This window comes from Typopeltis vanoorti, chromosome 6, assembly GCF_054136105.1.
Source record: "Typopeltis vanoorti isolate ZY-2024b chromosome 6, IOZ_Tvanoo_1.0, whole genome shotgun sequence".
Classification (NCBI taxonomy): domain Eukaryota; kingdom Metazoa; phylum Arthropoda; class Arachnida; order Uropygi; family Thelyphonidae; genus Typopeltis; species Typopeltis vanoorti.
The window spans coordinates 13,841,722-14,130,079 of record NC_143554.1 but is presented as its reverse complement, the minus strand read 5'-3'; the positions used below and the strand labels follow the sequence as shown (position 1 = coordinate 14,130,079).

General features: G+C 38.0%; 1 protein-coding gene and 1 long non-coding RNA gene across 3 annotated transcripts; one reads left to right on the top strand and one right to left on the bottom strand.

The window, feature by feature from the left end:
• The first annotated feature begins 95,812 nt into the window (after positions 1-95,812).
• LOC150105305 (protein deadpan-like) lies at positions 95,813-137,461 on the top strand. Of its 2 annotated transcripts, none has more exons than XM_090394681.1 (4): positions 95,813-95,931; positions 134,582-134,677; positions 135,562-135,652; positions 136,469-137,461. In XM_090394681.1, the coding sequence occupies exons 2-4, from the start codon at positions 134,597-134,599 to the stop codon at positions 137,212-137,214; spliced, it is 918 nt and encodes a 305-aa protein (XP_090250807.1). In that variant the 5' UTR covers positions 95,813-95,931; positions 134,582-134,596; the 3' UTR covers positions 137,215-137,461. The 2 variants fall into 2 exon arrangements, with proteins under 2 accessions (XP_090250807.1, XP_090250806.1); XM_090394680.1 differs by lacking the exon at positions 95,813-95,931 and adding an exon at positions 131,097-131,251.
• LOC150105304 (uncharacterized) lies at positions 114,762-284,574 on the bottom strand. Its single transcript, XR_016548474.1, has 4 exons — positions 284,475-284,574; positions 192,423-192,479; positions 133,860-133,976; positions 114,762-115,732 (listed from the first exon to the last, which is right to left on the bottom strand). It is a non-coding gene; the product is annotated as an uncharacterized LOC150105304 (long non-coding RNA).
• Positions 284,575-288,358: the final 3,784 nt, after the last annotated feature.

Sequence of the window (288,358 nt, the reverse complement as noted above, 5' to 3'; positions counted from 1 at the left end):
ATTGAGGCATTGGATACAAGAAGGAAGTGAGCAAAAAAAGTGGATAGTTTTAATAGGTGTGAATGAGTTGACTGAGAACAAAGAGCATGTCAGATTGGATATCAAGAGGTTGCTTAGACGGATAAAAGAGAATAGAGTAATAGGAAAGGTAGTAAGCATGTTGCCTAGGTATGACAGTGGTGAGATGAAGCAGAGAGCAAGGATTATGAATGACATGTTAGCTGAAATGTGTGAGGAGAAAAGAGTGCAGTTTGTTAATTGTGTGGAATGAATTAGAAGGACGAAGTGAACTATATAAGAGTGATGGACTACATTTGAGTGGTTTTGGTGTGAATCGCTTGGAGAGACTGCTGCTGGAAGGTAGAGAAGTGAGTACAGAGAATGAAGCTGATCAAGTGGGAGAGTAAGACAGGAGAGATTGAAAAGGTGGTTATGAATGAGAAAGTGAGTGGCACAAGTATAGAGAAGGAGAGAATGGGTGTGCAAGACAGATTTGGAAACAGGGAGGCTCAGGGTGGACAGGGGAATACAGCATGAGAAAGGTGGATACTCCAAGAGAATGTGAATGCATGTGTAGACATGAAAGGAATGAGATGACCTGGGATCAAGAGGAAACAGTTGGACTTGAAGAGGATTCTAAAATGAAGAAAGGGATATGACTCCAATTGATCATGGAGAAATCACATTGAATGAGTGGTATCATTGAAATCCAGGAATGAGCTGTTGTGTTTGTATACAAATGCTAGAAGTGTAAGAAACAAGACAGATGAAATGGTTGCATTAATTGAGTCTGTTCACCCAAAAATTGTTGAAATAAGTGAGATATGGTTAGATGAGGATGACATCCTGACAAGAATAGAGATGGAACGGTATGATGTGTTTCATGAGGGTAGAAAGGGAGGGGGAGTGCTATTGATGATAGAGAAAGAGTTATGTTCATACAAAGTAGAGATGCAAGAGGGAAATAGTGCCAATGGTTTTGAGCCAGTATGGAGTGAGATAGAGGTGAATACAATGAAATACTTGGTCGAATGTTGTTATAGTCCTGGTAATGTGGATGATAGTGACTGTGAAATGTATAATCAAATTAGCCAAGCAAATAAGAAAAGGATGATAATTGTGGGTGATTTTAATTATGGCAGTATAGACTGGAAATAAGAAATAGCAACTGGAAGTAAAGAAAATTAGTTTCTTGAGTCTTTGAGGGACATCTACCTCAGATAGTATGTAACTGAATGCACACGAGGATTGAGAGTCTTGGATTTGATCATCTCATCAGCGGATGTAATTATAAATGGTGTCCAATCACCCACCAAATTAAGTGCTCAGGAGATAACTTGTGGGTGTAGCATGGAATGAGGAGTTAGCTGGAAAAGAGATCAGTGCAGCTTGGAGGATTTTCAAGAACTATCTAGTAGAAGCAATGTCTAAATGTATTCCAAGCGTCAGAAGGTTAAATAGGGTAGGTGTGAAATGGATGAATAAAGAGATTAAGCACATGAAATAAAGAAAAGGGTATTATGGAGGCAGCATAAGAGAAGTGGTAATAACCAATTCATTTCTGTTTGGTGATACATTTCTTCATCACTAGCATCCGATTACCCAGGTATGTAACAACACCCCACTATGTAATTGATCTTGTTAGATTCTGCCTCACACTAGATGGCTTCAAATTCAATGCCGCTGAATCTGAAGTAATCTACTTTCTACATTAAGTGACAGGTGCATTGGACAAAGAAAATGTGTACATAATAGTTTATGCAGTTTTTGAATATATTTTTGATAGATTGTCACATGATAAGCTGATAGTTAAATTGGAATAAATGGGATTGTATAATAGATCAGTGTATTGGATTGGAAATTATCTGATAGGTACTGGATATTATCTGATAGGTATCAGCAAGTTGTGTATAGGAAGGCAAATAACCTGGTAGAAGAAAGTTATTAGTTGTGATCTGTTTTAGGGCCAATTGCTGTTTAACATGTATGTTGTTAATTGGGAAAAGTATGAACGGGGATACTCAGTTGTTTGCAGATGATGTAAAGTTGGGAAGAACTAAGAGGAGTAGGGCAGATGTGAGTGGATGGGCATGGGAATGTGATTGGCAGTTTAGTGTTGTAAAATGTAAGGTTTTAAAAGTCATAAAACAAAAATAGGATTCTGAGAGAGGTGTTTTTTTTTTTGAGGAGGTGGAGCAAGTAAGAGATCTGGGAATGATGGTGAATAGGGACATAAAATTTGGGCATATTACTAAAATTGTGAGGACTGCACAATGAATTGTAGTAGTAATGATGTGACTTGTAAAAATGAATTATGGTCTTGCTGTATTATGATTATGCTACATATGGACTACTTATTATACACAGATTTAGCTTGGTTTTCAAAAGGATGAAGACATTATGGAAAATTATGGAGAAAACTACCATGTTAGAGCAAAAAAACTTTAGTTTAATATAAACCAAAATGAACACTTGACGTTTCGACCTTCATATCAAGGTCATCATCTGGAGCATACACATATATACAGGGAAACAAGCTGCACTACAATCTACATGGTTTGCTAAAGTTACTGACCAACCATTACAACAATTATTGGCCTGACCTCTGGTGAAAAAAAAAAAAAAAAAAGAAAATCTTTACCACATCAAAGCTAGGGTCCTATTATTATCAGTTGGGTTACAGAATTAAATTGGGCTGGAGAGCAACATGTTTATATATATATATATATATATAAATTTTAAAAAAAATGTGATTATACATATAAATTTCAACCAGTTGGTATGGAATAGTTTCTAATTCAGCCTACTTAGTATCTAGCATACTTTAGGATTTTAAGCAATTTTCAGCTTTTATTGGAAACTATTCCATACCAATTGGTTGAAATGTATATGTATAATCACAGTTTTTAATTTTAATTTTTTTATTTATATAGATATAAAGATATATTGCTCCCCAGCTCAATTTAATTTTGTAACCCAACAGGTAATAATAATAATAGGACTCTACCTTTGATGTAGTAAAGGTTTTTTTTTTTTCACCAGAGGTCAGGCCAATAATTGTTGTAATGGTTGGTCAGTAACTTTAGCAAACCATGTAGATTGTAGTGAAGCTTGCTTTCCTGTATACATGTGTGTATGCTCTAGATGATGACCTCGATATAAAGGTCAAAACGTCGAGTGTTCGTTTTGGTTTATATGAAACTGAAGTTTTGCTCAAACATGGTAATTGTCACCATAATTTTCCATAATGTATTCTGATCACCATGTACGCATGAAAGAAAGGATGAAGAGATATTGGAAAGAGTCGGGAGACAATTGACTAAGAGTTTCTAGTCTTTGTAGGGAAATATGAAGGAAGATTGAGAAAATACAATTTGCCGAGTCTAGTGGATAGTAGATGCCAAACTTAGCCAGCTTGACTGGCCGAGTGATTAGCGTGTCTGCTCTCTGGCCAAAAGGCTGCGGGCTCGAATCCCGCCATGGGCATGGATGTTTGTGATTGTAGAAATACTAGTGGTGATGGTCGGCGGTAGATGGCATTGCTGGAGTTGCGGTCACTTGGTGGATTGTGCAGTGAGCTGTAGAGCAGAGGTGCCCTTCCTCGATGAGTGCTTGGACTCCCTGAAGGTATAAAATAATAATAATATAATATACATTGAAGCAGACGTCATTCTTTTGAGGGTGGGGACCAGGAGATGTTGAGACAGTTGAGCGTAGCAAGTGCAAGAAGAACGATTGTTATGGGAGATTTTAATTACAGCAGTATAGATTGGGGAAAGGAAGATGCATGTAGCAATAAGGGAATGGAATTTCTAGAATTCTTGAGGAACAAATGTCTTAGGCAACATGTAACAGAGGGAACAAGAGTTTTGGATTTGGTTATAGCATCAGAAGAGCTGATAATAACTGAGATGACATCTCTCCCACCAGTTGGAGAGAGTGACCATATGGTTTTGACTTGGAAAATAAATAGACATGCAGGAGTATCAAAGAGATGGGAATGTATGTGGAATTATAAAGCAGGTGATTATAATAGTCTTAGACGTCAACTTGGGGAAGTTTCATGGAGGCAGGAATCGGAAGGCCAGGATATCATTAGCGCTTGTGAAATTGTGAAGGAATATTTGTTAGCAGTAATGGTAAGCTGTATACCATGAGTGAAGAAGAGGACACAATTTGGAGTAAAGTGGATGACAAACAATATTAAACAGGAATTGCATGCGAAAAAGAGGCTATGGAAGAGATATAAGTAGACAGGTGAAGAGAAGATGCATGAAGAATATAAGATATATAGGCCAGAAGAGTGACTAGTATGGTAAGGAAGGCGAAACTGGAATATGAGAAAATATTGGCCCTTAGATCCTAGGAAAATCCTAGGGAATTTTTTAGCTATGTGGTCAGTACGAGGAGAAATGACTGGAAGAATGACATTGTGGGATAAAAATGGGAATAGAGTGACTGATGCAGAGGACATAGTGTAATTGTTCAATGAACACTTTATTCGAGTATTTCATCCTGGAGGAGTCAATTTGAATACCAGAGGGATAGAGCAGGTTCGAGGTTTAGAGGTACAGGAGGAGTGTGTGTTTCAAATACTGAGTACTCTGGATGTCAGTAAAGCTGTGGGACTGGATGGTATTTCACCATGAGTTTTGAGAGAATGTGCTAGGGAACTGACAGTGCATTTGACCTGGCTTTTCAATGAAAGTCTGGCTGCAGGAAAGGTGCCCATGGAATGGAAGGAAGGTAAGATAGTGCCATTGCATAAGGGCGGTAGCAGACTGGAAGTGTCTAATTATAGGCCAGTTTGTGTGTCATCAATAGTTAGTAGGATCTTGGAGAAAGTAGTGAGGGATACAGCACATACAGCATTAAGCAGATGAGGGTAATGTTATCAGTGGGTCAACATGGATTTGTGAAGGGGCGCTCTTGTTTTAGCAATATGCTAGCCTTTTATGATAAAGTTACAAGAGCATTAGATGAGGGAAAGGCATATACTGCCATTTTTCTAGACTTAGCAAAGGCATTTGACAAGGTCCCACATGATAAACTGATATTCAAGTTGCAGCACATGGGTCTGGATGTCAGATTGGTCAACTGGATTCAGGATTGGCTGTCCGATAGGTATCAGAGAGTTGTGTATGGTAGAGCAATATCAAAGAGGTTACAAGTGGGGTTCCACAGGACTCAGTACTGGGACCTATATTGTTTAACCTTTATATCAATGACATTGTCCGTGGATTGCAAGGGGATATTTGGTTGTTTGCAGATGATGCGAAGCAGGGAAGGGTTATTAGTAATAGTGCAGATATGTAGCCCTGCAAGAAGATTTGAATAAGCTAGATAGATGGGCAAATGAATGTGGTGTCGGTTTAATGCAGCAAAATGTAAGGTCTTGAGGTTTGGGACACGTCGATGGGATGCTGCATACTTTATGGGAGGAGTTAAACTGGAGGAAGTAGGAGAGATAATAGATCTGGGTTTGATGATTGATAGAAACCTGAAATTTAGGGGATATTGCAAAGGTAGTGAAGGTAACACAGAGGATTGCTGCAATAATGAGAAGGACACTGACCTGCAGAGATAAAATTGTTATCATTCCGTTGTATAAGACTCTGATCAGACCACACTTAGACTATTGTTCTCAGATCTGTTCCCCAGGATTTGAAGGGGATAAATTAACAGTGGAAAAGGTACAAAGTTGGATAACAAAGATGGTGTCAGGACTGTACAATGTTTTAATTATGATTGGCTGAGGGAGTGTGGACTGCAGAGTTTGGTGGATAGAAGAAGGAGGATGATATGATTCAGACTTTTAAACTGTTGAGAGGTGGTTACAGGGTTGACACTGAGGAGTTCTTTCGCTTGGTTGAACAGTGGGAAGGTTCATGACAAGGGGCCATCCCTGGAAGATACGAAAGGAAACTGTGAGAAAGAGGGTGAGGAGTGTTTCTTTGCATTGCCTGATGTACTGGTGAGAGTAAGAACGGTCAATGCATTTAATGAGTGGTATGATAGACTTTGTGTTTCCTAGGAGGGACCGCCCACGATGAGTCTTGATAAACTTGTGTTTCTTAGAAAAGATCTCCCACGATGAGTCTTTTGACTCCATGGAGGCCTGAATAATAATAATAATAATAATAATAATAATAATAAAAACAAAACTTTGGCATCCCAAAACTCCAGTGCCATGATCTTTCCTGCTGATGGAACTGACTCTGTCTTCTTTGGCTCTAAACAACTGGCTCATGTCCACTGTTTTGACTGCTGTTTGGGTTCTGGTGGCTAATGGTGAATACAAGTCATATCCATAGTAATAAATCGATGCACAAAATCAGTTTTATTCTTGTTAAAACGTGCCAAGCACTGTTCAGATATTTTCATGCGAGTGTGTGTTTGATCCTGTGAGCAAGCACAACACCCATCTTGCGCAAAACCTTTTCATTTGTAATTCTTCATGCAAAATATATCCTACACATTCTTTTGAAATGTTTATAGTCTCAGCAATTTCACGTACTTTGACTCACCAGTCATCCAATACCATATTGTACATTTGATCAATCATTTCTGGTGTTATTACATTTTTTTGGCTGTGCTTCACGTGGATCATCTAGAAGGCTGGTACAGCCGTGTTTAAACTCGGCAGCCCATTTCTTAATTATCAAAAATGAAGGAGAAGAGTGCCCATAAACTTTATGGGCACTCTTCTTTATGAACTTCTAACGAATTTCTTTTTGTGTTAAACCTTGTTTTATAAAGAAATTTATAACCACACAATACTCAATTTTATCCATTTCAAGGTATACAGACAACACTTTTGCTTCAGACAGCTGTGTAAAACAAACTACTTGATAGAATGACTTGCAATTTCACTTGGATGCTTATGACAGATGTACCAACTTAGAAAAAAAATCATGCCTATATTGTTGCCATCTATGGTCAAGGCTGAGAACTTTTCATACTACCCTCGTACATAAAAAATGCCCTTAAAATATTTGGCAAAATTTCATCCAACCATACATCTGTGGACAGGGTGCTCCATGATGGATGGTCCAAGAAGAGGTCAGAGTATATGTAGACAGGAAAGGAATAGGATGACCAGGGATCAAGAGGAAACAGTTGTAATTGAAAAGGGTTTTAAAATGAAGAAGCAGAAAGGGAAATGGCCCCAGTCGAGCATGGAGAGATCACATCGAGTGAGTGGTATCATCAGTGGAACTAGCTGTAGATCCAGAAATGAGCTGTTGTGTTTGTATACAAATGCTAGAAGTATAAGAAACAAGCAGATGAAATGGTTACAATAATTACGTCTGTTCACCCAAAGATTGTCGGAATAAGTGAGACATGGTTGGAAGAGGATGACATCCTGACAGGAATAGAGATGGAAGGGTATGATGTGTTTCGTGAGGACAGAAGGGGTAAAAAGGGAAGGGGAGTGCTATTGATGATAGAGAAACAGTTATGTCCATATAAAGTAGAGATGCAAGAGGGAAATAGTGCCAGTGGTTTGAGGCAGTATGGTATGAGATAGGGGTGAATGGAATCAAATACTTGGTGGGATGTTGTTATAGACCAGGTAATGTGAATGGTGGTGATAATGAAATGTACAATCAAATTAGCAAAGTAAATAGGAAAAGGGTGATCATTATGGGTGATTTTAATTATGACAATATAGACTGGAATGATGAGATAGCAACTGGAAGTAAAGAAAATGAGTTTCTTGAGTTTTTGAGGGATAAATACCTCAGACAGTATGTCACAGAGGGCACACGAGAATCTTGGATTTGGTCATCTCATCAGAGGATGTCATTATAAATGAGGTGTCAAGTCATCCACCAATTGGTGAGAGTGACCATCAAGTGATTACCTGGGTGGTTGCCAGCAGTGCAAGGACCTATGTGAGAAAAGGGTATATGTGGAACTACAAGGGGGGGGGGGGTTTGATTATGAAGAGCTCAGGAGACAGCTTGCGAGTGTAGCGTGGAATGAGGAGTTAGCTGGAAAAGAGATTAATGCAGCTTGGGGGATTTTCAAAAACTGTTTAGTAGATGCATTGTCTAAGTGTATTCCAAGGGTGAGAAGGTTAAATAAGGTGGGTGTGAGATGGATAAATAAAGAGATTAAGCATGCAATATAGAGAAAAAAGGCATTGTGGAGGCAGCATAAGGGAAGTGGAAATAACCAATTCCATGAGGTCTACAAAGACCAAGCAAGGAGGGTGACTTGGTTGGTGAGGGTAGCTAAAGAGAGAGGTATGAACAGCAGTTGGCTAATCAAGCCAAAAAGAAACCTAAGGAGTTCTTTCGATATGTAGCCAGCAGAAGAAAGAATAATTGTGGAAGGATGACATTGATTGGAGAAAATGGTATAAAGACATCTGTTGCAGAATGTGTGGTGGAGATACTTAATGAACAGTTCATAAAGATCTTTCAATCTTGTGAATGTGACTTCATGGAGGGATTGAGAGCAGTTGATGATGGGGAGGAGAGACTGACTGTAGGTGAGCAAGAGGTGTATGGGGAGTTGAGTCAACTAGATGTAATAAGGCTGTGTGGGACTTGATAATATATCACCACGTATTCTGAGAAAATGTGCCAGGGAGTTGACACCTGCCTTGACATATTTTTTTTAATATTAGTCTTACACTCAGTCAAGTTCCTAAGGAGTGGAAGGAGGGCAAGATTGTACCACTTCATAAAGGAGGTGATCTAACTCAAGCATCAAACTATACGCCTATCTGTGTGTGTGAGGTATTGTGGTTAAGTTGTTGGAGAAGCTTGTGAGAACTAGGATCCAGAGTTGGGTTGATAACAATGGTATTATCTTTGATGGACAACATGAATTTGCTAAAAGGAGGTCATGTTTTAGTAATCTACTTACTTATTACAATAAAGTGACGGCTTCCTTGGACAGAAGATTCTTCCAGTCTTGGAAGAATAATGTATTCTTCCAAGGAAGAATACATTATTATGTATTCTTCCTTGGAAGAATACATAATAATATACTTGGATTTTGCAGAGGCTTTCAATAGAGTACCTCATGATAGGTTGACAATCAAACTAGAGCAGATGGGGTTGGATATTAGATTGGTGCATTGGATTGGAGACTGGCTATCTAATAGGTATCAACAAGTTGTGTATGAGGGAGTAATATCCAGGAAAAGGAAAGTCACTAGTGGAGTGCCTGAGGGGTCTGTTTTAGGTCCATTACTGTTTAACTTGTATATTAGTGATATAGGTCAAGATTTGGATGGAGATATTCAGTTGTTTGCAGATGATGCAAAGTTGGGACAAACCATTAAGTGTAGCGAAGATGTTGTGGCCTTACAGGAAGACTTGAATAGCTTGAGTGATTGGGCATGGAAATTGGGATGTGAGTTCAATGTTGCAAAATGTAAGGTTTTAAAATTTGGAAGAGAAAGATGGGATTCAGAATTTATGCTTGGTGAGAATATATTGTTGGAGGTAGAGGAAATAAGAGATCTGGGTGTGATAGTGGATAAGGATCTAAAATTTAGGGGACACATTGCCAAAATCGTGAAGACAACACAAAGGCTTCTGGGAATGATGCAGAGGACACTGACGTGTAGAAGTAGGGAGATTCTTGTTCTGTTGTGTAAGGCTTTGATTAGGCCACACATGGACTATTGTGCCCAGATTTGGTCACCAGGTTTTCCGAAGGATGAAGAGATGTTGGAAAGGGTTCAAAGGAAACTGGCTAAGGTAGTTTCTGACCTCTGGAATGACCCAGTATGAGGAAAGATTGAGAAGATGTAATTTGCAGTCTGGTGGACAGAAGGAAGAGGGGGGATATGATAGAGACCTACAAGTTAGTAAGGGGTTGTTATGGGATCAGTGTTGGAGAGGTTCTATAGAAAACAGTGGGAGATCAGGGGATAACCAGAGGTCATCCCTGGAAACTGTATAAAGAGGGCGTGAGTAGGGGAGTGAGAGGCAGGTTTATTTCGTGCAGAGTTGTGAATGATTGGAATGCCTTGCCTGAGAATGTGGTGTCTGCAAAGAGTTTGAATGTTTAAAACACGGTATGATGAGCTGTGTGTGTGTGATAAAAGGACCTTCCAGATGAGTCTTTGACTCCATGAGGTCTTGGGGTGGTAATAATAATAGTAGTAATAATTTCTCTACCCTTTCTTTAAAACATGTTATAGGATGAAATAACTTTATAAAGTGGTCATTAATCGGTTCTTAAGTGTCATCTGCATCGGTTACCTGACAATTAATACCATTCAAGAATCATTATTTGTCCATAATCATTTCTCCTTCTGCTTGCAGTATAATGAATGAAATTGTGCTATTTGCTTCACATATTTTAATTTTTCTCTCTCTTTTTTGCAATTTGATCTTGCCATCATATTTCTCAAGCAACTGCTCCTCACTCCTACCCTTTTACCTTTTCTGTAACTTCTTTTTATATTCAGTGTCTATTTCCTTTGTTATCTATTTCACTCCAAATCTCATTCAAGCTACACATTTGCCTAGTCTACATAGCTAATACCAGCAACTTAATAAATTATCATATTTATTGTATTCTTGTGTGAGGTGAGAGTCAGTATTCTAATAGACAACACCAAGCTGCTTTTCTATGCATTAGAATGACTTGCTAGTAACTTATAGTTTGCTTTTATTGTATATATTTTGAAGTGACTGATGAAAGACAATTGCTGAGGCATTGATAATCGTGATGAATCAAGATTATTAGTGCTTGTTACTTTCTTACTTTTTAACAGTTTCTCACAAAATGTATATTACAGAAAAGAATAATTGTAAAGAATGAATTTAGACTATCAAAGACTAGGCTTGCTATTTATTTCTATAATAATCCCATAGGTAACAGACTCATCCCATGAGTCTGTGACCCATGGGATTATTATAGAAATAAATTAAACATTTTATTTATTATAGAAATAAATAAAAATAAAAAAAATATTATAGAACCTCCTTTCACAGACTCATGGGATGAGTCTGTGAAAGGAGGATCAAGACTACTGTTGCAAATTACCGACCGATCAGCATATCAGGAGTCGTTGTCAAGGTCTTGGAGAAAGTAGTCAAGGGAAAAATACAGGAATGGAGGAATGGATTGATGAAAATGAGATACTGTATGGGGGACAGCATGGTTTTATGAAAGGTAGATCATGCCTCAGTGACGGCTGAACTGGATAAAGGTAAAGGGTTTACAGTGATACTGCTGGACCTGGCGAAGGCCTTTGACGGGATACCACCTGGAATTCTAATCCGTAAACTGCAACATATGGGAATGGATATAGGGTTAGTGAGATGGATAGGAGGGTGGTTGATGGAGAGATACCAGAGAGTAGTTTACTCAGGAGTAGTGTCCAAAAGACAGCCTGTGACTAGTGGTGTACCACAGGGTTCTGTTCTTGGACCACTGCTGTTTAATTTGTTCATTAACAATATAGGGAAGGAACTGAGAGGAATGGTTCATTTGTTTGCTGATGCTGCAAAGTAGGGTAGAGCAATAGTGAATATTCAGGATGTCAAAATTTTGCAGGATGATTTGGATAATTTGGAGAACTTGGCTAAGGAGAATGAATGTCAATTTAATGTGGGAAAATGTAAGGTTTTGCATTTGGGGTGAAAAGATTAGCAGTGGTATATCACATTGGTGGAACTGTACTCCAGGAGATTGACGAGGCAAGGGATTTATGAGTGTTGGTGGATAGGGAGTTGAAGTTTAGGGGACACATTGCAAAAGTGGCTAAATCAGCTCATCAAATCACTTGGATGCTGAAGAATACTTTGACGAGCAGAGATAAGCAAGTTATTGTTCCTCTCTATCGAGCCTTGATAAGACGCCATCTCGACTACTGTGCCCAGATCTGGTCACTTAGGTTTCTTCTTGATGGGGAGGAGATTGAGAGATCCAGAGGCGAGTGACCAAGATGATAGCAGGTCTATGGAATGAACCTTATGAAAACAGGTTGAAGATTTGTGGGTTGCAGAAATTGGTTGATAGGAGGAAAAGGGGAGATATGATTGAGACATACAAATTGCTGAAGGGTTTCTATAGGATTAATTCAGAGGATATTTTTGAGAACAGGACTGGTGATGGGAGGACTAGGGGACATCCATGGAAGCTGGGCAAGAGTGTGGTTAGTAAGGGTGTTAGAGCTGGGTTTTTTACTTTTAGAGTGGTGAATGAGTGGAATAAGCTACCAGAGTCTGTTGTGGGTTAAAAACCTAGCTCTTACCCCTTTCTTGACTGTAAACAAACTTAACCTCCATGGATGCCCGCCTCCTCTCCCTACCTTTCATATAACAAAAAATTTCATCAGACGCTCTCCTATAACACCCATTCATAAATTTATAGACCTCTGTCATATCAACTCTCTTTCTCCTGTTAACCAGAGTCTGCAATCCACTCACTCGCAATCTGTCTTCATAATCTGGATATAATCTTTAACTGTTCTTTGCATCCTTTTTGCAGCTTCTTTAGCCTCTTGGAATCTATGAGACCAAATCTGCACTCAATAATCTAGGTGTGGTCTTATCAAAGCCTTATAATGAGGAAAAATGACTTCCTCATCCCTACATGTCGAAGTTCGCTTCAACATTACAATTATCCTCTGAGTTGTATTTGCAGCTTTTGCTGTGTGATCTTTGAACTTCAAATTCCTATCCACTATTATGCTAAGATCCCTAGCATCATCAGTTTCATGTAGCATAACTCCACTAATATAATATGTCGCTGGAAATTTTATCACACCAAAATGCATAACTTGACACTTACTACCATTCAACTAAGGGGCATGTTCGTTTTCCCAAATTTCCAGCCTATTCAAATAATTCTGTAAGTGCTGGATGTCAGTAGTATCTGTGATTGCCCAGCCCATCATCATTGGCAAACAATTGCACATCAGATGTTAGACCCTACCTGATGTCATTAATGTATAAACTGAACAAGAATGGTCCAAGGACTGAACCCTGAAGTACACCACTGGTTACTTAAATCTGGCAGATTCACACCCACTGTATTACACTTTTTGATATCTGTCTGTCAGCCATCCTCTGATCCAATCAAGAGTTTATATTCCAATCCTATATTCTCCAGTTTATGCAACAGCCTTTCATGTGGTATCCTATCAAGTGCCTTAGAAAAATCCAACATTATAATACTGTATCCATTCCCTTTATCCAAATCAGCCATAACACTGTTATAAAATATGAACAAATTAATAAAACATGACTTTCCTTTAGTAAACCCATGCTGCTCCTTGTTTGTCTACCCATTTCTGTATGGGAATTCTTATCAACTTCTCTAAAATCTTCACTACCACACCAGAGATGTCAATAGTTAGACACATTAGTTTTTGCACCACCCTTGTACAATGGAACTATCATACATTCCTTCTATTCCTGTGGTATCATTCTTGAGCTGAGATTCCAGTTATACAAACATGTGAAAGGTGTAGGCAATTCAGCTGAACATTCTTTTAGCAAATGGTCTGATATTCCATCCTTCCCTATAGACAAATTCTTATCCAGGTTATTCTTCAACCTCATTTTCATGAACCTGTAACTCTTCATCCAATGTAGCAGTAGCACTGTGCACGATGTTACATACACCTGGTTCATATATCGTACCAAAGTGAGCACTCATTAACTGAACAATCTCATTAGCTTCCGATACTAGAGTACCATCTGCATTCAATCACATTATTCTTCCACATTCATTCTTTCTTTTGCTTGCAGCATAACGATAAAATTCTTTTGGATTGCCTTTAGTTTGCATGACCAATTTCTTTTCATACCCTGATTTAGCTTTTGTCACTTGCATTTGTGTATAGACATAATAAATTACCACCTAGCTAATCTTTTAGTTAGATATGCAATATGTTTGGTCTTGTTCTAGAACTTTCTCTTTTCCCTCCCTAGACATACTCAAAAGGTCCGAACTCAAAGCATATTTTTCTACCCCTTCGCCATGTACATAACCATGTTCGAAGGCATATCTTTATCATATTTGCATACCATAACTGAACTTTCACACATATTTTTCTCATTCCTCCCTTTATGATCTAGTTTCTCACACTCTCTGCATTAGGTTTCATACCAAGAAGTAATTTCTCCAGACTCCTGATGCTGAATTCAAGTGCAGGCCATCCAAGACTTTTCTGCCATGAAATACACTCCATACATCAAAAAACTCATCAATTTCTTCTACACAGTCTGTATGAATTCTTTTGCTATCATAACGCTTCTCTTTCTGGGTTATGAGTAGCAACCCTACAATTTTTACTCTCTCACACACTTCTTCGAACAGACCTTTCATATCTTCTCTCATACTATATTTGTGACTACTTAAATTATTAGTACCTACCAGAACTACCATATTGTTTTTTTTTTCCAATTATGATTGTTATATCTTTAATCCCCCCCCCTCTCGGGAAACTATAAGTGGTGACTCTCTCGGCAAATGCAAATTTTAAGATTGAATCACCATACCATATCACCTCTTTTTTCTTAGATTTTAATTAACTTACCTTGTTGTTATTAATATTATGATTACCAACTCCAGTGCTATCCTTCCTGTTCTTGTTTTGATCCTTTTTCTTATGGTGTCTAAGTTTAGTTAAACAGTTCTCCACTTTTTCTAACTCTCTGGTTGATTTTTCTAATAATTTTTTAATTGAGATATTTCTAATGTTAGCTTATTCAAGGATAAATTATCATCATCACTGCATCAGCACGTTTGTTCATCAGGACAAACACCTCTCCTCAGTACTAACCACTTGAGCTTTAGACACTGTGCTGTTGTGATGGATTTTTAGCACCATCTGAAGAGTAATAAAAACTAATATTTCTGCAATTATGTTATAAAATGTTGTATATAATAATTACACTAAAAGACTACAATACTATACTAAAAATACACTATTAAATCTAAGTAAACACTTACTAAATCAACAAAAATCACAGATCTCTCAGGAGCTTTCTAACAGCACATCTTTTCACCAGATAGCCTCAAAGCCACCTTCCAACATTATTAAATGAAAATAGCTCCAGATAATATTTTGTTTGTCTTTGAAATAAGATAGTCTTATATAAAATATTTTCACTTCTTTATAACTTGCATTAGTACATAAACGTTGAATTAAGTGAGAAATTTAATTTACTCCTGTTTTAAATTTCATTCCTATGATTTTTCCATGAGTCATAAAGAAAATGCTAATATTTTAGTGTATGGAACCCATTGGTTTTTGCACCAAATTTATGAATTAATTTTATTGTGCAAACTTGTTTTTCAGTTGACATTTAATTTAACAGGTAATATACTATTATTATTATTATTATTATTATTAAGGCCTCCAGGGAGTCAAAAGACTCATCGTGGGAGGTCCTTCCTAAGAACATAGTCTGTCAAGACTCATCGAGGGGAAGTCCCCCCCTAAGAAACACAAAGTCTATCATACCACTCCTTAAACTCATTGACCGTTCTTGCTCTCACCACTCCATGGTTCATCCACTCTCCACGCAAAGAAACTACTCCTCACCCTCTTGCTTACAGTTTTCTTTTGTAACTTCCAGGGATGGCCTCTTGTCATCACTCCTTCCCGCTGTTCAACCAAGCGAAAGAACTCCCCAGTGTAAACCCTGTAACCACTTCTCAACAGTTTAAAAGTCTCAATCATATCGCTTTTGAATAAAAATTTTAGTTTAATATTACTAAAATTTTACAATTCGACGTTTAGACCTTTATGTCAAGGTCATCTTCTGGAGCATACAAATATACACAGGAAACAAGCTATACTACAATCATACTGGTTTGTTAAAGACACTGACTAACTGCTACCACAATTGTTGGCCTGACCTCTGGTGAAAAAAAAAAAAAAAAAAAAAAAAAGCACACACACACACACACACTTATAAACAAAATCAAAAACATAACACTCGACAAAGACGACCTATTAGTCAGTTTTGACGTTTCTGCCCTTTTCACTAATGTCCCCATCAATGACACAATTCTCCTACTACAGAACAAATTTCCGAGAGACATTACGGCCCTCTTTGCCCACGTACTAAAGTCCGGTTACTTCGTGTGGCAAAACAAATTCTACCTACAAAAGGAAGGTACAGCCATGGGCTCACCATTATCCCCCCCAATTGCGAACTTCTACATGGAAACCTTTGAGCAAAGGGCTCTTGATTCCGCCACGCTTCGACTGACAATCTGGCTTGGGTACGTTGACGACGTGTTCGCGATCTGGCCGCACGGGCGACAAACGCTAAACACATTCCTCAGCCACCTAAACAAACAACACGAATGCATACAATTTACCATCGAAATCGAAAACCAAAATTCGCACCCGTTCCTAGACACACTAGTTACACGTCTTCCTTCAGGCAGTCTATCCTTCACGGTCTACCGAAAACCGACACACACAGGCCAATACATACATGCGAATTCATACCACCACCCAGCAAAAAAATATGGAGTCATAAACTCCCTTAAAAACAGAGCCACAACTATTTGCCCTAACCAGCAAGCCCTGAAACAAGAACTAAAAATCATTAGTGACACATTCATAAACAATGGCTATAACAAAAATACTGTCAATAAAATACTCTATAAAACCACAACAAAAACGAATCTAGATTACAGTAAAACCATAGCCATCCCATACATTAAAGGGTTATCAGAAAAAATCAACAGAATCCTACAACATTATAACCTCAATGCCACATTTAAACCACCCACTAAACTTAAAACCATATTCAGCTCCTCTAAGGATCCTCTCCTCCCATTAGCACATCCTGGAGTCTATTGCATCCGCTGCACCTGTAACTTACCGTACATTGGTGAAACAGGACGGACAATCCCTATACGCAAGAAAGAACACATTAGACACATTAAATATAACCATTATGGTGAAGCAGGCCTCTCAGACCATGCACTTAACACCTTACACCAAATCAACTGGAAAAGCACCTGCTCCTTACACCACACAAAAACATGGTACGAAAGAAAATTTAAAGAATCCTGCGAAATCCTGATAAACCACCCAAATATCAACAATAAAGATGGTATGAAAATTCCAAGGATCTGGATGGCACACATTCAGCCAACCTAATATGAAAGATTCAATATAAGTCAGGACCCTAGCCAATCCGCTAGTATTAGAAACCATTCCACTCCAAATGGATGGAATGATGTTAATGTATATAGTAGACAACACAAATAATAGGACTCTAGCATTGATGTATAATTTTTTTTTTTTTTTCCACCAGAGGTCAGGCCAACAATTGTGGTAGCGGTTAGTCAGTGTCTTTAACGAACCAGTATGATTGTAGTATAGCTTGTTTCCTGTGTATATTTGTATGCTCCAGAAGATGACCTTGACATAAAGGTCGAAATGTCGAATTGTAAAATTTTAGTAATATTAAACTAAAGTTTTTATTCAAACACGGTAGTTGTCTCCATAATTTCCAAAAATGCATTCGGATCACCGTGTAAGCCTAAAAGAAAGGTCTCAATCATATCACCTCTCTTTCTTCTATCCACTAAACTCTGCATCCACATTCCCTCAGCCAATCCTCATAACTATCATTGTACAGTCCTGAAACTATCTTTGTTATCTGCCTTTGTACCCTTTCCACAGTTAATTTATCCCCTTCAAATCCTGGGGACCAAATCTGAGAACAATAGTCCATGTGTGGTCTGATCAGGGTCTTATACAATGGAATGATAACTGTTTTATCTCTGCAGGTCAGTGTCCTTCTCATTATTGCAGCAATCCTATGTGTTACCTTCACCACATTTGCAATATGTCCCCCTAAATTTCAGGTTTCTATCAATCATCAACCCCATATCTCTTGTCTTCCCTACTTCCTCCAGTTTAACTCCTCCCATAAAGTATGCAGCATCCCATCGATGTTTCCCAAACCTCAAGACCTTACATTTTGCTGCATTAAACCGACACCCCATTCATTTGCCCATCTGTCTAGCTTATTCAAATCCTCTTGCAGGGCTACCACATCTGCACTATTACTAATAATCCTTCCCAGCTTCACATCATCTGCAAACAACTGAATATCCCCTTGCAATCCACTGGCAATGTCATTGATATAAAGGTTAAACGATATAGATCCTAGTATTGAGCCCTGTGGGACCCCACTTGTAACCCTCTGCCTCCTTGAAACTGCTCCACCATACACAACTCTCTGATACCTATCAGACAGCTAATCCTGAATCCATTTGACCAATCTGACATCCAGACCCATGTGCTGCAACTTAAATATCAGCTCGTCATGTGGCACTCTGTCAATTGAAACTAATTTCAGTTATGTATAAATTCTTTTTTTTAATGTAAAAAATTCATATTTTTTTTATTTATATATATGGTTTGGCTAAAAAAGTACCACAGGAAATTTAAGAAGTTCAACCTGGTCATTCGTTGATCTTAATTAATACTAATAATCTGGTAGATGTTGAAATCAGCATTCCCATAAATGCATATATATATATACTCTACACCCACAGATGTGAGACCCTTCGACACTTCTGCACATGTGAAAGAAGGAGAATCCACTCTGATAATAGACTAATCAATCCGTCTTATGAGATGAGTTGTATTTATTTTTACACATCAGGAAATTAACTTTTCTTTTATGAACATTGTAGTTTTTAAAGTGGCAACTGTTTTGCTTGTATAACAGTTGGAAAATTTTACGTATAATGCACGTGATTTTGCGTGTTGGTGACCAATTCATACATCCTTTATTCCTTTCTCCCCTTCAGCATGAATTGACTATTCTTGGCAACCTGCCAGCCCCGGTTCTATGAATTGTGGGCATGCAATATATATTTACACATACATACATCAGTGGCGTTGCATGTTCAATTCAGTTGCATAAGCCAAAACATGATGGCACATGAACTTTGCTTTCAAAATTAAAATCATTTCATATAATCAAATTAAATTTTTTTTCCCTTAATTAAAAAAAAATACTACATAGCAAAATTTTTCTTTTCACCTCTCTTTTCTTAAATACTTATTATTCAGCCATCAACAAATAAATGAAAAGAAAATAACTAAAGTTAACTTTAAGAACTTTATCAAAAAAAAAAATGGTTAAGCACCAGGTTAATTTTTTTGTGGCATCAAGTGTTATGCTTCATGATTATTATTATTCAAGACCTCCACTCAGTCATGAGATGTATCTTCATAGAAGATCTGATTTAAATGACATAAAATCTATCATACCACTCCTTAAACTGATTTATATTTAGCATCTTCACTATCCTCTCAATCAGTGCATTTCATGCAAAGCAGTTATTTCTCACTCTTTTACACCAACCACACTTTCACCTTCTATCCATAAACCCTGCAGATTACATGCCTTCAATCTATTCTCATAATGAACATTCAGAGTCCTGATATTTTAGTTATCCACTTTTGCACATCTCTCAAGTTGCTTCATCCCTGTAAAATTCTGATGACCAAATATGAGAACAGTATTCCATTTTTGGACTAATCAGAACCTTACACCTTCTTTATCAGCTGGTCAGTGTCCTTCTCAGTATTTTAGCAGTCCTCTGGGTTGTCTTTAGAAAGTGCTTCCTGATCATCATAATTTCCATCCGTGTTTGAAAGTACTTGAGTATTCCTGTATAGTTCTACCATTACGCATGTGGCCTCCACATATTGATTTCAAAATTCAAACTATTATACTTAGCTACATTAAACTGACATCTCATTTCATTTGTACACCTTTTCAACTTATTCCAGTTCACCTGAAGAGGTGCAACATTGGTACTTTTACTAATAACTAATAACATTATCCTCAAACAACTGGATATCTCTCACTCTACATCACAGTCAAACATTACTGACATAACTGTTGAATAGTAATGGCTCAAGAACTGTTCCACTTCCAGTATTCACAAATGCATTACTCTTTGAAAATTGCTATTACTACCCTTTTCTTGCTAATTTCATTTAACTATCATACTGACCTTGATGTGTATATATCTCCATAATTGGAAGTGTCCATTGAAGTCCGTATAACCTTTGGATATTATAGAAATAATATGGATACAGAGCATATATATTTTTGTTATATTTGATCCATTTGGAAGGTTAATAATTTTTCAAACTCTTCAAGAATTATCTTTATTTCAGTTATTATTATTGTTATTATTAAGAGAGACCTACAAGGAGTGGGGAACTCATTGATGGAGGCCATATACTATACACACCAGCTATCATACTTATTGAATTCATTCACACCACCTGCACAACAGTGATCCATTCCAATCATGCACTACCCTATGAGAGAAAAATCTAGCCCTCATCCCCTTCTCAGCAACATTCTTCCAAAGATTCCCCTCTTGTCATTTCATCACCTCCATAAAATGAAAAATTCTATCAACTCAAATTCTGTATGACAGAATTTCAGTTGTTTCAGAAGTTTGTCACAATCATTTCACTCCTCTTTCTTTTGTTTGCAAGGGTATGCAGTCTACAAATTCTCAATCTGTCTTCATAATCAGTATTCCATAATCCTGATATCATTTTTAACACTCTCCTTTGCACTCTGGCCAATATATCAGAATCACAATGGAAACCAAGAAACAAAACATATGCACAATAGTCCAAGTGAGGTCTTAACCAAGGTCTTCTAAAGAGGCAAAATGACATCCTTATCTTTACATGTGAAAGTTCATTTCAACATTGTAATTATCTTTTCAGTTGTATTTGCAATCTTTGCTTTATGGTCCGTGAAATTCAACTTATGAACTACTCCACGATTCCCAACCTGATCAGTTTCTTTTAGCATAATCCCACAAATATAATATGACATTGGGTATCTAATGATGCCAATGTGCATGACTTTGCATTTACTGACATCCAATTTCCCATGCAAACAATTCGAACCTATTCTAATCATTCTGCAAGCACTACATATCAGCAGCATTCCTGATTACCCTACTTATCTTTGCATCATCAGCAATTAGCTGTATGTCACCTGTCAAATACTTTCCAATATCATTAACGCGTAAATTGAACAAAACAGTGGACAAAGGACTGATCCTTGTGGTACACCGCTAGTTTACGTAAATCTTGCAGACTTGTACCACCTGTATACCAATTTTTGATATCTGTCAGTCGGCCTTCCTCTTAACCACTCTAATATTTTATAATACAAACTTATATTCTCAATTTATGTAATAGCTTCCATACTGTATTCTGTCAAAAGCCTTAGCAAAATCCAAAAGTATCATGGTATATCCATTTCCCTTGTCTAGCTCAATGATAATATTATTATAAAATGTGGGCAAGTTGTTAAAACATGACCTTCCCTTAGTAAACCTATGCTGTTCATTGCAAAGTAGAGAAACTTTGTCATCCCATTAGTGATTAGAGAAACTTTGTCATCCAAAGAGCTAACCAGTTTTTCCAAAATCTTCACCACTACTTCTCAGATACTGATTGGTCGATAATTGGATGCATCCCTTTTTCCACCACCCTTGTGCAATGGGATTATCATCCATTCTTTCCATGCCTGCAGTATCTTTCCAGTTCTGAGACTCAAATTATATAGCCTGGTCAAAAGAATAGCCAGTTCAGTTGAACACTGTTTTAGCACCTGTGTTGATATTCTACCAGTCCTTCTTGCTGAATTCTTATTCAGTTTGTGTAACAGCTCTAATCCCTCCTCTTCATACACCTCAGTTTCTTCGTTCAGTGAAGATGTAGCAATGAATTGAATGTTGCATACACAAAGTTAATAGCTTTTAGCAAAATAATGCACTCATTATTTTGGTTTCTGTTACCCTTACACCATCTGCATTCAGAAGAGTTATTCTTTCATATTTATTATTTTTTTTACTTGCAGCATGTTTACAGAATTCTTGTATGATTTTGCAGAACAAGTTTCTTTTTACAATCATACTTAGGTTTCCATATAACAGTTGTGAATATTCTAGATTGCTGCTTATAATCTTCATAATGGACGTCATCCTTATTCACACGGTATTATTCTTTCCATATCATCCATGAATCTCTTTCTTAATAAGATTACACATCGATTTGACTCCTACTCTATTCTTCAAACTCTCAGAACACATTCTGATATTTCATCATTTAAGTATTTTTTACATGCTTCCCATGCACTGTTGATATTTTTCCCATCCAGCAACTGATACCAGTCTGCTGAATTTAGTATACTCCTCAGTTGGTCATAAGGAAATTGATGTGAAGTCAATAGCCTCTATATATAAGTTGCCCAGTCCTAAAGTTATTTCAGGAGCAGACTTTGTTTCCTTATCCTTGGATAAAGGATTAAACCAAGAATATAATTTCTTGGCATCTTTAATTTATAGCTCAATAAATTCAGTTTTTTTTTTTTCTCATGAGATTTTACTGCTACCCAATCAATATTTGGATAATTAAAGTCTCCCATTATGATTACTCTTTTCATGGCCATCGTCTCTATTTGATGAGCCATTTCTTCATTACTAGCATCTGATCCACCAGATCTGTAACAACATTCCCACTATGTAATTGCTCTTGATAGATTTCTTTTCATACTAGATGTCTTCAAATTCATTGCCACATGAAATACTGTTACTAGTACTATAATTAGAGATCACAACACATGCTTCCTAAAAATATTCTATTCTTTACACTCAATACCATTTAATATGTCTGATTCTGCTTTCCAGGTCTCACTAATGTCTACAATCTGAGTTTCCAACATATTGACCAAGGCATCAAATTCTACCCCTTTTTTCCTGATACTCTTAGTATTCATGGATAGACATAATAATCTACTGACTTTTGACTCATAAACTCTTAATTTATGGAACTCTTTGTTCCATAAATTAAGGAACAAAGAGAAAAATCATGATAATTCAAAAATTATCATTAATTTTTATGCACTACAGTAAAAAAGTATTATATGAGATCTCATACAATCATTTTTCCTGAAAAGCTCTCCTAGGTTCCCAAAATCTTTTTTTTTTTGGGGGGGGGGAGTTAAAAGCAGCATCTCAGTCAAGCTAAATAAGATTAAGGTCAGGACACATGGCTGGCCAGTGTATATGCATATGATAGTCTCTTCTTGAAGATATTGGTCCTCAAGTATTATCATTTTGTGGGATAAAATCTTCCCTATTGCACCTGCATACAGATGAACTTAGGGGGTCCAGTAATGCCTCCCCATACTATGACCCTAACACTGCCATATCTATTCCTTTCAAGAATATTCTTGCAATGATCTGGCATGCAAGTGTACTGCTTACCAAGTATCATCTAGAATCAGAGGAAAGACTAAAGCAACTCTCATCTGTAATTGTGTCTTGTCCATTTTTATGAATACAACAACACTATTGAATGGATAACAGCAGGCTACCGAAAATATTCTATAGATAAAAAATTAGTGGAAAAAGAACAATCGGAAGACCAAGAAAGAGATGTCATGAGACTGGAACAGGCCTCATGTTAGGAAGAAGAAGACAACACCACTGAAAATGTGCTCTATGATTAGCTGTGGCTAAACAGATGTAGACTACGAGCCATCATTCTTATAGGACTACTTGTTGCAGATGTCTTATCACAGTTTCCTGAGATATCTGCATACTTGTGCTTGAATCGAGCTGACTTGCAAGCTGAACTGCTGTGGTGCATCAGTTACATTTTGCTGTTGTAACAAAAAAATCTGTTTTCATTGTCTGTGGTAGAGCAAAGGCGACCTCTTAGCAAAAGTCTGGAACATATTCCATTGGTTTGAAACATAGCTTAGAGCCTAGATACAATGCTATGTGAGATTCCAAACCTGGCAAGATAAGTAATTCTGCAGCCTTCAAACTTTTGAATAATTCTTACCCACATGAAATCATATCTTTGGGACATTACAAGACATCCAAGTTTGCAACTATTCCTTCATGAAAACAGCTTCCTTCAAACACAGGTCACTTTGTGCAGCCTTTTGCCTTTTATCCTGTTGAGTGTTACCATGTGATCGCTTTGCATGAGATTTGAAACTCTGAATGTGCACCTGCTTTCTACTCAAAATTGTCAGTTATACAAATTGCCACAAGCTGATTCATCTGAATTTGTAGCTGTAATCTTCAGAAATACTGTTTGTTCTTGGGTTTTGGATACCTGTGTGTGTGTGTGTGTGTGTGAACTATACATCCAGATAGCATTATGAAGAAAAGTATATTTAAACCTACAGTAATATCAAAACTGAAATATTAATCTCAGCTATATACAGGGTGGCCATAAAATAACTTTTCCTCTTTGGAGGCATCTGTAACTAAAATCAATAAACGGAATGAGAACAAATTTTATATTGAGACTTTTGAAGGCATGGGGAGATGATTTCCGCGAAAAAAAGATTTAGTACCAAAAGTCGCCAATAGGGGAAATTTTGAGTGCTGGCAGATCCAAAAACAAGCAGATAATTACATTAAAGGCAGATAAAATTGAACGATAACATTTCGACGGTGTAAGCGACAGCCACGTCACTCATTCCAGCTGGATATGTGACATATTACAATGATGATAATAATAATAATTAAACTAAAACAACAACTTGCGAGAGACACAGAAATTAATGTAGGGATTGAACTCACAGGAAATAATGTTTTATTCATCAGAATCAGGGTCTGATGAATTGTGTTAAAAATCAGTAATAATGGTAAAAATCAGTAATAAATCATGGTAAAAACGTCAGCACATTAAAAATCGTGGACCACATACACGATTTTTAACATGCCGCCTTTCTTGTGTACAACAAATTCATTCCGGTGTGCGACATGCTCTACAGCTGAGCATAAGGAGTCGGATTGGATGTTCATAACAGCCCGTTTTATGTTCTCTTTAAAGATATGTAAGTTGGGAAAGCCACCAACATACACAACGGATTTCAAATACCCCCACAGCCAAAAGTCACATGAAATGATGTCCAGGTATCAAGGTGGCCATGCCGTCAGAAAGAAATGACTGAAAACCCTCTCATTACTGAAAAGCTGGCATAAAAGGCACTGTACTGAACATTCAATGTGTGGCCGTGCTCCATCCTGCATAAAAATTATGGAGTCCAAACATTGTCTTTGTTGCAATGCAGGAATGACAAATTTTTCCAGCATTTGTCGATAAATCTCTCCAGTAATGGAGTAGGTTACAGGATCTGTAGGGGTAATATGCTCAAAAAAAAGTATGGTTCCCAATCTCTTTTTAAGTGGAATTGGTGGTGCTGCTGTCATGTACACACAGTAAAATTTGCATAATCCTTTTTACCTGTGTTTACTGCAAATATGTGACTAATTTTCGGCTCCACCAGCACCAAAATTTCCCCTATCGGCGAATTTTGGTACTAAATCTTTTTTTTGCAGAAATCATCTTCCCATGCCTTCAGAAGTCTCAATATAAAATTTGGTCGCATTCTGTTTATTGGTTTTAGCTACAGATGCCTCCAAAAAGGAAAAGTTATTTTATGGCCATCCTGTATTTTTATGCAGATGATATTGTACTCTTAAATTAATCTGGTACTTGTCTCAGGATTCCTTAACTAACTTAAACTACTGTAAGAAATATTATTATTATCTTCTTGACCTCTATTGAGTCACATGACTCATCATGGGAGGCCAATACAAAGTCTTTCATATGGTACGCACACAGATTCGAGACCCTTCAACACTTCTGCGCATGTCAACAGAAGGAGAATCCATTCCGATAATAGGGTAATCAATCCATATTGTGGGATGAGTTGTTTATTATTACGCATCGGAAAATTAACTTCTCTTTTTTGATCATTGTAGTTAATTATGTTGCTTGTATAACAGTTGGAAAATTTTACTTATGAAGCACGTGATTTCGTGTTGGCGACCAATTCATACGTCCTTCATTTCTTTCTCCCCTTCAGCATGAATCGACTATTCTTGGCAAGTCTCCAAGCAAAGATCTCTAAAGCATGGGCATACTATACCACTCTTAAACTCATGTACTGCTTGCACTTTCACTACCCTCTTAGGCAATACATTCCATGCAAAAAAAATTACTTTTTACTCGCTAGTTCCTTTTGTAACTTCCAAAGGAAGTAGTGAGTAGAAAGGTAAGAAGTATGTTCTATGCTTGTCCTCATAATCAGTGTGTTGCACTCTCCTGATATCATTTTTTTTATCCATCTCTGCTCCATCTGCAAGGTTATTTCATCCCTTTCAAATCCTGGTGATCAGATCTGAACACTAGAATTGACATGTAGTTTGATGAAACCTTTCTATAATGAGAGCACCACACTTTTTATTTCTTGTGTTCTCCTCAACATTGCAGTAATTCTCTGAAATATCTTTTGCAATATGCAATCAGAACTTCAAATTTCTATCTACAGTAACAGTTCCCTTGCTTCCTCCACTTCTTCTCTCCCATTCACAACTCTTTGATATCTACCAAAAAGCCAGTTAGCAGTCCATTCCCCTAATTCAGTATCTAAATCCATATGTTGCAACTTAAAAACCAACTTGTCACGTGGCACCATGTCAAATGCTTTGGGGGGGAGAATATTTTCAACTGCTCTATTACTCTGTTGTAAAAGGTAACCAAACTAAAACAAGAGTGCCTTTTAACAAATCCATGCTGGTCCTACATAAATGATATTGTCCTCATTTCCCCAATTCTGTTTGTAAGTTCTTATCTTTTTCTCCAAATCTTAACAACCAAAGAAGAAATAAAAACAGGCCTATAGTTTTTGGAAGTTTTTCCCTTTGGTTATAAATTAAAGATAACAACAAATTATATACGTGGTTTAATCCTTTATCCAAGTGTAAGCAAAGAAATTTGCACCTTAAGTATTTTCAAGACTGGGATAACTCGTATATAGAAGCTAATAACTTCACATCACTTGCCTTAGTATCCCATATTGAAGATCACATATCCTTGCTGACATGTATAATGCTATGTATTATGGGAAGACCAGTTTAGGCCTTTATTGAGGTCTCATCAGTGGGAGCTCCAGTCTTGAAAGACCAGTTTAGGCCTTTATTGAGGTCTCATCAGTGGGAGCTCCAGTCTTGAAAATACTTCAGGTGCAAACTTGTGTGCTTATGCTTGGATAAAGAATTAAACCAAGCATATAATTATTATTATTATTACTATTATCAAGAGAGACCTCCAGGGAGTCAGGAACCCATCGAGGGAAACCACATACTTCATGCACCAGCTGTCATACTTATTCTTGAATTTATTTATACTACTTGCACTCACAACATCCAATGGCAATCCATTCTGCTCACACCACCCTATGAGAGAAAAATCTAGCCCTCGTCCCCTTCTTAGTGGCGCACATTCTTAGCTTCCAAGGATGTTCTCTTGTCCTTTCCCCACCTTCCATATATTGGAAAATTCCATCAATTGAAATCTTGTATGACCCTTTCAGGAAAGTGTAAGTTTCAATCATATCACCACCTCTGTCTCCTGTTTGCTAGTGCTGCAGTTGACAAATTCTCAATCAGTGTTCAATAACCCTCATATCATTTTTAACACTCTCCTTTGCATTCTCTACAGTATATCAGAATCACAACAGAAACCAAACTGCACACAATAGTCCAAGTGAGGTCTTATCAAGGATTTGTAAAGATGCAAAATGACATCCTTATCTTTACATGTGTATGTTCGTTTCAGCATTGCAATTATCTTTTGAGTTTATTTGCAATGTTTGCTTTATGGCCCCTGAATTTCAACTTATGAACTACTAACATTCCAAGATTCCTAACCTGATCAGTTTCTTTTAGCATAATCCCACAAATATAATATGACATTGGATATCTAATCATACCAAAGTGCATCACTTTGTATTTACTAACTCGGAGTATGGTTAGATGATAATAAAGGAGTGAATGTGTGTAGAAAATGTAGGGAGAATGAGAAATTGAAGAGTATTTCGGATCGTGAATGTGATATTTTTGTCAAACTTGAATGAAGAAAATAGGGATATGACAAGAAATGGCGAGGTTGTACCAGAGAATTGTGAGATTGTGAATGATAGTATTAATGGTTTTACTGAGAATAAAAAAGATGAGATAGATGCAATGAGTGAGATCACGTTGTTGAATGGTACGATACAAAGGGCAAAACAGCAGCTAGAGCGTATGAGCAAAAGTCGACTGAATGAACCAGCCAATAATAAAAAGTATGACAGGAAAAAGAGACGTATGAGTATGAACATGAACAAAATGAAGGGTAGAGTGCTGTATGGAGACTCGTTAGTATGAGGTGTGATAGTAGAGGATTTGACAAAATCGTACCAACCTGGTGCGACCATAAAGGATGTAACTGAGTCTATTAGAGAGCAAAAGGAAAGGGTGAAAGAAATGATTGTTGTGGCAGGTACGAATGATTTGAAAGGAGATAAAATGGAAATGATAGAAGACCTGAATGAATTGTTTGAGGTAGAAAAGAGTGAGAGAGATAAAATGATTAGTCTTTTGCCACGGTATGACAGTGAAATGTTTAAAAGGAGGGCCATAATTGCGAATGACTTTATGCGTGGGTTATGTATGACGAGTGGTGTGGAATTTGTGGACGTGTGGAGTGAGTTCGATGGGCGAAAGGATCTATATAAGATGGATGGCTTGCATTGAATGGTTACGGTGTAAGAAGACTTGAGAAAGTATTGCTGAATGTGCATGTGCAAATTCAGGAGAACTAGATTTATTAAGGGGGGGGGGGAGAAGATATACAGTCCTTAGGGAGGCAGTTGAATGTAAGAATGAATATAATATGCCCGAGCAAATAAGGACAACAAATCAGAGTGGGATAGTTAATATAAGGCATCAAGGTAGGGTTGGGGCTAATGGGGATCTTAAATTCATGTACACTAATGCTAGGAGTATTAGGAACAAGAAGGAAGAGTTTTTGGCCATGGTTGGCACTTCCAGACCATAGGTTATTGGTATTAGTGAAACATGGCTGACTGTAGATGATATAGCTAGTGGGATTGAATGTGATGGGTATAGTGTGTTCAGGAATGACAGGGAGAATAAAATGGGAGGAGGAGTATTGTTGATGATAGCTGATGAGCTGCAGCCAAGGAGAATAGAAGCTGAATTGCAGGATAGAGAAAAGAGCACATTTGAGGCCATTTGGTGTGAGATTGTGGCTAGCAGAACTAAATAAACAATTGGCTGCTGCTATAAACCAGGTGATGGAAAGGATGGTGGTGACAGTATGCACAAGCAAATAGAAGAAATGAGTGGAAGGAGGATAATTATTATGGGAGATTTCAACTATGGTCGCATTGATTGGAGTGAGGAGAGGACACACGGGAGGAAGGAATTGGATTTTATGCAGTTATTAAGGGATAACTATCTGCGACAGCATGTAATGGAAAATACTAGGGGTCAGAGAGTGCTTGACCTAGTAATTACATATGAGGATTTGGCTGTAACAAATATGACCACATTGCCACCAATCGGTGAGAGTGATCATAGGGTCTTGACTTGGGAGGTGGTTAAAGGTGTAGAATTTTCAATTAAGAGGGTACATGTGGAATTATCGGGCTGGAAAGTATGACAAGCTTAGTAGTTTGATTGGTTCAGTGCCATGGCATGTACAACTGCAAGGACTAGAAGTCAATAGTGCATGGGCAGTAGTTAAGAAGTGTTTGCATGAAGCAATGGCTGACTGTATACCTACAGTCCGAATAATAAATCAACTAGGGGTTAAATGGATGAATAACACCATTAAGCTTGAGCTGCAAAAAAAGAAACAACTATGGGGGGAATTTAAGGAGAAAGGTGACCGGCAGGCACACGAACGGTATAAAGCGCAGGCCAGAAGGGTAACGAGAGTAGATCGCATTGGTAAGAAAAGCAAAAAAGGATTACGAAAGAACATTGGCCATGCAGGCTAAACAGAATCCTAAACAGTTTTTTAGATATGTAGCAAGTAAAAGGAAAAATGTACATTGCAGAATGATTTTAAAGAATGCCGATGGTAGGGAGGTAACTGAATCAGTTGATTCAGTTACCTGAATCAACTAATATAGTTGAGTTCCTGAGTGAGCACTTTGCAAGAATATATCATCCAGGTGGTGTCATTGCAGAAACGAATGTACCAGTAGATTATACGGGAATTGTGGTGAATGAAGTGGAGGTGAGTAATCTATTGCATAACCTCAATGTCATTACATCTGTGGGATTGGATGGCATAATAGCTCGTGTCGTATGCAAAGCGGCTAAAGAATTGTCAGTACCCTTGACCATTTTGTTTAATTTGAGTCTTGGGTCTGGGTTAGTCCCGAGGGGTGGAAAGAGGGGAAAATAGTTCCACTGCATAAAGGTGGTTCCAAGACTGCTGTTGTAAATTACCAACCGATTATCATATCAGGAATCATTGTGAAGGTCTTAGAGAAATTAGTCAAGAAAAGAATACAGGATTGGATAGATGAAAATGGGATAGTGTATGGGGGACAACATGGTTTTGTGAAGGTTAGATCATGCCTCAGTAACTTGCTGACTTTTTTATAACACAGTGATGGCTGAACTGAATAGGGGTAATGGGTTTACAGTAATACTACTGGACCTTGCCAAGGCTTTTGATAGGATACCACACAGAACCCTAATCAGTAAACTGGAGCAGATGGGGATAGATATAGGGTTGGTGAGATGGATAGGAGGGTGGTTGAAGGAGAGATACCAGAGAGTGGTTTATTCAGGAGTGGAGTCTAAAAGACTGCTTGTGACTAGTGGAGTGCCACAGGGCTCTGTTCTTGGACCACTGCCTTTCAATTTGTTCATCAATGATATAGGAAAGGATTTGAGAGGAAGTGTTCACTTGTTTGCTGATGATGCAAAGTTGGGTAGAGCAATTATGAGTGCACAGGATGTCAAAATTTTACAGGATGATTTGGATAGTTTGGAGGACTGGGATAGGAAAAATGGATGTCAATTTAATGTGCCAAAGTGTAAGATTATGCACTTTGGGGTGAAAAGAATAGCAGCAGCATATCGCATTGGTGGAACCGTACCCCAGGAGATTGATGAGGCCAGGGATTTGGGAGTGTTGGTGGATAGGGAATTGAAGTTTAGGGGGCACATTGCAAAAGTGACTAAAACAGCTCACCAAATCACTTGGCCTCTGAAAAATATTTTAACATGCAGAGACAAACAAGTTGTTGTTCCTCTGTATCGAGCTTTGATAAGACCCCATCTGGACTACTGTGCCCAGTTATGGGCACCAGGGTTTCTTCGTGATGGGGAGGAAGTGGAGAGGATCCAGAGACGAGTGACCAAGATGATAGCAGGTCTGTGGAATGGACCTTATGAGAATAGGTTGAAGATTTGTGGGTTGCAGAAATTGGTCGATAGGCGAAGGAGGGGTGATATGATTGAGACATTCAAATTACTGAAGGGTTTCTATAAGATTGATCCAGAAGATATTTTTGAAAATATGACTGGTGGTGGGAGGACTAGGGGCCATGAATGGAAGCTGGGCAAGAGCGTGGTTGACAAGAGTGTTAGAGCTAGGTTTTTTACTTGGAGAGTAGTGAATGAGTGGAATAAGCTTCCAGAGTCTGTTGTGGGTGCTACGACCGTGAATGAGTTCAAGGCAAGGTATGATAGATACTGTGTGAATGTCGAATAGTTGTTCTTGACATGCTGTTAGGGCCTCCCTCGATGAGTCTGTCGAATCCTTGGAGTTGCCCAGAACAATAATAATAATAATAATAATAACATCCATTTTCCTATGCCCACAATTCCAATCATTTTGCAAGTACTACATATCATTACACTATTCCTGATTACCCTGCCTATCTTTGCATCATCAGCAAATAGCTGTATGTCATCTGTCAAATCTTTCTCAATATCATTAATGTATAGATTGAATAAAACATTGAACCAAGGACTGATCCTTGTGGTGCACCACTAGTTAACTTAAAACTTGCAGACACCAGTATACCAATTTTTGATATTTGTCAGTCGGCCTTCCTCTTAACACCCTAATATTTTATAATCCAAACTCATATTCTCCAATTTATGCAATAGCTTTCATACTGTATTCTGTCAAAAACCATAGCAAAATCCAAAAAATCATGGTGTATCCATTCCCCTTGTCTAGCTCAACGGTAACATTATTATAGAATGTGAGCAAGTTGCTAAAACATGGCCTTCCCTTAGTAAACCCATGCTGTTCATTGCAAAGCAGAGAATCTCTTTCATCCCATTAGTGAATGCAAGAGCTAACCAGTTTGTCCAAAATCTTCACCACTACTGCTGAGATACTGATTTGATGACAGTTGGGTAGATCTCTCTTTGCAGCACCCTTGTGCAATGGGATTACCATCCATTCTTTCCATTCCTGAAGAATCTTCAGTGTTCTGACACTCATATTAAACAGCCTGGTTAAGCCAGTTCAGCTGAACACTGTTTTAGCACCCATGCTGGTATCCCATCTGTTCCTGAATTCTTATTCAGTTTGTGCAACTGTTCTAATACTTTGTCCTCATACACCTCAGTTTCTTTATCTAGTGAAGTGGTAGCAGCGAGCTCAATGTTGCATACACCAGCTTGATAGCTTTTAGCATAATGGGCACTCATTAGTTGAACAATCTCTTCTGCATCTGTAACCCTCATGCCATCTGCATTGAGAAGAGTTATTCTTTAATATTCATTCTTTCTTTTACTTGCAGCATATTGATAGAATTCATGTGGGTTGTCTTTAGTGCACAGAGCCAGTTTCTTTTCATACTCAGAATTTGCTTTCAGTACAACAGTTATGACTATTCTAGCCTGCTGTTTACAATTTTCATAATACACATTATTATTTTTTTACAAATCTGTTGCTTAATGAGATTAGACATCCATTTGACCCCTATCCTATTTATTCTTTGAACTCTCAGGACACACTCTGATATCGCATCATTTAAGTATTGTTTGAATGCTTTCAATGCACTCTCGATATTCTTCCCATCCAGCAACCAATCCCATTCCAATGAACTCAGTATACTCTTCATTTGGTCATAATTTCCTGCTTTGTAGTTCTGAATGTAATCTTTTTTGAAAGGAACATTCATAAACTTGGTCACTTCCCAAGTGAGTACTGAATGATCATTGTCACCAACTGAAGGCAGAATAGTTGTCTTTAACTGAAACATCTCTGACGCTATAATTCAATCTCACACTATGGTCTCGTGTTCCTTCTGTCACATGCTGCTTGAGGAAGTTGTCCCACAACAGCTCAATAAATGCATTTTCATTCCTCTCATGAGATTCTACTGCTATCCAATCAATATTTGGATAATTAAAGTCTCCCATGATGAATACTCTTTTCACACTCATCTTGTCTATTTAGTGATGCATTTCTTCATTAGAAGCAACCGATCCACAAGGTCTCCAGCAACACCTCACTATGTAATTGATCATGTTAGATTCCACCTCACACCAGATGGTTTAAGACTGACTGCAACGTGAAATACCGTTAGTAGTAGTACGACAATCATAGGTGGCAACTTTAACTTGATTCAAGTCATCCGATATCATTAGCAGCATATCCCCTCCTCTCCTGTCCTCTCTCTTTCCTTCCTAAAAATAGCATACCATTTACACTCGATACCAGTTAGTATATCTGATTCTGATATCCAGGTCTCACTAATGCCTATAATCTGAGGTCCCAACATATTGACCAATGCAACAAACTCTACCCCTTTGTTTCTGATACTCCTAGCATTCGTGTATAGACATAATAATCTACCTGCATGTTTTTTGTATACTTTTATCTGCATTGTGCATGACACAGTTGGACAACTCGGAGATCTCTTTTCTTCTCTAATGCCTTATACATGTAAACATCTTTGCACACATTTGATGTGTCTGAACCAGGTGAATACAAAGTCTAAATTGTTCTCTCCTCATCAGCATTTCCATGATAAAGCCCATTCCCATCATTAACACAGTTATAAAACATTGTCGCTCTTCAACTCACATTCTCACCATTCCCCCTTTATAATTTAGTTTCCCTGACTTCCTGTGTTAGGTCTCATACCAGTTATTAGATTTTCTAAACTTATGATACCAAACACATTCAGGTGTATTCCATCGCTCTTATACAAATCCAATCTTCCCTCAAACTCACTCCACACACCCAAAAACTCACATCCATTCCTTCTACACAGCCTGTGCATTGAATCGTTTGCTATCATAGCCCTTCTTCTTAATTCATTTTTTCATATTTAAATAAAATACTGACGATTTTTACTATTCACTCTCACCTCTTCCAACAACCTTTGCATGTCCTCTCTGTCGTACTGAGTTTATCGCTAGTTTCTTGGTATCTTTCATTTATAATACTGTATAACCAAGTGGAAAATCTTCCAACAACTGTCTCTAATTCAGAGTATTTTAATAATAAGGTGCGACATCTTTTGGCTAATTGTATATGAAAATATGGCTTCTGCATTACTTCAATCTTAGTATCATTCCTGAGTCTGGCTCATACTGATGAGACCTCAGTAAAAGTCGAAACTGGTCTAGGTAGTGACCCTTTCCATAATGTATAGTATTATACATGTCTGCAAGGACATGTGCTTTTCATTATGAGATACTAAGGCAGGTGATGTGAAGTCATTAGTTTCTATATACGAGTTGCTCCAGTCCTGAAAATACTTCATGTGCAAGCTTGTTTACTTACACTTAGATAAAAGATTAAACCAAGTATATAATTTCTTGGTATCTTTAATTTAAGGCCTATAGCTTGATACCCCCTCTCCATTCTACCACTATGTTTAGCCAATGGCACTATCTTACTCTCCTTCCACCCTCAAGGAACATGTCCCATTGCAAGACTTTCATTAAATAGTCAAGTCACTAGCATGGTCAGTTCCACAACACCTTTCCTTAAAACACATGGTGAAATTCCATCTAGTCCCCTCCTCCTACCTTACTGATACTTAGTGTAATCAGTATTCAGAACACATCCTCTTCATTCACTTCACCACCCATTATTCTTCTAGGAATAAAATCTGCTCTACTGGGATAGAACTCACAAAAAAAGTGATCATTATATATCTCCACTGTGTCATCTGCATTTGCACCCAAGTCCCATCTCCATACAGGAAGGTTATTCACCCACTATTATTTTTCCTCCTACTTGGATTGTGGTGCTAGTCTTCTCTCATATTCTAATTTTTCTCTCCTTGCAGTAGTAGTCACTTTCGTAGCCTGAGTCTTATACTACTCCTCATGCAATTCTTCTAAACCTCTCTCTCTGTCTTTCATAATTTTATTTTCATTTGCAATTCCTCTTTATTTCTCTTGTCACCCAAAATTGGCATGAAAATCAGCAATATAAATATAAAGATTATTAAAACAGGTAGTGACAATGAAAAAACTAAAACACTAACTTGTTCTGTAGGTTTCTCAAGAACCTGTAGAGCAAATAAAGTATTGCAACTATTTAGATTAAGATTCATGCAATTAAAAATCGGTTTAGAAGACCAAAATATATGATTCAACATGTCTATCACATTCTTTCTTTTATGACAATTTCTACAATCCTGTCAGCTGCTACTTTCTCATTCTCCCCCCCTCCCCCTAATCTGAGCACACAAATACAAGTGTTGATGATTGCATAAGGTCAGTTTTAGAAGCAACTTCAAATAATACATACAATGAGGAACTGGAAGAGAAGGAGATCAGCACAGCTTGGGATTTAATTAAAGAACACATGAAAACAACACTCTCAGACAGTATTCCAAAAGTTTTTTAGGTAAGAATGAACTTGGGAAAAAATATTAAAAAGAATATACTAAACAGTACCTAGAATAGTGTTCTGCATCCTCCGCAATATATACTTGACAGGTGTATAAAGTTAAAAAGCAAGCAGTATGAAATCAAGCCACAAGACATTCACAGGAGAATTATATTGTTCCCTGGTTATGTGAGATCAGCAAAAGAACAAGATATGTCTCGTGACATTATAATGCACGAACTTCATGATTTCTCTGCTTCATTTCCTTGTGGGGTGCTTCTGATTTAAATTTTGGCACCAAATACTTTTTATCAACCAATTTTAAATCCATCCCTTAAATTATCCCAATATCTTTAGTGCCCATACTAAAGTTAGAAATAATTGGAAGAAAATTTTCAACACATCCAAAACTGATTTTGAAAGGGCTAAAAATGCCATTTTTAGAACAGTTTTCATTAATTTAAAGACTTTTACAATCTACAGGTCTTTAAATTCAACATTAACGACTTTCATCTTTCTGTGCATCCTCAAAATGTTTTCTGGTTTCTTGTCAAAGCATATGGCTGTAAGTTTTGTCCAACTGTGCTTCCACAACTGATGATGCAGGTTATTAGTCACAAAGCTGGTCTAATTACTTGTATTTCTAAAAATATTTCCTTTCTGTAGAAATGTTTTAAGACACTTGTGCATATTTTTTCATCCTCTTTGTTATTTTCTCAGTCTGTACTCTTTTGGAGAGTCTTCCTTTTCATATATTTCCTAAAGAGTGCCACACTGTGTCTTAGAATTTTTTCTTCCTTTTAGGATTACCAAAAAAAAAAAAAAGGTAATAATCTTCTGCAAATGTTTTAATAGCTTTTTCAAAAGCAACGAGATTGTGGATGCCACTTTGATTAGTTTACTGGTATTATTTCTAGCCATCCATGAAATTAGAAGATTCATCAAAAGACTTAAAATTCGCACAGCCACAATGCACATCATACCAATAACTTGAAAATATTCAGCATTGGAGCATTCACCTGTCACCCAAAAAAATCTGATTTATTATTATTATTATTATTATTATTTCGGGCAACTCCAAGGAGTCGACAGACTCATCGAGAGAGGCTCTAACATCATGTCAAGAACAACTATTCGACATCCACACAGTATCTATCATACCTCGCCTTGAACTCATTCACGGTCATAGCACCCACAACAGACTCTGGCAGCTTATTCCACTCATTCACCATTCTCGAAGTAAAAAACCTAACTCTGACACCCCTGCTAACCACATTCTTGCCCAGCTTCCATTTATGGCTCCTAGTCCTCCTATTCTCAAAAATATCTTCTGGATTAATCTTATAGAAACCCTTCAGTAATTTGAATGTCTCAATCATATCACCCCTTTTCCGCATATCAACTAATTTTTACAACCCGCTAATCTTCAACCTGTTCTCATAAGGTTCATTCCATAGACTTCCTATCATCTTGGTCACTCGTCTCTGGATCCTCTCCACCTCCTCCCCATCATGAATCAACCCCGGTGCCCATAACTGGGCACAGTAGTCTAGATGTTGTCTTATCAAGGCTCGATATAGTGGGACAATAACTTGTTTGTCTCTGCTTGTTAAAGTATTTTTCAGCAACCAAGTGATTTGATGAGCTGATTTAGTCACTTTTGCAATGTGCCATCTAAACTTCAACTCCCTATCCACCAACACTCCCAAATCCCTGGCCTCATCAATCTCCTGGAGTAGAGTATGGTTCCACCAATGTGATATACTGTTGCTAATCTTTTCACTCCAAAATGTATAACCTTACACTTTTCTACATTAAATTGACATCCATTTTCCCTAGCCCAGTCCTCCAAACTATAATCGTCCTGCAAAATTTTGACATCCTGTGCACTCACAATTGCTCTACCCAACTTTGCATCATTAGCAAACAAGTGAACACTTCCTCTCAGATCCTTTCGTATATCGTTAACGAACAAATTAAACAGCAGTGGTCCAAGAACAGAACCCTGCGGCACACCACTAGTCACAAGCCAGCTTTTGGACTCCACTCCTGAATAAACTACTCTCTGGTATCTCTCCATCAACCACCCTCCTATCCATCTCATCAACCCTATATCCATCCCCATCTGCTCCAGTTTACTGATTAGAGTTCCATGTGATATCCTGTCAGAGGCCTTGGCAAGGTCCAGTAGAATCACTGTAAACCCATTACCCTTATCTAGTTCAGCGGTCATGTGTTATAAAACGTGAGCAAGTTAAAGGCATCATCTACCCTTCACAAAACCATGTTGTTCCCTATACTGTATTGCATTTTCATCTATCCAATCCTGTATTCTTCTCTTGACTAATTTCTCCAAGATCTTGACAACGATTCCTGATATGCTAATCGGTCGGTAATTTACAACAGCAGTTTTGGAACCTCCTTTATGCAGCGGAACTATTTTCCCCTCTTTCCACCCCCTCAGGACTAACCCAGACCCGAGACTCAAATTAAACAAAATGGTCAAGGGTACTGACAATTCTTTAGCCGCTTTGCATACGACACGAGCTCAATGACATTGAGGTTTTGCAATAGACCACTCACCTCCAATTCATTCACCAGAATTCCCATATAATATATTGGTTCATTAATTTCTGCAATGTCACCACCTGGAAGATATATTCTTGCAAAGTGCTCACTCAGTAATTCAACTATATCAACTGATTCGGTTACCTCCCTACCATCAGCATTCTTTAAAATCATTCTGCCATATACATTTTTTCTTTTACTTGCAACATATCGAAAAAAACTGTTTAGGATTCTCTTTAGCCTGCATGGCCAATGTTCTTTCGTAATCCTTTTTTGCTTTTCTTACCACACTCGTTACCCTTCTGGCCTGGGTTTTATACTGTTCATGTGCCTGTCGGTCATCTTTCTCCTTAAATTCCCTCCACAGTTGTTTCTTTTTTTGCAGCTCAAGCTTAATGGTGTTATACATCCATTTAACCCATACTCGATTTATTATTCAGACTCTAGGTATACAGTCAGCCATTGTTTCATGCAAACATTTCTTAACTGCCTTCAATGCACTATCAACTTCTAGCCCTTGCAGTTGTACATGCCATGGCACTGAACCAATCAATCTCCTAAGCTTGTCATACTTACCAGCCCAATAATTCCGCATGTACCCGGTCTTAATTGTAAATTCCACACCTTTAGTCACCTCCCAAGTCAAGACCCTATGATCGCTCTCACCAACTGATGGCAATGTGGTCATATTCGTTACAGCCAAATTCTCAGATGCAATTACCAGGTCAAGCACTCTCTGACCCCTAGTATTTTCCATTACATGCTGTCGCAGATAGTTATCCCTTAATAACTGCATAAAATCCAATTCTTACCTTCCATGTGTCCTCTCCTCCTTCCAATCAGTGTTACCATAGTTGAAATCTCCCATAATAATTATCCTCCTTCCACTTATTTCTTCTATTTGGTTATGCATACTATCTCCACCATCTATTCCATCACCTGGTCTATAGCAGCACCCAACTGTATATAACTGTAAAGAGCACAACCCAAATGTGCTCTTTTCTCTATCCTGCAGTTCCACTGCTATTCTTCTTGGCTGTAGCTCATCAATAACACCCCTCCCCCATTTTATTCTCATTGTCACTCCTGAACATACCATACCCCTCACATTCGATCCCACTGGCTGTGTCATCTTCTGTCAGCCATGTTTCACTAATGCCAATAGCCTGTGGTCTGGAAGTGCCAACCAAGGCCAAAAATTCTTCCTTCTTGTTCCTAATATTTCTGGTATTTGTATACGTGAATTGCAGAAGCCGATTTGTCCCATCCCTGTTTTGATGCCTTATACTAACTATCTCATTCTGATTCGAGGTCTTTCCTACTCGCTTGGGCATATTACACACATTCACATACTCAACTGTCTCCCTAAAATCTGCATATCTACTCCCCCCCCCCCCCAATAACTCTAGTTTCCCTGATTCTGCACATTCACTTCCACTACATTCGTCAACACATTTTCAAGTCTCCGTACACCAAATCCATTCAAATGTAAACCGTCCATTTTATATAAATCCTTTCACCCATCGAACTCATTCCACACATCCACAAATTCCACACCACTCATACTGCATAATTCACGCATAAAGTCATTAGCAATTATGGCCCTCCTTCTATACTCTTCACTGTCATACCGCAGGAACAGACTCACCACCCTAACTCTCTCACTCTTCTCTTTTGCTACCTCAAGCAATTCCTTCACATCCTCACTCATAGCCTTTTTGTTTCCTTTCAAATCATTTGTACCTGCCACCACTATCAATTCTTTCACCCACTGCTTTTGCATTCTAATTGACTCGCTTACATTCTTAACATTTGCACCGGGTTGGTACGATTTTGTTAAACTCTCAACTAACACACCTCTTACTAAGGAATCTCCATGCAACACATGCTCTCTCATTTTGTTTACACTCGCTATCATATCCTTATTTTTTCTATCATACTTTTGCTGATTATTAGTCAGTACGCTTGGTAAACATTTTTGCCAACGCTCCAGCTGCCGATTTACCTTATGTATTGCTCTGAGTAATAAAGCAATCTCACTCATTGCATTAGTGTCATCATTTTTATTCTCTGATGATTCATTCAATTGTTCTGTATGTTTACCTTCATTCTCACTTTCAACGCCACTCTCACAGCTATCAGGTACTACCTCGCAAATATCACCATTCATACCTCGAATGTCATTATCTAGATTCTCACTTTCATCAACGATATCACTCACACGACCTGAAGCACTCTTTAAATCCTCACATTCTTTACACTTTTTGCACACGTGGATGGCATCTTGTTCTCCTGTCTGATAGACTTCTCTCACTAACTTGGCTCAAATGTATGACCTTCACCTTTTTATCTATCAAGCTTTTTCAGAGCCCATTTCCTTAATCTGTCCAGATACACAACATTCCAGAGTAATGAGATAATCATTCTCTCTGACACTTCTTTATCATGCAGATAAAGAAGACAGGCAACTATATGTAGCCTAATTAATGCCTACAATTAAACTATAAATTCCTTATCCCAATTTGTCAGGGTCCTCATTATGGCATTAATATTTAGCCTTGGAGCATTCTAGCTTGGTAAATTCTACAACTTTTATAATGTGTCCCGTAAAATTCAGCTTCCTATCCACCAACACTCTCATATCACTGTCTCCTCCTCCCAGAGTGAAGTTCCTCCATTACAGTCCATCTTTTTCCATCTTCTCTGGTCCAAAATGCATGCCTTTACACTTAGCAAAAGTGAACTGATATTCCCATTTATCTGCAGTACCATCCTATTCAAATCTTCTTATAACAACACTACAAGAAAGATTTCTGAAATCGCTCTTCTTAATTTCGCATCATCAGAAAACATCTGAATATTTCTCTCAGATTACACAAACTGCATGTTGTGCTCTTAGAGAAGAATACAGAGACAAATGTAAGAAAGCTAAACACTTTGTAAAATTAGTTAAATAAAAGTAATGGGAGGACCTTGGCAACAACATAGAAATAAATATTAAGAAGATGTCAAATTTTGGAGGTTGTTGAAGAAGCTCAGAAATGGAGGAAAGAGTGCTGTAAAAGAAATTATAGATGATAAAGGTGATATTGAAATAGGAGAAAAAGATATCCTTGTAGTATGGAATAATACTTTGAAAAATTGCTAAATGAAACAAGCAGTGATGATAGCACAGTGGTAAAAAGCACTGACCAGGCATGCAGTCAGGAATAAAGTAGAAAAAGTCATCAAAAGCCTGAAATGTGAAAAGACAGCAGGAGTAGATAATATTCGACCAGAATTGCTCAAGTATTACAGTGGCTGCACTGCATAGTTCAGAAGGACTGGACAGAGGGACGAATTAGAGATTATTGGAGTAGAGTTCTCATAGTAGCCATATATAAAAAGGGAAATAAAACTGAATGTGAGAATTACAGAGGAATTTCATTACTGAGTGTTCCTGGTAAGATATATGTAAGTATACTTGAGAACGATTGTGGATGGGAAGCTTAGTGAAGAACAAGCTGGGGATTCAGGCCAAATAGAGGCTGTCAGGATCAGATTTTCACTTTATGACAGATAGTTGAGAAATCATGAGAATATAACAAAGATCTGTATTTAAGTTTTGTAGATCTGTAAAAGGCATATGACAAGGTGCCAAGCTATTCAAAACGCTACAGTTATATGGTGTCAATGGGACATTATATCAAGCAATATTTAGTCTTTATTTGAGCTGTAAGTCAGCAGTTAGAATTGGAGGAAATACAAGAAGGTGGTTTAATGTTAAATCTGGTGTCAGACAAGGATGTACATTAACTCCTCTGTTATTTATTATCTATGTGGATCACATTATGAAGGAATGTGGTATTAAACCTGATATCAGAATTGTAAATGTTAATCTCAGCACTTTGATTTATGCGGATGATGTTAACTTCTAAATAAATCTGCTACAAATCTGCAAGATTCCCTGACTAAATTTTATAACTGTTGCAATAGATATGGTATGAAGCATTAAAAAGACAAAGACAATGAAAATAGGCAGAAACATTGAAAATATCAACTGCATTGTGAATGGAGAACCTATTGAACAAGTAAAATATTTCAGCTACTTAGGCACGATTTTTAGTGAAGATGGTAAATTAAATATGGACATAGACAGCAGAATCAACAAAGCAGGTATGGTAGGAAGTCAACTGAATAAATTTACATGGAATAAGAGAGAAATTAGCCAAAACACTAAATTAGCTGTATACAAGACAGTGTTGAAACCAGTTTTATCATATGGATCTGAGAGCTTGGTCAGAAGTAAAACACTTGACCGAAGACTAGAGACCACAGATATGAGAGCCCTGAGAAAGATTATGGGCATGAACAGATGGCATCAATGGCAATATCATATTAAATACGAGGATATTAGGAAAGAATTTGACATTGTCAGGATCCAGGAATGCATTAGCAGAGCTAATCTCAGGTGGTAAGGCACTTAAACAGAATGGATGAGGAAAGATTAGCAAAGCAAGTGTTTTCTGCCAGGTTTGCAGGAAAAAGACACAGAGGAAGATATAGATATAGTACTGATACAGTAAAAAGAGCCTTAGAAGACAGAAATATAAGATCTGATAATATTGGAGTCTTGACAGGTAACAGACTAATTTGAAGGAAAATTGTACATAGTTAGTGATGATGTAAATTTTTCATGTGGTGCTGTCATATCTTGTATACCCCTTGAAGGTATGTATACCAGGAATTTGATGATGATGATTATACAAACTATATCATTAACATATTAAACAATAGTTGTCAACAGAACCCTGTGGTTCTTCCCCTTTTAAGACACTACACCTCTATACAGAATTTACTGGCTCCTCTAGCCCAGTCATCCATATAACCAGGCTACCAAGTGGCTGTCCATCCTCATCCCACTCAGTTTCAATAGTAGTTCTATGGTATTCTATCAAATGCCTTTGCAAAATCAAGAAAAATTACCATATATCTCTCTCTCTTGTCAAATACACATGTTTCTTGTAATGTAGTGCAGTATAACTGGGTTGCTGAAACAACCCCATGCTATTCTCTAGAAAGATGTTTATTCTCATCAAAATATATAGAATATATAATATAATATATATAAAATATAGAATATAGAATACAAACTTGTATTCTATTTCTAACCAGTCCCTCTCTCACTTTTGCCACCACAATCTGATGCACAACTGGCCTATAATCTAACACTCTAATTTGGATTCTTCCACATATGGTAGTAGTAGTAGTACTACTATTGTACCCTCCTTCCACATTTCTGGGACAGATCTTGTTTGTCAGACTCACGTTAAACAACCAGTCAAGGACAATGTCATCTCAGCACATTGCCTTTATATTCATAGTAATATCCCACAGCCTTATTAATATCAAGTGTACTTAAATTTCAAAATCTTGCTTTTCCTGAACTGCTAAAGTCCCCTCGTTTCCTGCTGTTATTCAACACTACAGACACATTCACCCTTTCTTCTAACAGCCATATAACTGTAGTATTCTTTGCGAGATTTCATTTTGCATCCTCAGACAAAGTCTATTAATATGCCAATTTCTTTTTACTAGTGTGTGTTTTATTTTTCTGGTGATGTCTTTTACTGGAGCTATTGCATAATTTCATGAATTATGCAAAAGAGATGCAGTGAACTGAATTTGAACAGATTCCCAGGCATGGGTTGTTATTCTCCAACTCAGCTAATTATACTGTGGCAGGTCACCAGACTGTTTCCTTAGTTCATAATAGTCTGCTGCTCTGCAAATCCACACATCTCTTTTGTTCTGCAAAAATTGCACCTATCTAGCCTACTTTCCATTTATGTTCTCTGTCAACCACATGATCACTCTTATCAACTGGTGGCATCATAGTGACTTCATCTGTTCACTATACAAGACTATTATTATTCTTGTATAAGAATAATTCCACTTGTGTAAGATAGTTATTCAAAAGCAATTCATGGAATTCATTCTCTGTGTTCTTTCCTGTTTCATTTTTGTCCGGCTTGGTTGGACGAGTGGTTAGCATATCTGCTCTCCAGCCAACAGGCTGTGGGTTCGAATCCTGCCATGGGCATGGGTGTTTATGATTGTCTATGAAAATATACTGGTGGTGGACAGTAAATGGCATAGATGATGCGACTGGTGGATGACGGGTAGATGAGGTTGAGAGGTGGAGATAGAGAGTTGTAGAGTAGCGGTGCCCTCCCTCGATGAGTCTTGGACTCTCTGGAGGTGTCAAATAATAATGATAATAATTTTAGTTACTCATTATTATCATCTGCCTGTGATTCACCAATCTCATATCCATCATCTTCTGTCAACCATGTCTCATTTACACCAGTGATTTGAAGACCAACTAATTTTATCAATGCCACAAACTCTGTCCTTGCATTGGTATATGAGCATAATGGCTTGCCTTGGTCTCCCTTTCCTTCATCACTTTGTCACCCCAAAACATTTTATTTTGCTTTGTTTTATTTTTCAAAACAAGTGACATTAGAATGTACCAGATTTTCTGACAGCTGAGACAGGTAAAGATGGCTGGGGAATAATGTTATTCTAAGAAGAGATTTCTCGCCTTGTAGGTCTTACCATAAGTATCAAGTCATTTCATTCACAAGTTACTAAAGTCATGTTTTTCCCTTTTAAGCACTATGTGTAGATTCTTCATGTTTTCATTCTTGCCCTGTATGAGTGATTATTTGTCAACCAAGAAGAGTGGAGTATGTGTTATCAATAAAATAGGATGGGGAGGGGTGGGGGGGTTGGCAATCAGTAAGAGGAAATTATTGGTGAACAGGAGAAAAAGGGAAAAAGAACAAAATGTTCTTTCATCTCCCCTTTATTTGTCAACTCCCCTTTGATTATTTGTCAACCAAGAAGAGTGGAGTATGTGTTATCAACAAAATAGGATGGGGAGGGTGGGGGGGTTGGCAGTCAGTAAAAGGAAATTATTGGTGAACAGGAGAAAAAGGGGAGATGAAAGAACAAAATCTTTGTCAAGGAAAACGGGAGCATATTCCCAAAAAAAAAAAAAAAAAAAAAAAAAAAACCACCGGCAGTATAACGAGATGAGCAAAGATACTGTATCAGTGTTGATAAATGCAGAATTTTACAATTGAAGAATACAAAATTTTATAATTTACAACCTGAATAAAATTTCCTTGTAAAAACAAAGTTTTATTCAGTTTTTTTTTTTTTAGGGAAGGGGAATGAAGAAATTAAAAAAAAAAAAAAAACATGAGAGTGAACTATAAGAGATAGAAGTGAATTATCGTTCCATTGCAATAAGAAGACAATCTTGAATATTTTGCACATAAACAGGGATACTTCAATTTTGGTCATCCTGTATAAGGCCTTGTGGAGTGCCATCCAGTGATCCAAATGCTGTGAAATTTTGCAGGAATACATTGTGTGTCATATAGAAGCAATATCTGACAGGATAAAAACAGTAGTTCTAGTATTCACCACTACGTTGTAAACACCAAGTGCATGGAATTTGCATATCATGCAACTTTGCAGGTGTGCCAGCAGGGTTTAAAAAGATGGACACGGAATTTTCCCTTAATTCTGGTTGTTAATACCATTCACAGTGATGGCACTAACCTTGCTCCAATATGTTTTGCTCGTGAAGCTCTACTACCTAAATATAGTTCGCCCACCGTTTGTAGGTCCCTGCTTCGCGTCTTTCCAAGAATAGTCAATTCATGCTGAAGGGGAGAAAGAAATGAAGGAATTCCGAATTGGTCGCCAACACGCGAAATCACGTGCTTTATAGGTAAAATTTTCCAACTGTTATACAAGCAACATAGTTAACTACAATAATCATAAAAGAGAAGTTAATTTTCTGACCGGTAATAATAAACAACTCATCCCACTATACGGACTAATTACCCTATTATCGGAATCAATTCTCCTTTTTCTGAGATGCGCAGAAGTGTCGAAGGATCTCTAATCGGTCGGCGAACTATAACTGCAATGTCGTTGCTGCACTCTGCGAATTTTGTGACCTGAACAAATGTCAATGAAATCCAATATCTCTATATGCTCTGTGATGAATGATTAGACATTTTGAAGGAATGGGATCATTGGATGTTAGATCTGGCAGGGGTTGCAAACCAATCAGTTCGCAACAAGTGAATGAAGTTGCTACCGCCACTGTAGAGTAGGCCTAACACAGTGCCTGTGTTGGAGTTCTCTTGAATGGGTAGAAATGCAATATCAAGACATATGAATGTGCCCTAAAAAAAATGTCTGGCAAGATTCTGCATTTCTATTCATTGAAGATAACCCTTAGAAAGTTGGTTGACATTCACTTTAACATTCCTTGCCTGAATGGAGTTGGATGCTGCATAGCCATGAATGATTTTTGGTGAGATGAGGGTCCCTTTCACCTGAACTGTGAATACCCACAATTTCTAGGTATGGGATACTCAAAACCCACTTGCAATCCAGCAAATTCCTTTGTATTCCCCGAAAGTTACTGTCAGGTACTGGTTTACAATTTTGTTTATTATTGGACCATTCTTCTTTGAGGACATTCCCCACTCAGGTAGAATTGTAACCCTGTGACTTACTCAGTTACTTCCAAAAGGTATTGAAATATGGTAAGCAATTTTGTTCTACCACAGCTGCAGCAGTGCCTATGCATGGATTCAGATATGTTCATATAGGATGGGGCCTCTCCATACATTGGTCGATCTGTACAGGTGGTTCTTCGAGAACATTTCGTAGAAGCCAGATGATCAGTAGTGCATTTTCCGCTGCATGGTTGCCTTGCCTATCTGATCTGACCCACTGTGACTTCTGGTGCTTAGGATTTCTCAAATACATAGTTTATCGAGATCATCCTGATAGCCTGCCAGTGTTGAAAGAAAGCATAATGCAGCATCTACGCAATATCAGTCCTCACAAAATTCTGCCATTTGCAAAGGTTGCAGTTTGTGGCATACTGGGAAGGGCAGCACACTACATCCTGTGAATGCAAAATGGAAGTGAATAAAAATGTGTTATTTTTGCTGGTATCACACCAGCAAATTTTGGAACTTTTTTCCTCAGATATCACTTCCACATGATATGCAGTGTATTCCTGCAAAGTTATACAGCATTCGGATCACTAGGTGGTGCCCTACAAGGCCTTAAACAGAAATACTTTAATTCTGATCACCCTGTATTTTGTCACTTGAAGTGACGAGTGAAACCTTGAAGGTTCCAAACACAACTGTGTTAAAACATTCTAATCCAAAGACTTCAGCCATATAACTGCAAAAAAATTAGTAAATCGAAAACTTATATGATAAGGGACAAATGCATTAATCTTGCTTCCTTCTCAAATGGCAGTTGAGCCTTCTGATTCCTTGTGAAGGCTGTTGAGCAAAATTTCTACCCTACTATATTTCTTTAGGACCTACCTTTCAAAAAGCTATGCTTTGTGAAAAGTAGGTCCTACTTTTGTAATGTACTCATATTTAATAATAAAGTGACAGCTTTGTAGGCCAGTGATACACCATATCACTGGACTACAAAGACATTTGACAAAACATCACATGGAAAACCTGCATTGGCGCAGGTGGAAATGAATACAAAACTAGTGGCATGGATGGGAGAGATGGCTGAGAGACAGACTCCAGTGAGTTCTAAATGGTGTAGAATTCAGAATGAGGGTGACTAGTGTAGTGATTCAGGGCCCTGTACTAGGGCCAATGCTGTTTGATTTATATATTAATGTGTGTAGGGAATAATTTGTGAAGAAGTATCCAGTCATTTGTTAACGACTCTGCAAGGCAATAGTTAATAAAGGTGATGTAGAGATCCTGAAGGATGGTTTAAATAAATTGGGTTGTGCTTTTAACTATAGGGCTTTTAGTGTAAGGTAATGCACTTTGGGATGAAAAGATTACATGTGAACTACAGGAAATGAATGAGGTTAGAAATTCATTGATAACATTGGCACTTCAGAGGGAATATTGCAAAAGTGGTCACAAACAGCTAAAAGTAAAACCTGGATGTTGAAGAACACATTGTCATGTAGCAATAGAAATATTATTATCCATCTTTATAAGATAAGGCTGTGTTACAGCCACACCATAATTGATATATGCTGATTTGGACTCATGGGAGTTACTGAAGAATCAGGCTGTGAGGATAAACTTGAAGGTATATAGATTGCAAAGTTTAACTGATTGGAAGAAAAGAAGGGACATGATATCAACTTATAAATTAATAAAAGGGTTCTGTAAGACTGATATGAAAGAAATATTTTAGTACATGATGAGTAGACAGAGAACAAGGGAGGGGAGGGTCACAACTGAAAGTTGTGTTAGAGTGTGGTTCTTACTAGGTGTGAAGACTAGATTTTTTGTTTCAAAGTAGTGAATGACTAAAATGTAAATAGAACTTAAATCTGCCATCCACAAAACATTTTTACTCACCCAAGGTATCAATCTACTTATATAAATATTGTTATAGGTGATGTTTTAAAAAACTAAATGTTATGAAGACAAATAATAAAATTCAGGAAAACAACACTAAAGTAAGTTGCATGCATGTGCTGTAGATCAGACTCACTTTTTACAGTGGACTAAGTTACATGATTTGGTCTTTGACTTGTATTGGAATGATAATTTATTTTTTTAAATAACAGTGTTAAAAAGTGTTTTAATTATGTAAAATGTTCAAATATGTAATTGCACTAAGCTAATTCACATTATAAGCTGAGAAAATAAGATTGGGACAATACTGTATTGCATTTGCTAGCCTACTTCATGGTTAAAGGTGTTGAAAGACAAATATATATAGATTATTATTATTAAGTGGATATCTCCATGGAATCCAAGCCTCATCATGGGACATCCATATTAACCATTTCACAGTATACTATTATAGGCCAGTTTGTGTGTCATCAGTAGTTAGTAAGATCTTGGAGAAAGTATTGAGAGACCATATACAGCATTGGGCAGATGAGGGTAATGTTATCAGTGAGAGTCAACATGGATTTGTGAAGGGGCGCTCTTGTTTTAGCAATATGCTAGCCTTTTATGATCAAGAGCATTAGATGAGGGAAATGCATATACTGCCATTTTCCTAGACTTAGCAAAGGCATTTGACAGGGTGCCACATGACGAGCTGATATTTAAGTTGCAGCACATGGGACTGGATGTCAGATTGGTCAACTGGATTCAGGATTGGCTGTCCGATAGATATCAGAGAATTGTGAATGGTGGGGCAGTTTCAAGGAAGCAGAGGGTTACAAGTGGAATCCCACAGGGCTCAGTACTGGGACCTATATTGTTTAACCTTTATATCAATGACATGGTCTGTGGATTGCAAGGGAATATTCGGTTGTTTGCGGATGATGCAAAGCTGGGAAGGGTTATTAGTAATAGTGCAGATGTGGTAGCCCTGCAAGAAAATAATATATTTTGAATACAATTAGTTAGAACATGGGTGAAAATTATATTACATGTGGCAAGTGCATACCTGGACCAGTGGTTGTCAGTGTGATGGTGAATACGCTTATAGTGGGAGGAGGAATGATGATGATTACAGTGAGTTTGATGTTGAGATTTTAAGAGGTAAAAGATAAATTCTTTTTGAAAATAACTAGGGATAATTAATTCATTTTTTCTGGATTATTATTTATGAGAGTTTGTTTGCTTGTTAGGGTAAAGTGCTGTTTTTTTTTTTTTTTTTCCCCTGGTTTTAAAATATGTTATTTTTGTTATGGCACCAATGCATTCATGTTATTTTGTTCGCTGCAGGACACGCAACATGATTTGCTTTGTATGGTGAGAGATATGTAGAAACAGAGTGAAACTAATGAGAATGTGTGGTTAGAAGTGCAGCAAGAAGAACTGAAGCAAAAATAAAAATAAAAAAGACCTGACATACACTGGGACAACAGGGATACAGAGGGTAGTTCATTTGAAGCTATGTGTTGAAAGTTTTTACACTTAGCTATACTATAAATTAAAGATGCCAAGAAATTATATTCTTGGTTTCATCCTTTATCCAAGTGTAAGCAAACAAAGTTTATTCATGAAGTAATTTCACGATTGGGCTACTTGTATATAGAAGCTAATGACTCTGCATCAATTGCCTTAGTATCTCATAATGCAAGACACATATCCTTACAGAAATGTATAAAGCTATGCATTATGAGATGGACCACTACCCAGACCGGTTTAGACTTTTATTGAGGTCTCATCAGACCTCAATATCTTTACAGATGTGTATAGATATTAAGTTCTGATCAGACCTCAACACCTGGCTATGCATAGCATTATAGGAAGGTATGTATAGACATGTATAATGCTATGCATTACTACCCAGACGGTTTCGACCCTTATTGAGGTCTCATCAGTGGGAGCCAGACCCAGAGATACCAAGGTTTAAGTAATGCAGAAGTCATAATTTCCCATATACAGTCAGTCAAAAGGTGTCACACCTTATTACTAAAATACTCTTGAATAATCATAGATATTGAAAGTTTTTTCATTTGGTTATAGTGTATATTAAAGATGCCAAGAAATTACATTCTTGGTTTCATCCTTTATCCAACTGTAAATAAAGTTTGTGCATGAAGTAACTTCACGACTGAGCTACTTTTACGTGGAGACTAATGACTTCATATTAATTGCCTTAGTATCTCATAATGCTATGCATTATGAGAAGGGCCGCTACCCACAGCAGTTTCGACCTTTGTTGAGGTCTCATCAGTGGGAGCTAGACCCAGAAGATATGCCACGGTTGAAGTAATGCAGGAGTCATATATTTCCCATATACAAGTAGTCAAAAGATATGACACCTTATTACTAAATACTCTGTACTAGAGATAGATGTTTTAAGGTTTTTTTTCTCTTGGTCGTATGATAAATTAAAAAAGGACTGTAGCAAATGCAAACAAAATTTGACAAATGGAGTAACTGTTAGTGCATCTCTTTTTTTTCTCATCCACCAGTACTCAAGGATATGATGTTTAGAAACAACATTAAATGCTATGTTTGTTTAACGTATGCCTCAGACTTTCAGAAAAACATGTGGTATGAAGTTAAGGAGGATATATATATATATATATAGGGAGGGGAATGCAAACTAATTGAAGAAATGAATATGTGAAAACATAAGCCAGAATGTGAATGTGAATGATTCTGTGATGAATGAAGAATGGAAGTGCACTAATGAGATTTTAGGGAGATTTAGGGCACTCTGGAGCTCACCACAGATGGCTCAGAGTGAGGTCGGAGTGTTGTATAAGAGAATGGAAAGGATGAAATTAGTAGAGATGGATAGACAGAGAAAGGTTAAGTTGATGGGTAAGATTAAGAAAATAATAATAGGGGATTCAATGATTCGTAAAATAAAAACCAGAGATGCCTTTAAAGAACGTTTGCTAGCAGTGTGTAACTAGAGCTGTAAAGAGAGGTGATAATGTAGATGAAATGATTTTAATGGTTGGGACAAATGATTTGGGAAACAGTGTAAATCGTGTGGCAAGTGATTTAAGGGAGATGTTAGAGATTGCTAGGTTTAAGAATAAGAGTGTTTGGATTGTCAGTCTGCTGCCCAGATATGATAGTCGAGAAATGAGAAGGAGGGCATTGATGATAAATGAAATGTTAGCCAGGATGTGCAGGAAAAGAGGGGTGGAATATGTGGATATATGGGAGGAGTTTTATGGGAGAAAAGAATTATATGCTGACAATGGTCTGCATTTGAGTAAGTATGGGAATAAGCTTTTACAGAAGTTACTGTTTAATAAACATATGGAGTTTAGACCAGGGAGAGTTATTAGAAGAGGTGGGTGTGAGGATGGTTGTCAGAAATAATGACAGGAATGTAGAGTTAGCTGTAAATAGTACTAAGATCAATAATAACTTTGATATGAGGAATAATTGTACTCGGAATTTTAACGGTATCAGAGTGGGCTAATTTGAACACCATGTGATTATGGAAGGAAAGGAGTATTGCAGTTTATGTATACTAATGCCCGAAGTATTTGGAATAAGTCTGATGAATTTTTATCGTTACTTAGTTCAACTTGACCAAAAATTATAGGAATTAGTGAGACTTGGTTAACTAAGAATGATTTAGTCATAGGGATTAAATGTAAGGGATATAGTATCTCCAGAAAGGATAGAGAGGACAGAATGTGGGGAGGAGTTGTACTAATGATAGACAAAGTGTTAAAGCCAAAAATGGTAGAAGTGCCTCAAGGTGACAGGCATGTAGAGGGTAGTTCATTTGAGGCTGTTTGGTGTGAGATAGAAATCAACAGGATGAAATATGTAATTGGCTGCTGCTATAATCCAAGGGGGTATAAGGGAGAATATAGATTGTATGCATTGGCAAATTAGTAAGATGAGTGGAGGACGTGTAATTATTATGGGCGATTTTAACTATGGGGACATAGATTGGGTGAAGGAATGGTCTCATATACAATTGTTAAGAGATAATTACCTGAGACAGCATGTAATGGAAGGGACAAGAGATTTGAGAGTGTTAGATCTGGTCATAGCATTGGAGAGCATATCAGTAAGTAATTTAGATACACTGTCTCCACTTGGGGAAAGTGATCATGTGATCTTGACTTGGGAGACTGTATTATGTGCTGAATATTCTTAAAAAGGGAATTACAAGGCTGGTGATTATGACCAGCCTTGTAATTCCACATATAATAATAAGGGTGACTTTAAAAATTGTTGATGATAAGCAAATTACAGAAGCTAATCAAATAGTTGAGTTGCTTAGTGATCATTTTGCAAACGTGTACCATCTTGGTTGTGATATTGCAGTGTTGAATATGTCATTGACTGATGAGAGTCTAGTGATAGAAGAATTTGAGGTGCTTAGTATATTTCACTCAATTGGGACTTTACCTTAGTTCTGGTAAAATCCCAATTGAGTGGAAAATTATTCCATTATATAAGGGGGACTTCAGGACTGAGGTAGCAAATTATAGACCAATCAGTATATCGGGAGTAGAGGGTAAGGTTCTGGAGAAATTGATAAAAATTAGAATTCAGGAGTGGGTTGACAGCAGTGTGATACTTTATAAGAAGCAACATGGTTTGTGAAGGATAGATCTTGCCTTAGCAATTTGCTCGCTTTCTATAATGAAGTAACAATGGAATTGGATAAAGGAAATCCTTTTCAGTGATCGTCTTGGACTTTGGAAAGGATTTGACAAGATTCTGCATGGAACTCTGTTGCATAAATTGGATCAAATGAGTATGGATCCGAGACTACTGATTTGGATTAGAGGGTGGATAGATATTAAAGAGTGGTTTATGGTGACGTGGAGTCCAGTAGAAGGCATGTGACTAGTGGTGTGCCTCAGGGCTCAGTGCTTGGTCCTGTATTATTTAATTTGTACATCAATAATATTGGGAATACTTTGAAGGGGCATATCCACTTGTTTGCTGATGATACAAAACTGGAAAGAGCAATAGTTAATTCAGATGATGTGGATATCTTGCAGGATGACTTAAATAGGCTGACAGATTGGACTAAACTAAATGGCTGACAGTTTAATGTGACCAAGTGTAAGGTGGTGCACTTCGGAAGGATGAGATCACATGCTGTTTACTATATTAATGGAACAGAACTGCAAGAAGTTGATGAGGCTAGGAACTTGGGAGTTATTGTGGACAGAGAACTTACATTTCAAGGACATATTGCAAAGGTTGCCAAAACTTCACATCAGATTACATGGTTATTGAAGAACTCACTGACAAGCAGGGATAAGGAAGTAATTGTCTCACTTTATAAGGCATTAATAGACCTCATTTGGACTATTGTGCACAGATCTGGTCACCTGAATTTCTTCATGATGTGGAAATGGTGGAGAGGATTCAGAGGCATGTTACAAAAATTGTTGTAGGCCTGTGGGATGTCTCCTATGAGGATAGATTGAAGGTCTGTGGGCTTCAAAAACTAGTTGATAGACATAGGAGAGGAGATAAATATGAAGTTTTAATGAAAATGATTCAACTAGTTTCAGCCTTTTACAGCCTTTTTGAGGTATCCACTAAAGATAGAACACAGTAATAAAAATTGAAGTTACAAAAAAACTGAGAATTACAGGCAAAAAATGCAATACATAATTGACACAAAAACATTGTATTTTTCAAGTTGTTCCATCTAACACGCTATTATTTGTTGCATGCGAGCTTGCAAGTTCTTATGAACGCCAGTATTGAACAACTGATCACTTCAATGGGATATGTTTTCGGATTTATCCCAGCAAACTGAGTGACTCTGTAGATCATCATGAGGATTGTTTGAGAAAAGAACATGACTGGATAGGGCAGATGCATGTGAGATGTCTCTTTATAGGAGATGTCTCTCTTATGCTCCTCAATACGAAGTTCAACAGATTTGTTAGTCTGTCCAAAATAAGGAATATTACAATCGCACTATAACTTGTAAACACCAAATATTTCAGGTTGTAATGAATGGGCTTCAGGTGGCTTATAAGAGAACGGACTTTAGGGAGTGTAGTGAAAAACGTCCTGATGTTGTATTTTTTAAGGACTTTAGCCAATTTAGTGGAGACTGAACTAATGTAAGGTATTGAGATGCTACCTTTAAAATCAATAGTTTCCATAGTACACTGCCTAGGAGGATCCAGAAGAAATTTCTTAATTGTTTTTTCAGAATATCCATTTTGTTTAAAGATAAGATAAAAAGATATTTGCTTTATTAAAGCATTGTATTCAATCTGGCTACTTCAGATATAGGGACTCCATTTACAAACAAAACCAAGGCCAGCAATGGGCAACCTTTTATCCCTGGTTCTATAAAACATTTTCCTGGAAGATTTTGAAACGAAAGCAATATCGTCCTTCTCACTTAAGCAAAAACTTTGGAGACGTTATGTTGACGACATTTTCATCATCTGGAGTCACGGACACACATCTGTCATGGATTTTCTTCATCATCTTAACAACCAGCATTCTAATATAAAATTCACTGCCGAACTAGAACGAAATAACTGCCTTTCATTCCTGGATGTATTTCTTACACGATGCTCGCTCTGATAGATTTAAAATCTCTATATACAGAAAACCCACTCATACCAACAGATATCTGCACTGTCAATCTCATCACTTTCCACCACAAAAGCTCGGAACTATTTCTACCTTAGGACACAGAGCACGCTCCCTTTTAAATGAACCAGATGAGTTCAAAAAAGAAATTAATCACCTTTCTCTTAGCTTTCAACAAAATGGATATTCTGAAAAAACGATTAAGAAATTTCTTCTGGATCCTCCTAGACAGTGTACTATGGAAACTACAGATTTTAAAGGTAGCATCTCAATAACTTACATTAGTTCAGTCTCCAATAAATTGACTAAAGTCCTTAAAAAATACAACATCAGGACGTTTTTCACTACACTCCCTAAAGTCCGTTCTCTTATAAGCCACCCAAAGCTCATTCATCACAACCTGAAATATCCAGGTGTTTACAAGTTATGGTGTGATTGTAATATTCCTTATTTTGGACAGACTAACAAATCTGTTGAACTTCGTATTGAGGAGCATAAGAGAGGAATCTCCTATAAAAGATCACATGCATCTGCCCTATCCAGTCATGTTCTTTTCTCAAACAATCCTCATGATGATCTACACAGTCATTCAGTTTGCTGGGATAAATCCAAAAACATTTTCTGTTGCAGCGATGAGTTTGAAAGGAAAATCGTGGAGTCCAGGGAAATCCTCCAAAATCCTGAACATTTGAACAACAATTTGAGTTACAACATCCCTGATAGCCATGCTGCAGTTGTTCAGTACTGGCGTTCATAAGAACTTGCAAGCTCGTATGCAACAAACAATAGCACATTAGATAGAACAACTTGAAAAATACAACGTTTTTGTGTCAATTATGTATTGCATTTTTTGCCAGTTTTTTGTAACTTCAATTTTTATTACTGTGTTCTACCTTTAGTGGATACCTCAAGAAGGCTGTAAAAGGCTGATAATTTAGTTGTATCATTTTCATTAAAACTTCATATTTTATCTCGGTTTAAGTCATTAAATATTTATTCTTTAAAAAAAAAAATATATATATATATATATATAAATATGAGGAGAATTCATTTTTACTCGGTAGGAATATTATAAAATAAGTTTAATGACTATTACCGAGAGAAAAGATGGCAAGATATATTTAACTATATATATAAATATATATATAGTGAAGATTCCAAGAAATGATATTCTTGGTTTCATTTTTTATCCAAGTGTAAGCAAACAAAGTTTGCTGGTGAAGTAACTTCACGAATGGCTACTTGTATATAGACACTAATATTTGCATCAGTTGCCTTAGTAATGCAATGCACATATCCTTACAGACATGTGTAATGCCATGCATTAATGAAAGGACACTATCCAGATTGGTTTCGACCTTTATTGAGGTCTCATCAGTGGGTGCCAGACCAAGAAGTGATACCAAGGTTGAAGTAATGCAACATATTTCCATATACAAGTAGTCAAAAGAGGTCTACTTATTACTAAAATACTATGGATTAGAGATAGGTGTTGAAAGTTTTTCCACTTGGTTGTACTATAAATTACTGATGCCAAGAAGTAATATTCTTGGTTTCATCCTTTATCCAAGAGTAAGCAAACAAGGTATGTGCATGAAGTAACTTCATGACTGGCCTACTTATATATACAGGCTAATGACTTCATCAATTGACTTAGTATCCCATAATGCAAGGCACATATCCCTACAGACATGTATAATGCTATGCATTATGGTAAGGGTCACTACCGAGAAAGATTTAGGCCTTTATTTAGGTCTCATCAGTTCAAACCAAGTGAAAAAACTTTCAACATCTATCTGTAGTCCAGAATATTTTAGTAATAAGATGTGACACCTTTTGACTACTTGGACATGGGAAATATGACTTCTGCATTGCTTCAACCTTAGTATCTCTTCTGAGTGTGGATCTCAATGATTCAACCTCAATAAAAGCCGAAATCGGTCTGGATGGTGGCTTTTTATAATGCATAGCATTATACAGTATACTAAAGAAATTTATGTTGAGTCATTAGCCTCTATATCTCTATATACAAGTAGCCCAATTGTGAAGTTACTTCACATCATACTTCATTTACATATTGAATAAAGGATGAAACCAAAAATATAATTTCTTGGCATCATCCATTATGAGACTATCTGATGTCAGATATAAAATCAACAGTTTGGAATATATAGTTTTTTCTGCTATAGGACAGGGGATACAAGAGAAAATTTAGATAGCATATAAATTGGCACAGTGAGTGCAGGATGAGTAATTATTATGGGAGGGGGGGATGTCAGGTATGGAGACGTAGACCAGTAGGAGGAATGATCACCAGAAGAGAAGGAAATGCAATTTATACAGCTACTAAGAGATAATTACCTGGGGGAAAACATATAATCAAGTGGAGTTAAGAATTGAGAATGCTAGATCTGACCATAGCATCAGAGAATTTAGAGAAGGTAACCACTGCAGTCACACTGCCTGTGCTGGAGGAAAGCACTCATTTGGTCTTGACATAGGATATCACCAGATATGCAGGAGATTTTATAAGAAAGGATATATGCAGAATTGTAAATCAAGTAATTATAGTAATCTGAGTGGTAAGAGCAGTTCCATGGCATAAGAGTTTGGAAAGGAAAGCTGTCAGCAGTGCATAGGAGATTGTCAAGGGATTGTTGAAGAAAGCATCATCAGACTGTATACCCAGAGTCGAGAGGATAAATCAGTAGGAGTTAGATGGATGAGCAGAATCATTAAGCAGCAGGTTCAGAACAAAAAAAAAATGTTGTGGGATAATATATACAAAACATGTTCAAAAAAAAAGACCAAACTTTTTAAATAGCACGCCAATAGCACAAAGAGCATGCTGCAGCTACTGAGTGCACATAGCAGCAGATTTTGACAACAGACTGCCATTAGTCGTCAAGTTATATCCGCTGAAGTGAGTACGTGCACAAGCTGTTCATCGGATTAGTGACAATAAAAGAGCTTGAAGAACAACATGTTCCTCAAGCTTCAAAAAACACAGCCATCATCACCTTTATCTTTGACTGACTCATCTGTGCTTTTTTTGGTTGATCATAGTCATAAACCCATTTCTCAATTTTTAGCAAGTTTGCAATTTTGCAGCAAACATTAAAAATTGAGACATCGATTTATGGCGATGATGTTGAAACCAAGATGCAATCATTGCAGTGGGTGGGGGTAAAGGATCTCCTTGACCATAAAAAGCATGGATGAGTCAGTCAAAGATCAAGGTGATGTTGATTGTGTTTTTTGATTTGAAAGGCACTATCCATTATGATTTTGTACCATGTGGTCAGATGGTAAACAAAGAGTTGTACCAATAAGTTTTAGCGCATTTCAGGGATGCTGTGCACAGAAACAGACCTGAATTGTGGGAAAACCAGACTTGGATGTTGCACCACAATGCTCCGGCTCATGCTTCTCTCCTTATCCACAGTTATGTGGCAAAACATCGGACATCTGTTGTGTCCCGTCCACCCTATTCTCTGGACTTAGCCCCAGCAGACTTTTTCCTGTTTCTCAAACTTAAAACCACTTTGAAAGGATGTCGTTTCCAAACCATAGAAGAGATTCAGGAAAATGTGATAAGAGAACTGCATGCCATTGTAGAAAGTGCATTACAAGAAGCATTCCAACAATGGAAGAAATGTTGGGAACAGTGTATTGCCAGTAGAAGGAACAGTGCTTAAAATATTGAGCAATAAAGTCATTATAGCAAATGTTAGGTCTTTTTTTTTTTTAACACACCTTTTATATATAAGTAACCAACAAGTCCACAAGCAGTATCACAGGCAAAAAGGATGACCTGTATAGTAAGGAAGACCAAAGATAATTAAGAAAGGAAGCTAGCTGATAAAGCAAAAGGAAATCTTAAATTTCTTTCACTTTGTGAAAAATAAATGAAAAAATGAGTGCTGGCAGTAGGAAGTAACAGAAAAACATGAAATAATTGAGTTAGCGAGTACCATCCAATTGGAGATATTGTAGCTCCAATGTAATACTAACTGACTGGGAGGAAAAAGGTACATGAATTTGAGGTGCTTACAATATTGTTGCTTCTTAATGTGGACAATCCATAGGATTACATTTTCATGCTCCAAGTATTGCAAAAATGTGAAAGGGAATTAGCACTTCCTTTGATCAAATTGTTTAATTTAAGCCTGATTTCTGGCAAGTTGTCAATGGAGAGGACAGATAAGATAAAATAGTTCCACTGTATAAATTAGGTTCTAATACAGAAGTATCAAATTATATGCTAGTCAGTATCTTTGGTGGCTAAAGTATGAGAGAAGTTGGTAAAAGATAAAATTCAGGACTGAGTATATTCGGGAATATGATACTTTAAAGCTGCTGTATGGTTTTGTGCAGGCTAGGTTTTATCTTATTAGTATGTCTAGTTTTTATAATAAAGTGACTGACAGTTCAGTTGGATAAAGGAAATGACTACATAGTGATACTGTTGGACTTTTGCAAAGTCCCCGAGGTAATTACACACAAAACTCTCTTGCATAAATTCAAGCAAATAGCAATTGTGAAGCTGGTATTTAGTTAAAAGAGTGGTTAATGAACAGATATCAAAGAGTGATGTTTGGGAAAGTTGAGTGCAGGAGAAAACCAGTTAACTAGCAGTATACTAGGGCTCAGTACTTGGTCACTTGAGACAACTAATTCTTGCCTCATCAATTTTTCCAGGGAATTACATGTTGTTGTGGTCTGGGTAAAGAAATTAATAGAACACATTACCAAGGTGACCAAAACAGCAGATTATGTGGTTCTTGAAGAACACACATTGGCAAGCAGGGATAGGGATGTTTTTGTTTCTCTTCATAAGGCTTTAATAATGATTCCACAATATTGATTCCATACACAGGTCAAAGATCCTATAATAAGCATGCTGGTGCAGTGTGTGGTGTATAGATGAGCACTGTGACAGAAGTTTATTGGTGTTTTTTGAAGAGTTCTTGGAGGTTAGTTGTTTTTTTTTTTCCGGAATACTAATTGAGGAAGGCTGTGCCAGAGGAACCCAGCAGGAAGAAATAAAAGATGAAAAAGAGAAGGTGATTCGGTGTGTTTGCAGTTGTGCAGTAAAGGGATGCTGGGCAGCTGATGCTCTTATATTGACAGGTACAGCAGAAAGTGAAGAAATGATAGTTGCTAGTTCTATGGAGCAGTAACCATTGAATATGCACAGAATAGACACAATGCTGAAATACTGAAGCTGTGAGATAGAGGTTGAATTGAATTTGTAAGAGAGGACTCATCTATGAGTGTAATTACTTGCCTCTGGACAACATCATTTTAAGGGAAGTTTTAGGTTCGCCATGCTAAACATGTGATTGGAATTCTAAGCATGGGCAGATTTGGGATTTGTATATACTTAAGACTTGGTTGGGTGTAAAATAGCATCTTCGATGAAAGAATGCCTGGTTTTTTAGGTGCTGAGGAGGATTTGGATGCGATTACACCAGGGAAGACTGTTATTAAACATCAGTTCAAGCTGAGATCTCATCTTGTCTTGTGATCTGTTGATTATTATTATTATTATTATTAAAACAAGACCTCATGGAGTCAAAGACTCATCTAGGAGGTCCTTTTATCTCACACACATCTCATCATACCGGGTCTTAAACACATTCAAACTCCTTGCAGACACCACACTCTCAGGCAAGGCATTCCAATCATTCACAACTCTGCACGAAAAAAACCTGCCTCTCACTCCCCTACTCACACCCTCTTTATACAGTTTCCAGGTATGACCTCTGGTTCTCCCCTGATCTCCCACTATTCTATGTAGAACTTCTCCACCATTGATCCCATAACAACCCCTCACCAACTTGTAGGTCTCTATCATATCTCCCCTCTTCCTTCTCTCCACTAGACTCTGCAAATTACATCTTTTCAATCTTTCCTCATACTCGACATTCGAGAGGTCAGAAACTACCTTAGTCAGTCGCCTTTGCACCCTTTCCAACATCTCTTCATCCTTCTGAAAACCAGGTGACCAAATCTGGGCACAATAGTCCATGTGTGGCCTAATCAAAGCCTTATACAATGGAACAAGAATCTCCCTACTTCTACACAGTGTCTTTCTCATCATTCCCAGAAGTCTTTGTGTTGTCTTCACAATTTTGGCGATGTGTCCCCTAAATTTTAGATCCTTATCCACTATCACTCCCAGATCTCTTATTTCCTCTACTTCCAACAATATATTCTCACCAAGCATAAATTCTGCATCCCATCTTTGTTTTCCAAATTTTGAAACCTTACATTTTGCAACATTGAACTCGCATCCCCATTTGCTTGCCCAATCACTCAATTTATTCAAGTCTTCTTGCAAGGCCACAACATCTTCACTACTCTTTATGGTTCGTCCCAACTTTGCATCATCTGCAAACAACTGAATATCTCCATCCAAATCTTCGCCAATATCATTAATATACAAGTTAAATAGTAATGGCCCTAAAACAGATCCCTGAGGCACTCCACTAGTGACTTTCCTTTTCCTGGATATTGCACCCCCATACACAACTTGTTGATACCTATCAGATAGCCAGTCTCCAATCCAATGCACTAATCTAATATCCAACCCCATCTGCTCTAGTTTGACTGTCAACTTATCATGAGGTACTCTATCAAAAGCTTTTGCAAAATCCAAGTATATTACTGTGTATCCTTCTCCTCTGTCCAAGGAAGCAGTCACTTTATTGTAATAAGTAAGTAGATTACTAAAACACGACCTCCCTTTAGCAAATCCATGCTGTCCATCAAAGATTATACCATTGTTGTGAACCCAACTCTGGATCCTAGTTCTCACAAGCTTCTCCAACAACTTAACCACAACACCTGACACACAGATAGGCCTATAGTTTGATGCTTGAGTTCGATCACCTCCTTTATGAAGTGGCACAATCTTGCCCTCCTTCCACTCTTTAGGGACTTGACCAAGTGCAAGACTCGTATTAAAAAAATATGTCAAGGCAGGTGTCAACACTCTGGCACATTCCTTCAGAATACGCGGTGATATATTATCAAGTCCCACAGCCTTATTTACATCTAGTTTACTCAACTCCCCAAACACCTCTTGCTCACTTACAGTCAGTCTCTCCTCCCCATCATCAACTGCTCTTAATCTCTCCATGAAGTCACATTCACAAGATTGAAAGATCTTTATGAACTGCTCATTAAGTATCTCCACCACACATTCTGCAACAGCTGTCTTTATACCATTTCCTCCAATCAATGTCATCCTTCCATAATCATTCTTTCTTTTGCTGGCTACATATCGAAAGAACTCCCTAAGATTCTTTTTAGCTTCATTAGCTAACTGCTGTTCATACCTCTCTTTAGCTACTCTCACCAACCAAGTCACTCTCCTTGCCTGGTCTTTGTAGAACTCATGAAATTGGTTACTTCCACTTCTCTTATGCTGCCTCCACAATGCCCTTTTTCTCTGTATTGCATGCTTAATCTCTTTATTCATCCATCTCACACCTAACTTATTTAACCTTCTCACCCGTGGTATACATTTAGACATTGCATCCACTAAATATTTTTTGAAAATCCCCCAAGCTGCATTGATCTCTTTTCCAGCTAACTCCTCATTCCATGCTACACCTGCAAGCTGTCTCCTGAGCTCTTCATAATCACCCCCCTTGTAGTTCCACATATACCCTTTTTTCACAGGGGTCCTTGCACTGCTGGCAACCACCCAAGTAATCACCTCATGGTCACTTTCACCAATTGGTGGATGATTTGATACCTCATTGATAATTACATCCTCCGATGAGATGACCAAATCCAAGACCCTTAATCCTCTTGTGCCCTCTGTTACATACTGTCTGAGGTAGTTATCCCTCAAAAACTCAAGAAACTCGTTTTCTTTACTTCCAGTTGCTATCTCTTCATTCCAGTCTATATTGCCATAATTAAAATCACCCATAATGATCACCGTTTTCTTATTTGCTTGGCTTATTTGACTATACATTTCACTATCACCACCATCCACATTACCAGGTCTATAACAACATCCCACCAAGTATTTGATTCTATTCACCTCTATCTCACACCACACTGCCTCAAAACCACTGGCCCCATTTCCCTCTTGCATCTCTACCTTGTATGGACATAACTCTTTCTCTATCATCAATAGCACTCCCCCTCCCTTTTTACCCCTTCTATCCTCACGAAACACATCATACCTTTCCATCTCTATTCCTGTCAGGATGTCATCCTCATCTAACCATGTCTCACTTATTCCGACAATCTCTGGGTGCACAGACGCAATTAGTGCAACCATTTCATCCGCCTTGTTTCTTATACTTCTAGCATTGGTATACAAACACAACAACTCATTTCTGGATCTACAGCTAGTTCCACTGATACCACTCACTCGATGTGATCTCTCCATGCTGGACTGGGGCCATTTCCCTTTCTGCTTCTTCATTTTAGAACCCTTTGCAATTCCATCTGTTTCCTTTTGATCCCTGATCATCCCATTACTTTCCTGCCTACACATTCTCTCACCTTGGAGCATCTTGGAGCATCCACCTTTCTCACGCTGTGTATTCCTGTTCACCCTGAGCCTCGCCGTTATTGAGGATAAAGGTAGATGAGCTGAGTTCTATTTTGTTAGAGAAATGGCAAGACCATATTTTAGTAGCAATTGAACAGAACAAGATTGTCCTTGCGCCACTGAAAGATACTAAGTAGGTCAGTGTTTAAAGTACTAGTTGTAGAATATATCATAGACTGGATCCAGAGTACTGCATGGTCTGTCAAATGAGGATGATGAATGAAAAGTAATATCATCTGTAATAGGATTAGTGGTGACTTTGAGTAGCTCATTAGGAGCAAGAGGTAATACGACAGAGCCTTCAAACACTCTAGAATTGGTGGGAATGCTCAAAAAGAGAGCCATCTACCATGACTCACAGAGAAAACCAGATGTCCAACAATAGATAGTGGTAGGAAATCTGGACCACTGCATACTGATCAAGTTGGGTATATTTCATGGGAGTGAAGAATTGATGAAGACAATCCAGAGTTGAGTAACCAAGATTATGGTAAGTTTATGGAATGCTCTATATGAAAAAAGATGGAAGCTCTGTGGACATCTAGCTGATAGGCAAAAAAGGAGTAGACATGATAGAAGCATATAAGTTATTAAAAGAATTTTATAGGATTGACACTGAAGACTTTTAGTTCATGTCAGGCAGGGAGAGAACAAGAGGATCACTCTTCGAAGTTTTATTAGAGTGTGGTTATCAAGTGCGAGGACTAGAATTTTTGTTTTTGCTTGGTGAATGAGTTCAGTAAGAGATATTATTTTTATTGTACAGGCACCTGCATGGAGTACAAATACTCATCACAGGAGAGTCAAACCATCCACACAATATCAGTCATACTTTTCATTGAACACATTAACAGGCAATCCCTTCCATTCCATTCATTTATCACTCTCCAAGCAAAAAAAATGATACTCTACTTTCAGGGATGACCTCTAGTTCTGTCCACCCTCCCCACTAGCTAAGTGTTGAAGCATTTTGCCTGTATTAATTCCTATGTAATCCTGTAAGTAATTTAAAAGTTTTTCTCATATTCCTCCCCTTTTTTTATCAACTTATACAACCTACAAATCCTCATAAGGAGCATCCCACAAACCACTCACTATCTTAGTCACTTGCCTCTGGATCCTCTCCACACTTCCTCATTCTCAAGAATCCCAGACCTGTATGCAGTAATCCAGATGAAGATGTATCAAGACATTATAAAAAAGAATAGCAATTTACTTATCTCTACTTGTTATTGTATTCATGAAATAGACAAGTAATCCTGTAGGCTACTTTCGCAAGCTTAGCAGCATGCCATCTAAATTCCACTCGCTACCATCATCATCGAAATCACTAATTTCATCTATTTCTTGGAGTACAGTTCTCATTGAGGTACCACGGATTGGAATTTTTGTATCCTAAAATGTGTAACTTTACATATCTCCAGATTAAAATGATAATCGTTATCTTTTGCTTATACTGATATCATCCCATAAGCTCTCCACATCGCTTTGATTAACCATCACTATACCCATTTTGCATCATTGGCAAATAACTGAATATTTCTCTTCAGTATATCATTAATGTACTAAGTAAACAGAAGTGGTTATAGCACAGAACCTTTTGGCACATCATTAGTCATCCTCGTTTATCAGGATTCTGCCCCTCCATATACCAGTTTTTGGTAACTGTCCATCAGCAAACCCTCGTATCCATCCCAGTTTCTCTAATTTACAGAGTTCCATGTGGCATTCTGTCAAATTGCCTTTGCAGAATCATCATGTAGCCATTTCCTTTCCAACTCAGCTGTTACTCTATTATAAAAAGTCAGTAAATTACTAAGGCATGACTGATCCTTCACAAAGCCAAGTTGCCCCCTCACACAATGTCATATTCTTATCCATCCATTCTTGAATTCTTTTTTAGACTAATTTTTCAGTCACCATACCTGAGATATTGATTGGGCTATGATTTGCTACTGCAGTGTTAGAACCTCCCTTATGCAAAGGAATTATTTTGCCCTTCAGAGGTGAGACTTAAAGAGTCTAGTTCAGTGGCATTGCGAGTTCTCTTGCACAATCTTGTAAAATGTAAGCTAATATCCGATGTAATCCTACAGCACATTTTACATATACACAAGCATATTTACAATGAGATTATGCAATATTTTAAGAATCTCCAATTCATCCATCCATTTACATACTCACTTTGTTCCAATCACATGTTACAGCACCAACCTCAGATAATATACCATTACAAAGTAATCACTCAATAATTCAACAATTTTATCTGCTTCTGTCAACTTGCTACCATCAGCACACGCATTAAAGTTATCCTTCCATAGTTATTCTTCCTCTTTTTTGCCACATAACAAAAAAAACCTGCTTGAATAGTTATTATTATTACCCAGGACCCCATAAAAGACTCATCTGGGCAGTCCTTTTATGATACACACAGTTCATCATACTGTGCTTTAAACACACCCAAATTCTCTGCAGAAACCACACTCTCAGGCAAGGCATTCCAATCATTCAAAACTCTGCATGGAAAAAACCTGCTTTTTCTCACTCCCTTACTCACACCCTCTTTATACAGTTTCTAGGGATGACCTCAGGTTCTCCCCTGATCTCCCACTGTGTTCTGTTCTCTTTCCTCATACTTGAAATTCCAGAGGTTAGAAACTACCTTAGTCAGTCGCCTCTAGACCCCCATCCAGCATGTGTTCATTCTTCTGAAAACCAGGTGACCAAATCTGGGCACAACAGTCCATTCCCAGAAGCTTTTGTGTTGTCTTCACAATTTTGGCTATGTGTCCCCTAAATTTCAGATCTCTATCCACTATCACCCCCTTATCATAATCTGATTTTGTGTTCTTTACCATGCTGTTCGCCATTCTTTCTGAACTTCATACTGCTCTCGAGCGTGTTAGTCACCTTTCCTCCTTATATACCTCCACAACAATTTCCTTTTTTTTTTTTTTTTTTTGTCACTTCTACTTAGTGATACTATAGATCCATATAACTCCTACCTGATTAACCGCCATGAATTTGGGTATTGCTTGATATTGTTTCCTCCAAATCCCTATTAAATACCACTCATGCACTGCTAAAATCATTGACTTGCAAGTTTTTCTGCCACAGTACAGCTTCAAGCTTCCCCTTAATCTTCTCGTGATCACTTGTCTTGTAGTTCCACATACAGCCCTTCTTGAACAGACTTTTATCCTTACGTTGCAACCTCCCAAGTCAGGACCATGTTGGGTACTCTGCCCAGTCAAAGGCAATGTGGCCATCTTGGTTATGAATAGTTCTTCTGATCTATGACCAGGTCAATACAAACATCAAAACTATTTAAGTACAGTCCATCAGCATTATACAAATCTTTCCATTTGTTAAACTCACACCATAAATCCACAAACCCTACAGTATTTCTTCTGCACAATATTGATATTAATTCATTTGCTGTCAGCTCCTTTGCATTCCCACCCTCACATTGAATATTTCTCACCTGTTAGATCATTAGTGCCAACCAACACAGTTAATTCTTTCATCCTTACCTTTCTGCACATTGATAGCATTATGAATAGTATTCATTTTTGAGCTAGGGAAACAATATTTTGTTCTACTTCCATTACATACTTCTCTGAACATAGAATTTCCATATAATTTTTTTTTCTTTTTAGCCCTGCTAATCTCTCGATGTTTCTGCAGTGTTACCCCTACACACAAGCATCTTATTATTATTATTATTACCCAAGACCTCATGGAGTCAAAGACTCATCTGGGAGGTCCTTTTATCACACACACACATCTCATCATACCGTGTCTTAAACACACTCAAACTCCTTGCAGACACCACAATCTCAAGCAAGGCATTCCAATCATTCACAACTCTGCACGAAAAAACCTGCCTCTCACTCCCCTACTCACACCCTCTTTATACAGTTTCCAGGGATGACCTCTGGTTCTCCCCTGATCTCCCACTATTCTCTGTAGAACTTCTCCACCATTGATCTTATAACAACCCCTTACCAACTTGTAGGTCTCTATCATATCACCCCTCTTCCTTCTCTCCACCAGACTCTTCAAATTACATCTTCTCAATCTTTCCTCATACTCAACATTCCAGAGGTCAGAAACTACGTTAGTCAGTCAGTCGCCTTTGGACCTTTTCCAACATCTCTTCATCCTTCTGAAAATCCAGTGACCAAATCTGGGCACAATAGTCCATGTGTGGCCTAATAAAAGCCTTATACAATGGAACAAGAATCTCCCTACTTCTACACATCAGTGTCCTCCGCATCATTCCCAGAAGCTTTTGTGTTGTCTTCACAATTTTTTCGATGTGTCCCCTAAATTTTAGATCCTTATCCCCAGATCTCTTATTTCCTCTACCCCCAACAATATATTCTCACCAAGCATAAATTCTGCATCCCATCTTTGTTTTCCAAATTTTAAAACCTTACATTTTGCAACATTGAATTCATATCCCCATTTGCTTGCCCAATCACTCAATTTATTCAAGTCTTCTTGCAAGGCCACAACATCTTCGCTACTCTTTATGGTTCGTCCCAACTTTGCATCATCTGCAAACAACTGAATATCTCCATCCAAATCTTCGCCAATATTATTAATATACAAGTTAAATAGTAATGGCCCTAAAACACACCCCTAAGGCACTCCACTAGTGACTTTCCTTTTTCTGGATATCGCAACCCCATACACAACTTGTTGATACCTATCAACTTATCATTAGGTACTCTATCAAAAGCTTTAGCGAAATCCAAGTATATTACTGTGTATCCTTCTCCTCTGTCCAAGGAAGCAGTCACTTTATTGTAATAAGTAAGTAGATTACTAAAACATGACCTCCCTTTAGCAAATCCATGCTGTCCATCAAAGATTATACCATTGCTGTCAACCCAACTCTGGATCCTAGTTCTCACAAGCTTCTCCAACAACTTAACCACAACACCTGACACAGAGATAGGCCTATAGTTTGATACTTGAGTTTGATCACCTCCTTTATGAAGTGGCACAATCTTGCCCTCCTTCCTCTCTTTAGGAACTCGTTTCTTTACCTAGGTATGCTTTGTTCTACCAAACTTCCACTGCCATACATTCAAACATCAATTCTGAACATAAACATTTTGGAGTCTACTGTACTAACGCTTCGTTCTCTCCACGCAACTCAGTCATTCTCAAAACACTTACCACTTACTGTCACTCACCAGTTTTACTCTTCTTCCATAAATCCTACAATAATGAATATCTCTCTCTCTCTGTCTCTCACACACACACACACTGCACTGAACAAAATCATGTAAATTCATTTCATCCAACCACAACATCTTGGCTGATATTGTTCTACCATGCAATGATGCCATACTGACAATATCAAATTTAAATTAAAATACAACGTTTACTTAAAAAACTAAGTCACACAATCTATTACACACCCCTATAAAATAAAAAATATAATGAATTATTAACTCAATTTTAAAAGAGATATCCTTAACCAGTGCTTAATAATCGCAGACAACTTATACAATGTTCCCGACCCCATAGCCAACCTAAATGATGAGTATTGTGTGAGTAATAGAGCTGATCTCCCACAATAAGTCTCTGACTCTATGGTGATGCTCAAGAAATAATAATAATTATTATTATTATAGGTATTATTTTCTCGATCCCCATGAAGTCACAGGACTCATTGTAAAATGTCAATGCTAGTCAATACAAAGTCTCTCATGGCACTCCTTCATTTCATCAACCAATTACACTTTCACCATCCTCTCAGGATGGTGAAAGTGTACTTTTTTCCATGCTCCCACCTCTCTCCATGCAAAAATAAATAAATAAATAATTCTTATCCTTTTACAACTTATCCTTGTTCCTTCCCCTCATTCTACCATTTGAAAAATTTCAACGGTGTTAATTTCATAATAACCCTTCAACAGCTTAAATTTCTCAATCATACCCCTCTTTCCTTTGCCTTCTCACACAGTCTGCATTCTCTCAATCCATCCTCATAATCAATACCTGTACAGCAGGGGTCGGTAACACAGCACTCACGGGCACCAAAGTGCCCACCACTGTGATAAATACTGAAGCGTTAAACAATCTTCAAATATTTTTAATGTGCATGCAGACTACCCATCAACAGTATGGGTTATGCACTTCGGTCCCACCAGGCTAGTAGCCAGAATTCTTTTCTAGAGTGACAAAGTGACAATCAGTTTTATTTGATGTGTTTCTAGTATTTTTTTACAACTCATGATGAATAACATAAATAAAAAGAAACAGATTTATAACTTTAACATAGAGTGGGAAGAACAATTAGGTTTTATTTATTTTAAGAGAAAATCTATATGCTTGTTATGCAGTGCAAGAGTTGTGGTTCCTAAAAAGTCTAATGTAGAGAGATATTTCAACATTGTTAATAAAAACTTTACTGTAAATTCTATAATTAATAAAAAAAAAAAAAGGAGTTTTGAGCTGAACTTAATTAAACAGCAAATCGTTTTTACCAAGCCAACTTCACAGTCAAAGAAAGCAATGGCTTTCTTTGACTGTGAAGTTATTAGCAAATTAAAATAAACCATTTTTAGAGGGTGAGTTATATAAAGAAGCCAAATTTTGGTTTCTGAGTCTCTTTTTGATGAATATAAAAATAAAAATAAAATAACAACAGCAATAAATACAATCCAACTGTCAGGAAGGACATTAAGGTAAAGTCTCTCTACATCTCCAATGTTACTACATTTCCTTCAAATCCAGTACACCAGAGCACATAAATCGTGATGTGATTTTATCACAGTTTTATATGATGGAATCATCACCCTTTTTATCTCTTGTGGTAAATATCCTGCTCAACATTGCTGCAATTCTCCATGATGTCTTCATTACCTCTGAACTTCAAATTTCTATCTACAATCACCCCAAAATCCCTTTCTTCCAGTATAATTCCACCAAATGAGAATGAAGCAACCCATCTGTGGATCCTAAATATTAAAATCTTACATATAGCCTGTCTTCCTCATTCATTTGCTCACATTTTCAGCTTATTCAAATCTTGAAAGGGCCAAACATCAGCACTGTTTTTAATAACCCTACCAAGTTTCACATTATCTGCAAACAACTGAATATCTCCCTGTAGTCCTATGACATTATCATTGACATAAAGAATGAACAGTAATTAACCTGTGAACTTCATTTATAACCTTCCTACTACTACTTGATATTTATCCCTCATATACAACTCTGATATCTTTCAGAAAACCAGTTACCAATCAAATCCACTAACCCGAATATCCAAACCCATATGCTGTAACCCAAAAACCAATTTGTCATGTGGCACCATGTCAAATGCCTTTGCAAAATTGAAAAAAATGAGCCTTACCCTCAGCCACTGCTCTTGTTATTCTGTTGTGAAGAGTAAACAGATTACTGAAACATGAGCACCCCAGGTGGACTACATACTCTGCAAAAGAGAACACATGAAGAAGGAAAATGATTGTAAGGTAATACCAGGAGAGGCAGTGGCAGAGCAACACAATACTCTACTCTACTCTTCTCTGCCAAGTGGAAATAAAAGGGGTAAAACAGAAGTGAGTGAAAGGAATTATCAAAACCACATGAAATTGCTGATGTGGTGATTTGCACAAAGTCTGAGCAGGAAGCTGAACAAAGACTGAAAATACTAGCTTGAAGTTCAGTAGAACTAACATTACAGAGCACAGACAACCGCATGTGTCTTTGCTCACATACCTAGGATCATGTGTCAAAAATGATGGACACACGGAAATCAATAGCAAAATCCATTCAGGATAGACAATCCGACGAAGGTTACTGGTATCTTGTGTGATACAAAAGTGAATAACAAGGAAAGATCTACAAAAACTGTGATAGACCAGTACTGATGTACAGCAGTGAGATCTGGTAAATGACCAAGGGATGGGTGAGGAGAACGGATGTAGCTGAAATGAAAATGTTGAGACTTTAAAGTGGCATAATAAGATTGGGTAAGATCAAAAACTCACTGTTCCAGAGTCGTAACTCAAGTATCTGGGAAGATTAAGGAATCACATGCCCTTGATACGCTAAGGTGGTTTGGTTACATTATGTGACAAATGAATGCTATGGAGGAAGAAGAGTGCTGCCATTGAATCTGCCAGGCAAAAGAAGTAAGAAGTGATGTAAACAGTGATGACTGGACAGCTTCTTCCAATATCTTGGACTGGAGGAAAACATGGCCTTAGACAGGACTGACTGGAGGCAGTTGAACTACTGCAGTGATTCCACTTTAGTGGGAAAAAAGAAGTTTAAGAAGAAATCCTACACCAATCCTAAAAAGCATTGGTGTAGGATTACACCAATCCTTTTTAGGATAGTAAAAGGATTATTACTATGCTAACTCCGATCCTAAAAAGGATTGGTGTTAGCATAGTAATAATCCTACACCTATCCTTTTTAAGGACTGGTGTTAGCATTGTCATAATCTTGTATTTTATCAACAAATGTAGTCATTTCCTCAAAAGCATGTAAGAGATGACAGACCTACATGGTTATAAATGGGACTTGGGTTCGAGGTTATATGGTGAGTGGTCGGAGTAATTTAGCACTCGTGTAAAATTGGTGATTTTTGGTGTTTTTTGCGTGTGTTTTTCCTTAGAAAATTGGTTTTATAGTATATTAGAACGATTTTTGTGTTTTTAGAGTATTTTGTGTGTGTCTTTATAACATATTTTAATGGGGCTGTCGCCGCTAGACAGATTTGTAGTGTGTAGTGTTCATGAAAGCTCCGGATAAGATAAGTATTATTTTCAGTTATCTTTGATAAATTTATTTAATATTGTGTATTTTTGTTTGCCTTGCGTCTCTTAGTGCATCTTTTTGTGTGTTTTTGGTGTGTTATAATTTATAATTTGATAAAATACGTTGCAAGTAAGTATGGCTTCAGTACGAAGGAAAATGGCAGCCAGTAATGATGGTTCGCCATCTTTATCAAAGAACGGTAGTATAAAAGAGATGATTCAGTGTACTAGCTGTGACATGTACGCTTTGCTGAGTGCGGTTGGATTGTGGTTAGATGATAATAAAGGAGTGAATGTGTGTAGAAAATGTAGGGAGAATGAGAAATTGAAGAGTATTTCAGATCGTGAGTGTGATATTTTTGTCAAACTTCAGAATGAAGAAAATAGGGATATGACAAGAAACGCGAGGTTGTACCAGAGAATTGTGAGAGTGTGAATGATAGTATTAATGGTTTTACTGAGAATAAAAAAGATGAGATAGATGCAATGAGTGAGATCGCGTTGTTGAATGGTGCGATACAAAGGGCAAAACAGCAGCAAGAGCGTATGAGCAAAAGTCGACTGAAGAAACCAGCCAATAATAAAAAGTATGACAGGAAAAATAGACATATGAGTGTGAACATGAACAAAATGAAGGATAGAGTGCTGTATGGAGACTCGTTAGTACGAGGTGTGATAGTAGAGGATTTGACAAAATCGTACCAACCTGGTGCGACCATAAAGGATGTAACTGAGTCTATTAGAGAGCAAAAGGAAAGGGTGAAAGAAATGATTGTTGTGGCAGGTACGAATGATTTGAAAGGACACAAAATGGAAATGATAGAAGACCTGAATGAATTGTTTGAGTTAGCAAAAGAAAAGAGTGAGAGAGTTAGAATGATTAGTCTTTTGCCACGGTATGACAGTGAAATGTTTAAAAGGAGGGCCATGATTGCGAATGACTTTATGCGTGGGTTATGTATGACGAGTGGTGTGGAATTTGTGGACGTGTGAAGTGAGTTTGATGGGCGAAAGGATCTATATAAGATGGATGGCTTGCATTTGAATGGTTACGGTGTAAGAAGACTTGAGAAAGTGTTGCTGAATGTGGTGGATGTGCAAATTCAGGGAAACTAGATTTATTAAGGTGGGGGGAGATATACAGTCCTTAGGGAGGCAGTTGAATGTAAGAATGAATATAATATGCCCGAGCAAATAAGGACAACAAATCAGAGTGGGATAGTTAATATAAGGCATCAAGGTAGGGTTGGGGCTAATGGGGGTCATAATTCATGTACACTAATGCTAGGAGTATTAGGAACAAGAAGGAAGAGTTTTTGGCCATGGTTGGCACTTCCAGACCACAGGTAATTGGTATTAGTGAAACATGTCTGACTGTAGATGATATAGTTAGTGGGATTGAATCTGATGGGTATAGTGTGTTCAGGAATGACAGGGAGAATAAAATGGGGGAGGAGTATTGTTGATGATAGCTGATGAGCTGCAGCCAAGGAGAATAGAAGTTGAAATGCAGGATAGAGAAAAGAGCACATTTGAGGCCATTTGGTGTGAGATTGTGGCTAGCAGAACTAAATATACAATTGGCTGCTGCTATAGACCAGGTGATGGAAAGGATGGTGGTGACAGTATGCACAAGCAAATAGAAGAAATGAGTGGAAGGAGGGTGATTATTATGGGAGATTTCAACTATGGTCGCATTGATTGGAGTGAGGAGAGGACACACGGGAGGAAGGAATTGGATTTTATGCGGTTATTAAGGGATAACTATCTGCGACAGCATGTAATGGAAAATACTAGGGGGGTAAGAGAGTGCTTGACCTAGTAATTACATCTGAGGATTTGGCTGTAACAAATATGATCACATTGCCACCAATCGGTGAGAGTGATCATAGGGTCTGGACTTGGGAGGTGGCTAAAGGTGTAGAATTTTCAATTAAGACAGGGTACATGTGGAATTATTGGGCTGGAAAGTATGACAAGCTTAGGAGTTTGATTGGTTCAGTGCCATGGCATGTACAACTGCAAGGACTAGAAGTCGATAGTGCATGGGAGGTAGTTACGAAGTGTTTGCATGAAGCAATGGCTGACTGTATACCTAGAGTCCGAATAATAAATCAACTAGGGGTTAAATGGATGAATAACACCATTAAGCTTGAGCTGCTAAAAAAGAAACAACTATGGAGGGAATTTAAGGAGAAAGGTGACCAGCAAGCACACGAACGGTATAAAGCGCAGGCCAGAAGGGTAACGAGTGTGATAAGAAAAGCAAAAAAGGATTATGAAAGAACATTGGCCATGCAGGCTAAAGAGAATCCTAAACCGTTTTTTAGATATGTAGCAAGTAAAAGGAAAAATGTACATGGCAGAATGATTTTAAAGAATGCCGATGGTAGAGAGGTAACCGAATAACTGAATCAGTTGATATAGTTGAGTTACTGAGTGAGCACTTTGCAAGAATATATCATCCAGGTGGTGTCATTGCAGAAACGAATGTACCAGTAGATTATACGGGAATTGTGGTGAATGAAGTGGAGGTGAGTAATCTATTGCATAACCTCAATGTCAATACATCTGTGGGATTGGATGGTATACCAGCTCGTGTTGTACGAGAAGCAGCTAAAGAATTGTTAGTACCCTTGACCATTTTGTTTAATTTGAGTCTCAGGTCTGGGTTAGTCCCGAGGGGGTGGAAAGAGGGGAAAATAGTTCCACTGCATAAAGGTGGTTCCAAGACTGCTGTTGTAAATTACCGACCGATTAACATATCAGGAATCATTGTCAAGGTCTTAGAGAAATTAGTCAAGAAAAGAATACAGGATTGGATAGATGAAAATGGAATATTGTATGGGGGACAACATGGTATTGTGAAGGGTAGATCATGCTTCAGTAACTTGCTCACGTTTTATAACACAGTGATGGCTGAACTGGATAGGGGTAATGGGTTTACAGTAATACTACTGGACCTTGCCAAGGCTTTTGATAGAATACCACATAAAACCCTAATCAGTAAACTGGAGCAGATGGGGATAGATATAGGGTTGGTGAGATGGATAGGAGGGTGCTTGAAGGAGAGATACCAGAGAGTGGTTTATTCAGGAGTGGAGTCTAAAAGACGGCTTGTGACTAGTGGAGTGCCACAGGGCTCTGTTCTTGGACCACTGCTTTTCAATTTGTTCATCAATGATATAGGAAGGGATTTGAGAGGAAGTGTTCACTTGTTTGCTGATGATGCAAAGTTGGGTAGAGCAATTATGAGTGCACAGGATGTCAAAATTTTACAAGATGATTTGGATAGTTTGGAGGACTGGGCTAGGAAAAATGGATGTCAATTTAATGTGCCAAAGTGTAAGGTTATGCACTTTGGGGTGAAAAGAATAGCAGCAGTATATCGCATTGGTGGAAGAACTGTCCTCCAGGAGATTGATGAGGCCAGGGATTTGGGAGTGTTGGTGGATAGGGAATTGAAGTTTAGTGGGCACATTGCAAAAGTGACTAAAACAGCTCGCCAAATCACTTGGCTTCTGAAAAATACTTTAACATGCAGAGACAAACAAGTTGTTGTTCCTCTGTATCGAGCCTTGATAAGGGTTTTTTCATGATGGGGAGGAAGTGGAGAGGATCTAGAGACGAGTGACTAAGATGATAGCAGGTCTCTGGAATGAACCTTATGAGAATAGGTTGAAGATTTGTGGGTTGCAGAAATTGGTCGATAGGCGAAGGAGGGGTGATATGATTGAGACATTCAAATTACTGAAGGGTTTCTATAAGATTGATCCAGAAGATATTTTTGAAAATATGACTGGTGGTGGGAGGACTAGGGGCCATGAATGGAAGCTGGGCAAGAGCATGGTTGACAAGGGTGTTAGAGCTAGGTTTTTTACTTGGAGAATGGTGAATGAGTGGAATAAGCTTCCGGATTCTGTTGTGGGTGCTACGACCATGAACGAGTTCAAGGCAAGGTATGATAGATTCTGTGTGAATGTCGAATAGTTGTTCTTGACATGATGTTAGGGCCTCCCTCGATGAGTTTGTCGACTCCTTGGAGTTTCCCGGAACAACAACAATAATAATAATAATAATAAAACTGATTTTTTTTTGTGGTAAAGTCATGTCTAGTATGTATAAAGCAGTGGTCTTTTTTTTTTCCACTTTACTCTGAGATAGTTGTGATAAATTTCTTTTCTCTGGATTGAGTCATTCTGAAACTCATTTGATGGGATAGTCTTGTTATCAAGATAACTTTCATAGTTTCATAATGAAATAAGAAATAATTTCATTTTTGGAGCTATCTGCAGCCACTATATATGGTATGCATATATAATATTTATACATAATCAGATCTTTATTTCTATTAGGAAGTTTTCTGTGCATAATTATTCCCCATTAATAATTCACAACATATGTTTATCTCATTTTTATATTAAATATTAAAACTAATAAAAACAATATACCCACAATATAGAAGATAGCAATATTACCTAATTAAAGAAGGTTAAAAATTTGTTAAGAAATGATGATGATGATTACACTAAAACTTAAATCTTGAGAATCCAATTGTTTTATTGTGCTGATACTTCTTATTTTTTTTTATCAGAAACACAAATCATGAAATGTAATTTTTACATCAATTTAAAATTGTTATATATGAAAGAGCATCTTTCATTGTTGTTTCATTTGAACCTACCTCTCTCTCTCTAAAATTATGTCTCCCTTCATGGTAGAAAGTTTTCTCACTTGGTTATTAAATTAAATTTTCCAAGAAATTATATTCTTGTTTAATCCTTTATCCAAGCATAAGCAAAGAAAGTTTGCACATGAAGTATCTTAATAACTAAGCTACTTGTATATAAAGGCATGACTTCACATCAAATGTATTATGCATATATTTGGATAAAGGATTAAACAAAAATATAATTGCATAGCAAATTTAATTTAATGTCTGACTGCAGTCCATGAAGGTGTGGAATAACCCTTTTTTTTTAAACAGAGTTTAATAACAAAATATTGATTCTCAAATTATCACTTTTCTTGCATAGAAAGCATGAAAAGACATCCTCACAAGGAAAACTAAAAGCTAAATTATGTGTTGTTTTATGTGTTATTTCACACATCACACTATACTTATAGTGTGATGTGTGACAGAAGAAATTAAAAAAAAAAAAAAGAGAACTGTATTTTGCATATGATCTAAGTTAGAATGTATATGGACAAGCCCACATCCTTCTGCAATATAGGTAGTACACAAACATCACTGCCTAGTGAAATGCTGTTATTTTGCTTATGAAGAAACCTCATCATTAAGACAGCTTGGTTTTCCTTCTTGTACCTGGCAAAGAACGAGTCTTGAGTGACTTCCTTTCTCTGATGTCCACATGGCACATCAGTTTGTAGTTTTATTCAATAGTGTAATTTTGTATAAGAATCATAAAATATGCTGAATGATTTTCAAAATGATAACACAGCAGGCTCTAATAGAAATATTAAAGATCTGATTATATATTGAAGACTGTTTACTTATTTTCAGTTAAATCACTAAATACATCATCATCATCATCATCATCATCAAATTCCTGCCATGTACCCTCAAGGGCTGTACAGGATATGACAGTACTACATGAAAAAATTACATCATTACTAACTTCCTATCTACAATTTTCCTCCAAATCAGTCTGTTACTTGTCAAGACTCCAACATTCTCAGATCTTATATTTCTATCGTCTAAGGCACTTTGTACCGTATCAATCCACCTATATCTTGGTCTTCCTCTGGGTCGTTTTCCTGCCAACCTGGCAGAGAACACTTGTTTTGCTAATCTTTCCTCTCCCATTCTATTTAAGTGACCATACCATCTGAGATTAGCTCTGCTAACGCATTCCTGGATGCGGACAATGTCAAGTTCTTTCCTAATATCCTCATTTTTAATATGATATTGCCATTGATGCCATCTATTCACGCCTCTAATCTTTCTCAGGACTCTCATATCTGCGGTCTCTAGTCTTTGGTCAAGTGTTTTACTTCTGACCCAGCTCTCAGATCCATAAGTTAAAATTGGTTTGAACACAGTTTTGTATACAGCTAATTTAGTGTTCCGACTAATTTCTTTCTTATTCCATATGAATTTATTCAATTGACTTCCCACGATACCAGCTTTGCTGATTCTGTTGTCTATTTCTATATTTAGTTTACCATCTTCAGTAAAAATTGTGCCTAAGTAGCTGAAATGTTTTACTTGTTCCACAGGTTCTCCATTCACAACACAGTTGACATTTTCAATGATTCTGCCTATTTTCATTGTCTTTGTCTTTTTATTGCTGACCTTCATACCATATCTATTACAACAGCTATTCAATTTAGTCAGAGATTCTTGCAGACTTGTAGCGGATTTATTTAGAAGTATAACATCATCTGCATAAAGCAAAGAGCTGACATTAACATCTCCAATTTTGATATCAGGTTTAATACCACATTCCTTCATAATGTGATCCATATAGATAATGAATAACAGAGGGGATAATGTACATCCTTGTCTCACACCAGATTCAACATTAAACCATCTTCCTGTACTTCCTTCAATTCTAACTGCTGACTCACAACTCAAATAAAGACTAAGTATTGCTTGATATAATGCCCCATTGACACCATATAACTGCAGCGTATTGAATAGCTTCTCTCTTGGCACCTTGTCATATGCCTTTTCCAAATCAACAAAACTTAAATACAGATCTTTGTTATATTCCCATGCTTTCTCGACTATTTGTCGTAAAGTGAAGATCTGATCCTGACAGCCTCTATTTGGCCTGAATCCAGCTTGTTCTTCATCCAGCTTGTTCTTCACCAAGCTTTTCTTCCACAATTCTTCTCAACCGTTTCTCAAGTATACTTGCATAGATCTTGCCAGGAACACTTAGTAGGGAAATACCTCTGTAATTCTCACATTCAGTTTTATCTCCCTTTTTATATATGGGTACTATGAGAGCTCTACTCCAATCATCAGGAATTCGTCCCTCTGTCCAGGCTTTCTGAACTATGCAGTGCAGCCACTGTAAGACTCTTATACCACCATACTTCAGCATTTCTGGTCGAATATCATCTACTCCTGCTGCCTTTCCACATTTCAAGCCTTTGATGGCTTTTTCTACTTCAAGTATGGATATGTATTCCTGACTGCATGCCTGGTCAGTGTTTTTTATCACTGTGCTGTCATCACTGCTTGTTTCATTTAGCAGTTTTTCAAAGTAATTACTCCATACTTCAAGGATATCTTTTTCTCCTGTTTTCATTTCACCTTTATCATCTCTAATTCCTTTTACAGCACTCTTTCCTCCATTCCTAAGCTTCTTCAACAACCTCCAGAATATTTTGCCACCTTCTTGATATTTATTTTCTATATTCTTGCCAAAGTCCTCCCATGACTTTTGTTTAGCTAGTTTTACACACTGTTTAGCTTTCTTACATTTGTCTCTGTATTCTGTAAGAGTAAAAGCTGACTTATTTGCCAGGAACTTTTGATATGCTTTCTTCTTTTCCTTCACTGCCTCTTTAACTTCCTGTGTCCACCAGGGAGTTCTGATTTTTTTATCTTTGCACACAACCTCACCACATGCCTCTCTGGCAGAATCAATCAATGTTTCCTTCAGAGTTTGCCACTGAATCTCCAAGGTTTGATTCCTGTTCTCAAACTCTTTCATTTTCTTTTCAATAATATTTCTGTATTTTAGTCTACAGTTTACATCTGAGAGCTGCTCAACTTTTATTCGCTTTAAAACTTTCTTACATGTTATTCTTTTCAATATGAAATTCAATTTTATCCTGCTCAAGACTAAATAGTGATCACTTCCAATTTCAAATCCTCTGTATACCAGGGAGAAAACATCACTATCAACAATAACATAGTCAATGAGACTTTTCTTATTCCTAGCCTCTTCTCTCCATGTGAATTTGTGCACATTTTTATGTTGGAACATGGTGTTAGTAATAACCAGTCCATGTCCTGAGCAGAAATCCAACAGATATTTGCCATTATTATTAGCTTTGCTCTTTTCTCCAAATTTTCCCAAAATATTTTTGTATGTCTCACAATCATTTCCTACTCTACTATTTAGATCCCCAACAAGGACCAACTTTTCCTTTTTCATTGTGTCAGTTGCTTTTTCTAAAGCCTCAAAAAATTCCTCCACTTCTACCTTAGTAGAGCCTTCTGTGGGACCATAGGCACAAATAAGTCTCATTGTCCAGTTCCCCATTCTCATATTTGCCCACATTACTCTACTTGAGACTGACTGCCATTCAAGAAGATTAGCCTCGTATTTTGTGTTGAATACTATGGCTACTCCTTCTTTTCCTTGATTGTTATTGCCTGAATATAACATTTTGTATTTATTGCTCAGAAAGATCTCACCAGTTTTGGTCTTTTTTGTTTCAGTCACCCCTATTATGTCGATCTGGTACTTATCTAATTCCTCAGCTAGCTCCATTTCTTTGCCATTCAGGCTTCTTACGTTGATAGTACCGATCTTTAACTCTGGTGATGTTGAGTTGGGGTTTGTTTTCAGATTTGTTCCAGTAGCTGACTTTTCGCTGTTCGCCCTGGTTCCCTGGCAAAAACAACGGGGGCCTTGTTTAACCGGGCGACGCCCCAGCCGGCATGAAATTTTGTCATGTTGTACCATCATTTTTTATTTTGGTTTAACCAATAAGAATACAATTTGGTCGGCTAAATCCCAAATTGCCAGCCCATCCTCGTTCATTCAGTATCAAAGTAGATACCCAACAGGGTGCACCACGAGAAGGTGAGGATTGGACATTAGGTCAGAAGCCCTGGTCGGTTCTCCGCATTCATTTAAAGGCTATGTGGAGGTCTCCTCTCAGTTATACAGCTTTGACCCTTAAGCACCCCCATCACTAAATACAGATGATTCAAAAAAAAAAAAAAAAAAAAAAAAAAAAAAAAAAAAAAAACTAATCACTAAATACAGATGATTCAAAAAATAAATTAGTACTATATATATATATATATATATATATGGAACAATTAATTTAATTTAAAATATTTGCTTTTTTTACTTAAAAGAAAGTAATTCCCCCCCCCCCTCTTTGTACAATTTTTCTACACGCCCTGAGATGTGATAACTTGTTCATTTAGTGTAGCACTGAATTGTGAATGACAACTGTTGACCTAGTTAGCTAAGTGATAGTCCTTTGGTGGTGGTGGTGGTGACATCACTCAGGATCAAACCCACTCTGCTTATTATTGTTCTGGCTCAATGTAGTCCCAAGACTCATTGTAGGAGGTCTATCCTGACAACACAATGAAGTTTAACATACCACTCCTGGAGCTCATTTGCTATTTTCACTCTCATCACCCTCCCAGAGCATGCACTCCATGTTTCTTTCACTCACTTTGCAAAAACTTATTTCTTACCCTTTTTACTCACTACTTCTTCTTGCAACTTTCAGGCAGCAGAAGCCTGAAGTGGCTTGAAGTTCCATGCTTAGTTTTTAGAGCATGATCTTTGTATTATCTAACCCTTAGCACACTCATTCTACTAGTACCTAATGTACCATATTTTTACTAGTTGGACTCACATGAAATAAAAAAAAAATGATGTCATTGACAAGACAGATGGAAGTGACAGCTCTAAAGGAAATATGCAACACAATGTTCCTCCTGCATATGTTCTTAGATTATATTTTGTCGAAACTGCTACTGTAAATGTTACTTGTGCAAGCCTCTGTCATTTACTATATGACACCATTATTTCTACGTGTCAGCAGATGCTGTCTCCATCTATTTTGTGTATTGAGACTAATGTAGTGCAGGTAATGAGAGCAGTTAGAAGCCTGAAGTGACATGAAGAAAATTTCCATTTAGTATTTAGTGCAGGATTTCCATATTATTTTAACTCTTAGTCCACTCATGCTAATGTGCAGTAGGTTAACAACTTTCACTGAAAGTTTATTTTTCACTTGGTTAGACTATAATAAATTTAGTTTAATCCTTTATCCAAGTGTGAGCAAACAAAGTTTGTGCCTGAAAGTATCTTCAGGACTGGGGTAAGGTAGTACAACACCGGACAACTCGTTGCAAGGGTGGAGCAAGCTTACATCACTCCTATCTCATTATCTCCCATAATGCAAAACACATCTCCTTGTGGATATATATAATGTTATGCATTAAGGGAAAGGCCACTACCCAGACTAGTTTTGAACTTTATTGAAGTCTCTTCAGTGGGAGCTAGGCCCAGATGTGGAGATACCAGGCAGAAGCAACAGCAAGGTCATCTCTACCTATAGGAGTTGCCAAAAGGTGTGCCACCTTTTTTTTTTTTTTTTTTTAATTAAATTACTCTGGATTTAGAGAAAGATATCTCCACATCTGGGCCTGGCTTCCACTGAAGAAACCTCAATAAAGGTCAAAACTAGTCTGGGTAGTGGCCTTTTCCTTAATGCATGACATTTTACATATCTACAAGGAGATATGTTTTGCATTATGGGAGATACTGAGATAGGAGTGATGTTAGCTTGCTTCACCTTTGCAACGAGTTTCCAGGTGTTGTACTACCTTACCCCAGTCCTGAAGATACTTTAAGGTGCAAACTTTGTTTGCTCACACTTGGATAAAGGATTAAACTAAATTTATTATAACAACTTTCATCATTGAGATTTTCCTTAAAAATAGGTTAATTTAATTACATTTATGATATTAAAATCATTGTTCCATATTAGTATTTATTTATTTTTACTCATCTTGTGGGGGGGTGGGGGGGGGGGGGGGTGGGGGGGGGGGGGGGTGGGGGGGGGGGGGGGTGGGGGGGGGGGGGGGTGGGGGGGGGGGGGGGTGGGGGGGGGGGGGGGTGGGGGGGGGGGGGGGTGGGGGGGGGGGGGGGTGGGGGGGGGGGGGGGTGGGGGGGGGGGGGGGTGGGGGGGGGGGGGGGTGGGGGGGGGGGGGGGTGGGGGGGGGGGGGGGTGGGGGGGGGGGGGGGTGGGGGGGGGGGGGGGTGGGGGGGGGGGGGGGTGGGGGGGGGGGGGGGTGGGGGGGGGGGGGGGTGGGGGGGGGGGGGGGTGGGGGGGGGGGGGGGTGGGGGGGGGGGGGGGTGGGGGGGGGGGGGGGTGGGGGGGGGGGGGGGTGGGGGGGGGGGGGGGTGGGGGGGGGGGGGGGTGGGGGGGGGGGGGGGTGGGGGGGGGGGGGGGTGGGGGGGGGGGGGGGTGGGGGGGGGGGGGGGTGGGGGGGGGGGGGGGTGGGGGGGGGGGACTGCGTGTAGCGTCTAGAATTGTTTTTTCCGTATGTTTTATGGCATATGTGTTTAATTTAATAAAGTATTTCATTATTTGCACGCCTCTTTTAAAAGAGGAGAAAAATAAAACCTATTGATAAACTAACATTAAATTGGATATGTTCTTTCTTTCCTCATTTTACAAACTGTTATAGCCATAACGTTCGCGTATACGCGCCTCTTAAGGGAATAGTCTCGTTATTTGATAAACGAATGTCTTAATAATAGGTGTTCTTTTTTAATTCAAAATTCAACTGGATGGTATAACTATCTACTTAGGATGTTTTGAATGTCAATGACAATAATGTGAATAGATAATATTCTAATTATATATTACGATAGTAATCATCTGAAAAAACAGTAAGCATTTCATGATGGTAGTACAAATGCATCTCCAGATCAAGTTCTGTTACCGCATCTCGTGTAGAATAGACTGCAAATGTTATATAATATAAACGGTCAGTGAGTAGACATTGCATGCGACAACCAAATAAATTGTCTATCACTTTTTTATTCCCGAAAGAGAGAATAGGAATCTCCTTTAGCCTTTATTAGAAATCGGTTGATCTTGGCCGTTAGTGATAGCTTAGTTGGTTATCGATGTTTTGAATATTTCTGGATTAGAGTACCTCAAAATAGTCGGTTTTTCTGAGATGTGAGTTGCAAACTCGAGTTCTGCACAAAAGCTTCACTAACAGAGGAAATGGCCAAAAGAAGGTCCTGCACTCGGTGATAAAAATCAAACATATAACGATCTTTTTTTCTGGCAGTGTAGTATTATGGAATCAAAATCGTTGCCACAAAGCTACGTTTCTGGTTCGGGATAAATTGCCACATGACAAGCTGGTAATTAAATTGGAACGGATGGGGCTGAACAGTAGATTGGTTCACTGGATTGGAGATTGGTTGTCTGATAGTTATCAGCGAGTTGTCTATGGAGGAGCGATATCGCAGAAGAGGAAAGTTACAAGTGGTGTACCTCAAGGGTCTGTTTTGGGTCCATTGCTGTTTAATTTGTATGTAAATGATATCTGGAGAGGTCTGAATGGTGATGTGCAGTTGTTTGCAGATGATGCAAAGTTGGGCAGAGCTATCAGGAGTAGTGTGGATGCTGTAGCTTTGCAAGAGGACTTGAATATACTGTCTAAATGGGTAAATAAGGGGGGATGTCAATTCAATGTCTCAAAGTGTAAAGTTTTGAAATTTGGGAAGCAGAGATGGGATGTAAAGTACACAATCGGTGCGAATATCTTGGAAGAGGTAGAGGAAATGAGAGATCTGGGAGTGATTGTAGACAAGGACCTAAAATTTCGGGGACATGTTGCTAAAATAGTGAAGACAACACAGCGGATAATGGGAATGATGCGGAGGACATTGACTTGTAGAAGTAAGGATGTTATGGTTCCTTTGTATAAGGCTTTGATCAGGCCACATATGGATTACTGTGCACAGATCTGGTCACCTGGTTTTCAAAAAGATGAAATTGCGTTGGAAAAAGTTCAGAGGCGATTGACTAAGGTGGTTTCTGGTCTCTGGAATGTAGAGTATGAAGACAGATTGACAAAATGCAATTTGCAGAAATTGGTGGATAGAAGGAGGAGGGGGGATATGATTGAGACATATAAGCTGTTGAGTGGTTATTACCAGATTAACGTCGGGGAGGTTTTGCACAGAATGGGTGAGAATAGCAGGAGAACAAGAGGTCATTCCTGGAAGCTGTATAAGGAGGGTGTGAGCAAGGGAGTGAGGAGCAGGTTTTTTGCATGGAGAGTGGTGAGTGATTGGAATGCTTTGCCCGAGAGTGTGGTGTGTGCAGAGACAGTGAATATGTTTAAGGCACAGTATGATAAACTGTGTGTATAACAGTGGACCTCCCACGATGAGTCTTTGACTCCATGGAGGTTTTTGTAATAATAATAATAAATACTACACTGTCACTTAACCTACTCATTGCAATAATTAAGCCTAAATACGTCTTTAACTTAAAGATAACAAAAGTTTCATATCCTTCTAAATAGAGCAGTTTTTAGATTTACTTACCTTGAAAACAGGCCATCCGCTGAATCTTTGTCTCAATCAGTAAATGTTTAGTCAAATCTAGTAAAAGTCTGATCAGAAAAGTGTCAATAAAGAAAAGGAACGGTATCAGGCAATAAAATGAATATATCAGCTTTCAATATTAGCAATAGAAAAACGCTTTGTGACAGCTTTGAATCTCTGAGTAGAGTGAGTGAGGAAATTGGAACATAACAGATATTTCAAATATGCAAATGATGTAACAAGGCATTGAATTGTTGATGAAGCAGCATTGAATTGCTTTCTTTGTTTCCTGTATTAACATCAAATTTTAATTGTTTGAGTGGTGTAATTTTTAACTTCACTAAACTATTGGCATAGTCCTTAGTTACTTTATGAATACTTGATTTCATAAAATAAAATAAACAGAGAGAGAAGAATTAAGTTAGATGAGATATAGGAGTACCACAGAGACAGTGTGGAATTTGTAGAAATGCTGAAGTTAGATATCAAATCATCAGAAAATGTAATTGAAGAACAATTTAAAAAAATCATTGATGATTATCAAACGAGGCCAGAACTCAAGATGTGATTTCCACGTATATGAATGAATAAAAGACCAACACTTCATCTATACGATATCTAGAAAGTCTAGAAATTCTAGACTTTCGCATTCTACTTGAAAATGAGTTTTAAAAGAAATTGAAATGTATTTTTCAAATAGTATTTTACTCATTAAGTGAAACTTTTTTTTTTTTTTTTATGTGGTTCCACCCATAAAAGCGTATATAGTTCGCCCACCGATTTGAGGTCCCTCGAAACTACTGCGCATGTCAGAAAAAGGAGAATCCATTCCGATAATAGGGTAATCAGTCTGTCTTCTGGGATGTAATAATAAACAAACTGAGTTTGTTTATTATTACAGGTCGGAAAATTTAGCTTTTCTTTTACGAACATTGCTGTTTTTAAAGTGTAACTATTTTGCTTGTATAACAGTTGGAAAAATGTACGTAGAGTGTTAATAGGTGCAAATACTGCGTTCTACTGAATGATATAATCACGTAATCACAAGAAAGATATTTATTTAACCAAATATTTCGGTCTGGAAATAGCAGACCATCGTCGGTGGTATTACAAGAACAGTTTAAAAAATATACAAGCTAGAATACTAACAATAGATCGTTGAAATTAGAACATGCCGCGTGATGTTATATCACTAAGTATGAAACGAAATATTTTGAAGTAGAAACATGATTGAATTTGCTATTAAAAAAAAAAAAAAAAAAAAAAAAAAAAAAAAAAATTAATGAGTAATCTTGATTAGGCTTTCCCAGATTTTTGATATAGATATGCAGTCATTACGATTCAGGTTGGGATGATGGAGCAAGGCCTCCACGCTTTCCTTGAACAAACGTTCGAACCTATAACGGGATCTATGTAAGAGGCGCGTTTTGGACCAAAGGATGCTGTGGTCAGTTTCAATCCCGTGTTGAGCCAAACCAGACTTTTCAGGTTTATTGTGAAGAATGGATGATTGATGTTCTTGGATTCTTTTTTCAAGAGAACGTCCAGTCTGTCCAAAGTAAGAGAGATCACAGTTGCAAGGAATTTGATAAACTCCAGGAAGAGATAAAGTTGAGCGTTTGTCTTTAGGAGAAGGAAAATGAGAAGACAATTTGTTAATAGGAGAATACGTAGCTATTAAATCATATTTCTTCAAAATTCTTGCGATAGGTTCTGAAATACCGGAGATATAAGGAATAGGTACTCGACGTATTGAATCTTTGTTGTTTTGTGGAGGATTATAAGATGTAAGAAGACGTTGAATACTTTTTTCAGAAAAGCCATTGAGTTTCATGTGTTGCTGGATAGTAGAAAGTTCTTTCTGTAGATAATCAAAAGTAGAACAATTAGTTTTGGCTCTTTTGATGAGACATTTTATAATTCCTGTTTTTTGACATGGATGATGGGCTGATTCTTTCAGAATATAACGACCTGTGAATGTTGGTTTCCTGTATACTGTAGTTGTAAGAATATTTGAAGATGATCGGATGAGGAGAACGTCTAAAAAAGATAACTGGTTGTTTTCTTCTAATACCTTTTTTAGACGTTCTCCTCATCCGATCATCTTCAAATATTCTTACAACTACAGTATACAGGAAACCAACATTCACAGGTCGTTATATTCTGAAAGAATCAGCCCATCATCCATGTCAAAAAACAGGAATTATAAAATGTCTCATCAAAAGAGCCAAAACTAATTGTTCTACTTTTGATTATCTACAGAAAGAACTTTCTACTATCCAGCAACACATGAAACTCAATGGCTTTTCTGAAAAAAGTATTCAACGTCTTCTTACATCTTATAATCCTCCACAAAACAACAAAGATTCAATACGTCGAGTACCTATTCCTTATATCTCCGGTATTTCAGAACCTATCGCAAGAATTTTGAAGAAATATGATTTAATAGCTACGTATTCTCCTATTAACAAATTGTCTTCTCATTTTCCTTCTCCTAAAGACAAACGCTCAACTTTATCTCTTCCTGGAGTTTATCAAATTCCTTGCAACTGTGATCTCTCTTACTTTGGACAGACTGGATGTTCTCTTGAAAAAAGAATCCAAGAACATCAATCATCCATTCTTCACAATAAACCTGAAAAGTCTGGTTTGGCTCAACACGGGATTGAAACTGACCACAGCATCCTTTGGTCCAAAACGCGCCTCTTACATAGATCCCGTTATAGGTTCGAACGTTTGTTCAAGGAAAGCGTGGAGGCCTTGCTCCATCATCCCAACCTGAATCGTAATGACTGCATATCTATATCAAAAATCTGGGAAAGCCTAATCAAGATTACTCATTAATTTTTTTTTTTTTTTTAATAGCAAATTCAATCATGTTTCTACTTCAAAATATTTCGTTTCATACTTAGTGATATAACATCACGCGGCATGTTCTAATTTCAACGATCTATTGTTAGTATTCTAGCTTGTATATTTTTTAAACTGTTCTTGTAATACCACCGACGATGGTCTGCTATTTCCAGACCGAAATATTTGGTTAAATAAATATCTTTCTTGTGATTACGTGATTATATCATTCAGTCTTATGTCGCAAGTATCCTTAAAACAACAAACTGCGTTCTACATAAAACAATGTCACTTCGCTCCATGATAAGTTTCCTTTTATTCTGGGACTTTTTAAAACAAAATCCGATTTCATGAAGTATTTTTCTTAAAGTTTTTCTTTTCCAAGGAAAATTAATTTTTTCTTTAAGCACAGGAATCAATTTCGGAACAGTTGGCACTCTTTTCTCGAATACGTAAAATTCGTGAATAGCTCTTCTTATAACGTCTACATCAAAATCATTCAAAGCTACGGTTTCGATGGTTTTCTTTACTCTGGCGCTTTTTTTTTTTTTTTAGGAGATTTAAATTTTGGCTTACCTTCACCTTTTGATTCCCTACGAATTCTTTTAACAGTCGACCCCGATACGCCCGCAATTGCACTTGCACGTTTTATGACTTGAGAAAGGGGAACAAAAAGACGGCCTTCTGACGATTCTTTTTCGCAGAATGTCAGCACATTATTCAATATTCTTTTGCAAGAGCTACTGAAACGTGTAACAATAGAACTTGTTGACTGTACTGGATCCATCATACAAATTAATAATAAAAAAATAATGCAAAAAGAGAACAACAAAAATCAAGCTAGTACTAGTACAGCGACAGACAAGAAAGCACGTGATTTCGCATGTTGGCGACCAATTCGTACATCCTTCATTTCTTTCTCCCCTTCAGCATGAATCGACTATTCTTGGCACAAAGCCAAGAAGGGATCTAGAAATGGTGGGCGAACTATAGTACATTCGTACCGTTAACTAATGTACTGCGTGGTCTGAAAAGATTTCGGCCTAACAAGGAAAAAACGAATACAGTATATAATTTCCAAATTATTTTTATTTTTCAGTTTTGGGAAGATAGAAGTCAGAGGGAGCCAAATCTGGGGAAAAGGGTGGATGTTCCAACCAGGGGCATGCCAAGGGTATTTGCCGCCCAGGTGCAAACTTTTATTAGGGTGCCACTAATACAATGCAGTATTAGGGGCTACCTAATACTGCATTATATAATTCAAATTAGATATCAACTACATAAAATGTCGTCCTGGTGCGGTGCACCTTCCTTCGAATTGTCGCGGCCCTGGTTCCAACAGTTCATGCAGATCTCTAATTTTTCCTATTGACAAAACACCTTTGCGGGAAGGTCCTGATGAAAAATGATTTTTTTTCTTCTACAAACCGTTCTTTTCTCACGTTTTTTTTTTTTTTTTTTTTTTTTTCGTGTAGTCTGGTTAAAAAATCGGAATAATATTCCTGGTTATTGTTTTACCCTTTTCAAGATAATTAATAAACAAAATGCCTTTAGCATCCCCCCAAACACCAATGCCACCATGCTCTTGTCTTCTTTGGCGCTGAAAAGCCGGCTTCCGTGTTTTGACTGCTGTTTGAATTCTGGTGTGTAATGGTCAATCCAAGTCCCATCCATAGTAATAAATCGACGCACAAAATCAGTTTTATTCGTGTTAAAACGCCCCAAGCACTGTTCAGAGATTTTCTTGCGAGTGCGTTTTTGATCTGCGCGGCACCCGTTTGCGCAAAGCTTTTTCATTTGCAATTCTTCATGCAAAATATATCCTACACGTTCTTTTGAAATGCCTACATTCTCAGCAATTTCACGCACTTTGATTCGCCGGTAATCCACTACCATACCGTGCACTTGATCAATGATTTCTGGTGGTGTTACACTTTTTGGACGACCTTCGCGTGGATAATCTTCAAGGCTGCTACAGCCGCGTTTAAGCTCTGCAACCCATTTCTTAATTGGCGAAAACGAAGGAGAAGAGTGCCCATAAACTTTTATGACCTTCGAATGAATTTCTTTTGGTGCTAAACTTCTTTTACAAAGAATTTAATAACAGCACGATACTTAAATTTATCCATTTCGAGGGATGCAGATAACACTTTTGCTTCAGACAGCTGTATATAGCAACCTTCTTGATAGAATGACTTGCAATTTCAGATGGATGCTTATGACAGATGTACCAACTTAGAAGAAAACAGATCTTGCCGATAGTGTTCTCATTTATGGTCGATACCGAGAACTTTTCAGACCACCCAATATAAATTTGTATTTTTACATAATTTTAACTAATCAGAAAATCTTGTTCTAGAGACCAAATATATATATGGAAATTTTTTCATGGCACTTTAGGCCTCCAGTAAGCTGGGAGATTGTCTCATGGTTTTGGATTGAACTGTCTGACTGCTTCATTTCCTGAGTATGTTGTACATTTATCTTTAACTAGATTTTTTATTATCATATTATGAACAATTTGACTCAAAATAAACCATGACGAATAATTCCGAATTCTCCTACCGAACGCTGGCTGAATGATATGATAGTTTGAGAAACTTCGCTATAAGCCTTACAAATTATTTGTATATCTACAAGGTGTTGGCAAAATATTTTGGGTGAAATTCAATGCATTCGCAGTTAATTATCAAAACAAATAAATAAAACGGTTGTGTTTGGTATGTGGGTGAGAGCGCTTGAGATCCACCAATACGATTCGCGCACTCTCAGAAAAACGTCAGTCATCTTTAAAATGTTTCGATTGTATCCTGAATACAAATAATTTTTAACCCTCCATTTTAAAGCACTTTTTAGAAATCGATAAAGATTCCCTTTAGTTCAGTTCTCGTCACAATGAGAGAAATCCTGTACGTTTTTCAGTTGAAGGTGAATATGGAGACGTGAGAGTTGTTTTGGTCCTGCAAATCAGAATTAACAGAGAAAACAGTTGGATTGTGCAGCAGAGATACTAGTGGATGATGCAGTGTTGTGAAGTGAAAAAGTGTGCATCATCTTGATTGGAATCCTTGGACGTCACAGATGAGTAGCTGTGAGTGAGTTAACCAGTCTTATACATTCTGGGGTCGGAGTTTATTTTCTGGAAACTGTTTTTTTTTTTTTTTTTCATCCCGAATAGCAAAATCAGCCACTAGAATACGTAACACAGACATAATAAATAACCTTAGTTGCATCTGCCATAGAGAACTAGTAAGTTCCTAAATGCATTCTCGGTGCCATGATTATAGTTCGCCCACCGATATGAGGTCCCTCGACACTTCTGCGCATGTCAGAAAAAGGAGAATCCATTCCGATAATAGGGTAATCAGTCTGTCTTCTGGGATGTAATAATAAACAAACTGAGTTTGTTTATTATTACAGGTCGGAAAATTTAGCTTTTCTTTTACGAACATTGCTGTTTTTAAAGTGTAACTATTTTGCTTGCATAACAGTTGGAAAAATGTACGTAGAGTGTTAATACGTGCAAATACTGCGTTCTACATAAAACAATGTCACTTCGCTCCATGATAAGTTTCCTTTTATTCTGGGACTTTTTAAAACAAAATCCAATTTCATGAAGTATTTTCCTTAAAGTTTCTCTTTTCCAAGGAAAATTAATTTTTTCTTTAAGCACAGGAATCAATTTCGGAACAGTTGGCACTCTTTTCTCGACCACGTAAAATTCGTGAATAGTTGTTCTTATAACGTCTACATCAAAATCATTCAAAGCTACGGTTTCAATGGTTTTCTTTCTCTGGCGCATTTTTTTAGGAGATTTAAATTTTGGCTTACCTTCACCTTTTGATTCCCTACGAATTCTTTTAACAGTCGACCCAGATATGCCCGCAATTGCACTTGCACGTTTTATGACTTGAGAAAGGGGAACAAGAAGACGGCCTTCTGACGATTCTTTTTCGCAGAATGTCAGCACATTATTCAATATTCTTTTGCAAGAGCTACTGAAACTTAACAACAGAACTTGTTGACTGTAGATCCATCATACAAATTAATAATAAAAAAATAATGCAAAAAGAGAACAACAAAAATCAAGCTAGTACTAGTACAGCGACAGACAAGAAAGCACGTGATTTCGCATGTTGGCGACCAATTCGTACATCCTTCATTTCTTTCTCCCCTTCAGCATGAATCGACTATTCTTGGCACCAAGCCAAGAAGGGATCTAGAAATGGTGGGCGAACTATATCATATCAAATTTTTCACAAGAGTATGCTAGGAAGATTTATTTAAGAGGATAATGTCATTTGCATAAAGATATTTTCTTCTTAATGTGTACCATAAAAAGCATAAATAACAGTAAACTATATAAAGGTAATGTTTAACTTTATTACATAGAGTTATGTCCCTGGAAATACAGTTTGAACTTTTACGTTTTTTACCACTGATCATGAAAACAGATTTTTTGGCTACAACAGTAAAACGTAATTGATGCACTTTGCAAGTTAGCTCCATTCAGTCTTGACAAACGGTGACGAGTAGGCCTATAGTCTGTGTCCCTTTATTCACAGTTCATCGTAGAGCAGGTTTTTCAGTGTTGCATCCATAAAATTTGGACAAGACAGTGGGCAAGTTACTCTTTATAGATAAGTCGTTTTCGTCTTTCTTCCAATTCTAGACAAGATCTAAAGCGTTAAGCAGTAGCTGAACATCGCGAGAATTGTTGAGAGGAATCGATACGGCGGCGCTGGGGTCATGGTGTGGGGAGGCATTATACTTAATGGATGCACTAAGCCAGAAGTGCTGAAAAAAGGGACTATTCCTTCAAAACCCCCTGAATCACTAGTTGCTAAGCATGCCGCGAAGTTATGAGCGCTGCATCACAGTTCAGTGTGGACATATTCCATATGAAATGTGTCTCTGCCTAGTTTTCTGTTATCACTGTACATTAATTCCTTAACTAAGTCCTTAGTAACTTTTTTTTTCAAAAACGTATTTGTGTAATTTAATTTATTAGTAGCGCAATTGGAAGAATGGCAGTATGTTGTATCCTTCGATTGAAAAGGCCTGAGTTCAATTCTCGTCGTGATGGGAGGAATCTTTAATAGGTATTTTCAATTGAAGACGAGGGTAGCCAATCTTATGCTGAAATGGCATTTTTTTTTTTCTCCCAGAAACTTGGGTTTTTTTCATCCTGCATACAGGGCCTTTAGGACACATGCAAATTACTAGTTGTGGTGAACAGTAGATGTTTGGTGTAGATGCTGGAGACAGCTGTAGATTAGGTTACCTCTCTTGATGAGTTCTTGGAGGTATCACAAAATAATAATTGGTATGTATAAATTTACGTCCACATTTTGCTGTAGTCATGAAACCTTTTTATTTATATGCAAGTAAAAATGTAGTTCATCCTTAGCTTTTGGACACCAGTGTATATACAGGGTAATCACATTTAAATTTAATGTATCCCTGTTTAAGGTCTTGTGGAGTTCCATCCAAACGAGTCATACGGAAATACCTGTATGTACCAAATGTAGATATAATAATTTTTCTGTGTGAGAAGGAGAAAAGTTACACAAGCGTAATTAACATATTTTTAATCACTTCCATTATGCATTCACAGTTTGTATTGTTAAAATGTGCTGCCTTTCCTTGTATGCCATAAATTGCATCCATTTGCACAGTTTGTTCAACAGGCAGAACGCAGCTGGTCGGGACTGATGTTGCGTTATGCTGTCTTTCAGCACTGACAAGTTATCAGAATGATTCCAATAAATCCAGTCTTTTAGAAATTCCCAGAGTCAAACGTCACAAGGGGTCAGATCAGGTGAATGAGGCAGCTGTGCAGTGGGAAATGCATGGCTGATCACTCTGGCTTCCGTGAAGTGTTGTCGACGAACGTTTTATACAGATCGACCAAAGTGTGATGGGGCCCTATCGTGCATGAAAATGAATCCATGCACAGGCAGTGCTGTAGCACAAAACAATTGTTTATCATAAACTATAACTCATTTTAGGAATGTTAGTCAAGTGAGTAATATTTATTATCCAACTAGTTTCACCAATTTTTGCTATCAGCATATTCAGGGATACAATTGGTAAGAGATATGGAAGTAACAGACTAGGTTTTAACTGTCAGTTCTAATTCATACAAAATTAGTACTGTGCATGAGACAATACGCGTGCTGCGGGTACGTGATTTATTTGTTGAGAGACATAATGTAATTGGCGTGAAAGTTCATTTCTTTAATGTTTAGTGATCTATTAAAGTTTTCCAAATATCCAATAAGATTAGACCTTGATTCTTATTTAGGTTTCCTGTTGAACAGGTGACTATAGCAGCTTCCATGAAGGTTCTGGAATGGTAATTCTCTTCTATATAGTTACATTGGTCAGACCTCTAGAAGCTTCGAAACAAGACAGAAGGAGCACATAAACTATGTTAGAAACAACAGACAAGATATTTCAGGCTTTTCATCCCAGTTTTGCATAGTCCATACCTGGTGATTGTGGATACTCGCACCTCCATTCAGGTGAAAGTGAGCCTCATCACCACACAGCATCCAACTCCACTGGAGCAAGGAATGTTAAATTAAAGCAAATGTCAGTGAACTTTCCAAGTCTGGGTACAACTCCTGTATCAGTGTTATCTTGAATGGGTAGAAATTCAGGATGTTTCATAGAATTTTCCAGACAGTTGTGTTAGGCATCCATATGTTTTTGACCTTGTTTCATTTGATTAGATAGCATCATCTTAGTACTAAATCAAGCTTTTTTTTTTTTTTTGATAATAGATGACAAATTTGCTTTCTAGATCTTATAAAAAATAAAAAATGCTAAAATATTTTTATTATATTATTTAGAAAAGTGATAAGACGTGTGAACATAAATATCTTATTTTTATCCTCAGGGTGTACTTATATTCTTTATTCGAGTGGTCAACTATATTCACATAAGCATAAAAACGAAAGGAGAGAAATGGCTTTAGCTCAAAGTGCTTTCAGGAACTGGTAATTTTTCTCCAATTGTTATAACTGAACAGGTAACCTTTTTTTTTTTAGTAATCTACGTTGTATTGTATTGTATTTCATTTTTCTATTCATATATTAGATTTAATAGCTCATTTTTGTTAAGTAATTTGGTATTCTTCATCTAAATAAGGCAGTTGATCTTATTTCCATAATTACTTTATTCTGTCATTTGCATGTATTTTGTGGCCAATTGGTTTCTTTTGTGTGAGTGAGGTAGGGACAGAGTTTTGCCCCTTGTAAACTGAGAGATTAATATTTGAATGGAAAATGCTTGGTTTTACTCTTTGAACTGCTGTCTGGAGGTGCTATTTTGGATTATACATGATACTGTGCTTATTCAAAAAACTTGTGATAATCAATATTTTTGTAAAGATAAGTGAAATTGTATGCATAATTGATAACACAGGAAAACATTATAAATTTTCTTTGTCTTGAAGTGACAATGTTTGCATGATGTGGTACAGTCTACAAATTATGGAAAGACATTATAATGAATAGTTTCCAAACAGGTTTGTTTCCCAAGTTCTATAGTGATATTCACAGAGGAGTGTAATATTGCATGTTTCTAACTTGGCTGAGTGGTTAGCATACTTGCTCTCCAAACAACGGGTCACGGGTCAAATTCCACTGCGGACATAGATGGCTGTAAAAGTCTACTGTGGAAGCGCTTATATATATATATATATATATATAGCTGCTTGAGTTTATAGCACTTGTTTTTTTTTTTTTTTAATTATTATTAAAGAAAACAGACATGTAATGTTTCCCTGGTATGATACTTTGATTATGAACACTTAACCTACCCATGTTTCCAAACTTGTATAGTTAGGATGGTCATTAAAAAAGGATACCTAATATTAGGTGGTAATGATGTATATTCCAATTTATTGTTCATTTCTCTTATTTCTTATCATTATATAGTGGAATATGATAATAAATATTATTAAATAGCTTTGTTTAGTTTGTTGACAGTGTTTGTATTCTTGAAAGTGGCATTTGCTAGCTGATTGCTTCCTTTGAATGTAGTAGATTTTTGGATACAACTGTCTTTTGGATTAAAAATAACTACCTTGGGGGCTTTGACAATTACCTACTGTATCATAGTAGTCTGAATATACAGTAGGTCTGAATTACCTACTGTATCATAATGCAATTTTACTATAGTAAAATTGCATTATGATACAGTAGGTAATTCAGACCAACTTATTACCTCTGAGCCAAGAAAATGGAATTCAAGATATAATTATACTGAAGGTGTGATTTTAATATTGTGAGGGTATTTATGAAAATAATCTTTGCATTGTGATCGCTCTCCACCCAAATGAGATATGCCAATGAACTTTTAAAAAAATGGTTTTGTCTCTTCCTTATGTTGAAAATAATCTCTCCCCCTTTCAGTGCATTTTCTGCACTGTGTAACAGGTCTTTCAAGCTGTCAAAGTGAAACTTTTCTGGTTGTATTTGAACCCATTTTCTTTCAAGGATATATATTTTTAAGATATGTTTTCAATTTAGGAAATAACCTCTGGATGCTTTGATAGACAATGAGTGCAAAAAGGAATGATGTAGAATTTGTAGATCTGTGGTCACTGTTTGACGGAAAGAAGGATTTGTACAATGATGATGATGGACTGCTTCTAAATGGTATTGGTGTTAGGTGTCTAGAGAGAGAGTGAGAGGGCTTTATTCACTGAGCATGCTGAATAGCAAATTCAGGGAAACTTAGGCAATTAGGGTGGAAGCAGGTGAGTTTGTATGAAGGCACTCATGAGGCTTTATTTCCCCCACCCACCTTTACTTCAGAAAGTAAAGGTGGGTAGGGGAATAAAGGGATCTTGTGTTGCTAGAAGGGTTTAGTATTTTCAGGGAAGATAGAGAACACAGGATGGGGAAGGAAGTTTGAAGGTTCATTTGAAGCAATCAGTGTGAGATTAAGGCCAGTAAGACAAAATATATACAGTTGGTTGTTGCTATAGGTCACAGATGACCTAGAAGACATGCATTGCCAAATGCATATCTTCTAGGTATATGAATATGAAGTCCCCCATAATAATTATGGGGGACTTCAACTATACAGATATAGACTGGAAAGAAATAGAACTTATACACCTGCTGAGAGATAATTACTTAATGCAGCATGTGATGGCAGGAGAGTTTTGGACCTGGTCATGGAATCGGAAGAGCTATCTATAACCAAGGTGGCAACATTACCTCTGATTGGTGTAAGTGATCACGCAGTCTTGATTGGGATATTATAAAACGTGAGGAATATTCTGTTAAGGAGTATACGTCGAACTACATAATCACATATTAGGTGATTATGAGAGGCTTAAATCTCTACCATGGCATAAAACATTGCAGAATAAGGATGTTAGTAGTGCATGAGATATAGTTAAGGATCATCTAGAGGAAGCAGTATTAAATTGTATACCTATGGCAAAGAGGTTTAATCGGGTAGGAGTTAGATGGATGAGTAATATCATGTGGAGAGTATATAAAGAGAAAGGTGAATATCAAACTCACGAACAGGACTATGAGAAGAATCTAGCCATGCAGTCCAAAGGAAATCCAAAGAGGAAGAATTACTATGGAAGATTAACCTTAATGAGTTATGATGGTCACAAGGAGACAGAAGAGGATAAAATAGTTGAGTTACTGAGTGACTGCTTTGCAAGGGTATATCATCCAAGTGAAGTTACTGCTTTAACTTATGTGGGAAAAATGGGATGAATTAGAGATTCTTAGGATATTGCAGAATTTCATTGCAAATACAGCAATGGGATATTAGCTAAGGTTTTGCAAGAAAACTGGCAATGCCTCTGGCTAGGCTCTTTAATTTAAGTCTCAGTGCTGGTGGTGTTCCAAGGAAGTGGAAAGAGGGCAAAATAATTCCCTTGCATGAGGGAGGTTCTAAGACTGCAGTAGCAAATCATAGACCAATTAGTATCTCAGACGTAGTGGTAGGAAAGAGAATTCAAGAATGGGTAGATAAAAATATGATACTGTATGTCATGCGTTAGTAATTTACTAATTTTTTTATAATAGAGTAACATATGAGTTGGATAAAGGAAATGGCTACACAATAATTTTGCTGGGATTTTATAGGATATCAATTGGAACTCTGTTATGCAAATTAGAACAAATAAGGATGGATATGACACTGATTTAGTGGATAAGAGAGCAGAGTAATAGGTAATGTGGAGAGTTTGCAAGACAACTTAAATAGGCTGTCAGCATGTTCAAAAGATAATGGGTGTAATTTTAATGTTGAAAAATGTAAAGTTATGCATTTTGGAATACAAGCTGTGTATCACATTGATGGCACTGTACTCCAAGAAATAGATGAAGCTAGAGATTTAGTATTACATATTGCTATAATAGCTCATAAGATTATTTAAGTATTGAAGAACACATTATAGGAAATGATCTCAGATGAACTGTTCATTCGTTTGCTGATGATGCAAAGTTGGGTAGAACAATAGTGAATGCACATGATGTCAAAATTTTGTAGGATGATTTGGATAGATTAGAGGACTGGGCTAAGGAGAATGGATGTCAGTTTAATGTGGCAAAATGTAAGGTTATGCATTTTGGGGTGAAAAGATTAGCAGTAGGATCCCACATTGGTGGAACTGTACTCCAGGGATTTGGGAGTTGAAGTTTAGGGGGAACTTTGTAAAAGTGGCTAAATCAGCTCATTAACAAGTAGAGATAAGGAAGTCATTATTCCTCTTTATAAGGACTTGATGCTCCCACATCTGGATTACTGTGCTCAAATCTGGTTTCTTGGGGATGAGGAAGCAGTGAAGAGGATTCAGAGGTGAGTGACCTGTAGAAGTTTCCTGATGAGGATAAATTGAGGGTGTGTGGATTGCACAGAAGTTGGTTGATAGGAGTAAATAGAGGATAGATGCAGGGGAAATATTTTAGCACTTGGCTAGAGGTACCAGAACAAGGGTGTTATTGCTTTAAGCTGAATAAAGGTGTGGTTAGTAGTAGATGTGAGGAATAGATTTTTTTGTTTGGAGAGTTGCGAGTGCTTTCTGTAAATGGGTTCAAGGATAGGTATGATAAATTGGACTTCATGGAGGTTCCCATATAATAATAACTGAAGTTGCACACTTTATTGTTGTTAATTCATGTTAATCCAGTGCTAGTGATTTCTGAATTATGGAAATCAATGATGGTTGATGCGTACTTGTGAATTCATTAATATGAAATGCACGTTGCTCTTTACTGTTCTTCATACCCATGATGTACAGTACTCATATCTGCTTTTGCGTTATCATAAAAATCTTTATAATTAACAGTTAATTTCAATAGAGCTTAAGTTTTTGTGCATCAAAAAATTGATTTTGTACAGCTTTGATAAACTTGAAGACTCATCCATTGTATAAGCAGTAATATGACAGTAAATAACTTTGATCACACACCACTGTATACTAAGCTGTGGTGGATAATGAAGGAAACAAGACTAGACAAGTTTTAAGTCCACTATGCTCCATGAACAAGCAATAATTTGAGAACATCCCCATATAAAATTGTTTCCTTCCAATGAAAGAAGCAAGTAATTGCTTTCTTGTTTTTGTGGACACTTGATTCCACAATGGAGACCAGATCTGTGTACACTCGTCCAATTGAGGTCTTATTAAGGCCTTGTAAAGAGACAAGATGACATCCTTATCTTTACATGTTAAAGTTGCTTTCATCTTTTGAGTTGTATTTACAATCTTTGCTACATGGCTCCTGAAGTTCAACTTCCTGTCTACTAACACTCCAAGATCCCTAGCCTGGTCAGTTCCTTCTAGCATAATCCCACCAGTATAACATGACATTGGATATCTAATCACACCAAAGTGCTTGACTTTACTTACATTGAACTGATATCTACTTTCCAATCTTTATATTTTCTTGAGTGCTTTCTAAACATTTATTATTATAACAGACCTCCACAGAGTAGTTATTGGAGGTCTCTCTCCATAAGCAACATATATCAATCATATTGAACCTTAAACTCGTTCACAATACATTCCATAACAGAGAAATTACTTTTCACAACCTCTAAAGGGATGGAAGGTCCCACTCTCACATGCACAGCTCATCATACCTCTACTTAAATGCAATCACCCTGCATGCAAAAAATCTACTCCTCCATACCCACCTTATACAGTTTCCAGGGATGGGCTCTCATTCCCCCCCCCCCATCTCCAGATATATTTATTATGAAAAATCTCATCCACACTAATATGATAATTACCCCTTACCAACTTATGTCTCCCTTCTTCCTAATGTAATATGCATTCTCACTTTCCACTATATGTGTCGTCTCTTCTGTGTTAATCCAGTAAAATCCCTTACAACTTTTTTATTTCTATCATATTACTTCTTTTCTGCCTATCTGCTAAACTTTGGAATGCTGATTTGGGGAAAAGTTGAGAAATTGAAATTTCCTAGTCCTGATTCACTCATCTCTGAAGTTTCTACACAACAATGGTCTTGATATAGTAGCACAGCTACACCCTTATTATAAAAGCAAGTGCTGTTTAGCCTTTGCAGCAGTTGCAATGGCTTCTGAACTTCAGTCCTTATCATTTATCACCACCAGATCTCAAATCTTGTCCACCTCCTAAAGCACATTCCAATCAATATGCTTATATCTATGCACTTATTAAAACTTGTGACCTATCATCAGGCTTTTAGCTTTGGACATCATCACTTTGCAAGATGTTAACAACCAAGTATCCCCCTGCAATATCATACACAACTCTCTGTTAAGCTAATATTTAAGTCATAACCAGTGGTGGCCCGTGAAGTTTTAAGTGGGGGTGCTGCCTATACAAAATAATTTTTAAAAAATTCTTTTTTTCCTAATCTGTAATCAATTTATTAATAAATAAATCTACAGATTTGTTTATTAATGAACTGGTTACTAATTAGGAAAAAAATAATGATTTTTGTTAAATTTTGTATAGGCAGCACCGCCACTGGTCATAACATATGGTTTCATGTGGCACCCTGTCAAATGCCCTTTAAAAAAAAATGGCAGTATGCACTGCAGTCATTATTTTATTACAAAAGGCAACCAGATTACTGAAACAATAATACTGTTAACCAAATCCATGCTTGCTCTCACAGATGACATTACCCCTACCTGCCCAATTCTGCATATGATCTCTCACTAATTGCTCCAAAATCTTGACATCTACTTTATGCAGTGACACCATCTTACACTCCTTGGGCACCTTTCCTATAGACACTTTAAGTGAGTAGGCTGGTCAATGCTCAGTTCATGAGCACATTCTCTTAAAACATGTGATGAAATTCCATCCAGTCCCATAGCCGTATTAACTTCTAGAGTATTGAAAATATGTACTTTGAAACCTTTCTCATCCCTCTAGTAATCAATTCCCCTATGTCATCTTCATTGGTCACTTGATTTCCATTTAACCCGGCACTGGTGAGGTGGGAAAATGTAACAAAAGTGATAAGGTGGGATCCCACAGACCCACCCAAGTAAAAGGCTTTTGCTCTGGATTCTTCCTGACAGACTCATGGTTACTGACTATTTCTAAATCAGTTTCATTATCATCATCTCCGCTAAATGGCTCCTCGTCTGTCAAAGTATCATCTATAAGTTGACGTAACGTCTGTTCTTCCTGCTCGTAACTCATCTGGTAAAAAAAGATAAAAAAAAAAAATCAGCTAACGCTGTTTTTATTCTCGTATACGGGAGTAGGCAGGGCCATTTAGCCCTATCTAACTTTTGGAGACTGAGTGGGCAGTTCAATCTCCACTGGTACCCAATCAGAGATAGATGGCCCAAGGCTATCACTAATTAAGCGGTACGCAGTGAAGAGAGATGGCTCAAATGTGCCGCCATCTCATGGTTCCTAACACAACATATTTAATGTCTGAAATAATGTGGGTTCTATGGTCGATTTTCTTGAGTTTACAGGAGGAAAAACCCGCTTGCCCGTGCCAGAGAACGACTAACTCGGGAACCGGTCAAAAAAAGGCTTACAAAAATTTCCTCTAGTCACCGACTAGACTCGAAACCAAGTCTTCCTTCGTGTGGCCAAGCGCCGTGGTGTGCAAACGTCACATCCACTTAGCTACACAGTAAAAAAAAGATATTATTCTCAAAATACCCTCTAAATATATTTATGAAAACGTATTTGCTTATGGTTGGTATGTAAAAATATAGAAGACATAGCAGTAATGATAATATTTTAATAGAATATATATGAAAACAACTTCCGTTTCGGAAGTAAATATAGTCACACTTTTGGTAAGGTGTGACCCTAGCACACTTTACACCTCTGCACAACAGCCTGTCGTCTATGGCGTTGAGTAGCGGGTTATGGGAGGGGAAGCTATACTGAGGCATGACTCACTGCCACGCATTGTTAAAAATTTATAGTCAATTTAAAATCTTTGGGGTCTGTGACACCCTACCTTACTAATGCTCGGTTAGCAGTGTCATTCTTCTACAATCATATGTCCTCCTATTGACCACATAACAAAAGAAGTCCTTGGCTTGCAGAGCCAGTCTCTTCTCATATTCCAGCTTTTTCATCCTTACTATACCAGCACTTCTGCTTTTGTGGCTTGAGTCTTATGTTCTTCATATCTCTCTCTATATATATACTAGGTTGAAATCCCTCCAATTTTAGTTTTCTTGCTGACAAAATTAAAAAAAAAAAAACAACCTTATTAATTGGCATTCCCGATCAAGTGATCATTGACAAAATCAGAAATGCTACACAGTTTAGTCCATTTTCATATCTTTCCTCTATCTTTTATAAAAGTGACTTCGATAAAACAGATTATAACAGTATTACATCTAACTTCATAATCCCTCTTTGAAGCAATGTTTTTTCTTTAACTTGAAGTTTCTCTTTTGACATATATGAAATTCGTTGGAGCATTCAGTTATTTGCCCACCTACATGGAGCCTAAAGACTCTTTGTGAGTCTTTAGGAATGACCTATTATTATTCTTCTCTTAATTATTTACTAACTTTGTAACTCTCAAAACTCTCCACATTAGATAAAACGTGGTTACATCTATGCCTTATATAGGTGAACAATGATTTTCTTATCTCTAATTATTCTTCTTTCATTATTCGTTATTCCGCTTCATATGCAGGGTCCACGTGTTACTTAGATGCGACTACTTGTTAGTACCACTCCCAACCGACCTGGGGGGGGGGTGTATTTGTTGGCTGTAGGAACGTATGTTCATGGGGCCGGTTTGTCTGCTTGCAGGATGAAAAATCCAGATAAACTGGCAGAAAAAACCCTACTGCGCCCAAGACCGGCTATCTTGGCTATGCCTGAGGAAGATCCTCAAGTTCTTCACGTCTTCGACGGGAATCAAACCTGGGACACTCCTTTCTCAGGCATATGGTTGCAAAGCCACTAGGCTAACCGCGCAGACATTTTCTTATCTCTAATTATAGGTATGATTATCACATACTCCTTTGCAATGTTTGTTAAATACTGTTAGCCCAATAGAAGCAGCTTCATGAGTATTAAAATCTAGAGAAAATGTTTCTAGTCAGTTTACACATACCAAAAACAACAAACTTGTTATCTTTATTTCTGTTTTTTTTTTTTTTTCCCATTAGTGAATGAGTATAATATATCATTCAAGCACCTCCAAGGATTATGCATATCAAGACATCCATGTAAGTCTATCCAGATGAAATAAGCAGTATATGATGTAATTCTTCTTCTGCAAGATGCATTATCTTTTAAGATTATTCATAGTTACTCATCACAACAGTGTCTGTCTGCACATTCAGCCTAATTATTTTCCTTGCTTCTTCATAACTAATCTTTCTACTACAGTAATTAACCTCAGATTATTCCACATATTGAACACCATTCTTACTACATAACTTACACAAGATGTCATTCGGACTGTTTTCCATCTCTTTCCTACACATGCCTTAGAAAGAGATGGGAAACCTCTTATGCTGATAGAATTGGCACTATTTTTTTTTTTTTTTAAACTCTTCTTTACCTCTTTTCCATCCTCAGAGCTTGGGTGATATCTCAGTCTTTTGAGATAACATCTACACTCCACTTTCTTGTTTGGTATCTGTTTTTTTTTTTTTTATGTTAATTCCACCCATGAATAGTTGTAAACCTATCATACATTTATCACCGTGAGCAGGCTAAGCACTCTTAGCCTGCTCATGGTGATCTTTCTAGAGACACTCCCCCCCCCCCCCAGGTCTCTAGTATGCAGGTTGGTAGTGGTTTCTTACTAGGCAATGAAGATTGTGAAAATCTTCAGGTGGTAGAGAAACATCTATTTTGCAGCATGTTTGATGGAGAGCAGATATGTTATCCACTCAGCCAACTAGGCTAGCAAATGGTGCCACATTTAGCATAAGCTGATTATTATGCCTTTTCTCATTCGATTTCACACTTGTGGCCTTCCATTTAACAGAGTTAACACTACAATTGCTGTTGTGACACATAATTGAAACTACTGAATTCTGTCATGTTTGTTGCATTTTCCAGAACTTCAAAAATAATTAATATATATATGGAACAGCATTTATTTTTATGAAGTAGAAGGAATACAATTCTAAAAAAAAAAAAATTAGAACTATAAGGTTAGTGGTGAAATAATTTTAATAATGAATATTCCTTCTTACAATTACATACACCATTTTTGAGCTTAAGACAGTCATTTGAAAATACAAATTCATACAAAAATAGGTGTCACATGGTCCCTTTTGTAAAACATTTAAGACTGCAAACATATCAAGAAGCATTTGGTAAACTCGCTAATTTCATGAAGTGAAATTTTATTGTGTTAAATCTTTTGAATTGTAATCTACTTTACTGCTGCATTCCACAAAAAGTATAACTGAACTTATTTCGCAGTGTTAACACAGCAATAAAAATGAATTACAGTATAATGGAAGTTCTATATCTAAACTTTGGATACAATAACAATTAATTTACAATATGTGACTAGCAGAGAAAGTGGCCCAATCTGCTGAAGCACTTTATTTTTTTTTTAAATATAACTTTTCCCATATCACACATAATGTCTACATACAGGCTGTATATAAAGGAAGTGATGATAATATTCTGAATGCAGGTTTGGGACATCAATCCAGTGAGTTCATCAGAGTTCCACAATATAAAAACAATCAGAACATATTGTCAAATGATATATAACTGAACACTAAGATCAAAAGTAGAATGTAGCAATACATGATTAAAGAAAGGAAATCTCTTAAAAATAAATAATTTTAAGCCTTTTCTTTATAAAAAGAAAAATGTATGTATGCAACCTACTGACTGCTTCTGTATAACATACATATACTTAGGAGTAATCTTTAGAGGTACTTGTGGCATAGTATATTTGATAATAAAACAAGTAAAGACCACAGTAATAACTTTTAATTAATAAAGATACAAATATTTCGTACTGAAATTAACAGAACATCTTCAGTGTCATACAAACAGTTAAAAGAATGGAATACAAAGTAGAGAACAGTCGGTGAATCACCAATTAACATTGTTGCCACGTGCTAGGAAATTAATTACTAAATAATCGTTTAAAGATAATTAATTTTTATTGATGGTTGCATAAAATAAAAGTCTCCTAGATTTTTGAGAGAGAGACAGTCATTTCGCTTTAGATTTAGCCGATGTAAAATAGCTTCACAACGTTCTTTAAAAAGGCATTCATATTTGAACCTGCATCAGTGGAGGAGAAGAGCTTTATCCCACTGGATATTATGAGTAGAGTCAATGCTGTGTTGTGCTAGACCAGACTTATGAGGTTTCATGTATTCAATATAATACTGATGTCCTTTAATTCTTTTTTCCACAGAACGGCCTGTTTGTCCAAAATAAGATGCATTGCATTCACATGATATTTGGTAAACACCCGCCAAAGATAAAGGTGACAGTTTATCTTTTGTAGATGGCAATAAATAAGAAATTTTGTTGATAGGAATATATGTGAGAATCAGATGATACTTTTTCAAAATTCTGCCTACCGGTTCTGAGATGCCTGGAATGTAAGGGATTGGAACTCTGAGGTATTGGATCATAGGACTCAAATGAGTTGTAACCATTTGATTCTATTAGCTTTTTTATAGTGGAAAGTTTTTGTTGTAAGATTGCTGGAGAGGAGCACACTTTATGTACTCTATTAATTAAGGATTTGATAATGCCAACTTTTTGAGATGTGTGATGAGCAGACTTTTGATGAATATATCTGCCAGTAAATGTAGATTTTCGATAGACACTTGTAAACAAAGTTACAGAAGATGTACGTGTAAGGAGGATATCCAAGAATGGTAAACTACCAGAATTTTCTTTTTCCATGGTAAATTGAATACATGGGTGAAGGCTATTTATCTGTTGTAGAAATGTGGAGAGTTTTTCTTCAGCATGTGGCCAAATAGCAAAAACATCATTGGCATAATGAAACCAAAGAGAGGGTTGAGGATTAATGGATGAAAACATATTATCTTCAAAGTGTTTCAAAAAATAATTTGCCAAAGGTGGAGACAGAGGGCTACCCATGGCAGTACCTTCAACTTGTTTGTAGATCTTGTTTTTCCAACTGAAATAACCTGAGTGGATAACGAATTCGAAAATCTTTGCAATATCTGGAGGGTAATTCTCATATAGTAATTTGACAGTGTCCGCTAGTGGGAAATTGGTAAAAAGAGAAACGATATTAAAACTGACTAATAACTCAGACTCTCTGATTTGAATATCTTTGCTTTTTTCAAGAAAATCTGTTGAATTTTTTTATGTACGATCTGGAGTGTCTAGTAAGAGTAGTTAAGGAGCGTGACAAGACTTTTACAATATGATAAGCAGGAGAATCAATACAATTCACAATTCAAGGCTATCTGGATAGATAGCCTTCTTTATGTGTTTTTGGGAGGCCATATAAACGAGGAGTTCTTCCAAAATAAGTACATAGTTTATCCACGTAATTTGGATCCCAAATGATAATTTCATCAAGCAACGTGTTTAATTTGTGAATTTGTAGGATTACGAGTGATTTCTTGGTAAGTGGAGGTATCTTCCAAAGGCTGGTTACTTTTCTCTCATAGTCAATCTTATCCATGATCACAACTGCTTTTGAAATAGATAAAGATTTATTTTTTCTTAAAGAAGTTAGCCCATTGATTTCAGCATTAGATAAGTTACATGGGGGTAATTTTCTTTTAAAAAGAGAAGGTCGCAACTGTCCTGACAGATTACGTTCTATATTATGCAAAAAATCAAGATACAGAATGCGTTTAGGTATAACTGCAAAAAATCAAGGCCTTTAGCTAAAGCATTAGTTTCAGCATCCAGAAGAAATATTAATAATCAATTTATTCGTAGAAGTGTTGTCAGAGGTAACGTTTTTCTTTTGTTTATGATATAAAGAATTATATTTTTGCATAAGTTTGTAAAAATATCTTTCATAGGAACGGGCTGGAGATTGTTTTGACAATTGAAGAACAATATCAAGTAATTTGTCATCAAGAACAGCTGAAATTTTTTCTTCAAGATCCAAAATAGACTTAATATTAGAGGCTAATTCTTTTTTAGTTGTCCGAAGCTGGTTCCATATATTAAGGATATCCATTCTTGGATGTCCTCCTTACACGTGAATCTTCTCGTACTTTGTCTACAAGTGTCTATCGAAAATCTACATTTACTGGCAGATATATTCATCAAAAGGGTTAATAATAATAATAAAAGTCTGCTCATCACACATCTCAAAAAGTTGGCATTATCAAATCCTTAATTAATAGAGCACATAAAGTGTGCTCCTCTCCAGTAATCTTACAACAAGAACTTTCCACTATAAAAAAGCTAACAGAATCAAATGGTTACAACCCCAATCAAATCCAGCAGATAATTGAGTTCTATGATCCAATACCTCACATTCCAGGTATCTCAGAACCGGTAGGCAGAATTTTGAAGAAGCATCATCTGATTCCCACGTATATTCCTATCAACAAAATTTCTTATTTATTGCCATTTACAAAAGATAAACTGTCACCTCTATCTTTGGCTGGTGTTTACCAAATAAGATGTGAATGCAATGTATCTTATTTTGGACAAAGATTTCTTTTTGTCCAAAATAAGATCTATTTATTTATTGCCATTCTGTTCAAAAAAAAAAGAATTAAGGAACATCGATATTATATTGAATACGTGTAACTTCATAAGCCTGATTCTTGTAGAGAGGCTTATTTTTTGGGGCTCTGTTTATGTCGGCTAGTTCCCAAGCCGACATAAACAGAGCTTTTACATACGCTTAATCACGAGCTTTGGTCAGTCCTACATGACATCTCGTGTACAGCGGCTAATAAAGAATTCGAACGAATACGGAGCCGACATCTCAACAAGTTTGAAAAATTAATAAAGAAATCGGCGTCCAAACCTAAACTACAAACCAACACTGTAGTTAACCTTTCTTCGGTTATCTTGAAGCATGAATCACTCAACGCTCTGTCACGTGGTCACAACTTCGCCACTGCTCCGAGGAATTAATGATCCAAATTGAACGCGGGATTCGCCACCTTCCAAACCACATCGCCAACGATATTAGATTGGATGTAGCCTGTGTTCTCACAAAAGCAAAACCTCCAAAATCCAACATATCCATTAGTGAATACAAGTCACTACAAGAATTGAAGAAAAACAAAGAAATAATGATCACCGAAGTGGATAAGGGGAACACCACTGTGGTACTCAATCTTAATGACTACACAGGTAAGCTCAAGGTTTTACTATTAGATCGATCCACTTTCCTCCCTATTGAATACAATCCCACCAACTCTCAAATTAGACACCTCCATAGGCTCCTTAAGAAGGTCACTTCTTGGCCTGTGGAGATTACCAACAGACTGAAACCATATAACTCTAGACCCCCCTGCATATATGGGCTCCCAAAAATACATAAAGAAAATGTGCCATTATGTCCCATAGTGGACAGCATTGATTCCCCCACTTACAAACTAGCCAAGCATTTAGCCAAAGCGCTATCACACTATACTGGCAACACACCACCATCACACATAAAAAACTCAGCCCACTTCAAAGCCAGTATAGAAAACCTTACACTCCAACATAATGACATAATGGTCAGTTTTGACGTCTCCTCCTTATTCACGAAGAAACCTTAGAGCTAATCCAAGCTAAATTTCCTCCCGATATCTCAGCCCTATTTCAGTTTACAACGAACTCAGGCTATTTCGTTTGGCAGGAAAAATTCTATAAACAGATAGAGGGGACAGTCATGGGTTCACCACTTTCCCCGCCCTTGGCCAACTTCTTTATGGAGACTTTTGAAGAGAAAGAATTAAACTCAGCCCCACAAAAACCTACCATATGGCTTTGCTACGTTGACGATGTGTTCGCTATTTGGCCACATGGCCTGGATTCACTCCTCTCCTTTCTAACACATTTAAACGACCAACACCCTAGAAAAAGAGGAAAACAATAACATCCCCTTCCTAGACACACTAGTCACCCGTGAACCTGATGGAACCTTGGTTTTCTCAGTTTATAGAAAACCCACCCATACAGGCAGATACATTCACCAACAATCACATCACCCACCCTCACAACAATATAGGGTTATTAAGACACTATTCAACAGGACAAAAATAATCTGTTCAAATGATCAAGCCCTAACCACTGAACTAAATCACATCTGTGACGCTTTCTCAGCCAATGGCTACCCCCCCCCCCCCAAAAAAAAAGAATCCAAAAAATACTTAAACCAGTTATCCACAACTCACCTTCCCACCCCCTTCACAAAAAAAAAAAAAGATTACTCTAAATCCATCACCATTCCCTACATCCGAGGCACCTCGGAAAAAATCAACAAAATCTTAAAAAAACATGACTTGACCACTTGTTACAGACCACACAGAAAATTGGCATCCCTTATCTGCTCCACTAAAGACCAACCACTTCTCCTAGACCTACCTGGTGTATACCAGGTCCCTTGCAGCTGTAAATGTTCCTACTTTGGCCAAACAGGCAGCACAGCAAATATCAGAATCTCAGAACACAAGGATTACATCCGATTTCACCAGTACAGCCACTCTGGGCTTGCAGACCACGCTCTGGATACTCGCCACAGTAATACACCACAGCAAGTTCAAATATGAAAGACTATTCATGGAATCAGCCTCAGCCCTTAGGAACATGCCAAACCTCAACAAATTTGGATGCATGAGACTGCTCCAAATTTGGGAAACATTTATCAGAAGAACTTCAGCCCATAGGCCAAGAACTACCAATATAGCCTGCCAGGGGGCACCTTCAGGACTTTAGGAAAACATTAGCTTCCTAGCTTCGGTTCTCATTTGCTGTTATGTAGTACTTGTGTACACTTGGCTTTGTATTAAGTTCTCAAGAAGATGGCAATGTGACGTTTGCCGAAATATCGGAAAGTATATATTAAAGTTTATTTAATTTATATTTCTAGTATACAGTGTCAATTCCTTAATTATTAGTTCTCATAAGTCTGGTCTAGCACAACATAGCATTGACACTACTCATAATATCCAGTGGGATAAAGCTCTTCTCCTCCATAGATGCAGGTTCAAATATGAACACCTTTTTAAAGAAAGTTGTGAAGCTATTTTACATCGGCCGAATCTAAATCGAAATGACTGTCTCTCTCTTTCTTAAAAATCTGGGAGACTTTTATTTCATGCAGCCATCAATAAAAATTAATTATCTTTAAAGGATTATTTAGTAATTAATCTCCTAGCACACGGCAACAATGTTAATTGGTGATCCACCGACTGTTCTGTCCTTTGTATTCCATTCTTTTAACTGTTTGTATGACACTGAAGATGTTCTGTTAATTTCAGTACGAAATATTTGTATCTTTATTAATTAAAAGTTATTACTGTGGCCTTTACGTTTTTTTTTTTTTATTATTATTTAATATACTTAGGAGTGTTTTGTACCACGTGCACAGTTACTCAAGTTTCAATCTTTCCTTAAGAGATATATCATCATCATCAAATTCCTGCCATGTACCCTCAAGGGGTGTACAGGATATGACAGTACTACACGAAAAAATTATACAATTTTCCTCCAAATCAGTCTGTTACTTGTCAAGACTCCAACATTATCAGATGTTATATTTCTATCGTCTAAGGCACTTTGTACCGTATCAATCCACCTATATCTGGGTCGTTTTCCTGCCAACCTGGCAGAGAACACTTGTTTTGCTAATCTTTCCTCTCCCATTCTATTTAAGTGACCATACCACCTTAGATTAGCTCTGCTAATGCATTCCTGGATGCTGACAATGTCAAGTTCTTTCCTAATATCCTCATTTTTAATATGATATTGCTATTGATGCCATCTGTTCATGCCTCTAATCTTTTGCAGGACTCTCATATCTGCGGTCTCTAGTCTTTGGTCAAGTGTTTTACTTCTGACCCAGCTCTCAGATCCGTAGGTTAAAACTGGTTTGAACACTGTCTTGTATACAGCTAATTTAGTGTTCCGACTAATTTCTTTCTTATTCCATATGAATTTATTCAATTGACTTCCCACCATACCAGCTTTGTTGATTCTGTTGTTTATTTCTATATTTAATTTACCATCTTCAGTAAAAATCATGCCTAAGTAGCTGAAATGTTTTACTTGTTCCACAGGTTCTCCATTCACAACACAGTTGACATTTTCAATGATTCTGCCTATTTTCTTTGTCTTTTTATTGCTGACCTTCATACCATATCTATTACAACAGTTATTCAATTTAGTCAGAGAATCTTGCAGACTTGTAGCGGATTTATTTAGAAGTATAACATCATCCGCATAAAGCAAAGAGCTGACCTTAACATCTTCAATTTTGATATCGGGTTTAATACCATATTCCTTCATAATGTGATCCATATAGATAATGAATAACAGAGGGGATAATGTACATCCTTGTCTCACACCAGATTTAACATTAAACCATCTTCCTGTACTTCCTTCAATTCTAACTGCTGACTTACAACTCAAATAAAGACTAAGTATTGCTTGATATAATGCCCCATTGGCAGTGTATTGAATAGCTTCTCTCTTGGCACTTTGTCATATGCCTTTTCCAAATCGACAAAACTTAAATACAGATCTTTGTTATATTCCCATGCTTTCTCGACTATTTGTCGTAAAGTGAAGATCTGATCCTGACAGCCTCTATTTGGCGTGAATCCAGCTTGTTCTTCACCAAGCTTTTCTCAAGTATACTTGCATAGATCTTGCCAGGAACACTCAATAGGGAAATACCTCTGTAATTCTCACATTCAGTTTTATTTCCCTTTTTATATATGGGTACTATGAGAGCTCTACTCCAATCATCAGGAATTCGTCCCTCTGTCCAGGCTTTCTGAACTATGCAGTGCAGCCACTGCAAGACTCTTATATACCACCATACTTCAGCATTTCTGGTCGAATATCATCTACTCCCGCTGCCTTTCCACATTTCAAGCCTTTGATGGCTTTTTCTACTTCAAGTATGGATATGTATTCCTGACTGCATGCCTGGTCAGTGTTTTTTATCACTGTGCTGTCATCACTGCTTGTTTCGTTTAGCAGTTTTTCAAAGTAATTACTCCATACTTCAAGGATATCTTTTTCTCCCGTTTTCATGTCACCTTTATCATCTCTAACTCCTTTAACAGCACTCTTTCCTCCATTCCTAAGCTTCTTCAACAACCTCCAGAATATTTTGCCACTTTCTTGATATTTATTTTCTATATTCTTGCCAAAGACCTCCCATGACTTTTGTTTAGCTAGTTTTACACACTGTTTAGCTTTCTTACATTTGTCTCTGTATTCTGTAAGAGTAAAAGCTGACTTATTTGCCAGGAACTTTTGATATGCTTTCTTCTTTTCCTTCACTGCCTCTTTAACTTCCTGTGTCCACCAGGGAGTTCTGATTTTTTTATCCTTGCAGACAACCTCACCACATGCCTCTCTGGCAGAATCAATCAATGTCTTCAGAGTTTGCCACTGAATCTCCAAGGTTTGATTCCTGTTCTCAAACTCTTTCATTTTCTTTTCAATAATCTTTTTGTATTTTAGTCTACAGTTCACGTCTGAGAGCTGCTCAACTTTTATTCGCTTTAAAACTTTCTTATATGTTATTCTTTTCAATATGAAATTCAATTTTATCCTGCTCAAGACTAAATAGTGATCACTTCCAATTTCAAATCCTCTGTACACTCTGGTGTCCTGCACCAGGGAGAAAATATCACTATCAACAATAACATAGTCAATGAGACTTTTCTTATTCCTAGCCTCTTCTCTCCATATGAATTTGTGCACATTTTTATGTTGGAACATGGAGATATATTATGGCACAAAATATGAACACTAGGCGTTTATAAAAATATATTTAAAGTATTCTCTTTTTGCGGTAATTAGAAACATCTAATGAATCTCCATAGCATAGTCAGTAATGATGCTGTCCTTTGTTTAGAAAGACCTGCATTCGTAGTTGTGAATAACCTTTATAATGACTTTTCAACTGAAAATCAGTCAGCTAGCCTGTTTTAGGTAGAAGGGTTTTTTCATCCCTACAAACTGGCCTCTAAAAGAATACATGATATGTACAGACGAAATATTCCAATGGGCTTATTCTATTTTCAAGTAAGGTTTTGGAAATGAAAGATACTTGGTAGGTCACAGATCTTATAGACCAGTAACTATTTGTACGTTACTATTGATAAAGTATATTATGGACCTTCATTGTCGTGATCTTTAGCATTAAAAACATTCTAGAAAAGAAATCAGTTTATTATCACAATGATATAGCTTACAGACTTCATTGGTAATGTTATATAAATGCCTGAAAGGACAACTCTGTATTAAATAACACAGAACATTACATGGCCTGACATTTGCCATAAGCTAAAATTGGCGGAGTGACTTTTGTGTTCTTTGATTTACACTGCACTTGAATGTCCTGATTCTCTAGCACATGGAAGGTCACAAGGACATGTTATTTGGAATTATGATCAAAGCAACTAAAGATACGAGCCCAACATAAAACCTATTAATTAAAAAACAACTAGTTACAGCCAAGATGTGTTAATTGTATGCAGATTTTGTCCCCTGATTTTTGGGACATTCAGAATACAATGTTAGTAAACTGAGGGAATGTTGCAGAATCTCATGGACAGGAGGGAAAGAGTTAACACACAGCACAAACTGAGTTTTGTCACAAAAATTATATCCACGGTCCCTCTTCATGCAATGAAAGTGTGTTTAATGCACATGATATCTACAACAATCTTCAGTAAATCAGTACCGCAAGTAGCCTTCTGGAACAGGTTCATCTTTTAGGATTCTTAAACTTATAAGTTTAGTTTTTTTTGTTATCTGTTTTATCTTTCTGTGATCGTTTGTGGTCTAATAACTTCATTGATACTCCTTCCTTGTATGAGGTTGAGAAATCTACCTGATGAGAAGCATAAAAAGTTGCTTTCTTTACTACTATTTCATCGGTTGAAGTGGTAGTTATAGCATTTGCACTGATAACACTACAAGGTATAGCAGCTGAAGTACTAGTTACATTCTGCCAGTGTATAGGATAAAAAGAAACAGGAGGTGGTATTCCTTGAGACATCATGATATCTTCAGTATTTGTAAGTATTCCATCTTTTCAAGTTTGCTCTTCACCATCCACTATGCCTATAGATGATGGAGAATGTGATCCAACATAACCAAGCAGATATACAGGAATTGGATTTGGAGCACCGCCATGTTTGATCAGATGAGAAAAGGTTGACAGAGCCTGAAATTAAAGATTATAAATATCAATAAATAATAAAGCAAATATATTTAATAGGAGTTAAAATTAGATTTTCAGCCTGTATTTTTGATTTTTTAAAAAATCAAAAAGGCCTTATGATTAAACTAAGTTTAATTTGGCTAAAATTTTGTTTAGATAATAAACAGTAATATCTAGAAAACTTGGCTTACACATTTACTGTGAGAATCCATTTGCTTTAATGACCAACAGTGTAACTAAGAGTTTTTTTTAGGTTCTTTAAGATAATGAGAATGTTTGGTGTCCCATATAGTCAAGTTTTGCTCTATGGAAACAATGCATCTGGTAATGTATTGTAGCACTGTCCCAAAAGTAACTCATATATATCACTCTCACATACCACAGGCTACAAGCCCTATAAATGCTGTATGTGGGCTCAAATTGAGAGCAAAGTAATCCGTTCCTATTTCTCTTGAAAAGCTAGAGTTTGTCAGTGGAGGAGTACTTCATGGGAAAGGCTGTTTCACAGAACTGAGATAGATGGAATGAAAAATGACTGGAGTAACAGGTTCAGTGAAGCAGTTCAACTACCAAGGATAGGAAGCTGCTGCTTGTGTTGGCTTAGCAGAAATGGAAGTGGGAAGCATAACAGATGCTAGGTCTGGCAAATAGCTCCCATGGAAGAAACTGATCATCTTTGAGTCGGTGAATTATATGAGAAAGGGACCATTAATCAACTGAACTCCTGCTACTTCCAGTTCTGAACAACATCAATAACTTTTACAGAGTTTTAGGTCTACCTCAAATGTGAGACCAATATTTCAAGATTTGGGTTGGCAGATTTGGGATTTATATAGACTATGGACATGTGAAAAGTAATGTCTTGAGCAAAAAAGAATACCAAATTCTTTAGAAGTGGAGGATATTATAAGTAATATGATTATGCTAGAAGTAAGAGTTAGTCCAAAAAGTGAGATCTGATCTTGACTATTGATAATACTTAAAAGTAATGGGAGAAGAACTAAGTTTTTTTCCTCCTCTCACAACAAATATAAAATTTTAATTTGACAGAATTGAAGGAAACTAGATTGCCATCACCCCACTGAAGGATGGGTGGAGATATGTGTTCAGAAACTTATTGTAGATGATTCTAAAGTTTGTCATACGTGTGTGATGGATTGAGGGTATCAACATTGGAAAACCTGCGAATAGAGCCCGAGGTCAGTGAAAGCAGATCATTTGTGTATATGAGGAAGAGGGTGGGTGAAGTAACACAGCTGTGAGTAATATCTGTAAAGAGAACACCTTCCATCATTACATGCAGTAAACGACATGAGAGAAGCCCTTGGTGCCAAACCCTGTCAAGTGCAACAGTAGAGGTTTCTCCAAACCTATCTATAAGTGGGTAGTGTAGGCAGCTGATCTGATGTAGTTCTTGATTGGCAAAATCAATACTGGTGGTCACTAATTAGTTCACAGTTCTCCAGGTGTTGAAGTTAATTTTTGATCAACTCCATTACTTTCGACAACACTGAGATAAGAGCAGTAGGTCAATATTGTCTGAAACTGTTAGTTTCAGAAAATAACATCGTGTTGGAGGTCACAAGATGGCAGCACTTATTTGCCAGTCTGCTTACTGGATGCCACTTTAACTAAGACTATCGCTAATTTTGACGTACAGAAACACACAAGACTTAGAGTCTACCAAACAATAGCCAAACCTACACTATTATATATGGATATACAGAGAATTCAGGCATCAGAAATGAAATTCCTCAGGAAAACAGAAAAACTTATCCTATTAGATGAAATAATTAAAATCAATCCCATAAAAGACTCAATGATTGAATATAGGATAAACTGACTAGACCACATAGCAAGAATGCAAAAAAAGATTTTAACATATAATCCTGGAGGAACAAGGAATAGGGGATGACCAAGAAGATGGACTGGGTCCGGAACAAGCCACTTGGCTTAGAACCTGGACAGGAAGATGACGACGGCATTTTTTTTTTAGGCGTCCATGGGCAAATCGGCATCCATAATCCCTCCATTTTCATTTAAATCTATGAGAAACGCAAGAACTGCTGGTCAGTATTCATATATAGTTTGGAGAGTACACCACGTCTTTCCTTCTCTTTCAAAATAGAGCAGATCAGTTTAACACTTTCATTGCCAAGCTGAAAATTGGAATTTCATGTGGTGGCCAAATTTTTTTTATTTTTTTTATTTAGTTAGCGTCGTCCGCACGATCGGCCGTTTGGTGAGAACTCGCATCGCGTGATTGGCAATGAACGTGTTAAAATTCTTATAGACCCATGCTTTTCTTCCAAGCATTGCATGACAAATAATTTTATATTTTCATACCAAATGAATGGCTCTGCTTATATGTTATTTGTGTATCTTCAAGGTGTTGGTAAAATTCAATGCATTCACTGTTAATTATAAATATCAAAATAAAACTATTGCTTTCAGTATGTGTATGAGAGCTCTTCAGCCATGGGTGTTCAACCCGTCGATCGGGGAGCGATTTTGGTGGATCTCTTGTGTATTCCTCCTTACTTACAAGTTTAATTAAAACTGAAAACATAATATTTTATTTATCATTATTTTTAATTCGCTTTAAGTGTATTGCTATTGTTTGTTTATTTTTCGTTAAAATTGTCAAATCAGTAATTTCTTATAAGTCCGGGTAAATGAATTAATTTGGATCAGTGGAAGTCAAAACGATTATAAGCAAAGTGTAAAAACTCGATTGTAGCTTAAATATTCCAAAGATTGCATCGATTTTTACTTAGGTTAAGTCCCATAAATAAATAAATTCCGTGTGATGATACAGCGTTTCCCCTTTATACGGGAGTTCACGGTACCATCTAGTTCCCCCAAATTTTATCCGGGCTATGGAACCAGCATAGGCTGAAGTCAGTATTCTGACTGTAATCCGTGTGTGTCCTCGGACCGGTTTGCTTGCTTGCGGGATGAAAACACCAGATAAACTGGCGGAAAAAACCCTGCTGTCCACGCCCGAGGAAGATCCTTGAGCTCCTCACGTCGTTGACGGGAATCGAACCTAGGACACTCCTTCCCCAGGCACATGGTTGCGAAACGCATAGCCACTAGGCTAACCGCGCGGACGGTTAAGTCCCATGTGAATATTGTAAAAAAATAAACTTTGATTGTCTCGGTATAGTTTGTATTAGATGTTTTTGTAAATAACTCTTTTGAAGCTAACTGCATATACTGCTTTAATAAGAATATGTTAGAGTTTTAAAAACAAAGCCAATGTTTTTGTCGCCGAAGCTGTACCTGGCGACATTAGAAAGATTGTTATTGAAACCTGTATGAGAAAGGCTTGCAGGCTCTAAGTGTAAACATCTCCGAAGTCAGTCAGAAAGAGTTCAAACAACTTTCCGATGGCCGGCAACTTACAATCAAAAGAAAGCAGAGGAGAACAAAAGGTGTGCCGAACTTTAAACTTAAGATGAAAGACTCATACCGATTCTTTGGTGGTTGCCAAACTTCATGCGGGGTCTCAGAGGAGGCCTAATAAAAAGGGACTGAAGCAAGCAGAAGGGGTTCCGGTTCCAGAATTGCTTGTCAGAGAGACTGCCCGGATCCACTTTGCTTGAGAGAGGAGCTTCTCGGTTCGAGACGTCGCTAGAGAGAGAGACTACTTCTAGGCCGTAGAAAAGTTTCCAGGCCAGGTTAATGTTAGACATTCACCAGTGTGTTGCGTTTTCATTACAATTTGATGAATCAAACGACTTAACTGATATTTATTCGCATGGTATTTCAAGATTATTCAAGTAAAGAAGAACTTTTGAAAATTATACCATTATTGGGAAGGACTACGGGATATGACATTTTTTTCAGCATTTGATGAATTTGTGAAACAACACAAACTTCCGCTTGTTACTACTGATGGTGCTCCTGCAATGATAGGTAATAAATCATGCAAAAACGATGACAAATATCCAGATTTTTTTTTAACGTACCACTGTATTATTCACCAACAAGTACTGTGTAGTAAAAGATTAAACACAAAAGATGTTTTGGATATTATATTTAAAATTGTAAATTCTGTTCAACGGCATTACTATACAACTTCTGTTGTATAATAATGTTCGCTGGCTCAGCAGAAGTCAATTTTTAGAAAGATTTCTTGTATTAATTAACTATATAAAAATTTTCTTGATGAAAAAGGAGATATTTATCCACAACTGAGTGATAAAAGATGGTTGTTACACTTATCATTTTTAGTAGATTTCTGTACAAAATGAAGCAATTTAAATTTAGAGTTCCAAGGTAGAGATAAAAATTTAATTGACATGTTAAGTTCAATAAAAACTTTCCAACAATACTTACTTTTATTAAAGAAAAATATAAATGCCCGCGAATTTAGACATCTCCCATATTTATTAAAATGTTTTGAACAAAATCAAGAAATGCTTCGCTATGATTTAAAAGAATTTATTCGTGAAATAGAATTAGTTGAGGAAAAAGTAAATTCAAGATTTAAAGATTTTAATAAAACTGAAATGATTGTATCTTTTATCGATAATCCATTTCAAGAAAACTTGAACATCACAGAAATTTCAAATAAAATTAGGGGGCTGTTTGATATAAACCAAGCTGAAGAAGAACTTGAGATAATAAACATTCAGAATAGTTTACATGTAAAAGCAATAAACAATGAAGTCATTTGGAAGTATGCACATGAAAAATTCCCAATATTAACTGATATTGCGCGAAAAATTCTGTCGTGTTTCGGATCGACATACTTGTCAGAATCCGCTTTTTCAAATATGCCCGTCATAAAAAATCAATTAAGAAACCAAATTACAATCGATCATTTGGATGATTGTCTGCGATTGGCCACTTCTTCATATCAACTTGACTATGAAAATATTGCGAGGTCCAAACAATACCAAATTTCACATTAACTTTTTTTTTTTTTTAATCAACCAGCATTTCCTGTAACTTGTGAGTTTGTAATCAATCTGTTGTTTTTTTCTAACTTTAGTTTTCCAAAATAGAGAAATAAATATTTTATTCCAATATAATTTTTTTTGTTTAAAAATAATTAAAAGTGATAAATAAATTTTTAAATACACAAAAGCTTTTAGTTGTGTATTTGTGCGTAATCAGATATCAGGTTGGGTGAACGTGATCTATATAAGAGAATAGATCGCCGAATAACTTTTTATAGAAAAGTAGTCTTAAGCACTCGATGCAGTGCGAGATCCACCGATTTCAATCGTGCTATCTCAGAAAAACGTAAGACGTCAGTCATCTCTAAAACGCTTCGGTTGTATCCTGAATACAAATGTTTATTAATTTAAAGACATATATGATAAACAGAAATAAGTGAATAATTATACAAAAATAATAAAGGTTAATATTAATTACACCGTTAATTTTAAAGAACTTTTTTTAAAAATCGATTATATCCCCCTTAGCTCAGGTTTCGTCATGACGAGAAACATTTTGTTGGCCTTTCAGTTGAAGGTGAATTAGCCTGTCTAATAGTGAGATGGGAGGGATTTTTGTCCTGCAATGTGACAAAACACGAATAACAGATGCGTAGTGCAAGTTAGCTGAACTAGTACAGAGTTGGATTGTGCAGCAGATATGTCTAAAATACTTGAGCTTCCTTTGTTTTATTTATAAATCCATTGCAGAAAATAAAACAATTACTTTATTTTTGTCCAAGATACCTGACCCCTCACAAACTGGGAGATTTTATGCCTGGGATGGAAGGAAGCTCTAATGGTACTGAAATGTGTATAATGCTCAAAACTTTGATGCAGTAGACGGTATAAATAGAAGAGGACAGCCAAGACGAGAGTAGGTAGATTATGTGAAAGAGTTTGAAGGATTTGAGTCAGTCACCTGCAATGGGCGGAGAGGAATGGTGAAACAAACATCAGACACATAGGCAATGATGAGGATGATTAATTATATTTATGCAAAGCAAAACAGAACCTATAAATACGAGTACATTATATCTGTGGTAGCATGCGTCCTTAACATTTACAGTAGTTATTCAGTTAGGAGTAGAAAGCATCGCATCATTTGCATAAAGTAAAGAACTGAGATTGCTATCAGGTTTAATACCACTTTTCTTCATCATGTGATCCATAGAGATAATGAATAACAACGGCGATGGTTTGGGTTTGTTGTAACATCAAGTTACTGCACATTATATATTCTGACATCTCCAATTCCAACTGACTCACAACTAAGTACTAGTTAAACAGTTTTTCTCTTGAAAACTTAAATAGATAGTTGTTATATCCTATGATTTCTCGACAATTTGTCTAAAAGTCGACCTCAACGATCCTTAATTGGCCTGACCCCAGCTTGTGCTTCGACAATGTTTACCTTAGAGAGGGTTTGAGGAATACTAAGCGAAGAAGACAGTTTTTTCCCCTCAGCAGTACAAAAGAGAATGGGGTTAACAGTTATTGACTAGTTGCACGTCGAGCTTTTCTTGGAACTTTATAAAGAGGAGAAATTTATTAAGCTAGCCGTGTAGAACAGCGCCAATGGAAGTAATGTATGCAGTGGCGGCTCATCCGTAAGAGCTGTATTCGATGCAGACCTCATGAACGAGCCGCCACTGAATGTATATATAGGAAAAAGCCTAAAGGCACAAGCTGACCATCTGTGAAATAGCATTTGGAGCAAGACTGTCAGAGAAGAATTATTCTCTTCGGAAAGCATCAGTATTTTTGATGTACCATCCCATCTGGGAATTGTATAGTTAGTAGAAGCGCAGGTGAGAAGTAATACTCTGAAAGGAAGTTTTTTTTTTTGGGGGGGGGGGGTACAGAAGATTGTGTAGTTCAGTGGATATGGCGTTCGCACACCACGGCGCTTGACCGCACGAAGGAAGACTTCTTGGTTTCGAATTTAGTTGGAATCATCTCGGCGACTAGAAGAAATTTTTCTTAGTCATTTTTCGACCGGTTCCTTAGTTAGTCGATCTTTGGCACGGGCAAACGGGTTTTTTCTCCCGGAAACTCAAGAAAATCGACCGTAGAACCCACATTATTTCAGAAATTAAATACGAGTGTTAGGGACCACAAGATGGTGGCACTTCTTAAGCCGTCTCTCTTCACTGCGTGCCGCTTAATTAGTGATAGCCTTGGGCCAGCTATCACTGATTGGCTACCAGTGGAGATTGAACTGCCCACTCAATCTCCAAAAGTTAGATATGGCTAAAACGGCCTCGCCTACTCCCTACACGGGAATAAAAAGGCGTTAGCTAATATATATATATATATATTTTTTTTTTTTTTGATTATATAATGTGTTTATACCACAAATTTCTCTTCTTGAGAAATCTCAGAAGCCTGCATATTATCAAAGGTTAGGGGAGATGGTAGCCAGTCCAAAATCACAGCTCGATGTTTATTATTAAATAAAAAAAAATGGCCGAATTACCTGAAACTAGAAAATGAAACGTCTAAAACTGCAAGATCATGTTCTGATTTCGGTCAATGGCATTCATCTTGGCAAGCAAAATATTACGGCACTTAATGTTTTAAGCATTTCTCAGAATTATTGTTTTCTTTCGTCTGTTCACTCACAGCCACCTCTACATTTCGCAACCTTATACTATTTTGGACGAAATTTGGAATATAGTCGTTTCTTGCATTGCTGAGGTCTTCTTGAGAAATTCAGCCCAGTCAGACTAAAAATCTGAGGCACACTTTTTTTTGTGGAGGGGGTGAGCCTTCGCAAGCTCACCCCCTGAGTCAACAGAAGGTTGACTGCAATTTAGAAGCGGCTACTTTGATATAACGTGCTGAGATTCTCTTCTAAAATGCAATCACCGCTAATCCCTAATGATTCAAAATAACGTCAATAAAGAAGCCACTTCCAAATTGCTGACAAACTACCGCTTGCTCAATAGTTTCCAAGTAGAAATGTACTATGAATAAGCAGCGAAACTGGACTTCAGTGTGCCTTCAGTTAAAAATAGAAAATTGGCAATATTAACATTTCATTCTTTCGATTAAATTACCAGTGTCAATATGAACAATGCAAATAATTTCAAGGAAAGATACAGGGCAAGTATTTATGCGAGGATAATCTACTTCGTCCTTAAGAACAACACGAAATATTGTTATCTAATATCATAACAGTCAGCCTTAAAATAATTAACCTCTTTCTTATTATTTCTCTCGCCATTTCCACACTGTTCTGATGATTTTTGTGTTGTATCCAACGAGACATGCTACATAAGCAATGCCAGCTATCTTTGCAAAATATTTGTTTTCGTAGCAGCTGACTCCCTTTTCTACCAACTGCAGTTAAAGAATACAAACAATTTACTTTCTCTGTTCTACAACATTTGTCAGTTCGTGACCTTTAACCCTTCCTGTCGACTAGATTACACTCTCCCTTTCGGCTTCTTTACTTGTCTATGTGAGTTTTCCAGACAGCACAGGTGTATGGTTTCCTTCGGTCTAAAAATAACATGTCTGTGTTTTCATGACTTAGTGTTTGCTAGTAGCGAACATCTCCTTACCCCATTCGTCTGAAGATAATCTTGTCTTTTTGTAGTGAACAAAGAAGAGATAACGTGCTCTTTCCTTTTCCAAATCTTTTAGTTAAGGTCCGTTCAAACTGGACTGAGCTTTGTTATGACCTATCGGTAATCGTGGATTTATGTCTTTGACCTACAAAGTTTTGCCGTTGAACATCACACGTAAGTTTACTTCAAGGTCAAAGAAGAAAAATTTCAAAGGCTTTAGGAAACACCTGGAATGGAAGTTGTCAAAATGCTTATGGGGAAAAAAAAACACTGTTCTGTTAGAAAACTTTAACTCTTTTAGTTCATTTATAGCCAGTCTCTGCTTCAGTCGAAATTGTGTCTGAAGTTGTAATAAAACCATATTTTATAATATGTTTAATTATCGATCTACCTGATAACAGATAATTCCATGACACTTTTGACAATTCAGATCAGTTAAAAGCCACGATATCTGTAAAGTAACAAAATAGAGCCCTTGTCCATTTCGAAGTGGATCTTATAATTCTTAAAAAAATGAGATAAAGCCTACTGTCAAATGGAATGGTCTATCTCTAAGAAAAAAAATGTTGAAATGCCTCGAATTTAGAGGCTCAGAGATTATTTTGTGCAGATGACTTGTTCTTATCGTCTACTGTAAAAAAAAAAAATAATCAAACTGCAGCAGAATTATTTTCGTCCAGTGATTTCAGTTGGCTAAAGCTTATATCTTCTATTTCTCATGCTATTGTGCATGAAAAATATCGATGATGAAATGGCCTTACGGGTGATGTTAGCAATTGATAGAATACAAAGGAACTTCTTGTAAATATATTCAGTGTTTAGTGAAAATTCTCAGACTTGTTATTTATTTATTTCATATTAATTCAGGTTGGAAAATTATTTACAAATGAACTAAGCGCAACAGTTATTACAACTACAGTACTTTGGTACTTGAAAAGTTTCAAAATCTTTGTCTGTCGGTAAATTTATTTGCATAAATCTTGTCAAGGTGAGCTATTTACTTGCTCTCAATATGGCATTAAATAGAGAAAGTGCATGGAAGGGCGGATCGAAACTTAATATAATTCACTTCGATTTAAAAAAAACAAAAACATATAGGTTTTGTGGTTATTAACATAATCAAATTCCCGACATGAGGGAATTGTGCATGCTATGATAGTAATAATACATCCCTCGACAACTTTCCTCCCAATTAACCTTCTGAGACACTTCTAACTGCATCAATCCACCTAGATTCTGGTAATTTTCTTGATATCAGCCACCTGGTTTGCTAACCTTTTATCGTCCGTTCTACCTTAGATTAGTTCTGTTCACACATTACTGGTATTCAAGAAACCTGCGTTGCAAATTCATTAAATTAAAATTGGTTTGAACACTGTCTTGTATATAGTTCAGTGTTTGACTAATTTCTCTCTTATTTCATTGTTATTTTTTAAATATAATTATTTAAACATTGTTATTAATCAAAAATAATTTCTCTCTTATTGACTAATTTCATATAAATTTATTCAGCTGAATTCACCCCATACCACTGTTTCGTATTTTGTTGTCTATCTCCATCTTCACTAAACTATTTTTCATAGTTTATATTCAAATAGTTATATTTGAAAGGCTTATTTTATGCAAAATTTGTTACACAGCGTTTATTCAATTTCCTGAGTCCTGAAGACGTGTACAGGATTCATTTAGGAGTATAACGTAGTTCAATAAAGTAAAGAACTGATATCAAGCCTCATGCTAGTTTTCTTCATCATATGATCCATATAGAAGATGAATAACAGGAGAGTAATCTGCATCTTTGTCTCTTATCTGATTTTACTTCACACCATCTTTTTTTCCCTCTCTTCAATTCCAACTGCTAACTGTGTTCGCGCGGTGTAATGTCTCATTTATACCATAGTGTGTTTCGAATAGCTTTTCTCTTAGCAACCCCACAATGGGCTTTTTTTTTTTTTTTTTAGCTGTCCTCGCAAATAACATCGTACGAAATGATCATAGAGAAAGAGAGTCATAAATATACGTGTTTCGTTTGCAGCAGTCTTTTATAATGAAAGCACCATTTATTGTCATAGCAATCGGACCACAAGTTGCTTTCGCAAAATGCACAGCACGTGTGACCATTAGTTTTTTCTTCTTCTCCTTTTTTCCCTTTTAAACACTGCAACCTAAAATCAACTGTAGGCAACAATATCAGCGAAGAAATGTAGTGGAGGAAGACCTTAGTAGCCAAAGAGTGGTGCATAAAGTTCGATGTGGAAATGTTCAGAGTATCACTATGTAAAGAGCAGTGCTTACACAAGGGCAGTTCCACAAAAGCCAAATATCAGTCAGCAGCTCGGACGAAATTGGTGTAAAGAACATTACGACTGGCCCGTAGAGCATTACAATTGTGTGATAAAAAGTGACGAATCGCACTTCATCCTTTTTTCCAATCGGATGAGCAAGTGGGAAGTGTCTGGAGGGGACACCTTATGCCCAAATGCAAGTTTGGTTGGCGGATATGCAACATCATCTCTGGATAATGCAGTACTCTCCACATACCAGCAATATTTCGGAATAGACGAATGTCTTTTTCAGCACGACAATATCTTGCTGAAAGTGTCATCTGGCCTGCACAGATTCCCGATCATAGTAAAACAGAACATCGGGTGTGGGCCAGATCAGTGCGTCCAAAAACGTATATGAATCGCTAGGCGTGATGTGGAAAAAAATCTATTTTCAACAGGACTCATATACAGATTTCTCTGAAAATATGCTTCCCCGTTATTTCAACATTGGTGTATTGTCTTTATCATCTTTGAAAAATACGCTAATACTTGTGCTTAAATGGACACCGATAACAAGGTCCTTCTCCTTAAGGCCTTGATAAGACAGCACAATAGTCGAGATCCCAGTATCAGAAGATGTGATAAAAGAAACAAGGAGCTAAGAGGATTTTTCTAGACTATGAATTTGAGAAAGACTGTGGTCAGTAAGGAGTAGATATTTCTCTTGGTAAGTGCGCTGAGGGTTAGTCAATTGAAGGAGAAGAAATTGTGTGAAGTAGTATGAAATGTCAGCACCAGACTTAGTTTTGAAAATCTGAATCCCTTAAGGAAGACGTGGCTTGGACGGGGAAAAAATAAATACATTTGTTCTGTACTCTAGTAGGGTATCCCGGATTATCTAAAGCTTAACTCACGCACAGTAATAAATGTACAAATAGGACACGAAACTTTTATATTATATATTTGTACAACTCTTACCACGACTTATTTGGCAGCTAAGATAATCCCATGAACACGTTGATGGCTTTATCATAAAAATTAATCAAACTAGATTTGTATGTGTGTGTGTGTCAGCTTCATGATGTGGAGAAAACGAATCAGAAAATAGCATTTCTTTTACTTAAAATGGTACAGTGTCTATTTCTATAACAATGAGAAGGCAGAGTGGACAGATAGGGTAAAAAAAAACGAAAAGGACGGCCATTATTATTTTATTTTTTTCTGTCCACGACACACCAACTATTAAAATAAATCGGCTGTAGTGCTCAAACTATAACAGCTCAAGTACTGTGGGATATAACGCATTATATTCTGCAAACATTTTTCTCATTGATTTTGTCCCAGTTTATTTTTATTTTTTAATGCGCATTTCATACGTTAGTATCCGCATATATTTTTTGAAATGTTGAAACATCTAAAAATAAAAAACAGTACAGGCTAGTCATGCTCATGTAATGAAGGAGCAGGCTACGAAGTTATGCAAAGATATATCACGGATATAACTAACAGCTTTGGGGTGTCACTGCAGACTGTTTGAACTTCCCAAATTCAACAATAAACTGAGATTAATACTCTTTGGATATGGAAAGAAACGAACCTGATGTCCATTCAATATTATGTGTGGCCTGGTTTGGATTTAAAAAAAAATAAAAAATGGACGCATATAACTCCGAAGTAAGTTGAAAAATATTTATCGTCAATCTGCCTGTCTCTTGGGGCCTATATTGTACAGAATTATGCAACTTTGTATCACAATACTCTGGAAGCACTTTACGCACAACACAGCTTTTTTTTTTCATGCCAGAGAAAAACAGTTTGATGTGCGGCTAAAGCATCATTGTTTCTAGAAGGATGTATGCAACAAAAATTTTATATATAAATCTCGGAAGCTTTAAGTAAATAAATTTTATCCTAGTTCATAAAGAGAAAATAGTACTGACTTTTATTCTATGTACATCTTCCCAGCTATATTAGGTGGCACTGAGATCATGCCTCAATAGATTTTTTTTTTTTTTCCCTCCTTATTTGGTTTTGGCCTTAATATTTTGACGCCTTCCGAAGATTTTCATTTTGAAAATCTTTAAATTCTCTAGTCCGGGATGCCTCCTGCCAATATCGTTCAACGTCAAAAGCAGTGCACAAATCTGATACTCATCCCCCCCCCACACACACATATATGATCATGTCCAGAGAAATTGCCACTAAACTGCATTTTGCCGATATGTTTTATTTAAAATATAATGAGAACACGTAACCAAATCATTTAGTTGACTCATTGATGACAAAATCTTTTCCAGCTACTGTACTCCGCCCCCACTCCTAAAGTAAAGGAATCTCTTCGAGGTTGAATTCAAAGCTCAAAATCATACTAAATTTACGATATTAATACAGATCGTGGAGAAAGAAATCTGATACAGGATCTTTTACTTATTCCCAAGCACTCGTATACAATTCAAAATTTGTCACATGGATGGAGAGAATTTAAAGTTGTTAGCACTCTTCCCTTAAGAAGGTTGTATGATAATTGTCGAATGACGAGCATGATAAAATACTGTTAAATTTCATCGCCGTTTAAAATTTTAGTTACTATTTTTTGTTCTTCTTCTTCCGCCCAACAAAGGTTTTCTTTTAGTATATTATTATCCGGATTGATTTCTAGAGCAAAGTTTTTCCCCAAGCATCACACCCGGAGATGAAAATCACTGCATATGGTACATAATAGGCAAAAAATATTTAATCACAAGCATTATACGTGTACTGCTGGTGTAGTAATGTATAATCTCATAAAAAAGAGTCACATATGTATGTGCGACTTTTTACGTTACAGCTGGCATCGTACTTTCTCAAACTAGTTCATTTTTTTTTTTTATTAAATGTTATTTATTCCTATTCAACAAAGAAGGTAAAAAGGTCGAAGAATAATTGATCGTAATCGGGTGAACAATACGAATTACAGTGGAGTGTATTGGAATTTTTCTTTTTTTCGCCTCTCTCGCCCTTCATTTTACTACAGCTGCGCGGAAATTGTCCGAGGATCACAAACAACTAGATTCCAAATTTGGCCGAACATGATTAAACCATACGGTTGGGAAAAAAAGCTATTATTTCCCACCCTCACTCCAACAGACACATAAAAAATAAAAACTGTTCCTTCATTTAGTTCGACTGGATGAACTTCCCGACGACAACGAACAAATGTAGTGTTTAAATCTCTTCGATTGGAACCATTAAGACTCGCATTTGGCAAGCTGTGTGTTCATCCACGGCCTACCAAAAGAGCAGACTGCTAATGTTCAACTTAGAACACGTTGAATTTTGGCGCGGATGACTTTTATAAAAAGATAGGTCAGTGGCTCAATTCACCTCAGCCACGACTCTTCTTTCACACGCTCAACAAAGTCTTAATATGAACTGTATATATCCCAGTTATGACGACAAGATAGCTACTACCCATCAAAAATTATTAAAGAAGATTTAAAAAATAACTAGAGAAGCCCTTACTTTATGGTAAAGAAAGCTCAATGTCAATTTAGCATAATTTTTCTCCATCTCAAAAAAAAAAAAAAGTTTCGTGTTTATCCACACTGACGGTGCAAGAGTTGTCAATTGGGAATCACTGCTGTAGACACTTGCAGCTATGGAAGCAGTATGATTTAGAGGAGCATTAAATCATGTCAAACAATGACTTTAAGGAAATACTATGACTTTTAATTTAGTCTTTTTTTTTTTTTAAGTTTAATGTGAAAAATCGCTTCATGTGTGGTAATCCCCACACACCTCGAATTTGTTTTTAAGCTTTCATGGAAAGGTTATTGCTTAAAAAAATACAGCGAAAGAGAAAAAAGGAGTGTGTGAATGTTTTAAGCAAACGTTCCGTTGTTAAACTGAAGCTCACATTTGCCCCCATTTTAAGCGTGCGTTTGGCGATGACTGGAAATTTCTGAGCTCCACTGTTTTGCCTAATTTGGTGACTGGCTTCTTGCTGTGCTTAGCGCTTTGTTAATGTTCGTGCAGTGGTTTTGTCACGTATGCTAGATGTCAGCACATTCCCTTTAGCCACGCCAGTTTTACCTGCGCCACGGTTTACCTCGAGTGGGCCTCGCATTCTTCCATTTTGCAAATGCATCCCATACCGTCAACTTCCAAATGCGCCATAACCGCCGGAATGTGACGGCTGCTGTTTTCGGCAATTCTCTGCAGGACGTACCCTGGAGCAGGGATGGTAGGAGACCGTTCACCCCCTACGGTCTCTGTGGGAGGTAGCTTGTCTACAGGAACGCGACTGCACGTGCCTTGATCGCGCGCGACACACGCTGGGGACCGCAACGAACAGCGGGGCTTTACTTTGTTTACTCGCGAGGGCCAATCATTCGCTCATTTCTGCCTTCCCATTGGATGGCCCCGCTCAGCACGAGCCAGTCCCGTGGAGGTAAGAGCAAGGATTAATCTCATTTCCTGCTAGCGAGGGCAGTTCTAAGTCCACGTGCATAAGGAAGCCGATTCTTCGATTTGAGATGTCTGCATTTACCTGAAATACTCCCTTCACCTTCGTTGTCACGCTTACACAAGAGCACACGCGCGAGGAGTCGCGTGCAAGACCGTACGAGATCGTGCATTCCCCTTCCGAAGAAACAGTGGGTGACGGTGTTAGGATGACTGCATGAGAAGCAGCGGAGAAAGAGGATGCCATCAGCTACTACAAGGATGGACAAAAAACATGGAGACAGACGGGTGAGTCCCTTTTCCTGATATATTAAGGGGTCACTTGAGGTGTACCCTTCTCGTCCCCCCGTCCACTTATCCTCTCTTTCTGATAATATCAGTATTTTCCGGTTTCACGCGAATTTAATCCTACCAACACTCAGAGTGAAATTATTTAGATCATTTAACAAGGTGGTGTGAGTACCGCGCCAAAACCCCTTGACCGTGGGGGGAGAGGGAGGGGGGGATGAAGCTTAGGGAGTCTAATGAAAGTTTCAATCAAAGTGGCCCCTAAAGCTTGTTGTGAGTGAAACTCGCAACAAAAGGAAAACAAGCTATGGTGAAGCTGGCAACTCTTTAAAATATCTTTTACAATAAAAGCAGCATAAACGTCTTCTTCGTAGCCAGCTGGGAAGAAGCCTCACCATTCGCTTTTTGGGTGGTGGAAAGACCTAGGTTTGATCTCGTCTACAACGCAAATAATATTTATGAGGTCCTTTGCGTCCTGGTTTTGATCGAAGGCGAATTAGTTGATATCATTACAAAGGTGCCGATGGTTTTTCATCCCCGAACACATCAAACGAACAGGCATAATATACCGGCCACGCATCCTTGGTGTTTCGCCCGCACGCAAAAACTACTTTAATTCGTTCCACGATCAAATGACATGATCTGACTAATTGAGCAGCGAATGTCATATCCAGATTAAGCTTGAAAGCTAATGAATGAACGAATAATTTAAAATGATCTCCAAATGAACTACTAAAAATCGAAATAGGGCTTCGTTACTACAATAATTAGCAAGTCTAAAAATTCGTTGTTGGATGAAAAAAAAAAACAGTATTTCTAAAAAATACTGTTGTTAACGTTGCGAAGCGCCAGCGATTTGAGTGATGGCATTCGCTACAGATGCGCCAACCACTTGGAAATGTCCTGACAGGAAGAATATTAATCAAGATTAGCCAAGCTCTCTTAGGTTGCACGCGGCTTCAAGTTTCTTTCCTTGTACGAAGAAAACGTAACAGAAGCCACAAGGGAGGGCTCGGTTGTGATAAGGTCGAATTAACCCTTCTGGGAGAGGTGGACAGCCGGTACATAATTGACGGATCTTTCTCCGTATGTGAAGCAGTGCATTCGCCCATAATGACATAAAAAGTGACGATGTGGAAGGACCACTCTTTCTTCTCATCAGTTACGAGGGCTACAGTAATAGAAGTGCTTGCCGGCTATATTACTGTAGATCATGCGCAGGAGACCGCAAGACGATACACAATTTTTCTATCTGATGAATAATTAAGCAGCGATGTATTTCCTCTTATTATCATCCAAATATATTCGTTGATTCTCTTCGAATGCAGGTGATCGCAATTAATCAGAGATGGCTTGAAACCCAGATAAGAAGCATCGGTGACTTCGTTTAGACAAAGCAGAAATAAATATAAATTCACGCTACACTGCTAGTAAATATAATGACGAATTTTTTTTTTTTCAAATAGAAAACTTCAATGTATTCTTGCTCTTTAAGAGCCTTATGGAGTGATGAACGTTAGATTTATTCCCTGTCAGTAGATAGGGAACAGGTAACTGTTATCATAATTTAATTAAATTACGTGCGAAATAAATATTTCGCACGTATGATGATGAACGACAAATGATATAACCACCATAACGTTGATTTGGCAATGCATAACTGCTACTGTGCATACTTCAGAAGTTCTTCCCACGTACTGAAAACTAAATCTGAAAAAACACGTGCAATTTTTGACTTGCCATCAACAGTCGTGGAATGATCAAGCATCAAAACTTTCGGTTAAAAATACTCTGCGTGCAACCTCCAAAAGATTATTCCTGATAGTTTCATTATTGACGATCGTACATATATATTTCTCAACATTTTTTTTTAAAATCTCTGATGATACTACAAGCAATTGAAGATGCCCTTCACCCATTCGAAAATCTTTCACAACTTACTGCGTCACCTCTGAGTTCTATTTTCATTAATTCGCATGTTTCGTTTGCCATTTCCGATTTTTACACGAAACAACTTAACGCAGCACGTACGTAGTTTAATTCGCTTGATTCTCATGCATCAGGAAATGTGACTATGGATCGATTAAAACAATACGATGACACACAACGTCTATACAAACAACACTTCTACGGACATAGCATCGGGAAGTGTGGTTTACCAGAGGATTGGGGGGAGGGGGAGTAAGTAATTTCACTTTAAGTTAGATTATTTCGGCTTTACTCCGCTGTAGATAATCTTGGAACAGTCTTCTTAATTTAAATTTTTTGGCAGGAACAAGTCCGCTAACGATAACCTTCTAATTGCTGCGCTGTTGATAATTTCTATGGCCCACTGAGAACCTCTGCTTCAGGCATTTGCCCTATTTTTCATTACTTAATGTTCTTTTTTTAAAAAATAAATAAAGCAAGTTATGCCCCAATTGCTAGTCGAATATTAGCGTTCCTGAGGGGGAAGGGCAAAATTGGCATTAGTTCATAATAATATTTCACAAAATATTATTGGTTTTCAATGTGGTTAATTCTCAATGTACTTCATATATGGACTGTTTCCATCATACAATATTTCTTTTTCATCGTAAAACACATAAAACTTAACCAAATCACTAACCTCCATTTTTAAGGCATGTGAAACGAACTATTCCTCTCTTGAAATGGTAGACATCGAGATAAATGACGCACATTTCTTGCGCATCTTGTCTCTGAACTTCCGGTTGTAGGGAGCTTCCTATAAAATAAAACGAATTAACAAAATAATTAAATGCAATAAATTTACAGATGTTTAATATTAGCCATTTTAAAAAGTTTCAATAGCCTACATTTATGTTGATCAGTTTATTCAAGACATTGGGAGATCGATGATTCGCATCCATCAGAAATGAAATGAAATATTCTAGCTACCAAATTCCTTATATATTTCAGAATACGCTTTTGCTCAACAATTATCAACCAAATGTTCCAGTAAATTTGCAGAATCATGGGAATAAATACTTATTCTTGTTTGAAATTAGTATTTTTTTTTTTTTTTTTTTTTGGCTTGAATGTTAGTCTGGGCGGGGGGGAATTATATTATTCTCTGTGTCTCGGCAGCTAAAAGAATGAACGTGTCTAAATAAACAGGCTACAAGATATTACTGAACGTAAAAGAGATGTTTACATATTAAATCGGAATTGGTCGTATCTACTTTAAAAGAATACTGAAATTGAATTGTTATGTTTAATATTTTCATATTAACGCAACATAAAAAAAATCGTGTCATAACCGGGATTACTTTATAGTTCATTGTCAGCAATTCTCTCCAATGGCTAAATTTGTATTTTCTTTTCCGTCAGGTGTCTAAACCACTTATGGAGAAGCGACGGAGGGCCAGGATCAATCAGAGTTTGACTGAGCTGAAATCTCTACTAACTGATAACTCAAAACCCGAGGTAAGTTAAACGACTGGAATCTAAAATGCAAACCAAACACTTTTTTCTTTGTACATGGTAATAATTCGAGTACTTTTTTTACTGTAATCTACATATTCGTGAAACTATTCAAGTACGAGTAAAATGTATTGGCATACTCGTACTTGAATAGTTTCACGAATATTTACGTCAACGCTGATTCTCGACCATCGATAGCAACCAAATGTCTCTTCGATATACATCTATCAATTAAATTTGGTCCGACACGTTCTTATTAAAATAGTCATCAAATATGTTTTTGGCATTATTGGTTCAGTTTAGTGTAAACTATAATGCGCATACAAACTGCTATATCATATAGAAACATATAATACAACTATGTCCTCCAATTGGACGCCAATTCCAGAATATAGATGTATGTTTTGCTTCGGAACAAGGAAATATCAATACTGCTTACTGTCGAGTGCTAAACATTTCAGCTGCACTCCACATATGTCTGAAGTCATTAAATCAAACGCACCGCCCCCCCCCCCCCTCTTCAAGAGGATATCATTCTAATACTGTGCACCCAGTTTCTATCCGAATTTTAGATTCTGACCCTGGGACTTGAAGAAGTCCATAAGCACAATTAAAGATATTGTTTCTTCTGGTGGTAGTTGACACATTTTCTGAGAAAATACATCAGCTAATGAGATCAAACCTGTGTTAGCAATGGCAACGGGTTTCCTGAAGATTATAGACATTTTGAGAACTCTAGTGATACGACTAATTATTTTAGCATTTATATCTAAATTAGTCGGTAAAATGTGATTATAGACTGTAGAAACAATCTTGTTAGTATCAGAGTTCGAAATATCATAATTCATCGAGTGTATGCATGTAGTAATATTATCTTTCTCTTCCAGCATTCACCGAGGCATTCAAAACTGGAGAAAGCTGATATTCTGGAGTTGGCAGTTCGTCATCTGCAAGATTTACACCGTCAAAGAAGAACAGGTACGTAGTTCTAATAGAGACTTGGAAACGCTTCTCAATGAATATGAATTCCAGTGGATGGTGACACGAAATTGCTTCTGTGTTGGCATTAACTTTAGATTTAATACTCAGCGATTGGGCACATTCGGATAAAATACATCTAGTCGATGTTTGATTAATAAACAAGTATCGAAGTGGTCCCTACTTTCCCTCTAGTACCTCCAGTAGCTTGAACACTGCAAATTTCTGATTATCATCTTCAATGTTATCAAGTCGGTTATGCAGTTCTTGTTTCTTTCTTGAAAGGTCAGAAAGAGACACGATCTAAAACCCCGAAACAAGCTGATTTTTTCGTACAAATAGGTAATTGGATATGCAGAATAACGAACCAGAAATAAGTAGTCGCAAAAGACACTATTTACTTCTTGTTTTTGTAACTGAATCATCCATTCATGATTCAAGTGAAAATCTGTTACCAGAATTGGTGTTTATTAAACCCAAATTGTGGTAACTCTTTTCTCTTACAATAATAACATTTAATGTAGCTGAATTCCATTGTGAAATGAAACAATGCTTTAAAATGCAGTTAATCTTAAACAAAGGCAATCCTAAAAGTTACACGAAGAGTTCTTGAAAAGTAACATTAAGTGAAAACTCACATGTGCTTTCCTTAACTGCACCATCTGCTTAGAAGGCGTGCAGTTTAGGACGAAAGAAACGAATGGGAATAAAAATTATAAATTTTAGGATTGTCTGCATGGCTAATAAAGAGTGTTTTTTTTATGTCATTTCCATCCAAGTTTGACTCACTGTATATGTTTGTCTGTATCGTTTCAGCAAACTTGCTCAGCGATCCCCATCTGAAGAACAAGTTCCGCGTGGGATTCCAAGAGTGTGCCAGAGAAGTGGAAGCCTTTCTTGCGGTCACAGAATGCGTCCGATCGGAGGTGAGAGAGCGTCTGGGTCGTCACCTAGCAAGAAGAGTGAGCGATATTTCGGAGTTGGGACGGAGCTTCGTGGCGATGGACGACTCCAGCGATGTCGACCCTGTGTCTACGGTAATCGGAATTCAAACCGCATTCGGCAGAAATGAAAGCGATCTGGCTGGAAGTTCCCTGTCTCCCCCACCTGTCGGCATGTCTGGCAAACAGAGCGCGTCGCCGCCTCCCTCTTCCGTCCAGACTGACAACGTTAGCGAACTGCGTCTTCTGCCAAGGCGGCTTCCTAATGGTGACCTTGCGCTGATCCTTCCCAGTCACGTAACTGTCAGCACCGACTGCCTAAGCGGTGCCGCCTCGTGTCCGGTGAGTGCCTTCGGCTTAATATGCAAAGACTCATCCAAGGAAGTGGGTTCTCCTGCGCACGAACAAGCTCAAAAAAGTCGTGTGCTCATTGTACCGGGCCACTCGGGAGGAGGGAGGTCACCGAGTCCTCTCTCCAGCGAACTGTCGGAACTGAGCAGCGAAGATTACGTCATGAGGCCGAACAGTCACGAGCCGCCAAACAGTCCCGTCAATCACGATCCGTTAGAAGAAAACAGAGGTGAGTGCCACTCCGGCGGAACCGTGTGGAGGCCGTGGTAACCGACCGATAGGTCAGAAAGGTCAATGGCAAACTGCAGTATGTACGTCGTTGAAAACTCGGTTCGCATCTTACCCATACGGCTGTCACGAGTGCTGAATGAAATGGCCGAGAAGGAAAATGAACACATCTGTTGAATCCCGAATATCCCTCCGTCTTCTTGAAATGAGAAAGGGATTCGGGATCGACTGAGAAGTGCATTGCCACCCCACGATGGACTTTTGCTTACAAACATGTTAATCTGTTGCATTCACCAACATGCTCAATAAAGTATTTTTTTAACTTCTCTTTTCTGTGGTCTGTGACTCTCTTTGTAAAACTTCAGACACTGAAGAAAAAAGAGCACTGGAAATATCTAAGAAATTCTCTTATCAAATGCATCCTCTATTTGAATTTTTGCATAATTAAGAACAAATCTTTTTATTTTCTCTAAAAAAGTGGCGCTGATGATTTTTCTTATTACAGAATGTTTAATATGTCTACGAAATCACAGAGCCTGTGGCACTTGGAACCAGCAACATCTTTCACGGTACCTGCTAATAATATTAATGATGTAGCGCATAAATGAATATTTTAATCAAATACACGTATTCAGACATCTCCCTTCGAGACAGCTTAGGTCATGAGATGATGTTATCTTGCCAGTTTTTCTATTTTGTGAGAGATTGAAAAACCATTATCTTTCTCAGATATGTAAGAGGTACACAGAGTGAACCTCCTTAGTTAGAACATAAAAGCTATATATCCGAGAAAGATTTAAATCCAGAAGACTTGATGGAGCTGTCTAAGACTTTTAACAGCTTAGTAATGAACAAAATTTAGTATCTGGACTCTCAAAAAAGTGCCTTAGAGGAGGTCGTAACGAACTGTTCATTCAATTTGATTATATACAGTTAATCCAATTGAAATTTGCAGCTTTTTCATTCTGCATAACATTCAAATAGACTGGAGAAAACAAACGCGTTTATAGCCATAAGACACGTGTTTCATAGTTCATTTGGCCGAAATTTAAACACCCAACTTGGGTGTTTAAATAGATGTAGATGGTGACTTCTTCCTATCTATGGAAAATTAGAAAACTCGTAGGATGATGCAAAAAAAAAAAAAAAAAAAACAGCACAATTCCTATTAGTGATTTTTAAAAACTGGAAATTGGATCAGTAGTTTATCATATAAGCGATAACAAATATTTTATTGCCTATTTCAGATTTTGCTTTAATTCCCGTAGTAGATGCAAATGCTGTGCAGCAAAAATAGTTCTCTCCTGGAGTGAATTCCCCTTCTGAAATAATATTTTAAAAACGATTAGATAATAATTTTTTAGCCTAAGTAAATAATTAAGCCGGGTCGCAATTAACCTCGTAGGATTGCTCTACTACTGTATATGCAGTATTAACTATTACTAGTTAGCTAATATTCTGACAGATCTGTGTGTTTATTGAAATCCAAGTGATAACACAACTGAACACAGTAAGAAAAACATGCATTCAAAGGAGTATACAGTGTGCGTTTGTAACCAAGGGCCATATTATCCTTATCCGAATTGGACAGCCAGTATACTATAATAAGCAGAGGAGTAGCTGGAGGGGGCCATCCGCCCCGGGCGGCACTTTCCACATTTTGGAAGTTCTGCAGTTAATTCTAAAATACAGTCTCGAGAACTCGGTTACAAATATTGTAACACTACTGCGAATTTTCCTCACAATTGCTGTAAATGTTGCTACTTGTAAGAGGTTTTTCTAAATAAAATTGATTAAGAAGTAATTACCTACATTACTATGAAATAGACTTCGCCAATGTCATCGACGATTTTGCTAACAGAAAAGCAATAAAATAACATTTTAGAATGTTTAAATTAAAGTTTTACTTCAAAAATAAACATAGTGTTTTAATTGATTCCCCTATACGTCGTTTTGACTTTTTCAGTATTTTTGGTGTGTATTGAGAGGGGCGGCAAAAGCTCTAGCTACACCACTAATAATATGACACATAATATGTAGCATGCTTACATATAAAGCCCGATCTTTTGACAAAGACCAGTTGCACTCCAGTTCACTTAAACTATATTCATCCACACGAGATTTCTGTAGCTGTCTTGAGGAAATTAACACAACTCTTATGAGGTACTTGATTAATCATCTTTGAATACATTTGCTTTCATTATGCCGTTTATTACAAGTACTGGCCGATTGTCCCAATGATTTGTGAAATAGTTCCTTGTATACCTTAAGAATTACCATAAAGTTTCTGCTGCAGTGTAGACCATATTATATTAAGAAAAAATTACAATATTGCTTATCTGAAATAAAAAAAAAAACACCCTAACACCTTTTGGCCGTTATTTATTTATTTCGCCTACTGTTTTAGGCGAAGCTGTTTTTGCCCTAACTTTTTAAGACTGAGGGGGCAATTAAACCACCACCGGCAGCAATCGGAGATAGCTGGCCTAAAACTATCATCAGGACAGTACTAACACTTTTTTTCGGGGCACTAGAGTGCTCCGGGTCCCCTCATTGTTTAGGGCCCTTAAATTGGCCTTAATTTTTCGGGACTCCCAGCTAGCGCCTGTGCATAAATATGGCCCTGACACTATAAATGGCATCCTGCGAAGAGAGGTAAACTAGCACAAATATACAAACAGAATTTCTGTACTGGCAGTATATCAATGATTGTATACAGCTCACCAGTGAATTATGGGATGAGCATTAAGTGGCTACAGCTTCAATTCTTCTGTTTTTTTTTGGATGCTTATGAAGGACAACAGACTATTGTTGTTATCTCTTGACCCTAAAAGAATATCCTTTTGAGGTCGAGGCAAAATGAGACATGAGTTCCATATCAGATTTTGCTTTCTCCTCTATCAACCCGGGACAGAATTTAAGCAAACTAGACAAGGTACAGCTTAGGGCCTTGCATTACAAGGAGCCTCATCTCAATATAAATAACTTAACATTTACTCAGTAGAAAGCACTTCTTAAAAGGTATAGCTTTGGGCAATAAGAACCTTAAATTCGTCCTGTATCAATCCCAAGTTCGAAAGGAGGCTTCAAAATCTATTGCACAACAATCCGTGTTGTCCCCAAAAGGTTACATGTTGACCCAGTTAGTTTATGTAGTTTTTTTTATTATTAGTTAAGATTTAAAATTTCGATTGCATTTTTTCGATATACTGCGATACATAAAATGAGTATATATTTAGCTTTTAGACGGTGATATGATTAAACTTTTAATCATATCACGTTTATGCGATTTCCTGAAGCTTCCATGTTAGTCGAAATATAAATGAACACCTTGATCACCAGCAAATGATATTTTATCATATAAGTTGCACCTCCATAGATTATTAACATACATTAAAACGGAATAGGTGCGTGAACTTTTATGTCATATTTTATCATTTGAGTTTTGCTATTAAAAGTTACCGAAAGTGATCTCTGATTTAAAGCAGTCATTAGTACACATGTTCAGCTAAACGTCAAGATGTTAAAGAAGGTGGGTACTTGAAGAAGGGAAAAAAAATGTGTACCCATAGATCGCAACAAAAGCTGATATTATGAAATTTACTTTGTTGTGCCTATCTGTAAATTTTACTAAAAAATGAATACTTACCCTTTTTTCAATGCTTTTGAAAGCTGGAGTTGTAAACATGATCTCGTTCTGAGAACATGATGAACAACATAGATAAGGTTAGGGGCCAGCTTCACCCAGCCACTAAGTATTAACTTTAAACCAATGCATTCTGAACTTTACTAACTAAATATATATTCGATCCATGGGCATCCGCAGAGGGTGGCAAACGGGGCACTTGCCTCCCTTTGATATCTACTTGTGAAATAAAAATTTATTGGTGCAATTATTAAATAATTGCTTTTCCAGGGGAGCTTTGCGCTCCCCTGGAAAAGTTTCTGCGGACGCCCGTGAATCGATCGGCGAGATTTTATTATACATAATCGAATGTGTAATACACTGAAATTTGATTTTAAAAAAACGCAGAAGATTTGGAGGACATCATTAAGTTATCATGTATAGATATCCTCCTCAAAAATAATAAAAATAAAAGATTCAAACATCAATGCAGTGGATCACAGTCCGGAAATTGGCCTTATGTCCTTTGTGACAATCTGCAGGTAGTGGAATGTAATGTTAAAATTATGGTTCTCTTTGTAGACTTGAGATTTGGTTTACTAGTTTAATAGCAAGATTGGAGCAAAAAAAGAAAAAAAGCAAGCATACGCTGTCTATATTTCGGCTCTATGAAAGATATTCTTAAATCCTCTACTGGTGTATGGCTAGTGAAAGTTACAAAACAGTGTGTAGCCATGGAAACCGTTTGTTTTCGTAATCCATATTTCAGAAATTCATTTGGAAGATGTGCACACATGTCTGATGTGCAGGTTATGCAGAGAAGTCGCAGTTGTGTACAAAAAAAAAAAAAAGGGGACTTCAGGTGCTCAAAGATCTGAAAGATATTAATCCGACCGATGTCTGTGAACACGTCCCTGACCCCCGTCCGCTTCGGGTAACTTGACGACTGAATGTCAGTTGTGTGTGTGAGAAACAGTGATTAAGCTGTCACAAGGCAGTGTCAACAGGCGAGCAGCATGTCCTTCGCTGGGGATTAATAAGAACCCTCCTTCCCCGGGAGTCATGTTTCTTTTGTAGACACAATAATTGTCGAGCGAGAATAAAATCTGTTTTTTGCCCGTCGGTGTCGTCGTTCGTCCAAATTGACCGCTGACAGTCGTAAGGTGAAGAGGTAAGCGGTTGTCACACAGACATGAGGCTATAATTGCCGAGGATGATGACCACTTGGGGTTTCTGTGAGGCGGTAAAGTCGGCAAAGGTTGTCAAAGGACTCGTTGCTAGTTTCGTTTCTTAGGCAGCTTTTGTCTGTGGTCTCACGCACGACTGTAATTAATTACGGTGATTAATTACTTGGTTTTTACTTAATAGAGAGCTTGGCGCATGATTAAATGATTTAAAACCGAAGGGTAAATGACTCTTCCTGGTCTGGTCGGGATTTTCCAAGCCCCAAGAAAAAACAGGAATGCGCCTGCAGTGATACAAGAGATTGCTATACGCATTATAGAGGTTCAGAGAACATAATACAGACAGGACGACTCTGTGGGTATCTGGAGATGTGTGAAAGACATTAATTGATCATTAATTTTATGAAAATTGCCGTTGAGTTCAAAGATTATGTCACAAGTATGCGAAGCCTTTACAACAGCTTTGGGTGACGACGAGCTGTGCTATCTTATAGGGGAAATTAACAGATGAAAATACACTTAAAACATGGTTTTAGTCACCTCTCACAGCAATTCTGATCAGATCCATTGATACACAGCTCAATCAATTACCTGCAACACCGTAACATGCCAATTTCTTTCTACTATAACACTAATATCATAAGTGGAGATATAACATTAAGAGGCAAGAGTCCCTCTTAATTCCCCATCGGTGCTGTAGGCCAAGCACATCGCATTTAATCGGTTTGTTAAATAATACACGAGGGATTTTGAAGATGTGACTCGATTAATAGGAAATAGAAACTCAAAGGCTTCAACAACGACTGTGGATATCGAGAACGAAATACATTTGTAACTGTATTTTTATTTAATAATTAGTGCAATTGTTGTTCCTGCGGCTGCTATTATGTTAATGCTTCAATTCCAGAAGGGAATTTATTGTCTCGACTATTAAAACAATAATGACAGCCAAGTAGCCGCTTCCAAACTGCATCATACGGACGTTGGAACACACGCAATTAACATACATAATACACTCGCCTCATAGTAACTTCAGCCGTCAATTCAAAATAACAGCTTCCAAACTGAAGCCAACATTCTGCTTTCTTTTTTGTATTATATTAAATAGGCTGGGTTGTTTAGACGACAAGGTAGCAAAAACTATGATGCCAATATAGTATGCCTGTCATTGTTCATCTGGCTGACCAACCCGATTTGCTTGATGAAACACTTCTATATGGGACAAGCTAACTGGCATTCGATTAAAAAGAGTTTATAACGGTTCTCGTATTATGACAGGAATCGAACCTAGGTCTTTCCAACTCAAAAGCAAATATCACGATCGCCTTACGGATGAAATAGCTGAGCCACAATTGATCATTGGTTTAATGATACTATTTGGTCTTATGCAGCAGACATGAAGACTAAAGAAAAGAGACAAAGCAAAAGAAATGGTTTAAGGACAATGTTGGCAAAAGCAAGGAAAGAGAATAACAAAGTCAGCAAGAAGATATTACGGCATGGCGATGGCTTGAGAGAATGCAAACGTCTTCTTCCTTTTGGAAGCACCAAACTATATAAGAAGAACCCATCTACAGTCCATATTTGATCGAAATTAGTTGGAACATGTATCTAAGGGGTGAAGAAGACGCTTTGTTGGATGTTTATTTTAACTAATCGGGTTTAAAAATCATAAGTTTGCAGTGAACAGACCATAAGGTGGCAAAATTGCCACGTTATGATGGAGGACTATCCAGTAAATGCTAAGCAGCCCACTATTCTAGATCCTATCGAATATCTTGGAAATGTGAAGTGCAGCATCGCAGGTTTTTCTGAAACGTTTTTCGTGGCATGTGTCCAGAATATAATATCCTTATTAGCGCACGCGCACACAAGTGTCAGATAACGATATTAATTCAGCCAATTACTGGGGTGGTTTGTTTTCCAGCCAACGGACTAATTTGAAACTACTCCATCTCGTTCCCTTACATTGCGCAAACAGACCCTCTTTGTGTTTCGACTCAACCAGATGTCACCCACAAATGGCAGAAAAATAAGTTACGAAATATTTTTCCTTCTTTCTCTCTGCTGCCTCGGGCATGTGTGGTAGAGAGAGATCACCCCAACGATGTACAGGCGGATGCACACCACTTGTTCCTGCGTCCACGACTGTGACACGTGTTAGTTGAGGCATGCCTCGAGAACAGACAGCCAAACAATAGTCCCGGGGGGAGGGGGGATCAGTTTGCTGTCTACAGAGTCGAAGTCATCGCGCGTTAGACACGACTAGCAAATAATGTACATCATCCGATATCGCGCCCGAAGCTCTAAATCGGCGGCACACGAGGCGGAAGAAATGCTACTAGATAGAGAAAAGTGCCCCGTCCGGGAATGGGAATTCCTTATTTTGAAAGCTTTTGTGGTCAATTCTTAGCACCTTTGATTTTCTTTTCTCACGTTAATACAACTTTTAATCTTAATTTTATGATTATCGAATTAGGATTAAATTAGTTGATCTCATCAGAAAATAGTGCAAACAGTTTAAAGGAGAGATTGTGGCTGTTTTCTTAGCCTTCTTCCTCCTCTGTCGATGAAAGAAAATTCTGTCATCGATCTCGTGCGTGTGCTTCCCTTTCTCCACAGCGATCTGGAGATACGAAGAATTTTTCGGCATACTGCGACCAATTACTGGCAAAATACTCAAACATCAAGATAAACAGTAGGCAGTCTTAAGAGTTTATTGTCTTTTTTGCTTAATTACCCCATGAACTGTCCCAAAAATCCTGTTTTCAACTAGTTCAATATTGCTAAAATTATATTTCAGCGACTTTATTATAACAGTGACAAAGGATATTAAAGTTATCGAATGCCAAACAAGGCATTCGGTAATTCACTGCCTGCAGCATTAGTTAGGTCTCTAAATTCAAGAGAATAAAAAGGTATTATCTTTAATGATCAATTAATCAAAGAACTCCTTCTCCCTACCAATCCTTAATTTCAGATTGCTATAAATTCTAGTATTCATCACAGAAAAATGGAATTGGCAAAGTTATCAGAAAGATTCCAAGAATAGTTTCCCTAACAAAATTCAGATAGGCCCCTTGACATTACAGACGTGCCTACGATTGCTGTTTGCATTTGTCATATTTGATCAGGACACTATATGAAGCACTTTTCTTCTATATCTGCAGTCTTAAGGTAATAAGATCGTCAGAGAGGAAGTTCTACACCAATGTTAGTGCAAGAATGATTGTAAACACACTCGCAAACATTGCTCCATCTTGTATGTATCTAAACGTCCTGTTTGATTAATTAATAAAGAAACCATTTATTATTTTGCTTGTTTTTGAACACATTCTGGAAAAGACAAACTCTTCCGACGGACCAAGCAAACATTGATTAATTAACAGACCAATATTAGTTAATAAGAAGGCAGAGGGGAAAAAGGCATCTACTCCCCACATCACAAGTCAAGAGTGCCCACAAATGTTGATGTCCATTAGCTTGCCTCACAGACATTGAAGACCGAGGCTTCAAGTGATTAATATCGAGTATGCTATAGTGTAGCAGATTTTAATTACACCTTTCTAGCTAAGCATGGGAACATCTTTTACGTGCAACACACAACCCTCTCGTCTGTCTGTCTGTAGCATTCGGAGTGACATTCAAGTACATCATTCTTGGCCTTCGGTAACACGCACTGAGGCCGACTGCCATTTTTCACATGGCTGGACTCCAGAAATGAGTGCAGGGAGACAGCCCCTGAGACAAAGCTCGCCGTCATTAATCTCGAGCCTAGTGTCCACAGTAGTAGTTAATTGAGCGGGAGATTTGTGGAGTGTGCTACCGTCGCGGTAGGAGGCAAAGTCTAATGCATCCCGACTTTAGTATTGAAGGCAGATGGCGAATTACGGAGGTCAGATTCCTCTGCGATGTCTAAGTGGGATAAAAAAAAAAAAAAAAGATGCTTTTTGTAGCGCGATTGGGGGGGGGGGGGGTAGAGACCTGTTAATTAAGACGCAAAGGCATTCTGCTTGAGCACCGCTTCTTGAGTGCATACTGCTGTAATTAGAAAGAACGTCCATTAAGATAAGGGAAAAGCGAGTGTCTCGCAGCTAATGGAACTTCGTTTCTCCTTATCGATGCTGATAAGAGAATAATGGAAACGCAACCTTCTGGTGGGGGACTGACTTATTTAGTTAAGAGATTGTTTTGTGAGCTGGAAAAATACTTCAATTTCTAGTCCTCAAACAAAAATGGAAACATATGAAGAAGAAAATTTTACAGGGTCGTTTTTAAACACAGTCCTAAAACTAAATTTTTTTTTTAATATCGAAGTTACTTTAAGAGAGAATGAATTGCAGGAAATCATAGCATAATAAATGTGGCGACCCAGACGATCATAAACTTTATACTGAACAGTCGAATTTTCTTAGTAGGTACTTCCACTTAAATGAATCTTTTGCATAATCTACTAAACAGTAATTCACCGAGAAAATACCCAAGATAGCAAGCCAAGAATCTTTGAAGTCGTTGAATTCTCGATAGAATGCTTTCCGTGGGGATTTTTTTTTTTTTATTATTATTAGAAAGGGAAATATCACTAGAGTATATTAAAAGAATACATTGCTATCACAAGTGGAAGAACAATAAAAAGAGCGCCCTCTGATGGGAAACACCTGGATTGGAATTTCGGCAGTGCCAAAAAGGAAAAAAAAAATGACGAACACGCCATAAATTGAAAAACGGGTTTTTTTTAAAAGGTACGTTCGATCAAAATACAAATTGTTTGGTCTGTCACATCGCATATTTAAACTTATAATTCGAGTACAGGTTATCCTCTACAGAAATGCTTCACTGCATCGTAATCAGAGCCTCCGTAGATCAGTCAGAATAGACGCAACTCTTTGGTTGGAAAGACCTGGGTTCGATTGACGTCAGGAACCTTTATCTGGTCTCTTTCGACTAAAGGTAAGTTAGCCGGTCTCACCTGGGGGAAGGGTTTTTTCCACCCGGAAACTGGGGTTTTTCGTCCCCCAGAACAGGCAAACCGGCCCCGTGAACACAACATGGATTACAGTCATGAATACGTCCCAGCCAAATGCCGGTCCCGAGCCCGGATAAAATGGGGTTGGGGAAAGCAATGGTGAACTGCCGTGTAAAAATCTTACCAGGAATACTTTGTGGGCAATGCCTGCAAAGTCACCTACAGTCGGAAACGACTGAAAGGGAAAATCAGATCAGAGAGATCATGGTCTGTCACAATATCAAGGAATAGGAGTCCATAGCACGATGTGGGACTATGCGAAGGTGTAAAACAGGAAGAAACAAGTTGTCATCAATTGGGATTTTAATCCAGGGAATTAACTGTTCAAAGTGGAATTTGAATTGAAGAACTGAAAGTATCAAGAAACTTGAATAACTGCAGACAAGCCTGTGAATGGAACTGGGGTAACATTCACTTGCACATCCCAAGCAACCTACCAAAGGGAGTATGAGAAAGTCTCGCCAGCAAATTCTTATATTTCTAAGGCAATTTTTACGACTATCGACGATGACCTTTGGTCGATAAGAACTGAGTTCGAAATCTCGTCTAAAGCGAAGAAAAAAACTTTTACGAAGGTATTTTCAACTGAGCCAAGAAACCAGTATTGATAACAAGGGAATTTCGGTTTTTGTTTTATCTCGCGAAACAGCCAGAAGAATTATAGGAGGTCTTCAAATGTCTTGAGACACTCTTCAGAATGGTAAGAAGTCATCCAAATGAAGATATTCTAAATGTCAAGGGTGATAGAAAAAAAGCAGCCGATCTGCTATGTTGGACACCGACGTGACCTCCGTGTCTATTGGCACATGGTGGGCCAGTTCAGCGTCGTGATGCCACACAGATGCTCGGAGTAAAAGATGAGACGCTGTGATCCCAATGCACATAAAGTGAGTGATGGATGTTGGAAATTACCTCAAGTGTCGCGACCCCACACTATGTATAATCAACACCGGACTTTTTCATGTCTGTCGGAGCGTGCAATTTCGACCTTTCCGTAATGGTTGATCGCTAACCTGTGACCGAGTCGCGTGATTGTGTCAAAATTAGACTTTTCCCTTAGTCTCCGACCACAGAAGGCACACACAAATGACACGACGACTGTGGCTCGCTTAATACCCTCCTGTCCACCCATTTCGGAAGAATAAATCATTAAACTAACTCGGCCACCCTAATTACTTTAATAGGCATGGCGCAGTAATTATTATCGGCCATTAAGGTATTTAATTGGCAGCCATTTGACGATCCCGTCATTCTTTAATATTCCTCCCCCCGCTGTCCCACTTACTTATCACTAAAGGGGGGGGGGTAAATCATAATATCTGTCTTGGTTCTGCTACAGTTCGTATTCCTATAAACCGTGCTGCACTGGATCTTTTAAACTGAACTGTCTTCAATATATAAATTCGGTAATGTTTATTTTCTAATAAAGATCAAGATCTGAAGACTTCTGCAATCTTTTAGAATAATATCGGCATCAAGGTTTAAATTTACGAGAAGAAAATGAAGCTCGTAGCCATGCCAGCGGAGTCAGACTTGATTCAACCATTAGTTGTTTTTTTTTAAGTCACTGTCAATGAGTTGTTATCGGAGTCAATTAAAATTGCTAAAGGAACATTCTGGTTTTATTTTAAGTTCTGTTTGCGCTTTCATCCAAGTGATCTGTCTAAGGAAGTCCTGTTCAACTACTGCTAGTCGAAATTACGGTTACAGAAGTTTAGCGGAAAATATAATTATCACCAATCAGGCTTTCATTATCATCACTGGCCTTCCATCGGGAGATTTAAGTGCATCTAGGGTTTCAAAAGCGTGAGCTATACAAATTACCCAAATTCATATCTACCATACCTCTGCAGTACATGCAACTACTACCAAATATGTTAATATCTGAAGGTAAAATCGGGGCATAACTTGTTCGCAGGCTTCTAGTTAATCAGCACAGTCAGTTCACTCAGCACACACTGCAGCAATACTTTAAAACGTAACAGTTGGATGAAAAAGATTAAAAACACTCGCAATGAAAAATGTCAAGATACTGCACGAATGTTGAACCTATCTAAAAGGAATATGGCAACTCAGTTACCATGGTTACGTGACTGGACTGTTAGAGAACTAGTGGAACATAGTTAATGCCTAAGAGTTCCTTATGTGACTTTTTTTCCTTAGTGGACACTTCATCTTGTCTTATCTCCTTACAGTCTTTAACTTACTCCGGATGTAGTCCACAATTAGATGGGAGCAGAGGTAAAATTTTCTACGGTCACAGCGATGACCCCTGCGACACCACGAGTGATTACCAGCCTACAATTATCTTTTAGAAGCCGCAAATTTTTAGCGAACGTGCCTTGACGTCACGAAGCAAAATTACGGAAGATTACGGTAATTAAGGTACCACAACACGTACTTATTAGCGTAATTAATTTTGTCGATTCTTGAACAGCGGGAAAAAACTGCTGGGAGTGATGCGTGGTTCTTGGAGAGGTGTTTTACTCGGAGAATCGCTACGGCATCGTCACCCTACAGAATTTCAGCTCTTCTAGTAAGAATGTTTCTTTGGCTCGACCCATTCCTTTAAAAAAAATTAAGTTACTGGCGATCATGCTTGCTACTTCCAGACTTTGATGATGACGTATGTGCGCGCGTGCTGCTATCAATAGTGGTTCCACATCTGATCCATCATTTTACGAGTTTTTTTTTTTTTTTCTCACGTCGATGCTGATTTCTGTAGCACTTCCAAAGTCTTCGAGGCTACTTCTTTAAAGGGATTCGATTTCTTAAGAGGAGGCGCTAGACCAAGCCATCGTCTATAATGCCGATGCCAGCAGCTCATCTGCATTGCCCCTTTCACCTGTTTTTGTCCATTATCACATTCAATTTGTAACTGAAGTCTTACAAATACTTCTTTTCTCTTTTTTATTCGATTAGCAGTATTTTTTTAAATGTAGTTTCGAAATATAATTTATATTTGCCGTAAAGAAATTAAAAGTTGGTCGAAAGAACTTAATCGTGGGAGTGATGACTTTAAACTACGTCATATAATTACAATATTTAGTTTCATTGAACTAAAGAACTATTTTCATTATTTTTTATGCTTATTCCATACATGAGAGGTTGGTTGGTCTTTCCCAATATCGTTAATGTATAGATTAACCAAAAATGGGTTAAAGACTGATCATTGGGATACTCCACTCCCTTTAATCTGGCAGATTCACATTCCCACATGTCACTTTTTGATACTTGTTTTCCGTCAGTGATCCTATTATCAAGAGGGTGTGACGGAAGACATATTCCGTGTCTTCTGTATCATATTCTATGCGATCTTATCTATCAACAAATTTCCGTATTTTCTTACTAACTTCTCTAAACACCTTTACATTTACTCTAGAGATACGGCAAATTTCGTTTACTCATTTGAACAATTGCATCTGCTTCTGCGTTAATGGTACCTTCTACATTTAGTGAAGTTATTATTTCACTTGCAGCACAACGATAAATTTCTTTTGGGTTGCCTTCAGCCTACACAGCCAATTTCCTTTCATAATCCGACTCAGCTTTGCGTACAATACTCGTACCTGTTCTGGCCTGTGATTTATATATTTCAGTGTTTCGCAAACTTCAGACATCCGCGTACCCCTTCTTAAATTTTCATTATTACCAAGTACCCCCTTATCAAAATAATAATAATAATAATAAATAAATAAAATATATTTCGTTAAGTGTCTATTTTATTTGAATTTAGATGTACATGTAAACAAAGAATATGATTTATTTTATAGAACAAACTTTATAAAGATACTTGAAATAATTTATCCTCAATGAGAGGAGTGAAATTGCTTAGGGGCGGGATAAAATGTCAGCAAAATTTGGCTCTATAGTTGTTAATTTCAATCTCAGATGTGGTTCGACATCTATAATGCGATTCCTCCTCTTCGTCTTAATATCTACAAGGGCCGAAAATACAACTTCGCACAGATATGAACTTGGAAATAGAAAAATGAACCTTAGGGCTTTATCTGTTAATTCGGGGAATTGATTCTGTATTTGTAGCCAAAATGATGATAACGTATTCTTGCTGTATTTATTTTTTAGGAAACCATCAGAAGCTAGTTCTAAAAGTTGTTCTTCTTCTACTGACGATAGACCCTTTGGCATAAATTTGTTTTTAATGAAAGGGTATCTTATCCACTCAATATTAATGTCCAATTCAGGGAAATACTTTTCTAGATTCATTTGTAAGCATTTTAAATGCTGCATGATAGTAATTTTCACATCATCATCATCAATTTGTTCATTTGAACTTGCGAGCAATTCATGCAGAGATGGAAACGTGTCAAATTCTCCATTACCACCCCGCTTTTGCCATAACTTCATTTTTGCCAATGTGGCATTCACTTTATCTTGGACAATGAAATATAGAAATTTCCTTGCCTTGTAAATATAAACTAAGACTATTTAATACATTAAATATATCTGCCAGGTATGCTAACTGACTGAGCCATTTCCAATTATGTAAATGCTTTTTCAATTCAAACTTTTCATCAAGAAAAACTTGTAGTTCATTCCGAAGTTCAAATAAACGAGTAAGGACTTTTCCACGAGAAAGCCAACGACCATCGGTATGGAAAAGTAGTTGTGTATAGTTGCTTCCCATTTCTTTGCAAAGTTGAGAGAAAAGTCTGGCGTTTAGAGGACGGCCTTTAATATAATTTATGATTTTTACAGCTTCATCAAGAACTTTTCTTAGGTCTGTAGACATCATGTGTGTAGCCAAAGCCTCCCTGTGTATGCAGCAGTGTATCGACTTTGCATTTGGTGCAACAGCTTAAATCCTTAAAACAAGCCCTTTTTTTAGATCCGACCATGGATTTCGCTCCGTCCGTGCTTATTCCAACACAGCTTTTCCAATCAAGCTTGTTTTGATGCATAAAGGTATTTATACTGTTGAATATTTCTTCTCCTGTTGTATGTTCTGGCAAGGGTTGGCAATATAAAAGGACGTCATGAATGTTTTGATTTTTTTCGTACCTAACGAACACTAGAAGATTTGCAAAAATTTGTAATGTCGGTGGATTCATCTACCTGCAACGCATAATAACGACTCTTACGTATATCGGATAACAATGTTTGTTTTATATTTTCAGCCATTTCAGTGAATTTTCGATGAACGGTACTATTTGAAAGGCAAATCCGATCAAAAGATCTTTTTGCATTATCTCCGATCATAATTTCTGCAGGCTTGACCAAAGTTTCACCAATTGTTTCCGCTGCACCACTTTTTGCTATTAATAGCGACACACGATATGAAGCTTCTAAAGCCTTCATATTTTCACCTCCTGACACGATCGACATCACTTTTTGAGATTCTTTTAAATTTTTTAGTTTATTTTGAAAAAATTCGACAGGTTTGTCCTTGTGTTCATTATGTTTCGATTCAAAATGGCGATTTAAATGAGATAGTTTCACCGCAAATTACACATAATGGAATAGGTTCCTCTTCATTTCCAGTCCATAAAACCCCACATTTCAAGTAATTTATATCGTACTTACGAAGTTTTCTCATCTTCTTCCTAGTTGATTCTTTAGAGATGTCAGACGACACACCCTTATCAATTCCACTTGATCCAGATAGAATATCAACGTTTTCTTGTTGCTGATAGCTACTTCTATCTGCTATGTTCCTCTCTTTTGTGCATTTTAAAAATACAATCTTAAGAATTTGAAAGTTAAAAAAATTACCGTATTTAACGAACAGTCCTTCAACAAATGGCTAGTGGAAGCAGAACAGACAGCAATGGTAAGCCAGTAGAGATAAAGCAGCTATGAAGACGTTCATACGATTGGTGCGGTATTAACAAAAGATTGCGCTACTAAATGACAAAAGCAAGCCGACAGTTGAGTTGAAATGCTAATTCTCTTCAACCAAATTCCTTATATAATATCTGAAACATATTCACTATATGTTTCTTAGTTTTAACAAGTTCACTCAAATAAAACCATATTTTGCCGGTGCAACATATGGTTTTGCTTGAGTCTGCTTACAGCATTTCATGTGGGAGGGGACGTGCGATTCATTACTTAGTGCTGTTTTTATCCCGGTTGTCTAATTGCACTGTTTCTTGAGAACCATATTACACAGCCTGCAGATGTCTCTGTACCTTATTCAGTGATACAATAGGAACGTTTTACGACCTTAGACTTCACGGATACATTAAATTTTATTCCATGCGTTAATGATGCACAACCGAAAATTGTCACGTACCCCTTGAAGACTTTCGCGTATCCCCAGGGGGCCGCGTGCCACACTTTGAGAAACACTGATTTATATTACATAACTCCGCTCGCGATATTCCTTTCACATCATTTTGCAACCAACTCACTCCTCTTGTTCCTGATGCTCCTGGCATTTGTGTGCAGACATATTTTCGGGCTTTTCTGTATCCTCTCCTCTGTGGACCGCATAACCGTTTGATAACATGCAGCTCTCTCTCTCTCTCTAATCGTATGTAGTACCACCTCACTTATACAACCTTCAGATTCTCACCATCCCTCCCATCAGGATGTAGTTTTCCTGATTCTCCATATTACTTTTATACTAATGAATACTTTCTCCAGACTTCTGATACCAAATGCATTCAGGTGCAGACCATTCCTTGGTATTTTATATATACAGAAGTAGACAATAGTAAGCAAAAAAAAAAAAAAAGCAACAAAAATTTTAAATGGTGATGAAATTCGCTTGAACCGTATTCACACTCTCATTTGAAATATGCTACAGATATGTATACATCCTTAACCACTTGAGATCCTCTCTACCCAACCCTATATTTTCGGTAATAAATTTGGAATTCTATAATATTGTAAAGAATAAATAAAGGATCTTGTATTACATTTTCTTTGTACCTATTATAACAGAGATATCTATGTTATTCTACATTTTAAAGTAAAAATACATCGGGAGCGTATCGGTGTACGCCGGAGTTAGATTGGGATAACTATCATGAAGGGTAGAACCATGCAACTTACACATTATTCTACATATAGGGTTTTAAGATATGTTCTTTCTTGTGGTTATATCATTTTTGTTCTAGGTGTTTCTAAGAACTTTTCAGCTTCCCCCCTCGTATAAATAAAAGAGAAACGTAAGCTTTCATTCATTCTTACAACTTCAATCTTTTTTTTTTATGATTGTTGGACTTTCACATTGCTACTACTGGCCATCTAATTTTTTTTTTTTTTCGTCGTCCGGTACCATCCTCTGAAAAGAGGGTTGCAGCTCTTCTCCATTTCTCTCGGTCTGTCGCCTCCTCCGTCATTCTTAAACCAGTCCATTCCACGATGTCATTAAACCACTCTTTGGTTGGCCTTCCACGTCTTCTCTTCCCCTCAACTTTCCCTTGTAATGTAGTTCTTGTCAGATGTCCTGAGGAACCTCTCAGAAGATGTCCTGCAAATCTGGTCTTTCTTTGCATAATGTTTTTAAGCAGTGTTCTTTCCATCCCAACTCTTCTTAGAACTTCTTGATTTGATATTCTCTCTGTACAGCTAATCTTTTCCATCCTTCTATAACACCACATTTCCAATGCCTTAATTCTTTCCATCTCTCTCTTTCTGAGTGTCCATGACTCACTTCCATAACTTGCAATACTCCAGACTGTTGCTTTAACTATTCCAATTCTCACACCTATTTTAATATTCGTTTATCTTTACCTATTCTATTTCTAAAGTCAAACTCTGAAGTTCCTTTCTCTGAGATTCAACTACCTAAATATTGAAATCTTTCCTCCACATCTTAGATTTGCATTATCGCCTATTTTTTTGCCCATTATCATTATCTTGGTCTTCTTTGTGTTTATCCTTAGTCCGTATACTCTTTACAGGAGTTTTCAATTTGTTTTAATCCATTTTCGCTTTCTGCCATCACCACTATATCATCCGCATACCTTAAGTGATTAATGATTCTTCCATTTATTTTTATTCCTTTTTCTACATCCTCAAGTGCCTCTCTAAGCATCTGTTTACTATAAAGGTTAAACAATAATGGTAATAACTTACATCCTTGTCTAACTCCTCTCTCCACCGGGAATTCGCCTGTTTCCTCTCCATTTACACATACTGACGCTGTTTGTGTCCAATATATTCCCTTTAAGATTTTCAAATCATGTGAGTCAATATCAATATTTTCAAGAATGTCAAAAAGCCTTTTATGTTCACTGTATTAAACGCCTTTTCAAAATCTAGAAACCCCAAAAACACTTTTCCACCATGGTTTAGTGTTTTCTCCCCAATAATTCTTAGACAAGTTACAGCCTCTCTAGTTCCTCTGTTGGTTCGGAATCCAAACTGTTCGTCATTCATTTCTTTTTCTATCTACTATCTCTACTTTAGTAATTGGTGTTACTCTAAGCACCACTATCTCTTTTGGATTTTCACTCCACGGAACCTTAATGAGCGAATCACTGTACCATATTATATATATATATATAGTATATATATTATACACTGTACCATATTATAATGAAGAGTCATTATAATATGGTACAGTGATTCAATACAAGTTCAATAAATTCAACTTTCAATAAAAGTTGGATCTAAATAAAGCACTCGAAGCCTACTTAAAATTATCATCATCTCAACAATCTGAGGGAATTATAATTTACAGTGACTCAAGATCAGCTATGGAGGCAATCAAAAATGGCAATACCAAGCTCACACAAGACATCCATAAACTCTTAAATCAACTAAAGTGATTAGGAAAAAGTTGCATTTTACAATGGATTCCTGCTCATGTGGGCATTGATTACAATGAAGCAGCTGATAAATTAGCGAAAGAGGCCAGAGAACTCAATCAAGAAACTCACATGATAACTCTTGCTGATGCTAACGCACTAGCAAAAGCTAAATTCAAAAAACTAATTCCACTGAAATCAGTAATACAAAATCAAATTCCCGAGATCAGTGCTAACAGAAAGACCATCACGATAGCAAGACTACGAACAGGACATTATAGAGGAAAATGAAGATCAATACAGGTGATACGAGAACATATAGAAACTGCAACAACTGCCCTAATACTGAACTGACACCCATTCACATCTTTACCTGTCCAGCAATTACAGCAGCCTTGCAAGAACTAGATCTTAATCCTGAACAACAGCTGTATACAAACAAAATCATCGACATAGCCAAAGCAGTTCAAGGAGCACATGGAAACATCTAAGACTCTTCAAAGAACAAGACATCAACAACCATATTATAATTCACTTCTGCGCTTTGCTGTCTCTGATTTTTCTTATATTGGTTGAGTTTTTTAAACGTTTTTGCAACTCCTGGGTCGATTGTCTATATTAATATGGAAATATCATACGTCAAATAATTTATTTGTATCGCCAATATCGGTGCTGTTCAGTATGACGAAGGTTGTTCATCCCCAACATCTACGTCAGCATTTGCTTTTCCCTAACCGCTAACTACTGATCATATACAAAAGTTGTAACAAACTCTCAAAATTAAAAGCAAGACGGAGGGATAGAAGAAATTGCTATTTCTCCAGACGTTAGGACACTAGATTGATATCAGGCTGTTGACGGAGAAATTGTTATTCGAGACGAAATGCAGTCCGTATTAATGGAACGACAGGTGATATTTCTTGTTGAGTGAAGTCCTGACGGGCGCCCTTAACTCACTTAGAATTCTTAACAACTGTGAGTCCAAGATGCTTTCTGAAGAAACACTTAATCTCCAGACAGGCATTTGGAAGCACGTTTCATTTTCTGAAAGTGTCTTTTCCAGATTTCGTAACCGACAAATCAACATCGGACTATCATTCAGAGGAAATATCAAATGAAATATGACAACGAGAATTGATAGTAAATCCTTCCACTTAATTGGATGGAGAGAGAAATTCTCCGGTTAATGTTCTCCTCTGCAAGTGAAGGATGAAGCAACTGGAAGAAAGAAAAATTGCCAGTGACATCGTAAAGAATGGGACCATTAATAGAAATAGTGCAATGTAAATAAAACCTTTTTTTTTTTCTCTCTCTCTCACTGACTTCACCCGAACTGGAGTTCATGAACAGACCAATAAATAAAACGAATTCCTTCACTCAACTGTGCGTTGAATTTTCCAACGCTACTGAAAACGAATCACTTCTTGCATTTGATTTTAACTTCAGACGCGTACTTACTTCATTGCTGCCTTTAGTAATGTAAATGCTGCAAAATTCTCATTTGTTTTAGGCGCATTCTGCAAAACATTTCTTGTCTAATTATGTCAAACTGGCCCATAGAATGTTGGCTATGAATAACATGCAAGTTCATAGTGGATGAAGGGTAGGTACGTAAACCAGGTTCCCCTGCTCCAGAGAGCACTCTACATAAGTTTAGTCTGCTAGGTAAACATTACTTAACTGTGAAGCCTTGGCTTCTTTCCATAACATATTTTTTTCACCCTTTTTTCTAATTAACGGTTCCGATTTCAATATCATTAACAAGACAAAGGAGAAAGCTCACATACTTAAGATATCTTATTTTCAATTCAAGCATATGTTAAACTAACAGTACAAGGTTTCAGTATGTAAACGAAAACAGACCAGACAAGGTGTCGTACGAGGGATTAGAACACGAAGCCAGACAGTGGTTTTACTCGTGAGAACCACACTAGCAAGCAGTTTGTTGTGACCAAGGGACTGGGGGATGGGGCTTCAGACTTCCGTTAATTTTGTAGATCTAATGTTGCAGCTTCTAATGTTGATCGTGGGGAATTAGAATAAGTCGGAGAAAACACGAGAGCTGCACACAAACATTTCATACAGAAATCCCACCAAGTTTTTTTCACAGCGACCTTCATCAAGAACTCCGTGTTGTTTTCATTACGGTGTCAAGGGCTTTTCTCCGTTTTTGAAACGTGTTTAATGGTGGATAGTAACCACCAGCTGCAATAAGGCTTTTGCACATCTTGAGCTCGGTGTGGCAGATAAGGTATTAGAGTCGGAGACAATATTCTTCCCTTAGAAATGAGTGACTGGAAATTAGATCTCTCGTCACGTGCTCAATCGTAAAAGCTCAGACAGAGTAAGTGATGGTCCCGGATTATTTCCGCCCCATCCCCTCTCTTTTTCTTTGTGTCCAACCTTATCTAGCGCACTACAGCTCGAGGTGTGCTGCGGCTTTACTTTTAATGCTATCGGTGTCGCTCTAATAGGAACAATTACTGTCGGCCAGAAGAGGGGTTTCCGTCATTTTTCCACGTGACTGTCTTTCATATCAATTTAAGCCCACCTGACACCCTAAAGTGAAATAAAGCCAGATGTTCCGCCAGTTAAGCGGACGAAGAAGGTGATAAAAGTGGGCTGGCTACCCTGTTATTTGACGACGTTACACTTCAAATCATGTCATTACACAGATTTTTATATTGTGGAGGGAGGAATGGAAGCGGGGGACTGCCTCCAGAGGCAACAATCCAAAAATGTAGCCACAGAGAAACAGGCAATTAGCTGCGAAATTAATGTCACTGTATCGCCCCGCGTGGTTTTATTAAGGCAGGCCACTTAGTGTGATGAATGAAAGATCCCTTTTTTATCGCCAATCCAGGAACAAACTCTGCTCCTGTGGGCATTAGCAAAACAGTTTACCGGTTTCTTTGTCCACCTTACGTGTATTTCTAATTTCTGGAAAAGCCATTTCAGTTTTTATACTGATTAGCCAAATCGCATCCAATTATTATTAAGTAAGACATCTGTCCTGCAATAACTTTTTTTTAGAACAAAATCATTCGATCCGAAATGGCTTATTATAAACGAAGAGTGCATAACTTAAAAAAAAAAAAAAATGGAAGTCGCCATGGCAACCGTACGAATCTAGCACGTTGTTTAATGTAAGCGACGTATAAGTAAGAAATAACGACAGAGCTAACAACTGGCCTCGGTAGCGCAATGCTTGTGGGCGTGCGCTTGCTGCATGTGGCGGTCTGAGCTCGAATCCTTCAGAAGGCTGAAAGATTTTTTCAGATTTAATCATGCAGTATCGAGTTAGTCGGTCTCGGACCGAGGCCGTGAGGGGGGTTTTATCCCCCCTCACACACAGACAAATCGACCTAGAACACACATAATTACAGACACTCCTCCCCTGCTATATTTATACAACTCGTAATTATTTGAGGTGAAAGAAACAGTAACTATTGTGCGATGAGTACATCCGCTGTAGGGAGAAAAAAAAAAAAAAGAGCAGCCGTTCAGTTTCAAATGCCGAACTTAACAGATGCAAATACTACTTGATACTGAATTACTCAAAAAATTTAAGCAGTCGAATTCTCACGCGTGAATTTGGATTAAATGTTTCAAAGTATTGATAAAAAAAACCACTTCATTTGTATAGCATTCGTGCTATTAAATATAATAATAATAAATAAAAAGGATAAGATACAATTAGATCTTAAAGTAATTGATGTGCTTTGCCGAAAACGCTCTACTCGAAAACCAACTTATATTTCTTTAATGTCTGAATGGAAAATAATTAATATTTGAAATTGAGAAAATGCAGGACAAATTTTCCGATCGCCTCTACTGCTGAAAGGTAACAAGTATTTTTCTCTTAAATTCAAGAAGAAATTACGTATTCCAACACAGAAAATAGTTTGGCCAGCACCAGGACGTACTTCATTTTATTATTATCATCTGAATCCTCCAGGGAGTGAAGGACTCATCAATGGAGGTCAAAAATCACCCACCAACTGCCATACCCACTCCTGAATATGCGCTCATTACAGCCCAAAGGAAAACTACGCCATTCAATGCTCTCTGAGAGAAAAACCTAGCTCGTACCCCTTTCTTGGCTGAGAACAAACTTAACTTCCATGGATGCCCCCCCATGTTCTCTCCCCACCTTCCATATAACGAAAAATTTCATCACATGATATCCTACAAGAGCTTTCGTAGCTCAGTCGGTATAAATAGACCAAGCCTTTGGTCGGAAACACCCGGGTTCGATTCCCGTCCAAGACGTGAGGAACCTTTATCTGGTCTCTTTCGATTAAAGGTGAGTTAGCCGGTCTCATACGGAGGTGGAGGGTTTTTCACCCAGAAACGCCAGTTTTTCATTTCTCAAAACAGGCAAACCGGTCGTAAATGTTTACGGCAAGGAAGACAACGGGAAACCACCCTCTTCCTAGTAATCAGCTGCAATCCTCTCAAAGAGAAGAAGCCACACGATTAGGATATCCTATAACACTCATTCAAAAGTTTTAACCTCATCACCCCTCTTTCTCCTGTTAACCAGAGTCTAATCCACATACTCGCAATCTGTCCTCATAACCTAAATCCACAAACCAGATATCATCTTTGTAACTGTCCTTTGCACCCTTTCCACAGCTTCTTTATCCCCTTGGAATCCAGGTGACCAAATCTGCACACAGTAATCCAAGTGTGGTCTTATCAAAGCCTTATAAAGAGGCAAAATAACTTCCTTATCCTTACATGTTAAGGTTCGCTTCAACATTGTAATTACCCTCTGAGTTGTATTTGCAACTTTTGCTATGTGACCTTTGAACTTCAAATTTCTATCCACCAATACGGCAAGATTCCTATTCAAATCGTCTTTCTAAGTATCAGTAGCATCACTGACTGCCCTGCCTATCTTCGGTTCATCGGCAAACAAATGCACATCTAATGATAGACCCTACTTGATGTCATTAATGTATAGATTGAACAATAATGGCCCAAGGACTGAATCCTGAGGTATACACACCACTGGTCACCTTAAATTTAGCACATTCACACCCACCGTATACTACTGACTGATATCTGTCTGTCAGCCATTCCCTGATCCAAGTCAAGAGTTTATGCTCCAATCCCATATTCTCCACAGTTTATGCAACAGCCTATGTGGTATCCTATGAAATGCCTTAGCAAAATCCAACATTATCATAGTGTATCAGCTTTTCATCTAATGTAGTAAGTATGCACCACGTTGCATACACCTGGCGAGCACTCATTAGCTTCCGAAAAGTTACAGACCTACTGCTTTATTGAGTTGCACCTATAAAATGTTAGAACGCCTTCTGTAGAACAGATTGTCCATACCAATCACGCAGCCTGTCCCGATTGAACATCATACAAGAAGCTGAATTTCAGAAGCAAGAAAAAACATCAGCTGTCTTCTTGGACCTAACAGCAGTCTATGATACAGTATGGGGTGAAGGTCTTATGTACAAATTTCTTAGCATTGTCCCATGTAAACGGACTGCACACTTAATTTCCTCCATGCTCATTGAACGTTTCTTTCAAGTTATATTAGGAAATAAAATGTCCCGACAACGAAAACTTAATAATGGTCTTCCACAAGGGTCAGTATTGGCACCCTTACTTTATAACCTATACACATATGACTTGCCCGCTACCATCTCACGCAAGTTCTGTTATGCTGATGACACTGTAATTGCCATTCGACACAAAAACAAGAATCAGGCTAAAGAGGTTCTTACAAAAGATCTGAAAACAATAGGTGAATATTACAAAAAATGGAGGCTCCAGCTCAATCCAGACAAAACAGAAGTATCAAGCTTTCACCTTAATAATCACATGGCAGATGTCGCTTTACATATCTTCTTTGAAGGATGTTTATACGACACAATAAGTTTCAAAGTAAGTACTTGGGCTTGACCCTGGACTGCACGCTCTCTTACAAGCAACACCTAACAAACGTTTCTGCTAAGTTAAGAACCCGTAACAACATAACACAAAAACTAATAGGCACGACATGGGGAGCAACAGCCAATAATCTGCGGATTACAGCTCTTTGTCTAGTTTTCTTTGTTGCCCAATATTGCTCACCAGTGTGGCTAAATAGCAGACATGTTAAACTTGTTGATAACCAACTAAATAATACAATGAGACTGAACTGATTTCTGGCACAATTAAATCAATGCCCACACACTGGCTTCCAGCTCTTAGCAACATTGTTCTACCCAATCTGCGCAGGACTAAGACTCTCTTACAGGAGTATAAGAAAATCTTGGAGAACACAGCCCTACCAATACATTTAAATCTCCCAGACTAAAGTGTACGACGATTGAGATCAAGACATCCACCACTACAATTAGCCCAACTACTACATTCTAACTTTGACTTGAAGCAAAAGTGGCAAGAACAGTGGGAGAGCCAGACAGATGACATCACAAAACTTTCTCTCAATGAATTACAAGAAAGTTTTGATGCTTGCTCACACCTCCCACGAAAATCCTGGATTCAGCTTAATAGAACACGAAGGACATGTTTTTTAAATGGGGTAAACGACCATTCCCCGCATTGTGATTGTGGAGCTCAAAGCCAAACTGTGGAACATATATTGTGACTCAGTGTTGTCCCAGAGCATATTCAGGAGACAAATTGGACTTTTTAAGTGCTACACCCGAAGCTATGAACTATGTGACCAATATGGATGTAACCTTTTAATTTTATTGGTTTTTAAAGTAATAACAGCGTACTGTACTGCATGTTTTGTTATTCATGCCATACGAATAAATAAATAAAGCTTCCGACACTCGAGTACCATCTGCATTCAATAAAGTTATTCTTCCACATTCATTCTTTCTTTTGATTGTGGCATAACAAAATTCTTTTGGATTACCTTCAGTTTGCATGGCCAATTTCTTTTCCTACTCCGATTTAGCTTTCCTTACAATACGCGTTACTTTTCTGGCCTGAGCTTTATATATTTCATAACTCTCTCTCTCTAACGATATTCTTTCCACATCATGTCCGCGCGGTTGACCTGGTGGCTGTGCGCTTCTCAATCATATGCCTGGGGAAGGAGTGTCCTAGGTTCGAATCCCGCCGACGACGTGAGGAGCTTTAGGATCTTCCTCAGCCATAGCCAAGTTAGCCGGTCTTGGGCGTGGACCGCAGGGTTTTTTCCACTAGTTTAGCTGGGGTTTTTCATCCCGCAAGCAGGCAAACCGGCCTCGTGAACACGGATACTGTCAGGAATACTTAAGACAATCCCTCCAGCCATATCTCTGAATTGTCAGCTATGCCGGTCCCGATCCCGGATAAAAATAGGGGGAATTGAGGTGGTGTCGTACCTCCCAATAAAAGGGGCTCACGGCCGTTGAATCACCATATGCAATGAATGAATTCCACATCATCATCATCATCTTCTTCTTGTGGATCTCTTGCTTAATAAGGGGGTATCCATTTCACTCCCAACCTATTATTCTTCGAACACTAGAGACACATTCGGATACCGCCTCATTTAAGCACTTTTTAAAAAAGATTCCCATACATTACTGACATTTTTCCCATTCAGTAACTGATACCATAGGACCAAAGATAGTATTCTCATAAGTCGATCATAATTCCAGCTTTGTAGTTCAGCGTGTAACCTGCTTTTAATCAGAGCATCAATACAAGTAGATACAAGTGGATACAATACAAGTAGATACTTCCCAAGAAAGCACAGCATGATCACTGTCATCAGTTGGTGGTAAAAGAGCCATATTCTTGACAGAGAACCCTTCTGACGCTATGAGCAAATCCAACACTCTTTGACCTCCAGTTCCTTCTTTCACATGCTGCTTGAGAAAGTTATTCCTCAACAATTCAATAAATTCCTGTTCTTTCTGATCATGAGATTTCTCTTCTACTCAATCAATGTTTGGAAAATTAAAGTCACCCATAATGATCATTCGCTTGGTACCCATAAGGCTAAATTGGCGAAGCATTTCTTCGTCCCTTACAACTGAGCTGCCTGGTCTGTAGCAACACCCCCACCATATATTTCATTCTGCTAGTCTCCTCGTCACACCAGATGGCCTGAAACTCGCCGCTACATGGGACACTGTTACTATCATTGTTTTCTTTTGTTTCTACCCTAATTGGACTTGAGTCGCCTGATATCATTAATAGTATTCCTCCTCTCCTGTCATTCCTAAAAATAGTATACCCATTACACTCAAACCCACTTACCATATTTGATTCTGATAGCCAGGTTTCACTAATGCCAATAATCTTAGGCCACATCAAACTCAATTCCTTTGTTTCTGATGGAATTTGTGTATAGATGTAATAAGTTACCATCTACCCCGTTCTTATAATTAGATACAGAGTCTATTTAGCCTTGTAGAACTTTATCTTTTCCCTTAAAAGATTTAAACCCAAAGAAGCATATTTTTCCACCCCTTCGCCACATACATATCCATGTTCGAAGGCATTCATATCTTTATCACGTTTGCATACCATAGCCAGCACCGCATTCACCATAGGGCCCAAGCTGGGGCCTCACTCTCTATGGGGGCCACATTTTAAAACCTTACTCCTCACAAACAACAATATAAAAACAGCCTACTTATAGTTGCAAAATAAAATACTTATTTTTAAATGTTGAATTCATAATATAAAAACTACAGGCCGCTGAAAAATTTGTGAGGCTTCCATTTAGAATCGATTGTCCTTTCCTTAGAATATTAAACTAACAGGAAGAACTGTTGTCAGAGCCGCGCCAACCCGAAGGTGCAAGGGTTCCATCGTACCTGGGCGGCAACATTGATAGGGCGACATTTTATGTAGCTAATATCTAATTTGGATTATACAATGCAGTATTAGGGGTGGCCGATAAGAGTTTGCACCCGGGCGATAAATACCCTTGGCGTGCCCCTGACTGCTGTATTGCATAAAATTCATGTACGTAAGCGTACCATTTCTTTGCTGGACGTATATATACGTCCAGCGAAACCTGGATAAGATTCTGTCCACCTGTTGAACGAACATGGATAAGAAGTGTAATTTGACCGTCATGTCCATTAGGAGGTGCGATAATCCTTCACTTTGAAAAGAACACTTAACCAGATTACCTCGCGTAAGTAGCTACGTTCATTACCTATTACCAGAAACGCAGTTGCTTGCCGTTTGCTCGGTAACTGGAATCTAAATTATATTGCCTACAAGTTATATCTATTTTTGCTACTTGTTTTATCGCATGATTATAGTTTTTAATGCCAGTGCAAAATAAGAAATCTTTTCATACTTTCTTCACTTCATATTGTATTAATTTATGTTCGAATTCCTTATTTTTCCAAAGTAATTGTACCAGAGAACTTTTAATATTCCCATACGAAATTAAATGGTGTTATAAATTAGCAAATTTTGTATATTTTCTCATTTATATTATTTCCTGATAATTGTAAATCATTCAATTACATGATATTGGGGAAACTGATGTCTAAAAATCAGTTTCCCCAATATCAGAATAAAATATTTTGAACATCTGTAAAACAACCAGAAAGGTGTAAAAAAAAATAATAAAATTTCTGTGTGTATTTGGCTATTGTTAAGCACCTTTTAGTGTGTCTATTGGACGTGTTCCTTCCTCACTTTCTCAATAATTTTCGTTAGCTTACAGACTGTTACGAACAGAAAGGAATAGGCCTATAACTCTCCCACCCACAAAAAATAAATGATTATGTAAATGAATGCGCCTTTTCTTTTAGATAATTCAAATCCTTTTTTTTCAAGATAATTGTATCAAATAATTAATAATTTTTCGATAATAAAAGTGAAACCGATCACTATAAATTAAGAAATCATTTTTGCATTAATAATGGCCTGTAAAAGAAATGTCAGTTTTTCTGTGTTTACATGTCTGCTAATCAACAATTGAAATCAAAACAAAACATTCTTGATGTATTCTGCACTACAGCTTGAGGCAATTTAGTGTGATTTCTGGGAAAACCCTCTCTTTTCTTTCTCAATAGCAGTGAGAGTAATCTAAGGGTTTAGCTTTTCCTCCGGTCAAGAGGATTATTATCGTGTATTTGTATGACGTAGTAATATTTAGAATAATAAAAAACTAACACTACTGAAGTAAAGCTTTCAAACCAGTAAAAATTTAAAGTAATTATGTAACCGAGTTCCAGGAGAGAGAGAAGGAAAAATCTTCAAAATGAGCATAACTTTTGAATCATTCTATATTCCATCATTCCATTCCCTTCATGTTATATTTTCACCATATCTCCATGCTGAGATATCATTGGATATACATTTTTGATATATATATATTTAAAAAAAAAACTCATAATCGGAAATTCCAAGTAATGCAGTTTTAACATCATTTGTTGTTCATGAAAAAAATCGTTCCTAAAATTGGAATGTGATGATCCATATAACGGTATGTTGCAAGGAAAGTAAAATGTCATATTTATTTCAATAAATGTTATTTTAAAAATATAAATATTTGACATATTTTAAATGGAACAAACATTTGAAAACTCGCGAAAAAAAAAATTCTATATTTTCAGTAAAGTGAAAGAACATCAAGTTGTCTTATTTCGTTACACTGATTTGATGAATAAAAAGGCAGCAAATTTACTATTCCTAAATAGATTCATTGCAAAGGCTGATCTGTGGTCATTTCAGGTTTGATTATTTATTTTCACACATTGGGGAAATTCATTTTTATTTTTGGAAGAGACACAATAGGGAAATTGTGTAGCAAAAAAAGGTCAAATATCTGGTCATTTCAGGATTGATTATTTTCGCGCATGTGAATTTCGTTTTTATTTTTGGGCAGAAGTCAAGTAACCAAAGGTTGTTCCACCACAGTCAATCCGTTAACGGCTCTAAAATCGCCGTTCAGGGATTAACGGCAGAGGAGGGGGAGAGGTAATCCCATGATAAAAAGTAGAATGCGGGTGAAGCATAGTTGCCAATAAAATTTAATTGGCAACTATGCCGCAGAATGTTGTCCGGAAGCAGCGCAATATTTTTGTCTTATTCAAAACTATAATTACTTTTCATCATCAACAAGAAGATGGGGTATACTCCTTAAGCATTTAGAAAAAAAAAAAAAAATCTTTAACAGTTAAAAGACTGAGTGAAACGAGGTGGTCCGCAAGAGCTGACGCTATATTGGTTTTGAAACGTGGATATAAACAAATTAAAGAGTCATTACTTGACCTAATCCATTTCTCCTCATGAAAAACCTATTTCTAAATTAAAGAGCTCATCATTGGCTGATCATTGACAATTCAGAAACAGCAATTTTCAGAGTTGTGTTGACAAAATTTTACAATGAATACATGCTACTAATAAATCTCTACAAGATCTCGATGTGGATTTGTTGTTAGCTAATAATTTGTTAGCACTCTTTTGTTGGTTTTATTTTAGATATAAGAAATAGTTTTGCTGCTTTAAATGAAGAAGCGAATTTATTAATAGATGAGAAGGAAAGAGTGAAAAAACGAAAAAAAAAGTCTCACGAAATTTCAATCTAATGATGAGATTATATCATATGGGAAAGAAAATATCACTGTTAATACTTTTAACGTCTTTGCGATAAGCTAATTTTGGATAGTGAAAGAGCAAAAAGCTATTTAGACAGATATCTTTAGATATCTTTGGCATTTTTTTGAAGAAAGATATAGTGAAGACTAGTACAAGACTAGTATTTACAAAATTTTACAATCTTATGGGGCTGATGAAGTTGAGCAATTTTTAATAATGATAAAGGAAGAAATTTTTTCAATTAAAATATGGACAAATTTATAAACGATGGGTTAAGGTCTACTTTTCCGAACGTAGAAACGATTCTAAAAATATTTTTCAGGATGCCGATTTCAAATGCAAGTGCTGAACGCTCATTTTTTTCAGTGGTGAAACGAATAAAAAAATATTTAAGACGCAACTTGCACCAAAATAAAACAAATAAAACCTGTCGTTATTATGCATTGAATCAGATGTAATGGACTCGATTAACTATGATGACATTTTAGATATATTTGCTAAAACCAAAGCCAGAAAAAAACTTTTAGTTTTTTTTTAAATTTAAATTGATTTATTTTTATACTTTTTTTTAAATGCAAATATATGTGTACCAATGCTGTGTTGTTTTTATTTTTATTAAAATGAGTTATTATGGAAATATCGACTTTTATTTTCAATAAACTAAAAAAAAAAAAAAAAAAATGCGGCGTATGAATTTGATTAACTGAAATAGACTTGTTCTTTTGAGGCCTCTCAATGATGTTGCGCCTAAGGCCTCAAAAGTATAAATGCGGACCATAGCTGAACTTTCACACACATTTTCCCCATTCCCACCTTGATGATCTAGTTTCCTTGATCTATGCATTAAAGTGTATTATGAAAGTGTATTAGACAATACCAAGAAGTAATTTTTCCAGGCTCCTGATGCATAAAGAAGTAAAGTGTAGGCCATCCTTCTTATACAAATCTTTTCTGCCATCAAACACACCCCGCACATCTAAAAACTCTCATCCATTTCTTCTACAAAAAAGACAAGCCTTATAACCTCAAGAAGCAATCTTGTCTAGAATAGGCTTTCACAAATATCCATGCCCACAATGGGATTTGAACCCACAACCTGCTGGTTAAAGAATGGGTATGTTATGGAAAGACTTTTATTGGGATTGTATTGATCAAGTGCATATAATAAACAACTAAGTTATACCAACTAAGTCTGTTGTTGGGTACATAACTGATGTACGGCACTAAAAAGTGTAAAAAACTGTTACAAACTATAATCAACTGATTCCAATTATATTAAACAAAGAACAGAGCGCGTACAATACGTTCATAGAGCGTGGATGATATCACTTGTTGTTATTTAGGAATGTTCTATAGTTGGCACTATAATTCAGTTCTGGCGAGTTGAAGGATCTGATAAGGGTCTTCCAGATCACGGGCAAGATTAGTCCTTGGTTCCTGTTAAGGTTTTGTATACAGCGGGCAACTGTTGTGGCCTCTTTAAAAATTCGGGAGCGGAAGTCCTCCTCCATGTAAGGAATTGTACTTCTATCCCACTCTATGGTATGGTTTAGTTATTTATTATATGCACTTGATCAATACAATCCCAATAAAAGTCTTTCCAGAGCTTTTTGGTCAAGAAAATTTAACGTTTTTTTAAAATGGGTATGTTAGCCATTAATAAACGATGATTGGAGCTCATGAAAGTGTAATGAACTAAAGATGTTAAATCGTTTACAGAAAAAAAAAAATCAATTATGCAATAGTTAACACATAGACAAACATTCCTATCTGGAAAAGCCATTTCAGTTTTATACTGATTAGACCAAATCACTGCCAATGATTATTAAGTAAGACAGCTGTCCTACAATAACTCGAACCAAACCAGTTTATTATAAACGAGGAGTGCATAACTTAAAGAATGGAAGTCGCCATGGCAACCGTAGGAATCTAGCACGTTGCTTAATGCGAGCAACGCATAAGTTAGAAGTACCAAGAACGCTAGCAACTGGCCTCAGCAGCGCAATACTTTTAAATTCTACTCCAAACATACAAACACAAAAGTAAAATTGCTGTCAGAAGCAGAAAAGCAAATATTCTAACACAGAACAGTTTTCCTAGCACCAGCTAGTTTATGCCATTAGCACAAACTCTAAGATTGGGGCTAATGCTGCGGGCAAACCCTTTTATTTATCGTCTATAAAACTAAGTCTGACAATGAATATTAATTTCAGACAGAGAGGAACATTCGTCATGTGTTGACGCATGATCAGGCAGCATTCAAGCAGCTAAAACATCGGCGACATCAAAACCCACCGCGGGGTGATGCGTTTAATATCAACCAGTTTTTCACTTTGTGCAATAAAAGCTGGGAGTTATAGTAACCTATCCGATACTGAAAAGAAAACGCCCAGTCCATTTTATCTTCCAAACACCATACTTGATAGGTGAAATTCATCAGAAATAAGTCCTCCCCCCATTCCAGAGGAGGGGGAGTGAATATAAAAGAGTACGCTCATAATTTTTGACATTTTAAAATTTGAAGGTTAAGCTGTTATGTTTATCTGGCTCTTGTGAGGCGATAAAATTCAATTTGCACAACAACACTGGAATATAAATAAGTCTGAAGCAAAGAGATCTGCCGGCGGTGTGTGTGTGTGTGTGTGGTGGTTGGGGGGGGGGGGAAGACTACAGATTAACATTCTTAAGTTGAATACGACCAGTATAAGAACGACAATTGTTCTGAGGGACGAACATGAAGAAAGAAAGAAGGGTGGATACTTGTAAGACTCCTAGGAAATGGATAAGACAAAGGTTGACGCCAGCGTAAAAGCTCTAACGCAATTACTATTAAGTCGACTTCTCTACAGCCCAACTAACAAAGAGAGACTCGTCAATTGTTAGTTGTTATGGTAAAGAGTTAGTAGCTGGATTGATAATGGTTAGTTTAGTTGGAAAAGAGAACGGAGCCAAATTGCATACTGACTATGTTTGGCAAAACTTCTGTAATAAGTCGGTATTCTTATTCTGAACACCTCAGCATATTGCGTAAGTGTGTTGCATTATCTACATCTAATGGAAGTTTTCCCCAATCAGGTGGGTGTTTCCGCAATCTCTTACACATCTGCAGTCGCATGTAATGACCTTTTTCATTTCTGTTGGTGATTGCAAATCGGGCAACTAATAGTTGATGATGAAGGAGGGGATAAAAATCTGACCGAACCAAATGAAACAGCAATAGAGATACACAAAGACAAGAGAAGGAAGATGAAGTTCCTGAATAGAGATCAAACACGCTCTACTTCCTGCGAAAATGAGGTTGCCCAGTGTCTGTTCGTGACTGTGGACCATTGATGCTTTAGAAGTAGTGCAAGTAAAAGCGAAAAAATTGCCGGACGGCCATCCCACACCATTTACAAAGATAATTGGCCACCTTCTTAACGACCAAATTAGCCTATAAAAACGTGCACACCATCAAGGGCCCCCTCGAGCCACGTCTGTAGTCAATGAACACCTCATCTGTTACCGATGGGCTGGGGTCATAGTTAACCTCGTGACCTTTGCGTGAAAATTTGGTACCCCCGGTTTACGAAATCGGCTGCTTGTTACAGTCACCGCGTTGATAAATGATTTGCAGGTCGGTCCCCAGTTCTATGAATATCTCGGCCGTATCAGAAACTAGTTGAAGTCTGCCGCCGCCTACGAGGGGACAGCTGGGGTAGCTGTAGGACTCGCGAGCGTCCAAGAAAGGGAGGGGATGATGTCAGAACTGTCACACTGCAACCGGGCGCCGAATTGAGCAAAGTCACCTGCTGGTAATATTTACGTCCGAGCCAGTTAATGACGCTAATAAAAGGTTTTCTAAAGAATCTTATATATCAGAAAATGACGACCGACATTTTTAGTGACCTTAAGGTGACGGCGGAAGAACATCTTAAAAGATTCATTTATGTATTAAGAAGTTCGTCTTAAGTCAGTCCGTGTGACCTACGTAACCGGAACAGCTGCAAGAGAAGATGAAAAGGCAGTGAACAAGTGCAAATTAACAGCAAAATGTGTAATTAACCAGAAATAATTAAATGTGGTAGTTCATCGAAAACGAGTCGGAAGTCTTACATTAAGGCATGCTACTTTCTACTTCGGAAAACCCAGCTCCCCTTTGTCATGCGAAATAAACCCTTCAAAAATTACTTAGCAAATAATTAAACTCTTTCCCGATAAACAAATCTCATTAAAAAGCACACATTTTAACATCCCAATTTGTATGAAGAGCAAATAGCTCTGTTAGCGCTGTTTGACAGAATACATTCGCTTTCAATGTTGCTATTATCTTACTAATTAAAATTAGCGAGAAAATAATTGTTATGTATTAAATGTATACACATAAATAACTTAGTATTGTGTTGTTTTTGAAAAAGAATTCATCTGAAGAGTGGAGCAGGGTGGTTACTCCCCCAATCATGTATTTAGACTTCTAGAAAACCGAATACGAGTTTTTTTTTCTGAATTTCTAAAAAACAATTCTTTAGTTGTTGTTTTTTTTATTTCGAAATAGGTGTTAAGATTTCTTTCCTATTAATCGGTTATCACTATACGAGAGACCTTCTAGAAGTGTAATTTATGTTCGATCTACCCAGAGGGGTCACGGAGAATACTGATTTGCACAATTCGAGTCTATGAAGAAACACTATTCCCATTTATCAACATCAATCCAGTTGACTTCGAGAAAAAAAAAAACTAAGAGCGAAAGAAAAATAGATGATGCTTGAAACAAATTGCAAATGACACAAGAAGCGCAGGAAGAAGGCAGTTAGCTCTGTGTCATTTAAGAAATATGAAATGCCTGCCTTAGGACAAACTGTTCAGTGAAGAAAGAAAAGATGTAATTACAGAGAAAGAAGACAACCTAGTAGTAAAAGTTTCGAATTAATTTTACCAAATGCCCTCGACATTTTTATATTAAGAGGTACACGTAATGGTAGTCATTGGCCTCGTCAAATCCATATCCTCAGTTACGTCTTTAGCATAATGTTTGCTGCTCGTGAATTAAACTTCATCATCATCCACATGACCAGCTAACTCACCTTCAGGTGAAACGCCTGTTTTTTTCTTCATCTTTAACAACATAGTTCAAACCCCGAATTAGGTAGCTGGATCTCAGAGAAAGGAACTTCGGAGTTGGACATTAGAAATAGAATAGGCAAAGCTAAATCGGCATTTATGGAAATGAAGAGAATTTTAATAAATAAGAATATTAAAATAGGTGTTAGAATTGGAATAGTTAAAGCAACAGTTTGAATATTGCAAGTTATGGAAGTGAGTCATGGACACTCAAAAAGAGAGAGAGATGGAAAGAATTAATGCATTGGAAATGTGGTGTTATAGAAAGATGGAAAAGATTAGCTATACAGAGAGAATATCAAATCAAGAAGTTTTAAGAAGAGTCGGGATGGAAAGAACACTGCTCAAGAATATTATGCAAAGAAAGACCAGATTTGCAGGACATCTTCTGAGAGGTTCTTCGGGATACCTGACAAGAACTATATTACAAAGTTGAGGGGAAGAGAAGTGGAAGACTAACTTGGCTCAATGACATCGTGGAATGGACTGGTTTAAGAATGACGGAGGCGACAGAGAGAGAAAAATGGAGAAGAGCTGCTCATCTGCTACAATCCTCTTGCTAGAGGATGCTACCGGACGACGACGAATGGTTCGGGTAGGAGGAGAAGTTAGCGTATTAACAAAATGTATTATTTTGTTAATATTATATTGTTACTTAAATCTTAATCAGTTGCTTATATTTCTTTTCATAAATAAGGCGCTGCTGTACACAAAGATTTTTTCGCTTACTATCTGATATCATTAGTAGCATTCCGCCTCTCCATAAACATTAACTTATTCCCATGTAACTGATGCCACCTAGCGGTGTTTAACAGAAGCTATTCTGGATTGTTTGAAGAGACAATACAGTATTTTCTTCAAGGATAAAAATAAGGTAAATGCGAGTTTCTTATTCGTTGATTACTTTGCAGGTTATTTTGTGTTGTCAGACCAGACAAATAATCAATTTTGAAATGATTATTTCTCATCAGCCCAAATAATTACATTCCTGCCTTAAGAATTCACAGCACTAAATTACAAGACCTGTCACACGAAATGTGCCAAGGCTGGATGAAGTTCAAGAAGGCCTCACAAAACAGATAAAGAACTGGACTGGGTAAACGTGTTTAATTAGGAAAAATGGAAATAACTTCGCAAAAACCAACTGCGAATTCCCAGGGTTTCATTATTCACCAACCTTGTCCATTTGTTTCCCTCATGAATGTCAGTAAGTTAAAGGAAATAAATGCTTTATGCCGTCCGCAGTGCGAAGAATACGGACCTTTCTCGGCAGCGAGGAAACCCATTAGTGTTCCGGAAATGCAAAGCCACGTGCTGTTCCTTTGTGGTCCTCCGAAAAGGCCCGATTCTCATCAACTTGTAATGAAAGCGTCACTAAGACAGGCCTGCACATCTTAACCCGAGGCCAAATACTTTCCTTATCCTTGACTTGTCAAAATTTATAATCTCGCTCCCAGGGAAACATATCCACGCGATGAGCATAAAAAAAAAAAAAAAATCATGTGAAGAATGGCACAAATGCAAGCTGGCATTGTCGTCCTGATTATCTGACGCAGAGGATTAAGAGAAAGAGTAGTGATGGGCACCGAAAAGGGTCGCCTCCAGTTAAAGGGAACCACAGTTCAAGTAGATACACGATGTGTTGTCATCACGCCAACTCCGGTAGACAATGCACCACTTAATCCTCGCAATGACTACTAGCCACTTTAATTATCTTTAGACGAGGTATAAATAAGACGTGCAGTTTACAGTGATTGCAGGGCTCATTAAAAAAGAAAAAAAAAAGTATTAGCCCATACATCTTCTCATCACTGACCGAAATGCTTTCGATTTTTAACAAGCAGAACTGAAGTGAGAAGCGCCTCTGATATAAAATAATACAGCAGTTCATTGCTGATAAGAGAAATAATATTTGAAGGGACGTATGAATTAATTTTTTTTTTTTTTTTTGAGAAATCCGACTAGACCGCATTTTAATCAAAACAGTAATCCAGTTATTGAAGCCGAGCTGGACTAAGTGGATAGCACTTTGCTCTCTAGTCTAGCCAGCAGGCTGTGGAATCCTACAGAGGCCAAGGATGATTAGATGGTGGATGATTTTCACCTCCCGATGTGAAGCAACCACACTGCTCAATGAAGGGCTGTGGTGTTTTGAGAAAGTCCAACTTTTCATGGATGGGATTCGTTTAAAAAAATGAAATCTGCATTTCAATAAAACAACACGTTCCTTTCTTTTTGATATGCCCGTTTCTGGGTGATAAACGCGAATTTCCGGCCCCTCCGTATGAAACCGGGCACCGAAAAGGGCAGTCTCTAGTAAAAAGGAACCCCAGTTCAAGTTTCGTGACTAATAAGCCACGAAATGGGCTAACTTCCCAAATCTTTCCATCCACAGATGCTCATTGAAACCAACTAAGCAACCGAGGTTGCCCACTCACTATGAAAAAAAAGAGGAACGATGCTGAATAAATGAACCTGTTATTACTGGCTGTTGATATGTTAATTTGTAGTTTTAATATATTTTCTGGTTATAATATAAAGCATTACATCTTTCAGTTCCTTGTTAAGTGTTAATCGTGTTTTATTATTTAAGCCTTTTGTTGTTTATGAAGTAACAACAGTGAAACGTCTAAAGAGATATAATTAACTGTTACCCCATCGTCCAATGATTTCATCTCAAACATTTCTTTGAATCAATTACCTATCTTCTTTAAAAGCAAGTTTTCACATATCTCAGGATTCTGCAGCAGTTTCTACCGTTTTGAACTAGAACTCGATGTGCCGATGCTGTTCATGAAATAGAAAGCGCAAAGACATTGCAAATAACACTTCAAAGTATTACTTCTTTTATAACTGTATTTATGCAACAGTCCTAACTTGAGTGGTGTCATCCAGTAGTAACTTTTTAATCACACTTCGCGCAATACATCCCCCCCACGACGCACAAAAGCAAAACGCATCTTCAGACCAACTCTATTAGATCGTTGATTTAACTGAAAAACAATTCAGGTAGGATTATTATAAACTGCTTAATTAATTACAAGGATTAACTAAGTATCTTATTAGGTCAACTATTCACCTATGCTTATTACAAATCGGGTATGGAATTATGAATATTTACTTTGCGAATTCGATGACACTCCATCTTGTATAGAATAATGTCATGGAATCTTGTGTGTGTATGTGTGTATCAACAACAATATTAAAGAGAGTTCTTCTACTAAGAAACAGTTTTCGAACTCCTGAAACTATCAAAATCCGCGTTCTAAAAGCTCCACTTGCAAAGGACTCTGCATTAACTTTCCATCTGATGTCTGTTGGGAACCTGCGTGTCTAGTTGAGCGATGACTGCCATGAAGGGAGGATCAAGCATCGCTCATCTCGTGATCAACTTTCGGAACATGGCTGGAGTTCAGGCTGCGTAATTTGAACCAGATCAATACTTAATAAATGGCCTTTCAGAACAGGGGGCTGGTCTTGATCTATATAACGATGGAATGACATATCCGCCCTTTTTTCCCCTTCCCCACCCCTAAAAAAGGCAATACGGCGATGGGGAGGAGAGTCATTTGAGCAACGCAGCCGTCAACATGGGTGACAATTAGGTTAGACAGCGCAAAAATTGAACTTCCTCTTTTTCTCAATCATAAGCCGACAGAACTAACACGAACAGACAGCGCATTCCCCCCCCCCATACACCCAAGTTTAATTAGTTTTTGGAAGTAAATACGCCTCAGGTGCGCAGGAAATGTGTTCGTTATATTTGCGCAACTCGAAGGGGGGGGGGGGGGGAGGAAGATATTTGATCCGGCACGTGTGCACACACAAGCGTTGGATTTCTCCACTACACACATATTCCACGCGAAGTGCAGACAGATTGAAAAGAATTGCTGTTCACACAGACAAGCCCCTCAAGAAATGGATAAGTTTCCCACTTAGTGTGTGTTTCTAGTTCACTTCCCACCTGCACTTATTTCCAGATGGGCCGATGTCGAGGCCAGATGTAATAGTGCACCCCCTGCCACGAGCATCTATTGCTGATGTACGTAATGATGACCGATGCACTTTTACCCTACAATCTGGGACACTGTCAATGCCCATAACACTGCGGTCTATTTGTGCTAGTAGAGCTTGTCGTAAGATGATAAGGAAAGCATCAGTTGCTGACAATCTCCAGATAAAGAGAAAAATTAGTCACCGAGTGGTTTACGATTCCTTCAAAAACTCCACACTGGGAATGCTTCATCTCTTTAGCATTTTCTCTGCACCTTCGCAGCTGTTTTTATTCATGCTAATTTATCCTTTCGTTCTCAGGCTCATTGAAGATGAAGCAGTTAATCATTAATGCATCTTATCTCTTCAAAAATAAACAAACTAGACTCTTTGGAGAACGTACACACCCACACACAGTTATGCCAAACGTGCTACCTTATTACAACAGAATGTTATGTTGTTCCGATTGTTAATGAGGTCTTGATCAATATTTGGGAAATCACTGGGCCGTACCTTTCAGGGTACGGCCCAGTGATTTCTAACCTACTGGGTTGCGATACTTTACGAAGATTATCACAAGTCAAAAAAAAAAAAAAAAAGGAGACGAATAAATATTTGGGGCATTACGATTAATAATAAAAAATAATTACGTATTTTTTATGATAACCCCACACATGAAAGGTCATAGGACCTATAAGACTACAATGCCGTGTTTGGGTGACTTGAAAAGTTTGAGGCTGTACTCAGTAGGAAAAACAGTATGGAGAGATTGTTTCGAAGCAGAGAGATAGATGGAATGAAGGAAGCTGATGAGAAGTTAGTTCGGTCTTGAAAGGAACTGGAACATTATCTAAAGTAAGAGAGGATGAAGTGGAATCTTTCTTGCAGGTAATAAGGCATTCCTGCATTTTTATGGCACTGAAATTCCCTAATTGGTCTTATTCCCATTTGAGGATGCTGAGAGATCAGTGTTTAAGTCACTGGTTATGGAAGATCTTCAGGCTTTATCATTTGAGTACTGCAAGGTTTCTTGAATGAGGAAGGAATGTAGAACAGTCATCAGAGAGAGACATTTGTGTTAGGCGAATGTGTATCGTCTGGACAAATGGCAACCAGTCACGATCAGCGATGACATTTCTCGACGATTAAAACAAAAATGCACATCAAATGCCCTGCTGACTCTCCATGATTCTCAAAATGGGTCAATCAGATCGATTCCTTGTTTAAGGGCAATAAAGCTAATATACTCAACTTCATCACCCAGTACTCAGTGACAAGCTCATCCCAGACTTGCAGTGAAGAAGACAAGGACATCATGAAAGTGATTTCGGATGTTTTAGATCTCAACGCCCCTCCTAAAGTAGTCGGAAGGACTGAAGGATCTAGAAGACAAGCAACCCTTAAAGGGTATTTTTGAGTGGTGAAGTTTACTAGCGCAAAGATGAATTGGACAGAATTCATGCAATTGATGAGGGATTCAATACAATGAAGATTCTGTTTCATAGGCGGTACTCGAACTGACACGTTTACAACTCAACTGGAAATTGAACCAATTTAAATCATAACAAACAAAGCATAATTATGTATACACTGATTGGAAAGAAGTCTCGGACACCATTGCGTGAGGAACAAACAGCCATGTGGCTCCCATCTTAATAAGATGTAGGACCTTTCGCTGCGATGACTTCAGCAATCTTACTGGACATACTTTCCACAAGCGTAGGACAGTGATCAATGAGAATTTTGGACCATTCTTCCCGTTGGCACGTAATGAGGTCTTGGGCTGTTGTGTGGTGAACGTCCCTTGACCTCACCTGATGCTCGAAATTCATCCCACAGATGTTCAATAGGGTTGAGATCAGGTTCTGTGGAGGCCATTCAAATGTGGTGGCATTCATGTCCACAAACCAGTCTTATGACACGGTGCATTGTTTTGCCGAAAGACACAATAGTCAGTTCAGTAAAAATGCCACAAAGTAAGCAGCATTGCATTGTTCAGAATGTTCAGATACCTCTAGGAGTTCAATGTCCGTGACAACACAAACAGAGCTCCGAGGCCAAACCAGGAAAAACAGGACCATACCAATCACACCACCACCACCTCCGAATTTCATAGTTGGGGTTGCGCACTCTGGTAAGAGACGTTCACCGAGCATCCTCCACACCCGTCCATCTGCTGATTTTCGTCGTTCCGTAACACACCTTTCCAAGCTTCCAAGTCCCACTAAACAAGCAATTTGCACCATTGAAGAAGATGCTGCATGTTGGTTCGGGTAATGTAGGGCTTGCATTTTGCCGTCCTACCATGGAAATCTTCAGTTCTGAATGATTTTGGGCAGATTTATGTTCCAGTCGATGCCTGGAACACAGCATTTAACTTGTCGCCAATGAATGGCAGCTGTTACATATCTTTCGTTCACTGAAGGTAGAATTTGCAGCTGATATCCTTGAGCTTCCATCTCAGTATGGTATCACTGATTGTTCACTTGGAATGGTCCAGTTTGTCAAACAGATGGGCCTGCAAGATGGCTTCTTTCAATCTCGGTCAGTTCCCTTCTCGCAGCCATTTCACCCCCACACAATTGCACTAACTTGGGAGCATCATGTTGCTCCAATTTATGCTGGCTACGACCATGTGACTCGTTAGATAGCATGATTTTTCTCTATTTCGTCACTGCAACGGAAGATGTTTGTAGATTTTTCCCAGCAGACTTTGTGACTTTGGTTATCATCATTAGGATTAGCCGAGAACTATATATATATATAATTTTATGAAAAAAATTGAATGACTAGAACCGAGATTTAATTAAAAATGGTTTTAATATAAACACACTACTAGTTTCGGCCTGTAACAGCCTTCTTCAGGCGACATTATAAAAGAAAAAACACTAAACATTGAGGGTTAAAAGACTATGAACAACATAGACAGTCTTTATACATAATTAGCATGAAAACGTTGTAGTTATATTTGAAGCTGTTCTTTCATTTGTTGCATTGTTGGGAGAGTGCGTGCTTGCTGCATCACGTGAACGCCAGTACATGATTACAGCTGAATGACTATCCGGGAGGTTGTAGCTTAAGTTGTTATTTAGATGAACAGGATTGAAGATGATTTCTCTCTATTTCGTCACTGCAACGGAAGATGTTTGTAGATTTTTCCCAGCAGACTTTGGGACTTTGGTTATCATCATTAGGATTAGCCGAGAAGAGGATATGACTTGATAATGCACTTGCTCGCTGTCTCTTGTAAGTAATGTCTCTCATGTGTTCTTCCATACGCATTTCGACAGATTTGTCTGTCTGCCCGAAATAAGGAATATCGCAGTCACATAATATTTTATATACGCCAGGGTATTTGAGTTGATGATGACAAGGTTTTGGGTGGCTAATTAAGGAACGGATCTTTGGAAGTGGAGTGAACAAGGTTCTGATATTGTATTTTTTTAGAACTTTTGCTAATTTATGTGAAACAGTACTTATGTAAGGAATAGATATATTGCTTTTGAATCTATTTGTTTCTTCTGAGTGATGTCTGGGAGGATTAAGAAGGAATTTGTTAATGATTTTCTTGGAATATCCATTAACTTCGAAAGAAGTTTTCAGATGGTTTATTTCTGTAAGCAGTTCATTTGGATCATCAAGAAGAGAACGGGCTCTATGTCCCAAGGTGGAAATTATTCCAAGCTTATGAGGAGGGAAATGATGGGATTGACTGTGCAGTTATCTGTTGGTATGTGTGGGTTTTCTATATATCGATATTTTTAGTTTACCAGCAGAAGAGCGAGTCAGTTTGACATCAAGAAAAGGCAAGGAATTATCCGTTTCCAGCTCAGCAGTAAACTTAATACTTTGATGTCGGCTATTGAGATGTTCGAGGAAAACCATAAGGGATTCATGTCCATGGCTCCAAACAATGAAGACATCATCCACATAACGTTTCCAAACTTTAGGTGTTAAAATAAAGGAAGAGATAGCCTTGGTTTCAAAATCTTCTAAGTAAATATTTGCAAGAACCGGAGATAAAGGATTACCCATAGCCAGTCCATGATTTTGTTTGTATATATTATCTTGAAATTTGAAGTAACCGGACCTGATGCAATGTGTAAGCAAGGCTAACATTTTTTTGGATAACATTGTCCTTGATTAATGTTAGGACTTCATCTGTTGGGACATTAGTGAACAAAGAAGTTATGTCCAAGCTAGCCATGATGTCATTTTCATCAACTGTAATATCCTTGATGTATGTAACAAATTCTGTAGTGTTCTTGATAAAGGAAGGTGATTTCCCTGAAAAACTTTTGAGGTATTTGGCAAGGTATTTTGAAAGATTGTATGTAGGAGAATCGATACCTTCTACAATTGGGCGTAATGGGGTGTTCTCTTTATGGATTTCAGGAACACCATATATGCGAGGAATTAACGGATGGAGACAGCGAAGAGATAAACGGACGTTTCGGGATAATTCAGTTGTTGTTTTTAATAAGTTGTTTGTACGATTTTGAAGTTCACGAGTTGGATCTCTCTCAAGTATTGAGTAGGTATCATTATGTAGTAAATCATTTTATTCTTGTAATCTTCGGAGTTCATGATGACTGTTGCATTTCCTTTATCTGCAGGGAGGATGATTATATCTCTGTTGTTTTTTAAACTTTTAATAGCTTTGCGTTCAGTTGAAGTAATGTTGTCTGCAGGTGGTTTTGCGTTATTGATAATAAAGATTGATTCAATACGTAAAAGGTTTGCATCTTGTGGAGGGAGAAAAGAAGCAGCTCTTTCTATTTTTGTAAGTAGTGTTTCCTTTGGTATTAATTTCGGGGAAGGAATGAAGTTTAGACCTTTACTAAGGATGCTTTGTTCTACATCTGAAAGTATATAGGAGGATTTGTTGATAACGACTTTGTCAATATTGATGTGTGGTTTTGAGTTCCTATTATTTTGTAATCTCTTTAACGTTTCAAATTTTCTTATAAGATTTACTTTATTATATTGTATTCTGGCTGCTTGAGATTCACAGTATGTATTAAAGGTTTGCCAACTTTCATTATCTAGAGATTCTTCCAGTATTTCAGCTATGGTTTTTTTTTTATTGAAAAGAAAAGCGAGAGTGCGTTTAGTATCCGATATTCTTTCAGACAGTAGGTCTAATTTAGTTTTATGATAGATTCTCTTCGCACGTTCAGTTGTTATGTTTTCTTTAAAGCATATAAATTTAGGAAAGATAGCATGGAATTTGCAACGTTATAAGAAGACCAACCTGTTAATGTTTAGTCCAATCCTCTTTAGTGTCTTGTTGAAGTTTCTTTTATTATTGATAATAGAAGCCTCGTCATGAAGGTTATAGATGACAGAATGATCTTTGACTCGGTTAACATACATAGTTTTATGAAAAACTATAATATATAACTATAATATAGAGATATAATCATCCTCCCTGCAGATAAAGGAAATGCAACAGTCATCCTGAACTCCGAAGATTACAAGAATAAAATGATTGAATTACTACATAATGATACCTACTCAATACTTGAGAGAGATCCAACTCGTGAACTTCAAAATCGTACAAACAACTTATTAAAAACAACAACTGAATTATCCCGAAACGTCCGTTTATCTCTACGCTCTCTCCATCCGTTAATTCCCCGCATATATGGTGTTCCTAAAATCCATAAAGAGAACACCCCATTACGCCCAATTGTAGAAGGTATCGATTCTCCTACATACAATCTTTCAAAATACCTTGCCAAATACCTCAAAAGTTTTTCAGGGAAATCACCTTCCTTTATCAAGAACACTACAGAATTTGTTACATACATCAAGGATATTACAGTTGATGAAAATGACATCATGGCTAGCTTGGACATAACTATTTTGTTCACTAATGTCCCAACAGATGAAGTCCTAACATTACTCAAGGACAAGTTATCCAAAAAAATGTTAGCCTTGCTTACACATTGCATCAGGTCCGGTTACTTCAAATTTCAAGATAATATATACAAACAAAATCATGGACTGGCTATGGGTAATCCTTTATCTCCGGTTCTTGCAAATATTTACTTAGAAGATTTTGCAACCAAGGCTATCTCTTCCTTTATTTTAACACCTAAAGTTTGGAAACGTTATGTGGATGATGTCTTCATTGTTTGGAGCCATGGACATGAATCCCTTATGGTTTTCCTCGAACATCTCAATAGCCAACATCAGAGTATTAAGTTTACTGCTGAGCTTGAAACGGATAATTCCTTGCCTTTTCTTGATGTCAAACTGACTCGCTCTTCTGGTAAACTAAAAATATCGATATATAGAAAAACCCACACATACCAACAGATATCTGCACAGTCAGTCCCATCATTTCCCTCCTCATAAGCTTGGAATAATTTCCACCTTGGGACATAGAGCCCGTTCTCTTCTTGATGATCCAAATGAACTGCTTACAGAAATAAACCATCTGAAAACTTCTTTTGAAGTTAATGGATATTCCAAGAAAATCATTAACAAATTCCTTCTTAATCCTTCCAGACATCACTCAGAAGAAACAAATAGATTCAAAAGCAATATATCTATTCCTTACATAAGTACTGTTTCACATAAATTAGCAAAAGTTCTAAAAAAAATACAATATCAGAACCTTGTTCACTCCACTTCCAAAGATCCGTTCCTTAATTAGTCACCCAAAACCTTGTCATCATCAACTCAAATACCCTGGCGTATATAAAATATTATGTGACTGCGATATTCCTTATTTCGGGCAGACAGACAAATCTGTCGAAATGCGTATGGAAGAACACATGAGAGACATTACTTACAAGAGACAGCGAGCAAGTGCATTATCAAGTCATATCCTCTTCTCGGCTAATCCTAATGATGATAACCAAAGTCTGCTGGAAAAATCTACAAACATCTTCCGTTGCAGTGACGAAATAGAGAGAAATCATCTTCAATCCTGTTCATCTAAATAACAACTTAAGCTACAACCTCCCAGATAGTCATTCAGCTGTAATCATGTACTGGCGTTCACGTGATGCAGCAAGCACGCACTCTCCCAACAATGCAACAAATGAAAGAACAGCTTCAAATACAACTAGAACGTTTTCATGCTAATTATGTATAAAGACTGTCTATGTTGTTCATAGTCTTTTAACCCTCAATGTTTAGTGTTTTTTCTTTTATAATGTCACCTGAAGAAGGCTGTTACAGGCCGAAACTAGTAGTGTGTTTATATTAAAACCTTTTTAATTAAATCTCGGTTCTAGTCATTCAATTTTTTTCATAAAACTATGTATGTTAACCGAGTCAATGATCATTCTGTCACTCACTCACTCACTCACACACACACACACACACACACACACACACACACACACACACACACACACACACACAGTTCTGTTATTTTTCATTTACTTTAAAAGTCAACTCAGCCGGACTTGTCCAAGAGGATAGTGTATTCGCTTTCCAATCAATAGGCTGCGAATGTTTGTAAATGTCTTTAGTTGGGTAATGATTTTCAACGTCCGATGTAACACTATCACCTCGCTTATTAGAAAACTTAAAAATGTCCCATATTTGATCTCTGGACCACATTTGTAGATTAGGCAAAAAAAAAAAATAAATAAATAAATAAATAAATAAATATATATATATATATATATATACACACACACACCGAAAAACAACATAAATAATATAAAAATAATTTCTCAAATTCCCGTAGCCCACTTATTAATGTACTAGAGGTTGGTAACCTTTTGTGGGCGGGGGTTACATAAAAAAAAATGAAAAGATGTTACAAAGCAACAGGGGTATACAACTGTAAAGATAAAGACAACTTCATTCAGCGTCCTATCTTTAGAGCTAATGGCTGAAGTTTCTAAGTAACCAAACATGTTATCTGAAGGTGGGGTAGCTATTTGTGTTGTTGCACGTGATATCAACAACTGAAATCAGAAGAACGAATACTAAACGAGGGAAGAATCCAAATAATCCGTAGGTTTCAGTATCTGCCACATACTCCAATGGGTTGCATTAAAATTATGTTTTAATTCTTTTTAGGCATTCTTTCTTTCTTTTTTTTTTTTTTTGACGATAGTAAGAATACCGCGCCTACACTTGCAGATATGCGGTGTTCCAATCCCACCCTATTAAAACTGTTGGCAGTGAAACTGGGAAAAAAAAAGTCAAAATAACAGAACGTCGGATATTTGCAAGTAAAACTAAAATTCATTACACGAACGCCAACTATTCCTGTAATCGTTCTGGAAAAGAGTGGACGATAATAAATGCAAATGGAACATAAAGCTTTCGAATTCAAACTCATAGAAAAAAAGCTTTAGATTTTATGGCATGGGAGGGAGGGTCCAAATCTGTCAACCTCCTCTTCGAGGGTGCTCAAACTTGTATGGCAGCACCCACTAGTGCCTTACGTGTGTATCTAATGAAGAGGAATCGAAAAGGAGTCGAGAAGGTGCTCGACTAAGACAGGAGTGACACGAGACTTGTGGAGAAGAATGATACTTCACACAGAAGTGATTAATCAAACACTGGACAGAAGGTTTTGTGGAGTGTTGACTTTGCCGCAACTCCGTAAGTATTTCTGTGAATTGATGTTATTTGCTGGAGATCTTTTATAGGCGACTCATTTAATACTTCAGTTTGTTTCTTGACGCCAAGTGGGTGAAAAATCATCCATAAAATACAAAAATAAAGGCCAAAAACTTTCGAAAGGTCAAAAACGTAAAAAAATGCTTTTTTTTTTTATTATTATAAGGCATATGTTTTATGTAAAAAACTGTTCCCGAATCAAAGAGCCAAAAATAGTAATTAAATCCAGTTCATATGCTTTTTTTCAATAAATGTTGGCCAATCAAAATATTTTATTGCTCTTTTTGACAAGACTTAAAAGAGATTTAAGTTCAAAGCCGATGAATCAAAAGTGAGAAATTGTCTTGAGAAGTTCTGTCATAACAGACAGATTTTGTCTGGAAGGTCGTAAGCCAAACAATAAATTTTTCAGGAAATATTTTTTAAAAGAATTCCAATTTGGTTTTCTATTGGTTGCTATTTCCTGGTCACTCAGTGAATCAGAACAAACTGCAGAACTTAATTGAATGTTCCAGGTGACACTGATTGAGCAACATGAGCCCAGGACTGATGACACTCATCAAAATGAGTTTAAAAAATTGTCCCAAACAAAACACCTTACCGACAGCGATGGTGCGGACAACAAAGAACCACTTAATACACAACGCACTCTATTTGTGGAGTTGTAGAATTCGTGTTTGAAGGCGCAGCAATTTCATGAAACTCTTTTGGCGAAAGACAAATTCCGAAGGTTAGAAAAAAGGCCAACACAAAGCACTCCATTACCTCAGAGAGTAAAGAAAGCGGCACCTGCCTCTATGGAAGCCAATGATTTAAAGACCTTTTTCGTTCTTTTTTTTTAACTCCTCTTTTCTACCCGTTTGATGTTCCTTATTACTGCTTAGTTAAGAAAAAAGGGAGATGCTAACGCACCTGGTCGTAAATCAAGAGAGTAGTGGCTTTGACTACGGTGACAGGAGTTTGGTTGTGTGGAAAGGGGGGGTAGGGCTTGATTAAATACGTCCTTGGGCAAATCGTGGAACCGGTCTGCTATTCTGATTAGTAGGGAATGAAGAGAAGAGCGGGCGGAGGTTTACGCCGACTCGATCGTGTTACAGTTTCCTAAATACGAGGCTAAACGGGGACGTACAAGAATGGGAGGTAGAGAACGGTTTTTGAATGTCAGGGTCGCCTGTTTAGCGTCTCGTAGCTCTCGTTTTCGTCACCTGGGATGCGATCTTGATGCGCTGATCGTATAAAGGGATCAAAATGGAAGCTGACGATTATCGGTTTGCCACAAAGAACAGTTTTACGATAGACTAAACACAATGAAGATATCGAAATGGGGAGGGGAGGCACGGAAGTTAGAAATGATATTCAAAGCACAGTTTTGATGCTTTGATGTTTTGATAAATTAAAAATCTTTTCAGAAGGAATAATTCGGAACCTATTTTTCACACGTGACTGGTTTCACATAAGAAAAAAAATGCATTCTTGGATGTAACCGAAGAATTTCCAACTCCACTAGTCTCAAGCTGGTTTCTGCAGACTATTTTTCTAAACTGTGGCGCCCTAAGTGGCCATGCGAGTGACTAGTTGTGCCCAAAAGAAACCACTTGACTGCTCTTCTGCGCTGACGACATTGAAAAGACCCTAAAATTAGAAGCTATTGTTCGCAATCACGTGAACTTTCTACGTTACAAAAGAACTGAATGCCGAGCAGTACTGCACACTAAATCTACCGTCGATACATCCGCCACTTGTTCGAACCGGTCGCAGCTCACTTCTGTTCGCTCGTTCCACCTGTCTAGCGTTCATCACTCTCCAGGTTGCCGGAAACGCCTCCTCCTACCCGCTGTCAAGAAAGTACCGTAACTTCCCGCAGTATCGAAGCGTAGTGACTCACGGTTCATCAGTCCGGAGGCGTCCCTTGACCTGATGTTTGTTCCACATTCGGCCGGTTCGATGTCTGCATGACCCCCGCTATCCGTGGATGCGCACACCTACGAGATTTATGTATTTGTTTGTCGTGGGGAGGACAAAAGAAGTAGTTTAATCCTCCGAACTAGCGAACCTTGACCACCGGTGTGAAGGGTGAGAAGGGGGGGGGGTTAGCAGGTGACTCTACTGTAGCTGCACAACGTACGTTATGGTGTCAGCCTAAGATTACCACGGACAAAACACGGTGATCGAAAAAGAACATTAACCTGCTGAAATGCTGGCGGCAAAAGTTTTTGTTGTTGTTTTCTGATATTTGAGTTTAGCAAGTCCCAATCTATAGGCAAAATAACTGGATGGCCAGTTGCTTTTAGAAGCACTCTCCATAAATACAATTATGCACGGGGCATGGGATTCGAATTTAAAATCCTTCCTACGATGCAGAGAACATTTATAAGAGGCCTTTCAACTGAAGGCCAGTGAACCGGTCTCATTCAGAGCAGGCAGACAAAGCAGCCACAAGAAGACGTTCAATTAACAGCCTTCGAATGGACATGCAAACAAACCACCGCCGAACTATATGGGCAGAGCGATGCGATGGATTACACGGGTGGATTCGGAGTTTTTTTCTTTTCGAGCCGTCTCCAAGATTTCTTTTATTAAAACAATGATTCGCTTCATTTAGAGAAAGCGTCTGGAGAATTTGTGAAGAATTATAGATAGAAATGGTTATTGCAATACATCAAGGCAAATGAAGTCGCCATATTTCTTCCCTGGGCCTAATGAAGTCCTCGTTCAGATTTCCTATGAATCATCTCTTTCTTTCATTGCTTAGCCAAATGCTGCATCTCAGAAGTGCAAAGTCAGTTACGCTGGCGATGAGAGGGGTGTGACTCAAGACAGAAGAGATTCCAAGAAAAAAGAAATTTGTGACAGTGGCATCTTCGGGCGATGTGCAGGACTAGCTGTATCTTCGGTGGACAAAGGTCATGCATATGAGGGAGCGCATTCTGACCAAGACAAATTGCTAGATTTAAAAAAAAAAAAAAAAAAAAAAACTGAATCTCTGTGTGTGTGTGCGCGCGCACTAGCTCGCGCGTGCGGTACTACGCTCTACAGCCTGAACAGGAGAGCATGTATGTCGCGTGTCTCGGCCCGCCACGCCACGTGGGGCGGCACTTTTTTTTTTTTTTTTTTTTGGTTTCTTTCCAGACAGACAACCCCCGACTGAGGCACGAGGAGGCAGACAGTTGGGCCTCCCCTCTCATCCACAGTCGTGACCAAATCTCCCTGCCTGACAGTTTAACCTTCGCATTTTTCTTGTGGAAGAGAGGGCGTGGACGTTGACCAAATTTCGGGAATTAATCTCTTTCTGTGAGAAATGGCCCATGATTTATGCATGTGTGAGTGCGCACACAAAGAACGAACGAAGAGATGAGCGCGAGATGCAGTAGCTGTCAGTGCTGGGGGGGGGGGACAGAGAAAGGCACGTGCTTGAACAAAGAAGTTTGTTCTTGAGAATTCCAAGCACAACAGAATGCTCAGACATCCCTATTTTTCTTATGTCACCTCTTGTAATTAGGGGAAAAATACATTTCCTGCGTGGCATTCTCAAGGAGAAGTCACTACCAGGACTGCACTTCCTCACTCACGTGATTCAAATACTTTGCGTTTGCATTCCATACTATTTTCTTCCAGGACAAAGAATAAAGATTCTACAAATCCTCCCACTTTTAATATAGTAAACACACACACACAGTAATTTCGCTGAAAAGTAACTCCCAGACAAAAATATTTCGGTTGCTTTAAATTAAAACCTAACTAACATTCCACTGGTTGAGGCAACCCACGAATTTTATTCTAACACGTAGTTGAAGCTTGTATGCATGCAGTATTTCCCCCCTCCTCTCTATTCATTTTCATCCAGATGGTTGCAGTTATTACACATCACCTTCAAATGTTCTCAACTGTCAAATACCTCGTGGATAGTGAGATACAATACCTCACAGCACGCGCTGAGGCGGGATTTATAAGTAAGGACTGTCCTACACAGGATGCAGCACTGATCTCTAGTAGAACAGTTCCTCCTTTGGTTCTGGATTCGATCCCGTTTTATCGTACCGTTTTCTACCTTCGTTTGTTTTTCCTACCCCGTTTTTCATATATGTAAAGAGAATACGCCACGAAGACAACGGGATACATTCGCAATAGTATTTTTTTGAATGCTATTGCATCTTGGGCTGTAGTTCTTTCTTAACTTGGGGGCTGGTGTAGCTATTAGCTTATGATTTTTAAATCGACGTTTCCAATTTCATCATGGTTGTTCCAATTGTCATCTGGTAAACAGACACGAGTGAAAAAAAAAAAAGTATCCTATTATAACAACTCCGTAGAATCTGTTGCTGTGGCTTTTCCTGTCGCATGCTGACACTAGAATGCTCCATTACTACATTTGATTTTTGTCATGGAGGAAGACGCAAATGCAGTCGTTATAACAACTGAATTTGTCCACTTGGTTCTGATTGAATGAAATGTCCTAGTATTAACAGCTTTAATGGCAAGTCCTAGGATCTATTAGGACAATGAGTTATATTTGGTAAACCTGATAAATCTTAAGAAAAAAACACGAACTGAATCAGAATAAAATTTTGCTTTGCTTTAGAAAAAAAAAATTAAATTGTCACAACCTGCATAGTTTAGGTGTGGTTTCCTTAACTTTTTGTTGGTAAGAATGCGCTAAAAATCCCGATAAGCAGAAGAAATTTGGTTTTCTGGGTGATCCAACTACATCTATTAAAACTCTCAAAAGCGTGTAGTTCTAATCATTTGTATTTTCTTGTAGCAATGCGTCTCATATTAATGTAGAGAAAGAAAAAATAAAAGGTCTTCACTTCCGCCATTTTCGACGTCCTATATGTTCATTCACAAGAACACACACTTCACGTCTCTAATTACCCACAATCCATCACTGCCATCATGGAGCTTCTAAAGTTTCCCAAAATGAGATCAATCAAGTTTTCGGTTAGAGGATACGAAAGAAAACGTAGATGCACAGAAGAAGGTTTCTCTTTGGTGTAGCGGAGATGCTCGTGCGAGCCCAGGAGCAATTGAACATTTTTTTAATTTTTTTAAGGCGAAACAAACAGAAAGGTCAGTGGTTAGGTGATGGAATGCTTCGTGGCAAAACAAAAGACATCTCATATTAAAGCCGGATTTAGTTTTTTCCAACTCCAATAAGATCATTAAGAAGAGCTTCCTGCACGTGGCCAATGAACTTCCTATCATGTAGTGCTTTTTTTTTTTCTCTCATTTTTTTCGTACTTTCTAAGTACGGATTTCCGAAACGGATCTCCAAAAATCCTGCGAGTAGCATCGGTTGCCCGTGTATTAAGCACACACAGGCAACAACGTTTCTTACCACTCCACGGTATTCCGCTAGGAGCACTGGGAAACCGTCTTGACGGCATGAGCTGCATACAAAGCAGGTCCACCTTCAGAGCGGCTACTTGCGTCTTCCGATACCCTTGGAGATCTCTGTAGGGGATGCGGCACGCCGGAGGAAAACGAGGATCTTATTAAGGATGTGATTTAATTATGGGGTACAGGTTGCTTTGGATTTGAGAAGTTTCTGGTTTGCGCCATTGCACAAGAAAACGTCCGTGAATTAACACAACCTGTCGCTTCTCTGGCGAACACACACACACGCTGGACCGAAGGTGCGACCACGACCAGTCTGTTGAATTATGGGAGAGAAAAAAAAAAACTTAATGTCGCATGCCGTGTTAATGATCGAGTTATTTCATTGATTTAAGATAAACCCAACAGCCACACCACCCCTCATCAGTATTGGATTCGCCACCTCTGCTCAGTGGAATCACAATATCCGTATGCAAAAACAATTAACTGAAAATTGAACTGTTAAATCAGGCTTAATGAACAGAACAACATAAATAATAATGCACTGCACCCAAAAGCTATTGACCATGAGTCGTTTGTGAAGCTCTCTCTCTAAGGTTAAACCCGGTGGGGACTGAAATAACTATGGCTGCGCTGAGAGAGGAGTATATTAGGTCTGTAATTGCATGTGTTGTCTGGTCTGACTGTTTCGGTATGAGAAAATCCTGCCGTACTCGTATAAAACTATCCCTTATTAGGAATGTATACTTCTATGCCAAAAATATCAGTATACATTGGAGGGAGAGAGAAAAGAGGGGAGAACATACTAATGTGTTACGCATTTTGATGTGGATTTTTGCTACTAAATGATAGCGCAGTGATACATAATAATAGATATCTCTCTCTCTCTCCCTTCCTATCACACGCATGCGCACACGCATATATAATAGTTTAATTTCAATAATGATAGATTTAAACGGAAATGACGTAATACTTCTTACAAATTTGCTCGAAATTCTTAAGTCATGCATTTATAAAGTATGCAATAATATGCAAAAATAAAATAAAATAAAATAAAAACAATATTTAAAAAACATTCTTATCCCCCACCCACTATCTACTACTTTACGTGGGTAGAAGTCGCATAAAAAGTAAATGATCATTACATGTTTTTTTTTTTTTTTTCCACGATAAACTTGTCCGCAAAAAGATCGTAAACCAGTCGTTCTTCAGTAAACTACTGGATTGGATAATAAACAAATTATTTCAGGGCCTGAACAGTAAAAAAATAAATATTGATATCAAAGAGGAGTAACATGAAAAATTTCAGACAAATAATATCTAAAATAAGCAAATTAGGCTATAAATATTGAACAGTAAACGGTTTTTTTTTTTTTTTTTTTTTTCAAGCTTGCAGCCTTCAATAAACGGCGCGGTCTCACTTCGGCCATTTAAATTCATCTACCACCTGAAGCCAATCAGAAACATCTCCATCGTAGGTTTCGAACAAACAACTTTTGTTGCAAAATGGAGATCTCATCCCTTATGGGCACCCATGCCAGCGAGTACCAGTTCTTACATACATGATATTATAGTAACACAAGGCACAAATGCATGTAGTCCGTACCACAAGAAAGATCGCCGATTAGCGGAACTTGTTCTGCACTTTTTTTTTTTTTTTTTTTTGACGATTTCTAAGTCAGCCCATCGTTGGAGCAGGTATTTGCCAAAATATTTGCGGGTATTTGCCAAAAAAATAAAATAAAATAAAATAAAATAAATAATAATATATTATGAATATGAATACGAAAGAATATTAATAATATTATATTAATGAATATAATATGTATTCAAAGAAATCCTGCTTCAACATTTTTCTTTCTTTTTTGCTACGTGATATCCTTTGCATATGCAATCATAATTGTGAGGATAATAATATGGAACATATACACGGCGCATTTAGCTGGGGTAGGATACAGTACTATTCTTGTTTTTGTGCTATATGCATTAAAAAAAAAAAAAAAAAAGAATAGCCCAGAAAACTTGTCAAAATTTTCATGTAACTTCACAAATTTTCATTGTGCCTATTTCTACTTTAAGCCATTAGTTCAACCTTGTCAATAGCTAAATATAAAATTCCATACCATTGGATAGAGTCCCTTTCTTCTGCCGGACTAGAAGCATTACGACTGTATTGGATTCTAAAAAGAGAATATTTTAAGATTATATGATTAGTTTCAAATTAAACTTGACTCATATGTCTTTGGAGGATTCTATCATAGTTTGCTAGCCACACACAGTTGGATTCATTAAAATTTAATTATTATCGCTGAATGAATCACTGCACGTATCGTTATCGCCACCAATATCAGGAACCCAACGGATTTTTTTTTTAACACACGAAACTCTTGAATGAAGTGTCATTCGCTTCACTTCTATTAAAATTATGACAACGTCATCTGTCCTTTGAAGCCTGTCACAAAAAAAAAAAAAAATGAAAACATCAAGTAATTAACGAATTTCGAATTTTTTTATCTATAAAATTCATAAATAAGAAAGATAATTAAAACTGATTAATTATCTTTGTTATTTATGCTTCACGTGAGAATGCACGTTTTGCATATGACGATTTTTTATGCTTTAAGCTTTAGTTATGTTTACATCGATAAAAAAAAAAAGCGCAGACGACAGATGTGATTGCGCCGCGTTTTCTAAAAATAAACTTGATTAAATGTTTTTTACTGAATACTGCCAACGTTTACATATCAAAATCGACATTTTTCCCCACTAATTTAGGAATTCCAATACTAAATTCTTAACTGCAATATTTCATGACTAAGATTAATTAATGTTGTTTAATATTCACAAGATTCTACAAATTTCTGTAGAATTCAGGCGACTAAGCAAATTTTATTTTATTTTATTTTTTACTTATTTATTTTTTATTTATTTATTTTTTATTTATTTATTTTTTACTTGTTTTGAATTGTCTTGATAGTGGCCACCGTTTATCCCAAGTCACAGCTGGGAACGAAATACCTAAGAAACATCTTACGATGGCAATTACATAATTATAATATCCAACAAAGAAAATCTTTAAGTAAATAGGATCCACCAAAAAATGGCATCGCATCGTAACAGCAAACAAAGGCACAATATTCAATCTCATATTTTTTTCCGGTCACACACGAACCATTCTGCCAAGGTTCTATTTCTTCGAAGGCAATTTGGACTCTATTAGGTGCGAAGATATAGCTAAACACACTTTTAAAGTGTCGAATAGAAAAACAGCTTTATTTTTACTTGTGACGGAGACCTTGGCCTGGGCCACACGATGCTGACACCGGTGTTCAAGTAGGATTGTTCTTCAAGATTAATATCTGAATCATCTATCAAAGTTAGCGCGACCTAATACACACAGATGGCCAGTAATTCCAGGATTCGCCTTTTGTGCTGTCATGGTAACAATATCCAGGGATATAACTTCGTGCACACCCCGACAGTAGACTCCGGCAAGGTTGCAACACGTGTAGGAATCACGCATGACAGGTTATGGACGTGGATAACCATTTTTAGTTTTCTTTTTTGTTATTATTTTGGTTTTTATGGTGGACAGGCAGCGCTAATGCCATCATTAGGTAATGGCAGGCCAACGCGTGCATGCCTATCAGGGTGTCTAAGGTTAATAACGATACTAATTCTTTTAAAGGGCTTTTAAGTCTCTAATCAACTTGATTTGCTTACCACGGAAGTTCAAAGGGTGAAAGAGAAGCAAATCTTATACTGGTAGCATAATTTTTCTTTCCCTGTAGGCAAATTGGCGATGGACATCAATTTGCACTGGCGAAGCCCACAGTCCCATGTTTTATTTGAAGAAAGACTTGGGAAACCAGATATGCAGCCCCTTCCCTCACCGCATTTCTGAAATTCAAGAAACCGGGCGATCGCTCATAAAATTGGTGGCTAACAAGAACAGTATTTATCATTTTATCTCAATATTCCGAGGAAAGTTAAATTAACTAAATCAACTAAATTAATTAAATTATCTAACCACACACACGCGCACCTATATCTGGATAGGAGTTAATCTGAAGGCCTTTGAGTTAAGTTTGGCAAATAAGCTAGAAAGAGAAGTATAACTGGGCTATACAATGTGGTCAAAGTAATGAGCGAGTCTAATCGTTTTCTATTATTATTATTAGGTGACACCTCCAGGGAGTCCAAAGATTCATCGAGAGAGAGAGAGAGTGTGCCAACAGCATCGGATGACTGATCCCTTCCAACTACTAACCGCGCTCAAACTTGCTTAACTTTTTGCGAGCCCATTAGTAGCAGAGGCTCTACCAATCGACCAACATTAATATCATTTCTGTCAAAAGTTTTCCTATTTTTTTTTCCCTTTTTGTGATGATGAGTACAACCAAAGTGGATGAATTGAAAAAGAGGTATGCTTCGCCGAAGGCATGTAAATAACAGCTACTCCGACAAGCAGTTTAATAGAATCGATACTTATTTGTCGCAAAGGCTGCTGGTTCAAATCCCGTGTAGAGAATCGAGTTTCTAACACTTCTTTCTTGGGAATAGGGGAAATAAACATTGGGCTCGATTAACAAAATCCGCTATAGACCAATTAAATATCTTCAATCCTTTACTGCTGAAAGCGGATTTGCTATTTGTTGATGACAATTAGTAGAGAAGGATAAATTTCAAACCAAATTATGGACTCAGTTTCAATGTAACAGAAGAGTCAAGAAATTTTTCAAGACCGTTTTCCCTCAATTTAATTAAGTTCATAGCTCATGTTCTGACAAAAAAAATTCTGTTTTTTTTTTTCTTTTAATCCAACTGAGTGGAACTGCAGTTCTGCAGAAAAGATGCAAAACAAAACACAGTTGCTATTCTGGTATTCTAAGTATCACGTCTCTCTTGTTCGGATTCATGCCTGAAGAACTACGGCGTGTGTCTTATATCTTATTTATTGGCGGATGGTTCTTCCACAATAAAGAAGGTGGCAAAGATTCTTCCATCGGCCAGTGACCAAGATATGAAACAGGAGCACACCAGACCTGGACACCAATGTGAATATTTCTTTTGGATGCAAAACGCAAACAATTCAACGTATTACAACACGATTCGGCATCTCAGTACAACTCACATTCAGGAAAAACAAGTGTTCTTTGATTTGATGTTTCACAAATGCGTCAGCCCCACCTGCAATCTAAAACTCTCATTAACCAGATCTCTCCGGATCGATATGACCAGATCGAAATTCTTTACACCATGATTTCCTTCTTCACCGATGTGACAAACATTTTACAACACAGAAATAATGTGTGGCGATGAATAATGTTGCTTGAATCAATGTCCATGTAACATTCCATAATCTCCAAAATCCCACGACACTTCGTTGTTCCATTGTCGTGACCACAGAAGTGATGCTCAGTAAGAAATGACGTAACAGGGCAATGTTGTCACCGGTCGAAAATCTAATGCAAACATATTAAGGACTTCTCTTCATTTGCATATTATGATGTTCATAAAACTAAAAGACATTAATTTAATCGCCCAGAAAGAAAAACTGTAATGCATATTCCCCCCCCCCCTTCGTTACTGTAAAATCTTATCGTGTTGCTTTTGTATTCTGAAATCTTGCAGTCTTAAATTTAAAAGAAAAAAATTGGCGACAGCTCGAATGATCATTTGGAATTCAGCATCTTAAAACCGTTGGCTTCATAAAGAATCCATCTCCGATAGGATCTGATAGAATACAATACGGCTGAGTTTTTTTGCCTTCTTTTATCGCTTAAAGGGATCACTTGTGCTGGACTCACACGATGTCGACCCCACCAACCCTCTGAAACGAGCAGTAGCTGGCCGACTGATTAGAATTTGTAAAGCCACAACCGCAAATTCTAACAAACATCTTCTCCTTAATCCTTTGGACGCTAAGTCGGAGCACGAGTTGCTACATGTGAAGAGTTAATCCATCATTGCAAGTAAATTGATCTCGAAAAGCTGTTTTTTGGAGAGCACGCGCAAAGGGAAGTTGCTTAACTGCGATGCAAATCAGGAGGTTTTTATTTCTTATTTCAAGGAGAGAAAAATATCTGTGGGCATCCATTATAACATCGCTTGTAATTTAATGAACTTTTTTTTTCTCCTTAGAGAACCCCTATATTCCTCACCCACAGCAACATCCTGGATTTCAATTGTTCATTTTTTATGTCCGTTTAGTTTTTATTTGTTTGTCTCCCTTTCCTCTGTCTCCTATCAGTTGATCCCATTACACCTTCTGGAGAAAATTGCCCCTCATTCATCCCCGACTTGCCAGGGCACGAGCTACTTGCTGACGCATGCAGTGTTAATCGATCATTCGCAAGGAAACTATCTTCAAAAGTAGCTTTTTGGACAGTGCGTGCGAATGGAGGTCCGGGTTCAATTGTAGTTTAATTGAAAGAGAGTTTCCATTGTTCCTTCCTCCTAAGAGCAGATTTTAAAAAAAATGCTGCAGAATCGTGATGTGTGTGCTTTTTTCCCCTACTGGAACCAAAGGAAAGAAGTATTTAATCTAATAATGGTTCTCCCAATGCAAAGCAAAGATGTAAAACAGGATTCTCGGTTAGTTTCCAGTCTAATTACTCTATAATCGCTGAAATATTAAGCGAATAAGAAGAGTGGGAGGGGGGGGTGTTAAGATTATAACCAGCCATTAGATTGCGACATCAATATAAGGAAGACTTTGCTACTGACTTGTGTTTTTATGGTTCAATGAGTCCTCTTAGAAGATTTCTTCCAACATATAATAGGTATAATGTAACTAACACCTGATATGTCTGTTTGTTTGTCGTGATTGCGTTATTTTCTTCGAGCGTGACAAACCAAAACATAAACACAAATTACTTTGCTCTACCGATCACGTTTCAAAGGTAGCATGCAATTACAACGTCACCTGAACTCAATTAGATCAGCGCATACGCCATCATTATGGCCACTGGACAACCAGCAGGGTATTATAATTGATCAATAATATTTACAAAAGATTATTTACAACAAGCACAAACATCTTAATACATGCAGACGGTTCATTTGTTTGAGACGTACGTATGATATTCATTATTGGAAGATGTGCTTCTTACAAAGAACGTCACAAAAACTGAATTGTGGTCAGTAAACAGTGTCAGAGAATGCGCATTTTTCTTTTCTAAACTTGAACAGTGTAATTTTGTATTATTCGTTAAAAGATCATCCTGTACTCATATTTTCCAGCAAAAAATCTAGTTCTTGGTAAATATTTAAAAGTTTCTGAAATTACAATAAGATGGTTATTTCCTTGCAAACTTGCAGAAATTTGTTCATTTATGGCTCCCAATTTTCATGTATCAATGAAAATTAAAAAGAAAAAGCAACCCCCAAAACAATGTTTTTGTTGTATCTTTTGTTATGTCCAAAAAAAAGAGGCAGTTTTTTTATCTTGCTACTCGCACGGGCGGGTTCTAAACCGGAGCAACTCAATAAATATTAACTCACTGGCCTTCTGTAATCCTTTTCTGACCAACTTTCGAAGATAAAAGGATTAGACTGAAACTCTATTCGAAAATCAAAACTGCCGCTTGAAGCCTTCAGCAAACACAAAAGCAATCACATCGGACGTTAATAATCATTAACAGTCGTACTTTTTTTTACAGAGAAATCCTAATAGACTTCGTAAGAATCTTACTTTGGACAGTCTCTTATGTGGAAAAATTTATATGTTTTAAGATTCGTTATTCAGATGAAAATCCTTTGTCGATAATCAACTATGAAGACTTCCATATCGTATTGCAATGAAAAGCAAAATATTTTTGTAAAGTCTGCATATCGTTAATTCTTCTGTTACTCAGATCAAGTTTACTGACAGATTTAACCTAAACACTTGAAACATTTGTTTCAAATAGAAGTTTAATCTACTCCGCATTTCGGAGTTTCAAGAGTTAAAATGAATAAATGTGTCACAGTCGGTGTTATAGCGGTGGCTTCTTTTTTCAAATATTCGCGGCCGTAGCTGTCTTTCTCAAGTTGGATTGGTGGAAATTGGCGCAGAAATAAGTCAGATGTCAGTGTGCTTTCTTAGTTATGTATATTCTCGTCCCAATTTGTTTATTTCATGGGGGGAAAAGTCCCTTTAGTATTTTCGGATAAATCTCCTGGCTAAAATCAGAATATCCAATGCTGGAATTGGATTTTCGCACATATTAGTAATCTGTTCACCAAGATTGCTACTGTGCTCAAGGATCATAACATCAGGGAGGTGGCTTTCAAGCCAATCCCAACTATTCGTAACCTCCCCAGATCTCCGAAGGACAATTTCCCTTCTGCAAAATCCAGATGTTTTTAGAAACCATGTTCCTATGGTACAACCTACATGGGCCAGACAAGATGAAGTCTTGAAGTCAAGGGAAAAAAAAAAAAAAACGCGTCACCTTGAATGATATCTAAAAATCACTATTCAAATCTCAGCACAACTGAATCCAATAATTATACAGATTCTTCAAAGAGGTAGCTCTCTTGTGCCACGAGTCATTGTGGCCTCATTTAATTTGTGTTCGATTGTATCTCTTAAAGATTTATGTTTTAACTGTCTTGTTCCTTTCTCCCATTAAAAATAATAACAAACACGAAGACCGCCAAGATTAAAGTTGTTGCGAAACTAGTCTCATTTCTTCTTTTATTCTATTGTGTACTAAAAACGAGTAATTAAAATGTCTTATTACTTACATGTTGTTTTAGATGTAAAAATATCAATTTATTAAAGATACGTCATTTAAACATTTCGTTCATGAATTATCTAACTATGGCATCTTCTATTGATAGAATGAATTGGGTATTTAAGGAGTTGTCTGCGTTCACACATTTCCGTCACACGTAATTTTTTTTTCTTTTTTTTTTGTTTTATTTTTGCAATGTAACTTAATAGACTATCTTTAGTATATGTCAATTCTGCAAATGTCTTCATTTCGAGAAGGAAATCTGACTTTTCGAAGTTGCCATCACTACAAGTAACTCTGACAACTTTTTCTTGTATTTTTGAAAGGCAGGTGAAAAGAATAATAATGTCGTAATATTTAATTTTTTTTCCTATATCGTCAGTTGAACACGTTCAAAGCTGCACGGATTTCAACTCTGCAGCAAGCAGACTCTCGCTGCCTATCATGCCACTGATGGAGCCACGAGCGAACAAAGAATCCCAGGGTCCTTTTGTAGTAAGTTCCCCCAAATTAAAATACCACAAGTGTGGGGTAGTAGTCGATGCACAACGTAAAGCGTTACTTTGTTACAGAAAAGGAGAAAAAACGAACCTCGTATTGAAGCGAGGGTCAAGGTCAATTGCGGTAGGGGCGGGCAAGGCTGCACGAAACCCGCCGCCGTAATTAAGACGTGCGCTCCGAAAGTAGTCTGATAGAAGGCCGAAGCACGCGCGTCTTCGCAGTGCGTAGCTTCTAAAAGAGTTGATTAAATGTCCGTAATTATCCTGACGATCGTAGTCCCTGGAGCGGGAATATTTCCGATTTAAAGAACTGTTGAAGTCTATCATGAGCGGATAGACGGGGAAGGGCGGTAATTTAGGCTTTTTTTTTTTTTATGTGTATGTCACTAGGGGGGGTTGCTGCGGATGCCCTCTAGCAGGTGATGGTTGGCTTTTTATATATTCAGCTATGATGGATTCTCCTGACAGAATTCCTCCGATAATGCCATTTGATTTGTAATAGAGTAATTACGCTGGCCAAAATACTTTTTCTGTGACTGATTGAATTACAGTCCTCGTCCACAAGTTGGCATTCTCGGGACCTTTGCAAGAAATCTATGCCATTTACCAGAACAACCTGAATTCACCACGATATACAACTACATACGCTAAAGGATAAAAAGCGTACAATAAAGAATGAACTAGAGATATCTGAAAACTCGGCGATTTTAACATGGACACACCCTTTTGACCGACACGCCCTGGTAGTTTTCAGGGTTTTTCGTTTTTTTTTTTTTTTTTTTTTGGGGCCAGTCCTCATATATAAAACATAATCTGCTGAATGAATCGTTAACAGCTCACAGCACAAAAGTCACCAGCGACTATTGCACAGGATCAAGAAAACAGTCGAATTTGTACACGTAATAACACCAATTCGAGGGGTCGACATTCCTATGTTACTGCGAAATAAGATATTTTAATGTAACCCACTCATGGATGTGGGTTACAAACTCCGAATTTCTCCATCTATTATCACAAAGGCGACTTTAGTGGTTTTTAATTATGAATCTATGGTACTTAAAAAATAATAAAATAAAATATCAAGAGACGTTTAAGGACATACGCTCTATTCGTTTTGCTCTACTGGAATGTGTGGTGTTGATAATAACCCCTTAGTCACACTGATCTGTGAAGACTGTTCTCGGGAATACGAAAAACGAAGTATTTTCCATGCGGAGGTTAATCTATCCCAGGAAAATAATTATTCTTATCGAGATGTAGTTTTGTTGAAGCCTTTGGGATGATGGATGAGTACATCACTTATTGGATTAAAGCCATATAATTTTACATCCATTGCATTGTTGTTGTATGGAGTGGGCTGTTCTTGGAGACTCAAAAATGGATATAAATTACCAATTTGTTTTTTTTAAATGCATTTGGAGTTTCAGGCTCTTTCTCCTCCCATTATTGAAGGCGATGAAAGTGATCCATCACAAATAGGATCATTATAGGTTGCGGATAAGACAAAAACGTCAGTCTACCGACAGTGTGATAACTGAGCAGCCAGAACACCATCTGTGTCGGTTAGGCAACAAGGAACCTTTCTCAGGATTAGTATCAAGATGGGCGGTAATTTAGTCTGGAAGGATTTCTTCAGGGGCCAACTTAAAACAAAAGCTGTGTAACAAGTCGATGGATTTAGTGGAAAAAAAAAAAAGTAACGACACGTAACACTGCGATGAAATTTTCTTTACTGTTGTTCAAGGTATTAACAAGACAAAAGTAAAATATGTGTAAACATAAATAATATGCAAGTAATTTCATATTATTCATGGACTTATTATGCAACGAGTCCATATTTATTAATTTATATAATTTTATTTATGTAAGGTCTTCTTTTTAAAGACATATACATATATTTTGCGATTTTTCCACCATCAATACAGACGAATCCAGAACAGTATAATCAGCAAATGTTCATAAAAGTCAATCCAATGCCGGACATCTCAGTCTTTTTAAAAAAACAGCGATCCTGGATACTAATAGATGCTAATTACAGTTTCATTTTTTAAATCCTGACATAAAATTTTGCAAATATCATTTACATATGCAAGTCTCGATCTGAAATTATTTTATGAAAAAAAATCTCACGTTTCCGTCGACCTTTTCTTCCTTAAGAGGGCGCTCTAAAGTGTCCAATTCTACGCATTAAGTTTTCTTATCCCAAGACAACTCTTAATACGGCTAATAGGAATTTCTACATATTCCTCTCCACTCTCAGAGAATGGACACAATTAGGGGATGGAAGGGTCAGCTCCCCAGCGATATTTCATATCCATAAATCCTTTTTTTAAGGTTCTCACAAAGTACTTAACTTCAAGTACAATCTAGTAAACACGAAGCGACTTGTTTTAGTAAAAAAGCATTAAAATATGTAAAAAATTATTTCCTGTTCACAAAATGTCAGCATTACTCATTAAATATTTTACAAACAAAATGATTTAATTAATACACCTGCGATTCATTCAATTTTCACAAGTAATTTCCTCTACTTTGTTTCTTCTCATAGCAAGTCTTTCCACCTGTCGGACACTTTCTGCGTTGACTGTTGCACGTCTCGTCTGTGTATGAACACCTGTGCAGCGACTCCACAGAGCTAAAACAACACGCCACAACTTGTGATAAATTTACTTCAGACGTGATTGAACATTAAAAAGGCAATTCCCAAACTAAGTAGCTGAGCTACCTACCCCACTAGGAACATTTCACCGCATCTGATTCAATAAATAACCCTCGCAAATAACTATCACAATAAAAATAGATTAATAACATTTAACAATATAAACAATTCTATGACATTATATTATAAAGTACCCTTTTGGAGCGCTAATAGTAGGGGTTAATGTAAGACCACATTTGCATTATCGAATTATAATACGATAAAAAAACACTTGAAGTAAATAAATCAATTTCAATGGTAATTTGAGTAAAAGCATAGGACATGACGTCATAACATCTCAAACTATGAACCACTTTAGATTGTTACATAACGATGTTAACAGTTAATTATATAAATTAAAATTTAGAAAATACGTACTTGTTACACGAATTAGGTGTGACATGAATTTCGGCGTCAAACGACCTCCCTGCTTACTGGAGGCTTGAAGTGGCTGAACAAGCTTTATGTTTGGTCTCTTGGGCAGGTTTAATATATTTCTCCATCTCTCCCTGACTCCCACAATGTCAAAAACGCACTCGCATGAAAATCTCTGAAGAGTGCTTGGAGCGTTTAACAAGAATAAAACTGATTTTGTGCGTTGATTTATTACTATGGATGAGACTTGGATTCACCATTACACACCAGAATCCAAACGGCAGTCAAAACAGTGGACAGAAGCCGGTTGTTCAGCGCCAAAGAAGAAGACAAAGTCGATTCCATCAGCAAGAAAGGTCAGGGCATCGGTGTTTTGGGATGCTAAAGGCATTTTGTTTATTAATTATCTTGAAAAGGGTAAAACAATAACTGGGGAATATTATTCCGATCTTTTAACCAGACTAGACGGAAAAATTCGTGAGAAAAGACCCAGTTTGAAGAATTAAAAAATCATCTTTCATCAAGACAATGCACCTGCCCCCAAAGGTGTTTTGGCAGTGGGAAAATTAAGGGATCTGCACTAAGAATTGTTGAAATATCCACCCTATCCCCCAGATTTGACTCCCTCTGACTTCTTTCTCTTCCCAAAACTAAAACTCTTCCTCGCTGGTCAGGTTTTTCTTCGAATGAAGAGGTGATTGCAGCTGTAGAGGGGTATTTTGCAGATCTTACTGAAAACCACTACAGGGACCGGATAATGGCGCTGGAGCATCGCTGTAATAAATGCATTAGTCTTTAGAGAGATTATGTTGAAAAATAAAAAATAATTTTCAAATTATATTTTCATTGTTAGGCCGAGAACTTTTCAGACCATCCTCGTATTACTCCACGTCCTCTTGATACAAGGTCATTTCTCTCTCATTTCCACAGTGTTAAAAACATAAGATACAAATCTGTATGACGGAGATAAATGACTATACGGTTTAGGTAAGAAAAAATTATAGTTAAGGATCAAAATTATGATAATGAACCAATGCCGTATGATGCATGTATGAGTTAAACCATTTACTCAGTTCATGCTTCTAGAATACTCAAAAAGAAAGACAGCAAATTAGGAATCCATCAGTTAATTGCTATTGTAATCCCACAGTTTCCTGGGAATTACAATATTGGTTGGTCACACCTAAGAATTAATTGCGAAAACACTTAGTATATAAAAAGGCAATAACTTTTACTTCCCCAGTAGCAATAGAGTAACAACTTTTCAAAAGATAATTGCAGCTATTCTCTGCACATGGAGGGAATCTTCCCCCTCCTCTCAATCTGCAAGTGGCGTGACGAACAGCCAGATTACAGTATGGGAAGTTCTTTATCACGCGACATATAAAGAACTCTTAACATTGGTGGCTCTGATGTCCTGGCGGCTAATGTTGCCTAATAGTGTTTTTCGGAACAGCAAAAGTGCATTTTTATCCCTCTTCTTCACCGATTACCTGTTCTCAACGGATCTTTTTCAGGGTTGCGGCGGGGTGGAAATAGCGCCAGGTCAAAGATCAACGGCAGTATATTTTCAATCCGTTTAAACTAAGAGGCTTAACCGCTAATGAACTATTTTGTACTTGACGCATTCAAGACCTAAGAAGATATACGAGTCTCCATTTGCCGGATTTATAACCAGTAAATAGGGGATTTAACTCCGACCTAACGCGTTTTAGGATGTTCAGCGTGGTATAATGTCGTTCGGAATTGGAACGACATTTTTATAATGTCGTTCCAATTTCGTAAGCTTGCAATTTCAAATTTGAAGAAATAAAGTAATTTTTCAAAGATGATGTGTGATAAAAAAAAAATAATAAAGAGGAGAGGATGGTGAATGGAGTTTAACAGACAATAAACGACTGCGCTGCAGTCAATTAGAGTTCTTAAAATCATTAAATAACAGTATTAACGAAATAACAGTATTATAAGTAATATACAGTAGAATAGGGAAGCCCTATCCTGTTGGCTCATATCGGCACCTCCAATCATTAGTGATCGGAGTGTCTTTTATTTGATAGTTCAGAGGCTGGCTCATCGATGGCAATGTAGGTCTTGTTCATACATAGGAACTTCGTTGGGTGATGAACAGTCTCAGACCAGCATCGCTGATTTCCATCGGCGCCAACTATTTTACTTCCTATATCCGGACTCCCTTCATGCGCCGGCGTTAACTCCCCACTTTTGTCCCCTGCAATTCACTTTCCCCTGAAGATTTATTACAAACGCCCGGACACATATTTACAGGTGCTTACTTCTCGACAAAGACGAACGGGTTTCTTTCTCTCTCTCTCTCTCACACACACAATTACGCAGACTTCGTAAGTGTTCGAGTGACCCGAGAGGAACCAGACCACAACATACGTGCCTAGTCGAAATTAAAGGGTCATTTCGAGTGAGTTATGAGTGGAACCCCTGTAGAAAGAGCAAGCACGGATGCCAGTGAGCTGGCTGGCTCGCCCTGTCTATTTTTATTATCGCTAGTACCCCGCTTTTCTCTCCCCCTCCCCCTCTCCTATTTTTCTTTGCATGTCTGGGCACTACTCGCAGGGCAGCGCGAAAGATGATGCGAAAAGGTGCATCTTAAACACAACGCACACTCACAGGTTGGAGAGAAATAAACAGGAAGTGTTGGAGAGAACAGGTGCTGCTGTCGTACAGGAAAGCTTGGAGATAGCGCGTGCTTGTTGCGAGTTTTAGAGGAAGATTGTTTTACACTTCCACCCTTTTCACATGTGGATGATTAAAAAAAAAAGTAAAATAAAACAAGATCACACTCTGGTGTTTTCAACATTTCCTAAGTGGAACTGAGTCTCGTATTTTCTTCACTGAATCCAGTGGTTAACAAACAATCAGGGAATGCTGGCGCATCACGCAAGAGTTTAACCTACGGTGGTACATCACTAAAAGAGTAACGTATACCGGTACATCATATAAAGAAGGTGTATAATGGTATACATTAATAAAAGCAGTTAACCCGTTATATTTTATACAAAAAAAAGTGTATTTGCTACCAAAAGAAACCCAATTCATGTCCACAAGTCCAACTTTGATGCATCGTCTTCCACATTATTAGGCATGCGCAAGTTCAGACCAAACTTATAAGCTCAACCTTGGCTTATTCACTTAGCTTATCTTGATGGATCACGTGACGAGAAATTTAAGTAGTTCGATCAATGTTAAACGAAGCTTTGGTTTGGTGTCGACTCCGTATAAGAATGCTACAACGGGGTGAGAGAACGTGTTAACCCACTCCAGCCAACACACGCATCACGAACTAGAGTCACGAACATGTTATTCGAAATATAATTTCTCCAGTCAACCCAACGACACTGTTTTTAAGAAAGAAAAAAAAAAATGCCGTAAAATGCACACTCAAACAAACAGCTTTTTGACGTCAACATCTTTGGTCCAATGAAGACGCCAAGATTCGACGTTTAATTAGCAGGTTGTGGGCACCCTCCCATCTTAAAACCGTATTTATGACTATGATCTATGATAATATTGAACGGCCGACATGTCTGGGTCATGTTTTCTCACGCTGCCTTATCGAGAAACAGCACTTAAAAGCGTCAAGTGATAGCACGATGGAAGGGGTGGGAAATGGCTTAAGACGTCTGTAGAGGGCGTGAACGGTATAATGTTCTGTATAATGAATGGTGCCCCTTTGAATGATGAGGAATAAATGCAAGAAAAGAAGGGCTCTTCGTGGAAAGAGAGACAGATCAGTGGAATTTTTTTTTTCGTTCTTCAAATGCAGCAGGTGTTTTCCTTTTCCACTGGAAGCAATAAAAGATCAAATACGTAATTGAAAAAAAAAATTTTATGAGGGGTAGATTCAGATAATTTCTTAGTTTGTAATTTAAAGTAATTCAAGAATGGTATTTCAAATCCCCCATTTTTGCAGAATAATTGGTGTTGTCAGAATATATCAGACACGAGAGGAAATTCTGAAACTCACGGCTAACAAACAGGGCTTTCTGTGCGGTAAAGATAATCTCGAACTCAAAATTTGTCATCCAACAATCTTTACAAATGAGACTGCAATCAACAACACAAATTGATTGAAATATTTATCTTTATATGGTTTGGAATTATCGTCCATGTAATGAAAAAGATAATGAAATATATGTGCATGCCTGATATGTTGCTGATGGCCAGCCAATCAACAGCGCCCTGGTGTCGCTCAGTATCTGGTATCACTATTATAATAATTACGAAAAAAAAGGCAACATTTATCCTTAGGAAATAAAATAAAAACTAATCTAAGTGATTAATGCAAAGAACAGAAGAAAAAAACCAACATTATACAGAAAAGAAAATCAATGCTACTTCGATTTTTTTTTATCTCCAGAGACTGGATTGTTTGTGGATGAGAACTGCAACCGACTTTAATTTATCATTCGACATACATGAGAGCAGTAATACTATCTTGCACCCCTGACAATCACGCAAATTATCTTGCAACCGCAGGCAATTACTTTAGAATGTTGAAGTACAAAAAAAAAAGACTCAAGAAACTCGAGTGTTAAGACGAAAGTTGAGAAGATAAAATACAATTAATGACTAATGATAACATTGGATACCAGAGAAAATGAAAGGATATAAAAAAAAACTGTTTTGGAAGTTAAAAACACATCCTGATAAACGCAGTAAATATAGTTTACCTTAATGATACAGCTGAGCGATAACAGCAATTAAAAAAACGAAGTAAGGAGTCACATAATACAGAAGATATTAAAATATCCAAAACAATAACACATTGGCGTTCAAAGTGAAACCTGAAGCAGAATACAACTAGATTAGGCTTAGGTGATCTTGATATTTTCTAGTTATTCTCAATGATGAGAGGCGTGAATAGATACGTGTATTTCCCTGAAACTAATAAATCATTGCCCGTTTTATGCATAAATGATGTTGACTAAGTTGTGTGATATTTTAATACAATGCTACAGTTCTACTCTCAAACTGGCTTCGACACAGAGGGTTATATTAAAAAAAAAAGGACAATTTGGATGATTCATTGTGATTGCCAGCATCCATGGAAAACGGAAGTCACATTAAGTGGACAACAGCAAAATTAAAACAACGCAGCACTTGCGTTGTTTTATTTACATTTCTTCAACCATTTATTTAACGGACATTACATTCAGAATCGTCTTCCATGGACTGATAGACGGGTTTTGTTTTTGGATGGATACCTGAAGGGCGCTTTTTGACTTTAAATGCGTTGGTCATGTTGCGTAGTCTGGAGGTAGTAATGCAATGAATGACATGATGGTGAAGTATTTACATCGCGTGGATTAGGTCCACTAATGGAAGCGCATGGATTCGTATCAAGTAGGTTCTATAGAAATGTACCGGACACCATGTCCGTCAGACAATGTGCTTGTTTTATAGTATCGGTCCTTGCGTTTTCCAACAGCGAAGTGTGGCAGATTAAATAGAAGAACACGGAAATAGAGTATTTTTCAAATTCGCCATCCCAAGCCTCTTACCTACGAAACACTATAAAATCCTGTCACCAATTTTGGCTAGTAATCGGAATGGATGCAAAGACTTCTTTAAACAATGACTACAAGGAGTCAAATGCTAAAAACCTGCCGTTTCTTTTTTCAATGTCGTTGCTTCCCCAGGGTTGCTTCGAACAAACAAGGGATAAAAAAAAAACAAGATAAATAAATAGCTTTCGGTAGTCATGGCTAAGTGAGAATAGGTGCGGATGCCATTAGCAGGTGTCTAAAATTGGGAGCTGCGGTAGCTGTTGGCTCCATCATTGTCTCAAAAGAAGATAGATGTTTGCCTTCACCCGACGGGGGTCTTTGGGTAGTTCTCGAGACCTTGGTCATAGTATGGCATTAATTGTGCAGCTTGATAGGCGTAGGTGGTTCGTCCAGTTTAATGATAGCGGCGTTTCTGTATGTGTATGTGCCACTTTACATTAATCTGTTTTAGTTTGTGTCCGCTAGTGGCGAAGACGGCGACTCCCACCGACTTGCTTCGGTGTCAGAATCGCTCAAGTAGGCGTGCCTCTCATTAATGCGTGTCTCGAGTATTTCAAACATCCGTATTTGCTTTTCTTTATGCGTTTTACACACACGCTTAATAATGCACTTAAGACCGTCTTGTTTAAAAGGTGCACTCGTTTCTCAACCGTATACACTCACTAGCAATTAAATCAGAAACATCTTTGTATTGTTTCCTTAATTTAGAAACATGAAAAAAAGGAAACGAATCTCCTTGCCATCCACTTAGGAACAATTCAGGGACGTTCACGTAAGCAAAACGAAACCAGCACACTTTCGGACGGGTTTATTAGCTCTAGTTACTATGGCGTAACTTGATACGGTTTGTTGCTCTAATTAGATTAAACAAAAAGGAAAGATGGCAATTATACGAGAGGCAGACAGTGGCAGCCAACTTCTAAATTAAGAGTGCTAGCGATCCGTGATGTTTTTTTCTTTGTAAACTGCGCCGAAGTGCATATATTTACACTTGAGTACTTGGAAACTTTTTCATGAAAGAATGCAGTCTTTATCTGAAACGTACACAAAATGAAACTAAACACGTAGACGTTTTACTCATATTTGCTAGCATGTATATCTTCCCTAATCTTTGACCTTTGATCATGGCTGCTATCCATGCCTAAGTCTTCCGAGAACTGAGCCAAAACAATCCACAAATCATCACAAATAATCAGATCTGAGATTCTGCTGGTAAAAATGCCCATAATAATGGCAAAAAAAATCTATTTAAATAACAGAACTGAACAGAAATATTTGTCTAGGGGCTTCGTCGTATCCTGGTGGAGTTTTTGCTTTCTGTCCATCAATCTTCGATGGAGTAGAGAACATTCTTGATCTCTAACCAGGTGGGGAATCGATTCTCACTGGGACACGGGTGTTTGCGAAAATATTTAAAAAATTTGATATTTAGGGCAAGAGAACCAGATTAATCAGTCCTTAACCCACCAATGGTACTCAATTTATCATAGGCTTACAACTTCCGTTGGTCGAATTCACATAAAAATTAGCGATAGTCAATGGGGATTCTGCAACTTGTTTCAGGACATCTTTTCGTTTGTCATTGGTGTTTGGATAAAGTTTAAAAACTGATGTTGTTGCTCTAAATAGTATCAACATAATCGCAACTTCCATACGGTGTTTTGGTCAAATCTCCATTTCTACGGATTTCATTCTTCCGTTACTTTTCAATTTGGAATCTAGATTCCTTTCTGGTCGTTCCCTGAATATCAAAATAACTAATTGAAAGACATCAGTGAACGAAACAGCATCATTCTTACATTCCAACTGTTTCAGAAACATTTTGCAACTCAGAAACAAACAAATGATGAATATCTTTTCGTCCAAAATGCCTTTTCGCTCACTTGACACCAAGATTTACCACAGAACTGGTTTTGAGCACCAGCAAAACCTGTGCATTGATCAATTAGTTTCTCATTCATTACTTGTATTCTTAGTCGAAAGGAAATAGTACTAAGTAATTCCAAATTCATTAACCAATGAATTTAAATGGCTGGTTCCTGAACACTTCAACATGATCCAGTAACTACTCATGTAACTATTACAAATTAAGAATAACTATTTTCGTAATAATTAAAAGTGATAGTTTAATGCAGCCAGCCAAACCTTCAGACGTATGTAATATGAGGTTAATGACTTCGAAAAAGGATCCTACACATAAATTCACCCCGTTTATCCAGCAGTCAGAATACCAATAGTATTGAATCCAGCAGTGATAAATTTAGATTTCTGTTAGTCTTATCAACAATTTTCTGACACTAACTATCGATCATTTCATTCTCAATATTTAATATAAATAGTTAGAACTATTTAATTAAATGAGTGTTAATATTAGACAAATTAAGTAGAAATGATTACAGACGTATTCTGGATATGCATGGCCATGCGTAAAAATTTGAAGCGTTCAAAAATGTCTAACAAAAAGCCTTGCAGATGTGAACTTATGGCTTCTTTGGCCTTGATGTCTGCTGGATTAGCGAAGGGGAAGAAACATCTCAGGTATTGTTTAGGCTTCAGATGCACGTGAATGACGTAAGGCTACTTCGATGAGATTTCAGCATCTATTTCAGTGCGCAGGTGTCGATTCGGTCCAAGGTTAAAACAAGACTAGAGAAGTGGCTTTTTCTTTCTCTCACACACACTGTAAACTTCCTTGAAGGCGCACCCTCATAGCACGAACGCGTGATGTCATCGAAAGGAATGGGCTAAGTGATGACAATTCGTTTTCTCCACTCAGATTTCTGCGGATGACCATGTCTTGAAGGACAATCTTCGTTATCATTCGAAGATGTAAAAAACTGTCAGCTGTAAATGTCACAAAACAAACTTTGTCTTCACGTGCAATTACAAAAATGATAAAATATTCTATTTATGTATGTATATATAAAAAAATCTCGATTAGAAATATATAATTTTATGGAACAAATAAACTGGAAAGTGACATCTGTCACACACACTGCCTATCGGTTGTCTTAAAACACTCTTTTTTTTTTAATTACTGTCAAGATTAAAGTTTATCTTGATGTCGCAACCACATTCTATAGAAATAAAGTTTTGCCTTCTTAAACTTATTTTGAAATTATTTTTTTATTAAAAAAATACAACTCTTACGGCTGTCAAACATGTTTACTAGTGCGCAAGTTCATAAGCGATAAAAAAAAACATGAGAAAAAGTGTGTTGTCTCTGTAAATTACTTGTATTATCTGGTCATGCATTATCTTTCATGTCATGTGGGATGAAAAAGCCGAATTTCTGAGAGATTAAAAAGGAGAGACTAGAGCAGTGTTTCTTAAAGTGTGGTACTCGTACCCCGAGGAGTACGCGAAAGGTCTTCAGGGGGTACGTGGCAATTTTCGGCTATACGTCATTAACGCATGGAATCATATTTCTCAACAAATAGTGCAATTAGAGCCAACTGGGATAAAAATGGCACTAACTAATGAATCACATCTCTCCTCCAACAGAAACTGCTGTATAGACTTAAGCAAAACCATATGTTGCCGGTGCAACATATGGTTTTGTTTGGTACCACCCCGTCGTGAACGTGTTAAAACTAAGAAATATATAGTGAATGTGTTTTAGATATTATGGAATTCGGTTGAAGGGAATTAGCATTTCAACTCAACTGTTGAAATGTTAATTTGTCTTTGGTTCGCGCGATCTTTTGTTAATACCGCACCAATCATATGCACTTCTTCATAGCTGCTCTACGTTTCTCAAGTCTTGTAAATTACTGGTACTTTTTGTTTGAAATAATGGGAAAGAAGATGAAGCTATTTGGGTAGATGACTTTGACGATGCACACAAGGAAACTGTTCTCGATGCCTGAAGTAGCGAGAGCGAGTAGGAGCTTCTTGGTAAGTCACACCGTTTGCAGTTTTTTTTCTGAAAACTTTAGTTTCCGAAAATCCCCGCATATATTTCGCACCACGATTTTTTAGCTTTAATTTTGGGAAAAAAGTGCGAGTTATATTCGAGTAAATACGGTAATTTTTTTTTTTTAGCTTTCAAATTCATAAGTATGGATCATTGGATTTATAAACCACAAAAGAGAGCAATATAGCGAATACAAGTAGCTGTAAGCAACAAGAAAACGTTGATATTGCACCTGATCAAATGAAATTGATAAGGGTGTCGTCTGACATCTCTAGAGAACCAACTAGGAAGAAGATGAAAAATCTTCGTAAGTATGATATGAATTACTTGAAATGTGGATTTTCATGGACGGGAAATGAAGAGGAACCTATTCCAAATTTTGTTCTATTAAAAAAAATCATATTTTTTTGTTTACATGAACATATAAATTCAAATAAAATAGACACTTACAATGAAATATACTTTATTTATTTATTATTTGATAATGGGGTACTTGGTAATAACGAAAATTTAAGAAGGGGTACGCAGATATCTGAAGTTTGAGAAACACTGGACTAGAGAATTCATCTTCAGCTGAAAGCACTTTTAAAGGTTCTGGCGAATCAAGCATTCCCCGCAGTCAGAAAGATAACACGATGCTTGGATTGGAAAACACACTCGAGTTCAATCCTCATCACTGACGTAGGAAAATTTCATTGAAATAAGACTGTTCAACTGAAGGCAAGTTAGCTGGTGTATGTAGGAGGTAAAAGAATTCCCCCCTCCCAGTTACTCTGAGCACGCATCGATCAAAACGACAAACTATTCTTGAAACATACAGCAAAATTAAGTTATACATCAGAATGTACAATAATCCTTTAAGAGGCTTGAGCTGAGCATACTGGTTAAGGGTAATTTAAGGGATCAGTGATCTGAATCTAGTGGGTTGGAAGCCTAAGCCAAAAATCGTTAAGAGGAAGATGCGTGGTAAGTGATATTAGAATTAACGCGGACCTAACGAGTCTCATTACCTCTGGCAACCTCAGTCTCGACATCATGAGGGTGTTGTGACTACCGACTGTGTTATGCAGACACGATCCTCTAAAGTTTCGACTAAACTTAATCGAAAATTGTACTCCTTTGTTTTTAGACACAGCTACAAACTTTCTTATCAATGCTATTAAGAATTTCTTTCTTTAAATATGCTATTCTTCGTCTTTAACCTTAAGAAATGAACTGTCCTGTCAAGTGTCATCTGTCTAGGATGTTGACTATTATGGATCTCTACCTGAGATCATAGGTTACGGGACCTGTACTTGTTTTGAGGGACGAAAAACCCTCTCACTCCACTTCGTATGAGACCTCTACCTCACCTTTGATTGCAAAGTCGTGATAAAGGTGGTATTTTGTGTCATAGATGCGATTCGAATCCAGTCTTTCCTACTAATGGAAAATTGATGGCATTTTCCTACTGATCACTGCAGTACTGGTACTCACTAACTCAACTAAAGACAATATAAACAGTCTTGTTCTTACAACTGACTGATGGGTTACCGTTATGTCTATTCGTGTATCCACTTAGTGCACGTGAATGTCTTACTTTCTACTGCACTTTTCTGCTGTGTTTATACAAACACTGACCCTGACATTGGTTTTCATCACTTCGTGAGAAACGGCCTCCCCATATTGAGGAATCCAAACATCCAAGTTTGGTGATAACAGGGGCGACTTATCTGTAGATGTTTGGATAAAAACCCCTCGGAACGGGCAAGGTGTCATCGATCAATTTTACAACTCGAGCCTGAGAATATCACACAAACATTTACTGTCAGAGGAAGACTAGTGTTGCATTATGTCGCATGACTTCTTCACCTTTCTGTAAAGAAGTGAACATCCCTCTTTTAATGTTTATGTATACACAAACGGAAGTGTGGTTTGTTCAAAGTAGCCCAGCTTATCTAAGGGCACGCGCCTCTAAGTTTTTTTTTATCTTAAAAAAAAAAAAAAAGATTCACATCGTAAACTGAAGCCATCACGCATATACTAACATCGAAAGCGATATTTTCGATAAGTTAGCGATAAGAGATTCATATGCAGTGTTTTAAAATTAAACACGCATATGAATGTTTTTTTTAATTGTTATATTCCACTTAAAGCATTTTAAAGCCTTCTCATTCCAATCTCCATATGACGTGATCATCTAGGGATTTAAAAAAAGAAAGCGCCAAGTTAACTGGAAACAAAGCACCTGTGAGCTTGTCTTTTGTAGTTCAAAATAGGGTAACTCCTTTCCTTTTTACAAGATTCACCTGCCGAGGGTGTGTCCAACATAGCAAACAGAAAAGAGAGATTTCATGGTCTCTATAGCCGATCGGGAGGTCCGTAACAACTGCCATGTGCCCTCTAGGGTCTACCACCCTTGCAAAGTTCCCCTCGGGTGTTGAAGTTGTAGTGGAGAGAAATTTCCTTCCGTCCCTTTACAAATGGACCAGTTAAGTCACCCATTTAAGGGGCCCTCCTTCTAAAGAAGAAGCCATGAACTCATTAGCACTCTCTGCCCGCGTGGAACTGACGAAGCGCGTGCATAAATTCCCTTCAGTAGACGCCCCGGTGTTCCAATTAATGAGAACAAAGTCGTCAGGCCTTGAAAGTTACGGACGGAGAGACAATGGCGCCCGCTGACTGCGGAGATTCACTTGTGCCTAATGGCATGACTGAGATAATCGGTTGATATGGAGAGGGAGGGAGGCAGAGAGAGAGATTCTCATTCAGAGATCTCTCGTGTGGTTAAATGAAGAGCTAGAATAACAGCGACCTCTCATACAGCCACGACAAAAGTCGGAATTTCTTCCGTATGCTTTTCAAAATGGAAAATGGCACTTCAAGATTTTTGCATGTGATGCCTCTAATGAATCGGATAATGTTCTACTTCTCAAAGTGCATCGAAGGTTGAAAAATAGCATGAGCTTCGCTTCCGAAAACCCAAAATAATAAACACAACATGCCACTGAATACATAAATAGTCGGCTGTTACTACAAACCTTTTATGATCACCAAGGTTCATCATATAATGCAGAGTATGCTATGGTACAGCCATTATCTCTCCGTAGATAATGGCTGTACCATAGCATCTTGATTGGCTATTTAGGATTACACCATGGCAACTAAAAACACGAGGCGCGTGTATCATGTTTAACTGCGTTGATTCCCAGGATGGTTGCGAGAGAGGAGAAAGAACTCAAGTTTCTAGAAGAAAAAAATAGCCTGCTATGAGGCAAACAGGTGTCATACAATATTATAAGCGTATGCTGGGGATCTCCTTGGAGATCACCTATTTCAAGAAATCTAACTACCGAGACCTCCTTCAACTTCTGCCAATCTGTGGATATGACGAATTCTCTAACACCCTAAACATAGGTCGATCCCAGCATGACACCAAAGCATTTGTGGAGGAACAAAGTCTACGTAAAAACACTTCACTGAGTGTTCTTACGTAGAATCTAAGCAGCAGTTATTAACAATTAACAGTACTAAAACATTCAAAATATTACAAATTAATTATATTAACCATCCTTATTCACTATAATTATACAAAACCAAGCATTATTAACAAACACATTAATTTCTAATTACATACGAGAGATAATATTTTTATGCGAGTCAAACTCATGAAAGATTGTCCAATTATAGTACATTAATGCCGTGGGTGGGTTAAGATTTATTACTATTTTTTATTAACGCAATTTGCGATTCACCAATAACGTTTATTAATAAGTTAGTCCAACTATTTGTCCAACTATTGTGGCTTCAATGGTATACCAAGATGTTCATTGGGCAATTTTTCCCGAGTACACTGGCCAGCTTCGTAACAAACTTTTCTTCTGTAATTAATTAGGTGAGTAATTATGATAATCACTGAACGACTGTTTCATGTTCCTGCTCCATTAAACCAGCCCCCCCCTCTCCAAACATCAGGATGACTTTATTACATTCGCACTTAAGCTAAAAATATTCAACTTGATGCGGATATTGCGAGCTCAGAAACACACCGATAGATGGCACGACAGTAACGCGATGATTTAGATAAATAACGAAGGTTGGAAAATCAAGCCTTAATTGCGTATATTAGCACACCGAATTATGGCAACACGTCAAGGATAGTACAATTGCGAGTAGATCCGCCTCAATCGAGTCATCGGAGTATTACATGGGGCAGTTTACCTCCGGAAAATGAGTTTTGATTGTTCTGTCCATCAATTCACTTCAACGCCATAAAATTGTTACTTAAAGTAAGACATAGCAGCTAATGGCTCGCTACTTCTTGAAAGGGGGGAAAAAAAAAGTTGAATTTTATTAAGCGCACAATTAGGTGGCCTTCTCTGGTGGCGTCTGCTTGTTCAAGGACACCTTTTACTTAACCTCTATCTCTAAATCGGATCTATAATTGACCGTTCAGACACGGCACCCATCCTAAAATGTTGCTCTCGCAACTGGTTCTTCCTATAAAGAGGAACAAGCAATAATTTAGGGCAAAATTCAGTCGATAATTATTTTGTCAGAGAAATAATCTTCCACAGCATTTTTTTCTACTGGTCCGGGCAGCAAAATTAATAACAGTGACAGCAACATGTTGAGAAGTTCACTACCAACCGGACATGTTTAGGTGGCTTCTCCATCCAACCTATTCGGTGGCTTCCTTTTCTTGTTTGTAATAAGATACGTTGAAGTTGGTAGTGAAATATTATTGCTACCGGTAAAATGGATCTCCCAGTTGGCTGCTAAATGAATTTTGTTGTTAAGATTTAATAATAATAATAATAATAATAATAAAGAAATGCCTTGAACTTTCAATGTTTTAGGTTTAGCGCCCACGTTTCTTTGATCTCCTTTAGGACAATAGACGCTTCATGCCAGATAGTATTACAAACAGAATATCCACGTACTAAATATATTACTCGAGTTTCAAGGTGCTATAAATGAACGACTCCACAATACACTTCTTCCTAAAGAAAACAGTTATTTAGTACCAGACCGTTTTCTACCCTGACTTCAAAAGATAAACTAACACCAGCAAAAAATAAATAAATAAATAAAAATAAAAAATTAGGTCAAAAAAACCAATTATATCAAGAAAAAATGGCGATAGATAGGCTGTTAGAAAAATGCTCTGGTCAATCGTCTATTTCGTTCTTGACTACACTGTGTATTTCAGAATGATGACGTCATATCCTTCTTAACCGACATGCAAACGAACTGTGTTGTTAATGTATTTGCCACCGTATCGCAATTGGAAGGACGACGGTACGCGCCCATCGATTGGAAAATTGCCAAGTCCGTTCTTGTCTTGACGAGAGGAATCTTTATATGGGTTTTTTTCAGCTGAAAGTTTATTTTATTTATTCATATTCATTCATATATTTATTTATTTTATTTGGGGTTATCACCCGTTAATACGGGTTGAGCCCTCTTAATGAAGGATTAAGTGTATTTTATGATTGTAAATCCGTGTGTGTTCACGGACAGGTTTGCCTGTTTTGAGGGACGAAAAAACCCGAATTTTCGGGTGGAAAAAACCCTCTACCTCCGCATGAGACCGGCTATATCACCCTTTAGTCGAAAGAGATCCGATAAAGGTTTCTCACGTCATGGATGGGAATCGAACCCAGGTCTTTCCGACCCAAGGGTCGGAATAATAATAATATAAGTCTATACCGCTGAGCTACGGAGGCTCTAGCTGAAGGTGAGATAGTCATGCTCACAAGAAAGTAACAGGGTTTTTTCCTCCCGGACACAGGGTTTTTCATCCCGCGTAACAGGCAAACCAGCCATGAGACCAAACGCAATTTACAAACAAAAAATTACTAGTGGTGGTGGACAGTAGATGGCGTTCTGTGTAGTTCGATTAAACAGTGCAGACGGAGAGTTGCAAATTAGTGTGCCTTTCTTTGATGAGTCCAGAGACTCCTTGGAGGTGTCAGATAATAATAATACGACACTTCCTTCGAAATAATGCACAACCTTCGTTTAGCAGAATTTTCTCACTTTTAACAGTAATCCGCCATCTACCACTGGAGGCATTTACAGCTCAAGTTTCAAATACATAAAGACATGAAGTTAGTATTGAAGTTGTCCACTGTTCCAAATAATTTTGCATCTGTGAAGAATATCATCCTGATTTAAAAGTACTTTCATCACGAATTCTAATAGCCATTATTACGTATTTAAAATTGGACGAAAATTAAACGAATATTTGCTTCTTTTCTCTACAGTATTTCTGTTGGTTCCACGACTTAAACTGTGGCGTTCCTAACATAAAAATAATGGGGGGGGGGGGACTTGGATCTCCCTACATAATACGATGCGTGTTTTCTTCGGAATGCATAACTGCGTGCAGATGAGTCACGACCGGGATCAGTCATGAATATCCTGATCGGTGACACCTCTGGAGTCGAAGGTTGGGCGCCAACTTCACCTGATATACGTGCAAATGCTGGTTGGCAGATCTTCAGACGCTGAAAAGGCGCTTTTCGTCAGCGAGCAGAAATCCAAGTACACGACGGGAGAGTTGTGAGGGGGAAGAAGAAATTAAAGACACCTTGCGTCAAACTACTGAAGTTATTTTAACTCTCGTAAGTACTTTGACAAACGGAAGGGGTAGTAGCAGTGAAATTTCATGAAAAAAAAATCACTGCCTTCAACTTACTTGAGATCTAAGATGTTTCTAAACCCCTCCCCCCACCCCAACACATAAGAACTGCTCTCCTCATTGTGAGGTCTCGTGATATGGCAGCAACCCACTTACCGCAGCAGAACATGTCAAAAGTAGACCCACAATGCCATCTACTTGGTGCTTCGATATTTTAAAGTAAATTTGAACATACAATGAAGTACGGTAGGTGTCAGAAAGACTGGTTTCGCCGACTCTCATAGAGGATACAAAGAAAATTAAAAATAGACACGTTTACAAGAAATAGAAGATGAATCACCATTTCTTTTAAACCCAAATTCCAGCTTCGTCTGAAAATAGTAGGATTTGAAGCTACAGAGTCAACATAATGGTGATGGTGTGCTAAACATCTGTTTTGAGACGTTGATATGCTTCAGTAAGTGAAAATACAAGTGCGCATGGATACATTTTTACTAACCGATGCATACGTACCCAAGTGTGATGACAACAGTACACATTAAGGTCTCGGACCAGTCTTTGAAAAGAAAATTTCTTGTGTTAAAAACTAACAACAAAGTTAAACTTAGCTCGCTGTAGATGATAATGAAATTCAAATGTATTCAACTTAAAAGCTCTCGGATCCTGGAAACCTGGTCGCAAATGTGGACGGATGCATTCAGCTAGAACATGACAGAAGCCTAATCTTAAAGAAAAACACTCCCGACACAAGGTGAGGAGGGTTGTTTTCTCTGATGCTTTGACAAACGTGATTAATGGAGGTCCGTAATAGCCTCGTCGGCCACCTCGGATATCTCCCATTGTCTACGTGTGTTCCCTGTAATTTGCTTGACTCTTTTTTTGCGATGCACGTTCTTTTCTAATTCGCACGTGTCTTTTATTAATAACTCGGTTCGACTCCGATGTAATTAGGACTCTCTCTCTTCCGACCTCACAACGTACAAGCTCGCTCCACGTGTGCGGCAGATATACGGAAGTCGCCAAGGCAGGAGGGGTGTTGCACATCCATGTCAACATTAATTCGAACTTCTTTCACGCACTCGGAGACGCAGTTGGAAAACCGTGATAGAATCAGGTCACTGGGAAAGGCGGGGACGAATGGGAGGGTCTGTAATTGACGAAAAAAATACATACACACACACACACACACACACACACACACACACTACACCTCGAATTGTTTACGCTTCGTACTGGGCACTGTGATACTGAGGAAACCTTCTTTGTTTCCGAGATTAGACACAGAGAAAACTTCAAGTCAACTACTAAAAATTAACTTCTTTTAAATCCGGATTCATTAAGTGAATCATTAAGTGAATACAAACGTATCCAGATGATACGTAGTGTGTCAACAAACTTATCCAACGATTTTACGACATATTTCTTTGTTAATTCCCCATCCACTTAAACAACATACCAGAGGCGCCCCATTTCTTTCTGTTTGATCTTCATGATACGAAACTAAATACAAAAAAAGAAAACTGTGACCTTCTCGACAGCTGCTACCACACGCAAATAATAATAAAAAAATCCATTACTTTAATATTACGTAAATACCCTCAGGTATCGCCTCATTATCATACACACGAGTATGTGATTACGTGTTATCATTAGCAGATGTAATTAGCGTGCATACTATTAGCATATGAATGCCAACCTTGATAACGTCTGCAGTTTACATCTCGGTTTTAAATATTCGGTTGCAAAACTACGTGGGCCATAAGGGATGAGGAGTGGGTGGCCTTCTCCCATCCAGCGGGAGATGATGTTTTTTGTATTTTATGTTTCCTTGCCTTGTTTTGAAGGTTTCGTTAACGACTCACAACTACGCACTTAAACAGTTGCTTTTTGATGCTCCCCGTGCGTCCGTTTGGGAGGGGGTGAGCGTGGGTGGCACGTCTTTTTCCACCAGTAGCTCTTCCTAATGAGACGAAGCGCGGTAGGCTTCTCCGATCACCAGGCAACGGTGGAGGTACGTGCTCCCAGCGAGTTCCTTCTTCCTGCCGAACACCTGCATCCCAAAGGTGAGGGAGGAGTGCAGTATGAGGGGGGTCAAAGGTAAAAATCTTCTCCCGAGTATATTTAAAAGTGCGTTACAGGCAGGTGTACTGTCCGTCGGATAAGGAGAACGTGATGGGAGAGGTTAAAGAGAAACCGGGACTTGTGAAAATATTTCCGTTTCTTTTTTTACGTACAAATGACCCTTCAAGTCTGGCGTATTAGCGAAAGTGAAAAACGGTCTAAAAGCACGAATGATAGATGACACTCTTCGAGACGTTTTCCTCTTTACAATGGCATTACCGGAGTGGCACTCCGTCTTGTTGCCCAATGTCACGCGCTGAAATCCGAAGGCTCTTTTGTTCTCCCTTGCCGACATGCTCTAATACCTGAAACACACACATGGACCCACGCTGTGCGTGGGACACGGTTCAACCGGCCCGTCTTACAACAGAGAAGTAATGTAATCATCTTGTAGTTTTGCAGCTCAACTGAGAATGCGAGCTAACCCCATTCTTAGAAATAAAGTCCTGATGATGAGATAACCGAAAGGGAAAAAGGGACATCATTTAGGCAACCAGTAATGAAAATTCTCCGTTCTCTAATAACAATAATATATATATTACACATATAAAGAACAGAGAATGGAAATATATTAGAATGGCTAAAACAACAGTCAGAGACCTGTCTAAAATCTGGAAGAATGGATCCATCTCTATGGGAACAAAGTTGAAGATTTTGGATGCAGTTGTTTTACCAACAGCGACTTATGGATGTGAGACTTGGAACCTAAAGACGTCAGATGAGCAAAGGATAGCTGCTTTTGAGATGTGGTGCTACAGAAGGCTGTTGAGGATATCATATATTGAAAGGCGTACAAAATGAATGGGTGTTAGAAAAGTTCGGTACAACTTTAAGGATATTGACAGAAGAAAAAATATTTTGAACACATTGAAAAGATGGAAGGCGACTTTTCAATACAGTAATAAAAACTGAAGTTCCTGGGAAAAGAGGACGGGGTAGACCATCAATGAGATGGATGGATGGCGTGTGTGGAGTGACTGATCTTCAGAGAGCTGAGGCCTCCAGAAAAGCAAAACAACAGGACTACGTGGAGAGGCCTGGTGTGGCCCATCACCGAGCATCGTAGTGCCCATACGGCATCTGTGGATGCCCAGTGAACAATATTGAAAATAATTTTCTGTGATATAGGTTAAAATAAAAGTCATCATTTAGTCTCATTAGATAGTTTCTCAATTTTTTCAAAAAGTAAAACCTGATTTTACAAACTTTATGCAATTTATCGTAGCTGCTTTTTGCTAAGTCGTCAAAAGATTTATGAACATTTTCTTTCCTTGGGAACTACCAGCAAGTTCCTGCTACAACGTAAACCATACTCTACATTATACTGATTTCTCAAATGTACCTTAGGTGTACACGTCCGGTCCGTTGATCGCGTTATAACAGCACTTACTGTACTACTGAATACTATACTTATTCTCACTATAATCTTCCCCTCTGCGAGTTACCCACCTACTTTTGAGAAGGAAGTTAGGGAGAAAAAAAAATATTGCACGACTTTTCCGTGTTCACCCAAGGTGTGAAAATTCTATCAGGAAGTACGATCTTTTAAGCGTTGGTAAACCACCGAGTTTAGAGAATGTTCTTCGCGTCATCCATCCTTCATTTTGACCAAGTAATAAATAAGCAACATTACATTGAAAAATGAACTAAAATGTGATTTATCTTTCTTTTTTTTTTTTTTTTTTTTTCAGAGTCACTAAATCAGAAAACACTGTCGTTCAGTTCTGACTCATGCATGCATAAATATAAGATTCTTCCATCTTTCGTGTATAGGATCGCTACAAGAAAATAATCACGAGACAAGAGATGGCTCATTTATAAATAAATAGGCCATCTGGCTGCCATCTTCAGCCAAGAAGATCAACGGACTGATCAGAGTCTACAGTAGTTCATATTTAGCTCCAAAACACAACAGAAAGGGCTGCCCAATCTTAGTTTCTACGCAAGGGCAAAATATATAAACAAAATATCAACATACTGTAGACTCTGATGGAGAGCATGCCTAGGGTAGAAAATGTAGTCTAAGTAGTGGAAGAGCTTCACACCCTACTGTGGTGTGCGCAATTCAAGTTCTGAAATTTGTTTTAACGCAGTGGATGTTTGTGCAGGCCATCCAAAAACTAGTCATACAATTTTAATCTGCATTCTTTTTATTATTATTTGTAGGAGGCATAAACATAAAAGCAAGCTAAATTGGTGATATAACAGGATTTAGGAGAGGGCGTGGAATATCGAATTGCCAGAGAGCAAAGGGGAAGATTTAGTGGTGTGTATGTGTGTGAATCCATTTGATGGTTGGAAACTGCAGAAAGAAAACCAGAAGTGGAAAGATGTGAGAACACAAGGGCTTCAAGATATCGGAATAGTGAATGAAATTTTTCAGTTGCAATTAAAAAAATAGGAAGACTGAGTCTGACTATGCAATGACTTCGAGGTCTTCTCGTTTAATTCTTAAAAGCCTTACAAACACCAACATTTGGGCAGAGTTAAGTCTTGTTTGCAGATCGCCACTAACAACATAAATTCTCAACAATATTCTCTCAGCGCTCTGTTGCCTTAGTGCGTTGTTATGGTGTACGAAAAAGATCGCCACCCATCTATCTTATGACATCCCATCAGTTATCTAAAACAACTTCGACATATTAAAAAGGTTAAGATATCCAATTACTATGATAATGTTTAAGCATTTCGTAAAGACTGTTGGGATCATTCTGATGAACTACTGAAGGTGCCTTTAAATTATGGCAAAATTCCAAGCGATGCAAGCTCTGTCGTGATGTTTGAAGGTTGGCCACGCTGGAATGTCGTTCAAAACAGGTGCATTGCGACCACAATGAGCTCATTCTTGGAAATCGATTCTAGTATTACTCAAGCAATTTCAGCAGCTGTATTTGTCTCAAGAAGTTGTAACTTGAGACAGCAGATGTATCTAAGCAGGTGTATAATCCCACGTGCTTTCCATCCCTAGGGAAAGCAGACAGGGAGGGCAGTGGTTGCTTAGCGATCTGCACTCCAGATCGAAATTCGATATCCACTGAAAGACCCGACTACTAATTTACCCTGTGGGTGGGGAGAGCTGGCTATTGTCTGCCACTATGACGAGAGGGTGGGGTTTTCGGTGGGCATTTCCAACCTCAGATATCACCAAGTCGCAGTCCTTGATCGGAGTAGGAAGAATGCTAATCGCTTAATCTTGGTGGGGATCAGTGAAGCAAAGATAGGCGTATCCCTCACTTATCAGCGGTAGTGGGTGGGGTCGTTCTGAAGGTCATTCTTGTTGTTACGAGTGGAAAGGAAAAGTGAGCCCGCATAATGGAGGCCCCAACTCCCTTATTATCGATACAATAGTTGGCTTTTGCTGGGAAGGGGGGGGGAGAAAGATAAGGACACGTGGAATAGATATATAAAGGCCAATCGAAGTGAAGAAACTGTTGTCTCAATGGGCCGTAACCACCCCTGTAAGAACGTGCGGGGAAAACAGATTTTAGAGCCGAACAAGCAGCATTTCTTCCAAGTGTCCCAACACTTCATTGCGTTTCTGCTCGTCCCCTACAATTACCACCTCCGATTTATCACGAGGAACTGATGCTCGTGGTTTGAATCTACAAACGACTTCGCGGTGGCAGTTGCGCCGTCTCGACAGGGTGACCTAAGTGACGTCAAAGAACAATGGACAGACTACTATCCTCCCTTCACATATTAATCAACTCAAGGTCGGTAATTTGTATGCACTTTAAACAGTCCCGAAGCTCTAGATGATGAAGCTGATTCACAGCAATATGGCTAGCCATAATATATTTATATCATTCAAATAAACTGGAAGATATCTTTCACTGACACTCTGGTGCAAACCCTCAATTGGTGACACCTAAGGTGCAACCGTCGCCCCACCCTAAGATGTAATTCTAACAATGAGATTCGTTTGTCGGACATTTTTCTACCAAGGTTTAAAGCTGTAAAGCTAGTTATGTGTCTGCAAATTGCGTGTGTTTTCTCTGCTAGCTTTTTTCGGGACTGTCAGCGGGATGAAAATCCACCTCAATATGTATCAGCTCATTGGGAAAATTCTTTAGTGGGAAAATTCATTACAAGGCTCTTGGCATCCCAGACAGAATCCGAATCCAAGCAATTCCAATAAAACTCTGTCCTCACTAACGACTACCTCATAGGTAACCGTTAGTGAGGACAGAGGACACCCTTCTCCTGCCAAGGAGTAAGAAGTCGATGCCTTGTTCAATCCAAATGATCTAAAAAGAATACAAACAGTTCCAAGGACGGGGGTGATATTTATTCATCAATATTACTGCACTTGTAGCGACTGTGGGAAGCAATCAAACCGATTATTACCAGTAGGATAACGATTTAAAAAATGTTTCTTAAAACTTATAAGATTCTGATACTGTCATACATCATTCGGAGCAACATTAATCTCCACCCTGGAGAACTTCGCAGTTAGTCTGCACCTGGCAATTTTTCAAGCATTTTCTCATTCCTTATCCATCACTGGATTTCCATTATCACCTGCCTGTCATTATCTTAATGTAATGGATTAAACTATCGAAGAAGCAGATTGCTACAGGATTAGGGTTGTACTTCGTGAGTGAATTATTTTCTGGTGGTTCCACTTTCTCTTAATGTCCTTTTTTCCTACCTTCTTTTAACTACGTCAAGTACTCATTTGTCTTCGAAATATCCCGAGATATTTATTCGAGGGATGCTATGCAGGTTATTTATTACTCAGAGACTGCCCAGTAGCCGAATGCATAAATACTTCATTAAGTGCGTCTCCCCCCCTCAAAAAAAAGTGATCGGTGAATATTTAGCGTCCCCTTAATTGGTTCTTCAGATCCGAGGACCAACATCCCACCCAGGAGAAGGCGATTTCCATAGATCCACCACGAAGCAGCCGCAAAGAAACACAAATGGACGACCAGAGGTTGCCCACTTGACCTCACAGGGCCCTTCCAATTACAGTAATTGCTGAAGAAACGATTGTAATAAAGTTTTAATACCCAACTCTTTCCTCGGAGCAATTAATCTTGAGTGACGTTGGGTACTTAAGGCATCTATTAAGACAGATTAAGTAGGTAATTAACTCCCATGTGTTTACCTAAGCTCCAATTGGATTCTTATCTCTTGCATTTATTACACTTTTTCTTCCTATCAACCTCGGCCATCTCGGGCTTCCTGGAGTGTGTGAACGCTGTTCTTATCTCTCTTTCTTTGCGATAGCGGTTCGATTATTGGAGCAGGTCAATAATGAACTGCGTACGAAGGTCGCCTTGTATTTAGCAAAGATGGATTCCATTCTCATGAAATGTGCTCAAGGCCTCTTAGTCATTTCTTGACTTGGAAATGAGGTCTCTGATGATCCTCGCGATAGGTTCTTCGGAATTGTGCATGCGCAGTGTGTATTTTACTGATTTATGACCGGTTTATTTGACTGATTCATAGCTCATTAAGAACATGACATCCAATTAACAAAGGCGTAGATTGGAAGAAACGTTGCCCTTTGATAGCGTGTTGGTCTCAAGGGGTAAATGCTTATTCTCACCAATACCCTCCCTCCTTTTTTTTAACATCTCACAGAGTTGTCCTGGAAATATAAATGCAAAATAAACCACGGAATATTCAAAATAAACAGGAAAAGTTGGCTAAGCCTTATTGCGAGTGTTTTTTTTTTTAAATGGGAACCCATCTTATATTGAAAAGCTGTGGATTGTATTCCTTAAGATGGCAGACTGTTCTGGGGGGGGGGGGGAGTAGCAGTGGAAGAGATGAACGAAGAGGAAAAGAAATTTGTTTTGTGAGTTTTGGAGATGCGCTGTAAGGTAGTGTTAGTTAACTACTGCAGGCTTTTGAACTCACTGACAGAGTGGGAATATTATTAATGCTAATTCTAGTGAACAGCGGCCGTAGAAGTGTTTGTAGAAGATGCAAAAGCAGCGGAAAGGGAGCGCCTGTGTGAAAGTGAATGGGGAGATCATTAATCAGTCTAACTGCCCTTTTCTGTACAGAGTTCAGTATCTTTAGAGAGCTCTCGGGGGCACCACCCCAGATATGGGAGTAAAGCCTCGAGCGAAAAGAAAACTTCATTTTTTTTTCGAGGCAGAGGAGAAAATATTTGTAATATGTCTGTTTAGTGCTTATTTTACTTCTATTGATTCTACACGCAGATAAATTAACGACCAAAGCCTTCCTATTGCTGCTAGGGTTGTCTTCTGTTTGTTAATCCTCATCAGTGAAAGAGATTATGGGGGCGGGCAGTACTCGTATTCATCTCCACTGCGAATTTCAAGCCCGTTAGTTAATATGCAAAATAAAATTCAAACCTGTCGGGTAGTGGTACAAACTGTTTAAAGTTTCGGTGGTCCTAATGAAATCAAATGGTCCAACTGTTGTGTTGTAGTCTACGACATGAAAGAATCTTGGAAAACATCTTGTTCTCCGTCTTGACAAACTCTCTGACTCTTCCATCACAACAACACGCTACGCCAAATATTTTATCGTGGTGCAAATGAACCAACTCTGTCCAACATTTGATTTATTGACCAGGACTAAACGTAAGAGAAGACGAAGAAGAAAAACTATCGATCAAAAGAACGACACTCTCCACTCATCTATCCACCAAAGGAACACTTCATTCATTGGCCGGGAAAAAAGAGATCAAATAAACAAATCCACTGATCTTCAACGGTGCACCAAACTCTTTTGAAGCGTTTCTTTCAATGGTGTAAGTTGATTATGAATTCCTTTAAGAAACGGATGAGGTCATTGGCGTTCTCCCTACCTTGATTAAAACGTTAATTCCAAACATCATTTTTTTTTAATTGAAATCAATCTTAAGAAATTTCTTGAGAACTTTGTCAATAACTAGAAATTGAGTGGGAAACTAGAATAACCATTAAATGATTCGAACCAGATTTTGCCACACTCGACAGACATTAGCAACTAAACTTCTTTTACTCTTATGCCCCCCCCCCCCCACAAAAAAAAAAGAAGAAGGAAAAAAGCACGGTATCGCCTCCTTTCAAATTCTACTTGCTATTAGTCTTTTAGCACATCCGATGCTTTGGGCAATAAGTAGACTAAAACCGAGGGCGCTTCCAGCTTTAACTCTTTATCCAAATGGATTTTATTCTCGTTGTCCATACAATAGGATCAGAAATCGCTTCTGCTTATCCATATTCCTCTCCCCGCCCAACATTGTTGAAGCAGGTGAAGGCCTTTCTCGGTTAACCATTTGCGAACAGCGAAAGCAGCAAGTTCACGTATTTCGCGGCAGTGGAGGCTGACCAGATTCCTGACATACTCAATTGATGATGTGGATTTAGCCTACCAAATATCTCAATCAGAACCAGTTCTAGTTGTATTAGGTGAAGCAAAGTAATTCTCGCAGTATTTTTAGTGTTGAATTTGACTTTTAGTTACATTTTGTGCTACTTCAAACAAAACGGAACAAGTTTTCTATATTTTTTTTAACACACTTCTCTTAATCCCCTGAGGCTTTCTATTTCCCAATGGAGTTCAGAACGGTCTTACATAGTAGGAGGAAAAGCGTGAAGACAGTTATCTCGATAAATTAATAGGCGGATTCAAAAGTTGAAGAAATCTTTATTTTTTTCCCCCTCTTTTCCTGAAGTGATGAAAAAAAATTCCAAGTGACGACTAATTATTTTGTATTTTGGTCGTTTCACTTTTTCCCCGATGCAGAATGGTCTTCAGGGGGTACGACTGTAGGGTTGAGTGAAGGTTTTTCCCTATGTACAGTTATAAGCTGGAATGCAGGAAAATCATTTTAATATACACCCTCTGTCCAAAAAGAAACCGAACTTTTCGAAAATAATATAAACTAGTGGCGCCACCTGCTGTATCTTTTTGTTGTCGAAAGCGGCAACCTTCATTAGTGTTGTGTCAACTGTTTATGACATTTGTTTCATTAGAAGCCGACTTATTGTGCTAAGAGTGACAGTGTGTTTTGACGAATGGTCGGAAAATGAGTTTCAAACAAAGAGCTGCGATTGACTTTTGTGTTAAACTTGGTAAACGTTTTACCGAAACGCATCAAATGCTTCAAAAAGCATACGGTGATGAATGCTTATCCCGTACTCAAGTTTACGAGTGGTTTAAGCGGTTTCAAAGTGGTCGTGCGACGCTTGAGGACGACGAAAAGCCGGGCAGATTGATTGAAGATAAATTGGGGATTCCAAAATCAAATATGCACAATATTTTGACCGAGAGTTTGGGCCTTCGTAAATTGAATTCGCGATTTGTTCCCCCCCCTCCCCCAAGTTGACCAACGACCAAAAAATGTATCGAATTGTACACTGCAGGGACCTTGTTAAAACCGCTTAAGGACTCAAACTTCCTTGAAACGATCGTTACTGGTGACATAACGTGGTGTTTTGAGTACGAGCCCGAAACAGAGTGCCGAGTGGAGACCACCAGAAGAGGGGCATCCGAAAAAAAAGTCGCTTCGAGAAGTCAAAAGTAAAGACAATGCTGATTTGTTTCTACGATTCCTAGGGCACAAAGAATTCGTTCCGCCTGGCCACACGGTCAATGGTGAGTTTTATCTCGAAGTTTTGAAGCGATTGATAGCGAGAATTCGTCGCGCACGGCATGAATATCGTGACGACCGACCGTTCGTCAAAACACACTGTCACTCATGGCATTATAATTCGGCTTCTAACGAAACAAATGTCATAAACAGTTGACGCAACACTAATGAAGGTTGCCGCTTTCGACAACAAAAAGATACAACAGATGGCGCCACTAGTTTCTTCTATTTTTCGAAAAGTTCGGTTTCTTTTTGGACAGAGGGTGTATAATTTCATCTTAAAAGGAAACAAGCCAAGTATCGGGTTCGGCACTTTACGAAAATCACTTCTTTTAAAGATAAGAATTTAAGAAACTGAAAAGTTTACAGAAAATATCGTCGACTTGTACTCATTCACCTTCTTCCAGCACGAGGAGGGGATGAAGTTCCTGTTTCTGGGCCCTTTTATCAAGAGCGGACATACTACTACCCAGATCATTCATCCCACTTATCTTTCCTCCTCGTTTATTTATTTCTTCGCTTCCTCTTCCCCCACCCAACTGCAGGTGGCTAAGTTAGTGTCACTCTTGGTATACATTTACAGTCCATCATCAACATCACCACATCGCTATCTCACAAACGAGGCTTCTTTTATTATATTGGGTATCTTCTCAAAAAACACGTTACACGTTAAAAAAAAAAAAAAAAAAAAAAAGGAAAGCAGGGGATGGTTGAAATTTAAAAGCGACAATGTTTTGAGCACTCAGTGTTAGCGTTTTTCTACCTGTTATGATCCCGCTCCAATTACAAGGGGGTTTACAGTCAACAGACCATTGCAGCCAAATACAGTATGTAAACCAACCTTCTGTTTCCTGAGTTGGATTAATATGATGAAGTATACAAAACTGAAATCATTGCTGTACAGTTAGTTCTGCTCCCTTAACCACGCGAGGTTAAGGCTGAAGTTCTTTAAGTACCTTCAACAGCTGTTGATTGATGCAGCTTCTATCTGTGAAGGTGAAGTAGAAGATAAATGAATAGGGTTTTTTTTTTTTGATAATTTCGAAGTATCATAATTTGATTACACACCTAAATATGACGCTATGCGTTCTATCGAACTGAGTAAACAGAGGCGGCAGATCAGGAATATTAAATCGGGAACGAAGTTAGGGCAGCATGAATTTGCACAATACTTTTGTGCAAAGAATAATCAGTCACTGAATCTATATCATGTAATAAACTATTAAAACCGTCATCAGAAAAGAAAAATGTGTCGCTTTTCGTATAACCTGGTTAGTTGCAATAGTGAGCAATGTCACACGTCTTCAAATGATCATATTTTCGTATGAAACCTCCGAAATGTTCGTCCCAATATGACCAAAGTAATTGTCTCCCTATTTTCTAATGAATTTGACACAGTTTGTCGCAATGCTAGTAAGTGCAAAACATGTGAGTCGTACTATCCAATCAACAACCTCTAAGAATCCAATCAAGTTGTTATAATGTAGTTAAGACATTTATTATGTCTTACTGCTATTCTTGTTGGGTGTGTGTTTTTACATATTCTAAATCCGGTTTATCTTTCCTTTATATTTTTTCTCTTTAACTTCATTTCATCATTTAGAACGATAAAATGAACACGCGTACACTGAGAAATCAGGCTACACCCTCTATCCAAAAAGAAACCGAACTTTTCGAAAATAGAAGAAACTAGTGGCGCCACCTGTTGTATCTTTTTGTTGTCGAAAGCGGCAACCTTCATTAGTGTTCTGTCAGCTGTTTATGACATTTGTTTCATTAGAAGCCGAATTATAATGCCAAGAGTGACAGTGTATTTTGACAAACGGTCGATCGTCACGATATTCCTGCCGTACGCGACGAATTCTCGCTATCAATCGCTTCAAAACTTCGAGATAAAACTCACCATTGACCGTTTGGCAAGCAGAACGAATTCTTTGTGGATAATGTCCTTGGAATCATAGAAACAAATCAGCATTGTCTTTACTTTTGACTTCTCAAAGAGACTTTTTTTCGGATGCCCCTCTTCTGGTGGTCTCCATTCACCATTCTAGCGCTTTGTTTCGGGCTCATACTCAAAACACCACGTTTCGTCACCAGTAAATCGTTTCAAGGAAGTTTGAGTCCTTACGACCGTTTTAATGGGGTCCTTGCAGTGTTCAATTAGATATAATTTTTTGTCGTCGTATATATATTGTGCACAGTAGATTTTGGAGTCCCCAATTCATCTTCAATCAATCTCACGGACAATTTTGGGTTTTCTTTGAAATCACGCCCTTTTTGGATGTTAACTTAGCTCAGTCCAGTTTTTGGACGGCCCGAATTTTCGTCGTCCTCAAGCGTCTCGCGACCACTTTGAACTCGCTTAAAACACTCGTAAACTTGAGTACGGGATAAGCATTCATCACCGTATGCTTTTTGAAGCATTTGATGCGTTTCGGTAAAACTTTTACCAAGTTTAACACAAAAGTCAATCGCAGTTCTCTGTTTGAAACTGATTTTCCGCCCGTTCGTCAAAACACACTGTCACTCTTGGCACCATAACTCGGCTTCTAATGAAACAAATGTCATAAACAGTTGACACAACACTAATGAAGGTTGCCGCTGTCGAAAACAAAAAGACACAACAGGTGGCTCCACTAGTTTCTTCTATTTTCGAAAAGTTCGGTTTCTTTTTGGACAGAGGGTGTAATGTCTCTCTCAATCATAATAACGACTTTAAGCAGTTGCTAACAGTAACCGAAAACCTCTTACTGGCAACCAATAATGTACGTATTTTTCAGCCATCTGGGAATATCCGACTCTTGAATGTGCTTTTTGAATGCTTGATAAAAGCACATAAATAGCTATTTACATCCACACTTTCATTGTGTTGCATCCTTCGAACAGATTCATTCAATGTCAGCCATTCGTGTGGCATATAGTTTATGTTTTCTTTTATCTTCTACAAAAGTTTGAATATTTAGCCCACGGTATATTGAAATGGTTTTAATCTTTCCTGAGAATGACTTGGCTATAATAAGTTTTCTATAATTTCTTAGGACTAAAAATGATCAACTTCCAGTTCACAAATTTCTGTTAAGCCGGTTATGTCTAATTCCAGTGACTTCTTCTACAGTAGCATAAAAAGTGAACTAATAATTTATTTGTTTGTTTGTTTGTTTTTTATCATAAAATCAATTGAACGGAGTTTTTTCCCCATCTAAGATTCATGAACGAGCCCATATCAGAGCTAGCGGTGGTGCCATCTAGTGGTCCATGCATAAACTATTCTGATGTTCTTATATGATAATAATTATCAATTTTATCTTATATTTTGCTGCTGTTGAAACATGTTAGGAATATCCCCCCCCCCCAAAAAAAAAAAAAAAACTTTTCTTACTAATCCCACGTTCTCCTTATTGAAATATGTTTAATGTATAACTTAAACAAGATTTTTTTTTTTTTTTTTTTGCATCGGCTTGCGCCACTGACAAAATGACATTTGTTATGTTTATATTTCCAATATTTTCAATCTGTATTTATTCACTACACTAAACATGAGTTATTAGGCAATTAAGTTATATTACCGACTGTACTTTACTTCAGTGTACTTTGGCAGGGATAGATAGGGTAGACAGCCAAAGAAGAACCCTCATGAAATGATGTAAATCTTCTATTAACTCAGAACACACTCGGAGATAAGCCTTCAAATATTAATGTAAAATACGTCGATCTTTCCACGCAATAATACTCTAAATCTCATCGGTCTCTACCTACAGAACGAAACTGCATTTCTTTCATGCCCCCCCCCTCCTCAAGGTATACCCAGTACAAATCCTCCCCTTCTTTTACCTCTTCCAAGATTTATCTGCGCTTCTGTTAGCTGATTATTTTGACCAAACATTAGCATAATTCTCCAGATTAAAATAAAAGTTATCGAGTCACAGCTGTCTTAAAGATTACATTACATAAAATAAAAAGAACTATTAGAACAAGTACTTTGTTTCATTTTCAATTTCAGATATGAGAAGAGGTCCAAACCTCTCCCCAGTCCATGAACATTGTCGAAAACAGATGCAGGAATCTGATATTTGTTAACCTCGTTCTAGTTTAGTTTTCCTTATGCTTAGACAGATTCAAGTTAGAAAACTGTGTTAGATTTAAACAGACTTCGATGCTTCCAAAGTAGGTCCCAAAAACCGTTTACGATACAGAAATTCAGGTCCAGTTTGAGTTTGTCGAGACTTGTTTTTAATCAGTTTATGCTGATTGGCTTGGCACGCGAGCGTGCACGTACCTACTGTTCGCCTTTCTAGAAAGGCACGACGTGTGTGGGGGCTTCCTCGACAATCTCCGACCAGCCGTACGCAGTCGTCATGAATGCTACAAAGTAAAAGTGCAGTTGCCTTCTTCTTCCTCGTTCCAGGTCACCTGTGAATGAACTCTAAGTGCCGGATCTTCTCTCTCACTCTCTTTACGATGCGGACCAAGGGGTAACCCGATCTGGAATCGCACCTGCTCCGCCTCCGTACGTCGCCAGGGTCTTTTCTTCTGGGTGAGCGAGCCTCCACAAAACCCCCTCACATCTACTCGGTCAGTAACCTGTCTCGCCTTTCCTATTTGGGGAACTGTTTGCTACTCGGGGGAGGAGGAACAAACATCTGGTTCATCTGTCTTAGCGGGTGAACTGTAAAGGCGCGTGGAGAGAAAGACATCGCAGAAAAAAAAAATACAGTAAGGTTAACGCAAGTGGTACGGTTGAAGCAGCACAACTGTACCGCGCGCGTGTCACTGGAAAGACTCACGTGATGCGATGACGTCATGTATATGAACCAGCACCTGTATTTAAGCCTATGACGGGGCTAATAATAGGAAATGCTTTAAAAACTGCCACTTATTAATATAATTTTCATACTTAACGCCAGAGGGAAGCACTGTCGATTCTGATCGCAACTGCTCCTTTTGGGGTTATTATCGGTCATCCAGCTTTCTGAAAGTTTCCAATTCCTTATATTTAACATTAATTTGAAGATCACTTGAAATTCCAAAGACGTAAACCCAGTCGTAAATGTAAACAACATACTTTTTTTTTTTTTTTGAAGGATGACCGTCTCTAAAAATAAATGCGATAATAATGTTATCTACTATACAAGAATGTCTGAAGTAACCAAGCTGTTTTTGTGATGTTCTGCGAACATTCCTTGTACTAGTTTAATAATTCTGAATTAGCCGCCAATAAAGATTACTAATAATTTCTTCCTTTTTACAATCAAATTCTGTAGGGTTGGGGTCTTCGATCTAAGAGGGATATTACTTAAAGCTTTAGGAGAAAGAGGATGAAATCATTTGGCAAGATTCATATTTTATATGATAGTTTGCATTAGAAAAAAGAGGGGACACAGAATTTAGTTTCAGAAGTGAGCAAATGTTAAGCGATTAACGAATAGTGTTTCTTTATTATTAATACTGTAATTTTCTTCACTAGCTCGCTAGTTATTTAAATTTAATTTTTTTGAATTTTAACCTTTAAATTTAGAAAAGCATGTATGTTGTTGTATAACTTCAGAATTCGGATTTTTTTATTTTTCAGATGGACGGTCGTCCTTTCACTGGATTTAAATGCCAGTGAAAGAACGATATAAAGGGAACTAAAATTCCCCGAAAACAGCATTCAGTAATTTATGAACGAGCCCTAATTGATTCACAGCAGTGTCATAGTGATAAGCGTATGTTTTGAATCCGAGATTGATACCTTTGCGTGCACGCAAAGGAGGTTCGCCGTTAACAGTGGTTTTCCACGGCGACCCACTTTGAGTTAAACGCAACTGATGCGATGAGGCGTCCTCGGCAAACGGCAATTTCGGTGAAGTCAGTCGATCCATCGAGGTCACGGATTTCGGTCCGGATTAGCGAATGATGCGCGTGTTGCTACCCACCTGCGTTGTGTGTCTCCCTAATTCCCCTGCTCATTGTCAGCATGTGGAGCGCCCCACCTTTTTCCTACGGTCGGTTTCTCCGTTTGGCGGAACCACACCGTTACCTTCACGCTCTACTGGATGACACCTGATGACCTCGGTGTCGGAGCTGTCCGTGAACAGAAGAGCCGTGTTTTTCAACCGCTGGTCAATCTGGCGGAGGAAAAACTCTGTGAGCCGTTAAGGGTCAGCACGAGATTTATGTATTTGTTTGCGTCGCCTCTGGCGTGAGGTGATTAGGATTCGTCCCGAGAGAGGGATGGAAGGGGGGGGGGGAGGAAAACATGAATGCCGAAGCCCATCTCATGATAAATCCCACCGTCAAACGTACAACCCACAGACGAACTGCATTTATAAAAACAGACGACCGATTTGGCTCCGAAGGGTTAAAACCCACACGTAGGCAGAAGTGTGACAGGCGTGAGCGAGGTCTGGCAGATTTACATTCGACCGCTGACAGTGAGAAATTGCCGACGCAATTTCTTTCCATCAGCACAAACTGGCGAGGCGTATCAAAAAAATGCCATAAACACTTGTGGCAGTCATTCGAGATGCGTGCGACTTTGATGGTGCCGTGGTGACCTACAACGTTTGGCATTACTGCCATTTTCACGAGGTGCGTGCAAGTCAAGGCTGATCCACACTTCAACCAGTTTCGGAAGAAAACTGGAATGAGCCTGAAGGTTTACGTATTCTTTGCAATAAGGGAACGAGAAGCAGTTGATTCTCTAAGTTATGTTTGACATTTATTTCTGAAATACCAATGCATGAGCTTATTTTCCCCTGCATTTCGCAGTATATGCTTAAGCACATATACTGATTAATGGGGGGGGGATCTCTACGTATTTCATCTATTATAAAGCTGGACTGATTTTAATGAAATTTAGTAGCTGAGATCTTTAAATGAAACTGAAGTCGTTTTAATTATAGTTAAACAAGAACCATTTTCGGTAGCAACACGATACAGAATTATATCCGTGATATTTAGAGGCTTTATGAAGTCATCTCAGAAGACGCTTCTGTTTTTCGCAATACAAATACTTTGTTCAAATACTGATAATGTTGTGCAAAACCACACTTCCTCATCCTATCTTAATCTCATGCATGGCAACCGCAGTCTTAATACCATCTTAGTTATCTGGGGACCGGACAGGCAATCTTCAGTATTTCTTAGATATTTAAGTTGGATTAACCTGAATCACGACCGAAACATCTTAAGCTATAAAGCCTGCTGTCTTTCGCCGCTGCGAATTTTACAGAACGAAAAAGTCTTCCACCTCCGTACCCGCTGAAAACCCTTCTAAAGTTGACTCACGTTCTAAGACGGAAATCGAACCCAGAGCTTTCCAAGTGAAGAATAAAAATCTCTCGACGTTTAGAACAGCAGATCTACGCACAGCAATCCAAATATATTGTGGTCAATGTCTTCCACAACGGCAAATCAATCAATGTTATCGTTATCCTTCTCAATATAACAGCAATCCCGTGGGTTACTTTCAAGACTATTGCTTTGGGTTCTCTCAAGTTCAGCTCTTCATCCACCTCAACCGCTAGATCCTTTGCCTCCTTTTCGATTTCGCTAAGACGATGGTCGTGGCAAACTTCATACTTGATAGCACATAATGACATTTCCCGATTTCAAATTAGTAATTCTCCAACTTGATCCTCCCATTGAGCCAACCATTCTCGTATCCAAGACAACCTATCATCTATTCGCTTCGCTTTCAATACAACACTACCATGCAATTTTCTATTCAATGCCTGCTGTAAAAGCCAAAAATATTGCCAGATATGCATCGCTTCTGTTAGACAAAAAATATCAGTTATAAATAGTAACCAGATTAATAAAACTAACTACTCCTAAACAAACCCATGACGTCCTGTCGAGAATTCTATCCACCTCGCGTTAACCAAGCCTCAATGGTTTTTTTTTTTTAATACCACCAGTATTTATCCTACAGCTTAAAATTTTATTTTGTTTTTAATCTTAAAAATACACCTGATTGCAAAAACACCGAGCCAAGTACTGAAGAAGCAAGTTTTCTCAATTCAGAAGAGGCTGCTTGGCTGACATTTTTGTTTGAATTGTTGAGAAGGCCAATTTCCTTCTGAAATTCAAGCGATATCAATACACGAAACACACGCAAGCTACTTCCTGTTTTCATTCATTCCATCTGTCTTTTATAAAACAGTTTTTCCCAACTTACATTTCCAGAAGAGTACAAGTCTTCAAATGCAACTTGAACAAGTTCTTTCTTCTCAACTTCCTGTCCATTCACCGTACTTTAGATTAAGCAACATCTCTTTTATGGAGAAGTTGCTCGACCATAAAAAAAAATGTTGTGTGATCCAACATCCGAATACATGTTCTACATGCTATCAGATTACTGAAGACATGTTCAGGCTCGGTTTGCCCCAATTCACGAGCCAATATTAGGATATTTTCTTTATTCGTTCATATTCAGCTTTGTTCATCTTAAATTTATGCTCTCAGGACAAAGAATGCACAATTCGTAGCATCTCTATAATGCCAATGACGTATTCTGAATATAAAAGTAATAATTCTGGGTCGTAGAGACAAAACGATTGTCTATTTAAGTGCTTATCTCCTATCGGAGACATATTTATTGCGTAGTCATTCATGTTCGTAAGGAAAGTTTTATTGCAAACGTCAACCCTTTGTTACATTGCATTACAGTTGATCATATTTAAAACCAATGGCTAAAGAGAAGGATGATGGCACAGACGATTGCGAGATTAAGACAGGGGTCAAAGGGATGCGTCGACTATCTCCCTCTTGGAAACTCGAGAACTCATTAATATTTCTCTGTGGCTGCTCCATTACCTCATGGGAAAAAAACAAAAATTGGCAGAAAAAATTAAAGTAGAAGAACGAAACGAATGAATAAATCAGACCCCTTTGGGATTATGGAATATCGGCGATAGTGAAAGGATCCCATGGACACATAAATTAAGCGATGCAAACCATTAACAGGGATTTACACAAAGGTGTCCGATAACTTGTAACTGGTGCGCATGTCCTGAGGCTTTCGCCATTATGGTTACGGCTTTCAGGCGAATTCTAATGGAGGCGATAAACTCCAAGTGAGGCGTCAGCCGGACGACCTACTATTTCTCCTGTTATCGTGTAAAGAACTTTCTTTTTTTCGATAGTGCCAAGGTAAGTGCCCGGAACAACAGCGACATCTACAGAAAGGCTGTCATCTCACGCAAACTATCCAAGTGTGCTATCGATAGCTTTCCATCTCTGCAGGAAACGGCAATTAATAATCCTATCCGAACCTCCTAATCCAGCGAACGGCTCCTGTCACTCTCGGAGACTGTTTTGTGTACGGTTGCTTTGTGGTCGCCGGCAGCGCTGCACGTCTTAGCCCGCGTGCTTGAAAAACGTCTTTCACGACCACCTCACGTGTGTAACACCTCCTGACCACGCTGCCAGCGTGGCGTTTCAGATGAACACACCTCATCAGATCTCTTTTGTTCGAAGGGATTTTCAAGCCCGCATAACCCTGTGAAAGTCGGGGGTTGAAGGGAACCATGCATGCCAGGCACGTTCAGCCAGTTCCTTTCTAAAGATGGAGTTCGCGCACGTGTGTGAGCAAGACTCGGAATGGAAATGGGGATGATGAGGAGAGCAAGACAAAGGATGATGTTTTTGTTGCATAATGAGATATCTAAGAAATAGCTACTGTGAAGATGGTGATCACAGCCTTCCTCCCCCCCCCCAGTACATTTATTTATGTTTTTTTTTTATTTATTTATTTCAGTTCGTGTGTACCGAAATCTGTGAACGTGCTATGTTCAGTAATGTAGCGCTGAGTTTCTCCCATTATCAGATACGAATGATAGCTTGTAACTGCAAGAAAATAAAATAAAAATTAAAAAATCTGAAACTTGAATCCTACATATAATGCTTACCAACGTGTTTTCATCTAACAGAATCCCAAAAATAAATAAAAAAATATTTTAAGCATCGTATACATAATACGCAACAATAAACATTGTATGTCGCTTCACCACCAAAAAATGCAATAATTATAATAAAAAAAAATACGATTTTTACAAGAAATTAAAATATTTACTGAAAATTTAAACTCAGTGTCAGAATACACCGAAAAGCCTTTGCCAAAATATTTTTATTGGCCATCTAGCATTTTCGACATGTCAGAATACGAAAAATGAAAGATGAATCCATTCCTGTCATATTTTACCGATAGGTGGCAACACTGCACTGACTGTTACGGTATTCCCAATATCACCGCGTTGAAGGAACAACCTCGTGCAAGTCGAGTATAATATCGTTTAGAATTCCTTACGATACATGACGATGGTAAGCGATGTGATTTTTCGCCAGGGGATTGCTTTGAATAGCAACACGTCCGTTTCGTTCCCACGAAACAGGTTTGAATTGCTCACACCAACAATTTATCGTATATTGTGATAAACACTATATACAAGGGTCAGCTGCCGATAAGGGTCATTTCGAACATAAAAACTACGTATTATTTTGATATTCTCCCAATTCATCAATTGATGCCACACATGGCTTGATGCGTATTCACATAACATACTAAACAATGTATTGTAAATATAGATTGTGAGCATGCAACACGGGAATGATGTACAGAATTATTATATAATTATAAAAATAAATAAATACAAATACTTTCCCCATTTTTTCTTTTATAACAGTAAAGATTAATTCAAATTGGCGCCTTCGATTGTGCAACCAATGATGTTCCACTCGACACACCTAAAATTCCACAAAAGCGGGAGACAAATCCAAAATAAAAATAAATAAAAAATGCAAATCAAAAAAAGTGGACAAGTTATCTGATTGTGTAAAACGAGACGAATCAGAAAGCTGTCAAATTCCGAGTACAAAATAATAGGGTTTGAAATAATGAAACCTAATTACAAGTAAAACATGTATAATGTCTCTACTGCTGTCGGCAATTTATTGCATAACAAGTAGGCAACCGAGATTGGCGATACTTATCAATAGATGGAGCCACTAATATTTTTTAAACACATCGGTTCACCACTAGAACTGGGAGATTTGATATACATATTTGATTTAAAAAAAAAATCGAGTATTCGTTTTAAAAATGATTAACTCCAAGAAAATGGTGATTACATGAATAAAGTAAGCATATTTTCAAAGTAACTCAAAAAATATGAGTACTCATTCACTTTTCTGAGTTTTGGGGAATCGTCAAGTTACAGGATCTCTCTTTGGTTCCAATTATGTTTTTTATTTGTTTGGATGTGACGTCATGCTTTCCTGTTCCCATAGTAACAACAGCACCATTAATACAAGTTTGTACTGTAGTCCGAAAGGTACTGTCACAATGATTATTGTTATTTTGATAATTTTGTTTAAAAATGTGTGGATCGTCTGTCAAGTATCTCTGGCTGTATATTACAATCCCTAAATCCGAATATAAAAACTAGACGACTATCAATTGCTTTTTATGGGGATTGTGATGTACGATTGTCAGAGAATGTCTACGACTACCGGTGTCTGTGACAGGACGGACCTCAAGCTGTCATGGCGATTAGTTGCGCTGCTAATCCGGCTCTGCGATGGCTGAGGAATTTTTCATGATTTCCTAAACAGAATCGAACACAAAAAACCTTTGCAATGAAGCAAAATAAAGCTAAACCAGAACTTTTTTTTTTTTTTAACTTTCATTCTAGGAGTGAGAAAGGGAGAGGGAATGTGGAGCCATCTGTAGGTGAGGAATTTCTATGGCAGGCATTCGTTCTCGGGGTCTTTTGTGCACCAGTCGTTGTTTCCCTTGTAAGTTTCACTTTTTTATGTGAAAGGGGATTTTTTCTTTCTATTTCTGTTGCCCACCTTGACGGGAGTTGTGGTGAAGTGCATTGCCCTTAGCATCCCCCCTGTCCCCCGCCCTTCCGAAGGTAAGTGTTCTCCATTCTCTCCCCGAGCTTCTGTAAGTGCACACCGTTAGCAAGAAGGGAGGGGGAAAAAATCAGTGGATCTGCCATACGCAATCACGTGCTGCGCGATCTCCCCAATAGACAGGTTAGAGTGGGCAACAGCGGGGAATGTGGAGGCGATCGATAACCCTCGCTGCTTCTTTCTCACAGCTCCCTCACTCCAATTCACGCCCAGGTGCATCGACGGACAGAAATTCGCGACTCCCCCCCCCGTGGCGGGAAGGCTACAATTGAACGACTGCAAAATAGAGACTGTTTCTCCCCCCCGGCCAACCTTTCCCATCCCCGTCAGTAAGAGTCCTTTGGACCACTAGAAGGTGACCTGTCAAGCGTCGATAGACCGTAAACCGCTGCACACGAGTGCAGGAGACGAAATCCGCACTTGTGCATCAGTCACATTCCGGGGGGAGAATGAACTTTGGCCCTTTGTTGAACGGATCGAGGCCTCCGTTAGATCGAGCTAAAAACTCCCACCTGTGTCTGGAAACGTAGCGGTAGGAATGGAGGGGGGGGGGAGAGCGGAATTGTTCAGGTAGACGAACGAACGCATTGAAGGCTGGTTCTGATTCACACAAACAAGTCCTTCCTGCTAAAGTTGTTTTGGTCGCGTCGTGTTTACTTGTCAGGAATGACGTCTTAAAGGGACATTCGGGGGTGTTGTCTGGCTCTGGTTACACCTACTCCCGGGCTCCATCCTCTTCCCTCCCCCCCGAAACAAGAACGTTCTTAACACAGTTTTAATGGTCGAGTACACCACAGCAATGTTTAAGCTTGAACTGCACACAGAATTTTTTGGCATTCGAAAATTTCTTTTGGCTTTTGGAAAATAATTTATTGGTTAAATCAAGCATATTTGAAAATATGTTAATCAAGTTAATCGCACGTCAAATAAATGCGTCTACATGATGTGAATCTAGAAGATCAAATATCAAACCCGGAGCTAATACCCCTTCCATTACTTGTTCTGACCAATGTAAATAACTGTCGTCTGCAACAATCACAGGCCTCCCTTGTAGCCCGTTTCTTTTAAGTAGTACTATAAGACGATATTTGTCGGCCAATCACCGGGATAGGTGATCAGCCGACAAATTTTCTGAAATAGTAAACTTTGCTTTGAACAGTACACAAAGAAAGCTTCAGCAGAAAAGCACCTAAGACATTCATGTGATCAAGAAAATTGAAGACATTTCATATGACGATTCAAGATGAAAGAGGGGAAGATCCTACTAAAGGCACAGAGCAAGCAGAGACACATCGCTTAATTAAGCAACTAAGGTTATATATATGTGTTTAAGATTAAAAACTCGAGTTTCCGGGAGGAAATATCCTGCGACCTCTGTATGAGACATAATAAAACAGATCTGACATCATATTTCGGTCTGTCGCACGCTGCTGCTACCAAAATATTCAAATAGCCGAAGTTGGAGGAAGCATACAATCAGATAATTGTGATGACGTAAGTATTCTTCATCCGCAAATGGCATTTTTCCCCCATGGACAAAGAGTCATGAATCATTACAATCGCATTATAGATACGAGTCAATATCATCACTGCATCGTTGGTTACAGTTAAGATAATTAAAGTATCACAATGATGAAAGCAACGTTGTTCCACTGCAAATTTGACTGCGTTAACAAATATTATATGAAACCATTTTCTTTCCTAATTCATTCAAATATCTTTTTTAAAAAAAGGACCCAAAAAACAAGATAAAATGAATACCCAAAATGCATGTCATTGTTCGTGATTATCTATAGAATTTGATATAGCAATTAATAAATTGCAATAAGAAATTGAAATAAACGAAAGCATTTCAAATGCTGGAAGAAACAAATGACGTAGATATACGGACAACCAGAACTAATCACTCAGAATGAAGAGGACCTACAAAATAGTTAATAAACTAAGAACTGTGATCAATTTGGACTATAAACATACCGAAATCAAAAACTATGAGAATCACAAGTAAAGCGACGGACAAAAACCAAACATAACTTCAAAGATACTTAATGAGATTAGGGAGAAGCAAACGAAATTCTTAGGTCACGTGTCAAGAGAAGGAAGAGTGAATACGGAAGCCAAAGTACCATGTAGATCTTTAATTAAAGATGCACAAGATAGGAATACGCGGAAAGCTATGGCCGCTAACCTCCGATTCAAAAAAAGCTAACGAAGGTTCACCACCACCATTTGTCTATGAAAATGCTGCCACCAAAGTACCTTCACCTCAGCCCTACATTAGTAAAATTGTTTGATTCCAACACCATTATGAACATTCAAATTCCTATATTAGATGGTTCACGTTTCTCTGATGATGCTTTGTCGACTATGCGATAGAAATTAGCCCAGTTGGAAACAGCAAGAAGAGCACTGGGTGGTTCACGCACGTGTTCGACACTCGTGGAGTGAATGACAAGAACTTATAGTTCATAGTTGTTTTGGTATTCGTGTGTACGAATTGTGGAGTTTACTTTATATGAGCAAATGTTTTCTTGATTTATTCTTCAGCGCCAAATGAAAATCTTCAAGGCACTATGGTCCAAGCTATTATGACTACGATGCCAGTGGATTATATCTGTTAATTGCTTGCGTTCTCCACCTAGTTTTTGTAGGTGGAGAACGTGTCTTCGTAGAATAAAAAATCCTCTCATTTCTGTATGAGACCGACTAACTCACCTTCTGTATAAGTCTCCCTAGTTTTTCCATACAATCAGGCATTGGTCGGTCGACTGGACATCTTTCTCGATGGATATAGGGACTCTGTTGTATCTGGAGTGTTGTCCAGAATTGTTATCATAGTTTCAGTATAGTTTTAACGCCTAATAGTACAAATGAAATTCCCAAACGCATATACTGTAAGCGAAATGTACGTACATATAATTATATGCATGATGTCTGACTAAACGTTTGCTAGACTGGCTGCCAGATGGCACTACTATACTCAGTACAAAGTTCCACCGCTAGATGGAGCCACAGTAGAATCTAAGTGATCATGAGCTGTTTATTTCACACACGTGGGTTACCTTATCAACGAGTAGTTATTTTATATATATATAAAATAGAGTTTTGTTGTTTCCCTGCAACCAAGTTCATCTTCCAGATGTTAACACTTGTTTTTGAAGAGAAAACAATGAACAAAACTCTAACATTGGATTCTAACATTTTTGTAGACCTGGGCTTATTTCATACACACCCAACGATGCTCAATAGAATTATTTCAATATGTTAAGCAGTTTAATTAAGTAACAGTTTTATTCTTTCCAAGTCTTTTCTTCTCCTTTTCCAAATATCGCTTTAGCTCCTCCTTCATTGAAGTAATTCAAAAGTCTCCGACATGTGACCTTCAGCAAGTTCACACGTCGGAGACTTTTGAATTACTCAGCAGAAAGCAAAGCCTATAAGAACTTCACTTGTCAGTTTATCTCTTATCAGCAAGTTAAAAAAATGGAGGTGAAATGTAGTTGTAAGGTTATGGTGTGCCCTTCACTTTACAAGTGTCTTACAAACAACCCTTGGAACACGCTACCGAAGTACGTGCTCACTACCAAGTGGTTGCTATCCACTTGTTACTACACGCATCCACAACCTCTGACGTGCGTATAAGGTCATGTGCTGGGCAGTGAACTACAAGGGGAGGAGAACGAGACCTTCCATTAAGCACTGTCGGAACTCGCACCTCCAGAAGGCAAAGCGATGGTCCGGCACGCTTCGTGAATCCCCGAGAGAACGATATAAGGCGACAGACACCACCTAACAACTTAAGGAGCAGATTGCACGGAATGGCTGTGCGCGATTTTATCGCAGTTCGATTCTCGTCTTCCCCCTCCCTCATCAGCTACCGGAGGGATCTTACCTGCAGCCCAGCTGACGGCGGAAGTTCATAGCCCGAAATAGGTGTTAAGTAGGTGACGGTGCTCGGGAAGATAAAAGGGTCAACTCCTTTGCGTTTTTCTCACTCTTCGGTGCCCGGAGTATGCTGTACGGCGTAGGGCGTTAACGGTCACGACGGTAATAAAATAAGTAAATGGCGGGTAATAGGGGTGGAAAATGGATGGAAAGGTGTTTGGGGAGGGGGGGAAAACGAAACATGCTACTGTAATTAGGGGAGTGGTGAAGGAATGTGGTGGACGTGATTTCGATTTGTGTATTGTGTACTAAGATCTGGAGTCTGGTTATAAAATAGTCTCCCCTTATCCCCTTCCCCCCAATCTTCACGAAAACGATGATCTAACCTGATAATCCTTTGTTAACCCTCCACAGTTCTCCTCGGTTGTATCTGAGTTCTCCAAAGTAATTCTGTCCCCATCTCTCTTCGGATCTTTTGTGTCTTCCACACACGCTTCGTCTTTGTTCATTATTTATTGAACAATTATTGATGGAATTTCATGGGAAGCAGTACACAAAAAATCTTGGGGAAGGAAAGCACATTAAACAAAGGAGGTTTGCTTCCGTTGAAGATTACAAATTCAATAAAACGATGCAAGAACAGTTCCTACGTTAAAAAAAAAATCAACAAAAAATGGTGCCAACATGTCATTGGTTTGAGGCTATGCCTTTTAACCTCTGAATAGACCATTGCTAAACTTGGGGGGTAATCATCCGTATTTTGCATCCACTGACAATGAATAATCCCAACTTCAAATTTCTTACTTTTGCTAGCCAAGTTTTTTTTTTTTTTTTCTAAAGACAATTTCCTGAGTTCTTTTAGAAGAATTCTATTGGTTAGTCCAGTCTACGATACGGCCGACTCCAATGAAACGATAAACTTCAAACAAGTACTTCCGGACTCAGTAATATTAAGAAGTTGAGCAGATATCCGTTATATCAGTCTTTCAGCGTAGGGGGTGCTCATCAGCTCTCATGTCTTGGAGTGAGACTCTTTCCCACAAGCCGTAGTTAATTCTCTGTGGAATTTATTTTCATCTCATGAGGGAGACCTTTCCTTAAATTATTTTAACTTGATCGAGATATTCTGGGGCAGCTAAGCGACGTATTTAGCTGAAGAGATAATTTGAATCCACATTAAACGATTGAAACAGAGTTGCTTCCAGGTTATCCTGGTTATCTTATTTTTAAGAAAAGCCGTATATAATAAACCCTCTAATTCCATTCATTTCAAAATTGTCCTAACATCACCCTAAGATGGAGATAAGTTTATTCTAAAACCTCAACAAAATTTCAGTGAAAGGGAAATCTTGATTCACTGAACCTCAACACCTAAAGGTACGTGAAACTAAAGAAATAATAATAATAACTGATCTTGAATAATTAGCCAATGAGATCTACAGTTTCCTGCTTCCCCCTTATGCTAACAGCTCGATGCATACAGCGAGCTGTTAGCATAAGGGGGGGGGGGGGAAGCAGGAAAGAGACTAAGTTATTACATCAGGGAGCCAAAGGCAATGAAACATCTGGGTAGGTGAGAGTATCCCTGTTGCGTGTCCCTGTGGATGGATTCGTCTTTCAGCTTCGCTGCCCATACAGGAGTGCCTCAAAGCTGTTCTGTCACTTGTCCTCTTTCTCCTTACATAAATGATCTGCTCTCAATCACCACTAATCCTATCCAATAGCTTTGCTGATGATAGCACCCTCCATCCATCCTATTCTTTCGACAAACCGTGCAGTGCTCAGATCATCTGCAACCAGATGATCTGAGCACTCCATACCCTTATTCACTGAGGCAAGGACAATCTGGTCACCTTTAATACCACCAAAAGCAGTCTGGCCTTTTCTCTGCCAAAAGGGATCTCAGTTCACCTGCCCTTACTCTCCGTAATATACAATCACCAGCCTCCCTCTCCTTGTACTGACATTTTCCTCCAGCAAAAACAAATCTCATTAATATCCTCCCCAATCTCAACCTCGAAAAATATTCAACCTCAATCTCCGAAATGCAATGTTTGGGCTCTGTGTATGTTCTACAAGTACCTCCATGGTCACAGCTCCACTGGTAGCCGATTCCTCCACTTTCCATTGGATCTGTTAATACCAGAACAGCAGATGTCCAACATCCCTTTTCAGTACAACTGCAAACACACTGAATGTGCTTCTCCTCTATGTGCATCAGTAGATATGGGACAGGCTTCCTCAAGATGTGTTCCCCAACAACTAAAGCTTCAAATCTCAAGACTTATTGACAGCTAAGAACACGGCGTTGATCAGTAAAAACGTTTCGTATGTTAACAATTCTAATCGCCTTTTAAGTGCGTTTATTTGCTTATAGACAAACATACTGCAGTGCAAATAATTCGCTGTTAAACAAGTCCTAGGTTCAAGACTGCTTTGGTAAAATATTTTATTATTCCCCCCCCTACAGAATGTTAACAGCGAAACTAGCCTTTTTACATTTGCAATTGTTACCTTTCTTCCTGTGGATAGTACAAGTTATTTTTTTTCTCTTTGAAAACACTATCCAATTAGCGAATCGGAATGAAGAAGACATCATTTAAATCTTGGTCGCATCCAATGTACTACCCTGTACCCCCCCCCCTCCCACCACCACCACACACACACACGCATACCGCGAAGCAGCTCAGATGACTAATATCTCCAAGTTGGCTGCTTGCGAATGTACAATGTTTGAATTCAAGTGAGAGAGAGATGGGGGGGGGGGGGGTCGTCTGATGTGGCGTCCGCTCCAACAATAGAAGGAGTTGCTAAAACATAACTCATACTGATAATCCCGTGGTTTCGGCATGGTCAGACCACCCGGCTTGCTCCTTTCTTTCTTCCCACAACATCATTCATCCGCCTGCAACTGGATGTTCTGCCTTCTTCGGAGGGATCGACCTGCTGGGCTATAATAATTAAACAGCGCGCTGGCAGCACTCGGCCAATTTAAACTGAACATCCCACATGCCTGTTCTTAAAGGTTGGTGTTTCAACATCGAGAACAATTCAAGTAAACGAATACATTTGCAGATTTCCACGAAGGCATATTACTAATGGGGAAAGAACGCGAATGAGGTCATTAAAATGGCCGATATTGTCATCCGACCGCTGCCTTGAATCGGAATAACACGAGAGAAAGCAGCATGCCTATAATTTGCTTCCCACTTTTCTGCGAAACTTGTGAGAAGTGATGAATACACATTTGTTCTTCATATTTACAAGTTAATGGGAAATAAAAACTCGCCAGAGTAGACAAGTATGGAAACTCTGCATTTATATCCCTATTAACAAAACTCTTACTATTTTTGTCTCCAAAAAGTTCTAAACCTACAGCAAATGTTACTCGGAGCTAAACTAGAAAAAACCATCTATGGAACTCTTTAACAAGCCATTTTAGGTGTACAATGAGCGGGTGGTGATGGCCTCTACCGGGCGATGAAACTTATCCCCACTTGAAGCCAATTCGAGATTCAAATCACGCACCTACTGATTGAGTGGGCAAGTTAACCACTCGGCCACTGATGCAGGCACAAACTACCAGTACCGAAGTCGTTATAATTTTATATAATTTCATTTTATTCATTCTTTGTGCTTAATGTGGAAGCCATGCCTCTAGAGACCAAACATGAAACGCCACTTCAAGTCTCCGATATGGATGTGTCAAGTAATTTGATACCGACTATTTGTCTGCGTGCGAGGAAAGAAATCAAACTTACATTTCCTGTAATCGTATTTCATATGCAACGGTAATTACGCAAGAAAATATTCGAATATAATCACACACTGTTTCTATTTCACTCAGGATATATTGTAAACAAGTGAAAAGGTAAATAAAACCAATATGTCAGGGTTTGCTTTTCGCATACAGTTCGGCACCAACTGAAAGATGAAAACAGAAGACCTTTTCGTTCTTGGCGCAACCACCAGGCGTGGCATAAAACTAATTAAGAGAGTGTACGGCCTAAAGATGCGGACCAGACGGGTCAGATATCGAGGAGATGCATTACAGGAAGAAGTAATGAACTGATTTAAGATCAAAGACACCGCACGCTCTCTCTCTCTCTCTCTCTCTCTCTCTCTCACACACACACACACACACACACACACACACACACACACACACACACACACACACACACAAAAGATGAGGGATATTCTTTAATGGGGAAGGGAGAGGAACGTCTAGCGCTGCGTTGAAAGAAGAGACCTACAGGGAGGCAATGAAATAGGAACAAGCCAGATCTCGTGTTGGTGGAGGTGACCTAAGTCGCTCCGTAACCGGAGGCCTCTGCAGGTTGCAAATGCCCGCCTTCTTATGGTCTGGAATAGAGCAGCCATTTTAAAATACAGACCCGTTAGATGCGCGACGCTGCACCCCCATTTCGGGGCTAAAACTAAGAAGCAAATTTTGGACACTTTGCTGAGTCAACGATGGGGACTGTGCAGAGTTTGCAACTGACGGATGAGATCGAAAATTTGTTCACCAGATGTGTGACTGCATGGGGGGGGGTTAGTTTATACTGGGGTGAGAAGCAGACAGTATTGGGAATAACAATTGGAACGCACCAGATGGGTGTCAGAATAAAAGAGTCCGAACATTCTCGTTAAGTTAAATTAACTTGAAAATAAACAAAAATCAAAACAAACAAAAAACCAACAAAAAATGAATAAAATCCACTAAAAAATCCTGTAGTTGGTGACTGGAATTGAACCCATAAGTGTCTTATTCCCGATGATCTACAATTCTAGAAGTTTCCACTCAGCTAAGCGCCCCCTCACTTAATCATAATAATTATTATTCACTTGAATTTTGAGTACGGAATTAATCTACAAATATTGGCTCTCGTATTCACAACTGCAGATGGCGCTACAAGTAACTGGAGATCGAATTTAAGTAGCGATATTATAACATACAAGAATTGTGACTGTTGCTAAGATCCACTGTAAGGGGCATTCATTTGGGAGATTTTTACTCACTCGGAATATTTCGATTAGGACAAAAAAAAAAAAAAAGGTTTGGGTTGAAAAGTGACGTATCTTATTCTCGCTTCAAACTTACCGATCTAGCATGAACAAGATTTTGACTTTCTTTATGGTTTTTGGCGAAGAAAAATCTCATAATAAACACATACGTTAAAAAACAAAGTACTGACAAAAAGTTCAGTGCAAAATTTGAACTACTTTGAACAGTTCCATTAATAATTTTCAACCATTAAAAGAATAATGTCAGCCAAGAAGCCGCTTCTAAATCGCAGCCTCCTGATTTCTCACTACTTGGCTAACTCTTCTCGGTATTACCACATTTTATTATTAGTATATGACACGTTCCCGTTTAGTTAATGCATTATGAATACAAACCCAATACGTCCCCGTATCTGATCGTAGATGAAACATTTGAGAATGCTGCACAAGCGAATGACTAGCAACCAGTGGGATGTTGGGTAAGTCTTGATAACTGCAGACAAGATAGTTTGGGCTGCATGGCTTCTTCTTCTGAATCTTCGGTTTCCAAGACTATCCTCAGGCGCTGTGACCTTCAACTCTGACGCTAAAGATTGCGGCAGTTAGCGTAGATTATCGCCACTGAATTTGGTTCCGTATTTTTCCGCCTCTCACCTGCTTTTAACATCAATTTTAATTGTAAGATGATTAAGAAGTCTTGTGTTGACAGCTAGGAATACTTCGTTAGAATAATCATCCCCGTAGGTGCCATATCAACAACTGAACAGAAATATCAGTCAACATTCTGATGCTAGCAAAAATGAATTCGCATTGCACAATTTTTAAAGGCAATCCCGTTTTGGAAGTTGGAGAACTAATCAAATGTTCCAGACTTATTAACAGTCTCCTGAGTCCAGTTTGAAGCCAAGAGACTGAAGCTTTCTTCAGTTTAAAGCAGACCTTCCACGTACATGCGCAATTCTTTGAATGCACCTGCGCAGTTGCGTGTATGCATTTACAATAACGCATGCAGCTGATTATTTTTGAACTAAAATAATCAACAAATGACGAGATTTTTCTCCTCTGGCACTTGGATCAAGAGCCATATAATCACTGCACTGTAGTAGTGTCATCTGGTGGTAACTATGAAAATCGTTTGATCAAATCTCCCATTACATAATCAGGCATTATCGAAATGGGATTTCTCAGATTATATTGTCTGGGGCAGTGTAAAAGTCGTTCCAGCAGTGGTCGACTGATGCCTTCTGGGATTTTTTTTTGGGGGGGGGAGGTTAAAAGAAATGTACTGATGGTGAACCAAAAAGAAATTATTCTTTTGTTTTGTCTCGTTAGTTCATGTTGTGGCAGCCATGGTTGTCTCTAACATTTTACTTGCGCAAGAGTCACACGATGAATACTCGAGCTGGTTTATAAATTATTTGACGTCCTGGAGAGGATAGAGGTCAAGTATTGGCGTCACCAACGTATTAACATTTCAACAGTACACTCCCATTAACAACTTTTTTTTAATTTGTTTTGCATGTTTTCAAAAGAAGCAAACAGGAATGACTTAAGCAGATTTTTTACAGCAAACTGAGATGAACGAACAACTCAAGGATGCTTTTAAGTTGAAAGAAATGTGAAGCGATCCCGAAATGGTCAACTGGCTATAAACATAAATGTTCTAATGAAAGACGAGCAGGATTTAAAGGGAAAATAAACCGAAAATCTGCTTATAAATGGATGCTCCGAAATATTACTGACGCTATTAAAAAGAAAGCTAATAAAAGACAAATTTTTAAAACAATTTGAAACAATTTAAATTAAAATTTTAATACAATCAAGCAAATACATTAGAAGTGAATGCATTTCTGAGTTCGTTTTCTTAACGTTTCTGGATTTTCTGTCTATTTATTCCCCGCCAATTGAACCAGTCACTCAAAATGTTCGAGATGCTACTGCATGTATTACTTTTCAATTTTCTCCCAGCAGGATCTTAAGACCCTGCTTCAACTCGCCCCCCCCCCCCCCCGGTGTTGTATTTTAGAAGAGATTCTAGAATACAACCAACACCGCTAGAAATACCACTGATTTGACAATTGTAACTTTCGTGGTTTTGCTGAATCCCAACCTGACAAAAATGATGAAAGACAGAGGTGTGAGTAAAGCCACGAATGTTAGAATTGCGAAATCAATGGTATTTCTATTTTGTATGGATTATTAATAAGAAAGACAGAAAGCGATTCAAATAAATCATTTTCAGTGATTCAAATTGATTCATTTCTATTATGAGAGTGGTAGGGACTATTAAGAATCCCATGGACTGCAAGAATTACCAATAAGAAAGTTTAAAGGGTATAAAGGAGGGCATCGCCTCCAAGGAGTATTCTAAATGCTCCAACATATTTAAACATTCCAACTGACATTGTTCTTCTATGAAGATCATTGTTAGTCGGATGGTCAGCATATCCGTGGGCATGGATTTTTGTCTTTAGGCTGGAGATGATTTTCATCGTGTGGTGTGACACCACCGTCCAACTTAATTGGAAACCTCGAGTGGTTTTTTAAAGTTTTATGTTTGATCTGTAGAGAAGGGTTCCTAGACTTGAAAAAAAAATGATTAAAAATTATAAAAAGAATAATATGACTGATTTTTTTTAAACTGTTTCTGAAACCCAGAAACTCCGGGTTTCCATGCCTCAAAGCAGACAAATCGGCCGAAGAACACGCGCAGTATACAAACATAGGAGACCTACGGGAATAAAAATTAACTGGCCTACCTGTCGGCATGTAATTTTCTGTTTTTGTTTACACGTAGATCCACGCCCCAGCATAGAAATGTGAAGAATTTCATCTCGTAGGCCACATTCTCGTAGAATGTGGCCTACGAGAACGTAAAACAGAACACTATGAAACCACGCGTTTTGTTTATTAGCCATCTGTAATCGCGTGAAAGAATTCTGTCTGTTCTCTAGGGCAGCATTTCTAGATTATCGGACTTGGCTCACCCATGAGAGTAACAGACGCGTACTACGGGTTGAGAACTCTTTTGTAGGCGGATTCACGTTAAATGTTACATACGGGCACGCAGCTAACAGGTGCTGCTCGTTTGAGAAAACTGTAAAGGGAAAAAAAAAGCGACAAGTTAATAAAATTAAAGATCCTCAACACACCTATTGAGGCAAAGGGGATGAGGAGAAACGCTACCTCTTTAAATAGTGGAGATCTATCCCTTTTACTACCTCTCGCAGCAAAATCGACTCCTCGATTAAGCGTTTCGCAACGGATGTTGCAGTACGTCACGGAATGGTGATTAGGGGGACATGTTCGTTAACGACGCGCCACCTCCAGGAAGCCGTGGAATGAAGATGGCTTGACGATAATGAGGCGAGCAGGTATTGTCACACCCTTCATTGTCCGCGGTGCTGTGACGAAGGGACTGCCGCTGTTCGCATTAAAACCGCAGTAGCTGCACTTGTTTCGGGTTGTTGTCGAGACGGCCACGTGATCTCCAAATGCAGGAAACTCGGCGGGACCAAGAGACGACGCGCGCACCGCTAATTGCTACCATTCATTCCGCGACTTCAAACTCTGGACGGCACGTTTTGCACCGAAAATCCTCCGCCCTTCCTGCAGGAATTTAGGGGTTTCATTAAGGCTCGTGCCCCGAGCAGGAAACTGGTAAGTAATCAATTTGTGGGCCATCAAACATGGCAGCTGCAGCGAGCGTTTATAGCCCCGCCATATGCGTCCCTGGCCCGGAGCTACGAGCGGCTAATTACCAAGGCATAACAGAGGATGGCCCTGAGACGGGTGTCCGAGGAGGGCGTTTATTGCCTGCCGGGAAATGATATCATCTCGACTGCCCTTTGTTTTTGTTTTCCAGTCTGGAAGCACACACTAAGTGGGCGCTTCGCAGAACCGTACCTGACCCCCGACGAAGGTCGCTTCCACAGATGCGCGAGCCATCAAAAATTGGGTTATTAGGGAAAGATATAACGGGGCCACTTTCTTCGGGGAGGGGGGCTTTTCTGGGGTTCCGACGAACGGGGAGACGGGGTTTATAACTCCTTAGAGGAAGCATCGGGAGGGTGCAAATAATTATCGGGCCTGTAATAAGATCGCAGAATTGCATTCTGTGTTCGACAGCAGATTACGGAAGGATAATGCTAATAGCGGGGGGGGGGGGGTATTAATCACACGCACTTGTACAGCCCCGTGTGACAGGACTAAGGTCACGCATAAAAATGTCTTCAGAAATATTGGAAGGGATATTTTTGTCAGCTACGAAGTGTGGGGAATGCTCGCAATCACAATTTTAAATTATTCGGGCGGGTCAATTCCACTGATCATTTTACGCACACATGGAAGTTTGTACGCATGAGATCGACGGTGTTTCTTTGATAGTCTTTCTCCATTCTTGTTAGCAAAACTAGAGCATGGTGCTGATGATTGCAAGGTCAATGACGGTCTCGTTCCATCCTACAGCTACAAAACGTGAGCTTGTATGCAATGGCATTCAAATGTGATGAAAGTGAAGACTGCTGGATATAAACTATTGATTAATTTGGACAGCTTTTAATACCACCACGTTTTTATTCATGATAACTTCAAATTGGAAGTTTATTTACTGCAACAAACTTATTAGAAATGAGTCCACATCTTCAAGTCATTTGAAGATGTGGACTCACACATGCAAACATTGCTTCTTCAACGTTTCCACTAAACGGGCTGAAGCCAAATGCAATACAACATCCACTCGCAGAGTTTGTTAGGGTCGAATCTCAGAAGGAAATTTATATTCTCAACGTATTTTTCGGCGTTTTCTTCTTTGACATTTTCAAATTTTCGTGAGTTATTTCATAACGTACTACTTCAAATTTATCAGATCTTCTTCAGTCGATAAAGATTCCACCTGGAAGTGAATTTACAGCGAGTTGAGCCGAACCAATATTTGGATTAAGAATCAATGCTGTCGCTGTTTGATTAAGTTTCAAAACTGATATAATCATTTAGCACAAAATTCGATAAATTCATTGCCTTCAAAGAAGAAGAGTTAACTATGCACTCTATACAAAGGCGGTGGTGGCAGTGGCGCGCGCGCACACACACACACACACACACACACACACACACACACACACACACACACACACACACACACACACACACACACACACACACACACACAATTTCGACTGTCATTTGAATTTCAATCACCATAATCAATCGTAACTTCTTCTTTTTATGATGCCAATCTGCGTGACACCCTTATTATCTTTTATGGGATATCAGATCTAAGACAATATCAGGAGTTTGGAATGCTGGCTATGGGGAGAGGTTGAGGAACTGTAGATTGCAGAGTTTGGTGGATGGGAGGAAGAGAGGATATGATAGAGACGCTTGAGTTAGTGAGGGGATTTTATCAAATTAATCTGGAGAGGATTATAAAGCGAGTAGATGGTGAGGGGATGAACCAGAGGTCATTCCTGGAAATTATGTAAAAGTGGGGTGAAGAAAGGTGTGTGGAGTAGATTTTTTACATGGAGAATTGTCAGTGAGTGGAACGCATTTCCAGATTGTGTTGTTAATGCAAAGAATGTTAACGACTTTAAGATTCTATATGGTAAATATATTGTCAGTTGATTGAATCTCCTACCCACGATGAGTCTGCCGACTCCATGGAGGCATTTATTATTATTATATGAATATTTTTATATTGCTGCCACCTCCAAAAGGTTATAAACCTGTTTAATTAATTAAATAATTTGTTGAACGTATAGAAAATCTTTGACGAGAAATCAATAAAATCTCATTGGTAACAAATAATATGAAAAGAGCCACAGATTCTCCAGCTTATTAGGAATCTTGGTAATTCGAAATAAATTAATTTTCATTTCTAAACGTTTCGAATTAATTTATCTTTGCGGTCCTCAGAAATGTTTTGAATATCCTCGTTGGTTCTCTCTCCGGGTTGTGCCCCGCTGATTACAAAATCGTAACCATCGGCGGGGCACCTCGTCTGCATATGTACTATCTCGTATAATCAATGATGGATGATTTCTGGCACGTGGTGTCAAAAGTGGCACGCGAGACGCTATTTAATGACAAGTCACAAAAATATGTTAAAAATCTGAATTCCGTGTTTGAAACTACCTGGGCTTCAAAAGATAATGTGACGTGTCAAGTTGACGTTGAAAACAGGGCATCCTAAACAGACTGCTTGCAAAGGTCTTTTGAAGGACTTTTTTTTTTTTTTTTTTGTACTGATTGTAATTGAGTTTTTATTTTCGTTTTATCATAGCCAATATAAATAAATTTAAACAATGCAATATTAAAATAAATGTTATTACTGAACAGAGTAAGCGAAAAACCCCTTAAGGAGTACATGACAAAATAGGGGATTTAACAATCTTTATAAGAGAAGAACTAGAAAAAAAATCTTATTGGAATTTCGGCCTACTTGGACTGTTGTACTTGCTTATTTACAAAATGCGCCCAGAAAAAGAAAATCCTCTTCTCGTGACCCAATTCAAATCTTTTATGTTTCCAGTTTAGCCTGAATCTGTTTTCATTTGTATGCTTTTAGTTCCACTTTTTGTGCTTCTGTTCTCTCTATTGGTTAGCAGGCGCAGGACATGCCGTCTCCAAACTCCGAACAGGTTCACCCTCTAAAACCCGTAAATTTTTATGGCTTCTCTCCTTAGCCAGTCCACGACAATAAAAATACTGCAAGAGAAAGTTACAGCCTCGACAATATCAATTAACAATTGATCGCTTCCCATCATTTTTATTTTCTGTTTCTCATAACACTTTTTTTATGATGTTTATTATTTCGCTGAGGACGTCGTGATACCTTAATAGCCCCCATTTCATAAAATAATATTGGGAAAGAGAAATCTGAACTGCGAGTACATTTTGCCTCTTCTCTCTTTAACCCCAACCAAATACAAACTTCTAAATTGCAGCCAATCTATGTACGTATTCAGATCACCGAATACTTACAAAGAGATGCGTATTTTTCAGAAAGGTTTTATTTTTAGTTTTCCCTCAGAAGTTTGATGCAAAACCAAAATCCAGACATCAGTAACAACGTGATTTTGCCTTGAATGTGCTAGGAAAAAGTAACAAAAACTGATTCGTATTCTTTATTTCTATTTCCTTATTATGCAGCTATATATATGACAACATCCGGGCACAGTTGCTGTTACAAACCCTTCACGTGACTCCGTATTACAAAATGCTGATAATCAGTAACCCTTCAGCCTCCGCCTAGTCCTACGAAATGCCGATAAGGTCATCTTATATTCATAAGTAATTATTACGATGATTTTAACCTACAGTTTCTCAGCAAAATCTGATACGTCTTATAAGTAAGAAAAAAGGAAATTACTGCGATCTTGAGAAATGAATACGAAAAAAAAAAAAAAAAAAAAAACATTACTTTATTTAAAAAAAAAGATATTCCACATTCATCTGAAGGGGACGATACACATATCTTAGCCTTGGACAGCTTCTGCTCTTTGATTTCTAATCAGGAGAATTGACCACCTGGTACTCGTTTATTTTTGGTCGTGCTATTAAATGGTTGTAAATTTTCAACTTAGTGTCAAAACAACCGTTAAATCCAATTAATCCCCGAGTGAAATCCAAAATAATTAGAACAGGCGAACGTATTCATTTATTAAAAGAGTCGCACGTTAATGATTTTGCAGGAGTCATAATTGTCAGTACATGCAATACAACATCTTCACCTCCACTTTCTGGTGTTAACAAAAATGAACAGAGCAGACTTTTTCTGTCGGGATAAATACAGAACTGTTCTGGCGTTCTCTTTGCAGTTAAAAGTGAAGAAGATATTTCTCCGAGTGTCACAAAGGAATTAGCGTCGATGCCCAACAGGATGACCATGCATCATTCTGAAGGAAAGTCAGCACAGCCCCAGACACGTAAGACATGTGGAAGACGGATTTACAAGAAAGTAACCCTGAAGCAGCTACGAGCTTCCTACTTTCTCCCCTTGATGTCCTGCTTCCGTGCAGTAGGCTGTGTGTGTGTGTGTGTGTGGACGAGCGAACTGACAGGTACTGCGTTGATGTGCGCAGGTGATCAGATGGTAGCTGCGTTCGCTGGGTGCAGTGCCTTCGGGGGTGAAATTCAAGTTCCACCTTTCCTTCGCTAATTAGGGATGCTCCAAATACTGCCAGCTTGATCTCCGTCAGGATAATCCGGAAACAACGTCAAAGACTTTCGGCAAATCTCCGAAATCTCAGCAGGAACGGATTCTCGAGTCGGTGTGAATCTCCTGTGAAGTGTTCTGCCGGCGCACACTTCATTGTTAACAGCACAACCGTTTACGACAACGAGCCCTCCCCCCCCCCTGCTATTATCGAGAACAAAGGTAGCAGTTACGGCAGCTTTGCGGTCCGAAAACAGAGCCCTCATTCGTCCGACTCCCCGCACGCATTCCTTTGGCGCACGTGTTCACGGGCTCGAGCATGTTACGAACGAACGCGCTACTTTTCGTGCCACCACCTGGTAACGACGCACGTGGCGCGTGCCTCACTTTTTTTTTTTTTTTTTGCGTGACGGCAGGAGCACGTGCGACACGAAAATGGTAAAAACTGTTAGCGGCGACCACTTGCGAACATCTGCTGCCTCACGTCTAATGTCAGATAGTCGTGCACGCGGTTGCCGAAGAATTTTGACACGTTGTTCGGAGCTCCCCTCGTACTTCTTATAATTCCCCCCCCCCCCCTTATGATGTGAATCTCGATTGCCCGTATTATTTTCTCATCCCCCCTTCAATATTCCCCTATTAAGCGTGTGGCTTCGGACGTGATATTCCTTTGTTCTCCGCACATGTTCTGGGATCGCAATGCGGAAATAGATTTCTTCACCTCTTCTATTAACTTTGAAAGATGGTGGCAAATAATTGTGATTTGCATTTTCTGCATTCTTCGTGTGTCCATCGTTAACTCCTTAGTTTTAGGAGGATCGTGTTTTCGCTTGTTATTTTTTTTATCTACACAATGGTTAGTATATTAAAATTAGTCCTAACCATTTTTAATGTACAAGCTCGTGGAGACCTTTATTAGGACCAGTCCACAATGCTCCGAGGATGGTTCGGTGACAATTTCTGACAATAGAGAGAAGATGCATAGTTACGTGAATCTGCATGGGGGAGGGGGATAACCAATACAGTTCGCCAATACAATGAATTATGCAGTCTGTCTGTTAGAATTAAAAAATAATAATAAATTCAGACCAACCAATTACGTTCTCGGAGTTTTAAATGCAAAAAACGCATACTTCTGAAAGAGACTAAAGTTTTTTTGTTTTTTTTTACATGCACCTGTGGATTAGGACACACATTTTCGTCTGAGTTCACAAGAAATATTGTTACGTAATTAGTTTTGCAACTCGTGACAGAGGAGAACTAACATGCAATCGTCATCTCCAAACATGAGATACTAAACAGAATGTTCCTAATCCCATCTGGTATCATCCCAAGTTGAAGAAACTGGAGAATTGTAGGAGTTATTACAAGATATATTATACAAAATAAACCGAAATGACTTTATATTAATTATATTAAATACCACGTTAATAGCAGGTGACTTAAATGCAAGAAGAGATAATGAACGAACACCTTTGTAATGAAAAATTAAGGAGAAAATTGTCTTAATAAAAATGTGCATTATAGAAAGGCTTTTAAACAGGATAGACAGATATAAACTCGTTAGTTTACTAAAAAAAAAAAAAAAAACTTGCCTATCAATTTATTAAAATCACCGTATAGGCTATATGAGAAAACAATAAGGATAAAGGAAGTGAGAACAGAACCAAAACATTTGAAGTAACATGAAGTCTTTTCTCCAATATTATTTGGAATATATACATGCTGCTGTAGAGAAAGTGAATTTATTACGATATACGAGTATGTCAAATCCCTAAAGAAAAAAACTAAACATATGGTATTCAAAGGGAAAAAATGCCCTTCTGAACTAAAATATTAATAGCAATAATCGAACAAGTTAACAATTTTAATTATGTGGGCTATAAATTAAGTTACAAATAAAGATTTAGACATTTCTAACAAAATTAACAAAATTTCCAAAGTAAATGGAACAATAAACAAAACATCATCCAATTCCTGACAAGTATCCTCGAGGGGTGTACAGGATATGACAGTACTACATGAAAAAATTACATCATTACTAATTTCCTATCTACAATTTTCCTCCAAATCAGTCTGTTACTTGTCAAGACTCCAACATTATCAGATCTTATATTTCAATCGTCTAGGGCACTTTCTATTGTATCAATCCACCTACATCTTGGTCTTCCTCTCGGTCGTTTTCCTGCCAACCTGGAAGAGAACACTTCTTTTGCTAATCTTTCCTTGCCCATTCTGTTTAAGTGACCATACCACCTGAGATTAGCTCTGCTAACGCATTCCTGGATGCTGACAATGTCGAGTTCTTTCCTAATATCCTCGCTTTTAATATGATATTGCCATTGATGCCATCTGTTCACGCCTATAATCTTTCTCAGGACTCTCATATCAGCGGTTTCTAGTCTTTGGTCAAGCGTTTTACTTTTGATCCAAAAGTAAAACACTGGTTTGAACACTGTCTTGTATACAGCTAATTTAGGGTTTTGACCAATTTCTTTCTTATTCCAAAATTTATTCAGTTGACTTCATACCATACCAGCTTTGTTGATTCTGTTGTCTGTTTCCATATTTAATTTACCATCTTCAGTAAAAATCGTGCCTAAGTAGCTGAAATGTTTTACTTGTTCCACAGGTTCTCCATTCACAACACAGTTGACATTTTCAATGATTCTGCCTATTTTCATTGTCTTTGTCTTTTTATTGCTGACCTTCATACCATATCTATCACAAGTTATTCAATTTAGTTAGAGAATCCTGGAAACCTGCACTAGATATGTTTTAGGAGTACATCTGCATATATTAAAGAACTGAGATTAACATCTCCATGGAGTCAACTGTCTTATTTCAAGACAGCTGACTTGAGATAACGGCACTAATAGGAGTTGAACTTCCAAAAAAAAAAAACAAATAACTTTATTTTGTTGGGAGGTTTCCTTAATTTGTATTTCACATAGTAAGCTACATTTCTGGGAATTGTATTGAACTTTTCCGAACACAGATCTTTGGCGTAAGCCATTTTTCGAAACTGTTTTTATACATTTCAAAAGGAGGGGAGTGCTTACTCTTCCAGTCCTGAAGTTGATCTCGCTTACGTCAATATCGGCGACGCCATTTGGTTGGAAACATCTGGGTTCGAATCTGGTCTAGAACGCGAAACCTTATGCGGCCAAGGGCAAGATAATACGGAATTCTGCCTTGGACTAAACATGGAATCCTCTTGTAAGCCACTTCAGGCCTTCAAGTAAGCAAAGCGCTACTCTTGAACCAGGCGATGTAATTCATTTCCCACCAAGAAACATTCACAGAACATCCGTGTCCACGGTGGGATTCTATTCCAGAGCATTTTGGACGGTCGAAAGTTCCTGACCAGGAATCAGCAGGTGCGATGAGAGAATACCGAGAAAAACGGAATAAGTTAAGCTATGCATAAAAATGCTAAATAAAAAACATGGGAACAAGAAGATGAATATTCTAGTGATGCCAAATGCCTTATGATGGCGAAAGCTTAGAAATGCAAGAAAGAAAAACTGCAAATAAAGATATTTTGGATGTCTGGAGAGTGGTTACTTTCAAAGACTGTTATATGAAACAAGAAATAATAGACCAGCGATAGAAAATAAATTATACTATTCAAGCTATTCTATTCTTCTTAAACAAGAGGATAATCTCTTGTCTAATGTTCTTTAGACAAGAGATTATCTTGAGTAGATTAGCTCTACCCAAGCAAACACATTTTATAAATACACTATTTACTAATAATTGTTCGGACATCCCTGTTATTTGAAGTTATGGAACATTCCAGGTTTGTTAATAACATAAAAACCAATATACGGATAGTAGGAAGCATATTTCATCGTAGAAGTTGAATACAGGTGGGATGGCAACACAACGTGAACCTAGTGACTTCGAGAGAGGTGTCATCGTGGGCTGTCACATTGGTGGAATGTCCATAAGTGCCATTGCCGTTCAACAGAAGTATCCAAATTCAATGGTTGGCGATGTGATCAACAAACAGAGACGTTCTGGCATCACTAGTGCAGGGAAACATCCAGGGCAGCCACCGAAAATGACAGACAGGGACAGGAGGGTGTTAAAACAGGTGGCAGGCAATCGCTGCCATCCGTGATGAGTTCCAGAGCGCCAGTAATAACACCATGGCGAGCACTAATACTGTACGAAAAGAACTTCATTTACTGGGTTTCCACGGAAGAGCAGTGGCATACAAGCCGAACATTGCAACACGAACTAGGCGGCTCATCTGACCTGGTGCAAAGTGCGTGTGAACTGGACAATTGGCCAGTGGAAAATGGTACTCTGAAGGGATGAATCAGGATTCACCTGTTTCCAGTCTGATGGCAGGGTGTGGATGTGGAGGTAGCCTGATGAACGCTTTTTACCACAGTGAGTTGTGCCCAGAGTAAAATTTGGTGATGAGGAGTAATGGTGTGGGGTGCATTCATCTGGTTTGGAGTGGAACAACTGGTCGTTGACCATGGGTCCATGAAGGCAGCTCCCTATCTTGATATTCTGGATAATCATGTGCTGCCTACACTGCGGCGTTTTCATGGCTCCCACTATCAAGAAGCCAATGCCCCATGCCACAAAGGTGAAGCTGTTGTAGAATGGTGTGAAGAGATGGGTTAAACGACTGCCCTGGCCTGTGCAGAGTCCTGACCTGAACCCCCATCGGACACTTGTGGAACGAACTGGAGCGGGGATAGAGGTCCAAAGCAAAATATCCTCGCTCTCTCGCTGAACTCAGTGCTGCTTTGATAGAGGAAGGGAGCCAAATTCCACCTGATGTCTGCCGCACATTGGTGGAACGCCTCCCTCAAGGGGTGCAGGAGGTGATCAAAGCCAAATGCGGACATACCCGATATTAGGGTTCGCCTGCTGGTATCAATTGAAAATGGCTAAAGTGTCCGCACAATTACTGGTAGATAGTGTATCTCTGATCCTAAGTATTTTATTAATAATGCACTACACCGTTTGCTTGTTATGTCTGGAAAACGTGCATTCTATGCTGATTTTGATTTTATGTTGAGTAAATCATGGGATATAACAAAGATCTGTATTTAAGTTCTGTGGATCTGGAAAAAGCACATGAGAAGGTGCCAAGGGAAAAGCTGTTCAAAAGGCAACGGCGTTATTTGAAATAAATAAGATATCATGCAGAGCAATTATATATGTTTGATATCTTCGATTCAGATATCAGAATTGGAGATATCAAACTTAGTGTGCAGATGATGTTATTACTCTTAAATAAATTCAGTAGAAGTCTGCAGGATTCTCTAACTAAATTGAACAAGAGCAAATTTGGTATTAAACAACCTGATGAGGCCTCAAAGGTTGAACCCGGTCTGAGTAGTGGCCCTTCCCATAATACAAAGCACACATCATGGGACAATGCCAACAACGTGTGTGTGTGTGTGTGTGTGCTGTGCATTATGGGATACTAAGACAATGATGCGAAGTCAACAGCCTCTTTATACAAGTAGTCCTGTCGTGAAGATACCTCCAACTTGGTTTTCTTACACTTAGATAAGGATTAAACCAAGAATATAATTTCTTGGTTTAATCTAACACTTAGAACTAACAGATGATCCACGCTGCCGAATTCCTAACACATACGCATGGTAAAATAGTGCGTCCCTCTATTAGAGTTGGTATAATGCGTGAAATGGGACAGATTTCAATCACGCCTCCTTACTTACCCTCTTCACTTCCTACGGAGCAATCAATGCTTTCCATCGGGCTCTGTTTGCTGCCTCTCTCTTAAGTTCACTTCAGGATCTCCCCAACTGCTTCATCCCCATCTTGGTCTGTCTCCTCCAGGTCATCTTGGGGAGACCCCTTTCCCTTTTTCCCTGCGGGTTCCATCCCATGGCTGTTCTACGTATGTCTTTATCAGGACTTCTGATAGTATGTCCAATCACTTCCTCTTTTTTTATTTCTATTGCGACACTGGTTTTGTTTGCTCTTTTCCATATTAGAAAATTTATCTGGCCAGTATATTTCCATTATTTTTTATTAGACATTTATTTTATCTACCTGTAGTTCGTATTTTCCTTGGTTAAATTCCAGATTTCTGATCCATATAGTAGAATCGTTTTAACATTAGTGTTGAAAAGCCTTATTTTAGTTTTTAAGTTTAATGCTTCACTTCTCCATTTGTTTTCTTGTATTGAAGATACTTTGAGCTTTTTGTATTTTGTTTTATATCTTCTTCTGTTCCTCCTGTGATATTTACCACTGATCCCAGGTAGACAAAAGTATCCTTCTGTTCCAGTGGTTGTTCTATTATTAAAAGTTAGATTTCGTTTAGGGTTTATCTTCATTATTTTGGTCTTTTTCCTGTTTAATTTTAAGCCACATTAAGTCTTCCTGGTTTAAGTTTTTTCTTTTTTTGCATGTGTTGGTGCTTTTAAGCTATCAGACATATGTTGTCAGCAAAATCGAAATCATTTAATTCTTATATTCTGTAGGGACTCTCCATGGTTTATTATTATATGGTCTATTTGATTTTTACTATTACCATCTGATATCCGGGTATATTTTATGTACGTAATTACGCCTGCTAGGATAGCTCAAAGATGCTGTTGGGGAAATCAGAATGATTAAGGGTACGTGTTTCTAAGGACATAAATTGACCTTTACTAAACTGTATTGAATTGATCAGATAACCTCACTGTAATTTGTAAACGATAGATGCAGAGGATTACGGGGGGTTGTGTTTAATTCTTTGAACTAGAAAGTTGGTTACTACTTATGATTGCCAAAACTCGTCTATTCATAAACTTGGAATAAGAAGCATGAAGTACTGTTTGCCATTTCAGAATTTCTTCCATTAATAAGAAAACGAAGAAGTCATCTCCCCTTCATCGTGGCACAGATGCACGTTTCGATGTATTCAACAGTACACAACTTACATACCCCCCACCCCACCCCTCATTTGTTCTTTCTCTCTTTCACCAAGTTGGGAGACTCGTTGCCGCATGCTATTCTCAAAACACGCACAACTTCTGATGGAAAGCCGACAATGTGAGGTCATCTCAAGTTCAAAGGTCAATCACCGCATCTTACAAACAGGCGAGCTTAGTGAATCGGAAATCTTTGCTTGACTTCCACGATTAAGGCAAAGAATGCTGTACGGAAACAAAAGCCAAGTTTATGCAAGAGCCAAATAAGATGAAAGGAAGAAAGAGAAAAATTGAAAACTCAATAAATTGAAAACCACGACGAAGATTGCAATTCAGCCAACGGGTGAGTAAAGCTTGAGGCATTTTAAGGTTCGAAATGTGTTCTAATAAAAGATTGGATTCGACAGCTCGCTGAAGTTTCTTTCTTTTATTTTTTATATTATTCTTCAAGCATTTCGCTTGTCATTCACTCCCGTAATGATATTTTTATCGCGACTTTTCATCTTTCCTTCCTGATTTGAAAAGAGTACGAGAATGACAAATAGTGAGAAAAAAAACCACGAAGAGAAAACATTTAACTACTCTGAGTACTTTTTTTTTGTCGTTTAATCCCACCCACGACTGGCCATTGGTGGGATAAAACAAACTGAGCGAACCCACAGTCTGGTGATCACAAACTCGAAAACCTCTTTACACAGCCAAATCCTGCTACAGACTCACACAGACACAATCCTGCTACAGCCAAAGTTTCTTAGAAACTTTGGCTGTAGTAGGATTCAAATCTAAAAGTAAAAATGAAAAATAACTTCAGTGACAGCATGAAAGTCCGTTAGCTACTGGATATGTTTTCCCAACACTGGACACACGAAAGATACGAAAATTTCCTTGGGAAGAAACGAACGGCTGGACTGTCGCGTACCAATAAACAAAAGGACTGTTTGGGAAAAGTAAGATGATATTATGAAAATAAGTCAAAGAAATAGGAGAATCATTAATTAATTTGTATCACCGAGGACATAAAAATAATACAGCTCACCTATGGAAGAAGATCAATTTCTTTATTATTTTTTATCCATAAAAAAATACCCACACTCGTATTTTTAATCGGTTTTGATAAGAAAGTCTCTCATAAGTAAAAGGCGCGATGAGTCGAATGTAAAATCAGCAGCAATATAATAATAATTGCACACCCATGTGTGAAGTTATTAAGCTATAAAGTTTTCCATTAACTGTGAATTTTCACCAAACGGAAATAATAATTCGAAAGGAATTATTTTAAAATATGCAATTTTATATTTCTCACTTACCAGAATGTGATGTTTGCCTGCCCAAGTCAAGTTTTTCATTCGTCCGTTATTATAAGACCAACGGGATAACAAGAACATATCTCATCCAACACCACCCGACAGCTTTGTACCTCAATTAGTTTTGCTTTGCACTCAAAACACAAATTATGCAAAGGAACAAAGTACACTCCTGTTTTCGTCCTCATCCAAAAATATGCATAAAATTATATGCGTGCCAATGTCTTTTAAACAGCACAATTGACCAATGTGACTAGTCCTAGGCTACTTAGGAGACTCCGCATTAAATTTTCAGTTGCTTTGCGTACAGAGAATATCAAAAATACACTTTTGGTCCAAACTTTGGTTAACACGAACTTAAATATCACCGTAAAAATACTGCTGTGTAACACAAAGCGGGAAAAAAAAAAACCTTCTCATCACTCAATACTTTCTCGACCTGAAAATGTCTGCTCCTGTTTCACCTTTGATTGTGCTAGACTTCATTAACGCTACAGAGACATCTGGTGACACTCCTACAGTGACCTATATTTGTTTCTTGTATGACACTTCCTTTGTGTACAGTAAAAGACATTAACCTTCTTTATTTAGAGCGCTCTGTTGTGGTAAGTGAGCTAGGAGTATTAAGAAGACCATCCGGTTTCTCGCACGTGATTTGACGTACTAAAATTACTTTAGGAAGAATTAAATCACCTTTATTAATGTGCAAAGCAATGATTATTTGAAGGCAGCAGTTAACAGTCAGCAGTGAGTGGGCTAGACTGAACTAGGCAAAGATTTTGGGTAATAGGGACAAGGAATACTTAGGATAAGCCAGCGTCTCTTAATATTTTTTTTTGAAAGTTCAAATTAATTTCTATTCTATTCTAATATGTTGTAGTAAATTCAAGAGAAAAAAAGACAGCCATTAAATTCTGAGCTAAGAATTCAGGATACGCTCCTACTCAAAACACGTGTTCAGTGTTTCTCTAAAAGCGTGCAGAAATATTCACATTTCCTCTGTATATCAGGTTATAAACTACATAAAAATTTCAGTAACAGCGCGTACGAATGGTTGCAAACATGGTGAAAAATAGCGAAGAAATACTTGCATAATATTTGCGGTGAATATCACCGATATCCACTAGCTCTCATAATATGCTATCGACATTTCATATAATTCCCGATAGGTGGCAGCACTAACCGTTGGGGCTTAAAGGACATTTTATATGAACATGCTAAGCAACGAGACTGCTATGTGATGTATGATTTTTTAAGTATGTGTGTTAGTAACAGAAATCAAACTATTCTGTCGGTAACTAAGATCACTATGTACTGAGTTAGATTTAAAATTATCAACCCTCGGAGGGCCGAAACTTGTTTGTTGGAAATGAGATAAAAAGCACGTACAATATAATAAAAGAAATGTTAACCGAATCAAAATGAACACAGAAAACAATGAAATATGACCTACTTTAAACAATACTAATAAATAAGCAAGGTATGATGTGTGAAATGTATTATTACTTGTATTTTATACAAAAACCAAAACATGGTGGGTAAAAAACGTTTCAGGTAAAACAGAAACAAAGAACTGAGTGGAGCCAAACTGTTAAATGTCCACGTAGATACAAGAAAAGAATCACAGACGTTAAGGAAATAATCGCAATATGCGCAGGATATTAAGGAGATGATTAAACACCCGCCTCAGCAATACATCTACTGAAATATTTACACATAAAAACACGCAGGCCAAGACTACCAGGATATTAATGGATGGAGATCTTCTAATGCGATCCCCGTAGCCAGCTGCATGCTCATTATATAGAAATCATTAGAATGGGGAGTTAAAAACCCCTCCGGTTATAATCCGTGCTATTAATTTAATTAATGAACTCTTTTATAGATTTATCCGTTTACCTATAAATTAGTAAGTAGTTCGTGCTTGCAAATGAAGATAAACGTCTCCAGAAATGGCACATTATCGATGAAAATAGGTCTGCGGACAAAAAGATGTAAATACGCTCAAGGACGCTGTCACAATTTTTACTTAAACATTTCGCAGCAATTCTGATTCATTTTTTTTTAAGTATCATCTCGCTACATGAGAGCCAGACGATGGGTCCGATTTAAAGTATGTTTATATTTCAAAAGTCAAAAAACGACACATGTATATTAAAGTAGGTGATTATTCTGTCGATTTCTCACTACTAATAAAATGATGTAAGTAAAATGCACAAAAAACAATCAGGCATGGTTTTGGATAAGAAGACAACAGCGCCACAGTGTGGGGGGAGTTGAAATTAACCTTTAAACAACATTTACGATACTAGAAAAGTAATAAGGGTATATGTTTATACCCTTATTAGAAGTGGTGGAAGAATGTGCTTCCAAACGGCTCGCGTATTGCTAGCCGTAATTTCATTCGACTTTGCCACTTTATAACCAGGCTGAGATTTCTCTGATTTAGCCAGAAAAGTCTTGGAAGGCATTCGCTTCCAAAAAAAGGCCAGTTTCATTGACATTAAATATTTGTTGGTCACAATAGTCCCCTTCTTCCACAATTTTCTTCAAATCTCTGGATAATTTGCGGCCATTTCCTTATCGGCACTTGCTGCTTCGCCTGTGATTAGAACATTGCGTAGGCTATTTCTCAAACCACCCAGCACTAACGTGGAATTCTTCTTTTCCATCATCGATAGCCCTTTCTTTCAAGGTTGCAGAGAGACTTAATACTTTTGATTTAATAAGGTCAGTGCTTAGCAGGATCTGTTTTTGGTCACGATCTTCGATCCGTGTACAAAGAAGTCTCTCTATAATACAGCAATAATTTGTACTCAGCAGCTTTGCTTAAAATTGCTCTTATAGTTGATTCACCCATTTTTGGGTTCTTCTCTTATCTTTGCTCTGGACTCGCCTTGTTCACTTTCTTTATTATTTCAAGTTCTTCTTCCAATGAGATTACTTTTCGAATCATTTTCACTTTTTTGCTCACTAATTCTTTAACTCATGATGAAAGGTTGGGAAAATACTTTAAAAAAAAGTAAGGAAAAAAATATGATCAGGAAAATGCTATATAATTAGCAGACGACATAAATTTTGGCGGTAAAAATTTGGAACATAGTATACATAGTGTACATGGAAGTAGTGTAGTATGCCATTAACTTTGTAAAATGTTCTAAATCGGTAACTAAATTATTTCATTCTGGTGAGATGGCTAACTATTTAAAAAAATGAATTTCATTCATTTTTTTAAATAGTTAGCCATAAAAAATGTATAGATAGAAATTTTTTTAAATCTGTAACATTTATTTTTGAGATGTATATAGGCGCACTAATCGAATTTTAGAGGCGCACTAATCGAATTTTAGAGGCGCACTAATCGAATTTGGGTATCGAAAACAAATGACGTACTAATCGAAAACGCACTAATCGAGGGATTACTGTACATCCAAATAAAAAAGATCACGCTTGATTGAGCAAATTACCAATCAAGCAAAAAATGTGTTATGGTAACATGACGTCACATTCATGTTAACAATAGAAACATTTATATATATATATTAAATGTATTAATTAGATATAGGGTAAAGTTGACCTTCCTACACTCATTTAATAGACAATAATACACTGACCTCTATGTCTTAGTACAACATAAACTCAAAAATGAAGATCCTCGATTCAAAATATATCCTTTACTTAAAAATGACTGCTGGAGAAAGATTTGCGCCAGGGCAGAAGGCGAACCATGTTTGAAAAGATTGTTTATATTCACGTTAGAAGACAGTTTAATATTTTGTAGATTTTTTATTCTATTATTATTTCATGTAAATATTAAAGTTGCGAAGAGGGTAGTATACATCCCTGTCTAACTCCCTAGTTTCTTTCATTCCAAGATGATCGTCCACAGTTCAATTGGGGCTAGATTTCATCTTCATATATGCGTGTAAAAGAAATTTACTCGATATTTGTCTTTCTTGTAATATGCTAAACAAAATATTTCTTTTTACCTTATAAACATGCTTTTTTTTTTAATCAATAAATGTGCGTTTCCAGATTGTACTCTTCTTTTTTCTATCATTAATTTTAAACAGAAAACTGGATCGACATATCAACGTCCTTAAAACACCTCTGTAGATCCGATCCAGAATAGTCTTCGGTAAATTTCGTGCTTTTTTTAATATGCAATACAAATTCGGAATGCTTATCCTCTATAAGTTTCAAGATCTTCTTTATCACCTTATATTATATATATAAAACAGAACGAATTACTACTGTTTCTAGTTTTTGTTTATTTCTCCTATTTGATCTAACCACTGGTTAAGTCTTTGATCACGCGAGACTGTATAATTGCATCATCTAATAATCTAGTTTATGAGGAGTTGCTGTTTTGCTTCTTCACTAATTGCAATCATGTAAGTTGTAATCCTAATTTATATCAGTAAGAAAGGGGTCAGGGTCTACTGTACGGCGTCTGTTTTTTCATCTAAAACAAAGTAATGGAGTATTGATTTCCATCATCTTGCTGACCAAGTAAATTTACGCAAATCTTTATATATGTAGAAGGATTTTAAGTTCATTACATACTACAAAATATATTATATCTAATTTTTCCATATTTTCCAGTATTAGTCTCAATTTCGGTGCTTCCAATTCATCGTGTATTTAATACTATAATTTTATTTCTTTAATAGGGGGTCCCCCCTGGCGCCTACGCCCCCCCCCCGAGTTCCGGACCGGTAGGCCGGTTCTCCTTGAATTCTGATGACTCGAATTTCGAAGACTCGAAAGGGGTCCCCCCGGCACCTAACCCCCCGAGTTTCGGACTGGTAGGCCGGTTCTCCCCTGAAGTTCAAAACATTTCAAATAACTTGAAAAAAACGTGACAGAAAAATGTTGCACAAAAAGGCTTATCATTTTTTTATATATATAGGGTAGATAAGCTATTCCTCTTTTAACTGCAGGATAATTTTTCGAAGATTTCATCCCATGTTAGGTTACTATTGCCATGGATGTTACTTTAAGGCCTTTAGAATCGCTTAATCCAGATTGGAACTCATAGGAAATGGTGTAATATAGTACTTCTTCCAACTGAAGTACGTTTATATCGCCAGAGTTCTTTTTTTGTGACAACAGGTCATATGACAAGAAGGTAGGATTGTCAATTGATAGACCGCGAGAGAGAGACTATGTTATAAGCATCATCGACCCTTATCACCCCCCTCGTGTTAGCCCATGAAAGGGGGAAATCCTTCAAATGGTACGTATGCATTTCCGGCTAAGTGCAACTGAAATTGGTAGTTAATATTTCGTTTGCAGACAACTAACAGGTCGGTGTAAGACAGTTTAGTTGTTAAAAGACGAAGATGCAAGGATGAACACAGCTACATCTTTAAGAAACCAGAAAAAGCAAGATGGCATCAAATTCTCTGCTCTCTTATTACGTAAACTAACTTTATTGGAAGAACCATCCTGATAGCATTCGAAAGTCATCCCTACCAGGCGTATCAAAAAATAAAAAAGGGGGGGGGGAGAGGAAATGAAAAATAAGGGAGAGAAGCCGAATATTTAACAGAAGTGATATAACCCCACTTTGTGAACACACAAAGATGCTGTAGTTTCTGAGCGTATCCTTAAGACTTCTGTATGAACAGATAGTCACAACTGTCCAGTAATTAATTATTTTAGTATTCTATTTACTGCAATTTTAATCCATCCTGAAATAATCGGGTGAAGATATTTTTAGACGTAGTTTAAATTCTTATCTTGCATATTTGCTGCTCGGCGCAAATTGAAAAATTCAAGACATTTCTAAAAATGGCCTCAGTAGAATGTTATATTTCGTATCAATGCTTTTATTTTTCTGTTAAAATTACCTCGATTTGCTTTATGGTATATTATATTTGGTCGTTACACGCTTTTCTTGTAGTTATTAGTTTACCTGACACGGTTCAGGTGGCGCTAATGTCACAACAATAAAAAACATTACTGTGTGCGATCACCAGCTCAAACAAGTCATTTTCTATTCGCCTCGCAATGTTTTGGTATTAAAACATGCGCTTGGCTAATCGCATGCTCTAAACCGAATTGGATGCAATCCTTCAATTCCCCGTGGGTGCAAACAAATACGAAAGTCGTCCGCTTCCTCTGGCCGGACACCACGCCTATGGGGAGTGTTACAGTCGAGCTGTCTTTTTGAAAGTTCTGTAATTTCCTTTGTCCCGGCCCTGTGCGCGTGTTAATGACACCATATCGCTGTACAGGGGAAGACAAAGGGCACGCGCGCACACACATTGGCGGATGTAGTGGCTGTTCTCGCTCGCTATGCAGAGACTCGGTTGTCAACACATCCCGGCCAGTATTCCCCGTTCTTGTCGTCCCCCCCTCTCCACCCTTGGCACACTTGACCCTCTTATCTCGGTGTCAGCTCGCTGTGTACTTTTCCCACGACTGCTCCCTTTGGCGGCTGCCGCCGTCCGATACACGTGCAGGCTCACAACAACGCAGCTATGTGGGTGTCATTGGATGCCCGAACCCTTGGCCCCAGAACACGAGGTCGAGATTATGATTAGTGGTCCAGCTGTAAATCCTCCACTCAGAACTGAGTCTCGTTGCAGTCGGACGGCTATCTATTTACCCACGGGGAGGGCTGTCAGGGGGTCAGAACAGGATCTGATGAGGTGGTGTATAAATACTGTTCTCTGTTCGCCAGGGAGAGGCTCTGTGTGGTTCCAAGTAATGTTGCAAGTAATTTCGGTTCACATTCTTATCAAACCATCTTAACGTCTAGACACACTTCTTAAATATCCCCTATATCACCCCTTCCTGTCTCAGAGAATCTCGCAGAGAGAAGCGATATCAGAGCAGAATGTAACCCGTGCAAAAAAAAAATCACTATTATCGTATCTGTGTTTTCCCATCTTTTCGATTTTCACACGGCTTTTCATGAGGTTAAAGACAACTCCACCTGGTGTTTCGTTTTTCACATAAAAATTAACAGGGAAAAAAAAAACATTAAAAGAGTAAAGGAGAGTGATGTGGATTTCAGATATGTTAATTATAGTTAGTAGTGTTATAATACTGTTTTTTTTTTTTTTCAATCATTTTGTTATTCAATTTTCTAAACCGATCAGTAAGTGGCAACCGACCAAATAAAAGTTAAAAATAATATTCCCAAAAATAAAAAAACAACTTAATATTCGGGCAGTTCTATCCATTACATCAATTCTGGGCTTACGTTTTCTATCCCTCAGACCCTACTATGAAGGGCAGAGGCAGTCTGCTAGGAGAATAAAGGGTTGCTCTTCATTGTATCAGATGCTCAGTGTGTTCTAAATGCGTCTGTATGGGTGTTAGATCACCTGGAGTTTATGCAAATATAATCACAACAGACGAAATACACTTCTATAATATTGTGTAATCATTTATTGTAGAGTGGTTTCATCAATGTTTATTTCACAAACAAAGTTTATTTTAATATTTTCAGGTCACACAAAGAGACACCATATTTATTTAAATATCAAATCTTGTTAAGAATATACTGCGCGGTAAGAATAGAGATGAAACAAAGCATTGATCCACTATTGGCTGCTAGAGCTCTCCAGTGGGAGCTCCAAGTATGGCATTGCTCAACTAGTGCAATATGCTGTTTTTATAAATACAGCGTTATTATTAATTTTTTTTTAGAAAATCCTGTTTCGTTTTATTATGTTGTGGTCGCTTATAACTTGCGAAATATATTCTTCCGGAATTTCCAATATCTAGTGGGTTATAAAAGTATTTAAACGATGACGTGACAAAATGTTTTTAATTGAAATTTTTAGCAGTTTATGATTACATCAAGTAAACATAAATTACTATGTTTAATTATCAATGCACTTACTAAACCTAATGTACTGGTTTACAACCTTTGGTAGATGGGATTCAAATAAAGTAATTTTTAGATGTAATTGGGCAAATTAACTTTGTCCAATTACATCTAAAAATTTCTGCTTGGATAATTGTAATCCGGGATTGTCTGACAAAATTGTGAGGGGAGGGGGAATCCACGGAAAAGAATGCTAATGAAGTAAATGGGGATTTAGTAAGTAGGAGTTATGATAAATAGAGATGAGAGATTTTTCAGTCCATGGTAAGGAAAATGAATAGGATGGGATCCTTCTAGTTTCTTGGAAGTTTATTAAGATTGTTACACAAAGGGGTGGGGAGGGATATTTTTCGCATAGCGAGTTTTAAATGAGCAGAATGCGTTTCTGGAGCAATTGTTGAGCTTGCTACTCTCAATCCATTTGAGGAAAGCGCACGCGTCATGTGGGAGCGGCCTCCCCCCTCAATAAATTCTGGGAGTACTTCGTAAAGGCATCTGATTGATAAATAAGTATTGTGATGAACAAAAGAGTCCAAGATAAGCAAAGCATGGAACAATTACTGGAGATTGGGGCCAGTGCTAAAAATCGATTGATTTCTTTTAAATGGAAGTTCGTAGATTTCATCCTGTTGTGTACATTGACGTACGATGGCTTAGAATACCAAAGAGCAACGGAAAGAAATATTTGGGAATTAAAAGGGCAGAACAGATGGTAATAAAATGAATACTGATGTTTACATACACCAGACGTATTCAAGTAGGTATTCAAATGAGACACAAGACGACACTGCTGTTATTAGTTTGTTATTCCGAAGACACAAGATTAGTCCAAGAAATAGAAGACCAAAATCGAAGACAACCCATAGAATAAATGATCCAATATGGTTATCTTAAGAAACAATTTAATTTAGGAACTTTTCTCTTTTCACTTAAAAAAAAAAAAAGTTAAAACGTGTGCTGTACGTATAATACTGGAAAATGTAGTATTATATTGGAATAAAAGAGAAAAAAAAAGATGTTATACAAAACTTTCTTAGTACTGAATCACAGAGGATGATATTATGTATCATTACCGCGCAGGAAGAAGTCACCCCCGGATGTTTATAACCGTACCTAAGCCTCTTAAGTATTTAGTGTGTTCTCGGGTAGTGATTGTGGTTTTTCCTTTTTTGGGAGTAGGTCTTTTTCATACACTGAAAGTAAGTAAATATAATACGCTGACTTCATAGTCTTAGTGCTATGAGATCAGTGTACTATGTGAAGCAACACATCTGCAGAGGTTCGTGTGAATATCCTCTCCATATGAGAGTGACAAGCTCATTTCGGATGAGACATTCTTTGAGGATGAGCAGATGCCTTGATAGGAGATAAAGGGATATAAATCGTTAATGTATCAACTTAGTTAAATGAAGATTAAAATAAAAATGACTTCAGTTAAACACATTACAGACAATTAGGTTAACGGGTTACCTTTCGAGATTTATTTTTTCATCAATGACATCAAACCTTACAGCCAAAAAAGCGCAAACAATATGATTTTTTTAATTTCTTTTCCATACGTCAACAAAAATGAATTCATTTGAATAAACTCTTTATTTAGCTGGGAGCGATTTATTTATTCAGTTCTTTGTGCTGTTTCCTTCCTTGCGTCATGTAAAACAACTCCGAGGTTCCCTTTGGCTGTTCTACTTCGACAAGCGTTGAGTGTGCTTTTTTTTTTTTTTTTTTTTTTTTTTTTTTATGCGAACACGCCCAAGTTCCGTTGCTCAAGCTTCCACCTGTCACACGAGGTGAAGTATTAGTGTTGACTATGAGCACGTGCACCAGATAAAAATAAGTGAACGCGGATTAGGTAAATGACAAACAAGTGTTCGCCAAGTCTCACGTGCACCGCAGCCCTGCTTTAACAACCGCGTTATGAAGCAATGCAAGAGCAAACTATTTTAGATTCCGCACTATAGCTTACAGTTTAATATTTCGAAATCCTCCCCCCCACCCCCATTATCGGAAAGATCACTGGCAATGCTAAATGGGTCTGAAACGACGATAGCTTGCCTTTAGGATGGTCCAGAAATAAACACACCCACAAATTCTCCTTCTATGCTTCTGTTCGCATAGCGACGTACGGTTTTTGTTAAAGGGGGTTGCGAATACCCTACCGTAATACATACACACCAATAAGATCCTATCAGTATTAAAATATTGCCAACGTATATGGCAAAGAGCTTGTACTGTAGCGCTTGCTATTTCTCCACCTCCCCTCGTGTCTAACAGTGTGTCGCATTCTATCTGATCTATAAATCACTTGCATCTATCTTAAACACCCCACCTGAAGGTTGCTCAATTCGAGGGCATGCAAAGTGCAAGAGGTGTGTCTACGATAGGAGTTTGCTGGCACAAACGAAACCTCCGCTTCTTCTGGCTTTACAGCTTGGTTTCGAGTACTAGTTCCGCTTTTCTCGAAGGTCAAAGGGATGTGTAAAAGATCTGCTGTAGATAAGGCCTCACTAAAGAGCACACCGTCTGTAAAGAATAATCGATGAAGGCAAACAGGTGGGGGGGAGTTCAATAAAAAAAAAGGGATTGTAGCCACAGTATTCAGTAAACTAGGCGAATGGATCGAGTCGGATTAGAATTATTTACATTCCAATGTAGATATGGAAACATCTGAAGGTTATAAAGGCATTCCTATTCCTTCTTCTCGCCCCTCCCCAAATAAACACACAACAACGGATAGTTTATTATATTTGCGGTATGGTGTGGCTGGATGTGCAAATTCATAAAACCCAGAGCACAGTTTTCAAGTATGGACATTCTACCATATAGAGAGTGTTTCAAATTAAAATACCCGTATTCTGAACAATCTATGGAGAGAGTCAGCAGATGAAATACCCTCAAACTTGGTGGGCACCCTAACCAGATCACAGGGAAGAGATTTTGACAAAAAAAAAAAAAAAAGTTAAAAATTACCGATACGGGAAATATGGCGCTGTGAGCGAGAAAAGATAGTGAATTTTATGGCACATGAGCAGTAAGTAGCGTAAACGAAAAAGCGAAATTGATTCTAGTCATTCGACTTGCGCAATGGAACAGGACCTGTGACTTGCACGGTCACGTTGAGCAGTTTCGTCATCCTGCAAATGCAGCAAAGAGTGCCTGAATACAACAGTGTTGATGCAAGATGGAGCACCTCCTCAAGTAGGACGTGAAGTTCGATTATTGCGTCAGCATTTCCCAGAACAAAGAGGAATACTAGCTCATTTGCTATGAAATGGTTACCAGATCTTAACCCTGTGACTTTTGGCTTGGGGATTACCTCAGAAGCGTGGTGGATCGGGGAAAAGTTCTTCACCCGGCAGATTTCAAAGACAAAATAGCACACCATATGCGAAACTTCAGTTGCTGTAGACAATTCTGTAGAGCGGTTCAAAGGACAATAAATTGAACGTCACCTCCATTGATCATCAGGACCTCCTAGCAGCTTGTAAGACATTATTTTATGAAATAGGCGAAATAAACCTCATCGAAGAACTTAGTTTGTCACTGGCCCTGAATCATTTCACAATCCCATGCCATTCAGTTCACATTAATATCATTTTTTCCTCAGAGCGCATATTTCGCCTATCGGTCATTTTTGAACTAATCTGCTTTACTGTCAAAATCTCTTCCCCGTGATCTGGTTAGGGTGCCCACTAAGTTTGAGGGTATTTCGTCTACTGGTTTAATCTACAGATTGTTCTGAATGGGAGTACTCCAATTTGAAAAACTGTACAACCCAACGGGCTTCCAGCTTAATGAAGATTGCCTCCATGGTGCGGAAGAAAAGACCACAAAAAAGTGCTCTTTCTCAAAGATCTGGATTTGAATCCCGACTACAGAGAAAAGGAGTGTCGTAAGTATATATATTTTTCCTTTGTCCAACTGAAGACGAGTTCAGTCCGCTTCATCCTGTGGTTTTTCATTTTCATTCAGTAAAAAACAAACCAAGAAAACACAGCCAATCAACAGATATCTTCGTCACCCCAACCTTATGTAACTCCTCTTCCGAAGACGGCAAGTCATTTGTGGGCTAAGATATTTGCAAAAGGGACAAGTCATGGAGTATTAGCAACACAGCGAAATTTAATCAACCAATGTTTTCGAGATGGTCAGTCCCAACTCCATGCAGCTAGGACTTATCTTAGTTCTGCTCTCGGTTATTGAAGTCAATGTCCAACAAAATAGAATGGTCGATATTTACACGCATGCGTGAATCAGCAAACGGTTTGTCTTGGTAATCATATTTAAGCCGAACCAATTTGTCTTTTCCTTCTCCTTAAAAGCATATCGACCTTCCATCCCACTTCGTAGAAAGGCTATGAGTAGGCGAAATCTAGTGGGTTTTGGATGGCTAAATATGACACTGGAAGTCCAGTGTGGGAAAAGGTGTTTTGTGTGTGTGTGTGTGTTGTTATTTCATCTAACACGGTGAGGCGTAAACATTTGCAGCCAGTGCCAACCATAAAAGACCTTTATTTACCAAACAGAATTAAAAATAATATTGAACAACTGAAATTAAAAACACAAGCATACAAATCAATAAGCAATGATTAGCCCATATTAAAATTTTTCGCCATAAACGGGTCCTCTCTCAATAGCGAGCATGCTTAACATTTCAGATTCAGGCTTACCATCACCGACTCCACCAGGATAAACTGGGGGAAAAACCCTACTGTCCACACTGAAGACTGTGTGGTTGTCCTATCTGTTTGCTTCTTTCGCCGAAGGTAAATATCCAAAAAGTCATCATTTGAATCCACTGTCTCCAAGACAACATCATAAATGACAAAACCAGTCGGCCACGAGGGTTATTAACATCATAATAATGACAAAGAATGTTTTAATCACCATCATTCTATTCAATAGTTTTCTTTTGTAGTTTTTTTTTTCTTTTTCCAATAACTCATCTTTATAATACGATCATGAGACTTGCTGTCTTTAAAAAGGAATTTCCATGATGAAATAGAATAGTTTGGCGGTGTAGAGTCCAGTTTCAAACACAGCTGCGCTATCTGCAACTCGGTTTAGAAAGTACAAAAGTCAAATGTTGACTTCCTCCTAAAAAGGAAGCAGTTGAGAAACTTAATAATTTCAAGGAAACGCGATCTTTTATGGAAAATCTTTTCTGCGATTGCTTCGGTCATAACACCATCTAATCACGTGACCCAGTTATTTGGAACTGGAGAGCGTGTTGGCCTTCCATTACCACCACAGAACGATGTTATTTTAAGTAGATTTATTAGTTTGGCAATCTACCAAGGACTCGAAATGAACTGTTCGTTATTTATTGCCTGCCATCACCACTTGTTATTGGTGATGTTTGAACGTCAACTAATGTACTTGGGCAGACCGTCTGCAACAGCTGTTTGCTTGTAATAATATGGGTTTTGCCCTTTGCTGACTCATCAGCTTCAAGGGTTACGCAAAAAAATGAAGCTTTTTAGTGTAGTCTCAGTAGGTCAGTCGCCTCTCCCAATGGCAAATAACTTTTTTGATTGCAAACTCCATCTTTAATTGCAAAAAGGCGTTTTTGCTGAGAAAGAAGGCCCTACTGATTTATGTATTGTATTAAATAGCAAAGATTGATTTCTAAATCTGTACTGTCGGAGGGCAATGTCGTTGTTAGTATTTCTCTAATTATCTGTCCACGACCAGGCAATGCATCTTCCTATTCATTTTATTTGATTAATAATCTTCCTATTAAAGTTAATTTTTTTGTTACAAATACAGTATAAAGTTAGTTTCGAACATCTTTTTTTTTTTTATTCTTTCACGTTTGCTACAATGGGCACACTGAGATTTTTACAGGGCAAGTCACCATTGCTTTCCCCAACCCCCAATTTTATCCGGGATCGGACCGGCATATGGCTGGGACGTAATCATGACTGTAATCCATGTGTGTGTTCAAGGGGCCGGTTTGTCTGTTCTGGGGGAAACGGAAAACCAGACTTTCCGGGAGGAAAAAACCCCACCCTCCCCAGGTGAGACCGGCTAACTCACCTTCAGTCGAAAGAGACCAGATAAAAGTTCCTCACGTCACTGACGGAATCGAACCCAGGTCTCTCCGACCAAAGGGCTTCCTGTATACCGGCTGACTACGGAAGCTCTGGTTCGTCTCATAAGGTTATATTCTCATCTGTTTTAAGTTTCTTTTTTTATATTTGGCTATAAAATGTGGATGGATCCATACTATCCCTATTTTTATATTTTAATTATGTCAAATTGAAGCTTCTATACTTTAGTAAATAAGATTTAATTATTTTCTTGATATTGGTGATAGGATACGAAGCGACGACAAACATCGTCAGAGCTTGTGATTCCCACAAAAGCTGCAAGACGAACCGCACTGCATTATACATGAGATGCTTTCGCAAGATGGAAATCCATCAAAAGAAAAACAAAATCAAGCATTCACAGAATCCGTGTGTAGGTGGGTGCCCACAGCATTCGCATGCGGACTGTGGGAAACGAAGTTCGTACTACGTCATCTCGGATTCTTCGGAATCGCCTTTGCACGTTTGCCCACATCGGATACGCGTGTGAGACGGGAGGAAGGGGGGGGGGGGGAATGACCGCAGTCGCTAACGATCAGAACCCTATTACGTCAAAAGAGCCTTTCGGTCGGAACTCCTTTCGCATTCAAACGATCATTTGAACCGCGCTTGTCCTCGTCGGCACATCCCGCCACTGTACGACGATGCGCACACGGTCAGTCACACTCGATTCGCCCATGTGGTCTCGAGTCATCACTCTTCGCCCCGACGGTCTCCTTCACCTACCGCCCGTCCTTCCGCTTGGCGCCGCTCCATTCCTCGCCACAATAATCGAAGCGGGGCCTCTCCGTAGGTTGGGTCGTTCTTCCCGTCGAAGCTGGCGCCACTCCCAGTATGCACGCGCGCAGTTTCCCACGACCTGGGAGGCGAAGTTGGCCAGTTTTGTTTTCGACTCTCATTCCATCCACCTCCTCTTTGTCGACGAGACTGGCTGACTGACAGCTGGTTCGGCGCGTGCTCCTAAAGAATGCTTTCGCTGTCTCGGTGCCAAAGTGGAAATACCGTAATACGAAGGGCGCACTAGCAAAGGACACTTTGGACAACTCTCTCTCTCTCATTCCCCCCACCCTACCGCCCCCCAACCCCTTGAAAAAGTGTCTACGCCCAAAGACTTCCAGCGTTGCTGTCCCAACAGCAATCAGTCGAATTCTCTTCGTCGCTTGGAAAGTAAGCCGAAGTCAGCAGCACATTTCAAGTTACAAGATCCATCCCGGGACTTACGATCCACCAAGAACCGTATAAGTGGGGTGTAACTCGCGCCTGAATAAATATTTATTAACCGCGGAACAAGAGCCTAAAAGTCTTCAATTTGGCGATGTTACATAATACGAATGGGGCATTTTTATAGATCATCCTTATTTCCGATCGAAACTTATAAAGATTCGAAAACGGATCAGAGAGCTTCTCAGAGTGCCACCCTCGTCATCGGATTTGCATTGTCTTGTATAACTTAAGAAGACATGCACTCTTCCCAGTGGCTCATACATTCTCCTTTATTAGGGCTTCGGATGGAGATTTTACCATCTTGGCAGTTATTTTGAACTGCGATTCACGATGGTACACACCGAGCAATCTCCCATAAAGTGAAACGAATCTCTTTTCGGTTGCGCTAAATTCCTGTTGCGTTGGAAATCTCCGAATCAACTCATGTAAGGGCTCTCAACACGTGATTAATCGTTCCTTTTTTAAAAAATGGCACAGCAGATCCCCTCGCCATCATCGAGGTAACAATCACGACACGTGAATGCATAAAGAGTAAAATCAAGCAGGGAAAAGAAACGGCTCGATGGTGGATCGCCGCCACCCCTTCCTGCTTAATAGATCAAACCTTCGCGTTTATTTTAATTTCTTGTCTGAACATGTGCAGAAACAGAAAAACACGTCCAGAATACGAGAGTTGGTGGTTCTTATCGAAATAGCGCGTTTTTTTCTGTGATATTCCCAACATCCTTAAGGAAATCTCACCCCCCCCCTAATATGACACCTCCGTCTTCATATATGGAGTAGCATCTCAGCACATGTGGTGATGTCAAAAAAAAAAGTGGGTGGGAAGATTACAGTTCTCATAATGACAGTAGATTAAGTGCTGATGCACTCCCAGAATCCCTCGCTTCCTTCTTCGGCATCAACAGCAAACGCTTCTGTGCAGTCTTGTAGGAAAACAAAAATTTCCTGGTAAGCACGAGGCTGACTGACCTGCAACGAAACACACGACGCCTTCGCCTCGATCTGGAACAACATCCCTTTAACGATGTCATCTCATGCCAGTAAGTTGTGAATTCGTTCGCAGTACAAAACACGGAAATCCGAGGGATACCGCATCGTACGGCCTTTGTCCTCGATATCACCGTACGACCTTTGACATGTTCTTCAACTTCTAGCCGCAAGTGGGTCACGTGGCGTCAGTCGCAAGACGAGCGAAGACGCACGCATCTGAAACCTCGAGGAAACAAAAGAAGACTGCGCGAGTCTCATCAAACCGAAAGTAGCCACCTTTCCCCACCGCTACCTGCCAGACAATGGTGGCCATTACCTGATGGAGGGGGGAAGGGAATCCCTCCCCCTTTACCGTTAAGGGGCTCCCAGGAAAAGAATAAATGGGAACGCATCGAGGATACGTTTCGCAAGAGGGTTAAGTTCAAGAAAGTGCCTCATCGCATCTCGAGGGTTTTCTTTGGTCTCCAGTTGGTGCGTGTGCCGACCTGCTGATCACTTCGACTTGCAGCTGCAACACGAGGAACTACTCGGGTCGAGTTGTGTGCTCGCACACGTCAAACACATGCACAAAAGAATGCCCCTAGCATTGGCATGGTCAAATCCAAGACATTTCCTCCTCTCCCCAGGGGGTTAAACACGAATACAAAATTGCCTTTAGGATTCAGAATGCGAGTGACATTTGACCTTTAGTGTATTCGTCAATTAAAAGAATCTCCTCCGTGACACATTAGGTTGATTCACGGACCTGTTGATAAAATGTCCTTTTCGTACTGCCGCTTCGCTCTAACGGGAATCAACCGATAAGTTTCAGCTGGATAGAGAGAAGTGGGGAAAAAATAGACTGACAAGAGGCCCACCCGTAAACAAATTTTACCGACCATCTCTTTCTCGTGGCGATGTAATGCTGACCCCATTTGGATTCGTACACGATGCCCACACCTGTTATCGCTCCGTCAACACCCCGCATGGCATCTGTGAGTGACATCTTTCAGCTGGACACGGCAATCGCTCGCCTAATTTACGACTTCTAGTTCTGCGAACGCGAATTATCATTCAACGTGCCAAGACGCAACTGGAAGGTACTTCACCTTTGGCGAACCGTGTTGATTTCTTCGCATCGGTGACCTTCATCGCCTAGATTCACGGAACGGACGAATGAAAGGAACTGATCACGTGGGTATGTAAAATTATCGTACTTTGAGTAAAGAGATCAGATCCCTGAACACACGTGCGTTTAGAAGTTAAACTTGAACCTGGAGGTCTCGTAGATTATTTTAGCGATTAGTGTGAACGGAATTCAACTTACGGGACCAAGGACAACACATTTCCCTACTGATGATGAAAAAAAAGTACCGCAGAGGGGACGCCTATCAACCTGGGTTTTACAGGGCGGGTCAAGTGTTCCAGTGTCACCTCTAGCTATGACCTGCGTGCTGCTATCTAACCAGCCAGCGCACATTTGTAACGTGTTCAGCTGATTGTAACATTAAAAACGTTTGCCTATGATATTAGCTGACATTTCGTCTCTATTTTATTATTCTTAATTGTAGTATTAAATCAGAAATTGGTCGCCATTATTGTATGAAGCAAACAGCAGCTAATTGAGTTTCTTTTTCTATGACAAAACAGAAGATTTTTTTCTACCTTCCCACCCTCGGCAATCTGCCAAGCTACTGACTCATTTTTGCCCAAATGACAATGCATTCATAAATATTTATACCTCCCCTGTACCGCACTAATCTAGAATTAGGACAGAAATGACGTCTGACATTAAACCAAAAGCATACCTGTTGTCCAGCAGAGCCACGTGTTCCTGCATATTTACAGTACGCCGTATATCGGATGTGTTCTATCTCTTTTCTAGTAAGAATGGCAGGCCTTCTTTTCTATGCCAAGTAGATAACACCTATCATAACTCCTTCTTCTAGATTGTATCCAACTGGTTATATGACGCTGGATCTTTTCTGTCTCGTAAGTCAGATTTACACAAAGCAAACAAACTACGCGTTAACACTACGGCCATAATTTAAAAACCGATAGAGCTACTCAAATCTAGCTAAATTTGCTATCAACGTTTCGTGAAACGTAATTCCTGAACACCAAAAGAGGGCGTTTCTGTACTCATACAATTTGCTTTGAGTCCCCCTAGATTAAAACAATGTAAATAAAAGAATATTTTTTTTTAAAAAATAATATATACTGCTTGCGAAGGCATTGAAAAACTTGAAGGTGTTTACAAATTAAAATACTACAAATAGAAATTCATATATTTGTGTAAAAAAGCAGAATTGCCTGAAATAATATAATGAATCACAGGAGATTCATTGCAATGATTTAAGAAGAGAGTCAGTCCAATTATAATTACGAATATTTATAACCAATAGGAAATATTCTTTTAACAATATTTACTATTCGTTATCTAAGTAAATGCTTACTTCCTCAACGAATGTTGAGAGGACCAGCAATGCGGAAAGTTTCAAGAATAACTCTTATTTTCTAGATGAATAATATCATAGACTGATACTTGCTATAGTTAGTTTGCTTTCCCATTTCCTTCTAGGACATTTTTAAACACAGCAAAATGACTCAAGCAACACTGACTTACCTAAGCAAGGACAGGGGAATTGCAACTAAGAGATTTCAAGGACTTATTTTAGGAACTCGAAAAGAAAGCAGACCTAAAATAGACTGAACAGACAATATAAAAAATTGGACAGGTGCTTCACTTAGAGAGTTGAAAGCAAAGTGTCCATCAAGGGACTGAGTGGAGTAAGAAATATTTCCTAATATCTACTCTACGGTCCTTTGTGTGAATTATGGGATGAAGATCTACGAGATATTTTAGTTAACATCGAAATTACAGAGTTCCGTCAAAATTTGGAGATAGCAAACTCCAAACCGGGATTCACTGCTGAAGAATGACTACATGGTAATTTTGGTTTGATTGTAAGTACGATCGAAGTCCCTAAGTTTATGAGTCCAGCACAGAATATCTGTTGACTGTGTATGTTCTAAGGCCTATTTTCAGAAATTAAAAACTTTAATTGCTGGGTGAAAACATTTCCTCAACTTCCCTATTGGACCATCTAATGCATCTTCAATTGAAAAACCTTCTAAAAATTCCTTGAGCTGCAGAAATTATTCGAACCAGGTCTTTCTAAAAGGTTTCTTCCTTAGATTAGACTCAGCGAGTCAGTCTCAGATGGATGGATTTCCTTCACAGTCTTATTTTTTCTATGAAACCATAAAGTGAAAAATATACGTGGTTGACATCCTCAATGTCTTAAGACACCTGATTCAACTCCTCTCCTCAGATTCCAACTTCAACAATATTCCCTTTTAACTTTACCCTATAAAACAACATTACCCTTTATAAATGGAGCCTTCTTGCAAAGCATTTATCTTAGGCACTCTATCCATGAAACTTCCGACCTCAGACAGTATCAATGCTTATGTACTGTTTGCTATGAAAGTTTTTTAAATACCAACAAAATGTGGGTATTTAATACAAACTACATGAGTCAAAAACACGAGAAACCTCTTAATAATTTTCTTGAGCAGGAGGTTGTAATCTTTTCGGATCCAGTTACATCCAACTAAACGACGCATGTCTCATCGTCTATCCTGCTGTGATAGAGTTGAAGTTTAATGACTGATAAAACTATTTCGAAAAGCCTGAGCTAATTTATATCTGCCAAAGTAATACACGGCTTAGAGTCGCTTATATGGACAAAGACATCCCATTCCACTCTTTATCATGAGAAGTACCTACGATGGAACTGGCTGAGTTACATGGGGAAAGTCTTGGAAGGAGACTTGCAAAACGTTGGCCAGAGGCTTCGTCTTGTAGACAGCAACGCTCAAAAGTTATTATACATATACATCGCTAAAATAAGCAACCTGTATCAGATAGGTGAATTTTTCTTTCATCTTTCCTCAAAGATATGGAACACATGATTGTATCGAAGGGTAGATGGCATGTCGAATATATTTCGCCTCGAAAGACAATCCTATCGAATATATTATTACAGTTAGAGTAATTTTTATGTTCCGAATAATCTATGTTTTTATCCAATACTCTGCTTCGATTTCTTTAAAATAATCAGTGCTTAGAGAAAAATAGAACTTCGTTTGTTTATATGCTCATATCAAGCCAATTATGGCTATCAAATATAGGAATAAAGTATGAGGAACGCGATGAAGATGAACGTACACGTTTATATACTTTTTAAACTTTATTTAGACTTTGCTGTAGATTCAGATTGCCGGAATACAAAGATAGATCTTTTTATATCAACGGTTCATTTTCTTATTACATACAGCGATCTTTTCCTGATGCTTTTCTTGCTCCATATAAAGTAAGGTAGTAGCACAATGGTCCCCAAAGAAGTCTGCTTCCCCATCACGTACGTCCCATTTGTTGCGAGCAATTTGCATCGAAAGCATTGTATCTACATAACGTGAACAATTTGTTCTCAAAATTCCAATAACGATCATAAAGCTACTTATAAACGTGAATAGTAAGGGCAAAGATTACAGTAGTACTCTCAAAAAAAAAAAAAAAAAGAAGCACGTATGTCATATAAACACAATAAATCGCTCAGTTAAAAGTAATCCCCAAATGAGTCCAAATACAATGGTTGATTTTAGAAGAAACGTAATTGGACAGCTGTGAATGTTACCGAAATAGAACTCTCCCAACATAAAGCGCAAATTGCTTATAAAGTATCCCCAGTTGATCATATCCGATTATTTGCAAAACACTCTGCCGACACAGCCAAAAAAAAAAAAAAAAAGAAAAAAAAAGATAATGATGGTTGTACGTGGTTGCCCGCTGAGTGTCTGTGGTATTTTATAGCGGTTGATTAAAAGATAACAAGAAATGCGATGCCGACAGCCGAAAGTCACGAAAAATGATAAGACTTTATTGAGTCCGAACAACGGATCCCTTATACTTCACAGGAGGGGGGTTCTACGAGCCAGATATTAGTTGTCGACCAGTAGATGGAGCCAGTAATCTTGTATCTGAAATATAAACCAGCCTTGTCGGATTTTTGTTCTCCTCCCCCTCAGTTCTGTAATGTGTTGTCTACAACTACGAGAGTAACACACGTCAGGGTGCAACTATCAATTCTTACTTTATTAAAAAGTTTTTGAGGGGTGTCTCTCTTAAAAAAAAGGGAGACCTCATCTCAATCGAAGCAGGATAACGAATAGTGGTCCATTCACTATAATATTATATTAGCTGAAACCGGAAGTTTAGGTAATCGATATTATCACTGGGTGGGACATTTTTTTAAAGCGGTTTGCAAAACAGGTGATTTCTGAAAGGCAGTTACCAGTAAATGGAACTTAATCCATCCCTCCTACGGTACTAATGTAGGATAGTTCCCCCACACGAAAAGGCACAAACTTATCAATTCAATATTTTATGCTTACAAAGGCGAAAATATTGTAAGACGTAAGACTGCCACCTACACAGATTTTTACAGGGGATTAATCTGCTTCCCCCTCAGAGAGTTGGGTAATTTTATTTCTTTAGCTTTTTTATAATCACTTTCTTTATCAGTCGATATATAAAACAAATAAATATTTTTATTTTATATTTTATAACCCTTTCTTTATCGACTGATAAAGAAAGGGTTATAAAAAGAGCTAAAGAAATGAAATT

Excerpts from the sequence above, each read along its gene's own strand:
- LOC150105305 (XM_090394680.1), top strand. The coding sequence starts at position 131,204 with ATGCCATCAGCTACTACAAGGATGGACAAAAAACATGGAGACAGACGG. Across the intron at positions 131,252-134,581 it reads AAAAACATGGAGACAGACGG|GTGTCTAAACCACTTATGGA; the intron begins GTGAGTCCCTTT and ends CTTTTCCGTCAG. Across the intron at positions 134,678-135,561 it reads CTGATAACTCAAAACCCGAG|CATTCACCGAGGCATTCAAA; the intron begins GTAAGTTAAACG and ends TTTCTCTTCCAG.